Source organism: Ctenopharyngodon idella, chromosome 12, assembly GCF_019924925.1.
Source record: "Ctenopharyngodon idella isolate HZGC_01 chromosome 12, HZGC01, whole genome shotgun sequence".
NCBI classification, from domain to species: Eukaryota; Metazoa; Chordata; class Actinopteri; order Cypriniformes; family Xenocyprididae; genus Ctenopharyngodon; species Ctenopharyngodon idella.
This window is the reverse complement of record NC_067231.1, coordinates 3,098,697-3,319,477: the sequence shown is the minus strand read 5'-3', so window position 1 is coordinate 3,319,477 and position 220,781 is coordinate 3,098,697. Positions and strand designations below refer to the sequence as shown.

General features: G+C 38.0%; 6 protein-coding genes and 1 long non-coding RNA gene across 12 annotated transcripts; 3 read left to right on the top strand and 4 right to left on the bottom strand.

Moving 5' to 3' along the window:
• Positions 1 to 1,887: 1,887 nt before the first annotated feature.
• tlcd3bb (TLC domain containing 3Bb) lies at positions 1,888 to 13,929 on the top strand. 2 transcript variants are annotated; one of them, XM_051914152.1, is made up of 7 exons: positions 1,888 to 2,851; positions 4,696 to 4,895; positions 5,462 to 5,545; positions 5,891 to 6,113; positions 6,229 to 6,324; positions 9,859 to 9,968; positions 10,523 to 13,929. In XM_051914152.1, exons 2-7 carry the CDS (start codon positions 4,771 to 4,773, stop codon positions 10,788 to 10,790), a joined length of 906 nt encoding a protein of 301 aa, XP_051770112.1. In that variant the 5' UTR covers positions 1,888 to 2,851; positions 4,696 to 4,770; the 3' UTR covers positions 10,791 to 13,929. The 2 variants fall into 2 exon arrangements, with proteins under 2 accessions (XP_051770112.1, XP_051770110.1); XM_051914150.1 differs by lacking the exon at positions 1,888 to 2,851 and adding an exon at positions 2,880 to 3,403.
• A 3,040-nt stretch (positions 13,930 to 16,969) lies between these two features.
• On the bottom strand, positions 16,970 to 20,949 carry pagr1 (PAXIP1 associated glutamate-rich protein 1). Its single transcript, XM_051914159.1, has 5 exons — positions 20,760 to 20,949; positions 20,377 to 20,551; positions 17,692 to 18,019; positions 17,493 to 17,581; positions 16,970 to 17,386 (listed from the first exon to the last, which is right to left on the bottom strand). The coding sequence occupies exons 2-5, from the start codon at positions 20,537 to 20,539 to the stop codon at positions 17,136 to 17,138; spliced, it is 831 nt and encodes a 276-aa protein (XP_051770119.1). The 5' UTR covers positions 20,540 to 20,551; positions 20,760 to 20,949; the 3' UTR covers positions 16,970 to 17,135.
• Positions 20,950 to 21,332: 383 nt separating this feature from the next.
• Positions 21,333 to 24,992, top strand: vps25 (vacuolar protein sorting 25 homolog). The gene is made up of 6 exons (XM_051914160.1): positions 21,333 to 21,500; positions 22,282 to 22,427; positions 22,551 to 22,604; positions 22,694 to 22,782; positions 23,977 to 24,052; positions 24,191 to 24,992. Exons 1-6 carry the CDS (start codon positions 21,454 to 21,456, stop codon positions 24,301 to 24,303), a joined length of 525 nt encoding a protein of 174 aa, XP_051770120.1. The 5' UTR covers positions 21,333 to 21,453; the 3' UTR covers positions 24,304 to 24,992.
• Positions 24,993 to 28,905: 3,913 nt separating this feature from the next.
• wnk4a (WNK lysine deficient protein kinase 4a) lies at positions 28,906 to 91,878 on the top strand. The gene is made up of 21 exons (XM_051914132.1): positions 28,906 to 29,098; positions 29,307 to 29,948; positions 53,539 to 53,711; positions 53,816 to 54,036; positions 54,767 to 54,924; positions 57,888 to 57,976; positions 59,329 to 59,548; positions 62,442 to 62,802; positions 64,335 to 64,486; positions 64,662 to 64,726; positions 66,318 to 66,453; positions 68,555 to 68,671; positions 72,501 to 72,671; positions 78,351 to 78,399; positions 78,504 to 78,614; positions 82,388 to 83,142; positions 84,668 to 84,746; positions 86,229 to 86,832; positions 87,816 to 88,021; positions 88,504 to 88,607; positions 89,872 to 91,878. The coding sequence occupies exons 2-21, from the start codon at positions 29,334 to 29,336 to the stop codon at positions 89,872 to 89,874; spliced, it is 4,389 nt and encodes a 1,462-aa protein (XP_051770092.1). The 5' UTR covers positions 28,906 to 29,098; positions 29,307 to 29,333; the 3' UTR covers positions 89,875 to 91,878.
• A 34-nt stretch (positions 91,879 to 91,912) lies between these two features.
• LOC127523452 (cytochrome c oxidase assembly factor 3 homolog, mitochondrial) lies at positions 91,913 to 93,415 on the bottom strand. Its single transcript, XM_051914166.1, has 2 exons — positions 93,135 to 93,415; positions 91,913 to 92,394 (listed from the first exon to the last, which is right to left on the bottom strand). The coding sequence occupies exons 1-2, from the start codon at positions 93,337 to 93,339 to the stop codon at positions 92,300 to 92,302; spliced, it is 300 nt and encodes a 99-aa protein (XP_051770126.1). The 5' UTR covers positions 93,340 to 93,415; the 3' UTR covers positions 91,913 to 92,299.
• Positions 93,416 to 96,185: 2,770 nt separating this feature from the next.
• Positions 96,186 to 214,779, bottom strand: LOC127523435 (testisin-like). 5 transcript variants are annotated; one of them, XM_051914127.1, is made up of 42 exons: positions 214,716 to 214,779; positions 207,872 to 208,043; positions 207,476 to 207,750; positions 204,297 to 204,451; positions 202,991 to 203,225; positions 202,615 to 202,742; positions 201,612 to 201,890; positions 123,708 to 123,803; positions 123,459 to 123,591; positions 121,155 to 121,276; positions 120,752 to 121,030; positions 120,535 to 120,630; positions 120,303 to 120,438; positions 120,038 to 120,162; positions 119,670 to 119,948; positions 118,990 to 119,085; positions 118,756 to 118,873; positions 118,484 to 118,608; positions 118,114 to 118,392; positions 116,534 to 116,629; positions 116,298 to 116,415; positions 116,029 to 116,153; positions 115,659 to 115,937; positions 114,965 to 115,060; positions 114,719 to 114,848; positions 114,462 to 114,586; positions 114,092 to 114,370; positions 113,434 to 113,529; positions 113,187 to 113,316; positions 112,933 to 113,057; positions 112,563 to 112,841; positions 111,905 to 112,000; positions 111,659 to 111,788; positions 111,405 to 111,529; positions 111,031 to 111,309; positions 110,821 to 110,913; positions 110,587 to 110,722; positions 110,392 to 110,418; positions 103,290 to 103,485; positions 99,236 to 99,504; positions 98,979 to 99,124; positions 96,186 to 98,127 (listed from the first exon to the last, which is right to left on the bottom strand). In XM_051914127.1, exons 1-42 carry the CDS (start codon positions 214,753 to 214,755, stop codon positions 97,660 to 97,662), a joined length of 7,011 nt encoding a protein of 2,336 aa, XP_051770087.1. In that variant the 5' UTR covers positions 214,756 to 214,779; the 3' UTR covers positions 96,186 to 97,659. The 5 variants fall into 5 exon arrangements, with proteins under 5 accessions (XP_051770087.1, XP_051770088.1, XP_051770089.1 ...); XM_051914128.1 differs by lacking the exons at positions 123,459 to 123,591; positions 123,708 to 123,803; positions 201,612 to 201,890; ... (4 more) ...; positions 207,872 to 208,043; positions 214,716 to 214,779 and adding exons at positions 197,606 to 197,738; positions 197,842 to 197,980 and having other exon boundaries at positions 96,193 to 98,127; XM_051914129.1 differs by lacking the exons at positions 113,187 to 113,316; positions 113,434 to 113,529; positions 114,092 to 114,370; ... (23 more) ...; positions 207,872 to 208,043; positions 214,716 to 214,779 and adding an exon at positions 197,842 to 197,980 and having other exon boundaries at positions 96,202 to 98,127.
• Positions 143,579 to 156,580, bottom strand: LOC127523454 (uncharacterized). The gene is made up of 4 exons (XR_007932878.1): positions 156,496 to 156,580; positions 145,109 to 145,132; positions 144,859 to 145,030; positions 143,579 to 143,712 (listed from the first exon to the last, which is right to left on the bottom strand). It is a non-coding gene; the product is annotated as an uncharacterized LOC127523454 (long non-coding RNA).
• Positions 214,780 to 220,781: the final 6,002 nt, after the last annotated feature.

Genomic DNA, 220,781 nt, shown 5'->3' with positions numbered 1-220,781 from the left:
ATGTTAAAATTGCCATAATTTCTGTATTTTAGACTTTTTAGCTTTTTCATGATTACTTCATAAGAAACATATTAATTTAAACATTTTTTTAAATGTGTATATATATGTGTGTGTATATATATGTGTGTGTATATATATATATATATATATATATATATATATATATTATCATTTTACATTAACATTTTATAGAAAAATTGTTTTTCCATAAAAGTTTGTATTTGAACAACCCAGTCAGTATTTTGAGAATTTTAAATCAGAGACAGTCATTTATTTTTACTATATTCATTTTTATAGCAACCTATTCCATTGTTTTTATTTGAAGTGTTGAAATTTTAAATTTGCCAAAATAAAAAAAAAAAAAAAAATTGTTCTTGAAAAATATTTATTTTAACTCAATTGTTATTTGTGACATTTTTATTTTCTTTTTTATAGCAATCACTGTCCCCAATACTGCTGTCATTACCATAATATCAAACATTTTATAGAAAAATTGATTTGTTTGTTTTTGACAAACCGGTCAGTATTTTAGAATTTTAGTTCAGAAACAGTCATTTTTTTTTTTTTTTTTTTTTTTTTTTTTTACTAAAATATTGCAAAGAATGCATTGTTTTCTACAGTACGTTACTGTTTTAATGGAAAACAGTATGTTACTGTCAGAATTTGGCCGTTTTTTAAAAGCAATTTTTTTTTCAGTATACTCATGCAGATTTATAGCCTTTTCCAATTGCATTTTTAAGAGTCTTGAAATGTTTAATTTGCCATTAATTCTCTATTTTAGACAAACTTTTTTCTTAGAACTTAAAGCTGCAGTCTGTAAGTTTTGCCTCTTTGTCGCCATCTCTGTTTGAAACCTGCAATTGCAGTTATTTGCGGAATTATCATCTTTACGTGGGTTGTGTATCACACGACTCAGCGCGGATGAATCTAATGTTTGCTGTCAGTCACCACATCAGTGTGGATACTGTACTTCAGAATCACAGATTCTATGTCTCGGAAGTATGACCAAAATAAGAATTTTCACCGGAACATTTCTGCCACTTGTGTTCTGACCAACTGAGGGAAAAAAAAAAAGCATTACAATAAATTGCGCTGCCAATGGTGATTAAATCTAACGATCGCTTAGCTCAGATCATGTCGAACCATGCAAATTATTATTATTGTTATACTTCGTTCTCAAATAGATAATGTTAACAACATCAGCATTGCGTGACTGTGTATTTAGTGTGTATTAGCGTTACCTGTAGATTTAAATTTCCTTAGCCACATTTCGCAGTCCGAAGTCTTTTGCTTTTTGACCACGGCTGAATCTCCAGTTGTCACTGATGATTGTCATTTGGAGCTTTCTGGATTACAGTCCGCCATCAAAATGATAAATTTAATTATTCCAGCTGCTGTGAGAAAAGGCTATAAATGATTTGCTGTTCTCACATGTAGCCAGACGTGACGTAATGACTCAAAGACGAACGGTCGAATTTCCCGCGGAAACCCACCAGTACCGATTTTATTATAAAACATTATTACAGGCTTACCGTTGTGAATCGGGCTACGGTAAGGAGATAGTTTTGAACACTGGCTGGTTATGTACTTGCTTTAAAAAATGGATTTTGGATCATTTTTAACCAAAAAAAGTTATGGACTGCAGCTTTAAACTCGTTTGGTATTTCATTGGAAAAATGTATTTTCTCATTTTATATATGACACAATTGCTGTCCCTATCTACTGCTGTCATTACCGTAACATCAAACATTATATAGAAAAAATGAGCTGTCCATAAAACATTTGAGAATTTTCATTCATAAATAGTCATTTATTTTTATTGCATGTATTCAGATTTTTTTATTTGTGTTATCAAATCCAAGGCTTACCAGCTATTTCTCCAAAGAGTGAGAAATGCCATCACACCATCAACACTTTCTTCCAAACTACACATAATTCTGATCAGATCAGATCTTTTTTCTGGGACATATGATTAATGATTTAACACAGAAAGAAAGAAGTTTCACTTTTCAATATTCCAAGTGCCCCTAAAACTGACAAACCACCCATATGTTGACTGTATAACGTTGCATGATATAAAAACACAAATGCTTCCATTAGTAGTATGGCAACAGTTTTGGATACATATCGACTCGAGGGATTGCTACTGACGTTTTTATTCGTTTTCCCCCCACAGAATTGTCTGAATCTTCTAACAAACAATTAACAGATCCCACATGCGTTCTCATTTTGTTCTCCGGAGGGACGAACTCTCCGTTCCGCTCATTGTTTTTGTCACAACAAGAGCGTGAAATCCGCACCTCAGATGGTCTGACGGTGCTCTCAAGCACTCCACTGACCTACATAACAACAGCATATGGGTGGAAAGGTCGACACTAAAGCAAGCATCGGAGTCCTGTACGGTTTGGGAAGTTATTGATCAGGAGCCGGTTGATTTATTTGGGTAATGTAAGCAGTGCAGATGGTGATGGACGCGCGCGCTGCAGCAGTGCTGCCATCGCACTGCTGTCCTCTGTGTGATCGATAATGTAGCATAACATCAGGCAGGATAACGGACTTTATCTAACCACTTCGGAGGAGTCGCGGTCTAAGCCGCATTTCGGTGGCTAAAACATCGTCTCAAAGGAACTAAACCGAGAAATTCAAGCGACGTCGGGAGATTTCTGTGAGCTGGAGTGCGAAAAGCGGACTGAACAAAAACGGCAATCGAACAACGGAGCTCCTCATAATTATTTACCTCAGAGACACTACAGATAAACACCAAAAACCATGTCAGTAGATAAAACATGCTCCCGCTCTTCGCTATTTGTTTCCACGGGGACGCGAGGGTCGACAGGCCGCTGACCGTCACGTATGTTCATCCTTTCGCTTCATTCATTTTGTCATTCAGAACATGTCGTATAATATGATTGTTAGTTTGGCAGCAGAGATGGTAATCACGGCCTATTCCAATGCAAGCGACCGTTATTATCCGTTATGTCACACGAGCATTGTCTTCCATCAACCAATAACGTGTCATTTCGAGAGAGGAACGCCGATAAGGACGTTTGTCACTAAGTAATGTTTTGACTAAAAGGGTGGTCGACCATTTTGTATGTAGATTGAGCCAACGTGCTGTTACTTTTCTTAAGCCTCCGTTTTTTTGTGATTACATGATAGCGCATTGCGCATTTTTGTCTGTATCTCAGCTGGGATCCACGTGCTTTTACATCAGCTGATTTACGAACTAGTCATAAATGATAAATGCTCCTCTAAAATAATGTTAATGTTAAAGCTGCTTAAATGAAGAGGACTGTGAAGCTGTGGAGAGGCATGTTTGCAGGCAGGGGATGGATGGCCAAATGCGTTAGTGATGATGATTTTGGGATGCAGGTTCCATCCTTTGTTTTGGACAACAATAGGGGTCTGTCAAAACACTTCACTCATCACGTGTTTTCTGGGGCATTTATGACATTTTCCATGTTCTTCCCTTTAATTACTGTTTTAATTGTATTATTATTATTATTTATAATATTAATATTTTAATAATTTACTGGCATTTCAGAAATATGTATGTAATGATATTAATCATATATTCTATGAAATATTGCATCATGGCACTGCTTTTAAAAGATTCTATATAATTATTAAGTATAAATATTATAATTAATGTTATTTGATTGATATTAACTTATAATTTATATTATTAATGTTTAAATAATTTACTTGCATTTCATATGTGTGTGTGTGTGTGTGTATATATATATATATAATATATATATATTCGTGTGTGTGTAATAATATATATTCTATCAAATATTATTGGATTATATATTCTATATAATTATGTACAAATATTATTAATGTTTTAATTATTGATTGATATTAACTTATTTATAAATATGTAATAATACACAATGTGTATTTTTATTAATATTTTAATAAATTATAAATATATTAATTCATAAATATATATGTAATAATATGCATCATATATTCTTTAAAATATTATTTATAATTATTAGTTTTAAATGTAATTCATTATTTAATATTTTTCATATTTATTAACTTACTGCATATGTATAAATATTTTTGTAATGTCTGCTTAAATAGCTAAATTTACAAAAACACTACATTATGTACTAATGTAATTTTCTGATTTCTACTTTACTGTAACTATTCAACAGACTTTTTTATTGTTAATACAAATAAAATAGTTTGAAGAGTAGAAGTCTGCACTCTCACATGTCAATTATCATAGGTATTTTCATATGTATGTAATGAATGTAATACATTTTTTAGTGTATATTAATATGTTCTATTTAAAATGTATTAAATGTGTACTTTGAATGTTCACTGACCGTCATCATTAAACATTTACATTAGGTTGCATTATATTAATACAGGGCAAAAATGCAGTATACTATTGACTCTGAACGTCAGTTCTGCCGATGACATGTGACTTGGTTTGCATGTGTTAGACTTATGTTGCTAGTGACTGGCCACATGTGGTACCATATAGGGCGTACATAATAACTTGGTTTATGCAACACAATTCAGTCTCAAGAGAATCCATTTTCCCCTCCTTGTTTGAGATAAGAGCTGTTCTTTGTAATTACTATTTCCATTTGAAAAGCTACTTTGAAAATGTTGCTTTAGTCATTTGTTAGTTTGTTTATTCATAACCTTTCAGTTCCTCACTCCGTTTTGTTACAGAAGGGGGAGCCGGACGGGAGATCTGCGGAGGGCTTTTTTGAACACAGTATTATCAGAGTTCACCTACGAGGGACCATGTTGTCCATCTTAGCGGCGGGGTCGGTGTTCTTCCCGGGCCTTTTCCTGTTGTCCAAGCACTGTCTCAAATCCATCCCTGGACTGCGGTGGAGTGAGGGCGATGCCGTCATCGTTTCAGCCAGGTAAAAACTTGCACAGAGGTTAAAGGGAATCTATAATGCCCTTTTTTGGGCTCTACTAGAATAGTTTTCATGCTTGAATGTTCAAAAAAACACAGTATATTTTCCACATATTCTCCATTGTTGCAGCTCCTCTCTTCCCAGTCTGTCAGTAACGCTCTGTTTGGTTCCTGTCTCTATGAAGCCCCTCCTTCTGAAAAGCACAATGTGCTCTGATTGGTCGGCTGGATCAGTGTGTTATGATTGGTCAACCGCTTTGAGCGTGTTTGGGAAATGTCCCATCCCTTACCATAACCGCCGTCCCTTATCATAACTGCCTAGGATGGCTTGAGGGTGATTAAATCATGGGAAAATGTTCATTTTTGGGTGAACTATCCCTTTAAACAGCTTATGTTTGGCCATAAGTAGTTAGTAACTTTTCTAATGTTTTGCAACCAAACAGTCTTTGGATAGATAAAAAGATTGTCAGTGAGACATTGTCATATCAGCCTCCACTGAACAATAGGGAGAAACGTGAAAACACAGTGAAGAGTACTAGCTGTACTTACTTGTTTTGTTTTATTTTCAAGGTTGGTGTCATCCATCCAAGCTATTATGGCTTCTACGGCTGGTTACATCATCTCCTCATCCTGTCAGGACATCATTGAGGACCAGTAGGTGCAACAGTCATCACTTTTTGGGACATAAAATCAATTTATATCAAATTTTAATCAGAACAGATGTCGTTTTGGCAAGATGTAATAAGAACATATTGATTTGTTGATGTATTTGTTGGTCAGTTTAAAAAGCATAAAGGCTATACACAATTATGAGTGTGTATTTGTGCAGTGAGATTTAACCATAAACCTTGGGATTCAACTAAATGAGTACCAGCCTTTAATGTGCTGAAATTATGACTAAAATGGTCTGGCCGTTGGAAGCCCTTTACCAAGTTATAGACTAATGTTTTTTCCCTGACCTGTTCTCAGTCCATCTGTCTCTGTGTTTTTCTTTCTCAGACACTGGCTGACCTGCTCCTACATATGGTTTGCTGTGCCGTACTTTGTGTATGACATCTACGCCATGTTCCTGTGTTACTGGCACAAGTTCCAGGTCAAAGGGCACGAGGTGGACAACGGCTCCAAATCCAAGGCTATGGCTGTCAGTGGCTATCTCCGGCGAGAGTTCCTCATGATCTTACATCACGTTGTCATGGTCACCGCTTGCTTCCCCATCTCTGTGGTAATTGTCATCACGGAGGCGACGTTTTAAAGAACCAGAGTCTCTAATAATAGCATTTAACTCAAGAGAATCTGTTCATGTTCAGACTCGCTCTTTCTCTCACATTCACTTCCAGTTCTGGAGGCAGGGAAAGGGCGATTACTTCCAGGGTGTCATGTTCATGGCTGAACTCAGCACACCGTCCGTCTGTCTGGGAAAAATCCTCATCCAGGTATATTCATTATTGATTAGATGAGTGCTGCTTTCTTCACGCTGTGGTATTCTTACCCTGATTCATCATCCTCTGCTTTAGTCTTTATAGTGTGTGTACAACATTAAGCACAACTTCAGTTATGTCGTACTTTAATACATTATTCATAGTAAAGTGTATTTACAGAGTGCTGACTTCACATATGCAAGTCTGGCCTGAACCCTGACGGAGTAGAAATAAATGCAAATGCAATTATTGGAAAGGAAACACGCACTGAAAGTGAAAGCTCACTCAAAATTATTTATTAAAATCATTTACTCACCCTAATGTTGTTCCAAATATGTCCCTTGTGAAAGAGAAATGTGCTTAATTGTATTGAATGTGCTCTTGTAGTGTACTTCAAATCTTAAGTGTATGTATATTAAAAAAAACTGTACTTTCAGATAATATAATATTAACTCAATAAAAAAGTTTGTCAAGACAAACTTTTATTTGGCTTGAGAAAGCCAGACCAGAAAGTTTGAAGAAGTTTTAAAATCTTGAAGTTTGAAGGTTTTCAATTTGAAGTTTAAAGTAGTTTAAAGTTTGATGGTTTTGAAGGCAATACAGTCTATCAGAAAAACAGATAGATAGATGGATAGATAGATAGATAGATAGGTCAGATTAGATAGATGCCATGTTGTTAACATGATTAGCACATTGTTAGCATGTTGCTGTCATGATTAGCACATTGTTAGCATGTTGCTAACATGATTAGCATGTTGTTAGCATGATTTAGCATTTTGCTAGCATGATTACCATGTTACTAGCATGATTAGTATGTTAACATGATTTAACATGTTGCTAGCATGTTGGTAACATGATTAGCACATTGTTAGCATGATTTACCGTGTTGGTAACATGTTGCTAACATGATTTAGCACATTACTAACATGTTTCTAACATGCTTAGCATGTTGCTAACATGATTACCACATTGTTAGCATGATTAGCATGTTGTTAGCATGATTTAGCATTTTGCTAACATGATTACCATGTTACTAGCATGATTAGTATGTTAACACGATTTAACGTGTTGCTAGCATGATTTACCGTGTTGGTAACATGTTGCTAACATGATTTAGCACATTGCTAACATGTTGGTAACATGCTTAGCATGTTGCTAACATGATTACCACATTGTTAACATGATTAGCATGTTGTTAACATGATTAGCATGTTGCTAGCATGTAAAGTACTTGTTTATAATTTTAACTACAGTGTGTTATTTAATATTACATTTAAAGTTAAAGTATCTGTCTTAAATGTACTAAATTGCAACTTAATAATTACAAATGTGTAGTTACAAATATATTTAAATACTTGACGTACAAGTGTCAATAGAAATGACAAAGTATATTTTATATTACCATTAAATGTATGTCAGTGCATTCAGCAGTACTTTAATCATATTTCAAAGACAACAGAAGTAATTATGAAATTACTTATAAAGATGTACTTTAGTCCTACTTAAGTGGGTGAAAAAGAACCTCAAGTTCAACTAATTGCATTTAAAATATAATACATTTTAATTTAATTGTAAATGACATGCAATTAAGTGTCCAAAAACATTACATTAAGTTCACATGTAAGTATATTCTTTTAAAGTGTATTATTTCCATAATACTGTAGGTACTTGTTATGCTAAAGTGTACTTCTTTTCACAAGGGTGACTTTATTTCTTCCACAAAATATTTCTCAAAATATCTTATTTTGTGTTTCTCATAATAAAAAGAAAGAAAAAGAAAAAAAGGGGTGGGGGTTGTATAAACTGCCTTTAAAACTTTTTTTAATAGATTGGTGTTTTAGGAATGAACGTGTCAAGATAGATTAAGTTATGCATTCCTTATTCTTCTTCTCCAGTCACCCTCTCAGAGCCTCATCTATAGCCTCATGGCCACAGCTGCCTCTGAATATAGCTCCCTGAATTTAGATGAGATTTAACACTTGATATGATGCCTAGCTCTCTACCCAATGCACCCCTCCTCCCGGCCTCCAGTATATGGAATAACACCATTTAGCTTGGTACCGAGCCAGGTGACAGGATGTGTATTTACTGCTGAGTGTACGGAATAAGTGTGTATCAATTACATACTACAAATCTAACATTAGGTTATCTTATAGGTGAAGTTTTCTATTTATCTGTTATTACCAGCAACAAGTGGAAATGGAAAATAATGATAGTTTTCTAACAGGTTTCCAGAAACACTCCTACCATCCATTGCCCTCTGTCTGTCTTTGTCTGGGAGTCCCACCTCATACTTTCTGTCTGTATTGCCAAAAGTTTTGGGAAACCCCTCCAAATCATTGAATTCAGGTGTTCCAATCACTTCCATGGCCACAGGTGTATAAAATCAAGCACCTAGGCACCTTCTACAAACATTTGTGAAAGAATGGGTCGCTCTCAGGAGCTCAGTGAATTCAAGCGTTATACCGTGATAGGTTGCCACCTGTGCAATAAGTCCATTTGTGAAATTTCCTCACTACTAAATATTCCACGATCGACTGTTAGTGGTATCATAACAAAGTGGAAGCAATTGGGAACAACGGCAACTCAGCCATGAAGTGGTAGGCCACGTAAAATCACAGAGCGGGGTCAGCGCATGCTGAGGCACACGGTGCGCAGAAGTCACCAACTTTCTGCAGAGTCAATAGCTACAGACCTCCAAACTTCATGTGGCCTTCAGATTAGCTCAAGAACAGTGCGTAGAGAGCTTCATGGAATGGGTTTCCATGGCCGAGCAGCTGCATCCAAGTCTTACATCACCAAGTGCAATGAAATTTTGACAATTTCATGCTCCCAACTTTGTGGGAACAGTTTGGGGATGGCCCCTTCCTGTTCCAACATGACTCGCACCAGTGCACAAAGCAAGGTCCATAAAGACATGGATGAGCGAGTTTGGTGTGGAGGAACTTGACTGGCCTGCACAGAGTCCTGACCTCAACCCGATAGAAGACCTTTGGGATGAATTAGAGCGGAGACTGCGAGCCAGGCCTTCTCGTCCAACATCACTGCCTGACCTCACAAATGCACTTTTAGAAGAATGGTCAAAAATTCCCATAAACACACTCCTAAACCTTGTGAAAGCCTTCCCAGAAGAGTTGAGGCTGTTATAGCTGCAAAGGGTGGGCCAACTCCATATTAAACCCTACGGATTAAGAATGGGATGTCATTAAAGTTCATGTGCACATAAAGGCAGGCGTCCCAAAACTTTTGGCAATATGTGTATCTGTCTGTCTGTCTCTGTCTGTCTATCCTATCTATCTATATCTATCTCATCACTGTGATTAAATAGATTGGAAAGTATGACTAAATGCCAAGCGTTCAAAAAAGTAGCAAGTCTTAAGGGGAAAAAAAAAAAGTAGGATATGACCTTTTTATTCTCAACAGTTTGCAGTGGTGCATTTTATAATCACTCAAACACTAAAACCCTATTTCTTCTCATTTTCCCTTCTTTCATCAAGTTGCATTACTTATTCTCTCTATTTGTCTTTCTCTTTCTTTCTTACTCTTAAGTACAAGCAACAGCACACACTTCTTCACAAAGTGAATGGAGCTGTTATGCTGATCACTTTCTTCCTCTGTCGAGTCCTTCTCTTCCCCTATCTCTACTACGTTTATGGAAGGTATGTCTCTTTTAAAACTTCTTTAACTTTTAAAGGAATAGTTCTCATGAAAATGAGAATTCTATTATTATTTACTCACCCCCATGTTTTTCCAAACCGAAATATTGTTTTGGTAACACTTTATAATAAGATCCCATTAGGTAACATTAGTTAATGCATTAGTTACCATTAACTAACAATGAGCGATACATCAGTTCATGTTAAATGATGTAGTTAACTAATGTTAACAAGAGGAACCTTATAGTAAAGTCTTACAGTAATTTTTGTTCAATGGAATGTTTTTTTTAAAAAATCCTGTAGCTCTTTGTTTTACACTGAAAAATAAAAGCATATGGGTTTGGATAAACATGAGGGTGAGTAAATAATTACAGAATTATTATTATTATCGGTAGTATTTGTTTGCCAGAACTATTCCATTAACTTTCTTTCCTTTCCTCACTCCCGCTCTGAGGTGACAATAATGCAAAAATCGTTTATCGGGAGAAACATACTCTTTTAGCTCTTTGATTATAACTTTAAATTATAACATTTTCTGTCCATTTCCTCTTTTCCAGGTATGCCTCTATTCCCTTCTACCGGGTTCCTTTTGAGGTGCCCTGGCAGTGTAATCTCGGAGCGGCTCTCCTCATGGCCCCGCAGCTCTACTGGTTCTCCCTGATCTGCAGGGGGGCACTGCGCCTGTTTACCGGCCGATCCTCGCGCTCCCGCAAACCGACGGCTCCGGTCAAGCCCGATTACGAAGGACATGAGCCAATGACTCAGTCGGCCAATGGATACAGTACACAGATGGTGGGTCGGGACACACCCACAATGTCTCACTGAGGGGAGGAGCTTATGCAAATGAGACTAAGCTAAGAAGAAAGGGGATTGGATGAACACAATGATGAAGAGACTGAGCAGAAGGGCAGGTTGCCAAGGAAGTACAAGAGTGATTAAAGAGGTACTGAAATAGACTAGACGCCCTGTAATGAATTACAGAACAGCATTATGTTTAGTTACAGGGTTTGTGTACTGTATATAAGACATGCTTTAGTAGATCAAGGGAAGCTATGGTGAAAAAAATCAGTGGAAGTGTCTACACAACGGCCAGATGTGCGTCACATCACAAATGAGGCAATAAGTGCAAATTTTATGCGAGAACATTTCTGAACCAAGAGAAGCACTTTTTGTTTGAGGCACTTTGAAGGGGTCGTGGAATGTCAAACTGAGGTCTCGTGCCTGAGGTCTGTTCTTTGCATATATTATTGTAGTGTTGCAGATGCATCATTCATAGAAAAGTCCTTGACTATTATATTTAACACTGGTCTACAATGAGCAAGCCAAGCTTTAATGTCTCTAGAGAGTTCGGTCGAAAGGCCTCTTGTTCGGTTTAAAGGGACAGTTCACCCAAAAATGAACTTTTATTTTATTAGTGAAACACAAATTTGAGATGTTAGGCAGAATGTCTGAGCTGCTCTTTTCCATACAGTGATTTATTTTGTTCCAAAATGGGAAAAACACCATAAAAGGATCATATATACTACCGTCCAAAAGTCTGAGGTCAATACGATTAAAAAAAAAAGAAAAAAGAAATTAATACTTTTATTGAGCAAGGACTCAAACTTTCAAGAAATGTCAAACTTTTGAACGATAGTCTAAGTATATTAAAATTCAGGCCGATATGATAAGACAATAATTATTTTCATGATATGGCTGATATAATTAGGGGTCAAGCACCGAAGGTGCATAGGCACCTCTTGTAATCCTTTATGTTCTTATTATTATTATTCTGTTTCCGTTCCTTCTGCTCTGTGGGAAAGTTATGAAATTTGGAACACTGATAGATGACTGACCCAACTTTAACTTCACCAATTTTGGAGTCTCTAACTCAGTCTCTCTAGCGCCATCACCTGTCCAAATTTTCAATCATGTCAAGGTTAGAGACGAAATGATGCTTATGACCTCATTTTCCGTCATAAAATTTTCCTGCCATTTTGAATTTTGCGACGAACCTACTTTTTCGAACTCATCCTTGATGAGTTCGAAATGGGACATGAGCTGATTGTCCCAATGGGACATGAGTTTGTCCCATTTTCACCAAAATTAAACAACATAATCTTCAGACCATGCTGGCAAAAAGTTACGGAATTTAAGTTGATTCATGAAACATGAAACTCGCAAACAAATTTTACATTTCAGGCCAAACTTGGTACATGTCATCACAAGCATGATCTGAGGCAACATGCTGCGTTTCGGCTTCAGGGCGACACGCCGATATCCAATTTTTCCACATCGACCATTTTGGGCGTCGGCCATTTTAAATTTTGTACTAAAATGCTGTATTTTACGAACGCATTATCGTATCGTTACGAAACTCAGTATGGGTCATCAGCACGATGCCCTGAAGGAGCCTGAGAAGTTTCAAGCCTAGTAGTAAAATCATCTTAAAATGTCGTTACTTGCTTTTTATTGCAGTTGGTCTGACGCTCCCAGCCATGCTAGCATGGCCTATCGTGCTCTTTGTGCTTGGCCCCATTAATTGCTGCTTGCAGCTATATTTCTATACTGTTTTTTTAAATAAATAAAAAATACTAAAGACTATAATCAACCTTTTTGAATGTAAAAGTGAATTCACAACCTTATAATATACGGCATGAAAAACGGATATACATTTTGTTCCTAAAATATCATATGGCTTCAGAAGACTGGAATATAGAGCATAAATCACTGTCTGTTTGGATGGAAAACAGAAGATTTTTTACCTAATATCTACTTTTGTGTTCTGCAGAAGAAAGAAGCATGAGGTTGGAACAACAATAAATGATTCATTTTCATTTTTTTGGTGAACTATTCCTCAACCAGAGCTGATCAAATGAAAAAACCCCATCAAATGTAATTAAACCCTGTCTGTCAGAGAAAGAGGCAGCTCAGGGTTTGGGAATGTATACATGCTCAGAAAACAAGCGTTACATGTAAAGGAAAGTAGCTACCTTGAATGTTCTCCGATTCGACCTGTGATCCACTGTAAGGTGGCTTTAAACGCATTTTCCCAGGAAAATGTTTAACATTAGTAGTTAGCTTTACAATGTCCCTAGTATAACCTCTTTAAACAAAGACCCAAGTCCTGAAACCCTGCATATGTTTTAAAAGGACATGATCAAATATATATTAAGCTGCCTTATCCCTATGGAAACTCTGACAACCTTATTCCTGATTTTTTTTTTTTCTCTTTACTTTTGGCCAGAGGTGAGTTTCCTCCAAACAAATGTGATACTTTACATAGTCAATGTGAAATTTATTTGCACTTTATTCATTTTGTTGTCTTCGAAGCCATTTTGTTCGTCTCACAGGTAAATGTTCCTAATTTATTGTGTTTTTTGGAAGGTATTTTGATTCCTTTTTAGCCTGTCAGTCTCAGGTTTTTGTTTGTTAATGGGTCACTCAAGCTATCTAATCTCTGTCTAGTCATAAATCAAGGATTCATTTGCAGATGAATTTGGCCCAGTATGTTTTATTTAATAACACAGCATTCAAGCGCTTGCAAGTTCAACCCGTGCCACTTATCAAACAGAAATGAATGACATTGCAAAGTATCTGCCACAAGACCTGTTTCTGAAGCTTACTTATACTTAAAATGACTGAATGCTGATTGAAATTTATATAATGAAAAAAAAAAAACATACAGGTGCAAAATGTCTATTGCGCTGAATTGGGTATATGACTTTGCATGTGTATATTCCATCTTTGTCCCTTGTGAACCCTCTATAATGTACCAGTTCAACGTGCACCAATATCCAAACTATTTAATCCTAGTGAACTGCAACGACTGCTTTTGATGGTTTTCTTTGAGAGCATCTATGTTTTGGTTGGTTTAACTTCTGTTGTTTTTCCCATATGTAAACCTGTTTAACCTGTTAACATGAGTACAAATGAAAGCACTGTTGTGATTCAATCTCATTGCAGAAATATACTCTTGTCTCATGTGTTGCATGTTATAAATGTCGGTTCTCCTGGTCCGTTTGTGAAAGTGCCGTACGGGGTTTAACCGAGACCTCGATAATGTTGAGTGTGAGTCTCAATATCTGCCATCGTGACCTCTGCGGAGACATCTGGAATTAAAACCAGCTTAAATGGAGTCGAAAAGGACAGATCAGGATTTTCACATCAAATGTCCTCTTAATTTGAGAGCCTGTGCCAGACGGGAGATGCTTTGAATCCAGACAACGCAATTCAGGCTAACGGGCCACAAAAAGATACAGCAGCTTATGTTTAACCTTTTCTCCCTTCACAGAATCGTTTGCGCACAGAATACAAAGTCTGGGAGGTTTCAACACCGGATGTGGTTGTTTGTAATTACTAGATAGGGATTTTTAAAACTCATTCGAATTCAGAACAATTTGCTAATGAATCATTCAGGAAAAAAATCCTAAAGAAATCAAACATCACCATGGCACCAAGTTTAACCTAACTAGAAAATAATAATAATAAATAGAAAAATGTATATATTTTTTTATAAAAACATTTCCATGACTTTTCCAGGCTTGGAAAGCAGGAAAATTATTAATATCCTGATATTTGATTGACCATGGAAACCCCAAAGTGTTACAGTTGTTTTTGTTTTATTTTAATTAAAAAATTGTTTTAAAGAAAAACAGATTGGTGACGCTTTACAGCATTTGTTAACATTAGTTAACTATATTGGTTAACATGAACTAACAATGAAAATACTTCTAAAGCATTTATTAATCTTAGTTTAATGTAAATTTCAACATTTACTGATGCATGATAAAATAATAATAAAAAAAAAGTATGTTAATATTATTTAAAGGATTAGTTCACTTTCAAATGAAAATTAGCCCAAGCTTTACTCACCCTCAAGCCATCCTAGGTGTATATGACTTTCTTCTTTCTGATGAACACAATCGGAGAAATATTAATAAATATCCTGACGCATCCGAACTTTATAATGGCGGTGAGCGATACCAACGAATATGAGCTGAAGAAAGTGTCTCTATCCACATCCATCCATCATAAACATACTTAAATTTACGAAGAAAGTGTAAAACTCTCACAGTTCAAAACGCTTACGCTATGTCCTACGCCTTCCCTATTCAACTTACGGAAAAAGCTTAACTGACGCGACGCCAGTTTACACTTTCTTCATAAGTTGAATAAAGAAGGCGGTCTGGCGGAAGTTATATATTTTACTTCATAACTTGTTAAATATGTCTATTTTTATACACAAACACATCGCTTTGCTTCAGAATGCCTTTATTAACCCCCTGGAGCCGTGTGGAGTATGTTTATGATGGATGGATGTAGACGGAAGCACTTTCCTCAGCTCATACTCGTTGATCCCGTTCACTGCCATTATAAAGCTCGGATGCGTCAGGATATTTATTAAAATATCCCTGATATATATAAGAATTTTCATATGTATTAATCTCTTTTTTATTTGAAAGAGAAACTTTGAAAAAACGAGACCTTCCCTGACTTCCTAGGTTGTCTATGAACGCCTGTAGACTGATATTTCTGTGAAGGACTCAGGACGTTTTTGCCAGGAAAATCAAAAGGATGTGACGTTGATGCGCTTCCGAGAACTTCTCTTCCGTTCATTGACACATGACATTAATGCTTCTACAATGTTCAGGATAAGTAAATATAAATCTGTACTGTAATGTCAATGTGTCATGCAAGAAAAAGGGATTCATTCAAACTAGTCTCACATAGCCAGATGTATATAGACTATAGTCTCAAATATACTTTATAATTAAACTATCATAACAGTGTAAGGTAACACTTTATTTACAGTGTCCTTGTTACACATGCTACATGTAGTTGCTGTAGTAATAACTATAAATTATGCATAATTACATACAACTAACCCTACAGCAAATCTAATCCTAACCATAACCCTATGATAAGTACACATAGTTAATTAATATTATTCAGCACTTAAATGTATATACTGTTTTCTCACCCGTTATTTATACACGAGCAGTAAGTACCTGGCTGCAGTTCACTTAACGGCCACCAGTTTCGCTAATAACAAGGGTTTCTGAATTCTACATACAGCCCCTTTAACAAAAATTAAAGGGGACATAACACACACAGTTTCTGCCAATCTCATGTTAATCTTGAGTACCTGTAGAGTAGTATTGCATCCTTCCTATCTCCAAAGAGTCTTTAGTTTTATTAGATTTATAAAAGACAGATACAGCTGTACCTCTTCTTTCCGAAAACAGTCGAGCTCCTGGAGGCGTGCCATGGGCGGAGCTAAACCAAAGACAATAGAATAACTTAAAGGGACTTTGGCTAAACACATCATGGTATTATCCCTGGATAACTTTTGATTCATTATACGTTCGAGTGGGTTACATTATATGCACTTACGTGCCGATTGCCAACAAAAAACAGACATTTGATGCAGTTTTACTAACCGCCTGTGGTTCTGAATCATAACCAGGATCTTTTATCGCTGGGACCGCTCCATCTCTGTTTCAAATGATCTGCAAATCCAGCGTCGAACTGGGCCTTGTTTATAAAACATTTGACACAGAAATGCCGGGAACAAACAAACATACGTGCACAACTCTGTTGCTGCCCTGGAAAAACAAACTGCATCCACTGTTCCCTTAACACTGGGTTCTTTGGGAAGCTGAACAAGGTTATCTTTCCCTCACAACCAAAAACACACTTCTTTGGTGACAGTGTTGATTTTGTGGTCTAAGAAGTGTCCATACAAGGAATTCCGCCCTTTATGACGTCACACAGGGTCATACTTAAAAAAAAACTTTCAGAAATTTACACAAACCCTGAAGGAGTATATTTGGCACAGAAATACTCCCGTCATTGGCCATGTTTAGCATGATAATCCAACTATTAACAGTGTAAATAAGTCAGAATGCATGAAATAGCATTGGACATCCCCTTTAAATACAGCAACAAATATATTGCATTATGGAACCTTACTGTAAAGTGTAAAGAGATTAATATAATTAAAAAATGACAAGACACCAGAATCTAGGCAATACATTTATTCACATTTTAAAAAAATCTTTGAATAAAAAAAGACAACATCAGTAAAATATGGTCATCTCATTGTCCAATGCAAAATGATGAATTATGATGAGTTAGGGTATAAACCCTAAAAAACCTGGAATTTGTTCAAGCAGTCTGTTGTTTCCCTCAGTATCTTCTCTGTCTGGGGCTGAAGACAGTGCTAGGGTCACTGTCTCTTTCCCGTTCTTTTTCCCGCTCTCGCTGACTGTTCGGCGATAGAGGCGGCTCGACGGCAGGCCCTGGCCGCGATTTATCGTTTTTAAAAAGGTCACGACCTGTCCTTAGAATCTGCTCCTCAATTTTTCTGTGACGCTTCATGTCCGACAGCACTTTGTCCAGCCGGGCCTCACGTCTGACCGAAGAGCGGGCAGAGGAACCTGGAAATGAGAGAAAAGGATGAATTCAAATCAGCATTATTTATTTATATTGTGAGTTTGCCAATATTACCAAATCTATACATTGTGGAAGAATGTTTTATTGTACCTGGTGTCCTGCGGCGATTGAGAAAAGAGTTCTTGGGAGTGGCCATAGTCTGCTCTTCATCAAAATCAAATTCGGTTGGTGTGAGGGCTCTGTAGAACAGAGAAATGGATCAATACATGTTTCATGTTTAGAAATTTTATATATATATATACACACACACACACACATATTTTTCCATCTGTATTATATTCTGACTCACTTGCGCTCATTATGCTCTTGTTTGGCCTCCTGCGAGTCTTCTCCGTCTCGCTCAGGTGAGGGAGTGCGTGGAGGGGTTGGAGGTCGGCGTGGAAGAGCGACCCACTTCAGCTCGAGCGCTTCTCCTTTAGCGAGGAGCTCATACAGCCGTTTGATCTCCTCAGGTGGAGGCATCCAGCTCTTGGGGTCCTCCATCTCCTCGTCACTGTAAGGGATCTCCCAGTCCTCCTCAGACTGCTGCAGCTTCCCTTCACCACCTCCATTCATCTCTCCATCCGTGGTTATTCCCTCTTTCTGCTCCTCTACATCCATGGCTTCTTTGTCTCCCTCTATATAGAAGTGTCCAAAAATGTATTATGAGAAATAATATCTCACAGAACGAACTTACACAACTTACAAAAAGAACTGTGGTGATACTATGGTACTCCAAGGTACAATATAAGCAAAGAATATAAAAAGCATGGCATAGAGCAGGGGTTTTCAAAGTTTCAGATGCCGTGGACCCCCAAATGTGATCATTCTTATGTGAAAAACCCCCATTCTAAAATGTAAAGGCCATATATATATTCTTGTATAAAGGCCTAGTTTTTTACTGTGAGAAAATGTATATTATAAATGTCTAAAATATTATTTGGAAAATATTTAGTTTCCTACTCATAATTTATTATGGAAGCTTGTTTCCACCACATTAAAAAAAAAGTAATAGCGACTTTTTATCTAACAATTCTGAGTTTTTTTTTTTATTCTGAGGAAAAAAAAAAAAAGTCAGCAAAATGTCAAATGCAACTAGAAAAGTCATAATTGTGAGATATAAATGTCAATCTATATATTTTGAGAGAAAAAAATCAGAAATAAAATGTCACAGTTACCTTTTTTATTCAGTGGTGGGAACAAAAAACAATTGCAAGATGCAAACTCAAAATTGTGAGGGGAAATTGTTTTATTTCATTGCAGAAACAAGCTTCCAATACTGTACTGCTAATTGTATTCATCATATATATATATATATATATATATATATATATATATATATATATATATATATATATATATACATACATATATATATACATACATACAGGTGCATCTCAATAAATTAGAATGTCGTGGAAAAGTTCATTTATTTCAGTAATTCAACTCAAATTGTGGAACTCGTGTATTAAATAAATTCAGTGCACACAGACTGAAGTACTTTAAGTCTTTGGTTCTTTTAATTGTGATGACTTTGGCAAAAACCCACCAATTCACTATCTCAATAAATTAGAATACTTCATAAGATCAATAAAAAAAAGGATATTTTAAACAGAAATGTCAGGCTTCTGAAAAGTATGTTCATTTCTATGCACTCAATACTTGGTTGGGGCTCCTTTTGCATGAATTACTGTATCAATGCAGCATGGCATGGAGGCGATCAGTCTGTGGCACTGCTCAGGTGTAATGGAAGCCCTGGTTGCTTTGATAGCGGCCTTCAGCTCATCTGCATTGTTGGGTCTGGTGTCTCTCATCTTCCTCTTGACAATACAGGTCAGGTGAGTTTGCTGGCCAATCAAGCACAGTAACACCATGGTCATTGAACCAGCTTTTGGTACCTTTGGCAGTGTGGGCAGGTGCCAAATCCTGCTGGAAAATGAAATCAGCATCTCCATAAAGCTTGTCAGCAGAAGGAAGCATGAAGTGCTCTAAAATTTCCTGGTAGATGGCTGCGCTGACTGTGGACTTCAGAAAACACAGTGGACCAACACCAGCAGATGACATGGCAGCCCAAATCATCTCTGACCGTGGAAACTTCACACTGGACTTCAAGCATCATGGTTTCTGTGCCTCTCCACTCTTCCTCCAGACTCTGGGGCCTTGATTTCCAAATGAAATGCAAAACTACTTTCATCTGGACCACTGAGCAACAGTCTAGTTCTTTTTGTCCTTAGCCCAGGTAAGACGCTTCTGACGTTGTCTTTGGTTCAGAAGTGGCTTGGTACGTGGAATGTGACAGTTGTAGCCCATTTCCTGAAGACGTCTGTGTGTGGTGGCTCTTGATGCACTGACTCCAGCTTCAGTCCACTCCTTTTGAAGCTCTCCTAAGTTCTTAAATCGCCTTCGCCTGACAATCTTATCAAGCCTGCGGTCATTCCTTTCACTTGTACACCTTTTCCTACCACACTATTTCCTTCCAGTCAACTATGAATATGCTTTGGCACAGCACTGAACAGCCAGCTCTTTCAGCAGTGACCCTCTGTGGCTTACCCTCATTGTAGAGGGTTTTGATGATTGTCTTCTGGACAACTGTCAAGTCAGCAGACTTCCCCATGACTGCTGTTGGGATTACTGACCTAAACCCAGTATTTATACCCTGAGACTGGTAATTTAATAGAACTTGAAATTAAATATTCTAATAATTTGAGATACTGATTTTTTTATTTTGATAAGCAGCAAGCTGAAATCATCAAAATGAAAACAAAAAAAGTCTGGAAATATTTTAATTTATGTCTAATAAATCTAGAATATATTTAAGTTTTACTTTTTGAATTAAATTACAGAAAGAAAAATGACTTTTTCATGATATTCTAATTTATTGAGACGCACCTGTGTGTATATATATATATATATATATATAAATAAATTTATTTATTTTTTTTACACTGTTTTCCCCAGTTTTAACCCCCCCAGGAGACAAATGTGGAGTGCATACTTGCGTCATCCTCCGTTACAGTATCCTTTGCGGTTTCAGTTGTCTCCTCGTCTCTTTCTTTATCCTTTTCTTCCTCTTTTCCTGCAGTTTTGTCCTGTTCACTCACTCCCATAGACTCTACCCGCTCCGCTAGAGAGGACTGCGCGTCCTCTGCCGCCTGCATCTTTCTGCACACCTGAGGAAAAGCAGACGCGCGTCAGCTGCACTGCAAACTAATGATTTCATATTTCAAAAACGAATCGAACGCATGGTTCTGTTTTAATAAATCATATTCGGACTAGTTCCGCGCCTTGTGGGCAGACAGGGTTCGCTGAGCATCATTCAGAAACATTCAATATAATTATTTATATTGCACAAAAATTAAGGGCCGGAAGCAGACTTACAGTTGTTTTCCCACCTCTGTTACAAACTGCTGCACGGAAAAGTAGAACGCATCAATGTGCTATTATTTCAAATAATAATACTGCTTTAGTTTTCATAGCCATAAAGCACTGTTTATTTCGGCGCCTTGACGTCATTCGTTTCATGACCCGGATGAGAGGAGGATCCGCCCACAGCGCCACCACGCGCTCGAATGACCGTTATACACCTTCCTGTTGTAACAAGCTGTTTATGCGACAAACAGACAGACATACAAATAGAAATTTATTATAATGTCTGGCTTTCTTTCCAGGCCACTGCATTTCAGAAAAAAACAAACTATTCCTCGTTATTTTTAAGACCTGCTCCGATAGTGATGCTCGATTCGTGAACGAATAATTCTGAGTCAGTTCTTTTCAACGAACGAACCGGTTTATAAATCGCGATTGGTCCGACTTTTTTTTTTAATATATATTTTTTTAAATATTCGTTTAACTTTTAGTTATTTTCTATACATTTAATAATGTCTATATGATTCGTAATTAATTCTCATGAATTTGTATTCTCATATTATTCTCATTTGTAAGTCGTTTTGAGAAAAAAAGTCGGGATTGATTTGAAAGGACTTTTAATTTGGCGGGTGTTTCCCATAATTCCAGAAGAGCGGAAACAGATTGAAGCGGAGCCTAACATCAACAGAACTAGTACAAATCTGCAATGAGTTTTGAGTGGCCCTGGCAGTATAACTTTCCTCCATTTTTTACGTAAGTAAATCCATTTGTCACTGACCGCAGATGGAACCATTAGTTTCGTGTCTACAATGTTGTCTGAATACTTTGGTCTATTGAAGAAAATATACATTTGTATCGTGAATAAAGCTGCTGTTTGCATTCCGCTACGGAAGTAATCAAATCCCCACATTTGGCTTCACGCACAGTTGTCACGCGAGGGATGAAATCAAGTATAGTTATGTATTACAATACTTACAGTTGTAATATGCCATATAGCATTTAAATGCTGTATGACGTTAAATGCTTAGAAGGGTTAAGGGAAGCTAGTACGATCAGAATAGACATGCTTCTGTGATTTGCAACAAGAAGAAATTGTAATAAAGTTAAAATTGCATTATATAAAGAGTGCCATGCTTAGTGGAAAACATGGAAATATTAAGACTTTTTCAAAATTGCCATTTCATGGCCTGGAAAATGTGTTTTAATTACAATTGTGACAACTCATGGAAATTAACACCATTTCAAAAGTAATGTGCATAATAAGTATTTTAATTCTAAAGTATCTCTATAAGATGATTCTTGAAAATACTGAATGCAGTCATATTGAGGGAACATCAAAAATGTATACATACATGCATATTCATTGATACTTTATCACAATATAATAATAGTTACATTATTGTATAGAATATATATATATTTTTTTGGAATTCATTTACATCCACGGGTATGACATTTGGGCCTTTATTGAGATGGGACTGGAATGACCCAGTAGTTAAAGACACTTAATATAATGTTTTATTATGTTTTGCAGATTGCAGCCAAATGTTGACACGAGACAGAAGCAGTTGGCGGCATGGTGTTCACTCGTGCTGTCTTACTGTCGTCAGCGCAAGCTCTACACACTGGACGTGCTCGAGGCGCAGGAAAGCCCTGTGTTCAACAACAAGAAAATTGAGAGTATCCTTTCACTTATGCCATGTCTTACCTGTCTTTGTGTTATTTTTATATGATTGTAAGTTAATGCTGTTCTTTTTCTGCCATTACTTGCCATGTATATTTCCCATAACTTGTGTTGTTCAGGAAAACTTTCAGTTGAAGCCATACAAGTAGTTTTTGAAGAACTGAGAAAAAAAGGTGGGAAGAAACAAGCTTTTACATGAAGACACGGTTTCCCAGTTTGTAAAATTTGTTTTAAAATGATTTTGTTCTTTGCTTTGCCACAGGAAACCTGGAATGGTTGGATAAAAATAAATCACGATGTCTTATAATGTGGAGGAGACCAGAGGAGTGGGGCAAACTCATTTATCAATGGGTGAGAATATCCTGTGCATTTTCAGACACAATGCCACTGAATGCTTAAAATGACAAGCATGAATTGACTATTATACTTATGCTTAGTAAGGACAGTCATTTAGGTCTCTGTAGTGGAAAGGCCCTGATAAATCGAAGAAAAAACTGGTGTGATGTCACTTCAAACAAAATCAGGCCAAAAAGAAATTCGTTTGGAGTTAATTTTGAGAGTTTGAAACAGCTTGCCAAAATAAACAGCATTTATTTGAAATAGCAATCTTCTGTAACATAACAGTAATGTGTGTGTATATATATATATATACACTGTATATATAATGTGTATAAAAAAAAAATATAAAATATATATATATATATTAGTAGGACTGCACGATATTGGAAAAAAACGGACATTGCAATATTTTGTTTTTCTGTGATTATATATTGCAATATGAAAAAAAAATATAGGAAAAAAATAGTGCTTTTTATTTTTCAGGTCATTCTAACAGTATACAGGTACAGAAATCGAGTAATCAAATGTAAAATAACACTGCACAGTCTGACTGTATAAATTAAATATAATTATTATATATTAAATATATAACTATTAAATATTAACCTAAAAAAGTGATTTTTCTCTTTGTTTTGTTGTTTGATTAACATTCATGACACAAAAAGCAGCAGGAATATTAGGCTGCTGTCACTTTAAGACCAAATACGCGTAGCCAAAATACTGTTACACATCCGTTTTCTTTCTCAATTGTTTGTTTATTTATTTATTTTTTGTATGTATTTGTCTGTTCAGGCACAAACAGATGCTGAAGATAAAAGGAATTCAGTGGAATTTGTGTGCATCTGCGTGGCTCTGTGCGTGTGCACAGAAAACAGCCGCACATTCAGAATTGAGCTTTCTTTTGTGCCTTCTTGTGCTTAAATGGTTTCAAACTTTACTAAACTAGACATCGCACATCCTGCGATGTGACTATCGTGGATGCGCACATCACGATATCGATGCTAAAACGATATATTGTGCAGCCTTAAGATATAGAGATAGATAGCATAATGCAAAAATGGGATCATGTCAACTCCGTTTACAGATGAAAACTTTGCATTTCACTTATTTTGTCCAGCTGTTAAGTCAAGGTGTTTTTGTGTGTGTGTTTTTTTTTTAATTTTTTTTTTATTTCACTTTCCTTTTTCCCTCAATTTTTACATGTAGGTTTCCAAAAATGGCATGGTCAACTCAGTGTTTACACTTTATGAACTCTCTAATGGGGATGACACAGAAAATGAAGGTATAAAATGACATCTAATGTACATTGCACTACATCAGTAAAATAGTATTATATATTTCTGTATGACTTAGCTGGTTGTAATTTACTGTGTATCTTGTGAAGCAGCTGTGGTTTGCACTGATCTGTTGTATCTTTCAGAGTTCCATGGATTGGAGGATTGGATGTTGCTGCGTTCACTGCAGGCCCTGCAGGCTGATGGGAAAGCAGAAATTATCTCTATGGATGATGGAAAAGGAGTCAAGTTCTTTTGAATCAGGTTTTCTCAAGTCAGACTTTGGGATGGGGTGTTGGGTTTCTGTCAGCCCAGCATGATCTTTTGTCTCAGTCCACTTGGGATCTTGTTTGGACTGTATATTACACTCCACTGCTAAGTCAGTAAGTCATTATTTGGCACATGAGCCCAAACTAAATGTAAGGGTCTTCCTTGTCGGAACATGTTTAAATTGGTGGTTTTACACCTGTCAAAACTGGAGCCGAGTAAAGAAACCAAGATTTTGTTCTTAACCATTATGCATACAAAGCGAAATGTCAGACCAAAACTAAGGAACATCAATATCTTAATGTAGACCAAGACTACACCCATTTTTTTTTGTGTACATATATTTTATTTCACTCCTTTTATTGCTGTAAATCCTGAAGGACTCTTGTTCTACTTGAATATTTTTTTCTGTGTAGAACCACAAAGCCAAAAGACGGTCTACTAATCTCAGACACGGCTTTTGTGAATCCTGCGATGCTTCCTTGCAAAGATAAAATGTTCTTGACTAAATGTCTTGTTTCTGATGGCAGTGGAATTCATATCAACATTTTGCTGAAATCTGGTAGCATTGACTGCTTTTCCTCGACTGTCACTGTATCTTACCACCTTTTATACCAATGTAATACTGTACAAATAAATGACAGAGACACTTTCAGTTCTCTCCTGCAAACCCCTTGAAAATGCTCTGTGTTTGGTTTGACTGAAGAGCGCTTAAATATTTGATTTTTATATGCAAATCTCATGTGCTGGGCGGAAGCATTGAACCAGTCATCTTCTCTATGCTTCTGATGGAAGAGTTGACATGCTGCAATTCAAACATCATTATCAATATTGCTCATGGTTTGGGTGGGGAGTTTTACAAAATTAGTAATATGTACAGAAATGTCTAAAAAGTAACAATCTTTTATACAGTGCACAAAAACAATATTTTTTCATTTAAAATAGCATTCAATTTAATAATTGTTGGGGGGAAAAAAATGGTTGATAGGCATTAAATTGAAGTTGTGATAGTCTTTTCTTCGCAATTGTGACGTATATATGAGGAAAACAGCTTCTCGAACAAGAAAAAGTGTTGGACGGGACATGATTTTGTATATGGGGAATTGATTGGATGGTTGTATGGTTGTGGTTTGCTATTGGTGGATCTCATGTGAGTGACAGGTTGCCCCGCCCTCACGCCAGTAAACACGATATGAGAGAAGAGAATGCTGGGTAGATTACTTAAAAATTGTAGTCCATTACTGAATATGAATGATATGATAAAAATTTTAGGTGAAGTAATCTGACTACTTTTTGATTACTTTTAGATTACTTCTGACCTATCTTGTTTATAACATTGTACCATAAAAAAATACAAAGAGAAAGAAAAATGATTAAATTTTTTGTTATCAACAAAATTAAGTGCATTAAACATTACATTATGTCAGGGTTTCCCTATCTAGGGTTTGGGAAGGGACTGCAGAGGGTTAATTAAATCATAAAAAAGTTAAATTATAAGAAATAAATAATCTGAAAATAAAACCAATCAAAATAAAAAGTGGCTGGTCTGTGTGTGCAATTCTATAAAACCTGTGAGAAAAGAAAATGTAAAAGATAAAAAAGAAGAATTAGGGAGAATCAATGAATTCTGAATAATTTAGTGCCATTTTGTGAATATTAAGTAATCATGTAATCAATAAAAAAGTAACTGTATTCTGATTATGAGTATTTTAAAAAGTATTATAATCTCATTACAAGTATTTAATCTTTGGAATCTGATTATGTAATCCAGATGACATACACCGATCAGGCATAACATTATGAGCACTGACAGGTGAAGTGAATAACACTGATTATCTCTTCATCACGGCTCCTGTTAGTGGGTGGGATATATTAGGCAGCAAGTGAACATTTTGTCCTCAAAGTTGATGTGTTAGAAGCATGAAAAATGGGCAAGTGTAAATATATGAGCAAGTTTGACAAGGGCCAAATTGTGATGGCTAGACGACTGGGTCAGAGCATCTCCAAAACTGCAGCTCTTGTGGGGTGTTCCTGGTCTGCAGTGGTCAGTATCTATCTAAAGTGGTCCAAGGAAGGAACAGTGGTGAACCAGCGACAGGGTCATGGGCGGCCAAGGCTCATTGATGCACGTGGGGAGCGAAAGCTGACCCGTGTGGTCCGATCCAACAGACGAGCTACTGTAGCTCAAATTGCTCAAAAAGTTAATGCTGGTTCTGATAGAAAGGTGTCAGAATACACAGTGCATCACAGTTTGTTGTGTATGGAGCTGCATAGACACAGACCAGTCAGGGTGCCCATGCTGACCCCTGTCCACCGCCGAAAGAGCCAACAGTGGGCACGTGAGCATCAGAACTGGACCACGGAGCAGTGGAAGAAGGTGGCTTAGTCTGATGAATCATGTTTTCTTTTACATTACGAGGATGACCGGGTGCGTGTGCATCGCTTACCTGGCAAGCCGGCGGAGGCAGTGTGATGCTTTGGGCAATGTTCTGCTGGGAAACCTTGGGTCCTGCCATCCATGCGGATGTTCTTTGACACGTACCACCTACCTAAGCATTGTTGCAGACCATGTACACCCTTTCATGGAAACGGTATTCCCTGGTGGCTTTCAGCAGGATAATGCGCCCTGCCACAAAGCAAAACTGGTTCAGGAATGGTTTGAGGAGCACAACAATGAGTTTGAGGTGTTGACTTGGCCTCCAAATTCCCCAGATCTCAATCCAATCGAGCATCTGTGGGATGTGCTGAACAAACAAGTCCGATCCATGGAGGCTCCACCTCGCAATTTACAGGATTTAAAGGATCTGCTGCTAACATCTTGGTGCCAGATACCACAGCACACCTTCAGGGGTCTAGTGGAGTCGACGGGTCAGGGCTGTTTTGGCAGCAAAAGGGGGACCAACACAACGCATTTGTAAGGTGGTCATAATGTTATGCCTGATCAGTGTATAATCAGTTACTACCCAGCACTGTATTATTTGCTTAATCCAATGATCTGTTTTTATATGAGACAGAGAAAGAGAGACAAGTGGCTCTCACATGCATGCTAAAGTATCATGCAACAGTGTCCTCTGCTGAACATCCATTTACCAAATAATGCAGTGCCTCTATTAATCATCCCTGAGGGCCTATTTAGTGTTAACCACACATAATGGAACATGCAAGCAGAGACACAAGGGTTCTTATGCACTTACATACAATAATACATTTTTAACTTAATCAAATACATTTTGCAGCGACTGTATGTTATGGAATATACAGTACAATGCATGTATTAAACACAGTAGTGTAAGTTGAATAAAATATAAATATACTGCACAATTATTAGAAGTAAAGGAGGGGAAGTGCACAAATGTTCTGTGCTCTGAGTAAATGGATAGCCTCTGGTATGAATGATGCTTTGTACTGGTTGTAGAAGTTTCTGGCACATGAGAGCGTGCAGCACACGAGAGGAAGCAGCTTGAACTTGTGCTGAAGAACGTGAGCTGTCCCTCATGTCCTGGACCTTTTCTGGTCCATAGATGGGCTAGAGTTCATAAATCCAGTCCAGTGTTTTTAGAGCGGATGTTTATTATGGTTCGCAGAAGGCTTTTGTTCTTGGTTGTGACAGACAACAGAATACTCTCAATATAACAGACAATGATTTTACAATGGGCTTTGTTGATGTTGGATTAGATATGAAGCTCTGTGACATTTCTGTGTTTTGATTAGGCTCATTCTGTTGTAGACATTGAGAATCGAAATCATTATCAGGGTCATGAAACAAAACTGTCTTGATATAAATGCTATATTTTGGAGTTACTTAATTTTAACAAGAAATGCATAAGATTTGAGAGTTTTGATTTGAGATGCAGAATGTTGCTTTTATTAGATGACATAAACGTGACAAGCTTAGTCTTTTTAAATATATTGTTTATCATTTTTATATTTTTGGGGCAACATGGACAGAATAATTATTTAATAATCGTGTCCTGAATCTAACATGAGAAAAGTCTAAAATAATATAGCCAGACTCTATGGGGATGCATGTGCGGCTTTCAGCTCATATCTAAATATCAATTTAGATGTCAAATGTCAATTTAATTAGCCTAGATTTTTTTTTGTATATGAGCGAATAACTGAAAGTCAAGGACAACTTTAATAGTCATTTAATAAACTCTCTGAAAGTGACTGTTCCCAATTGATGTCTTGATTGTGATTGTCAGTTGTTCTCAGGAAACATCAGCGGAGGCTAAAACTGGTCAGAGTAAGTTGTCAAATTGTACTATAGGATACATAATAAATTAAATAGGCTACACATAAATTATAGAGTTTGTATGTTGGCTTGAGAAAGCCTAATATAGTTTAAATAGATATGAAAATACACAGCTGACTTTCAAATTTTAGGATGGGGGGTCCATCGCGACGGTGATAATGGTCCATGGCCTCTAAAAAATGTAGCCCCCCTGGTCCAGACCACGTGATCCGGTTTTCAAGCGATTCATTCAAACGTTTCTACTCGAAAGAACGAATCGGACATCGTAAGCGGAAAATCTAATGGACACTCTCTCACCAACACAAGGTGTTCTGATGGCACAGATAGATCTACACACTGACGAACTCATGCCTGCAGTGAAACCCAACGCTGCGGGACTCAGGTGAAGGGGGCGGAGTCAGCCGCTCACTCACTTGTGAAGAGCTGTAGTGCACGCGCGCCTCTGCAGAATGCACAGCAGCCGTGCGCGCGTGTGGAGCGAGTGACATGTGCTGTTTCAATTCTGGAATCATTTCAGACTGCTCTAAATAAGGTAAATTTAAGTTTACTAGCGCGCTGTGCGCGCGCGCTATATTATATATTCTATATAAAGAAATACATGTCTTATGTTGTTATTATTATAGCTTAATTTGCTGTTATATTTGTCATTTTCACGTAAAAGTGGAGAAGAAGACGGCACCTAATGTTCTTGATGCTTTGCGTTTAATGCGCGCGCTTGTTTATTTCTCTTTTTCATCCAGTTGGTGATGCTTTGAGGAGTCTTTATCATGTCTCATGCCGAAGTTGAGTTCGCTGGACGTGGTTTTCCAGGTTTACCTGTTGAATTAGAGGAGGACTGTCTCTCCAGAGTGCCAATGCTGCGAACGCACTCCTTGAGCGCGAGGAGGAACTCATACGTGCTTCATAAACTCAGTGTGGATATAGATCCGCAAATATACACGGAGACACTCTCCAAGGCGCTGTCATGGTCTTCTGAAAACATATTACTCTCAGAGAGAAGAACTGTGGAGGATAAAACTGACCCTCCATCTCCAAGTTCTTCATCCGCGGTCTCCAGCCCAGAGTCTTCTACACCCAACGCCAATTCAGCAGCTCCAGAGGACTGGAGAAGCTCCGTCCAGACGCCTCTGTCCCCTGCTCAGGATGCCAGCTCAGATTCGGACAATGAGGGGTCCAAGGTCGAGCATGTGGTACCACGACGCCCATTTGTAAGCAGACTGGAACAGGACGAGAAAGAGGAAATCGAGACCAAAGCGGTGGCCACCTCACCAGATGGAAGGTACCTGAAGTTCAACATTGAAATTGGGAGAGGGTCGTTCAAGACGGTCTACAAGGGACTGGACACAGAGACCACGGTGGAAGTGGCATGGTGCGAGTTACAGGTAAGCTCTCTTTCTTAAATTATATGGCAATGTTTTGTTTATGTAGAATAGTCCATGCAGGTTTAGAGGTCGTTTTGCAGTCATGATACCTTCATAATGATTTTTAGACCTGATGCACAAACTATGATACACTATTTAATATATTAAAAGCAAATGGAGCAGATGTTCCAGATGTGTGGCATACAAGCCTATCAGTTATTCTTCTGTATTTGACTCCTGCATGGATGCTTGGAAAAGCACATGTGGATTGCTTTAGCTGCCTTAAAGTGTTTTTGTCTTTCTGTCCTAAACAGAAATCTAAAATTAAGAGCCATGAACCAAACCAACTCGCTTCGAGATGAATCACAACATTGTAAAATATGATTAGAAACAAATAGTCATTGAAATTTGGAATAGAAAATTGTGTTCTTTGTTTTACAAGTGAAAAAGCTACTCATCCCATAAAGCATTGCAAATGACATAATCAACAGTACAGTATAAATGATTTATTAAATGTACTATAGTCCTTTGTTATAAGTATAAAAACATATTAACATATTGCAAGATAATTTTCTCAGTAACACTTTACAGGAAGGTTCCATTTGTTAACATTAATTAACATGAACTAAGAAAGAAAAACTGTTCTAAAGTATTTATTGATCTTAGTTGATGTTAATTTGAATATCTACTAATGCATTATTAAAATTCAAAGGTGTATCTATTAATATGATTTAATGGATTTAAGTTAACATGAACTAACAATGAACAGTTGTTCACAAAGATTAATAAACACTGTAACAAATGCTCATTGTTAGTTAATGCATTAACTTATGTTGACTTTTTGGTAAAGTATTACCTTTTCTCTTTTGCTGTGAATTTCACTTTCATGTTAACAGTGAATTTTCTGATTTGTGTGTAGTTATAGGTGGATTATAGGTGGAACTGGGAATTTGGCAGTTATATGTGATTGTTGAAGTTGAAATCATGTTGAATTTTGCCTTGTGCAGAAGTGAATACTATCACTGAACAATCTCAGAGCTCATGTAATGTCTGTCTTGAAAGGGTTATTGTTTAATTGAAATCAATATCTCTTTGGAGAAAATCAATGGGATTTATACTTCCGGAGCCTTGCTGTTCTCTCAGGTTCAGTCAGGCTCTAATCTAATCAGTTGTGGGATCAGGTGCAACGACTGTCCCACTGAATGAGACACTGTAATCTATGCAAAAGCCAGTCTTTGCTCTGTTTCTGTGGCATGAAAATGTTGTACCTGTGAAATCACATGTCTAGGTTTGCCTACTTTCTCCTGTTTCTCTTTGACCTTGATCAGCCTTCTTCTGACCAATCATGCACGTCACAGTCAGGCGGCCAGGCGGTCACTCTTCCGTGCCACCGTTTCCACACTTAACTGTGCTAATACATGCATTCCACACGTCTCTGTGTTCATTAAGAGTATCACGTACAGGAACTAGTTTTCTCTCACAGTCCACCGGAGGATAACTGCTCTTTTATAGCTCAGGAGACTTCTGTTTTATGTTAATATCATCTTTGTTTCAGATGTTTTCCTAAAATGCCTAAAAGGATTAAATCAGAATTAAAATTTCCTGATAATTTACTCACCTTCATGTCATCCAAGATGTTCATGTCTTTCTTTCTTCAGTCGAAAAGATATGGTTTTTGAGGAAAACATTCCAGGATTTTTCTCCATATAGTGGACTTCAGCAGCTACCAACGGGTTGAAGGTCCAAATGTCAGTTTCAGTGCAGCTTCAAAGGGCTCTACACAATCCCAGACGAGGAATAAGGGTCTTATCTTGTGAAACGATCGGTCATTTTCTAAAAAAATAAAAAAATTAATACTTTTTAACCACAAATGCTCGTCTTGTGCTACTCTGTCATGCGCCACGCATTACGTAATCATGTTGGAAAGGTCATGCGTGACGTAGGCGGAAGTACCGAGCAAGTGTTTACAAAGCGAATGTACAAAGACTAAGTCAAACGGCCTTTACAAAAAAAAGTAAAACAGCGACATGTACGGTTTTGAAGTTGGAGGAGAAAATGAGATCGAAACTGAAACTGACATTTGGACCTTCAACCCGTTGAACCCCAGTGAAGTCCACTATATGACTGAATATGTTTTCCTCAAAAACCATATCTTTTCGACTGAAGAAAGAAAGATAAACATCTTGGATGACATGGGGGTAAGTAAATTATCAGGAAATTTTAATTCTGAAGTAGATTATTATTTGGCTTTGGAAGATTTTGATGAGAGGAGTTCAAAATCATATTGCAAATCTGAGCATAGTTTTGTTTAGATTTTTAGAGTTGTATTTAACATTAGTTAATGCACTGTGAACTAACATGAACATGAACTATGAAAAGCTGTATTTTCAAAGATGAACAAAATACAGTAACAAATGTATTGCTCTTGGTTAGTTCATGTTAGTTAATACATTAACTAATGTTAACAAATGAACCTTATTGTAAAGTGTTACCAAAATATCTTTGTTTGTGTCTCGAAGATGAACAAAAGTCTTACGGTTTAGAAACTGTCCCTTTAATGGTTTGGATCCATTTACTACTATGATGGCTTTCGGAAAACATGTTTTGTTTTGATAGGACCGATAGGCGTGGAACAAGGCTGAGTTGGCAAAGTTTTTCAGAAGTGCAAACACAGGGATTAAATGTGCACGTGAGGTGGATTCTTTGCACCTGTTGCTCTCTAGCATCATGTTGTCCTGTGATGATGGGGGTTTCTCAGGGGAAAGTGAGGCCAGGATTACGGCCCTGGGATTGATGGAACAGGTGTGAAGCAGGGCAGGGTGAATCAGGACATGCTGATATGCAGGTGGCCTATAATTCAAAACACTTAAAATGCTTCCAGTGCCTGAAGGTCACATTCCTAGTCTTTTGAGGGAATTGCTGTAATATCAGCTTGAACTAAATTGAGGGATAAAAGTAAGCTTTGGGCTTGAGATTGAAGCACAGAAGTGATCTTAAAGGATTAGTTCACTCAAAAATGAAAATTCTGTCATTATTTAGTCAACCTATTTAATTTCAAACCTGTATGACTTTTCTTTGAGCACAAAAGTAGATGTTTTGAAGAATGTTCACACTTCTCTTTTTCAATGCAATAACAACAAATAATGGACCTGTTAAGTAAAAAAAAACAAACTCAAATACACCATAAAAGCATTATCAAATTAGTCCATACCTCATGCTAGTTTTGTGTGAGAAACAGACTGACATTTTAGTCACTATTGACTGATAATTTTCAAAATGTAAAAATGATATATCAAGTTCTGAAGAAAACAGCATAAGGGTTTAAAATGACAAGAGGGCGAGTAAATAATGACCGAAATTTAATTTTTGAGTAAACTAATCCTTTAAAGATCACTTCTGTACTTCAATCTCAAGCCCAAAGCTTACTTTTATCCCTTGATATGCTTTTATAGTTTTTGTTCTTATTTTGAATTAGATTTTATTTATATATTTTTGTTTTCATTTTAATTTTTAGGTTTTTTTTACCTTTTGTATTATTATTATTATTATTTATTTAGTAGTCATTTTAGTACTTCAACTTACTAGCTGAAATAAGTTTTTATTTTGTTTCAGTTGATGTTTACTTTTATTTCAAGTATTGAAAATGTTTTTTATGGTTTTAGTTTCAGTTGACGATAAACCTGAATAGCAACTAAAGGGATCGAAGTGAGCTTCAGGCTAGGGATTGAACTACAGCAAGTTTGTAAAGACATGTAATTGTGACTCATTCATTTTTTAAATACTTTTTGCTTTTTTTTTTACTTTTTTGCTTAAATTGCTTTTAAATACCTTAATAATGCATTCGACTCTTCCCTGCTGCATGTTAAAGCAGGTTAAGCTAAAGCAGTGTGTAGAAGAGCGAGTCCCTCCGCAGGTCTTAATCAGCTCTGATGGGATTTCAGATGGCTGCTGCTGTCACTCGTGCTGCCGTCTCTGCTTGGTCACGATGACATCATCTTGAGCTGACCGCCAGCAGCTGGTGGTCTGACCTTTTCTAATCTTGCTTTGTGCATGTCCACACACACAACCTATGATGACCTTCCAGATCAGTTCTCCTCATTTGGTGCTGCAGACACAGTATCCACGATACCCAAACCCAAACAGACTGCGAGGTGGTTTTCACTGCAGGAGAAGAAGAATTTAGTCCTTTTTGTCATAGTAGACAATTTTACCCAAATTAGCAGACTTACAAATGTGGAACATTGCAAGCAGTTTGTCATAAGAGCTAAACTGTTTGTGTACATTCTCACCTCATCCACCATTATGGATTTTCTTTCACTGAGCTTGTCCCTCAGTGAAGTGTTTATAGGCTCACTGGAAAAACGTGCCTAAACCTACCTTATTTCGAAACTTCAGTTTCTTTCCAGCTGAAATGAACACTAGAGGCAATAAAACACCAAGAACTTTTGTTTCTTTACACACAAATTATGATTGGCAAGGGCAGATGAGCTCAGAACACTTTTATCATAGTGCATGAATTGTAAAGTAATGTATTTTGATGTTTGAATCACATAACTAGCTTCAGATGTTTGGCTTTTCTGACATAGTAAACTTGCTCGGTAGCTCACCTGGTACAGCACTGGTAATTTTGGTAATGAGTCCCATAAAACACAAGTCAAGATAAAAGACCTCAAAAACTTGTAGAAGCAGCTAAAATGGTATGGCTACTTCAGCAAATGCCTTTTTATTATGGGTCCTTAATTATGATTTCACTTTTTTAACTTTAGTTAGTGTGTAATGTTGCTGTTTGAGCATAAACAACATGGGAGATATTTTCTTTTAAAGAATTCTGTGTTTAAGGACTACAACGAGCTTCTTCCCGGGTTAGTGACATCACTAAACCTAAACTTTACATAAACCCCGTCCCCAAGAACACACAACAAAGGGGGTGAGGCCATGTTGGGCTGCTTTAGAGAAGAGGAAGAGTTGTTGTAGTGGAGTGTTGTTACCATGCTGTCATTTAACGCCGCACTGCTTCACAAACAAGGGTCAATTCAACGCTAGATTTGCACAAAAAATTAACATGATGGGACATGCTAGTCGATGAGTTGAATCAACTCCACAGCAACTGCATAAATTTATCCTCTAACCATTCAGAAACGTCCAGTTTCATTCTAAAAGTTGTAACTCCGACTCCGGTTTGAACAATGTAAGGCTGAACACCGTTACTGACAATCCTCATTTTGGCTGTGTGAGATTCTCCAGCTTTGTTGTTGTTGAGCAACCGAAGCGTGAGCTGTTAAAGCTCCGCCCTCTTCTGGAAAGGGGGCCGAGAGCAGCAGCTCATTTGCATTTAAAGGGACACACACAAAAACGGTGTGTTTTTGCTCACACCCAAATAGGGGCAAATTTGACAAGCTATAATAAATGATCTGTGGGGTATTTTGAACTGAAACTTCACAGACACATTCTGAGGACACCAGAGACTTATATTACAAAGGTCCCCTTTAACACTATTGGTTAGGTTTAGTGTGGGTGCTACATTATTTTCAAATGCAATAGAGAATTAACCTTTTAGCGGCACTCAGCTGCATTTCATTTCTGAACTGCAACAATACGTACGGAATGAAACTGCTTCGGATAAACCTGAATGTGCTTTTAGCGCCACTTATTGGACATTTCACTTTGAAAGAGTCGCATAACTTGCAGGCAGCAACGTAATATCGTTTTGTATATATTGGCACTCATAATATGATGATTACAATATAAACAGATATGAACATATCACATGGGAACAGCATGACAGTGTTGTGGATTTAGCAACACATAGTTACCCGGCAACAGTTTCCTATCAGAGCTTTGCCAAATAGGACAGACTATACAGGGAATATGGCCAAGAGCACAATCCACGTTGGAGTATTCAGTGCTAAGTGTTGAACTTCTGAAAAAGATATGAATGGCGTTGCCATTAGTGCCTAATGGGAAGGAGAAGAACATGTTATTTTATTCCAAGCAAAAAGAATATTTTTATTTATTTATTTGGTGTTTTCTTGTTTCTGCTGTCATTTCTGAGAGACAAATCTAATATTTACCCTCATTTGCATCTCTTTCTCCTGTCTGGACCTCTGTAAATTTCCAGTCAGCCGTCCCGTGTACAGTTACCCAGCACTTGGACCTTGGCCATTCACTTCCTGTGGGTCTAAAGCTTTGCTGGGTAATGCAATGAAACATTGTGTGTGTTAGTAAAACCGCAGTGCTGTAGTTCAGAGAATAGATTACAGCTGATGCTCAGATACTCTGCTGTGGAATTTTCCTTTGCTTTGCTCTCAGACTGAAGAGAGAGTTAGTTACTAATCTGTTGCTTCATACTACATTTGCATGTTTAATGAAACTATAGCCGAAAGAGATGAAAAAGAAGTGTGCTTAATTGTATTGAATGTCATTTGAATGTGTATTTCAATGCTTAAAAGTACATTTAAAAAAAAAAAAAAAACTGTACTTGCAGGTAATATAATATTAATGAATAAAAGAGAGTACACTTTAATGATTGTTTCTTAACACACTGAAGTACACTTTTAAAAAGTGCACTTGTAATAATGTCAAATTAAACAATTTGCTTTAAAATCTTTTGTCATGCTTTAAAGAAGTACACTTATTTGATGTGTTGACTAAAGCACATGTAATTATAATATATTTTAAAGAATAATTTTTTTTTGATATTACATTTAAATGTTTCAATAGAAATGACATTAAAGTATATTTTAGTTGATCATAAAAATGCTTGTCAGTACATTCGACAGTACACTTTAACCATTTACTTCAATTTATTTGTAAATAACATGCAATTAAAGGTTCAAAAACATTACATTCACACTCAAGTATATTCTTTTAAAGTATATAATTTCCATAATAATAAATAAATTATTTTTAAAAGTACACTAAAGTGTACTTTTTCACAAGGGACAAGCCTCAAATGCTTAACTTTTACTAAACCCAAATCACTACTTTAATGCTATTTGAATCTAATGCAGCATACAGGTACTCAAACTGTTTTAAAACAGACAAAATGGTTGCAGATCAACCATTTTATTAGGGTTAAAGAATGTATGTAATTGAACCCCGTTCATAATCATTAATTTCTCAGCATGCATGCAGTCATGCTCATAAAGAGTTTGCATAGTTGAATTTAAATACTCTGATATGCTTTAATCAGTTTTTGACACACATTTTAACCTCTTTGATAGTGTCTTGGTGAATCTACTGCAATGACTATGAATTACAAGCAAATTGAGGTGCATTTTCTCTTACTAGGAGAGTCTGGTTCTGGTTAGTAATGTAAAGTAGAAATGCATTGATTCCGACCTGAAACTAAGGGCCCTATCATACACCCGGCGCAATGCGGCGCCAGGCACGACGCAAGTGTTTTTTGCTAGTTCCAGCCCAATGCAGTTATTTTCATGTCCTGTGCCACGTTGTTTAATCTGTTTGCCCATGGGCGTGCTGGTCTGAAAACGAGGTGTGTTAAGGCGCATTGTTGGCCCATAACTATTTTGAGGCAACTGAAATAGACTGCGCCATTGACCAACTGAAACCCCTATTTGTTTTGTTAATGAATGAGTGCGTTAGTAAGATGCGCCTATATGCGTGAGCAAAACGCACGTACACTCTGCTCGTTACGCATACAGACCATGCGCCGGGCGCGCCGACCATTTTTCCCGTCCTTAAACTAGCAAAAGTGGATTAGGACACGCCTTAAGAGCACTTGTGCCGTGCGCTTTAGACCATGTGCTTAGATCGTTAAAATAGGGCCCTAAAAGTAGTGGTGACCCAAAGCTATGAGAGACCTCTGTATTTGGAATGACTTATTTCATAGTTAATTATTCATATTTCAAAAGTAAAACAACATGAAAATAAGGGGAACATATATAGGGTGAATTCAGGTTGATTGGAACACTTGAGATGACTGGGAAAACGTGTAGCAATCGACCTGAATATATTATATATATTACATCACACAGTGCATCAAATGCTAACATGCAATATAAAGAATTAACTACTGAAATAATATATAATAGTATTTTTACTAGATTCATCATATAAGTGGTTAACAATGGCCTTGATTGATTGATGATCAAAGTATGATTTTTGTGTCAAAATGCCCTTTCCTTTTATTTCAGGGTGCATTATTACATGCCCTTTCTTGTAGTTAACATGTTGATCTTGACATCCATGTGAGCACATCAAGCACTATGTACTGACAAGTGGCTGCTGTTTATCTGACTTTTTCAGCTTGAGTTTGTTTCAGCAGTCCAAGAAAAGGGGTCTTTTTAAAATGGCTGCCTGTATCTTATCAGCATCTGCCTGCTGGACAAATATATTCCTTTTTTGTGCAAAAAAGAGGTGGGGGTCTGCAGTGATGTGCACCCTCACGTAGCACTGCTGTACACTATGTTCATGTATGACTGTACGTTCTGTGCCAACTGATATAGGAAGATTACATCTGTTTCTAGTGAAAAAGCCGCAAATATGTGTGTGCGGAGCATTTGCTTGCTGATGATGCAGTGCAATTATGCAACAAGAAAGACTATACTATATGTAACACTTATAGTACATAAAGTTGTTTTAAAAGTTTGAAAATGTACAACAGGATTCTAATGAGTAATAATTTAAATTACCTATAAGGGTGTTAAATAAGGTTATAAGGGTATGTTAATGATGACAGAATTTTCTTATTCAGAAAAGCCATCTCTTTTAAACCTATAACCATTTCAAAGAAATAGAAATATATAGAAATATAGTGTATATAGTGTACTGTTGAATGTAATGACAAGCATTTATGATGAACTAAAATATACTTCAATGTAATTCATATTGAAACTTGTATGTCTTCTATTTAAATATATTTGTAATGATGAAGTTGCAATTTAGTACATTTAAAATATATTCACTTCAAATGTAATATCGAATAACGCACTACAAATTATAATCAAGTACTTTACATGCTTTCAGTGCTTTAGTATGTTAGTCAACAAAATAAGTGTACTTCATTAAAGCATGACAAAAATGATTAGAATATACCTTTCAGATTTGAAGTGCACTAAGTGATCTTTTTTTACAAGGGAACAACAACAACAACAACATTTAACCTACATCTATGCAACTTGCATATTACACTAACTGTAAACCCTTATTGATGCATCCAAGATTTGCTGAATATACATGACTCTAGACCTAGAGGTCGCTGATATGAGTCTTTGACGTCAGCCCAAAAATGATGACAAATATCTTGCAGTATGTTAGTATCTTTATTCTTTGTTAGAATCCGTGTTGGAAATGTTGGAAGTTTTGGGTAACACTTTATTTTGATAGTCCACTTTAGACATTCTACTAAGTAGCTTTGCAACTACATGTCAACTAACTCTCATTAGAGTATTAGTAGACCGTCTGCTTAATATCCGCTAACACTTTATTTTGAATGTCCCTCGATAGACTTTCTACTGACTATAAGTAACTTTACAAGTACGTCAACTTAGGTTATGTTCACACTTGTCATGTTTGGTTCAATTAAAACGAACCCTGGTGCGATTGCTCTGTTAGTGCGGTTCATTTGAACATGTGTGAACGCTGCCATCCGAACCCTGGTGTGCACCAAACAAGCGGACCGGGACCGCTGAAAAGATGGGTCTCGGTCTGCTTCCAAACGAACTCTGGTGTGGTTCGAATGATATGTGAACACAACATGGACCAAAGACATGTAAACGAACCAAAAACAGGGAGAGGAGACCCTAAAAAGGACAGAATCCTCATGCATATTGGTTTTCATAGTTGTGAGTTTGCCCATCACAGGCATCAAACAAACCAAACGAAGCAAACTACAAGTGTGAACGCACCCTTATTCTACTAACCCGAACCCTAACCTAACAGTCTACTAATACTCTAATGAGAGTTAGTTGACATGCAGTTGTAAATGAATGACTATTAATTGACATGTACACAAGTTACTTATAGTATGTCTAGTGTGGACCATTGAAATAAAGTGTAACCGTTTTGTATCTTAGGTACAATAGATAGGTCAGACAACTTATATACTGTAGGTGACCAACAACTTCAACATTCAAAAACCTGCTGTTGTCATTTGCTCTGTGAGGTATTTTGATAAAACAACTAATCTTTGTTACCCCACATTTCCATAAGAATGACTCATTTAGTCTTAACTGTTTCCAGCTCGATTGGTCTCGGTGTTGAAGGGGTCTGAACAAGCGCGAGGATGGAGAAAGTGTTCTAATTGAGTGCGTTTTGTGTTTCCAGTCAACTAAAATTAAACGATTTTTTCCTTAACAGGAGATGTCTGTTAGAATGAGAGTGCGCGAGGGAGGGAGAAAGTAAGAGTATCAGAGCATAACCTTCAAACAGAGAACAAACAAAGAGGCCAGTCTGTTTCCAAACCGTTTCCCTACGAATGAACACTGCCAGCAATCTAACTATCACTTCATTGTGCTTTTATGTCCTTCTCTCAGCTTGAGGAAAACATTGAGTCATTCTGACTAATGAAAACACCCATACCCAGAAAATCAATAAATCTGAATGGAAATAGACCAAACAGATTGGCAGAAAGCAGCAGTTTTTCCAGACCACATAATGTAGGCAAATAGCATGAATAAGAAACTGTTCTTATTCTATTATATCCCCCATTGGGATGAAATTTCTTCATTGTGGCAGTATGTCTTAGTGGATTTGTCTTAATCGAAGCATTTTCACTGGTAGTCTCAGACTGTACATAACTACTACACAGTAAATTAGTAACATCTGAATGAACTGGTTTTATTTAAGTCACAATAAGTATTTAATCTGACTAATTGGGTCACGCTACAATAAAAACTAGAAATAAATCTTTTAGGTAAGTATTGCAGGTTGCCACTTTTAGATGATTTTCCAAACATTGTTTATAACTGTAAAGGGTTAAAGAGGGTTGACATTTAGAGATATATTTAGTTAAATAAATGGAAATGTTTGTGAATGACTATCAAATTACCATTTGATTAAAATGTCTTCCATAAAAATGATTGAGACTGCTTACCTGCATCCAGACTCTTTGACCCCATTTGAGGGATTGCAGCAATTTTATTAATAACTGTTAAGTTTAATGATACTCAGAGAGATTGTCCCGTAATGATAAGGAGGTCATTCACAAGAACAGGTCAAAGATAATAATATACAAAATCTCCAGCTGTGAAAATTCAGCCCATGAACCAAGAAGCATGAATCTGTGCTTCATGACGTCTGTTACCTTTCGCTGCTCTGGCCTTTTTAAACCACCTGCTATATTTAATGCAAACTGTCAACTCTAGGGTTGTGTACATCATAAGTTTTATAGAAGTAACTGCATGTTCTGAAGAGATGGCTAAATGTGCAGTCCTGACCTCCTTTCCCAAGCCCTGAATTAACCACCAACACTTAAAGCGGAGGCTTTCTTACGACAGTACTGTACAAGAACAAGCCTGTAGTGAAAGTTACTTTGCAGCAGGTAATCAAGCCCAGCAGTACGTCCTGTACAGCAGATGCCTCTTTCTCCTTCATGCTGGGGGACATTAAAGGGATAGTTCATCCTAAAATGAAAATGAAGCCTTAAATGGCTCACCCTGGTGTTTTTTAATGTTGTATGCCCCACTTTCTTTTATGGACCACAAAAGGAGAATTTTTTAAAAATGTCTCGCTTGCTCTCGTCCATATAATGGCAGTGAATAGTGACCAGCATCAAGCTTTTTAAAAAAGATGCAAAAGTATCACAGAATGATCCCATGCGACAGGCATTGTATATCCAGGGCTTGACATTAGCATTAACATGAACATTTTTTGCTCACCAGCTACTGTTTACTACAGTTTTGACATTGATACCATGGGGAAAACTGCCATACAGATATTTTTAATATTATCTCATAATTTGGAAGCAGGTTTATTAGGCTGCTGTCACTTTAAGACCTGACGCACGGATCCATTATGCTGTTACACATGCGTTTTTTTTCTCAACTGTTTACATTCACTTAAAACATAACTGACTGTGTTTACGTGAATACTCGCCAAGACCGGCATTTTGACATTATTTTGTGTGTATTTGACTGTTTAAGCGCAATACGCAGTGAAAGAGAGCTCAATTTAATACTGAGAGGCGGCTTAATGTGCGCGCTTTTTGGGCGTGAGCACCAAATCTACTGGAATGAGTAAAATTATGAGCAATACAAGCAATCCCACGCCAAAATTCAAGCCCTGTAACACAAACAATGTTCATCCGGAGCAAATGAAGCGAGTGAATGAGGGGAGGCGGGTTTGTGCTTTATGCTTCATTGACTTGATTATGAATGTGACTTTGTTGCATTTTCCGATTCTGGATTTCTTTTTTCCTTCATAATTCGTCTGAATGTCAAGTCTTCCTATAATCGATTGTGAAACTGCTTCTTCTCAGTTTGTATTTTTGGGAAAGACTGAAATATCTCACTGGACAACCATCACTTACAGTGACATGAAGGCTTATATCCATATTGTGTTAACCTATATTTTGGACTCTTCCCACAGTCATCTTCCTCTCAGTCTGTTCAGCCTCACCTCCCTCTTTCTGTGTCGGTCACTATCAGTTTCTCTCACAGTATGTGTCCCTGCCGCTGCTTTTATAAATAGTAACACTATCAGCTCTTGTATTAGTGCACAATGCCAGTCATTTGACTGTGTTTCCAGAACAAGGTACAGTCATAATAAGTGCTGACATGAGTTGTGGAACTGAATAACTGTTGTTCTTATGACCACATTTAATATTGGTGATAGTGCTCAATATTTTAGATACTTAAAATACACTTAAAAGTTTTGAATAATTAAGATTTGTTTTGATGTTTTTGAAAGAAGGCTCTTATGCTCACCAAGGCTACATTTATTTGATTGAATACAGTAAAAACAGTAATATTTTGTAAACAATTTTAAAGTAACTGTTTTTTATTTTAATCTATTTTAAAATTCCTGTGATCAAAGCTGAATTTTCAGCATCATTACTCCAGTTTTCAGTGTCACATGATCCTTCAGAAATCATTCTAATATGCTGATTTTAAGTTGCAATAATCAAAAAAGTATTCAATTATGCTCATTTCTTTTAAATTGCAATAATATTTCAATTGAGTCATTCACAGTGCTGCATGGAAAGTGTAGTTGATTCACTCACGAAAGACTCAGTCTTGTACCTTTGTTATTTTCCTTGAATCAAAGTTTGTAGTGTTATGTTTCATCTCACAGCTAGTTGGTTTGGTTCATGCTTTGGAAGTCTTTGTTGAAAAATGTTTTTAAATTCCTATATATAAAATATTTCCGGAACCAAGGTCAATAAAGTGGGTGGTCACTGTTGTGCTCTGTAGATAAGTCTTGTCAAACTAACCTTCATTTAAAGCCTCTTGTGTTCCCACACACACACAGATATGGAGGAACATTTTGTGCAGCCTAGATCCACTTGATGAATACTGTACAGCACCACAGTCAGCAAATACACTGAAACGTATCCCAGCTGAAGGATAGATAAACTCTATGATAGCTATGAGGGTCAGTTTTATGAAAACATGTCTTGATCACATTCCACTACAAAATCAATAGGAAAAAAATATTATTTCCTATATATCCTAATGGAAAAAGCTTCCTCTTCTGTCTCTTTTATTGATTTTTTTTAAGGGGTTAATGAACTGCATTATTTTATTATTTTATAATGTTTCCTGTGGTGCACTTATAATGTTAGTATGATTTTTTTTTTACATCAAAAATCAAAGTTGTCAAAGTTTAGAAAAATTGTCAAAGTTTAGAAATAAAAGGCATTTTTCCTACCCTGATTTTAGCACTGATTTGAACGCTCTGTTTTAAGGGGCGTGCCTGCTGTGAGACTTACAGTTTATTAATCATAAAAAGTGTTGATTATAGCATCATATCTAGATTGTGGCATGAAAGGTTGCAGTGATGAGCATGTAGCTGATCACAGACATGTTGAGTGCATGAATGCAGTGATCTCGATTTCTGCACAATAACAAATGCTTTCATCATAACTAACAGTGCAAACACTATAATGTAAATAAGAGGCTCGTTGATTTTAACGGGAGTTTTGGTACTCGTGTCTGACCTTGACGGACTGAACAGAAAAAATTAACCGGTAAAAGATCTCATGTCAATTAAGTCGGAGCTGCAAAGCCACACCTACCTATTACGTCATCACCATGAACCAATGGTAGTACGAAGGTGTTTACCAGCCAGGGGTGCATTTCCCGAAAGCATCATTGGTGAACTATGGTCGTAAGTCCCATTGAACTCTATTGGTAACGACGGAACTTGCGACCTTAGATCGCTTTGGGAAACGCACCGCAGAGCAAACTTTTCCGGAAACTGTTTCAAACTCCTAAAAACAAACTCCAAACAAACTTCATTTTGGCCTAATTTTGTTCGAAATGACGTCACACCAGTTTGTCTTCGAAATCTCAGGGTCTTTATAGTGCATGTATGCTGGACAGAGACGGTGGCATACTCCTGCACAGCTCGTGTTCATCTTAATAAAGGTGCTGACAGGTGCTCCTTACCCATGTGGAGCTCTTTAACATCAGCACTGGTTATGTAACACCCATGTGGAACTGGGCCCAAACATTTTCAGCCTGGATTTAATCAAGCACACTTCTGCAGACCCCCATGACCAGACCCCAATATAAGTTTCACGGTAGGGTCAAGAGTGCAAGTCCCAAAAGCGTGAGCAATGTGGGACCTACCAGTTGTGCAGAGCTGAAACTACAACAAAGGCATCATGCCATCAGCAGACCCAGACGCGATATTTGATGAATGAACATGCAAGCGGTGCAGTATGTGTTGAATTTAGTAAATGATGGCATGCAAATATATATATGCCCCGGCCAAAAAAAGTTGCTGTTTGGATTTAAATAGGCAAATGCTTGAAAGTCTATGATTGGATCATTATTGCAGTGATTATTGTTTTTCTAGCATGTTATATGTTTGGCACCAGTTCTTCTTACCCTAAATGATAGAGTGTGTAGCTTTTCATTTCTTAATCAACCATGTGGGAAGACACATCATGGCTGACAATGTCAAGATTCATCAAGCTCAAATGGTTAAAGAATGTTTGAGAGGGAGCATGAAGAATCATTTTCACACATGAATTGGCACCTCTGAGTCCAGACCTTAAATTCATTGAAAGTCTTTGGGATGTGCTGGAGGAGACTTTACAGAGTGCTCACCTCTTGCATTGTCAATTCAAGATCTTGACCAAAAATTTATGCACTTCATGATGGAAATGACATCACATTTATTTCCATTTATTTTTAACATTTATTGTTTAAAGATATTGTTAAATTAGCAAAGATATATTGCTATTGTATAGATATAATGTCTGAATTACTATAATTTTGATTTTGCTGCATTGCACGTTTTTAAGCATGGTGTTCAGATATGAATGTTCTATTATTATATACTATGTTCCACACTAATGTAACAGATGTCCTGCAACATGTCAGAGCATATTACAACTAAACTCATGGCAGCTTGAGGACAGGGTGAAAAATATTTCCCAAAAAGGAATAGCAACAAGCATTATTACTTCTTTAATATTTACGTAACAGTATTTTAGACTAAAAACCTTTCAACAAATTCATAATGTTCCATCCAGCTTGAAATGTCAGGAAAATGAAGCATGACGTTTGAGGATTTAATTTTGTGGCATGTATTTCATACAGATTTAGGCTGTGTGTCCATCAATGCATTTTTCCTCGCGTCTAGCGTATTTTTCCAAATTTTGTTTTCAATGGGTGCACCACGTTTTTAAAATGCCAGGAGCGTAACGATGCGCTGAGCGCCTATTTTTTTTACCAGTCGCCGAGAGTTGAAGAATGTTCAACTTTGGGTAAAATGCAGCGCTCATCACTGTCACTTTGTACCCAGCCATCCAATCACAGTGGAGGAGGGGCGGGACAAATACAACACCGACCAACCGCCACATTCTGCTTGTACAATGTCAAGAGATGACAACAACAAGCATAATAACGGCTCAAAATTATTTAAAACAAGAGCCAGAGCAAATACTTTACATTGTATTGACATTTTTATATAGAAACTATACAGAAACAAACTATCTGTGAAATGAGATAATAGTAACATTTCTGCGGATATTCTGTATCATGTATCATAGCAAGCAAAGCTTCTCAACTGAAAAAAATGCTGCACTGCTGAAGCACTAAAAACACTATGGTGGACACACTGCCTTAGTGTTGGAACACTATAAATCAACAGAAAATTGGAGCTTGGAACCCCTGGAGCGTTTTTATTCATTTTCACTATGATCTCTTTGCAGACCTACATCATCTTCTTCTTCCAGTGCTATTTTTTGCTGGAACAAATGAATGTTTGTTGATGTTTCAGTACTCTTTGGACCAAAGTTGTAAAGTTTTAACAAAAAGTCAAGTACCCTTCAGGTTTTAATATTACTAAACTTTCATACTGAGAGTTTCTAAATTTTCTAATGGCTCTACTTATGTAATTCAATTCAGGCAGAATATGATTTTACATAACTTGAGGTTTGTACTGTATGTCAAAGGACTCAACAAAGAGACATTCATTGTCTACAATGTGCTCGGTGTCATTTACAAACCTGATGCAATATGCATGTGTTGATGGTTATAAGTCTGATCTGTTTATTTCATTCGCTGGTGGAGGCCAGAGACATGAATGATGTTCACCTCATGTGCTTATTATCAGCTTGTGGCTGTGAGTTAGGTAATAAATTCAGTAGTAGCTCCATCAACTGTTTGGTTACCGACATTCTTCAAAATATCTTCTTTTGTGTTCAGCAGAAGAAAGAAACTCATGCAGGTTTGGAACAACTTGAGCGTGAGTAAATGCTGACCGAATTTTCATTTTTGGGTGAACTATCCCTTTAAGGCCTGGTTCACATGACTGTCATGGACTCGATCAATCAATCAGTTATCACCATTTTCAAATCGTCTGATTGCCGTCCTTCCCCCAGTGAGGCTTTACTTTGCAAGCGTCACTAATAACATGAGGATTTACTGCATTTCTAAAAGTTTTTGCGATTTGACATTTGAAAAATGACTGTAATTTCCTAGAGTACATTCTCTAACTTTTCTTCTAATGTTACACTGGATTTGTGACTGGCGTAGAGGTCTTTGGAATTAATGGATGTGGTTTGGCACGAGTTCAGCAGAGGCAGGCAACTGATGCATTCTGGTCTGGGCAGTTTGGAGTTAACCAGCGCTGTGAAACTGCTGGCCCGTACTGCTCTCAACCCCCAGCGGTGGGCTCTGATTGAACGCACATGTGTTTCTGTGCATTTGTTCCTCTGAACATTCAGGGATATAATAACACAGTGAGGCAATTTATAATAAAATGCTATCCAAAAACTTACATCAACATATCTTTCAATAACAAACAGAAATACAAGCACACAGGATTTAAGAACTATAAACTAAGATTTTTTAAAATGATAGTAACTGTTTATATAATCAAACTAAAATGGAAAAAAAAATAGCAAAAAATATGAAAATAAAAAACATTAGATTTCATGTAGACGATTTGCATGAACGCCAAATGCATTTGCATATGATAACAAGGGACTGGATTCATAAAACATTCTCAAGAATTAAATTCTTCTTATCTTCTTATTCTACAAAAAATATTTTGAATTCCAAAAAATACTTCTTAAGAATGTTCTTATCTTTTTTCTTTCCATGGTTCTTAAAACAAAACTCTTGAGAAAAATGTTCTTAAAAATCATTGTAAATAACTTCTAAAAGTTAGAATAAGCTCCAACTTGTCTTAAATCCACAAAAGTAATGTTTAATGTATTTATTGGGTTGTATTAAATTAATTGTTGTAATTAAGCATTACAATATAGCACTACCTGCATGTAATACATATCAATGCAACACTTGTCATTTCATTCATAAGAAAAAAAATAAAAATGTTCTTAAGAAAATATCTGAACACAGGTATTTTCAAAACCGCAGCTTTGGCATTTCGTCTACATGCAAACGCAGTATCCGGTCACTGAAACCGAACTTTTTTTGAAAACTCCTGCCAGGGTGAAGATTTTTTTAGAAACTCCGGTTGCAGTGTTGTCGTGTAGACGGTGAAACCGGAGATTTTGGCTTGTGACCTCGGAACCGGAACCAGTAATAACCTTTTTTCCAGGCTTCTGATTGGCCAATATGGCTTTACGGTTAGGGTTATGTCGCTACCTGTTGTTTTGGCATGCTCTTGACAGCGCTTCATAGCCTGTTTTTGCGTTTTCATGTGGAAAAACTCCGTTTATAAAAATACCTGTGTACGTGTGGACTAGGCCTGAGATTTTTCCAAGAACTTTTTTTCTTAATGAGATTTTTGTTAATCCCACCCCCGAATTTTTATTCTAATTCTAATATTGCATTTAGTATATAAACTGCATATTAAGTGAAATGCAAAATACTAGGGTATGTTACATGCAGTTTGGTCAATCTGTGGCAATTAAAATTCTTACAGGTTCTGTCCTTTGAATCTTCACAGTACCACACAACAATAATGCTTTCAATGTGCCAATACAAAAAACACACAGCAAAACTTTTTTCACAATAGCTGTCCCGCATATACTCCTCTCGTTTTTGTCCCACACAAAAGCACTACCATATGGCTGAAAAGCCCTTAGGTTCCTTCTTTCAATCATGATAAGCCTGTAGAGGTTGTTATGTGTCATTTTGTAATCACTACCTCCCTGTGCCTCTGGCTGTCCTCAACTCAAGCTGCTGTGTTTCTTTAGGTCAGTATAATCCTCCAGGATTGCTCCTGTTTAAGCCCACCATGTATCAGTCATGCTGTTCTAACATGTTTTAACAGTGTCGGTCCCAGGATGTTAATTTTAACCATTTAGTACAACCATACCTCTTGGTTAAATCACTAATTAATGAAATAAATTCCTGTTTTACAAACATTATGGTGGTGATTTAAAAGTGATTGTCTTTATGAATGAGTCATTGAATCATTCACTCAATCAATTCATTCAAAATAATTCAGTAACAAAAGAAGTGGCTACGTCTGAAATTGCTTTCTCTCCAATTTTCATGTTGTTATTGTTATGTGACCTACCAGACGCAGTTGTGTTGATTCACTGCCGTTCACAAATAACATGTCCATTGGATGCGCACTTCAGAATCTCGCTGTATAGTAAGTCATCTGGGTACTTTTCACATACTATTTTACAAATACTGTAAATTTGAACTTAAAGGGTTAGTTCACCCAAAAATGAAATTTCTGTCATGAATTACTCACCCTCATGTCGTTCCACACTGGTAAGACCTTTGTTCATCTTCGGAACACAAATTAAGATATTTTTGATGAAATCCGAGAGCTCTCTGACTCCTAGACAGCAATTTAACTACCACTGTCAAGGTCCAGAAAGGTACTAAAGACATCGTTAAAATAGTCCATGTTACTACAGTGGTTCAACCTTAATGTTATGAAGTGACGGGAATACTTTTTGTGTGCAAAAACAAAACAAAAATAACAACTTTATAGAACCTGGAAGCACTGAACGTAAACAGCGTAAGAGAACGACACAGAAGAGAAGATATTATTGAATAAAGTTGTTATTTTTGTTTTGTTTTTGCGCACAAAAAGTATTCTCATTTTTTGGGTGAACTAACCTTTTAAGAGGTGCATTTTTGACCCACTTAAGTAGGACTTAAGTACATCGTTATATGTAATTTTACAAATACTTTTATTGTCTTTGAAATTTGGTTAAAGTGTACTGCTGCATGTAATGACAAGCATTTATGGTAAACTAAAATATACTTTAATGTCATTTTTAATGAAACTTTGTAATTAGACATTTGTAATAATTTAGTACATTTAAAATATATAAACTTTAATATAATATTGCATAACACATTACAGTTAAAATTATAATCAAGTACTTTACATGTGCTTTAGTATGTTAGTCAGAATAAGTGTACTTCTTTAAAGGATGACAAACGATTATTAAAACATGATGATTTAAAATGTTCTTTATGGTACAACTTTTATATTGACATTATTACAAAGTGGACCTTTTAAAAATGTACTTGAGTGTGTTAAAATGCATAGTCATGAAAGTGTTATCTTCCTTTCATTTAGGTAATATTATCTGCAAGTAGTTTTTAAAAAAAGATACTTTTAAGGTTTGAGGTAAAGTGCACATTCAAAACAATTAAGTGCACTTCTTTTTCACAAGGCATGCCATGATTGATTTTTCTTTGACTTCGCTCAGATCCATTTTCATTAGCTGAGCAATTGGTAATTGGCAATATTGTGTCTAAAATGTAAAGTACTCAATAATAACTTGTTTGTGTACCAGTGGTTAAACTTACAGCTTGTCAAATGCAATATTTTTATGGAAAACTCCTGTTTTAGTGTTGCTTACTCAGGGTCGAGAGAGAGAGAGACTGATTTGGAGGGAAAGCGACTCTGCTTTTAGAAGGCACTGGAAAGTCAAATGCATCTTTATGATATTTACATCCTGGAAAAAGTTTCTGGTTACCTAAATGTGTGTCCATGCACTTCGTATAGGCTCTGCTGGTGACAGTGAGACCCACCCGACACCCCTGCACCTCTGTTAGTTTGTTTTTCAAGCACAGATATAGTCCTACAGAGTGTATTTGAGGAGATAATGACATTAACTGTGCTAAAAACATGCCTGTGTGTATGAGAAGGTCTCGGTTGATATGAGGCAGGTTATGGGGACAGAAGCTCACTGTTGATTGTATGCATACTCGAGTCTGAAAGGCAATCCTATGTTGACTGAAAATGCAGAACTGATGTTTGGGGTCGCTAATAAGATTAGTGCCATGTATATGTATCTATGTTTGACTGTGTTTTTGCAGTGGTTGTTAGGGGATAGTACTGTACTTCAGGTGGACTGACATATAGCGTGAGTGAGTGCGCTGAGGGACTCAATGTGTGCGTAAAACCAACAATGCTTGTCAATCATTTGGTGTCACAAAGCCTTGGGCCTAGTTTAGGGAAACTGTAGTTATGTTGGGTAGGGAGAGAAACATGCTTGAACACGAATTATTAATTCATTTTCCCAAGAGGGTAAAGTTGCTCACATTTTTAAAAAAAATCCTCCCACAGGGAAGAAACTCTAGAGTTTCAGATGAGATATCAGCATTGTCACAAATTATGCTCAAATGTTTTCAATAATTTTGTATCATTGAGATATTATTATTAATTCTTATTTTTATATTTTCTATTTTCTTTTTAGTTAAAGCTTTAGATGTTGTGTGTTTTTGTCATTTTTAGTAGTTTTTTTAAAATATGTCTGTAGTTTTTAGTAATTTTGGCAACACTTTAGTTTAGGGTCCAATTCTCACTTTTAACTAGTTGCTTATTAGCATGCACATTACTAGGATATTGGCTGTTTATTAGTACTTATAAAGCACATATTAATGCCTTATTCTGCATGACCACATTCTACATCCCATAATCCTACCCAATACCTATTAACTATTAATAAACTGTAATTGAGGCAAAGTTAATAGTTGTAGTTAATAGTTAGTTAATACTGAGTATTGAACCCTAATCTAAAGTGTGACCGTAATTTTTATTTCAGTATTAATTATTTTAACACATCAAGTTAAACTAAATGAAAAATGAGAAATGTTTCCTTAGCAGCTAGCTGAAATAAAATAAATTATGTCATAGACGTTGTTAATTTCAGTTAACATTTCTTTTATTTCAAGTAGCAATGTTTTTTATGGTTTTAGTTTTCAGACATACAATGACCTAAATACACTTCTTCTATGATGAGCATGTTGTTAATATTTAAATCATAATATTTTGATATATTTGGGGGAGTAAAAATTCAAATATGTCAGGGTGAAACAACTGTCCTGATATCATGAAGAAGAAAGACTCATTAAAAGAACATTGAACAGAAAACCTTAAGTAGTTTGGCATAATCTTTTATTGTTATCCCTAAGCTATTAAACTGTTTTGTTAAAATATAACAAATATTTGAAAAAAAAAAAAAAAGGCTGCCAAATTAAAGTCGTTGTGCAACCTACATGCAGGAACATGGACAAAAAAAATATAACAGGAAATTATATCATAGAGATGACCTCTGTCGGTCCTCATGACTGTGTGCCAAGGTCAATAAGTCTCTTAAAATATCAACTAGTTTGTCCTTTTTATGACAAGGCAAGGTCAGTTCAGGTTGTAAAATTGCATGTTGTACTATTCCCCCACCGCCCAAATAGATACATTTTTTAGAGGCATTAAGTTTAATATTTTCTTTTAAATTGTAAAAATGTTACAAACCAAATGGAACCAATATGAATACAAAGAGAATATTTCTAGGAACTTGACACAGTACTGTAAATGATAGATTATGATAAATGATTTTTTTCTCATCTAATTCTTGGACACTCATTCACCAGAGTGTCTCATTTGTGCTTATTGTTATTTTTTTCTTAAGGAATCTAATGAGAAACATTTTTAAATACAGAGTTAAATGTAGATCTCGTCCTTCCTCTGTCCCTCTCCCGTATGTTTTCATCTCTGCAGAGTGGTCACTCGAGACATAAACACACACTACTTTTCCCAGAACTCATTGAATGTAGGATTCATGTGCTTGAGCTAGTGTTTCTGAGGAGTTTTCCACACGGCTGAGAGGCCCAGGCCAGCTAAATCAAGCCTTTCATACCCACCAGAGGACAGAAATGGCCTTGTTGCCAAGTAATTGCTTGTTTGTATTATAGTTGCTAAAGTTTTTCTGAAAACCTATGTTTAGAATGGGATCTAATTATGTGACAAGGGAAAAATATGATTATGTTATGCAGGATGCTTTATGTAAATGGTGAAATGGCGGTTGCAACTGTCTTAAAGGTTCTTATCTGTTATAATGGTTTTTTAAACACTAATTACAGGTTGTTATCTGTCAGAATTTGCAGTAAATCATGCTTATTGAGGGAGGATGTACGTCATAAGAATTTATGACACTTAAATCCTACACTTAAGTTTTTTTGTTGCCCATGCAGGACCTATTATGCTTTTTTACTTGTTTATCTTTCTTTAGTGTGTAATGTTGCTTTCTGAGCATGAAAAAGGTCTGCAAAGCGGGAGTCATTCTCTATATCAGTGTTTCTGAACTCCCTGAAACGCCTCTATTGTAGTCTTGAGTTTTCCTCCAGGAACGAACATGTCACAGTATTCCTCATTTAAATAATTCCCGCCCAAGGCATATGCAGAATAAAGAGGCGGGGCCTGGTTGAGTTAGTTAGTTAGTTAGTAGTGTGTTGAAACTCGCGGTTATGGTAAGGGGCGGGACGTTTCCCAAACATGCTCAAAGCAGCTGACCAATCACAACACACTGGTCCAACCAACCAATCAGAGCACATTGTGCTTTTCAGAAGGAGGGGCTTCATAGAAATGGGAACTAAACAAAGCGTGACAGACTGGGAAGAGAGGAGCTGCAACAAAGTCAAATTTATGAAAAATAATATGTTTTTGAACATTCAAACATGAAACCCTATTCTAGTAGAGCCCAAAAACAAAAGACTGTGTAAAAGAGCATATTCTTCCTACTTTTTTTCAGACTCGCAAACTGACCAAAGTGGAGCGGCAGCGCTTCAGTGAAGAGGTTGAAATGCTCAAGGGTCTTCAGCACCCGAACATTGTGCGCTTTTATGACTCCTGGAAGTCCACTGTGAAAGGTCACAAGTGCATCCTGCTGGTCACTGAGCTCATGACTTCTGGCACTCTCAAAACGTGAGTTTGTCCTTCATCTCAGAATCTAATATATCATATTAATGCCTCTTTTTTTTTTTTTTGCTGATAAGGTGAACATTGATATATACTTCCCAATATCCTAGGTATCTAAAGCGTTTTAAAGAGATGAAACCAAAGCTCCTACAGAGGTGGAGTCGTCAGATCCTTAAAGGACTTCACTTCCTGCACACACGTGCCCCTCCCATCATTCACAGGGACTTGAAGTGTGACAATATCTTCATCACAGGGCCCACAGGAAGTGTGAAGATCGGGGACCTTGGACTGGCCACACTCAAGAGGGCAAGTTTTGCAAAGAGCGTAATAGGTAAGTCATTGCAAACTACTCTAGTTTCTCAGTAATGATTTATCTCCTGAGATCTTCAACCTCATTATGTTTCAAGTTTCAAATTAAACATTACATTTTATATTTGAAGTTTTCACCTTTAGCCACTAGGAACAAAAAAATGGCATCAGATGTTCCAATACCCTCTCTCCTCCCGTTGCTTCCTGTCTCTTCCTGACTGTCCTATCAAATAAAGGCAACTACAATGACCTTTTAATTAATTAATATTTTACACTTTAGTTTAGGGTCCAATTCTCACTATTAGCTAGTTGCTTATTAGCATTCATGCACATACTAATGCCTTATTCTGCATGACCATATTCTACATCCCTTAATCTACCCAATACCTAAAATTAACAACTACCTTACTAACTATTAATAAGCAGTAATTAGGAGTTTATTGAGGCGAAAACTCATAGTTAATATTAATAGTGAGAAAATTGAACCCTAATCTAAAGTGTGACCATTATATTATTTGTACATACAGTTTTTTAATATACTTTTCAGTATTTGAAGTACACTTCAAGTGCACTTTCAATACAATCAAGCATACTTCTTTTTTACAAGGGTTTTGAGTGATTACCATATTTACATATAGTGGTATTCACATGGTACTTCAAGGTAACTGTGGTATTCCAGTGTATCATGCCCAAAAACACAGTATTATTATGGTACCTTTTTGTTAGTGATGTCCTCATATTGTGTTTAACAGGAACTCCAGAGTTCATGGCTCCAGAAATGTATGAGGAGAAGTACGACGAGGCGGTGGACGTCTACGCATTTGGCATGTGCATCTTGGAGATGACCACATCAGAATACCCATATTCAGAGTGCCAAAATGCTGCCCAGATTTACCGCAAAGTTACCAGTGTGAGTTTCAACCTGCTTGTATTATATATATTTAATTTAGTGTGATTAATTACTCGATCATTTAATGATTTGGGGGTTTCTGTCAGAAAATATTGATATACTACAGTTCAAAAGTTTGAGTACTTTTTTTTAAAAGAATGAAATTAATACTTTTGCTCAGCAGAAGTTGATCAAAAGTTACAATAAAGACATTTATAATGTTGCAAAATGTTTCTATTTAAAATAATGGTGTTTTTGAACTTTCTATTCATCAAAGAATCCTGAAAAAGATGTATTACTGTTTCCACAAAATTATTAAGCAGCACAACTGTTTTCAACATTGATAATAATAAATGTTTTTTGAGTAGGAAATCAGCATATTAGAATGATTTCGGATATCATGTGACACTGAAGACTGGAGTAATGATGCTAAAAATTCTGCTTTGCATCACAGAAATAAATTACATTTTAAAATATATTAGAATAGAAAACAGTTATTTTGAATTGTAATAATATTTCACTGTTTTTACTGTGTTTCTGACCAAACAAATGCAACTTTGGTGAGCGTAAGAGACTTGTTTCAAAAACAAAAAAAATGTACCAACCACAAACTTTTGAACAGTATATGCGTTCAATTGTGAGATCGCTTTAAAATAAGTCCTATTTTCATGCAGATGTGCTGCTTGCAAATGTTTTGCACAAGCATATGTCCGTCCATTCAGTATGTCCTAGTTTAGTCTCTCACACAGACAGCTCTGAGACCTTTAACCTAGCATGCGAAGTGCCGTAAACATCCTCTTTCTATTCCCTTCTTTCCTGCATGTCCTCGTTTCCTAAAGAGCTTGCTGTGAGTCGTCTTTGAGCAGCGGTTTAAGACTCGTGCTTCGGTTTGATTAGAGCTTAAGGCAGAGTTTGGAATACCCCCTGTTTGTATCCTGTTTTGTAAAAGCCCAGGGCTCGTCTCTTTCTGTATAATTTGAGAAAGGCCCCACAGGTCACATGTGGACACAGAGAGGTCAACTCTGATTATATAACTTGTTGATACAGTATATTCACTTGTCTGCCCCTTATTGCATTTGGAAAACTTTACCTCTAAATTTCATCAACATGTTTACGGCATGTCTTCTTCAGACAGATTTCTTTAATGTAAACCAAATTATTCAGTAAAAAACCTTTACATGAAAGAGCGTTTCTAAGTATATCAGTTCAAATGCTGAAGGGAAACTTATTCAAGTAATAGATTCACTCATAGTTTGTAGTTAAAAGTATTTTTAACATTTAGTGGATTAAGACATGTTGTACAACATTAATCAGCTTCAGCAGGCTTTCAGTAATGTTTTGATTTTGCATGTCAGAAAACAAGTTTATGATGTTTTTAAACTAATAGCTAAACTCGACACACACTTTATGCGGATGACGCCAGTGGTTTTGGTTTATAGGTTTGTTAAATAACGTGTTTTGAGTGAGTGAAACAAAGCCAGCTCTGAAAAGGTTGTTGAGTGTTAATGACAAAGCAAAGGAGCACACCAAAGTGTAAACGCAACGGGCAGTTATCCAAAACTCCCGTGAACTCCATGCTTTATGGAGCTCATGCTCCACAAATATTACACGAGTCCACAGGGAAAATGACCTAATCCAGCTGTAATTCAGCCCTCAGCTGTAATTCTTTGAAATCACAGTTTAATTTCACATTATTGAAGACTTGAAGTAATTCAAATGTGACAAATAACAGGTGTGAAGTGTTGTAGACCTTAATGATTAAGAGTTGTGAAGTGTACATTGTAAAATTAATAATATTTCAAGGCTTTATTAAATGTTATAACTGGGTACAAGGAGTTAAAGGGATAGTTCATCAAAAAATGAAAATTATCCCATGATTTACTCACCCTCAAGCCATCCTAGGTGTATATGACTATCTTCTTTCAGCCAAACACAATTGGAGTTACATTAAAAAATATTCTGGCTCAAAAACTCAAGTAGGGAATATAGGCCCAAATTTAATTTTTTTTTTCCCTCTCTTCTCTTTGTATGTAATTGATACTTTATGTCTGATGGGTAGAGGGATGGGTTGTGTTGGGGTTTTGACTGTATATACTGTATTGTTTTGGTATTTTCTTTTGCATATTATGAAATTTTAAATAAACAGACCTTGTTCAAAAAAAAAAAAAAAAAAAAAAAAAAACATTCTGGCTCTTCCAAACTTTATAATGGGAGTGAATAGTAACCAATATTTTGAAGCCCAAAAAAGGGCACCGATCCATCATAAAAGTAATCGGGTCAAAGTGTTTTATAGTACTGAACGTTAAAAAAATTGCTTAGTGGCACAACAGTCAGAAACAATAGCTATGTTTCCATCCAAAGATTTAACTTATGCGCAAAAGTGAAATATCGCACAAAACATTTGCGAAAAAGCATCATTTCCATCCCATGTGTTCAAGAGAACTAAATCATCTTCCTGGGAAACTGGCACAAGATATCTGTAACAAAAACTGAAGTTGCTGCAATTGGGAAAGACACTGTGGCTCTTTTTTATCATAAATGACTTGCGCCTCAGAGTGTGCAGATGAGACACAATAAACACTGTCATGTTATCCTGTGTTCGGATGCCTGGTGTTTGGGAACACATCCGTGTGAGAAGCTTCTGGGAGGTCATTATACCAAATCATTCCGATGACAGACATTGGCTCAGGTGTTTCAGAATGACCAAACCAACGTTTGAGATGCCGTGCGATGCGATTATGCGATTTCCCAAAAATAGGTGGATGGAAACATAGCTATTGTCAGTAACAAATAAACATTGCATTTGTGCAAATAAACTTTTTCAAAACTTGTAGCTCTCTTGTAACTTGCTGTGATTAGATTATCTGAAAGGGAATCATCTAATTAACATTTGAACATTAGATTAAAGAATGACATTATTAAAACTTATTAAGCCTCTTTGACTGACGTTTTTCTCAATCTTTTGACATTTCTGATGTTTTCAGGGTATAAAGCCAGACAGTTTCTACAAGGTGAAAGTTCCAGAGTTGAAGGAAATCATTGAAGGCTGTATCCGCATGAACAAAGATGAAAGGTACTTCACTGCAGCTCCGCCTATTGATTTGATTTTATATTTTGAAAATGTTCTGTGATCCAAATCTGGTACAGAAGCAATCATTTTATATACTCACTGGTTGTTAGTGTTATGTGGAATTATTCTGCAAAGTCACAGTCTTTGAGAAAGTGAAATTTCTTAAGACGCTGCAAAATATCAGCAAAATATGATGTAATTCTACAGAGCTTGTGTTTTTAATAATAAAAAACACCTTAATGTCACAAAGGGTTGCAGCAAGAATGCAAATAAAGGCTGGATCTTGTCGCAACAGTGATTTTAATGAAAACAAACTCAAAATAACAATCTCTGAACTTTCAGATTCCTCGCTTCATTGTTTCTGCTTTAAATTAATACATTGTTTAAACTAATACATTGTTAGCTAACTGCATGATTTGTATATGTACAAATCTGAAATACATAACTTGGACACAGTCACGTCTGATAACAGATCCCTCTAAATTGTAATGTTGACATGCATTTTCTGTAAAGCTGCTTTGAAACAATCTGTGTTGTGAAAAGCACTATACAAATAAATGTGAATTGAATTGAATAGAAAATCTCGGCAAACAGAACAACCACTTTATACGGACAAGATCGGACAAAGGACACTACAAACACGGCTATATATACAAACCAGACCAATGAAAGCAATATAATAGTATTAAATACTATTATAAGGAATATAACAGTACAAAAACTTAAATTAAATGGAAATTACAAATTTCTAACTGAAATAAGTTTGTTAAAGCACTAAAATTGCTAACTGTAAATAAATAAAAACTAATACTGAACCAAAATAAGGAAATATAAGGAAAATATAAAAATATCTATACAGTAAAAAATTATTTTTTTCGAATTTGTAAATAAAACAAAGATTATTGGAGTATGTTTTACAAGAAAACACTATTTCAGCCTTTCTACTTCAAAATTTCACATTAAATTCAGTAATTTTCTTTTTGTAATTATTTGTGAAATTTACTAGCAATTTCTGAGAGAAAACTGTTCCTACACCCATTTTTTTCAGTGTATAAAAGTTTAAAAGTCATGTATCACAAAATCTGAACCTAAACCTGAAGTCAAATACAACACTTTTTGTGTGCATTTTCACCCATTCACCTGCGTATGAATTTTGAAGCATGAAGTCTAGTGTGACTGCACTTTTATGGCAAAATAATTTTTACAATTTAATCATTATTATGCTAAATAATTGTACTGAAAACAGGTGAACATAACCTATATTTTCAAATACAATATTTTTCACAAAACAGCTTTAGCTATTAATTGACATTTATTTCAAGTTTGTGTGGATTCATATCAATCTCTCTGGCTAGGTACACAATCCAAGACCTGCTGGAGCACACTTTCTTCCAGGAGCACAACGGCGTTCACGTCGAGTTGGCTGAAGAAGATGATATGATCAAATCCAGCCTGAAGCTCTGGCTTCGCATGGACGACACCAAGAAGCTCCACGGAAAGTACAAGGACAACAATGCCATTGAGTTCCTGTTTGAGCTTTACAAAGATGTGCCAGAGGAGGTGGCGCAGGAGATGGTGAGCTTCACACATAATCTCACGATAAACGGGTCTCATGTCCCAGTATGTTGTGTTACTGTCGGCGTTTAATGTGTGTTTCTTGAAGGGATACCAGGTGTGGTTATATTTCTCAGCTCCTCCGGCTTACTGTCACTTTAAAAACACTAAAGCCAGATATTCCCCTCAGGGATCAACAAAGCGTACATGTTCACAGATGTACGTAAATATGTGGGTTGGTCTTCCTGCAGAGATCTGCAACAATGGTCCTGAAGCTTTGATATTCACAGAGCTATTAAGGAAATTTTTGGAAAATTTAAGGAAACTTTAGTAATAACAGTAAATTATGCATAATTACATGCAACTAACCCTAAACCAAACCCTACTCCTAACCCTATAGCAAGTACATGTTGTTATATCTATATTACTCAGTATTTTATGCTTTGTATAATTACACTGTAACAATGACACCTTAAAATAAAGTGTAACTGAACTATATTATTTTAGTAGTTTTTTAGGTAACTATTTGAAAATAAAAATTCAGTATTGAATAAATAAATCTAAATAATTACATAAATTAAATCATAGTTTCATAATAAAGTAATAATCCATTGAAACAGCATATAGCCTTCAAATATTGTTCAGTTACATAAACATTGCATTAAAATGATCAAATGAAAAGTTAGTAGAAAAAATAAAGAAAACATAACAGGTGGCAAGTTTATTGCATTTATATTGACTTAAAAATAAATAAATATATACATAAATACGTAATAAATAGATAGATAAATAAATAAATGTAATAACAGGAAAATAAATAAAGGAAGGAATAAATGACTTTATTAAACAAATATAATCTTACATTTATTTTTGTATTACATTTTCCTTCATTTATTAATTTCTGTATTTTTTAAATTCTTATTAACTTTTATTTATTTAGTCTTACATTTATTTTCATATATTTTTATATTTATCTATTTATTTATTTATTTATTTATTTATTTTTAGATTTATTTATTCCCTCTTGTATTTATTTCTATATTTACTTATTTATACATTTATTTATTTTTACTTTTCTGTGTGCAATATGTAAATCAGGGAGGGGTTGAAAGGTCACTTACATTTATTTATTTATTTACTTAATTATTTACTTATAATTTCTGCAGGTTTGGTCCTCTATATCAGCATCTGCTTAAGCTTCAGTGTCTTTTTACGGTTTTGACTTTCTAGTGTTTTCTTTGTGACCTTCACAATCTTGGTAATGTCCAACAATCTGTCATCACTCTGTGTCGATTTCTTTACTCTTCCTGTGTCAGTAATATGGGGACGTCACTGAACTCTTGACCTTCATAGAGCACAAAGTTTCAAACACACCTGGGTGTGTATCTTCTGGCAAGCTTTTTCTTGACATAGTGGGACATGCCCCTCACCATTCACTTCAGCTTAAAGACGAGGCCTGTGTAACCCTGCTGTGTGTTGCGTAACAGTTTCAAGGGTATAACTTTTTAATCATCGGTGTGGAAATGTGAGAGCGGGGCCAAAGGAGGAAGAGGGTCACGTGACCGGTGATAGAGTGGTTTCAAGACTGTGTTGTGAAACTGGAGCCTTTCTCTTGTCCAGACGTTTTATTAGGCTGGACCTTCACAATCCTTTTTTTATCTCTCAACAGGTCTGCTTTTCATCAAGAACAAATTTATCATCAAATCACATCGACGGAGGGTTATCGTGTAATTTGACTAGCTGATGTGGTGATAGAGATTTCAGAGCAACTTCAGCCAACATTGTTTCAGTGAAAACACACTGTTTCAAAGTTGGGTGAAAGGTTATTGAGATCTCCGTCGCAGAGCTGTTTTCATCAACTTTATGCCAAGCAAAATTTAGCTTTAGATCGGCAAAGAATGCAGAATTTGTTGCCATCCATAACAAGATACCATATTTCAAACTCGCATGCCACATTAGGCACTACAGGCAAAACCATTGTTTTTTCAGGCACTGGTCAATTGCTTCACAAATGAGGGTCAATTTAACGCTGGATTTGCACAAAAGATTAACACTGAATCAGCTCCACAGCAACTACATAAATTTGTCCACTATTCATTCAGAAACGTCCAGTCTCTCCATCAGTGTCGACTCCGGTTTGAACAATGTAAGGCTGAACACCGTTACTGACAATCCTCATTTTGGCTGCGTGAGATTCTCCAGCTTTGTTGTTGTTGAGCAACCGAAGCGCGAGCTGTTAAAGCTCCACCCTCTTCTGGAAAGGGGGCCGGGAGCAGCAGCTCATTTGCATTTAAAGGGACACACACAAAAACGGCATATTTTTGCTCACTCCCAAATAGGGGCAAATTTGACAAGCTATAATAAATGATCTGTGGGGTATTTTGAGCTGAAACTTCACAGACACATTCTGGGGACACCAGAGACTTATATTACATCTTGTAAAAGGGGCATTATAGGACCCCTTTAATATATCATTTTATTTCAGTTAATGTTCACAAAACAAAAGAGATATCCAAAATTCTCTCTGTAAAAACCTTTAATCTGTCAACAAAATTAAGAATTTTGAACCTGGCTTTATCCAATGTTCAGATTTCTGTGCTGGAAATGTATGCAAATGAGCGCATATTTAATTAGATAATGCACATTTTCATATTTAAACAACATTTCAGAGAACTTGTAATACAAAACAACTGTTTTAATGTATTATGTAATCAACTGGGGAACGTATTTTCATCGTATTCACATGTGGTGTCTTGCCATGTACAGTAGATTTTCAGATGATGTGGTTACTAATGTGATCTTTCTGTAAACCGTATTTAATTTCATGCAAATAAAAAAAAAATTGATTTTGATTTAAACCATATATTGTGTTGCACTTCCTAAAAAAGTTTTATAAAACTCCTGTCTTTCCCAGGTGGTTTTGGGGTTTGTATGCGAGGTGGACTACAAGCTGGTCGCCAAGGCCATGCGAGACCGTGTGACGGCCATCAAGCGCCAGCGGGAAAAACATCGTCGGCTAGCAGAGGAGCAGCTGCAGAAGAAGAAGGGGGAAATTATTGAGGAAGAGCCTGAGCTGCCATCGCCCAAATCCACCATTCAAATGTCTGAAAACCCCGCCCTTTCTCCTGTGCAGGCCCCGCCCACTCCTGTAATCCCTGAACCTGTTAGTGGCTCATCGGATTCTGGGATTAACGGGAGCTTCCCACCAGAGCCAGAGGAACCAGAGGCCGATCAACACTTCCACATCCGCCATACAAGCTGCTCCTCAGCAACCTGTAAGCACTAGATCTTCGTTTTACCGTGCTTATGTGATTACAGTAATGCTATTGTTAATGCTTGGAGTAGTTATAGACCAATGCATGAGTCAGGAGGGTATGTTTTTGGTTCATTATTAGCCATTGAAAACCCCACATTGGTAAACCACTATTTTAGATGTCTTTTCGCTCCCTTGCACAGGTTCAAGACATACAGTAAGCCTCACATAAACTACATTGTGCAGTGCCCTAAATTTTCCTCAATGTTTCTTTCACGCCGTTTTAAGACCAGCAGCTCTCCTAGACCTGAGAACAGCATGGTACAGTCAACTGAATCCACAAATAAACTCTTTTTTAATAGCCACTGTGTGTATGCTTATCGGGGAGGGAGAGGGGGTCGGTTACAGTTAGAAACTTACGCAATTTGACACACTTTTTGAGTGGAAACTAAGAAGGACACTAATATGGAGCAGTAGATTTACTGCATTATTAACTTTAAAGGCACAATATGTATGATTTTTAGATTAAAATATCAAAAAACCACTAGAACAGTGTTATATATTTTGTTGACTTGTCTAGTTACATTATCCTAAATGTTTCCAACAATGTTTAAATCCAGAGAAATCAGCAATTCTAACCAGGACAGGTGTCATTTCATTGCCTGTCAATGATGGCATATCCGCATTACTCTCAATTTCCAGTTTTACTTACTAAGTTTTACTTTTAGCCATGTAAAACAGCGCTGCGTTACCCCACATACGCAATGAAAAGAGCGGAAGCGGCCGACTGCAGCATAAGCATAAGAAAAGCTCCGCTGGACTCCCGCGATTCTCAGCCCGCCCTGCTTCATACTACAAAACGTTAATAAAACTTTAAAACGTTAGATCATCCATGCATCATTTCTGCCTGAGTCCGTCGGATTGCTTTCCATCGGCTGTGGAGGTAAAGATGACAACTCCCATGATTCCATGCTCATCAATTTGAATAAGCGACCTCTAGTGGCGAAAATTACATATTGTGCCTTTAATATTCCTACATCACGTGTATGTTTTCTCTATGTTGATGTTAACAGCGAGTGAAGGTTAATATAGTTCACTAAAAACCATAAAAAATGTCCATTACTTGAAATACAACAAATGTTAACTAAAATAAAATAAAATATAAAAAAACGTAAACTTATTTTATTTCAGCTAGAAACACACTGCAGGAATAAAAAACTTATGTTAAATGTTAGTTAAAAAATATAATAGTATCTCAATGATGCTAAAATAACACTGCAGTGAGTTAGGCGCTGACGTTTTGCCATGTTGTTTTCAATATTTTTTATAATATTTGTATTATTTTATATAGAAATAAATAGTGCATTATTTAGAGGTGAATATTGTCTACTACCATGAAGTCCCCTCAAAATGCAAATTATTAAAGAATAAATATTTTGAAATAAAATATAGAACGTTCATTGAATAATAAAATAAAATCTTATTGCCTTTGGCTTGTTTTGACCACTGAGGATCATAAGTACTGACTGTCTGATTGTCTTTGTGTTTCTCCAGCTGACTGTGAGACTGATGGATATCTCAGCCCCTCTGGTTTACAGGATGGTACAGAGGCTCCAAATGGCAACATCAGCTGCTCTCCAGTCTCCCTGCCCCCACAGGCCACACCCATCCACACTCCACCAATCCCGGCTCTCCGTTTCCCCTCAGTGAGTTTATAATGACAAAATTGGCCTCACTTAATGACGAGTTAATCTTAGGAGACCCATTTAAAGTCAATTTACACAATTTACCATTGCAGGAAGTCATAATGATCTAATTTCTTTGATGTTCATTGTTAAGTACTTCATGTAGCTGAAAGCCTATCCCTTAATCTTCTCTCAGAGTATTGCCGTGTCGACTAAAACCGAGAGAGGACCACCTAGCCCTTTCTCCTCACCTGTGGACAGGTAAAGACCTGCTTTCTTTATCTCTTAGCTCTTCAATAACATCTGTGCCATATTAAAGACATCATTAAGACACATACAGAACTTCGAGGTTTGTGTTTTTCTTTAGTGCCAGATGTACTGATGGCTTTGTGCTCAGTTTTCATCTGGAGTCCATTGGCTCCACTCATCTTTTGTAACATGCACATGCTCCATGTCCTATAGGATACTGTTTATACACTACAGGGCTCTTGGATGCTGTCCCTAGCAAATGCCTGCCATTACAACATAGTTTTCCACTCATAAGAACTTCACGTTCCTCAGCAGGCAGAGATCTTTCAAAAGAGCCAGAGTCTGCCAAGCAGTAGGCTGGCTATAAACGTTTGTGGGCCTCGTAGGAAGCCCAGTGTTTGGATAAAACGGAGGCTTGTGTTGGTAAAAGACCTGAGAGACACAATTAGCTCACAGAAACAAGCTCAGAATGGACTCCACATCCCAACGGGCCGAAGTCAAACACTTCGGCAAAGATAAAGCCAATTCAAATACTACGTCTGTCTAGTTCTTTCTCTTTAGTTGTTATATTGGATTTCCAGAAAACAATGTGGTGAAAAATACTTTTTGCTGTCCCTTGTGAAAAAAGTAAACTTTTAAAAAGAGTACTTATTATGGAAACTATGTACTTTAAGTGCAAACTGATTCTAATGTTTTCGGACACTTAATTCCATGTTATTTATAATTAAATGAAAATATATTATAGATTTTCATATTATATTACTAAAGAGTGCTTCTTTCCACTAAAGTAGGTCCTAAGTCCATTTTTATATGTAATTACTTCTGATGTTTAATATTGATAATATTTATAACGGAACGGAATCAACACTGAACTAACTTCAGCTGATTTTAGATCTGCTGTACATTGTTGAATCATTTTCCTGTTATCACTGTAAAGCTGCTTTGAAACAGTCTGTATTGTGTGAAGTGCTATATAAATAAAGGTGACTTGACTTGACTCAACAAGAGTTCTCCGTGCTGGACATTACTGACACAATGCAAGTTGTGGGGTCAAAGGCCGACAGCTAAAAGAAGGACATACAAAAATTTACTTCAGACTTGTAAAACCTAATAAAAGGGAAAGCAGCACTCATTAAAGCACCATGTTCTCTTAAAAACCTAATATTAAACAAAAAATGGTGTTGAGATATTTAGAGAGGGAAATTCCTTCTTCATTTTGTGCTTATTGAACCGTTTTTATAGGCTCATTTTAACTTCACATCTTACAAACCTCCGTTCACTTAACATGATGTTCACATTTTCTTTTTATAAGTTAACTAGGTTGTGCAATGTGCTAGCCATGTTAATGTGACAGTTAGCATAACAAACTTGATTTTGATGAATGGTGTTGGGTGAGTTACACACATAACTTTAATACCGTGTTTAGGTTTTAATCCCTTTACCTGAACTATGAGCTATAGTACTGTATGCATTAGCAAACAGCTAGTAATGATAGCTGATAATGATACACAGGTATTTTCCTGCAGTTTGGACTCTCGTAGAATGCAAAACATAATGTTTTTTGTCTATAATATATTTATCCTGATTATGTCTGTTTCCACAGTTATGCTTCAGATGTGACGTCAGGCTTGAGCGATGGCTATGAGGGACAATCGGAGAGAGGGAGTAAGTCAGCTGTCAGACGGACAGCAGGGAAACTGTTTAGGCGGAGAACACGGTCCCGCCTGCGAATTACAGGGGTGAGAAATATTCAACATTTCATCTGGTCACGTGGACCGATATGGATTTTTTGATGGCCGATGCAGATGCCGATATCAAAGCAAATGCTGCAGTAATATTTAAATTTGACATTATATTTACAAAATTAAATTATACATTTTTAGAATAACAATTTTTAAAAATGCTAAATATTAAAACAATTATTAATTTAAAATAATATTATAATATAATTTTGACTATTTAATTTGTTAATGTAGCAAATGCTGCTATAATATATTAATTTGACATAATATTTACCAAATGAAATAAATAATGAAATAAATAATGAAAAAATATGTGGAAGTATAGTGTTAACCTTTCTATTACTAATAACTTATTATGTTATAAGTGTATTATAACTTAATTTTTTAAAAGATTATATATATATATAATTTTTAAAAAAAAAATTAATAATATAATTTTGACTATTTAATTTGTAAAAAATAGTAAATGCTGCAATATTTACATTAATTTGACATTATATTTACTGAATTAAATAATGAAAAAATACAAATGAGGAAGAATAGCATTTGCCTTTCTATTACTAATAACTTTTTATTATTATTTTATTAAATTGTATTATTAATTTATTGTAATAACTTATTATTAAATTATAAAAATATATTAATTTATAAAAAATATAATTATATATTATACAAGTTTAATTCATTTTAAATAATATTATAATGGCATTATAATCAGGGCTTGACATTAACTTTTTTGCTCACCAGCTACTGTGGCTAGTGTTTTCCAAAGTTAGCATTTTCACTGGTCACAATTTTGACATTGATACCATGGGGAAGAACTGCCATATAGATATTTTTAATATTATTTCATAATTTGGCAGCAGGTTTATTAGGCTCCTGTCACTTTAAGACCTGATGCACGGATCCATTATACTGTTACACATGCGTTTTCTTTCTCAACTGTTTACATTCACTTAAAACATAACTGACTGTGTTTACGTGAATACTCGCCAAGACCGGCATTTTTACTTTTTTTTTTTTTGTATCTATTCTGCAGAAAATGAGTATTGGAAGCGTTTCAGATATTTCAGTATCGATATGTATCGAAAAATTTATATTTTTGACAACCCTACATTGGTTTATTATTTCAGATGCCTTTTTAAAAGACTACAATTGAAAAAAGTGGCTAGTAGGAGTGATTGCATTACACGCCACTGCTGAAATCCACCCGCATTTAGCGGGTTGGCAGGTGTTAATGTCAGACCTTTTGACAAGTCTTGGTGCTGTCAAAATAAAAGTCCCGCTTCCGACAGTTATCAGCCAAGCAGAAAAACTTAGTGTTCGATGCTGATAATTAAAAAATGCTAAATATCAGTGATATATCGGTCAATCACTGATCCTAACCACTCACCAGTCCATTTCTGCACTTCTGTAAATCCATCAGATGATCAATAGTGTTGGCAAGGCAAAAGGCAATAGCTTGGATTGCATGTGAATTCAAGATGTTTTGCAGTTGTCCATGTGTGATCATTCTCAGTGTGGGTACGGTATGTCCTCAGTCATTTGTTTCATGAGGAACCCTATGGGCTTGCATTGATTAGTGTTCAGAGGGCCAGAGAGATAAACAATAAACACACTGTCAAACACAATTAGCTCAGACCATGACCAATGAACACATGCACAAAGAGAATTTAGGGCACTTGAGCCCAAATGCTGTTTATTTATGCTATTATGCATAAATAATTTGAATAATCTTATTTACACAGTTATTGAACTGAATTAAATCAACACTGAACTAAATTGTGCTGAATAATGACACTATTATCTTGCTATTTGTCTCATATTTGATGAAGTTTGCGTGATTAATTCTGTTACTTTCCTGTTTATTACTGTGAAGCTGCTTTGAAACAGTTTCTACTGTATAAAGCGCTATAAAAATAAAGGTAAATAATTCTAAATGCATAAATGTTAAAAATTTCATCAAAACATGGAATATATTTGGGAAACTCTGGAAACCCACCTTGTCTATATCAATAATATGAATGTCTAGTAATATGCAGATGCACACAGACACAGAGTGTTTTCCGTGACTATGATGTGTTTGTTTTCCCCACAGCTGTCGGATAAAGTCGATCGGGTGGTTGAGTGTCAGCTACAGACCCATAATGACAAGATGGTCACCTTCAAATTTGACCTGGATGGTGACAACCCTGAGGACATTGCTGCGGTAATGGTAAGTGCCTAACATCTTAAATGCACACATCGACACATTGTCCTCATTCATCCCTTTCATGCCATCAGATGGTTGAAAATACAGTTGCAAAGCTGTTGACTAGGGCAAAGAAATACCACCATGTCACCCCAATTTTAGCCTCTTCTGACATGGCATTATTGTATGTCTCACAATCACTTCTAAAAACTAAGGGTCATAGAGTCTTTTTGGTTGCCACCCCTTATTTATGAATCAGCTGCCACATGACATCCGCCTAGCACCTTTCATTATCATTTTTAAAACTATAGGCTGAAAACGTATATTTACTCCCAGGCGTTTTAAGTATTCTTTATATTGTTTTACATTTTTGTATTGTATTTTTATTGTATTGAATTCTTATTTTTGCTAGGCACTTTAGTGTTTTTAAATGTTTACTAGTAGTCATGGGACACACGATAGCACATAACCACACATTATCAGCTATATACACAAAGGTCCTACTACTGCCCTTATCATGAAAATCCCACGAGCAAATGTTCGCTTCCTCTTCATCAGTGAGTGATACGCTCTTTTGGGCGCTGTTTACTGAAAACCTTATGAGAAAGCCCTGAGCACAGATCCAGATCTCACACTCATTTAGCAGAGCGTACAGTGATAGATTGGATTAGAGATGGGAGCTTTAGTTGAAGCCTTAGGAGCCGAGGCTCACCAGTTTGAGTCCCGGCTTGTGGTCCTTTCCTGTCTCACTTCAAGATATCAAATAAAGTCAGAAGTCTTATTGTAAAGTGTTACCATATTTTTAAAATTATTCTTTCAAAGTAGAGCACAAAACATGATACACATGCACTGACATTTTACAATTACATTTCAGAGATATTTTGTCATAAGCTGACTAGCACAAGCCCAGATCACCCACTGTTTCAGACATCTGGTTCTGTTTGTCCCTCATTATAAGATGCGGGAGAGCGATGTGCATTTCTTTTTTTTTTTGTTCTGATTAAATGTTCACCCCCAAAACGTTTAAAATGTCCCAGGGTTTACACAAAATGTCATGGGTTATTAAACTTTGTAAATAAAATGTCAGCATGAAATGAAAATTCACCTTATTTTCTAAATGCATGTTATTGATCTTATTGTGAACAATTTTGTCTATAGATTTGCAGGAGAGCAATGTTGCATTTTTTTTTTTTTTAGTTATTATTTAATTTTTTTCTTTTCTTTTTTTTTTTTTTTATTGATGTTGTCTGATGCATGGTGTCCACCACATTTCCAAAAGCCATTTAACTCAACCTGGCACAAATTACAAATATAAAGATGAAGCACAGAGTACCGTAGGCCTACCCAAGATATAGACAAGTAATAAAAAGTTGCCTATGTGGCGATAGGAAGTTGCCTGTGCACATGCACACCTCAGATACTCATACTATCTGAAGACAGTCTAATATTTTTACTCCCAGAGAGGTCATAAATTATTCTGTGATTTAATAATTCATGCATTGCACCAGAGGGCTACAAATGTTCCTGTTAAAGAAGGACAGTTCTGGGTAGATTACTTACAAATTGTAGGTTGTTACTGATTGATAATTATATGAGGAAAACTGTGATTAGTAATGTAGTCTATTACAGACATTACACATTTTATGTAATATAATCTGACTACTTTTTAGATTACTTTTAGATTACTTTTTGACCTAACTTTACCTTACTCATTTAGCGTGTTAACTTGAATAGGATAATCTTGTACCATATTGATATAAAAATAAATATAGAAAGAATAAGTATAAATATATTCCATCTTTGTTATCAATAACATGAAGTGCCTTATACATCACATTACTGGGGTTTGTGAAAGAACTGCTGGGGGTTTGTGAGTTGATAAAAATGAATTTGATTTAAATGATTTAAATAAAAATGATTTAAATGACAAATAATTGAAATAAATAAAAAACAAATAAAAATATAACACTATTTTGTTTTGTTTACCTGCATGTTGTTGGAACATTAATCAATACCAGAGAACAGTGAATATGTGAATATGTTGCTAAATTATTGATTTAATTATTAAATAAATTGTGACCCTGTACCACAAAACCAGTCATAAGTCGCACAGGTATATTTGTAGCAATAGCCAATAATCATTGTATGGGTCAAAATTATCGATTTTTCTTTTATGCCAAAAATCATTAGGATATTAAGTAAAGATCATGTTCCATGAAGATATTTTGTAAATTTCCTACCGTAAATATATATATAAAAAAATATTTTTGTAAGTAATATGCATCGCTAAGGACTTTAAAGGTGATTTTCTCAATATTTTGATTTTTTTGCACCCTCGGATTCCAGATTTTCAAATAGTTGTATCTTAGCCAAATATTGTCCTAACAAACCATACATCAATGGAAACCTTATTCATCTAAATTTTAAAAAATTGACCCTTTATGACTGGTTTTGCTGTCCAGGGTCACAATTAGGTCAAAAGAGGTTTGGCTGACAAAACAGTTTTGGAATCCCTGCCTTACATGTAAATATGAAATGACATGCATCTGTGCATTTTAATGTGTTTGAAAGACAAAAGCCTTCTAAAGAAACAATAATACTTGGTAAATTGGGTAACACTTTATTTTGATGGTCTACAAACTACATGTAACTTTGCAAATACATGTCAACTAGCAGTCATTAGAGTATTAATAGACTGTCTGTTTAATATCTACTAACACTTTATTTTGATGGTCTGACAACAGACATTCTACTGACTATAAGTAACTTTACAAGTGCGTCAATTTATTCTACTAACCCGAACCCTAACTAACGGTCTACTAATACTCTAATGAGAGTTAGTTGACATATAGTTGCAAAGTTACTTATAGTACTTAAAAAGAACACGTCACAATATTCCTCATCTAAATAATTCCCGCCCAAGGCATATGCAAAATAAAGGGGCGGGGCCTGGTTGAGTTAGTTAGTAGTGTGTTGAAACTCACGGTTATGGTAAGGGGCGGGACATTTCCTAAATACGCTCAAAGTGGTTGACCAATCACAACACACTGATTCAGCCGACCAATCAGAGCACATTGTGCTTTCAGAAGGAGGGGCTTCATAAAGACAGGAACTAAACAGAGCGTTACTGACAGACTGGGAAGAGAGGAGCTGCAACAATGGAGAATATGAGGAAAATAATGTGTTTTATAAACATTCGAGCATGAAAACCTGTTCTAGTAGAGCACAAAAACAAAATCAAGACTTTGAAAATAGGCATAATAGGTCCTCTAGGATGAATGGGCAATAAAATCTCAGAACAACAATAAAATTGTGCCTTTCCCAGTTTCATATCAAAGTATAAATAGAATATTAATTTATTCCTGTCATTTTTCTTAAATTCAAGGCTTTATTTGTAATACTGAGTGTGTAGGAGTGGGTGGACGGACATCTATTGTAAGTGTGTGTGTTAGATTACATGACTGTGACTGCGTACAGCTCCTTTTCTCACATACAGAAGCTCTTTGTTTCGTCTCAGAGTCCTGGCAGCGCCAGAGTCACTCCTGGTGTGTTATTGGTCGAAGCGTGAACACCCACTGCTATTAGTGGTGTGTAAAAGCTCAGCTTGTGGACAAACTTAATTAAAGCTCCCTTGAATTAAAAGAGTGTCCACAAGTGCGCACATGCTCAATTTAAGCACGTTTCATTTTAAGTAGTCAAGGGATAGATTGCATCGCACAGAGAGCCCCCTTGATCCCTGCATGGTCTACGTGCGCTACGTGTGCCGATGCCAGTTTCCCCCCGGCATTCAGAATGGATGGTCTTCTTAAGTCATGCTTGCTCATTTGGTTTTGTTTATTTCTTGTTTCTCCAGGTGCATAATGAGTTCATCTTGCCCTCAGAGAAGGAAGGTTTCATTCACCGCATCGGTGACATCATTAAGCGAGCAGAGTCTATGATGAAGGACTCGTCGGGTCACCATGAAGCCTACGGAGCCGCCCGTCCCTCATATCTCAATGCCGTCAACTCACTGTCTGGTTCTCAGGTGAGCCTGCGAGTGAAGAAAGTGTCCAGTCCACTCACATTCATAATCATACCTAAAGATAATAAGCTACGCCGTTTATTTGAATAATTATTTAATAAATATTTTCTTTTTATTATATAATTTATTATCACATATAATTTACTGTAATTTACACTACTGGTCAAACATTTGAGATCATTACTATTTTTTAATGTTTTAGTCTTCAGTGTCACATGATCCTTCAGAAATCATTCTAATATGCTGATTTTGTGCTTGAAACATTTTATTATCAATGTTGAAAACAGTTGAGCTGCTTTGTATTTATTTGGACTTTATCATTACTGTTTTTACTGTAATTTTGATCAAATAAATGCAGCCGTGTTGAGCATAAGATAATTTAAAAACATTCTAAGGATTCCAAACTTTTGACTGGTATTGCATATATAATAATTAATCAATAAAATAATGACTTACATGTACAGTATAAGATGTATAATGTACAGTATGATAGTTATTTGAATACCTACTTTTCCTGTAAAATCAATTATTTGCCCTATACACAAACTTTCGTTATTATTATTATTATTTTTGTAGCACAAGATTAATGCACTAGTAGGAGATAATTTGATGATCATGTTTTCATCTATAGCTGTAGGTGAGGGTGTGCGCTCTGTTCAGGAGTTTACACAACCACTATCTTGAGTTTTTTGTTGTCATGAGTGTGTTTGTTTGAAAATGATCGGTTTCAGGTTTAACTCATAATCTTGAGGCGTGTTCTGTAACATTTCGTCCTGTTCTGGGCAGCACAAAGCAGGACAGTTTAACAATGAGTGACTGCTTTAGATCTGTGTACACCTTGTGCAATTAAATTTTCTCCGATTTCTTCTGCCATTTACAATGTAAATGAACCCTTAAGGGAACCTGCGTAATCACAGATCTTTTTTTTTTTTTTTTTTTTTTTTTCAAACCAACCTCATTAGAAACAACATTGTCAATAAAGTTAGATTTACAATGAAGACTAACTATCCACTGTACTGTAAGTCTTCATTGTGAATCTAACTTTATTTACTATGTTGTTTCTAATGAGGTTTGTTTGAAGAAAAAGATCTGTGATTATGCAGGTTCCGTTAAAGGTTTATTTTACAAAAAGTGTGAATTTCAGTAAAAGAAAAAAAATCCATTCTGTTATCAGACGCTCAAAAATAATCTGTATAGTAACTTTCATAAAAAATCACTATCTGTTGCATTTTTACAGGGACTATATATAGTCTAGACACTTGATGAATTTGCCCATATAAATAAAAGGATCATCAAATTAGAATGATTTCTGAAAGATCATGTGACACTGATGACTGGAGTAATGATGCTGACAATTCAGCTTTACATCACAGGAATAAATTACATTTTAAAAATGATTTTTAAACATTTTAGAAAATAGTTCTTTTAAATTGTACTAATATTTCACAATATTACACAATAAATAAATGCAGACTTTAAAACCATTAAAAATCCTAATGATTTCAAACTTTTGACTGGTAGTGTATATACTATAATTAATCAATAAAATAATGACTTAAATGTATAATATGTATAATAGTATGATCATTATTTGAATACCTACTTTTTCTGTAAAATAAAATATTTGCTCTATGCAAACTTTTTCCACTTTTTTTTTTTTTTTTTTTTTTTGTAGCTTAAGATTATGCACTAGTACTAGATAATTTTATGAGAGAGGTGTTTCAAAGAGGTCTGTGTAAATGAGGAAGAAGGTAAATCATGTTTTTGGCTATAGCCAGTGCCGGTCTTCCCTATACGCAAAGTATGCAAGTTGCGTAGGACCCCCAAACCACCAGGGGGCCCCCTTGCTCTCTAATGATTTAATGACTAGGGATGTGATTAATAGAATTTTACTCTTGTCAAAATTGCTCGATACTAAAACAGAGTTAAAAGCGCATTGAGCTGCAAATGAGACGCTGTTCCCCAGGCGGCTTTCTGTGCTCCCAATCCAAGATTTGAGCAGAAGACGGACAGGTATAGGCTGCTTTTGGGCTTCGGGTGTGTGCTTAAATGAACAAATACACACAAAAGTATGTCAAAATGCCCGTCTTGGTGAGTTTCCACTTAAGTGCAGTCAGTTATGTCTTATAGTAAGTGAACATAAACAGTTGGGAAAGTAATCGAATGCTTGTCACTATATTAGATCTGTGCATTTGGTCTTAAAGTGACAGCAGCCTAATAAATCTGCTGCTTTCTGTCATTTAAGGTTAATATTAAGGTTAATGTTAATAAAGGTTAATAAGGTTAACTGCTCTTCAATGAATAACTTTAGTAATAAGACTCAATGTATATTTAATTCATATGGTGATGACTATACCTGAGTTTGATTTTTACATTTTACTGTTTCAACTCACTGTTGTTTGTTGACAGTGAAACTGCTCTGAAAGAACAGACTAAGTGGTCGGCTGTCATTTTGGGGTTTTTATGAATGCATAGACATGCCCCTCAAACAAAGTTTTGCTTAGGGCCCCCAGAAGTCTAGGACCTGCACTGACCGTAGCTGTAGGTGAGGGTGTGCGCTCTGTTCAGGAGTTTACACAACCACTATCTTGAGTTCTTTGTTGTCGTGAGTGTGTTTGTTTGAAAATTATCAGTTTCAGGTTTAACTCATAATCTTGAGGCGTGTTCTGTACCATTTTGTCCTGTTCTGGGCAGCACAAAGCAGGACAGTTTAACAATGAGTGACTGCTTTAGATCTGTGTACACCTTGTGCATTTAAATTTTCTCCGATTTCCTGTTCCATTTACAATGTAAATGAACCCTTAAGGGAACCTGCGTAATCACAGATCTTTTTCTCCAATCCTACCTCATTAGAAACAACATTGTCAATAAAGTTATACTGCCAATGAAGACTTACATTGGACAGTTCTGGTTATGGATGTTGATCAATATATATGCTCTAGAGGGTGCAGGCTGGTCCTTTCCATGCAATCTGCAAGCAATCACATCATTACAATATCACAAGCTGATTGGCCTCTGCTGATCCTGCAGCCAGTGAGATTGTTTGCTTGCTCCTCTGAAACCCTCCACCTCCCCAGCTCCACCTGCATAGATCTGCTAGGAGATTTATGTATGTCTATTTATGCAGCAGCAGCATTTCTTACATGCTCAGAACAGCTTGTCTGTGTATCTATTAGTAGCAAGTCCATACTACAAATACTTGCAATCATTTTTGACCATATATATTTTTTGATCAAATAAGTACAGCCGTGGTGAGCAGAAGAGACTTTAAAAACATTACAAAATCCTAATGATTCCAAACTTTTGACCAATAGTGTATATTAAGGCTGGGACAATAAATCGATTCATCTCGATTCGTGGATCGATTCTGAGATTTTCCGAATGCATCGCATGAATCGATTCTGAGTTTAGTTTTTAACAGTAGATGGCGCTCTAGGCTAGTTTTTAACCGCACGTTCAAATGCTCACGAAGAAGAGCGCTTGTGCGTTCGGCTATGTAATTGCACCCTGAGAATGCTTTTATGATGCAAGATTAATGTAACCAGCCCACTGCAAACAACCTTGTAATTCCCTTCAAACTTTTTGAACTTTATGGATGATGTTTCTAAAGCATGCAGTGCCATCGGCTGTTAAAACGAAGCTCAGAATTGATTTGAGAGAGAATTGCGATGCGTTCGGAAAATCGATCCAGAATCATTTCTCGATTCGCAATGCAACGATTTATTGTCCCAGCCCTAGTGTGTATACTATAATTAATCCTTTGTTTAATGAAATAAAAGGAACATTTTGTCCTTAACATATTAATTATCTGGTAACATTTTTATAAAAGCAGTAAGGCCCTTTAGCTACGACTATATTCATAGTATAATTTGGCTGAGTATATCTAGTCATGCTGCTATACAAAATGTGGTGTCTATATAACTGAGAAACAGTAACAACAGTAACATGAACATTATGGTATTTTTAGCTGCTCTTTGCAATAAAATCTTCACTTCGTGTCCAAACTATGCAGTCTCCGTTTACTCCAGCCTGCCAGTCAACTGATCTGAAGATACGTCTTAATTAGTACAGAGAAGCAGAACAATGGCTGTTTTATTTGGATTTAGAGATCTATAACAGCATAATGGAGGCACACACGCCCACACAATCATGCGTGGTACCCTGAGGATTGCGAAACCACCGCTCAAGAGAAGTCCGCTGGACCCGGACCAGTTCCTGATTACAACCAGCCGCGCAAGAGTAGCTGCGTCCCAAACCTTCTCCCTGCAGGCGTCTTCCCCATCATTAGTTGCTCGTCTCTAGAGTCTCCAGCGTCATTCGCTCAACAGGCTCAAAGCAGGACTGTAAAGGCTTAGAATATGACAGAATGTAACCCTCGTACACAAACCACAGGCCTCTTTTCCAATAACCAGTGCAGCTGTGGAGTTGAGACTGAGAGAGTGTATGCAGAAGAAGTGGCGTTTGTGTGTGTATGAGCTGTTTTGTCCTGTTGCATTGCCATAGAGAGTGCTTGTCGTGTTAATTATTGCACAAATAGTACGTAAAATGACTGTTCCAGTGTGTGACTGCAGTGGAGTGAGCTGTGATGGAGCTGAGAGAGCTACAGCAATTAGACTGCGACTGATCGTAACCTTAATTAAATGTAATCGCTCTGTCATTACAGAATATTACACTAATAAAAACAACCTCAGGCTGAAGAAAATTTGAACATTATGCAATAATGAAATAAATGACAGGATTAAAAAGTATTTTACGGGATTATGCTGTATTTACTTCCAATGTGATTAAACATGAATGAAAGATTGATTATATAAATTTTGGTTTATATTATTATAGTATGCACTGCCCGGCCAAAAAAAGTTGCTGTTTGGATTTAAATAGGCAAATGCTTAAGAGTCTATGATTGGATCATTATTGCAGTGATTATTATGTTTCTAGCATGTTATTTTGTTTTGACAACAGTTCTTCTAACCCTAATTGATCATTTTCATATCTTAAACAACCATGTAGGAAGATACATCATGGCCATATTCCAGGATAACAAAGCCAAGATTCATCTCAAATTGTGAAAGAATGTTTGAGAGGGAGCATGAAGAATCATTTTCACACATGAATTGGCACCTCTGAGTCAAGATTTTAAATTCATTGAAAGTCTTCGGGATGTGCTGGAGTAGACTTTACGGAGTGCTTGACTCTTGCATTGTCAATTGACCAAAAATCGATGCACCTCTTGATGGAAATAAATGTTGTGATGTTATTTCCATCAAGAGGTGCATCAATTTTGGTCAATTTTTGTCCGGGCAGTGTATATTTTAGTACAGTGTAAAATCTAGAGATTGAATTCGGAAGGATCATGTGACACTGAAGACTGGAGTAATGATGCTGAAAATTCGGCTTTGATCACAGGAATGAATTACATTTTAAAGCATATTAACAGAAAACAGCTATTTTAGATTGTAACAATATATTCACAATATTACTGTTTTTACTGCATTTTTTATCAAATAAATGCAGCCTCCGTGAGCACAAGAGACTTCTTTTCACAAACACTAAAAATGACATTATATTTTTTTATTCATAATAAACCCACCCATTGCAAAAACTGTCCCCTACTGTAAAAGAAGCTTATATTATATATGAAAGTGCATTTATAATATATTACAAACTGTTTTTCCCTTTCAGCCAAACCTCCACAATCTGGCACGAGCTCATTCCTCTTCCTCTCTACCAGGTAAGCTTGCATAAACTTTACCATTGAGTATTGATGATGTCAGAATGAAGTAGCTCTTTCAATTCAGCAGCTTTTTCACACATATACATATGTTTTTTTTTTAGCGGAGTTTGGTCTGGGCGCCGGGGCGAGAGTCTCTCCTCCGGGAGTCAGTGGAGACATTACCTCATCCACACGTCCACTCTTACGTTCACAGTCTTTCCATAATGCCCCAGGTAAGTGACCACTTCTCTCCAGTGTAACTCTGCTAGTCTTTATTGTTCCTACCTTGAAGTGAGTGGGAATGAAAGCTGGCCACTCTTTAAAGGTCACCAGGCTTTAGTCAGCGCCTTCAACATGTACTGTACATCAAAGATGTAGTTTGATTCAGCCATGGCTCCAGGGCCTCTTGGGTGACTGTTTTAGCTGGAGGCAGCTTGTTTGTGGGCTGTGAATGCTGTTTTCAGGGTCCCAACAATTGAATTTGTATTACCTAAAAAAAAAAATGCTGGCATGAAATGGAAGTTGCAATAATCTTTTCTTCCCTATTTTGACTTACAGTAGTGGCCAAAAGAGATGTCCGGAAGGGATATTTATTTTCAATGACCCAAGTTCGATTAAACCATCAAAATATGAAGAAAATATTTCATATTTTTTAAATATTTTAAATATGAGGGAAGAATAAAACACTAAACTTGGTTAAGGTATTTATCTGACAAAACTACAGCTATGGGTTTATGTTAATCTGCAAAAACTGACAGGAAAAGGCATACATTGACTAAACCATAATCAGTTATTGATATTTCGTTGGTTCTCTTGTAACCAGGACCTAAAATTAACACTCACCAAGCGCCAGATGCGAGTAGAAATCTGTGAATACTAAACTGAGCTCTCTTTTACGTCATCTTGCACTTGAGTGGACAAATTCCCACAAAATGATGTCAAAAATAGCGAGTATCCTAGTAAACATAGACGGTTATGTCTTAAGTGAACGTAAACAGTTGAGAAAGTAAATTCATGTGTACAGTATCAGTATATTAGATCAGTGCATTTGCTCTTAAAGTGACAGCAGCCTAATATTCCTGCTGCTGTCTGTTTTTAATGTTAATCAAACAACAAAGGACAAAGAAAAATAACTCACTGCTCTTGACTGAATAACTTTTGTACTTTAATATCGATTAATTTATAAGGATGTTTAATTTATACAGTGAAGACTATGCAGTTTTATTTTATATTTGCTTACTTTATTAAATTCCTGTACCTGAAAACTACTGTCAGACCTACCTGAAAAACCTGAAAAGCACTGTTTATTTCGTTTGTATCTTTGTTATATTGTATTTATTTGTGCTTTTGCTTGTAATATGATTATTTGTTCTTATTTTATTACTGACTGTTTACTTGTCTTTAATATTGTTTTACATTTATATTAGTTAGACTAGCAGTTTTAGCTGTGGTATTGAAATTGGAATAGAAGATTGTGAATTTTCACTGGTATCTATATTTTTGGTATCATAACTGCCTATTTTTGCTAAATTACCAAACAATGGATTGGCAGTTGTGGCAAAAAGTTTGTTTTAGGCCCTGCTTGTTGCAAGTTAGAAGTTAGCTGCTATTTTCTTTAGAGGATTCAAATAAAAAAGGTCACATTACTCATAAATGGTGGTTTTTAAATTGGCTTACATTAACTTGTTGGGTCTACTCGGTTTTATTTGTCATGGTACCAAATGCAGTTATTCAGATCTACTTATGTATACTCAATTTATAAGGTATATTTCATTGATTCGCAGCTTTAAAATTTATTCAGTACTTTTATACTGTTTGTATAAAAACAATTGTAAGTACATCATAGTTTAAGTTTTTAGCGTGTGGAAAATTTACAACCCAGTCCGTCAAAGTGACAGATAATGATATTTGTAGTGTAACTTCTGGTCTCCACATCTGTTTGTAAGTTCTTCTACTCTCCCCATGAGCTTCGTCATAAATTAAATACCAATACCCACAAACCCTGCATGTCCCCCTCCCAGCGTTTATCTCGCTCCACTACTGTTGGTGCTTTTCTGTCCCGCCTACAGAACATTTTGTTCTGTTGCCTTCTGGCGTCATGCCTCGATGATACATCTTGCTTATTCCTTTTCTGAAAAAGAATATCCAGATATAACCAAAGAGCCACTGTTATGATGTCTACAGCAATCATGTTCAGCCTCCGCTACAAAGGGAGCTTTACAAGCGAATGCACATATGGTTTTTATTTTCACTAATGTCAGAGAGACTTTGGCTTGCTCACTTCATCAATGTTAAACTTCAGGCATGATCATTCACTGCGGCTGGTCCGTTGACGTAATGGACCCATCAGAAACAACACTTTGTGTATTGCTTTGGAGATGGCACTGTGTGAAAGGTGTTATTGTATAGAGGCATTTCAATTTGGCATTGATAGATTCACAAAAAGAGATGACGGGACAAGCCCATAGGCGTGTGAAATAGAGCGAGGGTGACATCTCATCCTGTTTGGTTAGACTCGCACAAAAGACTTTCAGCAGAGGAACCTGTTTTGGGCATTTATCATTGTCAGTATTGACATGAGTATTGCAATCATGGTTCAGTTGCTGCTAATAAATTTGAGTATGATAAGATCAGTCGCAACGTTAGCTTTTGTTGTTTTCTGGAAAGCCTTCCAACTAGACATCCATCTAAAATAGTTTGGTGTGCCTCTCAGCAGATCTACAGGCCTTTCCAGCATATATTGAACAGTTTCAATATAAATTTATAGATGCATAAATGTATATGAACAACTCTACAGATGTTTGATAACATTGTTGGTGCTTGATAACCTAATACTCGCCCACATATTTGTGCTGCAGACATAGGCAGAGTTTCACTCTTGCACTTTGCACTTGGGGGTTGGCACCTACCGGCAAGCTATTATTATTATTAGCCTTAATAAATAGGCTAATAATAATAATAATAATAATAATAATAATAAAGGAATTAAATAAATAAAGGATTAAAAGGGATTTAAGGGAATAAATAAATAAGAATGGTAAGTTCTAGGTCTAATATTGTTGTTAGTTAGGAAATAATCAATTTAAACTATTTGCAAATAATTTATTTTTTAAATGTGCACACATTCACTATTATTCATATAATATGTGGAAAACGCAAACGTTTCTTGTCTCGTCACATTCATTTATGAATTACATGAATCATGATTGCATATTTTCAATTGAAAATGGCGAAATTTCATAAAAAGTTGAGTAGCCTAGTTTGCGTCAATAGATAGTCTATTACTGTCGGTCGCTGAACATTTCTGTCGTAAAACAGTCGTCTAACTTACATCTACTTACATCTTAACATGAACTCTTGTTGCGTTGTAACAGTAAGACCTGCCTTCTTTGATTTGATTGGCCATCTCGATCATTTTGACATTGACGAGCGCTGTTAGAGGTAGAGCAGCCTAAATTTAATCAGCCTAAAAATTTAACTTTTAAAACTTTTTGTTATCGTAGTAACAAACAGCTTTACTCATTCTACACTAAAATAAGACAAATAAAAAGAGAAAATATGAATTCTATTATTTATTTACTTTTTTTATTCATTGCTCAGACAAAATCATTGGCTCTGGTCTGCCCCCAGTGGCAAAAATTAAAACTCTATACTATTTAGCCTAAATGAATTAAAAATAAAACACACAAAACACTAAAATGAATCGCTGTAAGTGGTACAAGTGAGTTTAGGCATCACGATATAATGTACAGTATGGAAAATGGATGTTGATTTAGAAATTTGTTAACGATTACATTTAAGAATGGTATTAAATTATGAGTGTTTTTAAAAATTAACAAGGCAAATTCTGTCAAGTTTTGCACAGGCAAACATCATTCACATGTTTATAACAAATATATAACAAGTTATATTTATTAAGTTACACATACTGTAAAAAAAAAAGTAAATGTATATGTAAAATTTTGTACAAATAAATAAATAAATAAATATGTTTGTCATTTCCCAGGTTCTCCTCATCCTCATCACATTCCAACAGCTTCAGCATACCCTTCTGATCCCAGAATGCCTCATTCTAAACTACCTCACGTGCAGCAGTATATACCCTCGTACATGAACACCGCCACCCACTTCCCCTTCCCGTACCTACCTCACCCAGCCTCCCCCAAACCCAGCCATCCTCCTCTGTCTCGTATACACAGCAGTCCGTCATATTCCTTCTCGTCCCCTGCATCCGGCCCGGGCTCCCCCAGCCCACTCAGCTCAGACGTCTCAAGTCCCCTTTCCGACATCAACCTGATGTCTCCGGCCATGTGGCCATCACACAGTCAGCCTCTGTTTTCCCTGGCTAATATGCTGTCTATGGCAATGAGCATGGCACATTCCTTCATGCCCGCACCGAACCTGGTACAGGCCATGCCGGGTTTCCAGCCTGGTTATTCCACAATGTATGCGCCCCAGTATCCTCCACCTCCAGGGATGGCCGAGTATTACCAAACAATGGATTCTCAGTTTCGAGACACTATGATGTCGTCACCTTCCCAAACTATTCCAACATCTACTTCACCCGGTGGCGTTTCCATATCCGCCCAGCAGACAGCGTCTACAGTTTCTCAAGAGGGAATGCAATATGCACAGGAATCCTCTAATGAATATCCTCACGGATACAGACCCGCTTTCCCCAGGCACTTACTAGACCAGCGGAGCAGCCCCGGGTCTTCATCTGGACTGTCGTCTTCCCCACGAGCGAGTCCAGATAGCAGAGTAAGCCATTAACCTCTTAACCAGTGGAATTAAATTAAAGAGGACCAGTCTGTACATTTCCTTCTAGGGCTGCACAGTTCATTTAAATAAAACTGAAATTGCGATATATATGTATATGTATGTGTGTATGTATATATATATATATATATATATATATACAAATAGACAATTATTATAACAGAAATCATTTTACAATAGAATTAATTTCTATAAGAATTATTACTATTGTAATATTTTACTAAAAAAAAAAGTAATTTAAGAAATATATAATAATACTAATTTATTTTAGTTATTTTTTTTAATTTGTCTTAATTTCTATTATAAATTGCATATTTTAATTGGTAATAATAATATTATTATTATTATAAGTATTATTATTATAAATATGCTATTATAAATATAAACAGTAAATAGTATTATTATTCATAGTTATATTGATAGATAATCGCACATTTTTTGGCCAAATTGTGCATCAAACAAGCACAGCAAAAGGGAGCTTTTTTATTGCCTTTTTATTTGATCAGAAAACAAAAATTCTTTATCGCAATTTTATCAGGAAAAAAAAAACAAAATTCCTTCCCAGCATCATTCTGATCAATCAGTGGTCCCAAAATAACTTACATTTCAGGAAAATTCATCTTACATTTTGGCAACACCTCGTAAAAGTGTAATAAATGATAAAATAAATAAAACTTATAATAAATACTATTTTTTTTTTTATTTAATAAACAATATATATTTTATATAAATAATAATATATATTCAATATATATTTTATTATTAATAATAAAAAAATTGATTTAAAATGCAATTTAATTATATAAATAAAAAAAATGTCAAATAATCACTTCATAAAATATTTATTAATTTCAATTATTATTCAATTAATTAATACAACTATAATGGTATTAAATATATAATCAAATGTATAATGTTATACATATATATGTGTGCATATATGATAAATAATTCATGGCCTGGGTGGAACCAATGATGGTCCGGATCTGGATCATGGTACGCTGCTCTTAAAGGGATAGTTCACCTAAAAATGAAAATTCTGTCATCATTTACTCACCCTCAAGTTGTTCCAAACTTGTATAAGTTTCTTTGTTCTGCTGAACACAAAGGATATTTAGAAGAATGTTTGTAACCAAGCAGATCTCGCCCCCCAATGACTACCATAGTAAGAAAAATAAATACTATGGTTGTAAATGGGGGACGAGATCTGCTTGGTTACTGACATTCTTCCAAATATCTTCCTTTGTGTACAGCAGAACAAAGAAATTTTGACAGGTTTGGAACGACTTGAGGGTAAGTGAACTATCTCTTTAACATTGAGTAACTGTTGTGCTTTTCTGTGTTATGACTGTGTTTGTTTCCATAGTGTTGGCAGTTGTTCTGAGCATGTTTTATATCTCTGAATGTCAATAGCTAACATTGCTAATGTACCTTTCAATGTGCTCATCCTCGGTAATGAAACCCAGATGTGTGAGTATGCCTGAATGAATCGGTCTTTCTCTCCAAGGTGTCGTCATCCAGTCCGAGATCATTGTCCCCTCAGAGTAGCAGAACTTCACAGTGCCAAGAAATCTCTTTACCATCTGGTAAGATACTGACCCCTAAACACAAACACACATTTGCACAAATATATTCAACACTACAGTTACGCACTAGCTGGTACACTTAGTGGTTTCTTCTTACATAATGTGGTTTTATAATGTAGCAGCACTAAATACATGGTTAAATGTTCTCGCACTCACAGACGGTTTGTGGACATCTATTAAATATGCCTGCGGAGGTCTTGCACAACCAAAGTGGGGGGTTTTTTTCTTCTTTTTTCACAACTTTTATGTTGTTCCTAAAACCAGAGCGATTTTGGCTGTGTTCGGAATGGAATATAAAATACTGTCATATATGAAAAAAAATATGTAAAATATGTAAAACACTAGACATTTTGAATAGTATTGTGCTGCATTATATCACATGAAATAAATATTATTCTGCATTTTATTCCAAATTTATATAAAATATTTGAACTTGTGGCAGACAATGACAAACTAATGAGTACATTTTTTTTTTTTTTTTTTTTTGATGATATTCTGGTTCATTTGTTTGTGTTGTATGTAAACTATACTGTTCAGAGTATATAAATTTAAATGCATAGAGTTTGATGACCTACTACATCATATAGCTGGACCACACTCCAGAATACTGTATCCCACAATGCAGTGCTCTTGACTGGGTCTTTCATTTCATGTTTGACAAAATATCACAGATGTAATCTCTTTCTTTGACTCATTATTGGACCATTTTGACACAAAATCGAAATTAACCTTCAGGGGTCATACTTGTGATCCTCGGTGGTCAAAACCAAGTGTTTCGTTTTGTTTTTCAATGAAATGATGTACTATATTATGTTTCAATAATATTTATTTCATGAATATTTTGTATTTTGAGGGGATTTCATGCCACTAGACAATATTCACCTTTAAATGATGCTATTAATCCAAATATTTAAAAAAAAATCTCATTATTTTCAATTAATATTAAATTAAATTAAAATAATGAAATCTTAGGGCTGTGTATTCCCTAATTGCTTATAATTTTCAAACATAACTATTTTCTTTTATTAGGTTTTCCTAATAAAATATATTTTTTTTATATATTAAGAAATAATCAAAGAGTACTTTATTATGGCTAATTTGTAGATTGTACCCCATTAAAAACTCCTCTGTATTTTTGTATTTCCCATTCATTTCCTATGAAATGAACTGACCATTTTTAAGACCATTTTGCATTTTCTAATCATGCCCACAATTTTTTTGTGTTCATTTAGCAAGTACCACAAACGTCACCAAACCATTCCAATGAAGTAAAACAATTTAAAAATGTAAAATGACAGAAGACCACCATAGGATTTAAGCACATTATTTTCATGATGATAACTGGATGGTCACTCAAATGCAATGTGATGAGGTCAAGTGACATAATACTGCTAACATTATCATGTTTGAGGGGATTTACTGGTATGTTTGCAGTCTTTTACAACTTTTTCCACCTTTTCTATTACTCTGTCTTTCTTACAGAGCCAAAGTCTACTGTGACTGTGGGCCGTTTTCAAGTGTCCCCCAGTAAAGAGATTCCTGCTCCCGTCAGACGCACAGAAAGTGAAAATACACCCACTGAAACTCCACCTGTCGTCCCTCCGGATAATCTCATCAGGTCACCGGATCAGCCTGCGTGCTCTTTTTTAGCTCAAAATCCAGCGGAAAACAGGCAGAACCTCTCCGTTCTTCCTTCCTGTGAGGCTCGGCGTGATTTGAGTCCTGCTGACCAGCCCGAGGTGAAGAGCAATCAAAAAGAGAACCGAGAGCAACAGATTGATGAGCAAGAGCAGGATAATGATTATGATCTTGATGAGACCGCTGTGGATAAGAAGCACAGGAGGAAGAAGGGACGCAAAGCGGATTGCGGCCTGGGTCTCATGGGAACATCGGTGGACAGTGGTTTTTCTGTGGCCCTGGACACAGAGGGGAGGGTGTGGGATGGAAACACGGCCAGCCCTCCATATGCCACTCCTTTCCACAACCTGTGGATGAGCTACACACGGAGCTCCTCCTACCTGAGCAGCGACGAATCAGAGAGCGAGGATGAAGAGATGTGGGGGGAGCTACAGGAGCTGAGGGAGAAGTAAGGGACTTTTAATGTTCTGTGTTTTTATTGTATTTCTCTTAGACCTGTGCAGTTAATCGAGTTTTAGCTTGATTTTGGCTTCCAAGGATTATCAAGATTATTGCGCCGCATTCAGTTCCTTTCCTCCATAAAAGCCCAAACGTAACGTCCAGATCAGTCAAATCGTAACGTTACTGCCGTAATAAGCAGTTGGGACTTGATATTAAAAAGAGTTAGAAGTGCATATAGTCTAATATACCTGCTGCTGTCTGTTCCATTAATATTAATCAAACAACATAAGAAAAAGCAAACACTCACTGCTTTTGACTGAATAAATTTAGTAGTAAAACTGTATATCTAATTCATATAGTAGAGACTATGCAGTGTTTTATTTATTTATTTATTTACATTTATTTAATTTCTTTATAGTAGGCTGAATACTATACTTTTTGTCTATGCTGCTGAGAGCGACGTTTAGATGAATATGTTAATATGTGCTGTGCGCTGTCCTCTCAATAACAAAATAAACTACAAAAATGACAGCGGTGAGAAAACAGCAGTTAAGAAAGCATCTGATCATAGCGATGTGGAAATGTTTGCACCAGATCTGCTAATTAATCCCTTTTCTTTTTTTGCATGACACATTGACATTACAGTATGGAATCACTCTTTCGACATTATCCTGAACATTGTAGAAGCATTAGTTTCATGTGTCATAGAACGGAAGAGAGGCTCAGAAACATTCTTGTTGATTTTTCCCAGCAAAAAAACAAGTCCTTAGCATAAAAAGCCAGTCTACCATCGGGGAAGATCTCGTTTTTCAAGTTTCGTTACAGGCCGTTCACACACTGGCAATAAAAAAAGTGATCAATGCATTAAAATTCTTACATACAATCCCTTTAAATAATCATGATTGAATAATATTGAATATTGAATAACCGTGATTGCCATAATCATGCAGGCAGCCCTAATTTCTCTCAAAATCCTCTTCTCTCTCTCAGGCATCTGTGTGAGGTTCAGTCTCTGCAGGCAGTGCAGAAGCGAGAGATAGAGGAACTATACGCCAAGATGGGGAAGGTTCCTCCCCCGTGTATCGTGTCTCCAGCAGCTATGCTCTCTAGCCGCCAACGCCGCATGTCTAAAGGAGGAAACTTCCCGTCGTCTCGCAGAAACAGCCTCCAGAGAGTCGACATTCTCCCTTTAACAGGTTCAACAATGTTTTAGTGTTTTATATATCCAGATTTTCACCATAATCATTATAGCAAAACTTTAGGCTCTTTTCCAAAACCTAGTGGGCTGCCTTGCTGTTTACCATCTCACAGGCAGCTGCCTTTTAAGGAAGCATCCTTCTGAGATAGTAGCTTATAAGTAATGGATTTGGAGCATTAAAAGACGGCATCATTAAAAGACAGCATCACACAGAAAGTCTGGGTGAAATACCAGAAACTTTTCAATTAGCACTTTACAATAAGATCCCATTCGTCCCATACAAAGAAAATATCTTTTGAAACAACCTTTGCATCTATGATGCCTTAAAATACTGCCTTCGTAGACAGCACACTAGCTTTTATTACAAAGCCATATTAGTGGTTTTAGGTGGGGCTGAATAAGCAATTGTTTAATTAAATGAAAACTGTAAATGACCAAATGAAATGTTTAACATCTTCCTGTGCTGTGATTGGCCAACAGGAATCATGAGGAAAAACTCCCTGAGCGGCAACAGTAGCAGCAGTTCCCAGGATGACTCACGGCCAACTAAAGGAGTGACTTTCGCTGCTGATTTTACTAGAATGGTATGATGCATTACATTCAGCACAGGGTTTCACTCATTTAATGAGTGTAATTCGTTCTGAGTCCTTGATTACCATCACCGTTAATGGAATAAACATTCCTGTATTGCTGGTTTACACAGTGTAGACTCTATTTTGACAAACATAAAATAATTTTTTAAATTAAAATTAAAATAAAAAAAAATATATAAAAATTAAAATATACAATTAAATCAAATATTTTTTTTTTATTTAAATTTAATAGCATTTAAAATGCACATTTAAAACTTTTAGGGTACTGTAATAATGCAGCATTAATTTATCTTCAGAAATTGCACTGACATCTGTGAATTTTAATGATATTGAATATAATTTCTAGATTTTTATGTTTTTGTTGAAGAGGAACCATCATTTCAACCAAATATATTTTTTACCAAGTAGATTCAGGATTATTAGAAATTATCATGGCATGTTTTTCTTATTGTCTTTCACTAAATAAACACAAAAATGATTTTTTTGGCAAAATTCTACAATAAGGTTCCATTAATTAATGCATTAACTAACATTTACTAACAATGAGCAATACATTTGCTACAGTATTTATTAATTTGTGTTACTATTAGTTAATAAAAATACAACTGTTTATTGTTAGTTCATGAAAGTTCAAGCCCATTAAATAATATTAACAGATACAACTTTTTTATAACTTTTTTTTTTAAATAAATCTATATAGTATATACCCAAATAAGTGTTGAAATTAAGATTAATAAATGCTTTAGAAGTATTTTTCATTGTTAACTAATGTATTTAACTAATGTTAACAAATGAAACCGTATTAAAGTGTTACCCATTTTTTTATATTTTTATTTATATGCGCCAATATAATAATGCATAGTAATTAACAGCAATATTTACCTACATACATCTTTACTAAAACATAATGAAAAATGCTACAAGGAGTCAATCAATAGAATTGATTAGAAACAGGTAGTTTGGATGGTTTCACAGAAATTGACCAACTTTAACAGAATTTCTGCTATCGATGTTCAAATCAGAGATATAATAACATATCTGTCTTAAAGCTTTAATTAGTTACGATAGAAGGATGATCAAACTCAAAGTGCACAATTTCAACAGCAAAATCATATATTGTGAATATTCAACATATCGCCCATGCAGGATTAATTAGTAGCACATGATCTTACTATGCTTAAAGCTGATCTATGCATAAATGTACCAAACAAACACTGTCTGATATTAACGTTTCTCTTTTCTGTTTTCCCATTAGTAAGAATCCTGGTACATTGGCAGGACTATATCCGACTACCTCATCCATACGTGACTGCTCTCAGCACAGCAAACCTTCAACAACCAGCCAGTCACAATCCAGTCAGTCGTATACTGAAAGCATGAACTGGACAGATTTGCTTTGTAAAATATAATGCACAGTTTCCTAAGCAGAGTATGCTGTTTGATTCCACCGTTGGTGACATAAGGGATGTTTCTAGTGCAAATGCACTAACTAGTCCACTTATTTCTGTGAAGAGCCAATGGTCTGGTGGGACGCTGCTGTCATACGATGCTGTGACGTTCTCTCTGAAGGCTCAGCACTGAGGAGGATTCCTGACTGTCTCTTTTGCACTTTCTGAAAACCTGCTGAACGGGCAAACATCTGAATCAACAGATGTCCTGCCGTTTCTGTTCTACTGCCTGTGTTTGCGCTGTAGAAACACCAAATCATCACGCAAGAATCGCAGCAGTCGCCATGAACTCGGTAGATCCGGTCCAGAGATATTTCTGCTATCACCTGATAGGGTCTGCTTTATGATAGTAGTTTAAATGTGAATAAAAACTATGATAAATAAATAAAAACAGATTGAGAGTGGGTGCAGGTGAGCTAAATATATATTATTTTTGCATTGATTACTTCAGCTTTGAGATTTTCATCCATTGAGATGCAGAACTTTTCCTTGAAGTCTGTTTATGTACATTTACATATATATTTTAATGTCTTTTACCAGTCTATGACTGACTTACTAATTGCACCAAAAATCAAAGCAAGTATCAGCCATAAAGTTAAAGACAAATGTAAATGATATGCACACTGCACTTTGACATAAGTTTCAAAGTCCATTCTGGGACTGTACAATAGACTCATTAATAAATGATTGATTTCTGATGTTTACAAAGAGCAGTCAATAAAAGTGCATTCATTATCTTCATTGTAATATATTAACACAGTATGTTCAGATTTTTCACATCGAGCACAAAGGTTCAACATTTATGCTTTCTGTAGTCTTAAGCCCTCGGTATGCTTCATTTTTTTACGCGAACGCACAACCTTGCAAAGCATACTTCATTTGACTCGTACGCGTACACAGGCGTTCGACGCATGCGCAGTTTTGAGCAATCTCTCGCTACGAGTTACAACCAATGTAAATATATTTCTAGTCTTTAATGCTAGAGTTGTACAAATGAGGGTACTTTCTAACCTCTTTACACAATCTTTCGTCTATGTAGGCCTCCATTGTCGCTGTATCTTGCATGCGTTCCAGTCGGTTCTGTTTATGCAGGTTTTCTTCAACTGTTACCTTGTGACTCGACGCCCTTAGTGCACGGTTGCCACCTTGTGGATAAACTAATTACTGCATAAAAATGCAAACGCTCATACAAAAACCCAGCTGTGCGCGTACTCTTCTGATGACAAAATTCGCGGCACGCGCACTGTACGCTGACCCTCGCGTACGCGTAAAAAGTGAAGTATACTTTGGGCTTAAGTTTAAATATAATATACAATGAAATCAGTTTTTTTTTTTTAAATTAACTTATGAGACACATCTACTTGCATGATGTAAAGAGGGATTCTGAATATGAACATTCAGAAATATAAAAGTTTATGTGTGTTTAAAAAAAACTTGGCTTCATACTTTCGGGTGGGTTTCTGTCATGATGTATTGCACTTTTCCAGTTTCGGTTTCAGAGCTTCAAACACATATGCCAACCGGATATTTAATATGACAACCCAAGAACGTCCATTCATGGCTCATTAAAAACTGTGAAAAATCATATGAATGCCTTTATATGAGCATTGAAATCAGCAAATCAGTTACAGACACAAACACAGAAAATGTGTTTCAGATTGAGATAAATGTGACTTCATGCTCTGTTATACTGATATACACTTCGATGTGCAATGCAACACGTCCATGCTGTGCCTTCTCTATCTTATGATGATTATGTATTATATTCTAAATCATATTTGTACATTTAAAGTCAATAAATAGCATAAAGATTACTGTTGGTCGAGTATTCATTTTAGACGCACTGCATTATTTAGGACACATTTATTGTATTCATTAAAAAAAAGAAGACAAACATAAAAGAAAATGGTGGCCATTATTTAAATTAATCTCACTCTGATTGTGTATGTATTTGCACTCAAAGCAAGAAGACCAGTAGAATTACTGTAGTATTCATAGTTTAACAGAGAATATTATGACATTCAGTTTCCATGTCTATACTAACATATTCCATGAACTGCATATCAGAAACACGTTTTTATAGAAAACTATAAAAACGCAGGATTCCTCCTTGTATTCATTAAATATCGAGTCTCAGTTCCAACAGGAGACTATTTGAATGGATGTGGCGCCCTCTGCTGGCGCCCGCGCTCAACTGCGTGTCAGTGCAGACAGTTCCTGAAGATAAAAGTTCATTCAGTTGGCTCCGGTCTTCGGAGCACGTGCTTTTGCTTCTTCATCTATTTCATCCATGATTTTTTCTTGGGATACTGAATAGAAAGTGTAGCCATCTGCGGACGGCAGGTGAAGGCAAATGGTACACAGAGATTTTAAACATACTGGTATGACATAACAATTGGTTATTCATATTTATATTTCAGTTTTATACTTTATATAGCCCTTATAAACAATAGCAACATGAATAAACAGGAGATACGATCTAGAAATCAGCCACGATGCAGAAAAACTCATTAAATTTTATGATTGAATACAAAATGCTTTCGCTTTCCTTTGCTCTAGATTTAACTTACATTGTGCATTCATCGAAAAATAGTATAAAATGTGTTTCTATTATTATTATTATTATTTTTTTAAACGGAAATACATGGTGCACAATTTAGAGGTAAATATTGTTTACGTTTAGTATCATGAAATCGACACAAAATGCAAATTATTTAAATAATAAAAAAAAAATATTATGGAAAACAAACACAGTATGTTAATTTCATTTCGCTTTGACTGGCTGAAAGAGTACAGGGGTAACCCGGAAGTTAACAGCACCAGATGGTTATTAACATATTCAAGTGTCTCACTGGTGTCACAAATTTGGAGAAAACATTGCTCATCGTGACATAAGCACTTATATCACATTGGTTGATCATATAATAATGCACCCACGTGTAGTAACCTATGACCTAATATTACTATCATTCATTATACCAACATAATCATCTAGCTCATCTGATAAATGTAACGCACTGTAGTAGCCTGTTACTGACATAACCTTGTGTAACACAGTTGTAAAGGATACAGATGCCGAGCACTACAGCGCCGATAGCGAGTCCTGTCGCAACGTTTCGACCCCGGAGCTTGCCTGTATTCTTCTTCCATTGCGCCAGCTCCACTTGTCGGATGAACTGCAACTGTTCCTTGGTCAGATCTTCCTTTGCAGGGTCTATTCTCTTTGCAAACTGGGCTTCAGGTTTGGAGTCCCCTTGACTACTCTTGTCTGCCATGTTTGAAGCGCTGTGTTGTGACGCAACGCGAGGTTACTTTGCACGTCAATGCTGCACTTCATTTGCGCAGGTCGCCTTGCTATTTATTTCCTGCACACAAGTTCTGCGTTTATTGAATAGAGGGTATGCACAGGCGTCGCTTTCCCGCCGGAACGCGCTCCCTCAGCTGGACTGAGTGGCAAAAGAACCTGCTGCATGACTGGATTTAATAGAGGAAACTGCGAAAACGCGAGTAAAACAAACGATTACACTAAAGGTTGCGATCGAAAGTGTTCTTTATGACATGTCAAAGAAACCTAATCCATGGATATTGGCATGCAGCCAGAAATCGTGTTTCTTGACATTTATATGTGCCTGATTTCGACGCCGGGGAAATACATAAAGCAAATCTGCCTGTGAACGCTTTATATATCTACAATATAGGTAGGTCTAAATCGGAGTGATCACTTATATCAACGTTATATATTTCGACATATCGAAATATACAGGTGCTGGTCATATAATTAGAATATCATCAAAAAGTTGATTTATTTCACTAATTCCATTCAAAAAGTGAAACTTGTATATTATATTCATTCATTACACACAGACCTATATATTTCAAATGTTTATTTCTTTTAATTTTGATGATTATAACTGACAACTAAGGAAAATCCCAAATTCAGTATCTCAGAAAATTAGAATATTACTTAAGACCAATACAAAGAAAGGATTTTTAGAAATCTTGGCCAACTGAAAAGTATGAACATGAAAAGTATGAGCATGTACAGCACTCAATACTTAGTTGGGGCTCCTTTTGCCTGAATTACTGCAGCAATGCGGCGTGGCATGGAGTCGATCAGTCTGTGGCACTGCTCAGGTGTTATAAGAGCCCAGGTTGCTCTGATAGTGGCCTTCAGCTCTTCTGCATTGTTGGGTCTGGCATATCGCATCTTCCGCTTCACAATACCCCATAGATTTTCTATGGGGTTAAGGTCAGGCGAATTTGCTGGCCAATTAAGAACAGGGATACCATGGTCCTTAAACCAGGTACTGGTAGCTTTGGCACTGTGTGCAGGTGCCAAGTCCTGTTGGAAAATGAAATCTGCATCTCCATAAAGTTGATCAGCAGCAGGAAGCATGAAGTGCTCTAAAACTTCCTGGCATATGGCTGCGTTGACCTTGGACCTCAGAAAACACAGTGGACCAACACCAGCAGATGACATGGCACCCCAAACCATCACTGACTGTGGAAACTTAACACTGGACCTCAAGCAACGTGGATTGTGTGCCTCTTCTCTCTTCCTCCAGACTCTGGGACCCTGATTTCCAAAGGAAATGTAAAATTTACTTTCATCAGAGAACATAACTTTGGACCACTCAGCAGCAGTCCAGTCCTTTTTGTCTTTAGCCCAGGCGAGACGCTTCTGACGCTGTCTGTTGTTCAAGAGTGGCTTGACACAAGGAATGCAACAGCTGAAACCCATGTCTTGCATACGTCTGTGCGTAGTGGTTCTTGAAGCACTGACTCCAGCTGCAGTCCACTCTTTGTGAATCTCCCCCACATTTTTGAATGGGTTTTGTTTCACAATCCTCTCCAGGGTGCAGTTATCCCTATTGCTTGTACACTTTTTTCTACCACATCTTTTCCTTCCCTTCGCCTCTCTATTAATGTGCTTGGACACAGAGCTCTGTGAACAGCCAGCCTCTTTTGCAATGACCTTTTGTGTCTTGCCCTCCTTGTGCAAGGTGTCAATGGTCGTCTTTAGGACAACTGTCAAGTCAGCAGTCTTCCCCATGATTGTGTAGCCTACAGAACTAGACTGAGAGACCATTTAAAGGCCTTTGCAAGTGTTTTGAGTTAATTAGCTGATTAGAGTGTGGCACCAGGTGTCTTCAATATTGAACCTTTTCACAATATTCTAATTTTCTGAGATACTGAATTTGGGATTTTCCTTAGTTGTCAGTTATAATCATCAAAATTAAAAGAAATAAACATTTGAAATATATCAGTCTGTGTGTAATGAATGAATATAATATACAAGTTTCACTTTTTGAATGGAATTAGTGAAATAAATCAACTTTTTGATGATATTCTAATTATATGACCAGCACCTGTATATAATATAAACTTGTATTGTTTTTGTCAGTGTTTATTTAAAAACACCCAATTGAATATAAGATGGTAAATACTTAATTGATGAGTTGTCAACACAATATATAACAATACAATATATAGGGTATGATTTTACCCCAAAATCCAACATTTTGACACAAAATGATAACTGCAAAACATGTTTCTTTGCCTGGAGTCCAGCTGTTTCTGTGAATTGCAGCGACCTGTTTGCTTCTTTTTTCTGTAGCTTTCAGCAGTCTGTAAAAATATACCTTAGATTTTGGGTCAAAGCTATTTGTACAGTCACTCGCAAAGCTCTTTCCCGTTTTGGATGTGTTTTGTGTGTTTTTCGCGGCATTCACGCTGAAAACCAATGCTGCCACTCAGTCTTTTGCCACTCAGTGGGCGTAACCGCAGTTATAACGGTCGACGGTGACGTCACGTGCATACCCTCTATACAATTGGCTACCTCTTTCCGTAACAGTTTATAAATTATATTTTTCATGTTCTCTGTTTTTGATTTTTTTTTTTTTTTTTAAACATTAATAAACCTTTCTAAATAACAAACAGGCATTATTAGGGGTTTTCAAACTGGGGTCCGCAAGGGAGTGCTGGGGGCTCTGTGTAAAAGTTTAGAGAAAAAGTAACTAAACTATAAATTATATTATAGTTTAGGCTATAATAATATTTTTCATGTTCTCTGTTTTTGATTTTTTTTTTTTTTTTTAAACATTAATAAACCTTTCTAAATAACAAACAGGCATTATTAGGGGTTTTCAAACTGGGGTCCGCAAGGGAGTGCTGGGGGCTCCGTGTAAAAGTTTAGAGAAAAAGTGTAAAAAAATGTAATATAATCAAATTGATAAAATTAAATAAGAAAATGCATTAAAGTAAAATGTATATAGTATACACTTTTATAGTATATATGGGCTCCACTTTTAAGTAGACTTTTATTAATTACTGAAACATCAGTATCCTGACAAACCCCAGGAAGTGTGAGGATAACTATTTGAGATGAGAAGAGAAGGCAGTGCAAGTCAGCTAGCCAGATAACATGCAATGTGTTGAGGAAGAAACTGAAATATTGCTCAAACAGATCAATCTCATCAGACAACTTGTGAAACTAATGGTTGTACCACAGTAAAGAAATCCAAAATTCCTTTCTTTGCATTTTCCAATTTTATTTATTATTAATTTTTTTTTGGCAATTATCATATATAAAGATACATTAACTTACAAAAACGTACAAAGTTTTTTCAAAAAAGAAATAATGTCAATTAGAGGAAGTATACCACCATAACAACAAAGTGTATTACATATTTTCATTGTACATATCTTTAAAACTTATATTTATTTTTTTTCAAATAATAAAAGGATACAGACTAAAGAGAAAGATAAAGATAATTTTGTGCTACAATGCAACAAATCAGCCCACCCAGATGTCAAACAACTCTTTCTTAAAAATAGCAAAAACTTAAAACCCTTTTTAAAAAAAAGTTTAAAATGCACTTAATAAACTGAAATGACATTTATATGTGATATATTTGGAAAAACCTCAACAGAATACAAAACTGACTGTGACAAATTATATTGCTACATCAGTATCCAGTAAAACAAATATATATCTTTGTGATTTGTGAAACACACCATGCATCCGCATATAACATGCATATATATTTATAGCAGTAAAAGATAACAAATTGTCATAACCCCAGTATATAGAAGTTGATGAGATACATGATAAAAGAAATTAATTATTATTTACAAGTACTTAAAAGTCAGGGAATAATTAACATTGTGTAAGATTAATCAAGAAAAAAACAAAATATTGTAAAATCAAGACAATAACTGCTTTCAATTGTAATATATTTTAAAATGTAAATTTTTTTTTTTTTTTTTTAAACAATGAATATGGTGTTAAGTGAACTGAGAATAACTTTCATCTTCTCATCTCTATACTAGTCTTTCCGTGTTGTTTTGATACATTTAAAAAAAAAAAAAGGATGATAGATATTCTTTAATCTTTCTGACAAACTACAAAAGATAATGTGAATTACAGTATGTACGATGTTTTCTACATTTTTAAATTGTAGTGTACAGTATTTATTATAAGGGGGTAGAATCCACAGCTCAGTACTTACTACTCATGAGTACTTTTGAAATAAGCTACCTTTTTACTCTTACTCAAGTAGTTTTTTGGACAAATACTTTTTACTCTACTCACACTACATTTTTTTGAATGTAACGGTACTTTTATTTGAGTAAATGTTTTCAGTAATCTTTCTACCACTGGAAAAGAACCTTTTAAAAGCACTGCATGCTTTCTTGCCGAAAAAATGATAAAAAACAAAAATAAAAAAAATTGCTATAAAAAATAGAGAAAATGATATCAAAGAGATTTGTAGAAGAGATGTTGCAGAAGATGGAATATTTGTTTCTTTATCTATTGTTGTGGAAGAAGGGAGAGGATCAGGACAGGTGTAATTGTTGTCAAAATCTGTTCCAGTGGAGGTAAACTGCACAAAACCTGGAGGATCGCTGCACATGAAGGAGGTGATCCATTCCTGATAGCGGGATACTCTGGTGTAAACACCGGGATATTCAGGTCGAGCACAGCCAATCCCAAAGCTAACGATACCGGACTGGACCCATACAGAGCTCTGATTGCTCACCATCGGACCTCCTGAATCTCCCTGAAAATACAAATCAATGCAGTCATTGTAGAAAGAGACATAAACTGCTGTTCAAGAGTTCGGGGTCAGTAAGATTAATTTAAAGAAATTAATACTTTTTTTTTTTTTTTTTAACTGTATTTTTGATTAAATTTTTTTTTAAAAACATTAAAATATATGTCCGAGGGCTGTTTCAGTTGTTTAGGCTTTGAACTGTTTAATTGTTGGAGTGTATTTGATTTTTTTTTTTTTTTTTTTTCAAAAAGGTATTTTTTAAAAGATTAAGCCTGATGACAATTATTGCTGTGTATTTGCAAAAAAATACAAATCTTGAACTGCAAATCTTCAGACTTCACTGCCCTTTTGGCCTCTAAGATAATTCTTCTTTTTGCAAGATATTTTTTTTATATATATATTTTATTTTATTTATTCTTTTTTTTGGCCCATGACATCAATTCTCAATTAATCATGGCATACAACTGATTTAAGTTCATACAGAATGTTTTTGTGGTTAAACCATCCCATTAAACAATGCCCGGTTCTACCATTGCAGAATGCAGCCTCTGAATTGGAACACACTATTTTATTTGAAGCACTGAAGTTTACCTTGTAAACACAAGTTTAGGGACACTAAAGCCACTTTACCACCATCGGGCCAAACCATTCAGGCAACAAATAAGTGACCAATCCTGAATTGCGACATCACTACATGCATTGTACCAGCACGGTTTAGCCAACCCTGCTGAGAATTCCAGGCCGAGAATGGTTTGTAATTGTGCTGTACCGAACCAAGCTTTAGTGGAAATATAACTGGAACCGTTCGAAACGACGGTGGAAAAGTGGCTTAAGGGAGCTGAACAGGGTTTGTGTACCTGACATGAGTCCTTGCCTCCCCCTAGTAGACCAGCACAGATCATGTTGTCTGTTATATTTCCAACTCTATAGAGGCAGTTGCACTGTCTGTTACCAATTACAGGAACCTCCACTTCCTGTAGAACATTAGGGGACGGGAGGGACTCTGTAGGAAAGAAATGAGAAGTTATTTACTCTATTCTGTTTCAAATGGGATTGTGAAAGGTGTTTCATGTTGAGTTTAATGTAACTAAGTGAAGCAGAAACGAATTCTCACCTCTTCGACTAATGTTTCCCCATCCAGTGATCCAGCTGTCTGTGCCGTTGTTAAACACACTGCCATCAGCTGCTAGACACACGGGGCTGATGTAATCAGTGAAGGTGACAGGAGAGCTCAATTTGAGCAGAGCGATATCATTGTTATTCGTATGTCTGTTGTAACTGGGATGTTTGATGATTAGTTTCACATTTTTGGACACTTCATTGAGGTTGAAGCCGTTCTGGGTCTGACGCCCCAAAACCACAGTTAAAGAAAAGATGGAAAAACTGAGGAAGATAAAGAAATAGACAAAGAAAGTAGTCAAGATGAGTTTTAACCCTGTAAAGCCAGACATATGAAATAATAATCAGAAAGATCATTTAAAAAAAATAAAAATAAAAAATTTACATTTAATTAAAAAAAAAAATGTCATGTATTTTTTTGTTGAGCATCATATTTGATATGTCAGACTTTTGTGGCTTATATAGAATGACACTGTGAGAATATGGAGCTCACATCTGAGGAGGAAGAAACACAAACTGAGCAAAAATATGCAATATAGTGCAGTTCCTGTTTATATGGCCAACAATATGAAATTCTGCTAGCTTGCAATGTAAATCAATGCGATATGTTTAACAGTATTTACTTACATAAAATGCATATAAATAACAGTCGTCACTCTATATAAGATGATATTTAAATGCTTAGTTTTATGATCAAGGCTCTGTAGTTTTAAAACCTATAATGTAATACAATTTACTGATGATTGAGAGATGAACAAATAAATGTTCCTCAAAAGCAAAATTTAGTATGGATAATCAAGTAAACCTAAGATGCTTCAGTTCAGTACATGTTCATCATGAAATACAACCCCAACGTTACGTCGGAACTGACCAACGAACTGGGGATTGCTTTGAGAGACCAATCTACTTCGAGTGTAAACTAAATAAGCCAATGGACATTGGCATGCAAACTTTGCTTCCACCCAACACACCGCCTCCGCCCCTGCTCAGCCTAAGCAGCAGCTTCCACCTAGGCAGCAGGCAGCTGGTCGCAATGCGAGTGCCCAGCCCATCCAGGCCCCGCCAAAGGCGGGAGATGGAAGGAGCTGCTCTTTGGGAGATGGTGACCGCAGAACTCCCTCCCTTGGAGGAGGGCCAGGTGGAGAATCTTGTTTCATTTTGTTTCCGTTCCACCGCTGGCTCCCCGTACCTACATTTTCAAAGAAAGAGCAGCTTCCTTTATCTCTCGGTCACAAGAGGGCACGGTTGGCACTGTGCGGCGCTGTAAAAATGCCTTGCCACTCCCAACCCCCTCTATTATCGCCAGCGGGCAGCAGTCTGCGGTTCGAGGACACCACCAGACATTCTCACGCACCCTCTGCCCAACCTTGAAACCAGGTAAATGTTGCACCGCACACTCAAACCCCACTTCAGGCCGCCTCAGTGCGATCGACCTTACGGACTTTCATGTCTCGATTCTTCCCTGACAAAGGCTATTCCTGCGCTTTGCGTTCGAGGGTCAAGCATATCAGTACAAAATCCTACCCTTCGGGCTGTCCCTGTCGCCTCATGTCTTTGTGAAGGTCACGGAGACAGCCACTGTTCCACTCATAGAACGCAGCGTTCGCATCCTCAACTATCTCAATGACTGGCTGATTCTTTCCCAGTCATGGGATTAGTTGTGCGAACTCAGGGACATGGTGCTCTGTCATCTCAGCCTGTTGGGACTTTGGGTCAACTGGGACAAGAGCAAACACTCCCCTGTGCAGAGGATCTCTTATCTCGTTATAGAGCTGGACTTGGTCAACTAGACAGCGCATCTAACAGAGGAGTGCGTCCAGTCAGTGTTGAACTGCCTGAATTCATTCAAAGGCAGGACAGTGGCCCCACTGAAACTATTTCAGAGGCTCCTGGGGCAGTAACGCCGCTCCGACTGCTTCATATGAGGCCGCTTCAGCACTGGCTTCACGGCCGAGTCCTGAGATGGGTGTGGCAGAGTGGCAAGCACTGGGTGTCTATCACCCCGTTCTGTTGCCAATCCTTCAGCCCGTGGTGGGACCCTTCATTTCTATGGGCAGGAGTTCCCCTAGAACAAGTGTCCATGCATGCTGTGGTGCACACGGATGCCTCTGCCACCGGCTGGGGGGCTACGTACAACGGGCATGCAGTCTCGGGTCTGTGGACGGGTCCTCAACTGCATTGGCACATCAACTGCCTCAAGTTGCTAGAACTAGGTCTTGTGCTGGGCCGCCTCAAGGGGCCGCTACATGGCAAGCACATACTGGTCTGTACGGACAACACTGCGACCGTTGCGTACATCAACTGCCAAGGTGGTCTGCGCTCCCGCCGCAGGATGCAACTCGCCCACCATCTCCTCCTCTGGAGTCAGAAGCATCTGAGGTCACTTCGTGCCATTCATATCCCAGGCGTCCTCAATTGTGCAGCCAACGAGCTCTCACAACAGCTTGCGCTGCCAGGAGAGTGGCGACTCCATCCCCGGGTGGTCCAGACCTAGCTTTGTATTGTGCTCTGCAGATATGTGGACAGAACTTAAAGCTTTAGGACCTCAGACCAGCTCTTTGTCCATTACAAAGGCCAGCAGAAGGGAAAGGCTGTCTCCAAGCAGAGGTTAGCCCACTCCCAAGACATGCCTTGCCCATTCGGGTTGCGAGCACACTCAACTAGAAGTGTTGCTTCCTTCTGGGCGCTGACTCAAGACGCCTCACTGACAGATATATGTAGAGCTGCGGGCTGGGCGACACCTAACACGTTTGTGATTCAATAGCCTTGAGCAGAGCCGGTATACTCCTGTGTACTCGTCCCAGTGGCCAGTAGCGCGAGGGACCCGTTCTAAGTGTCGGCTTGCAACACCACTCCAGCCTGCTGGGCCTGATACGTGCGTTCTTTGCTCCAGTAGAGTTACCCAGATTTGGCTAACCCTGTTGAGTTCATCCATCACCCTCGGCAGTCAGACGTGGCAAAGCGTCTGACGCCAGGCCTACACTCATATGCACTGTGGAACCTGTGTTAGGCTGGGTGTCCTTATGTAGTGAGTTTTTTCATTGGCCAAATTAATTGTATTTTGTAAATATAAACAAGTTTTGATTTTGATGGCTGCAACACATTCCAAAAAAGTTGGGACAGAGGCAAAATAAAAGTGAAAATATTACAGAATATCCCATTTAAACTGTTTTGAATCTGTCCACAATAAGTAGGTCAATTTGTAATAGGTGATGGTAACTTGTTTGGTTATAAAAGGAGCATCCACCAAAATCCACCATGGGTCATGGCTCACCACTTTGGTCCAAATTTTGCAAAGATTGCAAAGTATTTATGTCTTTCACATCTACCATACATAATATTATGAACAGATTCAGGGAATCCAGAGAAATCTCAGTCCGTATAGGGCCAGGCAGGAGACAGCCACTGAATGTGCGTGACCTTCGAGCCCTCGGATGGCACTGCTCGAGAAACTGTCATGCTTCTGTGTTAAATATAGCCAAATGGGCTCAGGAGTACTTTGAAAAACCGTTGTCACTGAACATAGTCTGCCGCTGCATCAAGAAATGCAACTTGACGCAAGGAGAAAGCTATACATCTGTTTGATGCAGCGATGCCACAGAGTTCTCTGGACCCAAGCTCATCTCAGATGGTCCAAAAGACAGTGGAAATATGTGCTGTGGTCAGACAGACACTGAGTTCTCAGTCCCAAAGATGAAAGGGACCAACCAGACTTTCATCAGTGACAGGTGCAAAAGCAAGCATCTGTCATGGTATGGAGCTGCATCAGTGCAAACAGCATGGGTGACTTGCATACATGTATGTGTAAAGGTACCATTGATGTGGAGGCATGGGATTGTACAGAGATTTATACTGCCATCAAGATGACATCTTCCCTTTGAAGCAAGACAATGCCAGGCCTCATTCTGCACATGCTACAACAGAGTGGTTTCATAGACACTCTACACTCTACACCAGTAGGCTGTATAGAGTTAAATCAATTCCTCATTGAAAGTGTAATCTACTCAAAGATTCTATGAAAGCTGAAGTATTTAGTTGAATGAGTTTACCTATCAACACAGTGGGCAGCGGTCAGCACCCACTCTTTGTTGATGAGGGAACCTCCACAGAAGTGACTGCCATTCAGAAGAATGCTAGCCTGCCATGGCCAGCGTCCAGCTGAAGCGTTCTGACCTCCTACTATCCCGCTGCTGGTGGTAAATGTGGTTCTTCCACACACCTGAGCGGTGGGAAGATTATTTGATGCTGCAAACACAGAAGACAATGTTGTATTACTCAAGAACTTCCCAAGCAGTACTGCAGCAGACGGCATCATGCACAATTTTTTTTTTTTTTGAAGTGGACCCACATTTAAATCCTGATTCAGTATATACATTTTATGTAATTAAAATTCTAAAAATAGCAAGATGAAAAAGTTATCCTTCACAACCTCACATTAAATATTAACAAAACCTAACATTATCTATCCACCTTATTCCTGACTAGCTGTCGATTGCTCCTGTCTGCCTCGCTGCTCAGATTGGTTTGCGTCTGTAACTCCGTATAGCTTTGTTTTGAATCTCTTACTTTTATTCATTGTTGCTTATTTTTTTATTACCGTATATGTAATATTGCCTATCACACTAATCTGACGTCGCTAGCTTGTAATATTTGAATCTAAATCGCTGTTACAACGCATTTGCATTTGCAGCGCTAGCTTGTCAACTTGTTAACAGTCGCTCGCGCGCTCCTTTTTCAACGCGTTCTTCAAACAGCTGTGGTAAGTCGGATCAGTCTACAAACACGGTGAGTCATGTCATCCTCTCCCAGCATTGCTACCTGTTCCATTTGCCACATGTTTACCATAGCTCTCTCTGTCAGTGATGAGGGATTTACATGTCATAAATGTAGGGAAATAGTCAGGCTGACAGAGAGAATCTCAGAATTAGAGACACGCATCCAAACTTTAATCGAGGATAGTAAGAATGCAAGGGCTTCAGATACTGTTTTGGATGCGACTAGCTTAGTGAACTCTGTACATTGTTTGGTTCCGGCTGTAGAGCCCGTGCAGCAGGGCACTTGGGTAACGGTGAGGCGGCCTAGCCGCGAAAAACACCACTCTTCCGTTCCAATAAGAACATCAAACAGGTTCTCCCCACTCAGTGATACACCCACTGAGAATCCTGTTGAAAGTGCCCTAGTTATTGGCGATTCTATTACACGGAACGTGAAAATAGAGACACCAGCCACCATAGTCACATGTTTGCCGGGAGCCAGAGCACCTGACATCAAAGCAAATTTAAAAGTGCTGGCTAATGCTAATCGTAAATACTCTAAGATTATTATTCACGTCGGCACTAATGATGTTCGACTTCGCCAGTCGGAGATCACTAAAATTAACATTAAAGAGGTGTGTGAACTCGCAAGTACAATGTCAGGAGAAGTAATTTGCTCTGGCCCCCTTCCTGTTCGTCGGAGTGATGAGATAGTTAGCAGATTATCATCACTCAATGGCTGGCTGTCTAAGTGGTGTCCGCAAAATAATATAGGTTTCATAGATAATTGGAAAAGTTTTTGGGGCAGACCTGACCTGTTAAAAAGAGATGGTATTCATCCCTCCCGGGATGGTGCTGCTCTTCTCTCTAGTAATATGGCACATAGTCTTAGAACTGAAACATGACAAACTGGGGCCCAGGTCAGAAAGCAGCAGACAAACTGGCTAAACCGACCGTCTGCTAGCTGCCTCACGTTACAGAAGTCAGAAAATTCAGATAACTCTCAACACATAGAAACTCTTACACCTAGATATTTTCAAATAGAGACTGTGTCTGTACCCCGAATTAGTAAAAACAAAAAACTTCCAAACCCATTTAATGGTAAAAATTTAATTGATGTTCAACAAATAAAAAATAGAGATAATAATGCTAAACAAATGATAAAACTCGGGTTGTTAAATATTAGATCCCTTTCTTCAAAATCACTTATTGTTAATGATATTATCAAAGATAATAATCTAGATGTGCTGTGTTTGACAGAAACTTGGCTAAAACCGGACGATTACATTACTTTAAATGAGTCTAGTCCTCAAGGTTATGATTATCGACACAATGCCCGTCAGAAAGGCAAAGGGGGAGGTGTTGCTGTAATCTATAGTAATATTTACAGTATTAGTCAGAAGTCTTTCAAATATAATTCCTTCGAAACTATGGTACTTTACGTAACATTATGTAAGTTGACATTTGTGCTGGCTACTGTATACAGGCCACCAGGACACAATACAGACTTTATCAAAGAATTTGCTGACTTTCTATCAGAGTTAGTACTAGCTGCAGGTAAAGTCCTTGTTGTTGGTGATTTTAATATTCATGTAGATAATAAAAAAGACGCATTAGGATTGGCATTTGCAGATATTCTAAACTCTATTGGTGTTAGACAACATGTGTCAGGACCCACTCATTGTCATAATCATACTTTAGATCTAATATTGTCACATGGAATCGATATTGATGCTGTTGAAATTCTGCAGCAGAGTGACGACATCTCAGATCATTATCTAGTCTCGTGTATACTACATTTAGTCAAGGCGGCTAAACTGCCTCCATGCCATAAATATGGTAGAACCATCACTTCTACCACTAAAGATTGCTTTATAAATAATCTTCCTGATCATTTTCATCGCCTTAGCATACCAGACAGCTTAGAAGACCTCGATGTTGCAACAGAAACTATTGCCTCTGTCTTTTCCAGCACATTAGACTCAGTTGCTCCTTTGCGTTTAAAAAAGATTAAGGAAATTAATCCAATGCCATGGTACAATGACCACACTCGGGCCCTAAAGTTAGCAGCCAGAAAAATGGAGCGCAGCTGGAAGAAATCAAAACTAGAAGTATTTCGTATTTCGTGGAGAGAGAGAATGATTGAGTACAGAAAGGCCTTAAAATCTGCTAGATCTGCCTATTTTTCAAAACTCTTAGAAGAAAATAAACACAACCCTAGGTATTTATTTGATACAGTGGCTAAATTAACAAGAAATAAAGCTTCAACTTCTGATGTTTCCAAAGAGCACAGCAGTAATGACTTTATGAACTTCTTTACTTGCAAGATTGATAATATTAGAGAAAAAATAATAACCATGCAACCGTCTACTACAGTATCGTGTCAGATAGTGCATTGTAGTGTCCCTGAGGAAAAATTCAATTCATTTACTGCTTTAGGAGAGGAAGAATTGTCTAAACTTGTTAAATCATCAAAATCAACAACATGTATGTTAGACCCTATACCGACTAAGCTATTGAAAGAAATGCTTCCAGAGGTCATAGACCCTCTTCTCAATATCGTCAATTCATCTTTATCATTAGGATACGTACCAAAAACTTTTAAGCTGGCTATTATTAAACCTCTTATTAAAAAACCACAACTTGATCCTAGAGAATTAGTCAATTACAGGCCGATCTCAAATCTCACTTTTCTGTCAAAAATACTAGAAAAGGCAGTATCATCACAGCTATGTTCCTTTTTAGAAAGAAATGGTATCTGTGAGGATTTCCAGTCAGGATTTAGACCGTACCATAGTACTGAGACTGCTCTCATTAGAGTTACTAATGATTTGCTCTTATCATCAGATCGTGGTTGTATCTCTCTATTAGTGTTACTGGATCTTAGTGCAGCATTTGACACTATTGATCACAATATTCTTTTAAATAGACTCGAAAATTATGTTGGCATTAGTGGAATTGCATTGTCATGGTTCAAATCATACTTATCTGACCGTTATCAGTTTGTAGTAGTAAACGAAGACATGTCATATCGATCACAAGTTCAATATGGAGTACCACAAGGCTCAGTACTAGGACCGTTACTGTTCACTCTGTACATGCTACCCTTGGGAGATATCATTAGGAAGCATGGCGTTAGTTTTCACTGTTACGCTGATGATACTCAGCTCTATATTTCTTCGCGCCCTGACGAAACTTACCAATTCACAAAATTAACGGAGTGCATAGCTGATATAAAAAATTGGATGACCAGTAATTTCCTACTACTAAATTCAGAAAAAACAGAGATTCTAATTTTTGGACCAAAAACTTCTTCACGTAATAACCTAGAATATTGTCTAACACTTGATGGCTGCTCTGTTAAGTCTTCGTCGTCAGTTAGGAACCTAGGTGTGCTCTTTGATACCAATCTTTCATTTGAAGGCCATGTTACTAGCATCTGTAAAACCGCATTCTTCCATCTTAAAAATATATCTAAACTACGACATATGCTCTCAATGAAAAATGCAGAACAGTTAGTTCATGCGTTCATGACCTCAAGGCTAGATTACTGTAACGCTCTACTGGGTGGTTGTTCTGCTCGCCTGATAAATAAACTACAGCTCGTACAAAATGCAGCAGCTAGAGTTCTTACTAGAACCAGGAAGTATGACCATATTAGCCCAGTTCTGTCAACACTGCATTGGCTTCCTGTTAAACATCGTATAGATTTTAAAATCTTGCTAATTACTTACAAAGCACTAAATGGTTTAGCTCCCCAGTACCTGAGCGAGCTCCTAATTCATTATAGTCCTTCACGTCTATTGCGATCTCAGAATTCAGGCCAGCTGATAATACCTAGAATATCAAAATCAACTGCAGGTGGTAGATCCTTCTCCTATTTGGCACCTAAACTCTGGAACAATCTTCCTAGCATTGTTCGGGAAGCAGACACACTCTGTCAGTTTAAATCTAGACTAAAAACGCATCTCTTTAACCTGGCATACACATAACACATTACCAATTTATATTTCCAAATCCGTTAAAGGATTATTAGGCTGCATAAATTAGGTCAGCCGGAACCGGGAACACTTCCTATAACACCTGATGTACTCGTTACATCAGAAGAAGAATGGCATCTACGCTAATATTAGTCTTTCTGTTTATCCCGAGGTTCACCGTAGTCAACCGGATCCGGGCCGTATCCAGGTGAGACCAAGGACCTGCACCTTGACACGACCACAACGCAGCCCTGAAGTATCAGCAGAGATTGAGTCAACTAGATCATCCCCTGTGAAGGCCTCATCGACACGACAGCCACGACACAGTTCCTCAACAACCGTCCATACCGGCGTGATGAATACGATCCTCAATTGGATGGAACTGAAATAAATACTTTTAATGTTGCGATCCTATTGGACTTATGATAGCAACCTGAATTGTAACAAAGCACTGTTGGCCAGAGGAGAACTGGCACCCCGACTAAGCCTGGTTTCTCCCAAGGTTTTTTTCTCCATTTTAACACCAATTTGCCACTTGTCTGCCACCTGATGTCACCTGATGGAGTTTGGGTTCCTTGCCGCTGTCGCCTCTGGCTTGCTTAGTTGGGGACACTTGACTTGACATTTTGATATTCAACAGTGCTTTTGATCTGCCTGCATTGACACTATTCTTTAAGAGCTGCTGTGCAGTCAAACAATGTACCAGTTATCAATGTAAAGCTGCTTTGACACAATCTACATTGTAAAAAGCGCTATATAAATAAAGGTGACTTGACTTGACTTGACAAATGTTATTAATTCCTGAGATTGCGCTGCTGTATACAAGCAGCCAAGCAAAAGGCATATTCACATATGGCTGACATATATATTTATATATAATTTTTGCAATTTCTCCTCTTTCAAAGAATTCAAAATATTCACGGGGTTCGAAATATGTGACACACGGGCCAAATTCCTATTGACATCCATCACTATGGGAAAGACCTGAGAATACAGTAATGATGTGTGACAAAAGGTTGTTGAGCTGCACAAATCATGAAATGGATATAAGATAATAGTTTAATTATCTAATACTCATTTCTACAATCTGGGCAATAAAAACTTTAAATCAACTGGAGAAGGTAACAATCTACCTGGAAAAAGACATATCAGGTCTATATTGGCCCCACACGCACTGAGGAGGATGGTTTGAGTCACCAAACAAACTGTAAGGATCAAAGTTGGAGAACTGCAGATGCTATTTGGTTCATGGGGTCAGAAAGTCTCCAAAACTATGATCAGACCTCACCTCTATTACCACAACTTGTTTGGGAATGTTGCATTAAAAAAATCCTTTGGTGGCATGAAACAGCAATCTTATACACCTACAATCTGCCAGGCATTACTGGAACTTTCAGTGGGCTTTATTGGTCAGATGAGACCAAAATAAAACTTTTTGGGAAAAACCTCAGAGGTAGGTTTGGAATAGACAGAAACTTAACCATGAAGAAAAGTACCTTATCCCCACTGTGAAGTATGCTGGTAGATCTTTAATGCTGTGGGGCTAATTTTCTTCCAAAGACCCTGGACAACTTGTTAGGATACACTGTATCATAAACTTCCTCAAGTACCAGCAGATATTAAATCAAGTCAAGACCTGACTCACCCTGTCAGGAAACTTAAACTGGTTTGTGGTTGGATCTTGCAGCATGACAATGATCCAAAGCACATCTCAAATTATACAACAGAATAGTTCACTGACCACAGAATGAAGGTTTTGCCATGGACATAGCAGTCTCCTGACCCAAAACCCCATAAAAAAAACCTGTGGGTGAGCTGAAGAAAAGAGTCCACAAGCATGACCTCTGAATCTGAAAGATCTGGAGAGATTCTGTATGGAGGAATGGTCTCATATCTCTTGCCATATGTTCACCAACCTTATCAAGCATTATAGTAGAAGATCCAGAGGTGTTATCTTGGCAAAGGGAGGTTGTGCAAGGTATTAAATGAAGGGGTGCCAATAATCGTGGAATACATATATTTAAGGAAAAAAAATGTTTTAAGATGGGATTTTTTTTTTTTCTTTCAACTATTTGACTTTAATTAAAGTTTATATTATATTGAATATTTTAAATGAATAATTTAAATTCAAAAGATTAAAAACAGCGAATCTCACCAAATGGTGATGAGTTTTCAGCACTGATATATTTCACCAACACTAACCATTAAAAGTGATTAAAGGTGAAAATATTATTTGTTGTTTTGGAAGTTGCATTCAAAGTTCAGCTGCCTCAAAAATCTGAGGGGACATGTGCCAGATTGAATGTACACCCTGCTATAAATACTGTATGTTAAATGCACAATGATTTCACCAAAAACAGAGGCATCAACTACTTTTACTATAACTAAACCAAATTGTCAATGTAAAATTAATCTACCTTGAGGGTTAGTTCTGCCACAAAATCCTGCAAAACAACACAGAGGTAGATGTTACATACATATATCTACCTATAAGACTTAAAACTGTCTTACACACACTATTTAAAGAAACAAACAAATGCATGTTGAGACAACAGTTACAAAATTATACATCTCAAATTGACATCTCACATTTCATTAAGACACATATTTACCATTTCTTTCTGATGAATTGTCGACACGAAATACCCATCTACCCATGTTATTGACATTGCTTGTGCATGACAGGTTTGTGATGTCAGAAACAGGAATTGAAAGGAAATTAGTAGAGTAATTTGTGTCATAGCCGGACTGTTAATGAAACACAAAGAAAAAAATCCATTAAATCTGAATATATTTCACACTGCTAAAGATTGTAAACTATTAACTCATTTCCCACACTGCTTTACCTCTACAGCATAGGTGGAGGTGATTTGATCATAATGCATGAGTGTAAATGAATGGTTTTTTCCAGACACCAAAACCACTTGGAAGGTCGACTCCTGGAAGAGACAGGGATTTACTCATTAATACAAGCATCATTCTGGATATACCATAAAGTTCAGTTCAATATAAATACTATGCAATAAAAGTGCATGCTAACTGAAAGAAAATCTTACTGATTTACTGTTTCCAAAGTACGGTACTTTATCCCATGTAGCAATAAAAACCCACGAGGCAGAGAAGTTCAAGTTGGGAAAATATTTGTTGATGTCTCTTGAAGCCCGATTTAACAGAGGACCATCTGATACTTGACGGTAAGAGATGGTTCCTTTCCTACTATTATCAATGTCTGTCCACAGTGGAGCGATGATGTCTCTAGTCGAGTATGCAGGAATATAATTGGGAATCCCCTGGGAAAGTGGCTCATCAAAGGTCAGGTCTCCATTATTATTCACCTGTAGGATCAAAATATGTTGTATGTCTGTATTTTTAAGTGACATCATCTATGTGAAATATATATTAATGAATGTCATTAATGAATGCTTCTTACAAATATTTTGTCATATACATGGCCAAAGTACACAAATGGCTGCAGCAAGGGGATCAATGGAGAACTTCCATCATTCGACTTTGGGTTTTTCTCATCCTCTACATCTCCATATGGGTAGAATATTCCTAATATTCCAATAGTATCATTATGAGTGTTTCAAGATTTAAAGGAGGAAATTTTATAGTGCCTACTTTTTTTCTTTCATGTTATATTTCATGGATATTTATGATGTTTATATTAAACAGTGAAGTTACCCTTAGGCCCGCTATCAACACGAAATACCCATCGTCCCGTCACATTGACATTGCTGGAGTTGGACAGCTTTTTTGCATCAGCCACAGGGATTGAAAAATAATTTGTTGTGTTTATTGTGTCATATCCAGCCTGAGTAAACAAAAAGTAATCATCATCAAAAAGGCTTTTTAGCACAAGATATTTACAAGTTCTCTAGTATTATCTTAGTGCCAGAGTTCAGAGATTCGGTTCAAATTCTTTCTAACCTGAAAGCGTTGATTCGAGGATGAGATATTTCCATAGTTCATCATGACAAACGACAGAGAACCACCAGAGACCAAAACGGCTTGAAAAGATGAACTCTGTTACAGAAACAGAAAATTATCCTAATAGCTCATAGAGTAATTCTGTCTTTATGCTTGATTAATTCTGCAGTGACTTAAATAAAAGCAATTTATCTTCTCATTTATGTGCTTTAATAAACTTAAACAGATCCTTTAGAAAAATATATTTGTAAAAAAATCTCAAGAAATAAAAATTGCATATGTGATTTCTGTTGAGCATCATATTTGCTATATCAGGCTTTTATGGCTTATATAGAATGATATAGTGAGAATATGGAGCTCACATTGGAGGAGAAAGAAACACAAACTGAGCAAAAATGTACAGTTTGGTGCAGTTACTGATATTTACATACATGGCAAAAAAGTATGAAAACTTGTAAAAAAAAAAATTCTGATAGCTTGTAATGTAAATCAATGAGATATTTATAACAGTATAACAGACTATTTACATAAAATGCATATAAATATCACTCCATATCTCCCAATTATGCAAAACTTATAATGCAATGCAATACAATGATTGAGAGACAAATAAACATTCAAGGTTTGAAAGTGCATGCTAATAGAAAGAAAAACTTACTGTGTTTGTCATTCCAAAGTACGGTACTTCATCCCATGTAGCAATAAAAACCCACGAGGCAGAGAAGTTCAAGTTGGGATAATATTTGTTTATGTCTCTTGAAGCCCGTTTCAAGAGAGGACCATCTGATACTTGTCGGTAAAAGATGATTCCTCCTCCACGATTATCAATGTCTGTCCACAGTGGAGCGATGATGTCACTAGTCGAGTATGCAGGAAAATAATTGGGAATCCACTGGGAAAGTGGCTTATCAAAGGTCAGGTCTCCATTATTATTCACCTGTAGGATCAAAATATGATATCTGGATTTTCAAGTGACATCATCAATGTGGAATATATATTAATGAATGTCATTAATGAATGCTTCTTACAAATATTTTGTCATATACACGGCCAAAGTACACAAATGGCCGCTGAAAGGGGATCAGTGGAGAACTTCCGTCATCCGACTGTGGGTTTTTCTCATCCTCTACATCTCCATACGGGTAGAATATTCCTAATATTCCCAATAGTATCATTATGAGTGTTTGAATATTTACAGGAGGAAATTTTATAGTGCCTACCTTTTTCTTTCATGTTATATTTCATGGATATTTATGATGTTTATATTAAACAGTGAAGTTACCCTTAGGCCCACCATCAACACGAAATACCCATCGTCCCAACACATTGACATTGCTGGAGTTGGACAGCTTTTTTGCATCAGCCACAGGGATTGAAAAGTAATTTGTTGAGTTTATTGTGTCATATCCAGCCTGAGTAAACAAAAAATAAGTCATCATCAAAAAGGCTTTTTATCACAAGATATGTACATATTCTCTAGTATTATCATAGTGCCAGATTTCAGAGATACAGTTCAAATTCTTTCTAACCTGAAAGCGTTGATTCGTAGAGGAGATATTTCCATAGTTCATCATGACAAACGACAGAGAACCACCAGAGACCAAAACGGCTTGAAAAGATGAACTCTGTTACAGAAACAGCAAATTATCCTAATAGCTCATAGAGTAATTCTGTCTTTATGCTTGATTAATTCTGCAGTGACTTAAATAAAAGCAATTTATCTTCCCATTTATGTGCTTTAATAAACTTAAACAGATCCTTTAGAAAAATATATTTTTAAAAAAATCTCAAGAAATAAAAATTGCATATGTGATTTCTGTTGAGCATCATATTTGCTGTATCAGGCTTTTATGGCTTATATAGAATGATATAGTGAGAATATGGAGCTCACATTGGAGGAGGAAGAAACACAAACTGAGCAAAAATGTACAGTTTGGTGCAGTTACTGATATTTACATACATGGCAAAAAAGTATGAAAACTTGTAAAAAAAAAAATTCTGATAGCTTGTAATGTAAATCAATGAGATATTTATAACAGTATAACAGACTATTTACATAAAATGCATATAAATATCACTCCATATCTCCCAATTATGCAAAACTTATAATGCAATGCAATACAATGATTGAGAGACAAATAAACATTCAAGGTTTGAAAGTGCATGCTAATAGAAAGAAAAACTTACTGTGTTTGTCATTCCAAAGTACGGTACTTCATCCCATGTAGCAATAAAAACCCACGAGGCAGAGAAGTTCAAGTTGGGATAATATTTGTTTATGTCTCTTGAAGCCCGTTTCAAGAGATGACCATCTGATACTTGTCGGTAAGAGATGATTCCTTTCCTACTATTATCAATGTCTGTCCACAGTGGAGCGATGATGTCTTTAATTGAGTATGCAGGAAAATAATTGGGAATCCACTGGGAAAGTGGCTTATCAAAGGTCAGGTCTCCATTATTATTCACCTGTAGGATCAAAATATGATATCTGGATTTTCAAGTGACATCATCAATGTGGAATATATATTAATGAATGTCATTAATGAATGCTTCTTACAAATATTTTGTCATATACACGGCCAAAGTACACAAATGGCCGCTGAAAGGGGATCAGTGGAGAACTTCCGTCATCCGACTGTGGGTTTTTCTCATCGTCTACACCTCCATACGGGTAGAATATTCCTAATATTCCCAATAGTATCATTATGAGTGTTTGAATATTTACAGGAGGAAATTTTATAGTGCCTACTTTTTTCTTTTATGTTATATTTCATGGCTATTTATCATATTCTTTGTATTAAACAGTGACATTACCCTCAGGCCCACCATCAACACGAAATACCCATCGTCCCAACACATTGACATTGCTGGAGTTGGACAGCTTTTTTGCATCAGCCACAGGGATTGAAAAATAATTTGTTGAGTTTATTGTGTCATAGCCAGCCTGAGTAAACAAAAAGTAATCATCATCAAAAAGGCATTGCTACACAGGATATTTACATATTCTATAGTATTATCTTAGTGCCAGAGTTCAGAGATACGGTTCTAATTCTTTCTAACCTGAAAGTGTTTAAACGTAGAGGAGATATTTCTGTAGTTCATCATGACAAAAGACAGAGAGCCACCAGAGACCAAAACAGCTTGAAAAGATGAACTCTGTTACAGAAAAAGAAAATTATCCTAATAGCTCATAGACAGAATTCCATCTTTATGCTTGATTAATTCTGCAGTGCTTTAACTAAAAGCAATTCATCTTCCCATTTATGCTTTAATAATCATAAACAGAACTTTAGAAAAAAATATTTAAAACAAAATCTCAAGCAATAAAAATCGCATATGATTTGTGTTGAGCGTCATATTTGATACATCAGGATATGGCTTATATAGAATGATATAGTGAGAATATGGAGCTCACATTGGAGGAGGAAAAACACAAACTGAGCAAAAATGTGCAGTTTGGTGCAGTTACTGATATTTATATGGCCAAAAACTAAGGTAAATTCTGATAGTTTGTAATATAAATGAATGAGATATTTATAACAGTAAAACAGACTACTTAAATAAAATGCATATAAATATCACTTTATATCCAAATATGTCTTAGTAAGATGATATTTAAATGCTTAGTTTTATGATCAAATCTCTGTAGTTTTTATGGGAGCAAAACATATAATGCAATGCAATACAATGATGATTGAGAGACAAATAAACATTCAAGGTTTGAAAGTGCATGATAATAGAAAGAAAAACTTACTGTCTCTGTCATTCCAAAGTACGGTACTTCATCCCATGTAGCAATAAAAACCAACGAGGCAGAGAACTTCAAGTTGGGAAAATATTTGTTTATTTCTCTTGAAGCCCGATTCAAGAGATAAGCATCTGTTACTTGTCGGTAAGAGATGGTTCCTTTTCTACTATTATCAATGTCTGTCCACAGTGGAGTGATGATGTCTCTAGTCGAGTATGCAGGAAAATAATAAGGATAATATTGGGAAAGTGGCTCATCAAAGGTCAGGTCTCCATTATTATTCACCTGTAGGACCAAAATATGTTATCTGGATTTTCAAGTAACATCATCTATGTGGAATATATATTAATGAATGTCATTAATGAATGCTTCTTACAAATATTTTGTCATATACACGGCCAAAGTACACAAATGGTCGCTGCAAGGGGATCAGTGGAGAACTTCCATCATCCGACTGTGGGTTTTTCTCATCCTTTACATCTCCATATGGGTAGAATATTTCTAATATTCCCAATAATATCATAATGAGTGTTTCAAGATTTGAAGGAAAATTTATAGTGCCTACTTTTTTCTTTCATGTTATATTTCATGGCTATTTATCATATTCTTTGTATTAAACAGTGATGTTAACTTCCTTAGACCCACCATCAACACGAAATACCCATCGTCCCGTCACATTGACATTGCTGGAGTAGGACAGCTTATTTGCATCAGCCACAGGGATTGAAAAATAATTTGTTGAGTCTATTGTGTCATAGCCAGCCTGAGTAAACAAAAAGTAATCATCATCAAAAAGGCCTTGCAGCGCAAGATATTTGTAAGTTCTCTAATATTATCTTAGTGCCAGAGCTCAGAGATTTAGTTCTTTAATTCTTTCTAACCTGAAACCATTGATTCGTAGAGAAGATGTTTGCGTAGTTCATCATGACAAAAGACAGAGAGCCACTAGAGATCAAAACAACTTGAAAAGATGAACTCTGTAACAGGAAAAAAAAGAAAATTATCCTAATAGCTCATAGACAGAATTCCATCTTTATGCTTGAATAATCCTGCAGTGCCTTAAAGGTGCAGTATGTAAGATTTTCTATCCGCTACAGGTCGCTAGAGGCCTATTCAAAACAAAGGCGTAGCTTGATGACGCCAAGTTTGAGTGCGGAATCTTGGGACATGTGGTCTTCACCTCACAGCCGGTGGAAAGCAATTGGGATAGGACTCGGGAAGAAATCATGTTCATGGATGTGATTATTAACGTTACTGTAGTATGAAGCAGAGCAGGACCGAGTGTTGTGGAGCGATTGCGCAACATGTCTCACGAGCAGCGGAACTTTTATTATGCCACAGTCGCTGAGTATGAGTATGAGGTAACACAGCTCTGTTTATCATATTAGATACATTTGAGTGTGTTGAAAATGATGTTATAACGTTACTCTGTGCGTTCGCTCGGTGACTGCTGTGAGACACTTGTTGCACACTGCAGTAAGCTAGATCGATTTTAGAATATCATTTAATGATGGATGGCTTGTGTTGATAAATGGCATGCAATCAATTTTAAAACTTATTGTATGATGGAGAAAATGCTGTATTACTGTTACTAAAAATAAAGCTGCTTCTGATTATGCTATGTTAACTACTTCACAAAATAGTGTTTTTCTCTGAGGCATGGTAAAGCATGGTACTCGCAAAAAAATCAAGAAAATTAGATTTAAACAATAAGACTAAACGTGTTGAGCTATAAAACAACAATTAGTTTTCTGTCTATAAATGTAACCAAACAGTTGTTCCCTTGTCTATTAAAACATGTAATATATTAAAGCGTCTTTGGTGTTTCCATGGTTTCTACAAAATAAAACCGGAAACCGAGGGTAACGCGGGTATGACGCGGTTGACAGGCGACTCCTCACACGTCCCGGAGCCTTGGTTAAAATTGCAATTTTCTCACAATTTACAAATAGTTGGAAACATTTGGGATATTGTAAGTACTCAAGTGAACAAAATATATAACTCTGGCCTAGTGGTTTTTGGATATTTTACTGCAAAATTCTTACATATTGCACCTTTAAATAAAAGCAGTTCATCTTCCCATTTATGTGCTTTAATAATCATAAACAGAGCCTTTAGAATTTTTTTTTTTTTTTTAAATCTCAAGAAATAAAAATTGAGTCTTAGTGAGATGACATTTCTATGTTTTGCGTTGAGCATCATATTTGATATGTCAGGCATTTATGGCTTATATAGAATGATATAGTGAGAAAATATGGAGCTCACATTGGAGGAAAAAACACAAACTGAGCAAAAATAAGCAGTTTGTTGCGGATGCTGATATTTATATGGCCAAAAAGTAAAATGAAATTCTGACTGTTTGTAATGTAAATCAGTGAAATATTTATAACAGACTACTTACATAAAACGCATATAAATATCACTCAAAATCTCCCAATTATGTTATGAAAGAAAAACTTACTGTGTCCGTCATTCCAAAGTACGGTACTTCATCCCATGTAGCAATAAAAACCCACGAGGCAGAGAACCTCAAGTTGGGAAAATATTTGTTGATGTCTCTTGAAGCCCGTTTCAAGAGAGGACCATCTGATACTTGTCGGTAAGAGATGATTCCTTTCCTACTATTATCAATGTCTGTCCACAGTGGAGCGATGATGTCTCTAGTCGAGTATGCAGGAAAATAATTGGGAAACCACTGGGAAAGTGGCTTATCAAAGGTCAGGTCTCCATTATTATTCACCTGTAGGATCAAAATATGATATCTGGGCTTTCAAGTGACATCATCTTTGTGGAATACATATTAATGAATGCCATTAATGAATGCTTCTTACAAATATTTTGTCATATACATGTCCAAAGTACACAAATGGTCGCCGCAAGGGGATCAGTGGAGAACTTCCATCATCCAACTGTGGGTTTTTCTCATCCTCTACATCTCCATACGGGTAGAATATTCCTAATATTCCCAATAGTATCATTATGAGTGTTTCAAGATTTGAAGGAGGGAATTTTATAGTGCCTAGTTTTTTCTTTCATGTTATATTTTGTGGCTATTTATCATATTCTTTGTATTAAACAGTGATGTTAACTTCCTTAGACCCACCATCAACACGAAATACCCATCGTCCCGTCACATTGACATTGCTTGAGTTGGACAGCTTATTTGCATCAGGCGCAGGGATTGAAAAATAATTTGTTGAGTCTATTGTGTCATAGCCAGCCTGAGTAAACAAAAAGTAATCATCATCAAAAAGGCCTTGCAGCACAAGATATGTACATATTCTCTAGTATTATCTTAGTGCCAGAGTTCAGAGATTCGGTTCTAATTCTTTCTAACCTGAAAGCGTTGATTCGTAGAGGAGATATTTCTGTAGTTCATCATGACAAAAGACAGAGAGCCACCAGAGACCAAAACGGCTTGAAAAGATGAACTCTGTTACAGAAACAGAAAATTATCCTAATAGTTCATAGACAGAATTCCATCTTTATGCTTAATTAATTCTGCAGTGCTTTAACTAAAAGCAATTCATCTTCCCATTTATGCTTTAATGATCATGAACAGAGCCTTTAGAATTTTTAAATCTCAAGAAATAAAAATCGCACGTGTTTTGTGTTGAGCGTCATATTTGATACATCAGGCTTTTATGACTTATATAGAATGATATAGTGAGAATATGGAGCTCACATTGGAGGAGGAAAAACACAAACTGAGCAAAAATTCTCAGTTTTTTGCAGATGCTGATATTTATATGGCCAAAAGTAAGATGAAATTCTGATAGCTTGTAAAGTAAATCAATTATTTATAACAGAATAACAAACTACCTAAATAAATTGCATATAAATATCACTTTATATCCAATTAAGTCTTAGTAAGATGATATTTAAATGCTTAGTTTTATGATCAAATCTCTAGTTTTTACGGGGGCAAATCTTATAATGCAATGCAATACAATGATGATTGAGAGACAAATAAACATTCAAGGTTTGAAAGTGCATATTAATCGAAAGAAAACTTACTGTGTTTGTCATTCTAAAGTACGGTACTTTATCCCATGTAGCAATAAAAACCCACGAGGCAGAGAACCTCAAGTTGGGATAATATTTGTTTATGTCTCTTGAAGCCCGTTTCAAGAGATAAGCATCAGTTACTTGTCGGTAAGAGATGTTTCCTCCTCCACGATTATTAATGTCTGTCCACAGTGGAGCGATGATGTCTCTAGTTGAGTTTGCAGGAAAATAATTGGGAATCCACTGGGAAAGTGGCACATCAAAGGTCAGGTCTCCATTATTATTCACCTGTAGGACCAAAATATGTTATCTGGACTTTCAAGTGATCATCAATGTGGAATATATATTAATGAATGCCATTAATGAATGCTTCTTACAAATATTTTGTCATATACACGGCCAAAGTACAGAAATGGTCGCCGCAAGGGGATCAGTGGAGAACTTCCATCATCCGACTGTGGGTTTTTCCCATCATCTACACCTCCATACGGGTAGAATATTCCTAATATTCCCAATAGTATCATTATGAGTGTTTCAAGATTTAAAGGAGGAAATTTTATAGTGGATACATTTTTCTTTCAAACAACTATTAAACATTATATACAATAAACGCCATGAATTTTAATTATTAAATTATTGTACCATTGTTTTCTGATACAGTGCCAGTTCGAAATACCCATCGACCCATGACATTGACATTGCTGGTGTAAGACAGGTTTGTGGTGTCAGAGACAGGAATTGTAAAGAAATCAGTTGATCCACTTGTGTCATATCCAGACTGTCATTTAAATAAGACAAAAAGTTCAGTTACACTTATCATAGTGATAAAGATAATTTATTTTGATTTCCGTGGCTTTTTTTCAAATTACTTTACCGTAACAGGATATATGGCTGGGGCAATATTACCAAAGTGCATGAGTGTGAATGACATGTTTTTGCCAGACACCAAAACCACTTGAAAGGTCGACTCCTGGAAGATAAAGGGAATTACTACATAAATACAGAGAACATGGAATACTTTCTCCATATCACAAATTTTTGTGCAAGAAACTGCTGTCATATTAGTTCAATCTAACCAAAAAGACACTTACTGTCCGCCTGTATCCATAGTATGGTACTTTATCCCATGTTGCAATGAAAACCCACGAGGCAGAGAAGTTCAAGTTGGGGTGATATTGGTTTATGTCTCTAGAGGCCCGGTTCAATAGAGGACCATCTGTTACTTGACGGTAAGAGATGATTCCTTTGCGTGTAATGTCAATGTCTGTCCACAGTGGAGCGATGATGTCTCTAGTCGAGTTTGCAGGAAAATAATAGGGATACCACTGGTGAAAAGGTCCTTCAAAAGTCAGGTACCCTTTGTTATTCACCTGTTTTGAGACCAAAACAGTGAAAGCTCATTCATCTGGACTTTCAAGTAATTCTTCATGTGGAATATAAATTCAATAAAACTAAGATAGTGTACAATGTCATGAATGTGACGATGCTGCTTACGTATAGTTCATTATAAACAAGCCCAAAGTAGGCAAATGGCTGCTCCAGGGTGATCAGTGGAGAACTTCCAAAATCCTCTGCAGGATTCTTTGTATCCTCATCTCCATATGGGTAGAAAATTCCTGCCATTGAAAAAGGAACATCCTAATATTACATTTGAAATGATTTAGTGTTTATAATGTTTGAGTGTTTTAGAAAAGTCCAACTGCAAAAATCCCTAAATTAAACTGTATAAAATGTATCAGGAATATTTTATGCATTGTATTCCAACAGCTTCTTTTGTAAGGGACACACTTTATATTAGGTGTCCTTAACTACTATGCACTTGCATAAAAAAATAAGCACAATGTACTTGTGTTCATATTGTTGTACTGCAAAATACTTTTGCAGCTACTGAGGCGGGATACGGATAAGGTTAGGCACAGTTTTGTGGGTGGTTTAAGGGTGGGTTAAGGTGTAAGGGAAGGGTCAATATAGTGTAATTAGATGTAATTACAAGCAGGTATTCTTTAAAATATCTACAGGTGCTGGTCATATAATTAGAATATCATCAAAAAGTTGATTTATTTCACTAATTCCATTCAAAAAGTGAAACTTGTATATTATATTCATTCATTACACACAGACTGATATATTTCAAATGTTTATTTCTTTTAATTTTGAATATAATTGACAACTAAGTAAAATCCCAAATTCAGTATCTCATAAAATTAGAATATTGTGAAAAGGTTCAATATTGAAGACACCTGGTGCCACACTCTAATCAGCTAATTAACTCAAAACACCTGCAAAGGCCTTTAAATGGTCTCTCAGTCTAGTTCTGTAGGCTACACAATCATGGGGAAGACTGCTGACTTGACAGTTGTCCAAAAGACGACCATTGACACCTTGCACAAGGAGGGCAAGACACAAAAGGTCATTGCAAAAAAGCTCTGGCTGTTCACAGAGCTCTGTGTCCAAGCACATTAATAGAGAGGCGAAGGGAAGGAAAAGATGTGGTAGAAAAAAAGTGTACAAGCAATAGGGATAACCGCACCCTGGAGAGGATTGTGAAACAAAACCCATTCAAAAATGTGGGGGAGATTCACAAAGAGTGGACTGCAGCTGGAGTCAGTGCTTCAAGAACCACTACGCACAGACGTATGCAAGACATGGGTTTCAGCTGTCGCATTCCTTGTGTCAAGCCACTCTTGAACAACAGACAGCGTTAGAAGCGTCTCGCCTGGGCTAAAGACAAAAAGGACTGGACTGCTGCTGAGTGGTCCAAAGTTATGTTCTCTGATGAAAGTAAATTTAGCATTTCCTTTGGAAATCAGGGTCCCAGAGTCTGGAGGAAGAGAGGAGAGGCACACAATCCACGTTGCTTGAGGTCCAGTGTAAAGTTTCCACAGTCAGTGATGGTTTGGGGTGCCATGTCATCTGCTAGTGTTGGTCCACTGTGTTTTCTGAGGTCCAAGGTCAACGCAGCCGTATACCAGGAAGTTTTAGAGCACTTCATGCTGCAGATTTCATTTTCCAACAGGACTTGGCACCTGCACACAGTGCCAAAGCTACCAGCACCTGGTTTAAGGACCATGGTATCCCTGTTCTTAACTGGCCAGCAAACTCGCCTGACCTTAACCCCATAGAAAATCTATGGGGTATTGTGAAGAGGAAGATGCGATATGCCAGACCCAACAATGCAGAAGAGCTGAAGGCCACTATCAGTGCAACCTGGGCTCTTATAACACCTGAGCAGTGCCACAGACTGATCGACTCCATGCCACGCCGCATTGCTGCAGTAATTTAGGCAAAAGGAGCCCCAACTAAGTATTGAGTGCTGTACATGCTCATACTTTTCATGTTCATACTTTTCAGTTGGCCAAGATTTCTAAAAATCCTTTCTTTGTATTGGTCTTAAGTAATATTCTAATTTTCTGAGATACTGAATTTGGGATTTTCCTTAGTTGTCAGTTATAATCATCAAAATTAAAAGAAATAAACATTTGAAATATATCAGTCTGTGTGTAATGAATGAATATAATATACAAGTTTCACTTTTTGAATGGAATTAGTGAAATAAATCAACTTTTTGATGATATTCTAATTATATGACCAGCACCTGTAGTCTAATCTAGTCTACAAGTCTAATGTAAAAACATGAAATGTACACAGTAAGTGCATTGTATCAAATGATTAATTTAAATGTTAGTACATAGTATAGTTAAATACACCTAATATCAACTGGGGCCTTGTAATTGGTCTGATTTGTTCAGATGTGGTACATGGTTTCAAAAAAGTCATTGCACAGAGTCAAAGGGTTACCCTCTTCAGGTCCACCATCAACACGGAATGCCCAGCGTCCCGGGACATTGACATTGCTGGAGTTGGACAGCTTATTTTCATCAGGCACAGGGATTGAAAAATTATTTGTTGAGTTTATTGTGTCATAGCCAGCCTGAGTAAACAAAAATCAATCATCACCAAAAATGCCTTGCAGTACAATATATTTACAAGTTCTCTAATATTATCATAGTGCCAGAGTTCAGAGATACGGTTCTAATTCTTTCTAACCTGAAAGTGTTGATTCGTAGAGGAGATATTTCCATAGTTCATCATGACAAAAGACAGAGAGCCACCAGAGACCAAAACAACTTGAAAAGATGAACTCTGTTACAGAAACAGAAAATGATAATAGCTCATAGACAGAAAGTAATGACGTTTTTATGCTTGATTAATTCTGCAGTTAAGTCAAAAATATATTTATCTTCCCATCTTCCCATTTAATATTAATCAAAGAGCTTTCCTCTTTTACCCAAACTAACGTAGCAACATTTTAGTGAAATTGGTGTGCAAAAAAGATTCATTGTCTATTGTCAGTAGCATAGCAATGTACTGCTCACACAGAAGTAATTTTCAAACCATTAGAGCAGGTATGACATAAGAACCCAGAAGACTAATTTGCAAGATTTTCCTAGGGGGTTTTATAATGGGATCTTTTGATTTGTGTGTAAAATAAAGCCTATGGTAAACACAACAACTATATTTTGAGGTTTTGTTCTACAATGTAAATTACACACACCCATAGCAAAAACGTCTCGGTTACGTATGTAACCCTCGTTCCCTGAAGGAGGGAACGGAGACGTACGTCAGTAGTGACCGACGAATTGGGATATCGCTAGAGAGCCCTATCAGCTTCGAGTGAACTACAACAGGCCAATGAAGTTGGCGTGCGATATTTGCATAATGCGCACCGCCCCCGCCAGGTGGTATAAATAGGGGAGCAGATGCAATCGCACTCTGTTTTTCGCTGAGGAGACAACCTAGTCTGCACTACAGCGAGGGTACAGCAACTGTGGCGACGGGACGTACGTCTCCGTTCCCTCCTTCAGGGAACGAGGGTTACATACGTAACCGAGACGTTCCCTTTCAGTCGGTCACGTTCGACGTACGTCAGTAGTGACCGACGAATTGGGATCCCAAATAAAGCGCCACAGTATGAACCCCTTCCAGTGCCCAGCGCAAGCTCTAGCCACCCGGCGCACCAGTGGGACGGGGAAGGGGGCGAGCTTACGCCGAGAGAGTCTACTGCTGTTCCGATATACCCACTAAGTAAACTAGACTACACTGGGGAAGCGAACCCGTAGGGGACGCTGCGGAGACCACTACCCACCTGTAGGGGAGGAATTTACGTGGAGAGTACACATATGGACTGGCCGTGGGCAGTACGCATATGGAGTCCCTGGGATGGCTCCACCTGGGTAGGGGGGAGACTCATCTGACAGGTGACAGCAGAGCTGGCTCTGCTAGGGAAAGACACGGGCTCGCCGTAGGGAGTTGACCGTGGACAAATACACACATGGGACCGCTCACGTGGAGGGGTCACGACATGTGGAACCCAGCCAAACGTCAACGTCGGTGACGGAGGTTTGGCCTGGCATCAGACACTCCGCAATGTCCGAGCCGAAGGGGGAGGCGGAGGAACTCGACAGGGTTCGCCAAGCGGGGAACTCGACTGGAGTAAAAAAGGATGCACGTATCCGGCCCAGGGGGCGGGAGTGGCATTGCAAGCCGACACTAGAACGGGCTCTTCGCGTCTACCGGCTGGTGGAAGCGAGTACACGGGAAGATACCGGTTCTACACGAAGGCTATAGAATCTAGCGAACGTGTTAGGTGTCGCCCAGCCCGCAGCTCTACAGATATCTGTCAGCGAGGAGCCGTGCGCCAGCGCCCAGGAAGAGGCCACTCCTCTGGTGTAGTGGGCTCTCAACCTGAGCGGGCAAGGCACGCCCTGGGACTCATACGCCAGGGCGATGGCGTCCACTATCCAGTGGGCCATCCTCTGCTTGGAGACAGCCTTTCCCTTCTGCTGGCCTCCGTAACAGACAAAGAGCTGATCTGAGGTCCTAAAGCTTCGCGTTCTGTCCACGTACAGGCGCAGAGCGTGGACGGGAGAGAGCAAAGCTAGGGCTGGGTCTGCCTCCTCCGAAGGCAGCGCTTGCAGGTTCACAACCTGATCTCGAAAGGGAGTGGTAGGAACCTTGGGCACATATCCAGGCCGGGGTCACAGGATAACGTGAGAGTCACCGGGCCCGAATTCCAGGCACGATTCGTCAACCGAAAATGCGTGCAGGTCCCCTACCCTCTTGAGCGAGGCCAATGCAACCAGGAGGACGGTCTTTAGAACAGTACTTTTAACTCGACTGATTGCAAAGGCTCGAAGGGACGACCCCGGAGAGATGTAAGAACCAGGGTCAGATCCCAAGAGGGTACAGAGGGGGGCCAGGGAGGATTAGTCTCCTCGCCCCCCTCAAGAACCTGACGATCAGATCGTGCTTCCCTAGCGATTTACCATCAACTGCATAGTGATGTGCGGCGACAGCGGCAACATACACCTTGAGGGTGGAGGGAGACAGCCTTCGCTCCAGGCCCTCTTGCAGAAAGGAAAGCACGGTTCTGACCGAACATGATCGGGGGTCCTCTCGCTCTGGTTGAGAGGAACACCATTCGACGAATAGGTTCCACTTCAGCGCATAGAGGTTCCTCGTAGAAGGAGCTCTAGCGGAAGTGATGGTGTCTGCGACCGCTTGCGGGAGATCACTCAGAACCTCCGCGTCCCGTCCAGGGACCACACATGGAGTTTCCACAGGTGGGGACGCGGGTGCCAGAGGGTGCCCCGTCTCTGAGTCAGGAGGTCCTTCCTCAGAGGAATGGGCCAGGGAGGTGCTGTCGCGAGGAGCGTGAGGTCCGAGAACCAGGTCCGAGTGGGCCAGTATGGAGCCACTAACAAGACCTGCTCCTCGTCCTCCCTGACTTTGCACAGGAGCTGTGCGAGAAGGCTCACTGGGGGAAAACGCATATTTGCGTAGGCCCCGGGGTCAGCTGATTGCCAGGGCATCCATGCCAAGCGTGCCGCCGGTCAGGGAACAGAACTGGCAGTGGGCAGTCTCCGGGAGGCGAACAGATCTATCTGTGCCTCGCCAAAGCGCTGCCAGATCAGCTGGACCACCTGGGGATGGAGTCGCCATTCGCCCGGAAGCGGAGGCTGCCGTGAGAGCTCGTCGGCTGCACGGTTGAGCACGCCTGGGGCGTGAATGGCACGAAGCGACCTCAGATGCTTCTGACTCCATAGCAAGAGATGGCAGGCGAGTTGCGACATACGGCGGGAGCGTAGACCACCCTGATGGTTGATGTACGCAACGGCCGCAGTGTTGTCCGAGCGGACCAGTACGTGCTTGTCTGTCAACAGCTCCTGGAAGCGGCCCAGTGCAAGACGTACTGCTAGCAACTCGAGGCAATTGATATGCCAATGCAGTTGGGGCCCCGTCCACAGACCCGATGCTGCATGCCCGTTGTACGTGGCCCCCCACACCGTGGCAGAGGCATCTGTGTGGACCACAGCATGCCTGGACACTTGTTCGAGGGGAACTCCAGCCCGCAGGAACGAAGAGTCTGACCACTTGGTGAGGGTGCGACGGCAGTTCGGTGTCACGGGGACACGGAACGTACCGCGCTGCCACGCCCATCTCGGGACCCGGCCGCGGAGCCAGTGTTGAAGCGGCCTCATATGAAGCAATCCGAGCGGCATGACTGCGGCTGCGGATGCCATATGCCCCAGGAGCCTCTGAAAGAGTTTCAGTGGGGCCGCCGTCCTGCGCTTGAGCGTACTCAGGCAGGTCAACACTGACTGGACGCGCTCCTCAGAGAGGCGCGCGGTCCAGGCGACCGAATCCAGTTCCCTACTGAGATAAGAGATCCTCTGCCCGGGGGAGAGTTTGCTCTTGTCACAGTTGACCCGAAGACCCAACCGACTGAGGTGAGCTAACACCATGTCCCTGTGTTTGCACAACTGCTCCCACGAGCTGGCCAGGATGAGCCAGTCGTCGAGGTAGTTGAGATGTGAACGCCCTGTTCCTTGAGCGGAACAATGGCCGCCTCCGCAACCTTCGTAAAGACGCGGGGCGACAGGGCCAGCCCGAAGGGTAGGACTTTGTACTGATATGCCCGACCCTCGAACGCAAACCGTAGGAGTCTGTGACGAGGCAGAATCGAGACATGAAAGTACGCGTCCTTCAGGTCGATCGCTGCAAACCAATCCTGGGGACGGATGCATTTGAAAATGCACTTCTGCATAAGCATCTTGAATGGCAGCCTGAGAAGGGACCGATTCAGGACACGCAGATCCAGGATTGGCCGTAGCCCACCGCCCTTCTTGGGTACAATGAAGTAGGGGCTGGAGAACCCTGACTTCAAATCGGCTGGAGGGACCGGCTCGACTGCATCCTTCGCCAGGAGGACAGCAATCTCCGCCCAGAGAACAGGTGCATTGTCCAGGGACACACGAGTGTAATGGACACCCCTGAACACCGGGGGACGCCGGGCGAACTGAATCGCATAGCCGAGTCTGATGGTACAAATGAGCCAGCGGGACGGGCTGGAAAGCGCTAGCCAGGCTTCCAGACACCGAACCAGCGGGACCAAATGGACCACAGACGTACCGGGCGTGGGGCAGCGAGGTAGAGTGCTGGACCCGACTCGGACGGCATAGCGGCCCGTAGTGTGGTCAGACTCTGCAAGGTGGCAGTGTGAATGGGAGATGGCACATGGGAGGCGGCCTCGACCAACACACTGGGACCTGCTGGCGAAGTGAGAGGGGGCTGAGAGTGGCGAGGTGGGGCCTCGCGCACTGCCAGCCGCGCCCTCTTGGGACCTGGAGGGTCAGAAAACAGTTCTACTCCGTGGGCACCGCTGGTCTCCGGAGAGCCAGCGGCGGAACAAACCAAAATTCTCCACCCGGCCCTCCTCCGGGGAGGGAGCGATGCGGGCATCGTCTCCCGAAGAACTGTTTACCTCAGCTCCAGGTCACCAGTTTCTCCAGGACCGCTTCTCGCTAGCCAAGTGGCTTGGCTGCGGGCTGAGCGGGCTGGATTTTAGGCCAGCTTGTGAGATGAGAGCATCGAGAAAGCGTACTTAGACGATGACACACCTCTGCAAGGCTAGCCAGGGGTGTTTCCGGACCACCATGGTAGACATTGTCTGGCCAGGGGCCTGCGCTATGACTTGCATCATGCGTAGCTCAACCCCGACTCAGAACTACCCATATGCAATGAGTGCTTTGGCCTTCCACAGACTTGCCGGGGGCCAAGACCCATGCAGGGCAGAGGTGGTGTGCCCGTAGCACTGCCACCCCACCACAGAGGGTAGTGAGAGAGAAAAAACTTTTAATGCAGATATGACCCTTTTGGTGTTCCATATTTGGCACCAAAAAAGGCTTCCAAACTGCCAAGTTTTTCATGCACGTCCAGGCTAAGACAGGGGGCGGGGCAAGGCGAGTACGCGTCACACCACGCCCCCAGGGGCCCGGGAAAGCATGGTCGTTAACTCTGAATCTGATTCAGCATGAGCACATCACAACCGTGGGACGCTCAGCCTCATCTTCATGTCCAGAGCCCAACAACCCTCTCTCCAATGTAGCAGTCGACATCTGATCCTCTGCTGGAGCCCTGACTAAGATGCTAGGTCCCCCATGAGAAGGACCAGCAATCCACCCAGAAGCTACCAGCCATGTGAGAGAGTGAACGTGGTCGTCTAACTGAACGACACACGGCGCTGAGCGCCGACGTGGCCATGTTTTTACCAAACATAAACCACCCACGAACACAGTCACAGCATGTTTGCGATGCGCTAGAGGAGTGGGGGGCCCACGGAGATTGGCTCGGCAGGTAATGCCCCACTCTGATCCTCTGGTCACCCTGGCTTATTCACCAAAAGTAGTACTTTTCTGATTCAGAAAGAGAAACTAGATCGGGGAATAGGTGAGGGGACTCCACCTCGTTTGAGGCACTCGAGTCTCGACCACGCATCTAGAGCGCCGAACAACGCGCTGGGTTGCCATGGCAACGCGCGCTGTCAGCCGGCAGCTCGACGGCACACGGCGCGCTGAGCGCTCAAGCCCTTACGAGAAAGGCAAGACGAACAACGCGCCGACGTGGGCATGCTCTCTTTTTTTACAAGAGAATATGAACCACCCACAAACACAGTCTCAGCACGCTAAGCAGACATGAGAGAAAGTGATTGTGGCCGTCAGTGAGGATAGGAAACGACCGCCTCCAGAAACGCACAGACAGAATGACGTCTTGAAAAAGACGCAGTGTCTGTCTGTGAAGCTCTTTTAGAAGCTCTTGTTCTTTGTGCCGAAGCACACAGGGAACAGCCGCGATGTGACTGCAGGTACACTTTTCACTCCCTGAGTCACACACACAGAGGAACCGGCCCAAATCGCAAACCAACGGGGCAAATAATGCTGTGAAAACAGCAGTTGAGAGCTGTATAACAGCTCGAGAAGCTCACTCTGGGAAAGCTCGCGGCCTCGCTGTAAGGTGCCATAAAGCCAGCACTGTAGAACAAAAGCTCTTCAAAGGCTTGCGAAGTCACTCTCAGACTAACAGCAGGAACACACAGGTTGGCTCCGAAGCGAAAGACAGAGTGCGATTGCATCTGCTCCCCTATTTATACCACCTGGCGGGGGCGGTGCGCATTATGCAAATATCGCACGCCAACTTCATTGGCCTGTTGTAGTTCACTCGAAGCTGATAGGGCTCTCTAGCGATATCCCAATTCGTCGGTCACTACTGACGTACGTCGAACGTGACCGACTGAAAGGGAACGCACATTTTGAAGCAGTTATATTCAATTTTGAAAAACGTACATTTTTAATAACTAACTAGATAAGACAGCTTGGGCTGTGAGTGTGTGCAGTGTACAGTATGTTGTAAAACAAAACGTCAAAGTATCGTCAAGTTAGGTTTACCACAGGCTTTATTTTACTCATAAATTGAAAAATCCCATTAGAAAACCCCATAGGAAAATCTAGAAGGAACCAACGGCAAATTAGACTTCTGGGTTCTGACGTCATCACTGCACAACTCTATAAAGTTTCTGTTGCATGACCAACTTGAAAATCACTCTAGATTGTGCAGATTCCTATTGCAATGACTGGATTTCGCACATGAAATTTCGCCAAGCAATGGTAAACGTGTTACATTGGTGAAACTCAGAAACAAGGGCAAGAGGACCCAAATGCAGTGGAGTTTAATAAATCAATAATAATAATAATATTAATAAAAACACACACAAAGAACCAGGAATCAAGAAACAAAACACAAGGAACCACGAACAAAGTAATAGAACTGAGACATCCAACGCTTAACATCCATAGAGGGACAAGACCTGACAAAGAACACAGGAAACACTAGGGGCCCTATCATACACCTGGCACAATGCGGCTCCAGGCAGCACACAAGTGTTTTTTGCTAGTTTCAGCCCGATGCAGTTATCATTTTCACGTCCTGCGCCACGTTGTTTAAATAGCAAATGCATCGAGCCCATTTGTGCTCTCATGGATGTGGATGTGGTCTGAAAATGAGGTGTGTTCAGGCGCATTGCTATTTTGCGGCAACTGAAATAGACTGCAATATTTTTTTTGTTATTTAAAGAGCACGTTAGTAATATGAGCCTATAGGCGGGTACACAACGCACCTGAAACTCTGCTTATTGCACACACAGGGATGCAGAGCAGCATACAAACATGCCAGATATTAAAAATAAAAGGAATACAATGTAAAACATTAGTATTGTGTGCATAAAGATAAAAATGCTTTGGTAGAATCCGGCTTGTCCCGTAGATGGTCCGCTTGCACGCTTTAACCTTGCGCACAAGCAGATGCATTTCCTCGTTAGAAAAGCATTTAGTTTTTTCTGTTTTCAAATTCCGCCATGTAAATAGCGAATATGTCATGGCGCAAGCGCAACTGGCTTTTAAAGGGAATGGGAGATGAGACTCCCATGACTGGTTTATTGCACGTTACGCCCAAAACCCATAACTCATTAATATAACAGGTACAACCCTTTTAGACTAGGCCCGGGAGTGCCGACCATTTTTCCAGTTGTTAAACTAGCAAAAGTGGATTCGGACACTAAACGCACTGGCGACATGCACTTTAGACCATGCGCTTAGATTTTAGAGACACCAAAAGATTTTGGAATCAATATATCCCACCAAATTGTTTGAATGTGCTTGGAACACAAACTTTCAAAAAGACTTTTTACATTAACATATAGGCTAGCTTACCGATTGTGAGTTGTTAAAGTATGGTACTTTATCCCAAGTGGCAATAAATAGCCATGAGGCAGTGAAGTTCAGATTGGGAAAATACTGGTTTATGTGGTTTGAGGCTGCTAGTAAGAGTCCACCTCTGGTGACCTGACGATAGGAGATGGTTCCATTCACAGTGTTGTCCATGTTTGTCCAAAGTGGAGCAATAATGTCTCTGTTGACTTGCGACAGTAAATAATTGGGTACCAGCTTTGAAAGAGGCCCATCAAATGTCAAATGCCCATTGTTATTAACCTGAAGCAGAGATAAAACAATATTATGAAGAGATTTGGCAGTACAAACTAGGGAATGAAACTCTTAAAAGGCTAAAGGTGCTTTCTTTCAACAAATGGACAATGTATAATTATTTCACATTAATTTTAATTATGTGAGGTTTGCAATTTTACAACTGTTTGAGACATGTATAAAATGCAGTGAAATTATTTTTAATAATTATTTTAAAAACAATTACAAAAAATATACAACATTATAAATAAAATATAAGACCATGTAAGAATGGGAAGGATTGAATGGTTGAGTAATCATTATGTAATTTGTGTAAAAGCTGAAAAAAATTATATTAAAGAATATTATTGTTATTATGATTATTGTTATTGCAATGAAATATATAAGTTTAACAGATTATTTGAAAATTATTATGATTTTAATTGTCTAATATTGAAAATGTCAAGGAATTTTAAGGAATAATTTAATGCTTTAAATTATTTTTTCCCACATCAATCTGCAGAAAAGAATAGCAAAAAATCCCCAAATCCAGATGTGCAAAGCTTGTTGCATCACAGCCAGAAAGACTTGAGGCTGTAACCGCTGTCAGATGTGCTTAAACTGAGTTAAGGCTCTGAATACTTATGTCAGTGTGATATTTCAGTGTTCTTTTTTAATAAATTTGCAAAGTTATCACAAATCTGGTTTTTGCTTTGTCATTATGTGTTATGGAGTGAATTGTGAATACCTACCGAATGCACTGTACATACACATACATACATACATACATACATACAATGTATGAACACAATGTGCTTACATAAGAATGTTGATAAACACGTCCAAAATATACAAAGGGCTTTTCCAAGAATACTATTGGAGAGCTTCCATCATCTTGAGATGGATTCTTTATGTCCCCATTTCCAAATGGGTAGAAAAGTTCTGAAATTTTAATACACACACACACGTCAGTTTGTCTCAGCCTCTGACAGCATATCCATGGACCTGATGCACATACACTTAAAAATGGCATGAACTGGCTGAAATTTCAGTCTGTTTAACTGCTTACTACAATTTTGGGTGAACTTTCCCTTTAATCCACACAACTTTTATTATTTCAAATGTATATGTAAAATAAACACTTTCAAGTTTAATAAATGCTGTAAAAGTATTGTTGATTTATATTTTATGCTAGCTATTACATTCACTTACATATAGAACCTGATTTGTTCCCTGTTTTCACTCTTACCTGTCTCTTCTCCATAGCACAGAAAGCTGCTGTCCTTATCTTCACCATCAGATTTAAAAATCACAAATCCTATGTCTGATCCATTAACAGTTTCCAAGATCCAGTTTTGGAATTTGGATACTCTGGCATAACTGTCAGGTGTATTATTAGTAAAGCAAGAAATCCCTAAATTAGTGACACCAGCTAAGATCCATGCAGAACCCTGCTTACACTGTAATGGACCACCAGAACCTCCCTAAAAATGAAAGAGAGGAACTTGAATTCATATAAAATATTAATTTGAAAAATACCACATGAGCTATATGAAACATATGTTGTCTGAAGAAAGCTTTGACTAAAATAATTTAAAAAAAAAAATAATAATACAGTAGCTTAGTAAATATCACAGTAATAATTAACTTTATTAACTTAATAAAATCTCTGAATATCATTTACTTGATGGTTTGAGTTAAACATACCAAAATAACTGACTAAATATCCAACAGTTCATTTTGTCTAAAATTTACAGGTATATTTAAGTTTTTACTAAAAGAATTTAGTATTTGACTAACCAATTAGTTTTTTAAAATATACTTAATATATTTGTGAAATTTCTATCAAAATATATGAGAATAATAAATAAACTGAACCACAAATATTACTTAATTCAAATCAATATTATTATATATTTAACACACACACTTAAGAAATCAAGTAAGTTTAATTAAAACAATACACCCCACCCCCACCCTCGGACATGACGAGAACTTCTTGGTTATGTATGTAACTCTCGTTCCCTGAAGGGGAAGAAGACCGACAAATTGGGATCTCGCTTAGAGGGACCAATTTTCTTTGAGTGTAAACTAAACGAGCCAATGCACATTGGCATGCGATTATTGCATTCAGTTGCTCTGCCTCGCAGCGCGGGTATAAATGAACAGCAGGTGCAAGCGCATATCATGTTTTTGCTTAGGAGACGAGCAAGTGACCCGGACAGCCCTAGCAGTGGCCCAGCAGCTATGGCGATGGGACGAGATGTCTCCATTTCCTCCTTCAGGAAATGAGGGTTACATACTCAAATGGGACAATCTGAAGTGCTCTGAGCACCAGAGTAAGGTCCCAAGAGGGTATGGAGGGAGGTTGAGGAGGATTTAACTGTCTCATCCCCCTAAGGGACCTGACGACCAGGTCGTGCTTCCCAGCTGACTTACTTCCAATGGGTCGTGATATGCCGATATAGCAGCAGCATAAACTTTGAGGGTTTCATAAGATGAAATTCATGCAGAGATCTTTGATTTTTGGATATACGTTTGCCCTCCTTTATGTTTCCGCCCAGTGTTGTTGGACTACCTGTGCACACGGCAACGAGACCCAGTCGCCAGGTTATTAAAGTGGACTGGGCCAGTTTGCCTCGTGTTCCATTGTTTTAAAACACGGAAAAGCGTCAACACCGATTGCATCGAGGAATTCCATACGTGAGAGATTTACGCGGCCTCAGAGAAAGGTATTGCTTTACCTGATGACGGCGCTTCTTGCTGGCGATATTCAATTCAACCCAGGCCCTGGCGACATGGGAGGTGCTCAGTGTTTTGTTTCGGATTCTGGCACTGTACCTGGAGGTGTTTTGCTGTTGCCGGTGGATATCTGTGGTTGGATCGGGCCTGGTCGCGGCCTGGTTGGTCTGCCGGAGCATGTTGGAGATTCACCTGAGTCTCCTGCGATGGTTGTTCCACCAGAGTGTGTTTGAGATTCACCTGAGCTGTCGCAAAAAGCATCAGTTCTGGGAACCGGGTCCAGTTGGGCCAATAGGCGCAACTAGCAAGACCTGCTCCTCATCCTCCCTGACCTTGCACCGTGTCTCTGCCAGAAGGCTCACTGGGGGAAACGCATATTTGCAAAGGCCCCGGGGCCAGCTGTGTACCGGTGCATCCCTGCCGAGTGTTCCCTTGGTCAGGGAATAAAACAACTGGCAGTAGGTGGTTTCTGAAGAGGCATTCAGGTCTACATGTGTGGCTCAGAAACGACTCCAAATCAGCTGGACCGCCTGGGGATGGGGTCGCCACTCTCCCGGGAGCGAAGCTCGTGAGAGCTTGTCGCCCACATGATTGAGCACGCCAGGAATGTGAATGGCCTGAAGCAACCTCAGATGAATCTGACTACCACCTTGATGTCTGATGTATGCAATGGTCACAGCGTGACCAGCACGTCTTTGCCCTGTAGTGGCCTTTTGAGGCAGCCCAGAGCAAGAAGTACTGCCAGCAACTTGAAGCAGTTGATGTGCCAGTGCAGTTGGGGTCCCGTCCAAACCATTGACACTGCATGCCCGTTGTACATGGCACCCCAGCCGATGGCAGAGGCATCCGTAAATAACACAGCATGCCTGAACACCTGTTCCAGGGGCACTCCTGCCCGAAGAAACGAAGGGTCTGACGACAGGTCGGTGGGATTTTCACCCAGTGAGTGCCGTGTTGCCACGCCCATCTCAGGACTCAGCCGTGAAGCCAGTGCTGAAGCGGTCTCATATGAAGCAAACAGAGCAGTGTTACTGCTGCTGCGGCTGCCATATGCCACAGGGGTCTCTGAAAAAAAGTTTCAGTGGGACCGCTGTCCTGTCTTTGAACGTATTCAAGCAGTTCAGCACTGACTGAACACGTTCTTCTATAAGCCGTGCTGTCTGTTGGATTGTGTCCAGCTCCACCCCAGGAAAAGACATCCTCTGCACAGGTAAGAGTTTGCTCTTTTCCCAGTTGACCCGAAGACCCAGCTGGCTGAGGTGGTGGAGCAGTCCAGTGCTTGCATAACTGATCACAAGACTGTGCTAGTATGAACCAGTCATCGAGATAGTTGAGAATGTGAACGCCCAGTTCTCTCATAGGAACAAGGTCCACCTCCACGACTTTCGTGAAGACGCGGGGCAACAGGGCCAGCTTGAAGGGTAGGACTTTGTACTGTTAAGCGCAATCTTAAACGTAAAGCGCAGAAACGGCCTGTACAGAGGGAGAATCAAGACATGAAAATACACGTCCTTCAGGTCGACTGCTGCAAAGCAATCTTAGGGACAGATGCATCCGAAGACATGTTTCTGCGTCAGCATTTTGAACGGTACCTTGTGTAAGGCTTGGTTCAAAACTCGCAGATCCAAGATCGCCTGTAACCCACTGCCTTTCTTAGGTACAACGAAGTAGGAGCAGCAGCTGTCTGCCGGGGCGATTGTCTGCCGGCGAGACGATGGCCTCAGTCTGCTTCTGTGCGGCTGAGAACTGGTGGGCGAAGCTCTCAACCACGTTGCCGAAGAGGCCGGTCAGGGACATGGGGGAATTTAGGAACTGCGTTTTGTCGGCATCCCTCATGTCTTCCAGACACAGCCAGAGATGGTGCTCCTGGACCACAAAAGTGGACACTGCATGTTCCAGAGACAGCACTGTGACCATGTCGCTTCCCGACAAAGGCAACGCAGCCGAAACATCATCCCCTGAGAGATCTGGCTCACCCTCCAATGCAGCGATCGACATCCGGTCATTGAGGGGAGCGCCGAAGGATACGGCTGGTACACATTGTGAAGATGGTCCACCACGTTCAACCGGCAGCTCCACTGGCTGCGGAGTGCAAGAGGGAGGAGGAACCGTTGGATGGTTCCTCACCGTAATCCTCAGGTCATCCATGCGACTGCCTGAAAAAGCCCTCACCTGGTGTCCACCAAGACGAGAACTAGATCGAGGCAGAGGCACAGGATCCCCACCTCTCTTGAGGTATTGGGGACGCGACCGCAACACTGAGATGGCCATGTCCCCGCAGTGGGAACATAACTCATCCACGAGAGCCCAGACACGTGAGACAGTGATCGTGACCATCCATCTGTGCCAGGTAACGACTAGGGCTGCCACTAATGACTATTTTTAATATTGATTAATCTATCGACTAATTTATCGATTAATCGATTAATCTAAACGATTAATTTTCCACCAAAAATTAACAATTTTTCTTAAGAACATTTTATTTAACTTGGCAAATTTGGCATTCAGTAGTGTACCATAAAAAAGTATAAATTTGATAATCATATTCAGGACACTATCAGTAAGAGCTGCAGCCAATTGTGGTGAGTAGTCCTTCTTTTGCAGGAATTCAGTCACATGGCTTTGCCTACAACTGAGAGAAAAATACATACAACTAAATTATATAAATGTAAAATTCAGAGTGGAAAAAAATTCTTAATGTTATTTTAACTTGGCAAACTCTTTTCATATTGTATATGAATAGTTTTATGAATAGTAACGCTAGTGGCATTGTTAAAAGTTGGGATGTTGAGATGATCTCGCCGTGGCATAGGCGCGCCTGGAAAAAACGAGCGCGCTGCACTGCATGCGCATTGCTTCTATTATGAGCGCACCTACATTTGAAATAAACTTGCGTGCGCAAAAGACGCGATATGTGAACGGCACCTTTAGCAGGTTAAAGGACAGCGGATTTTAAGCGTTCTGCATACAAAGGCTGAGTTAATTAAATGGACATACACACTTACGGTGGCTGTGGTTTTGCCTTTTCCGATTATATTGACCAATCGCGACAGGCCTAGTAAAGACCCTAACCGCATCCAGAAACACACAGGTGGAATGTCATCTTTAAAAAGACTCAAACTCACGCCCATGTAAGCTCTTTTTGGGAAAATGCTCTCTTTTTTGTGCTGAAGCACACAGGGGAACCAGTCAGTGTGACACTGACGGAAAAAGTGCAGCCTGATCAGTGTGCTCACTCACAGCTGAATAATCAGCAGCTCATTAAAGGCACTCACTCTCTGTAGCTGTGAAAGCAGCTGTTTGTTTGAAGTCAGCTGGAGAATGTGGCCACCACTAAAATGCTGTCTCGCCAACACATAGAAATTGTTTTCTTCCCGAAGAGCAGGCTAGAAGAAAACACAAATCCGTAGATTGTAGAGCATTCAGAGAAACGAACAGCTTGGCTCCAAAGCGAAAAACTGATATGCGCTTGCACCTGCTGCTCATTTATACCTGCGCTGCAAGGCAGAGCAGCTGAATGCAATAATCGCAAGCCAATGTGCATTGGCTCGTTTAGTTTACACTCAAAGTAGATTGGTCCCTCTAAGTGAGATTTCAATTCTACGTTCTTCTCCGATGAGACATCGAGAGTGATCGACTGAAAGGAAATTCAGCGGCTGAGTGAGCGCGGGCTGTTTGAATTCTCTCATCCAGGCTCCATGGTAGTTCCATCTTCTCAGCATTGCAGAATTGGTGCATTTCCTCTGAGAAATTCAGGTTTGTGTATGTTTTATTTTATCTATAAAATCATAACTGTGCTTTAAATCATTTTATTTAATGCAAAACGGCATACAGGGAAGCAATCTCAGACACCTAAACGAGTGTCGCGTCTGTCTTTTTGCCTGTTTGAAACGCCTAATTCCTTGCATAAAACGCGTGACTTTATTCCTAAAGATAATGAACATAATTAATTTGGTTGATAAAATGTTCTCGTTTGTTTATTGGCAGGTTATGGAGTCAGTCACATCTCAGCATCTTTCAGCTATGAGTGAAATGCAGGACGGCAGTCTGAAGTTAGAAGTTCACCTGCAGAGCGCAAGTCCATTTCAGGCACAAGAACCAGCACTGATACGATGGAAATGGGATAAAAGACCGGTTGATAGATTGCATGTTAAAGAAAACCCCCTTCAAAAGTGTCACAATCAATCACAAACAAGAATTCAACATTGTTGTGGGAACTGTTGTAACTTACAAAACATGTTCCTGTGCTTGTCTCTCCTCCAGCACAGATCATTTTCGGAGTGACTGGTATGTCCAAAAATGGGACGTCTTGAAACCTGCAGTCACACTCCTTATTTCCCACCACATTTACCTTCACTTCCTGTAGAGTTTCAGAACTGGACACAGCACCTAATTGTCATATGAAGAAAACAGACTTTTGAGACATTCTGATGAAAATATGGATCACTATATGTTACACTTACAGTACAGATTAAAAAATAATAATGATGATAAAATAATCCATGAATAACAGAAAACAACTTTCATGAAAAATAATCTCAAAATGTCACAAATGTCATTCATGAAGCGCTGACTTAAAGGTGCAATATGTAAGATTTTTTGCAGTAAAATATCCAAAAACCACTAGGCCAGAGTTATATATTTTGTTCACTTGAGTACTTATAATATCCCAAATGTTTCCAACTATTTGTAAATCGTGAGAAAATTGCAATTTTAACCAAGGCTCCGGGACGTGTGAGGAGTCGCCTGTTAATTGCGCCATACCCGCGTTACCCTCGGTTTCCGGTTTTATTTTGTAGAAACCATAGAAACACCAAAGACGCTTTAACCCTCTGGAGTCTGAGGCTGTTTTGGGGCCCTGGAGAAGTTTTGACATGCCCTGACATTTGTGCTTTTTTCATTTGTTCATAAACACATAAATGGCAAAAGTGTCATTACACTGTATTCAGCACGAACTTGGCTACCATAATATGTAAACAACATGTACGTACATGTTTGTATTTCTGAAGGAATAACGTTTATGCGTGGTTATTAAAAAGTCACTGAAATAAGGCCAAAAAAAAAAATTAAATCTGTGTTCACAAGACTTCTGGGTATTGGAGGTTGTAGACTAGAGTTTTTGCTTCAATATGATGTAAAAATGATCCTGCCTACTCGTTCATATAAAACAATAGAGAGATTTAAATTTTCTAAGACACTTTTTGTCAAGAAACAGTATGCATGGAGGCGTGAATCTTCGGGTTCGATTTGACTTACACGATTTAAAACCTGACATTCCAACGTTTCTTTAGACATAAGTCTAATTTTTTTGTGATTAGTATTCACTAAGTTACAGTTCATTTTCTGAGAACTATCAGATTGGACTTCATTCAGAGGGAGACGACAGATCATGCATCATGTTGGTTTTCTTTATTTTGCAAAAAGCACAACATTTTGTTTTTACTCTGAGTGTACACAAATAAAAGAAGATATTCTATAGTTTCAATTGATATATTACTTATGTCTCTTTGACAAAAAGACTTATTTTAAGTCTGTTTTGCTGCAATGTGAAAAAAATCCTGCAAAACGCGCTGGCGCGTTTCCTGACTCCAGAGTGTTAATATATTACATGTTTTAATAGACAAGGGAACAACTGTTTGGTTACATTTATTGACAGAAAATGCCTCAGGTTACGTATGTAACCATGGTTTCCTGAGAACAGGGAACGAGACTCTGCGTTTGAAACGCTTTTGTGAACGTCACACGTGAACCGATGTCTGAAAGCAAAGTATGAAATCTCTCCAATCCTTTTAGCCTATGACATCATCATAGTGCGACCCGGAAGTATATAAGGAGCGCCTAGAGAATCAGTCAGTATCTTATCATCTGAGGGACTGTTCAGCAGGCAGCCCCGGAGCATGGCAAGGAAACGCAGAGTCTCATTCCCTGTTCTCAGGGAACCATGGTTGCATACGTAACATGAGACGTTCCCTTTCGAAAGGGAACTCTCCTCTGTGTTTGAAACGCTTTGGGGAACGATATACCCACGCAACCATGCAACCGTCTACTAAAGTATCGTGTCAGACAGTGCACTGTAGTGTCCCTGAGGAAAAATTCCATTCATTCGTTGCTTTAGGACAGGAAGAGTTGTCTAAACTTAAATCATCAAAATCAACAACATGTATGTTAGACCCTATACCGACTAAGCTATTGAAAGAGATGCTTCCAGAGGTCATAGATCCTCTTCTTAATATCATTAATTCATCTTTATCACTAGGATACGTACCGTAAACTTTTAAGCTGACTATTATTAAACCTCTTGATAAAAACTTGATACTAGAGAATTAGTCAATTACAGGCTGATCTTGAATCTACCTTTTCTGTCAAAAATATCGATCAAGGTGTCATTTAAGTGGCCCCTAAAGTAATAACAATTTTTACAACGGAAGTGATTCAATCAAAAACCAACTTTAGCTCGATAATAATTTTCCTATTGTCACTGTGAAGCTGCTTTAAAACAATATGTATTGTGAAAAACGCTATATAAATGAAGATGACTTGACTATATTTAACTTACATCCTCTAAATAGCATAGCATATTGGCTACAACTAGACGGAAAAATATCAGACGAAAACTCTTCTCCGCTCTTAAAATACATAAAACATTTATAGACAGTGTTTCTTGAGCAAAGAAAACACTTTACATTTTTTTTTTTTTTTTTCAAACATCAGATCTTTATTTACCTTTGCGTTGCAAAGAAGCAGAGATCTCCAAACTGCGTGCAGCACTTCATTCACAATAGAGGTGGGGCGGATTTATGAGGTTTGACTGACAGTTTGAGTTATGAGGTTTTGTCACAAGCTCTTTAAAATCCTCTTTATTTGTTAAATATTTGTAAAACCCACATACATTTTTATTTTTAAAAAAATAAAAAAATAAAAAAAATGAGGAAATATAGAAATACGAGGTTTCCGCCTAACACCGACGGTATTGTTTAGCATTTATTTTATTTTATTTTATTTTATTTATTTATTTATTTATTTATTTAATTTTTTTGCCATTTGGTAATTATCCACAGCACACTTGACAACCTGTCACGGGCACTAGTGCTTTACGTTTTCCTGAACTGTACTGTGTTTATTTCCCACTGTCATTTATAATGGCTATTGTTTTTCATTTGTTATTCAATAAATATTTTTTTATATAAATATGTTGTATTTGGTATTGAGAAAGGGTCCATTGGTACGAAATATGGATTGAGTTAAAGTTACATTAATATGCCATTAGATGGTGGCAAAACTTTACGAGTGAATGAGACTCATTCAATGTGTCAGTCGCAAGAGACATAAAGGGGGGGGGTATCACACAGTTTCTGCCAATCTCATGTTAATCTTGAGTACATATAGAGTAACAATGTATCCTTCATATCTCCTAAAAGTCTTTAGTTTTGTCTTTCCGGAAAAAGCCGAGATCCTGGAGGCGTGTCTGCCGTCAGTGCCGTGGGCAGAGGTAAAGAGTCGAGAGCGGGCGCTTTTGCGATGTCTGCTAGCTGCAACATCATTATAAATACAAGGGGAACAAAAGCGTTCGTGTTGTTTACATTATATGCACTTGTGCGACGATTGCCAACAAAACACATTTTACACATTTTTTTTTACATCAGAGACTTATTTTACATTATATGACCCCTTTGAAAGGAATTTTTGCAAAGGGTGTTGCTTTAGTGCTGTATATTATGGAAAATTCCTTTAGCTGTAAAAAGGACAAATACAAAGATCACTTTCCTCAGCGGACATTCAAACAGACTTTTATAATGGATATAATATTATGGACATCGACCTGAAGAATGAATGTTATATCAGACACATGTAATGCTCGTTCAGGCGATCTCTCTCTCTCTCTTTCTCTCTCTCTAATACTGTACAAAATACAATGAGTTTCAGTGGAGGGACTCAACATTCCTTCGCTATTGTATAAACGCAGTATCAAATGAGTAGCCGTGCAATATGGCTGTATATCATGCGGCCTCGTGCCTATGGCCAAATCACAGCTTGTGTGATACTCGTGTGATATTGCTCATATATATATATATATATAAAATCGGCTATATATCAGCCATCGTCACTTTGCTCTGGTCTCTAAGATATTGGTATTGGCCATCAAAAAACCAATATCGGTCAACCACTAACATGTTTAAATTTAAATGTTTTAAATTTTTAGAATTTTATTCTGTTGATTTAACAAGTGGATACTGTAATCTTTATGTAAGCCTATGTTGTGTTCTATTTTGCTTGTATTGTCTGAAGTAAATCTGGAGTTAGTTCAGTTTGGTTAGTGGGCTTGTTCTGGCATTTGGTCAGAAGAGGTTCATTGTTGTTCTTCCAAGTATTGACAGTACAGTACTTACAGTACTATTTACAGTACAGTAGAGTAATTATTTATTTATTTTTTTAAATTGTATTTATTTTATTTGACTAAGGTAAGATAAATCCTAAGATTTTCATTGAGGGGTAATATCAGGTTACATTATGTGGGCCCTAATTAAAAGTATAAAGAAAATAAATTGGCAAAAAACATTAACTACTAGTAATGTGTAAAATATAATGTTGTACAATAACAAGTCCTTCTTTATTTTTTTTTTTTCATCTGGCTATATAATCCAGATTACGTGTAGTCTGATGCATCAAACTGACGCTCATTACCTGCAAAGCCAGTTCTTCTCCATCCAGTGGACCAGCAGGTGGTGCCGTTGTGAAAGACACTGTCATTAGCAGCCAGGCAGATTGGGCTGATGTAGCTGGTAAAGTTCACTGGCTCACTCAATCTCAGCAAGGCGATGTCATTGGTGAACTGATATGAGTCGTAGTCTGGATGTTTAATGATGGATTGGACTCTTCGACTCACCTCATTTGGGTTAGAGACTGAAAGGTTTTGGCTTTGTCTGCCCAGATAAACAGTCCAGTATCTGGCTGAGGGTCTGAATGTGGGGAAAAAAAAAAAAAAAACTGTGACGGTGTGTTAGCTTTGTAATTAATGCACTCTCTAACAAATGCACTAACACATTAAATCACACATTACTTGATTTACAAATCTATTGGTAATACTTTAAAATACTGATCCTTCATTAATGAATAACTACACAGGAACAAATGAGTAATGCATTATTAACACTCTAGTAACTACTATTAACTAACAAGAAACTCTGATTAATGAATTGGTAAGTAATAGTGCTCAGTTGAATGTGGTAGTTCACTATTAGCTAATCAGTAATTACTGTTTTTTCATACCTCCCAAAGAACTACTAAGAACTGCTACATACAGGTTCATAATTAACATGAATGATGCATAATGTATCATTAATTCTAAAGTGAAGGTCATGGTTACCCACTAGTAATGACTGAAGTATTACCCTTCAGAAGAAATTACTAATTATTTGGATCAGTATTCTAAAGTGAGAAACATGATAACTCTCTCGTAACTACTGAAGTCATTGTAAACTTTTTAGGTTTTTGTAAAGTATTGGATAGTAATAATTCAAGAGTTACTACATAACTCTAAAGTAATTACTACTTATCTGGATCAGTATTCCAAAGTGAAGATCATGGTAACCCACTAGTAATTAAGTGTTACCAAATCCATCAGAAGGAATTACTGAACAAAACAATACAAAAATGTATAAAATCTTCAAAAGTTTACAATGACTCCAATAGTTACTACAGAGTTATCATGTTTTTCAAATTAGAATACTGATCCAAATAATTTGTAATTCCTTCTGAAGGATTTGGTAATACTTCAGTCATTACTAGTGGGTTACCATGATCTTCACTTTAGAATTAATTATACATTATGCATTATTCACATTAATTATGAACCTGTATGTAGTAGTTCATAGTAGTTCTCTGGGAGGAATGAAAAAAAAAAAACAGTAGTTACTGATTAGCTAATAGTGAACTACCACCTTCAATTGAGCACTATTACTTACTAATTCATTAATCAGAGTTTCTTGTTAGTTAACAGTAGTTACTAGAGTGTTAATAATGCATTACTCATTTGTTCCTGTGTAGTTATTCATTAATGAAGGATCAGTATTTTAAAGTGTTCCCAATCTATTTTGTGTTCTTACAAGAAGGAAACACAGTGAGCCGCAGTGAGCACCCATTCATGGCTGATGAGGGATCCTCCACAGATGTAATAGCCAGAAAAGTGTAGATTGACATGCCAAGGCCAGTTCCCTGCAGGTGCATCCTCACCTCCCACAATACCAGTGCTCAGTGAGGAAACCCCACAGCGTTGTGCTGAAGGGAATAGTGAGAACTATAAATAATTCACCAAATTTGAGATATTTTTTATACTTTAAAGTTTAAAAACATTACCTTCTATAGCTTTTCTTGTGTCATCTAAAATGTAAAAGGAGAGAAGTAGTTAAACGTTAAACACAGTGTCCGTATGCTCAAGATGAAACACTACTTTGTGGTTCACAATCTAGCTGTTGCAGAATCTCTGCTCATTTCAGTATTTGAGATACTGGTGATACTCCAGTCGATAGATAATCTAATTGATTGGGCATGAATAAGTTGATAATCACTTCACATCCTGAATCTAGCTGGGGCTAAATTGTTAACTCCTAATTGTATTCAGCAACAAATATTTATAATATACAAATATAGTTTGATTAATACCGCGTTCCAGGCAACCCGTAACCCATGTTTTTCCAACCTTCTACCTGTCAAAGTGCACTGGAACGGCAGTCAAACCCATGACTTCCCACCCGTGAACTCGTACTAGATCGATGTACTCCCAGTTCTGTCAGGACCACTATCGTCAAATATGATTGATAATTGCATAGAGTTTGTATTGGCGGTATGGTTCTGTTCTGGGCAAGAACTCCCTGCGCATCAATGCAGCCTAGCATGGATAAGACCAGGGAGAGCAGCAATAACCCCCTAGTGTAAACAGAACAGAACCAACATATGCAGATATAATTAATATCAATAATTTAACATGTACACATGTTTCAAGAATTAGTCTGATTCAGGGGAATCATAAGGCCAATCCTGACCGAAGAGAGGAGGAGCTGAAACGGAAGACAAATTAAATACAATTTACCTTGATCTTTAAATTCCAAATGTTTTCACCCCCCATCTATTAATGCATCATGTTTTTTTCTGGAGCATCAGTGAATGTTTGAACCTTTTTTAATAGTTGTGTTTGAGTCCCTCAGTTGTCCCCAGTGTGAAAAGATGGATCTCAAAATCATACAGTCACTGCTGGAAAGGGTTCAAATATGCAAAAAATGCTGGAAAACTGAAGAATCTGCAGGACCTGGATATTTTTTCTGAAGAACAGAGCTCAGTTTAACTGCTCAGGACAAACAAGGGACTCATGAACAACCATCACAAAACAAAAAAAACAGTCGTAGATCATCCAGGTAACCACACACAGTATTAAGAATCAATGGTTCACATACTTATGAATGGGGTTATTTTAATAAATTCAGCTATTTTTTTTTCTTGTGGATTATATGTAAACATCTTTCATGTAAAATATCTTACTCAGGACAGTACTAAATAAAAAATAACATGCATTTTTTATTATCTCCCTTATTTTGTTAAAATTATTAACATTTTCACAGATTCTGCAAGTGGTTCACATACTTTTTCTTGCCACTGTATGATTGATAATTGCAAAGAGTTTGTATTGGCGGTATATTTCTGTTCTGGGCAAGAACTCCCTGCGCGTCCATGCAGCCTAGCATGGATAAGGGCAGGGAGAGCAGCAATAACCCCCCAAAACAAACCATATGCTGATATCCCCCAACACAAACTTAGTGCGAAAATTTGAATGCTATGTTTCCTTTAAAATGCAGTTACCTAAATGAGCCTAGGCCTGTAAAAACCCAGAATTATTTTTTTTTTTTTTTATAAATGGGGAAAGCTTACATCTCTAGCAGCAGCAAATCTAGACTAGTATTAAACTAGTATTTACAAGTGTTTTTTTTTTTTTTTTTTTTAAATATCTATTGGGGAAAGCTTACACCCCCTAGCGGCAATCTAGTCGGGGAAGCATACACCCATTGCTTAATACATAACTATTACATTTTTTTTTTTTTTTCTTTTACTGGGGAAAGCTTACACCCCTAGCGGCAGCAAATCTGATACAAGCATGTTGTAAATCACAGACTAGTATTAAACTAGTGGTAGTCTGGTCGGGGAAGCATACACCCGCAGCAATAGCTCTGAGTTAGATGCAGCGTGCAGCTAAGCAATGAAATACAGTGCTTCCTCATCATGAGCATGATTTCTGCTCCAGTCGGGCTGATTCCTTCGGCTGTGGAAGTGAAGATCAAGCTACGACGTTGTTAGTGTTGAATAAGAGACCTCTGTGTGTTTAAGGACAAGCATGTTACTATACTCTGATAAGTTTTAAGCCACAGAAAAGTTGCTAACTTAAAACACGAATGTTACAATATGATCGGATATCATAAAGAGCATAAAGCATAAAGTCTAAGACAACAGCTTAAGATAGCATGTACCCAGGGCTGGAAATGGCTGAGATTCACTGGGGGGACTCTAGATGGGAAGATTTGTTTGTCACCTGTTTGTCACCGGATGTCACCTGTTGGAGTTTGGGTTCCTTGCCGCTGTCGCCTCTGGCTTGCTTAGTTGGGGACACTTGATATTCAACAATGTTTTTGATCTGCCTGCATTGACACCATTGTATACAAACTACATTAAAAACTATTGATTTTCAACGGAATGAATCAATACTGAATTTACTTAAGCTGGACAATAACACCATTTTCTTTAAGAGCTGCTGTGCAGCCAAAATTATTTACCTGTTATCACTGTAAAGCTGCTTTGACACAATGTGCATTGTAAAAAGCACTATATAAATAAAGCTGACTTGACTTGAAGTTAATCAAGTTACTTTCAAAAGGAGTTTTACTCTATTTTGTTCACTTCCGTTTGGGATGGGGGGACTGGTTGTCTCCCTCGGTTGCTCCCTCCTCCCTCGTGAGGTTTATTTATTTGTTTGTTGCTTTATTTTTGCAAAATGTCCCACACATGCAAAGTTGGTTGATAACACAACTGCAATAAAGTAACAGCCTATAGTTAACAATTACTTGTTTACAAAGTGCCATGGGAAGTCAAACTATCTTTACTTAAAATGTTCTTATACTGAACGTTAATTCAGAATTAAGATGTTAATTCTTGGAATACAGACAGGTTTTTCCTAATGGGCATATCTGTCATATTAGCAAGCACATTTTACACATGGGGAAAACCAATATTTAGTCAATAATTCAAGAAGGTTAAGCTCTTGATTCTAACTTGTACTTGGCCAATGAAAAAGTAATTCTTGTAATTGTTTAACCATAGCATTTGTTATAATAAGGATATAATTACAGCTAGACCATTGATGACTCCTCATTGCATGCTTAGGGCAATGTTAACTTTCTCTCTTTTTTAAATCTATTCCCTTAATAGATTATATATTATAAATTCTTCAACAAGTTATTTAAAATGTAACACAATAAATACAACAGAATGTGATAAACTCTAGTAAAGGTTGTCATGAGAAGTTTAAAAAGCTTGCAGGATCATCATCATGTTTTCCCCACTTTTTAGTGGCTGTTTTTAGATCATGTTTGACTTTCTCCATAGCGTTTTACTACATTCTCAAGAGAATTCAAATGGGTTTCACATTTTATCATAGTAAAGGCTCGCGCAAATCTTATACTTTTGGAGCGCGCGGCGCGTCACTCATGCTTATAAAAGTTCCGAACGTGCGATGTATACAATTAATTAATTGCCTGATTCTATGTTTCGGTGTGGGGGTTAGACTACCGGCAACACATGAGAAGTGCCGGTACGCAAGACAAAGCGAGGCTACGGTACAGAATTAAAATAGAGAAGTGCCGGTGCGTACCGGCCCACTTCGAGCAGTATGATCGCGTGGGTGTTTGAATCCAGATCGCGATCTTTTTGTGATTAATCATGCAATTTTATTGCGCGCTGTTTTTGTGCTGAATTCATTTAGTTTTCGTAGGCTATTGAGTGAATAAATACAGAAATCCATTCATTTCGCTTAAAAAAAAAAAAAAAAAAATCAAACCAATTTGAACTGGAACGTCGTCCCCCCTCGAAATTCACTCCCCGGACGCCGTCCCCCCGCGTTACCCCCCATTTCCAGCCCAGCATGTACCTGAATAAACTTACCACAGCATGTACTTATAGTATGCGGCAATGACACTAGAAGCTTCGGTAACAAGCAATTTTTATTATTATTATTATTATTTTTTTTTTTTTTTACACATTTGCCTTCCATTGCAACTAGATAGCCTTAAGAACAGCTTGTTCTTAATAGCAACTAATAGCTTTAAGAAGAAGCGTTTTTCCAGTAGCAACTATACCTTTAAGAACAGCGTGAGGTTTACTATGTGCTGCGCCACAGCAGAAAATCCGTTTGCACCACGAATCGTCTTCCTGTCTCTAGTCTACTGCAAAGCTGCTTGAATCTGCTATGTAGCGCTAAACACAGGCGATCCGATTAGCGTGTATGTTGCTTCTTTTTTTACAGTCTATGTTTGCTATACAAACGAAAGCGCCCCGACCAGGTGAAATCAATGTGGGGAACGAATCCCTCTCGCTAAATTCCCGATTGCACAATTCCTAGTGAGATGATGCTGATTTGCCTGTCGAATTCGCCATTTAATTAGCTCCTGAGAAATGCAATAGCTGCTGATAATACTGAGGAGCTTATATATGAATGCCGTGATAGGCGTCGTATTCCTATAGACGAGTCAGTTGATGCAAGTTTGACTGACGTGACCTGCCAGAACTAACGCTAACGCTGGATTTCCGCGCTCTGACCTCACATAGCCCGCGAAACAACAATGGCAGCCCCTACGGATGCGGTGTTAATGCAAGTGGTACACGGTGAGAAATAGACTTAAGGACAATATAATGTTGCAATCAAATTAATAATATAATAATGATAAATGATACACACACGATTATGCATTACAATGTTATGTGTCTGAAACGATAAGTATGTAGTGAAAGTATATCGCCACATGGAAATGTTGGGCATAGTTAACATTAGGGTAAATTCCTTGCACTCAGGCAGTTTGGCGTGACTTGCCTTGCCTGAAACGCTACAAAGTCGTGACTTACGGGCTCAAAACCCTGCCTGGAACGCAGCATAAATCGTAAAGTGTTCGGCACGCACTTGCACCGCGGTTCATCTCATATCTGACGATGCATACGCATCTATAATATAGTTTGTTAATAATAAATAAAACAGACAGAGAGAGTTAGGCTAATGTATGTTTCTCTCGATGGATACGCATTCTTGCTTCCCAATATATTAGAACAACAGCGATGATCAAAAAAACGTGGACAAAACAGACACTTTTTGTAAACTTTGTTCAATGCGAGTGCCGTACTCGAATGTGAGCAGTCATTTACGCCGTCATCAGCCGGGGGTTGATAGCACGCGAGCGCAGGTGAGACCTGAACAGCACACGTTGCTATCTGTGTATAAACTAAACTCATTTAAGCCTTGCCAACTTAAATATTCGAGCGCAAGATGAGAAAGAGAACTTGCACGCGTGCTATGAGAAGATTTGTACACTTAAGCCCAAAGTATTGCCCTGTCCAAAAACCCACACTTGCCGTCTTTGCACTTGACCATTTGTCTACTTACATGACGTATTTCCTGTATTTGGCTCAAGTGTTCAAGTAGGCGTGAAGACTGCAAGTGTGTGTAGACGTTTTGATTACCCAATAGAGACAGAGCGACGCGCGTCATAATCTGAAAACCACGCCCAACGGGGGGGAAAACAATCCAACAGTCCCCATTGACTTTATATAGCGTGAGGCTGCCTCTTTGTCGTTTCTGGCTTAAAACAAAAAATAGAACAATGTCTAAAAGCTGCTATGTGACAAGGTGTACAGCAAACAAGCCAAAAAACCCAGATCTAAGTTTTTATAAGCTGTCGACCCCAAAAAATGAGACAGAGCACAACGGGTCATATTACTGTAAGAAATGCATTGGAGGAGAACATATTCGGCACTCTGTCTCACTGCCTGTATCCACTTTTGTGTCCTTAAACATTCGTTTTTTTGGGGTCAACAGCTTATAAAACCTTAGTTCTGGGTTTTTTAGCTTGTTTGCTGTACACCATGTCACATAGCAGCTTTTAGACATTGTTCTGTTTTTTGTAATAAGTCAGAAATGACAAGGAGGCAGCCTCACGCAATACAAAGTCAATGGAGACGGTTGGATTGTTTTCCCCCCCGGTGGGCATGGTTTTCAGATTATACTAAATGCGCTCTGTCTCTATGGGACACACTTATAATCTTGCAAAAAATGCAAGCTTTTACAGCTTTTTAAAAAATTATTATTTTCAATACTTTGCATTTTAAAATACACTTCTAAATGTCTGTACAGTGGTCGCTATGTAGCTAACAGAAGACACAATTTTAAAATTGTGGTGCTTAGTGATAAAATGCAGAATGATGTACAAAATACATATAGCCTGCTCATCTTTGCATCAATAAAATGTGCAACACTTTATATTTTACTACCAAATTATCTATAATTAATTTAACTTCCAGTTGAATGTTTTAATTTCCTTGACATCTCGTGATTTCAGGGCATGTAAGTTCCGAACAAATGCATGATGGGATACGCTTAGCCTCGAATACCACTCCGAAGCGGTATTCAAGATAGTGTGGGTTTAGTGTGCATTAAGGGCACCGCACTTGGGCATTTTTAAGACATTGGACAGTCTTGCGCACTTACTTCCTGTCGCGTGCACGCGCTCTCTAGTGGCCAAGACCGCAAGTGTGGGTATTTGGACAAGGCAAAAACTTCGGCCGTCCATGTTTGTGCACCGCCCGCACAAAGAGTATAGAACCCAAGAGGCGAAACTCTGGTGCTGTTTGGGTAACAGTCACTAGGTGGCGCTTTGGTAGCGTGGCAGCCATTTTGGGGTGAAAATGCCAATAACCAAGCTACAGTATAGACGTCCCGCTGCCATATCTACACGATTACCGTGTTCGCTTTTAAAGACATTACTAAGTGTCTTAATTGTCTATGTATTTCTAAGCTGATGGTTCCGGGGGGTTAATGTTAAAGCTCTTGTATGTTCAATTCATTTCGGAGCAAGAACCCCCATAAGGAACCATGCTGCCAAAGATAACTTTTATCTTTACTTTTCATGTTTTTGCTCACACCCAAATTGGGGAAAATCTGACAAGCTATAATAAATGATATGTGGGGTATTTTGAGCTGAAACTTCACAGATACATTCTGGGGGCACCAGAGACTTATATTACATCTTGTGAAAAGGGGCATAATAGGTCCCCTTTAATATATTATGTGTTTTACTTTTATTAGACAGGTGAGCAACTGTTTGGATACCTTTATCGAAAGAAAACTAATCATTGTTATATGGTTAGTCTTATTGTTTAAATCTTGTTTTCTTGATTTACCGTGAATAACATGTTTGTACCAAAAAAGCAAATCAGACAACGCTATTTAACCAAGTGGCTAACATAGCTTTTAATTTGAAAGAGCTTTATTTGTAGTAAAAGTAATACAGAATTTTCTCCACTATACAATGTTTTAAAATGAATTGCATGCCATTTAGCAACACAAGTCATCCACATTTTGTTAATATGATATTCTAATATCGATCTAGCTTACTGCAGTGTGCAACAAGTGTCTCATACCAGCCACCGAATGAACAAACAACGTTATAACAACTTTCACACACTCAAATTTTTGTATGATATGTTACCCCACAATTTTAATTTGTCAAATAAATTGACCTGTATGTAATTCAACACTTGCGGCTGTTTCATTAGAATGAAATAAAATATTGTGAATTTAAGTGATCAAACGTAACTGTAACAAAGTTCAAGCTCAGATGCATAAACTACAAAATGAAAGGAGAGGCAGCGGCCGACTGCGGCATATAAGCATAATAAAAATAGCAATGTAAAACGTTAACACAGTAACGTTAATAAAACTTTAATACATTAGATCATCCATGAGCATAATTTCTCCCTGATGCTTCCTTGTTTCCTCACTCCTACGTCCTCAAGCTCGTGACCCGGAAACCGATCGAATTCAGCCATCTTGAAGGACATCTCAATTCTCTGATTGCACCTTGAGGAGGCAAGGAATGAGGAGGCGAGGAAGCTTGTGGAGGTAAAGATGACTACTCCCATTATTCCACACTCCTTCATGGCATCATCAAGCTATGCCTTTGTTATTGAATAAGCAGCTTCTAACCACTGATTCATTATGCTCCGAAGCTTCCTGAAGCAGTGTTTTGAAATCGGCCAAGTCGTTATTTTGGGTTTTTTTGGCGCACCAAAAATATTCTCGTCGCTTCATAATATTAATATTGAACCACTGTACTCACATGAACTGATTTAAATATGTTTTTAGTACCTTTATGGATCTTGAGAGAGGAAATGTCATTGCTCCCTATGTAGGCCGCACGGAGCCATCGGATTTCAACAAAAATATCTCAATTTGCGTTCCGAAGATTAATGAAGGTCTTACTGGTGTGGAACGGCATGAGGGTGAGTAATAAATGACAGAATTTTCATTTTTGGGTGAACTAACCCTTTAAGAGGTACTTGCAAATTTACTTCTAGTCAGTAGAATGTCTGTTTTGGAAAGCATCAAAATAAAGTGCAGACAGTCTACATATACTCTAATGACTGGTAGTTGACATGGAGTTTCAAAGTTACTTATAGTCAGCAGAATGTCTAAAGTGGACTATCGACATAGTGTCACCCCTTTTAGCCAGTATTTACAACTTAAACATTTTTTTGTGTAGAAAGTAATTTACATAATGTTATATTTCTGTGATTTACCATCTATTCAGTAAAAGTAAAGTACTAAGTAAACTGAATATAGTAATAGTTACTCAGTGTGTTAATAAATGCTTTATTAACATGCATTCCTACTGTAATTCATGATTAAAACAGGTAGTTATAAAACATTTAGTAGTTGTCTGTCTATTTTAGTGAGCTCATCTAAAGTGAGGACTATTTATGCCTCATGAAGCTTTTACAAATCAGATTTAAAGGCTCAGTTATCTTCTAAACAGAAAAAGGAAACACATAACACAGTGATACAGAACATATAAATATTTATTTCAAGATGCAAAAATATTAAACTGTACAAGTGTACACTTAAACCTCTGCAATGTCATAGAAAGTAAAAAATCCTGTACACCTCCAGAAAACTTAACACTGGATTACAGGAGTGCCAAAATACAACAAATAAAATGGGACTGAGAGTTTGCTTTCTGAGTGATTTAGTGGAATGAATGGCTTGCAAAAAAACCCCAAAACAAAACAAACAAAAAAAAAAAACAGTATGATGGTGCATTTGGCAGATTGATTCATGACATTTCAAGAAAGTACAAGTAGTCATATTCAGTCACTGTAAGCAGTGTAAGAGCACTGAGATGGCAAGAATTTACATAAAATCTTCATTTTATATATTGTTTGATCAATTGTTGAGTATCTCAGCTAATCGTGAGTCTTCAGTTTGAAAAGTAGAATTTACTTGGTATTTGCCGCACTAAATTTTATGTGGAATTTTGGCAATGATTTTTTTTTTTCATTTCAGCAATGAAACTGAAACAAGACCTTCTTACTACACTAAAATATTTTGCTCATTTTCTTCATTTTGTTGCTTTTTGTTAGTTTTGTTGCTTATTTTCTTGATGCATATTTATTTTGTTGCTTTTTTTTATATTTATATTCACTTTCTTGCTTATTTTGTTTGTTCATTTTGTCGCTTATTTAGGTCCTTTTTATCTTTATATGATATTGCAGAGGTTTATTTTTCATTTTATATCAAGTGTACAGTTGTACAGTTTCATGTTTTGCATCTTGAAATAAATATTTCTGTTTTGTATCACTGTGTTGTGTTTGCTTCCTTTTTCTTTTTAGAAGAAAACTGAGCCTTTAAATCTGATTTGTAAAAGCTTTATGAGGCATAAATAGTCCTCACTTTAGATGAGCTCACTAAAATAGTTAACTGACAATTACTAAATGTTTTATAACTACCTGAATTAATCATGAAATATAGTAGTAATACATGCTAATAAAGCATTTATTAACACACTGAGTAACTATTACTATATGTCTAAATAATATATAAAAAGTTTATTAATCATTTACTTACACTTTCTAAATGATCTTATGAAACACTGACAATTCCTAAATAACTGGTTTGTAAATAATGTAAAACTTAATTTAGAAATGATAAATTGATCATTAATAAAGTATGAAAATACAATTATTAAACACATTATAGATATGCTTATAAATCAAAAATAAAGCAGTTATAGCTGTATTTATAAACTGCTTATTAATGTCTATTAATGTAGGGACAATGCTTTATAAATGATTAATTAACTACTTACTAATGCTTGAACTAATGATTAATAGTGTGCAGTTATTATATAGTGTTACCAAAAAAGGAAAGAAATTATTCACTTCACTTTTTTTTTTTTTTTTTTTTTTTTGTTGAAATGTATTCATACAAGAAATATAGGCACTGATATATTTTTTGCTTCAAGTGCTGTATGCTCATGTGAAACACATTTATTTATTTTGGGAGGCTTGGGGTGCCTGTAAAATAATTTTGGGGACTAATGCATAAAAGGTAGACTGATAAAGAGCTGCAGTATTTGCCATTCACCTACGTAGTGAACCTGAGCCCATTAATATTAATGATCTGCCTCTGTTTCCTTAGAATTGTATGTTATTCAGTCAATGGGTAGAAAATGCTCACCATACCTATACAAAACACTTCAGTGCTGTGCATTATAACTGTTTCAACTATTTCTAATTGTTTGATAGCCTTCATCACTGGTAATATTATTGATATTGCACTTTTTAAAAAGGTTAGTCATCCGTAGTACAACTAGACAACTAGAAACACATACTGTCAGCATCAACACCAACAATGCTTTGAAGACAACCAAGATGTACAACCAGATGACCTATTATAGGCACTGAAAAAAATTTTGAATTAATTTTCACTCAGAAATTTCGGTAACACTTTATTTTAGGGTATTTTAACTAGTTGCTTATTAGCATGCATATTAATAGAATATTGGCTATTTATTAGTACTTATTAAGCACATATTAATGCCTTATTCTGCATGACCTTATTCTACATTCTTAATCCTACCCAATACCTAAACTTAACAACTACCTTACTAACTATTAATAAGCAGTAAAGTAGGAGTCTATTGAGGGAAAAGTCGTAGTTAATAGTTTATATGTGTTCCCTAGACTAAAGTGTCTAGTCAATTTCACAAACAATTATAAAGAAATGGCAAGTAACTCACTGAATTAAACATGAAATTCTGAAGTAGAAAGACTAAAATAGCATTCTCTTGTAATAATAAAACGTAATAATCATTTAATTCCTTCCACTGTATCTGTTTAGAAGTTTACAAACTTTAGGCTGTCACGTGTAAAAATAAATCATCTGAGATCATTTGATTTTTTTTTTTTTTTTTAATAATAATATTTAAAATTTTTTGTGCTTTCTTTGTGCTTAGATGCCCTTTTTAAACACATTGTTGTATTGCCAATGTAGGGAATACAATTTTTTTTTTTTTGCATTCATTTCTAAAAATATGTATAAATAACAAATAAAAATCTTTCAGACTTGTTATAAATATTGACAAAAACTAAGAAACACTTACTGATGAGAAATATCAGCATCAGATACTTCAGATACTCCATTGTAATGAAAGCAGAATCAGTTGGCTCTAAGAATGGAGAGGAGCTGAAAAGAAAATAAATATAGAAGTATGCAATCATGACTCATTATATTAGAATACATAGCAATAAATCTATGGAAGTCATATAAAAAGTTAAATTTTTAAAGAAGTCAAATAATATCTGAAAAACCCTTGTATACCTTGCCGTATGTTCACAGCTGTTTCTGATATCGTCTGTCCTCTATTCACTAATGACCTCTATCTATTTTATATGGAATGATATCACGTCAGTGATTTTAGAATTTGAATATAAACTCAAATATCTCTATATGAATATGAATATTGGCATGCAAAAATGTTGGTATGAAAAAGGTCTTTGTGTACCTGTCCTGTGAATAATAAGGAAATATTACAGCACATATAAGCAAAGATGGACTGAAAGAAAAAAAAACGCCCTGGATTTTCCCCAAAATAGGCCTCACAACAACTACAAACAGCTGCTACTATCTCACTATATTACAGCAGTCAATATATCGCATTTATGGCAAATAACATCACAAAACCCATGGTGATTGAAATAAATTTGTTATTGCATGAACTAAAATACTTGAAATCTACATAAAAATAGCAGAACGCAAAAATGTAGATGACATATAATGATAAACATAAACCTAGAATCTAGAAACCTGAAACAACAGAACTATTCTACAATTTGAGTATTCATATGTCTCTCTCTCTCTGTGTGTGTGTGTGTGTGTGTGTGTGTGTGTGTGTGTGCCTATGCCATCTGTCTTTCTGTGTGTCTGCATTTAATGTTGTGGGAGTAAAAGCTTCTTCAACAGGTCACTGACAGTGTCAATGTCAAGGGACATGAGAATGTCTTTCTCTGTGGCCATCAGCATGAACGCCTCCAAGTGTTCCTGGAAATTTGTGCTCCTTAGGCAATTCTTGATGAATTTCAAGATGGAAAAACTTCTCTCACAAGCTGTGTCACAGGCAGAGTCAGCAGGAATTTGTATGCCAATCCAAGTATGTGATAGGCATCGGTCAGGAGGTTGTACCTTGTGAGGAGTTGATAGCAACAGGTTGGGCAGTTTTTACAGGCCTTGCAGGTGCTATTTTGTATTTCTCCCTCTTCCCAAACACAAGAATTATCCTCTGCTATCCTGACCTTGTACTTTTCAAGTACAGATTGTTTAAGTCTTGGCCACTTGACTGCAAGGCATTTTAACTCACTTTGCAAATGGGCAGGAGTTGCCCTGTTGTCAAATCTGAGCAAGTATTTATTCAGTTCGTGAAACGCAGAATCAGGCAAGCCTGATGAAGAAACTTCAGGAAAATTTCTAGGATACAGGATAGCCAAGTCTGCATAGAGGGAAAGTTAAAAAGCGTCGATGGATGCTCTCTGTGGCTGTGTCCATGATCTAGTTATGTACCTTAGCTTCATAAGCACTGTTTGCATCTGTAAAGCTCTCATCACTTGTCATTTCATCAGGCATCATCTTTTTCTTTCTTTTCCGTTTCTCTGGAAGTGTTTCCTCCACTTCAAATTCACATTCCTCTTCAGACATGAGTTCTGCATTTGCCCACTTAACAAAATTATCTGCAGGAATCTTCAATGACTAAAAATCTTTAGAGCATCTTGAGTGCTGAGAACCATTCAGTGAGCAGATAAGATGTCTATACCATTCATCTGCAGGTATTTTGAGAGTGGTGTTGTGACTTCAAAAATCTGAGCAGTCAAAACTGTCTCATACCTCATTAAAACCTTTAAGAGCGCTCTTGCTTTGACATGCATTGTTGTTTTCAGGTTTTCCTGGCCTTCAAGGGTTTTCAGTGTCCTCAGCACATCAATGTAGATGCACTGTATTGGCTTTCCAAAGGACCCAAAGATCTTCTTCATTGCAGCATCCTTGGCCCACCACCGTATTTCTCCAATAATGGAAAGGTGCTTGTGCCGACTACCTGGCTTCCCTGCTCCAACACATTCATCCTTTGGTATGACTTACGAAAAAAGACGGCAACATCATTAACCAATGAGAAGAGGGACCCACTGGAAATGGCCACTTCTGTTGGGTCAGCCAGAACTAAGTTTACGACATGTGCGTAACACTTGAGTTGGTGCTTTGGAAGACAGCAGTGTGGAAAAACCTCTGTACTGGCCTTGCATATTTGATGTACCTTTGGTGGCATTACTGATGCTGTTACTGATTTCCAAATTTGATTTTTTCATCACATCTGTGAGCATCTGAACAAAATATTGGTCAGTGGATGCTTCACTGCAAATAGCCTTTCCTGGACTGTGTCTTTGACGTACTTCAGACTGATAGAGCACTGCTCTTGGGATGTAATATCTTGGGTTGTGTCATTCTGCACAGAAAACATCCCAGCTTCAGTAACCTCTTTTACAATGGTTTCCTGAATAAGCTGCTGCTGCACTGTAGAAATAACCTTGTTGACCGTTGTTTTTAACAACATCATCAGAAGAGATCCTTGACCTTTGTTTTGTGTCTGATGCATCTTCTTACTTTTCTCTATGCACTCTGTGAGATATTCCTTCATGCATACATCATATTTATCATAAGTAAATCACATAATCATAAGTAAAATTACCAACTCTAAAAAGTTCCCATGATCAGTGCTGTTGTCCTGTAGGGTGTAAGCGGCTTCAGACTGTGTCCTCTCTGTAGCTAAGTCCTCTCTTGTCAATAAGCTTCACTATATCAACAGCATGTTCCAAAACCTGTCGTCTCTTCTGTACCTGATCTCTGTGGGACGCTATTTGGGAGCCATGTAGCAAACTGGCTATAATAGCTTTTGATGCTCTTAAAAAATAGGCTTCTGCACAAACTGCTCCTTTCATGCTCCTCTACTCTTTGGCCAACATGCTTCCAGTCCTGCATCCCACTTATGAAGGGACTACTTTCATCTGGCCTGGCAAATGCTAGACACATTGAACAATACAATGTATGATTCTCCTCACAATATGTGAGCCATTTGCGATTCGTGCCATCTTTAAAATTGAACACTCTCTGCAGAGACAAATGTTTTGTTTCCTTTCGAAAGGGAACTCGCACTGCGTCCTGAGACACTTTGGGGGGAATGCCTCCATGTGGTATATAAAGCAACTGTAAAATCGTGGCAATCCTATTGGCCGGCGACAGCCTATGACGTCATACTAGTGCAACCAGAAAGTATATAAGGGGCACCTAGAGAACATGTCATCCTCTTTTCATCTTCAGGGACTGTTTTGTTTGAAGCTGTTCAAGTCAAGGTAAAAATGGCACTGTGAGCGTTTCCCGTTGAGGAAGCTCCACTCTCGTTTGTCTCTCTTCTCGAGGGAAGACCTGCTGAAAGACTGGACCAGAATTTAAATCTTGTATACAAAAAAAGAAAAACAAAAAAAAAAGTGCTGGTCCGGGTCTACGTTTTTCTAAAAAGCTGAAGCCACCGCTCTACTGAGTTACAGATAAGATCACGATTTCAAGTGTATGGCCCCCTTTAGGTCTCCTTGATAAACCACCCTAGGCTGAGTGGAGGTGTTTCCTCTCACTGAGAGAGTATGAGGCACTATGCAGAAGCCTCCACTCCCCTAGCTCCAGTTAGATCATGACTTCAAGCACTCGGCCCTCCGTGGGCCGCCTTGACAACCACCTTGTGGTGAGTGAGCTGTCTTCCTCTAGTCTGAAAGTCACTACATCGAAGCCGCTGCTCCATTGAGCTCTAGGTAGATGATGTCCTAGGTAGAAGTGTTGGTCTATCGTAAGGCCACCCTGACAATCACCCTGTGGTGAGTGTGTGGGCTTCCTCTCATTTAGAGAGTCATTATGAAGCCACCGCTTCACAGAGCTCCAGGTGGACAGTTCCCCTGTAGTGAGTGAGTCAGCCTCCTCCTGCTTAGAGAGTTGTTAGGCTGAAACCTCCGCTCCACTGAGCTCCAGGAAGATCATGAATGAGCGTTGTTAGTCTTCCTCTCATTTAGAGAGTGAAAAGCACTATGCTGGAGCCTCTGCTCTCTAGAGCTTTGGTTAGTATCATTATCTAGCTTGTGGCCTTTTAGAGCAGGCTCTCCTGTGAAAGCTTCTTGATTGTAACCATCAAGTTGTGGGATTGAGTGTCCTAGGGTTCTTTCGTGGAACTTCATCCCATTGAGGCCTCCGCTCCTCCAGAGCTTAGTTCAGACAGCAGTCTGTCTTAGAGCAAGAGTCATTATTTGTTCAGACCTCCACTGTTGAGCTTTGTCTCAGGTCAAGCTGATATTACCTCCCCTTGTTCAGAGTCCTCTAAGAGTGCTTTGCTTCCCGAGCTTTGCGCCCCTTGTGTTCAACACCAGTGAAGCTTAGGTCAAGCTGACTAAGTACTCCCTCCTATTCAGGACAGTGTTGAGTACACTCCCTTAGAGATCAAGCAGTCTACACACATTTGGTGGCTATCTCTGTTAGACTCATTTCCAAATTGTTGGCCCTCCTTGAGCCACCTTGATGGTGATCTTCCGGGTCGTGCTACATTCCTAGCACTACCTTGCTCCGAGTCTGGTCAGAAGGTTGAAGGACTCACATGAGGCTTTTTAGAGCTTTTTAGAGCTGTAGGTACTCCCTCGTTTGAAAGAATTGTCCTATAGAGCCTCGCTCCCTGAGTTTGGTCTGAAAGGTCGAGAGATTCTTGTGAAATCTTGGTGTAGATCAGCTCTTGATAGAGCTGGAGGTACTCCTCTCATTAGGGACCCTATGTAGAGTACCCAGCCTCCATAGTGCTTTGTAGGTTCAGGGTCGAGCAGAGTAGCTCCCCTTGTTTTTAAAAGTTTGGAAAGCGCTATGCTGAGTCCTGCTCCCCAGGATGCCCATCTCTTTGTCTGGTGTAAGCTGGTTACTGCCTCTTCTGCAGTCAAGTCAAGTCTCCTTTATTTATATAGCACTTTTTACAATGCAGATTGTGTCAGAGCAGCTTTACAGTGATAACAGGAAAATAACTTTGGCTGCAGAGCAGCTCTAGAAGAAAATGGTGTCATTGTCCAACTTAATTAAGTTCAGTATTGATTCATTCCATTGTAAAAATCATTAGTTATTAATTTAGTTAATTTATCTATACAGCAGCTCTTTAGAAAACAGTGATGTCATCGTCCAGCTCAGTTCAGTTTGCATACAATGGTGTCAATGCAGACAGATCAAAAACATTTTTTAATATAAAGTGTCCCCAACTAAGCAAGCCAGAGTAACCCTAACCCAAACTCCATCAGGTGACAAAAATGGAGAAAAAAAAAAACCTTGGGAGAAACCAGGCTCAGTCCAGGAGGCAGTTCTCCTCTGGCCAACAATGAACAGCGCATGATTATGATTTGTGCAGTATTACGGGTCATAAATCAGATTGGGATCGGAACAGTCAAAATATTTAATCCAGTTCTATCTGGTTGAAGATCAGATTCATTACGCCGGTATGGAAACATTTTTTCTTTTCTTTTTCTTTTTTTTTTTTTTTTGAGGATCTGTGCCACTGGCTGTTGTGTCGATTAGGCTTTCACAGGGGATAGTCTAGTTGACACAATCTGTTGACACAGTCCCTCTCATCTGGTTGCCTCTCATAAGGCAAGAATGGTAAGAGGCTCTGTTTAGGAAACAGACAAGTTGTTGGCTGGACTAGGTCACAAGTCAGACCGGGTTAGCCTCCCTGGTGGCTCTGAGAGTTGACACAATGTCCCCCTAAAAAGTGACTGGCCAGGGCTCATTTTGGCCCCTGGCCATATTCCCTTAAAGGAACCCCTTCCCGGTGAAGATGTTGGTTCCAAGCCCTTGAGCAGCCTTTGACAATCCTTCCGGTACCTTACGAAGGCTTTTTTCATTGAAGCGTGTAGCTCGGGCAGTGGCCGTAGGGAATACGGTCACTAACAACCTAGTGTGTGAACAGAAGGGGGAGTGGTTCTGGCGTTTTAATAGGAACTGCCATTATTGTGCTTAGTCAAAGCCATTTTTCGGCATGCACTCCCCTCAGCATGGCAGCGTGGGTATTTCATTCTCCAAAGTGTCTCAGGACGCAGAGACGTTCCCTTTCCCTTTCGAAAGGGAACGTCTCTGGTTATGACTATAATCTATATAATGACTTCATAGGCTGTTGCCAGCCAATAGAATTGCAGTGATTTTACAGTTACTTCAGATACCAGTCACACGGACGCGTTCCCCCCAAAGTGTCTCAGGATGCAGTGTCTCGTTCCCTGTTCTCAGGGAGCCACGGTTACAGTCCTAACCTGAAACGTTTTTTGTTGGGGGTGGTAAGAGAAAAATTTCTCCAGGCTGTGACTGTCTGACTTTGGAAGTTGGAAATATTGAGAGATGGAGCAATCATCCTGACTCTCACTGACACTATGCTTTTCGCTCCTGCAACTACCATCACCCTGAATAAGCAAATGAATACAGATAAAGAATAAAAGAGCTTAGGTTTTTTTATGAAAATTTCTTTAAAGTTACAGATTCACCTTATGTAGACCTTACTCTGTTTAAATATCACAAAATAGCCATGTCAGTCACTTTCTCGAAAACAAGGTGTAGTTTTTTTTTTTTTTTCGTGATTGTGTTTCAGTGGGAACAGGCTAAACTGAATGGAGATCAGTTACATTCCTCAAATTTAATACAGATTCAGGAATATGAATGATTACCTGATTAAGCAGTAATCAGGGAGTAGGTGATAAGGCACAGGATAGCATCAAGTCCCAGGTCAGGAACAAGACTTGACTTGACAAACATGAGGTAACATACAACGATGATCTGGCACAGGACTGCAAACATAAGGAAAATAAATAGGGAGCAAACAAGGCAGGTAACGAGGGAGGACAGGTGGGGCAAATGAACCAATAATCGGGTAACCCCACCCATCTTGTTACACAATTGACAGGAGAGCACATGGCACAAGGAAACACATATGACAAACAATGCGCTCACACCAAACATGACAAAAACATGAGCACATGGCCAGTGAAAACAAACACAACCCATGTACTCACAAAAAACGAGACATGAACACACAACTAATGAAAACACTCACAAGCCGCATGTTCACAAAACACAAGACAAAACCTAACATGAAAGCATGTGGCCGATGTAAACACAAACCGCGTGCTACACAGAACACAACACACGCAGACAGAACGAGCGAATGCTCATTCCATGCGCTCATGACAGAAGACAAACACATGGAGCATGAATGTACGAATCCCGACATAAAACCGAAACCAAACTAGACCGAAGTGCCGGGATCTGAACACCACGCTCCACACACAAAACAACCCACAGGGACAGAAGAGAGCATGGCTCAAGCACACTTAAAACCGCGCACTCACACAAAGACAAGACAAGATGATAGCAGTGTCAGAGCTCTGTCACCAAGCAAAGAATAAACAGACCGAAGTGACAGAACACTGACACTACCCCCCCTCAATATACCCCCCACCTAGCGTCCGTAATGAGGAACACCAAAACAAGACAGGAACATGACAACAAGACTGACACAACAACAGAGAACACAAGACAGAAAGGGGTCAAACTACAGAGACAAGGAAGGAAGGGAGGGCTCCGGCCAATCAGGAACCTCAGCAGACGGCCAGTGCGGGACCAGAGGGATGGACCAGGTGGACTCCGGTGCATCTGGAGTCTTGGCAGAGGGCCAGGGCGTTGCCGGAGGGACAGACCAAGCAGGCTCTGGCAGGTCTGGAGTCCTGGCGGAGGGCTAGGGCGGTGCCGGAGGGATGGACCAGGCTGGCTCCAGTGGGTCTGGAGTCCTGGCAGAGGGACAGGGTGGTGCCAGAGGGAAGGCCCAGGTGGGCTCCGGCAGGTATGGAGTGCTGGCAGATTGCCAGGGCGAAGCTGGGAACATGGGTGGGGCAAGCAGGGCAGGCAGCAAGGATGGAACTGGCTTGGCAGGCATCAAGGGCGGAGCTGATGACCTCCTTGGCCATATCTGGGAAAGTGGGCAACTTGGGGATGCCCTCCGTGGCAGTGTCTGGGAGAGCGGGTGCCTCAGGGACGAAACCAAACTAGACTGAAGTGCCTGGAACCGAACACCACGCTCCACACACAAAACAACCCACATGGACAGAAGATAATAATAATAAGAAATAATAAGAAAGATGCACCATTGTTTGAACCCAGAAAAGTCTGGTGGTTCAACAAACAAGACTTCTTTATAGGATGCATCTGTGTTTTCTCTCGAATGAGGAGGAATTGATTAGACTACTGAGAAGTGCATATGCAGAACTAAAATGGGTGATTTTCAAGCATTTGAAAAAAATTTCAACCATTTTTCAATAGACTTGCTAAAATCATGAGGGCCCACCTCTAAACCAAACCCCCAGCAGATTAGTGCAAATCAGGTAAAGCAATTGAAAATGCCCATCATGAAGTAACACACCCCACTGATTGAGAAACACCCATTAGTGTTCTGCACAGATAAATGCCTGCAGGATCTTGTGGTCATAAACTACAAATCACTGTTAGTTTAATGTCACTGTCTTCACCCATGTGTGCTGTTGACCTTCATCCAAATTTCAATGCTGATCCAACATACATTAAACACTGAAATGTCAATCTTAACCAAAATGATGGTTTGGATCAAAACTCAACATTGTATCAATGTCAACATGCTATCTGGGAACAGTTTGTTTCGGCCGAAGACAAGAATGCCATCTGCATGACATATAACACCACTGAAATCCTCCAGTAGTTGAGACATTTGCTTTTGTAAGTGCTCTGGTGCTGATACAATTCCAAATGGAAGTCTGTTGAAAAAGTATCTCCCGAATTGAGTAATGAATGTGTTGAGTGGTCTCCACTCTTGGGTCAGGGGAATCTGCCAAAAGCCTGATCTGGCATCAAGTTTTGTGAAGATTGTGGTGTCTGACAGCATGGCTAAACATTGATTGGCAGCCGGAAAAATGTGGTGCTCTCTCTTGACCCATTTGTTTAGGTTTGTCAGGTCCACATATACACAAATTTTTCCATTTGGTTTGGGAATGACTACCAACCCAGCACAGCATTCTGTGAGACTTTTTACCTTTGAAATTACTCCCATTAACTCCATTCTGTCAAGTTCTTATTTCTCTTTTGGGGTGTTGACAACAGATACAGTGTCACTCTAGTCTGCAACTCAATGTGATACGGATCATTCAGCAATCCTAGACCACTGAACACTGATGGAAACTCTGCAATGTAGTTGGTGTCTTGTTGTGTGACTGTGTCAATTTGATGAATGAGATCCAGGGCCTCTATAGCGGGAAGCCCTAGAAGAGGTTTTGTGAGATTGTTTACAACATACACATCTTAAATGCTGCAGTATCTTTTGCACACATTACACACTTTCAAATGAAAAACAAAAGATCCGTACTCGCTTGTGTCTTCCTAATGATTTTTTTTTTTTTTTTTTTTTTTAAATCTTGAAACAGAAGATTCTCCTTATTTGTTGCTTTGTTGGGCATGTTTTTAACATATTAATGACACTAAAGGTAAAAATCCTTCAGTGGACTAGTATTTCACCTGACCTTAAACACTATTGGGCACCTGTGGGGAATTTTGTAGAGACAAGTTGAGCAACACTCCCCATCAAGCATCAGGGCACTCAAGGAGGTCATACTTCAGGAGTTAAACAGAAAAGATGTGACAATTTGTGATGAACTTGTACACTCAATGCCAAGAAGGGTCAGAGCATATATATATATATATATATATATATATATATATACATTCTAGAATATTACATGTTTGTGGAATTCAACTAAGGATGTTTTAATTCTTGCAATCCTTCTTTTAAGTGAAATTGGCTAATTTACTTATTTTACAGATAATGATGACATTTTTCTTCAGGTTTTATTAGGCATACATTTAATAAATGTAAATTTTGTCATCTTTCCATGGATTGCAACAGTGATAATTACTATCTTACAATGATAATTAATATCTATAAATTCAGAGAGAGTATACTCATTTTGTAACTTGTATGCTCTGTTTGATTTCATTTTCCTTGTGTTTAGGTTCTGTTTTCCCTGTGCCTGTCATCTGACCCAGTTTCCCAGTGTGTCTGATTATTGATTACGTTCATCTGTTCTGTTATTTATCTCATTAGTTCTCCTTGTTATTTAAGCCCAGTGTTCACTGTTTTCATTGTTCGGTGTCGTCTATGTGTGAATGTGGTTGTTCTCCCGAGTTCACTGTTGGATTTATTTTTAAAGACTGTTCTTTTCCTTAATCTCCTGTGTTGTGCGATTTGTGCAACCATATTGTGACACATTCATGCTGAGTACTGTAACCACAATTTGAAAGGCAAAAATGTTATGAAAGAATACAGGAAGTCATGAAAAGGATAGCCATAACTTTCTGTTGTCCAGTCACGCACTGTAAAAAATTGTACAAAATGCAGCAGTGAAGATCTCCTTTTGCCAGTGAACACAAATATTCCATTTAAAATCAATACCTCAATATCAAATATAGTTCATAAAAGCTTAAAGGGCCTTTGTGTCATTGTAGCATTCTATATTTGAAAAGACTGACCAAATGAAAAAAGATTGAAACTTTTAATTATAGATGCCTTTATTTAGATTGTCCTGAAATTTCAATTTTTGTATTCTGTTTGTTTCTATGTGTTTTTTGTCTGAACGTTTTTCTAGCCGTTTTTAAAAATTGGATGCAGGCAAAATTCATCATATCAGCAGTTGTTTTTCTTTCTTATGGCTTCAATGGCTTGATGTAACACAGTTGCAAATTTATGTAAATATAATACAAATATCCAGAAAATGGGTAAAGTCAAAATGCAGAAATAGCTGGTATACAAAGTTGAAAGTTATCTTTTCCACATATCAAAATAACCCTATTACTGACTGAACAATAAACATCTATCTTTGTTGTGTTTTCTTCAGCTACAAACCTTAGCATTTACATCCTTTTTTTATGTTGCAGCATCCAGTGTGCATGGTTGTAACTTTTCAGAAAATGTGTTTAGGGTCCTTCAACTGTTAACATAATATTACTGTCATGGATGGCTGAAGATGATGATGAAGGAGAGATGATGAGACTTAGCGGATATGATATGCAGTGTGAAATTGAATGAAACAAAAACAAGAGGTTCACCCTCACACCTGGGCACCATGTTGCAGATGTGTTCCAGGGAGTTCTAGCAAGGGTTAGCCAGATCAGAGTTCATCTCCTTCTAGTGGCTCCGCTCTGGCTGGCCCAAGTTTGGTTTGTGGACCTAGTGTCTCTCCAGGATAGCATCCCCTGGGAGGTCCTAGTCTGGAGAGACCTTTTGTCTCAAGTTCAGGGGACGATATTTCATCCCGGCCAGAGATCTGGAAACTTTGAGTCTGGCCCCTGAGGGACACAAGCTCATAGATTCTGGTCTTTCGGCTGAGGTTGCTGAGACAATCCTGAATTTTAGAGCTCTATCCACTTGGAAGTTGTATGCCCTAAACAGTAGCTGTTTGTATCATGGTTGTGCGCAACATCAATTGAACCCAGTTAACTGCCTTGTTAGCCCAGTGATAGAGTTTCTTCAAGAACGTCTTTCAGCAGGGTTGGCCCTGGTTACTTTAAAGCTTTATGTGGGCACTCTTTCTGCTAACTTCTGATGGAAGGGACCCCTTTGTGTCTCAGTTCGTGCATGGTGCCAGACGCATGAGACCTATCTGTCTGTCCTAGCGTTGGTCCTAGGAGCCTTAGCAGAAGTCACTCTCTGAAAAAATGTTGACTCTTAAAGCAGCTTTACTATTGCTGTTGACTTCACTTAAAAGTGTAGGAGACCGTCAGGCCCTGTCTGTAGCCTCTTCCTGCTTCTCCAGGTGATGTCAGAGCTATACCACACCATAGGAGACCGGACTATATCCCTAAAGTACCCTCTGCGGCTGGTCAGCCGGTTATCCAGCAGGCTCTCTTTCCTCCACCTCATGAGATGCCAGCGCAAGAAAGCTTCCATTTGTTATGTCCAGTTCGTGCTATGAGGATTTATGTTCACCGCTCAAGCCAGTGGTGTAGATCCTCTTTTGGTCTGTTTTTTAGTGGCTACAACAGAGGTAACGTGGTCACCAAGCAGCAAATTTTGCATTGGATCACCCTCTCCTCACTCCACTAGGAGTGTTACGTCTTCTATAGTTCTTGCTAAGGATGGACCCTTACATGACGTACTTCAGCAGGTTGGTCCTCTCCGCACATGTTCATCATGTTTTACAGTTTGGATGCAGATTCAACACAGGGTTGTGAGTACTTCAGAGTATTCAATAAACCAACTCTGCAAAAGTCTTGTCTGGTACCCAAAACTGTACTGTATGTGATTATTGTATTGTATTAAATGTATGTGTCATGTCATGCAATTAGATCCACCTAACAAGGCATAAGAATGAATTAAGAATGTTTTTAAATTCCAATTCAGTTTTTGAATTTTTTTCACGTTTTTTGTACGTTCCATGCAAATATAGGCTACATTTACCAACCTCTGCACTGACAGACAAAGCACACTCTAATTGGGATGTATTTAATACTACTATTACTAATATCCTACAGATATCCTACATCATATCCAGTGATGTTTGCTGATTGTTCTATTTCAAACCCAAGAGAAGAAAATTATACAAAACATCCCTAAATGAAACACTAGAAATAACATATTAGTAGCGTTGCTACCATACTGGAATGATGTTCAATACTTCTTAATTGATGTTTCGAAGATGTTTCATTTGTTGACACTCATAACACACTATAAGAGCTACAGAAAAACACACACAAACAGAAACAAGAGATGATAATAAAGAGTTCACATCATACAATTACTAAATGATGGACATTAAAATCATTTACTTTGTAACCCTTTTTGTGAGATCCTAACATATAATGAGAAGAGAAAATTGTCACAAATTGCAGGTTGCGTCCTTCACAAAGCAGAAATGGAACACACTCTATACAGTACAATCATATCGGTGAGTGTTAAGACCATATCAAAATAAATCTTTCAAGATAGCTCAATACAAATAAATCAATACAGACTTTATAAATTCTGTTTAACAAATTAGCAGTCATTTACATGTAGTCATAATTGCTAATTACATATTATCATCATTTAAATGTAATAATTTAGCAAATGCTTTTCTTGGAGAGCCAAGTGTTGGCCTGTTGAGGTTGAGTGTTTTACAGGCCATTCACTTTGCAGGGCATTTACAGCTCTCGGAATGACAGGAAAGAGACGAAAGAGAGTCATTCACACCAACACAGACGCAGCTGGGAAAGCGTCCATGTGGCTCTGGTTAAAGAGAACAGGGGCCTCATTTGTAAAAATTTCCATAGATTTCATCCTACAAGTGTACGTATGCACAAAAGCTAGATACGCCACAACCTGTGCAAAAATCCCTTCATAAACCCCAGTCAGCGGAAGATTGCGCATCTCCACCTCATCTCCTCCCCGATATCTCCATATATGGAGCTTACAACGCCTAGTTTTACTATGCATAACCTCATAACCTCATATCTTCTAGGATGTTTATAGGCTATTTTTTTTTTAAAAAAAGGGAACTTGCAAATCTTACCGTTTTCTTCAAGTTGTATCCTTCAAATAGTATTTTTCATAATTGTTTGAAGATGCCTTCACACGACATCAACACCTCTGTGCAGCTGCGGTTGTACAGTAAGATATTATCATTGGACCTATTCAAACTGGACAATGGACCATTCGACCATTGAATCCAGCAGTGTCTGCCATAATATTCCACTGATCATCGTTCTCACTAAAATATTTTGTCATAACATGAGGTATGCAGTTTAGTTTAAAGAGGAATCATTGTGCGCCTATCACTCCTCGCTGTCATTAAAACAGTGTGTCACAGGAAAAGTGATCAAAAGTAGCACATCCACTTTCTAAATTAATTGAATTTTTGTTTAACTTCTGCATGATGACTAAATTTAATTTCAGTACTTATCGCCATTAATGAAAGTGGAATATTAATGTAAATGTTTGTATCAAAAGAGTTTAAAATCGTTCAGTTTTCTTCATTACTTTTCACACTCTAGTAAAAGAGTTTGTATGCATGGTCTAGAGTTTCCGTACAGTAGGCACATAGTTAAGGCAAGTTTATTTTTTTGTAAATCCCGGGGTTTTCCACACACATTTCTATGCCCATTTTGTGCATACGCAACGGTTATAAATGAGGCCCCAGATTTGTGGGTTCCTGCTAGGGCCGGAGTCTGATCAACCCTAGTCAGGTTGCCTGCGCGAGGGTGTATGATATTTGAAAGACCAGAAACACCCTGTGATCCCAGGTAATATCACTGAGGATGTGCCCTAGCCTCCTGAGACCCAAGCATAGACTTGTGTTCACTGTAGTAGACGTTATATATTAACAAATTTCTGACACTGTACGTGTAAAGAGCAGATTCAGGGCTTTTCAGAGATATCAAATGTTTGGAAGTTTCACCATGACAACTTCCTCTCCTTGGTCTTTAAATATGACTGACATTGATTGAATGATCAAATGTAGTACTTATGGAAATATGATAATATTTTGTAATTATCATTTAAATCTGACTTATTTTAAAATCGTTTGTCATTTTCATAGATCAACATCTCAGTAAATTGTTATGGGGTTTCAAATATGACTTGTTTGTTTCAGAATATGACTTTCTGTTACGAAACATAGATTTCAAACATCCACTGTAGTGGAAACCAGGATTTAAAGCATGTAAATCAGGCATTTTGGGAGACACAACAAGTGAATAGGGAAAGAAATTATATATCAATATTTTTTAGATATTCTTATGAAAATGTTGCCAATTATTACTCCCATTATTACACTTCTTTTTTCATTACATGTTGCTCCAAGAGCACATTAATATGCAAATTAGATACAATGTATCAATGCATTGTGTAGAATGGGAAAACCCACTTATGGCCTTTTTACACACATATCATATAAAGTAAAATAATCATTAGTCATTATCAAATCATTCTGTTATATCTTTCATAACATAGTTGAGAATCATCTTCATACATTTGGTTAAAGAAAATCCTGAAACCTAAAAATTGATTGGTGAAAAAAAAAAAAAAATAAATAAATAAATACATTGTTTTTGCTTATACATGTCTAACCTTGTTATGTTTTGATGTCCTGATGTCCAGTGGACATTGCATAACATGAATAAAATATCATTTTTAAAAAAAATTTTTTTTTTTTTTTCCCCAGGAGGCTAGTGTAGCACCACAAAGACTTTTCTGAAAGTTTAAGGTGACGTAAAAGATCTGCTTTTGCCAGTGAACACAAATATTCAATTTAAAATCAATACCTCAATATCAAATATAGTTCACAAAAGCTTGAAGGGCCTTTCCGTCATTGTAGCATTCTATATTTGACAAGACTGAACAAATAAAAAAAGATTGAAACATTTAGATTCCTTTATTTACGAATTTCAATTTTTGTATTCCCTTTGTTTTTATATGTGTTTTTTTCCCAGAACTTTTTTTCCCATCAGTTTTTAGAAATTGGATGCAGGCAAAAATCATCATATCAATAGTTTTTTTTTTTTTTCTTGATGTAACACAGTTGCAAATATATGTAAATATAATACAAATATCCAGTCTAAATGCAGCAACAGCTGGTGGATTAAGAAATATCTGGGTCAGTCATCTGATTTCCTGGACAAAAAAGAAAGGGAGATGAGAGAGAACAATGCCTCTTTTTCCATGTATGAAAATAAGCTGACTAAACAGTAAACATCTCCTGTATGTACTTCATTGTTTATTTCAGCCATTAACTTTTACATACTGAAACAAAAATGTTTTTATGTAGCAGTATCCAGTGCGCCTGGTTGTCAGAAAATGTGTTTACAGTCCAACGACTGTTATTATTACATATATAAAAGGATACAAAATACTTTATAATACTACTTATAAAATAATGAGATTATAGGCTGCTCAATTCTATTCTGTTATCCTGTTATAGTATGTTTTTTTTTTTTTTTTTTTTTTTTTTTTACAAATAAACTTAAATTGTTTAAAACATATGAATAATACAGGGTTAAACACTCCAAAAGACACCAAAAGCAATTAATATTCAGTAATATTATCGATTTAATGCACTGACACTATTGAATGAGGAAAAAAAAAATTAAACTGAACTGAGCTGAAAAATGACACTTAATTTAACACTTAAATTAATATTATTTCATAATTATTTTGATGAACTTTACAACATTGACAGTTATTGAAGTGAACTGAAACAACGCTGAAATAAACTGAGCTGTATAATGACACTGTTGTCTTATTAACAAATTAAATTGAATTGCTTTGAAACTAATCTATAAAGCGCTATGTAAATAAATAATGCTTTACAATAAGGTAACATTTGTTAATATTAGTTAACTGCATTAGGTAACATGAAATAACAATAATAATAAAAAAAATACTTCTAAAGCATTTATTAATCTTAGATAATGTTTATTTTAACATTTACTAATGCATTATTAAAATCAAATAATATTTATATTAATTAATGGTACTGAGCTAACACAGTTGTATTTTTATTACCTAACATTAACAAAGACCAATAAAAACTAACAAATGAATTGCTCATTGTTAGTTAATGCTAGTTAATATATTAACAAATGGGACCTTATTGTAAAGTGATAATAAAAAATGTGACTTGATTTGACCAACAGAGCGCTCTCATTTCTACAGCATGAATGTTAGCAAACAGACTTTATTAAAATGAAAAACAACAAAAAAAAAAAATCAACATGTAAAAATAAATATTTTTCTGTTTTATTATTAAACCAATGTTTTTAGTCAAGAACATACAATTCTTGAAACTTATGCAATCATAAAATTAATTGTGGTTAATGAATTTAATATATTGACAGTCCTTGTTTTTTTTGTTAAAAAGTGTGAAATCAAGCATAATTACAGCAAAAATCCCAAAGGAACCCCACTGAACCTTTTTTCTAAAAGTTAAATTAGGGTGTGCTAATGAATGAACACAAACACATCTAAAATTCAGTAAGAGCACTAAACTCATGATCATTTCTTAAGACAATTCAGTTTATGTATGATTTATTTCATCTTACTCAATGTTTAAAACAAGACAACAACACAAGAGTCATTTGGTTTCAGTTCTGCAAGTTTATTATGTCATTAGATATTAATGTACTTTGTAAACTTGTGAATGTTTTACTATGCCATAATAATTTTAAGGAAGTTTATGCTCTTCTTGTTTTGTATATGTATTTGATTTCAGATCTACTCATATGATGTAAATAAGGTTTATAGCAGGTGTAAACAGTGATTAACAAGCATTAATCTGAAGGGCGGGGTGGGGTGGGGTGCTATAAACCAATAAGCACCCCGTCCTCCTCTTGTCAATCACTGTGTCACACCTCCCACCACACAACACACTACACCACATCCACCATCTGCGGCGCTATCGAGCCCCCTGCACCCGCCCAACACAACCGGGGTGGACGGGTGCAGGACGGGGGGTGCTTATTCTCTCTAAATAAATGAGTATTATTGGTTTATAGCACCCCACCCCACCCCGCCCTTCAGATTAATGCTTGTTAATCACTGTTTACACCTGCTATAAACCTTATTTACATCATATGAGTAGATCTGAAATCAAATAGGCTGCATAAACAAAATAATGAAGAACTCAGTAAAACAGTACATTATTTATAGAGAACATCTAATATTCAGTGACATAATAAACTCACAGAACTAAATCTTGTGTTGTTGTCTTGATTTAATATGATGAATTAAATCAGTTTGGAGCTGTTACTGAATTTGTGAGTGCAAAAACTGTCCATAGATCAGTACAAATTATAATTTTCAGTGATGAACACATTTTCAACAAATGCTACTGAGGATATGCTAGAATTTTATTGACATTTCTGCACAAGGATTGACAGAAGTGTCCGAAAATGGTATAGATGATGTTTAAAATTGAAGAAAATGTACGTAAACTGGACAGAAAATGTCCTGGTGGTAATTATCTGTCAGGACATTATCTGTCCGTTTCTTTCTTTCTTTCTTTCTTTCTTTCTTTCTTTCTTTCTTTCTTTCTTTCTTTTCTTTAGGGATTTTTTCCCCTTACAGTGCACAGTGTGTGTGTGTGTTCATCTACTAACAAACCTAATTCATTACTGCAGTCCAAATTCAAAATATTAGAGAGATTTGTTTTTCCCGCCCCCTCCTCCTCAGACTGGACGCTCATCATGCGAGTTGCCAGATTGAGGACAAGAACAAGAACGAGCGCAATTTTGACGATGGAAGTCATATGAAATACAGTTTATAGACAAAATATTTTAAAACATTTTATAAAGTTTGTATATGTATCATATGGCACAGATTGTGATTTATACTGTAGCTTTTTATTCAATTTAATTTTATAATAATTTATAATCACACATATAAGTAGACTTTATCAATTACTGGAACACCAACATCCTGGAAACCCCAGGAAGTGTGATGGGAACTATTTGAAATGAGAAGGCAGTGCAAGTCAGCAACTTCACTCAAAAATCAGATAACATGCAATGTGTTGAGGAAGAAACTGAAATATCACTCAAACAGATCAATCTCATCAGACAACTTGTGGAATTAATGGTTGTCCCACAGTAAAGAAATCCAAAATTCCTTTCTTGGCATTTTCTAGACTAGCAATTTATTTATTTATTGGCAATTATTGTATAAAGATACATTAACTTTCAAAAACTTAAAAGAAATGCCCATTAGAGGAAGTATACCACCATAACAACAATGAAATAATTATTTAATATAATGTGTATTGCATATTTTCATTGTACACATCATTTAAAAAGTGTATTGCAAATCGTATTTAAAATGTTCACCCAATGAAAGGACACAGACTAAAGAGAAAGATAATAAAGATAATGTGCCACAAAATTCTCTCAGCCCATCCAGAAGTCAGTCTGACAGTACAACAGCACTTTCTCAAAGATAGACAAAAACACTTAACTGAAATGACATTGATATGTGTTCAATTGTGGAAAAACATTAACAGAATACAAAACAAAACAAATTATGTTGGTACATCAATATCCAGTAAAATAATTTTACTGGATACACAGTAACATGTATGTATGTATATATATATATGTATGTATGTATGTATATATATATATATTAAATATATATTTAGCAATAAAAGATGATAAATTATCAGAATAACCCAGTATATAGAAGTTGATGGGATTCAGGATATAGAAGAAATTATTATTATTAAAATAAAAATATTAAATTATTATTTAGAACTATTTAAAAGTCAGGGAATAATTAACATTGTGTAAGATTAATCAAGAAAACAACAAAATATTTACATCAGTGTTATTGACTGAGCACAATCACCACTTATGTTAGCATTGATTTGTTGTCTATTTTTGTACATTCACTACCGTTCAAAAGTTTGGGGTCGATACGCTTTTAACATGTTTTTGAAAGAAGTCTCTTCTGCTCACTAAGGCATTTATTTGATCAAAAATACAGTAAGACAGTAATATTGTGAAGTATTAGTACAATTTAAAATAACTGCTTTCTATTGTAATATATTTTAAAATGTAATTTATTTATGTGTTGGCAAAGATGAATTTTCAGTAGTCATTCTTTGATGAACAGAAAAATGAAAAGAACATTTGAAAAGCATTAGTATGAAATAGAATCTTTTGTAACAATATAAATGTCTTAACTGTCGCTTTTTATGCATTCTTGCCGAATAAATATAAATAAACTTAAATTTAAAATAATAATAAAAAGAACGTACTGACCCAAAACTTTTGAGTTTATCTTTAGTGTGATGCATCTTTACATATAAAATAAGAAAGGTATTGCTACAAGCAATAGAAAAAATGATAGCAAAGAGTTTTGTGGAAGAGATGTTGCAGAAGAGGAAGGAGGACGAGGAAGAGAAGTACGAGTAGTAGTAGAAGTAGGAGTAGAAGTAGAAGTAGGAGTAGAAGTAGGAGTAGAAGTAGAAGTAGAAGTACGAGTAGAAGTATGAGTGGAAGTATGAACAGAAGTATGAGCAGAAGTAGGAGTAGAAGTAGGAGTAGGAGTAGAAGTAGGAGTAGGAAGAGGAGGATCAGGACAGGTGTAACTGTTGTCAGAATCTGTTCCAGTGGAGGTAAACTGCACAAAACCTGGAGGATCGCTGCACATGAAGGAGGTGATCCATTCCTGATAGCGGGATACTCTGGTGTAAACACCGGGATATTCAGGTCGAGCACAGCCAGTCCCAAAGCTAACGATACCGGACTGGACCCATACAGAGCTCTGCCTGCTCACCATCGGACCTCCTGAATCTCCCTGAAAATACAAATCAATGCAATCATCGTAGAAAGAGACATAAACTGCTGTTCAAGAGTTCGGGGTCAGTAAGATTTATTTAAAGAAATTAATACTTTCATTCAGCAAGGACTCATTAAATTGATCCAAGTGACATTAAAGGCATTTGTGTTACAGAAGATTTCTATTTAAAGAAATTCTATTCTTTTGCACTTTCTATTCATCAATGAATCCTGAAAAAATGTATCATGGTTTTCACAAAAATATGAAGCAGCACAACTGTTTTAACAATGATAATAATCAGAAATGTTTCTTGAGCAGCAAATGGAGACTGGAGTAATGACACTGAAAATTCAGCTTTAATCACAGGAATAAATTACATTTCAAATTTTCAAAAAAACTTATTTTAAATTGTAATAATATTTCAAACTGTTTTACTGTATTTTTGATCAAATAAATGTAGCCTCAATGAGCAGAAGAGACTTCTTTCAAAAACATGATGGCAGGCAGCTCTCTGTCTCTTTTGTTTGTATAAATATGTATGTTTGAATAAATCTGCTACCATACTGCTCCAGGAAGCTTCGGAGCATAATGAATCAGCGTATCGAATCATGATTTGGATCGCGTGTCAAACCGCCAAACTGCTGAAATCACGTGACTTTGGCGCTCCGAACAGCTGATTCGACACGTTGATTCATTATGCCCCGAAGCTTCCTGAAGCAGTGTTTTCGAAATCGGCCATCACTATATAAGTCGTTATTTTGTTTTTTTTGGCGCACCAAAATATTCTTGTCACTTTATAATATTAATATTGAACCACTGTACTCACATGAACTGATTTAAATATGTTTTTAGTACATTAATGGATATTGAGAGAGGAAATGCCATTGCTGGCTATGGAGGCCTCATTGAGCCATCGGATTTCATCAAAAATATCTTAATTTATGTTCCGAAGATTAACGAAGCTCTTACGGGTGTGGAACAGCATGAGGGTGAGTAATAAATGACATTATTTTCATTTTTGGGTGAACCAACCCTTTAAGTGTTGATTATTAAATACAATGAATTGATTATTAAATAAAATGTATGTTCGGTTTTCAGTCGGAAATGCCCCCAAAATTCAAGATTTGAATTGCTCCTGTATGAGCTGTTTTTTTATATTGATAACATAACATAGTTAAGCAATATCACACGAGCAAGAGTGCTGTTTTCCCGAATAGCAGCACTATTGCAAATGCGATACTCATTTTATATATAATTTCAATAAACAATGAATTAATATTAAGTGAACATTTTTTGCCACAAGTAAATTTTGACTTTTTTGCTCTGTTTTAACAACAAAAATCAGAGATTGTCTTATTGCTAAGAGATACCAAGCTCAAAGGCCAAAAGACTTTAGATATACAAAGACAGCGCACACACATTACTTATGAATGGGACAAAGTGCAACATGCAATATGGTGTAATAAGTCCCGCCTTCTTAACAAAAGAGCCAGTCACTGACTGGATTTCAGGATTTCCCAATTTGCAGGATTTCCCAAGTTGCAAATATGGCCGCCGAGTGAACAGACTTTCCTTGAAAGAGACTTTGCCTGAGGCTCAATGAATTACTCATTAAAACTTGTCGCCACCTACTGGCAGTTTCCTGATAGCAGAGTGCCTCAAAAAATCTTTCAAAGATTGGTCATGAACCTCGCAATTTTCAGAAACCCTATTTATTTTTCATTTGAAACACTTATTGTTTACCTTGTAAACACAAGTTTAACAGGGTTTGTGTACCTGACATGAGTCCTTGCCTCCCTCCAGTAGACCAGCACAGATCATGTTGTCTGTTATCTCTCCAACTCCATAGAGGCAGTTGCACTGTCTGTTACCAATTACAGGAACCTCCACTTCCTGTAGAACATTAGGGGATGGGAGGGACACTGTAGGAAAGACATGAGAAGTTATTCACTCTACATAGTCACTAACTATCTTGTTTCGAATGGGATTGTGAAAGGTGTTTCATGTTGAGTTTAATGTAACTAAGTGAAGCAAAAAAGAATTCTCACCTCCTTCATCAATGTTTCCCCATCCAGTGATCCAGCTCTCTGTGCCGCTGTTAAACACACTGCCATCAGCTGCTAGACACACGGGGCTGATGTAATCAGTGAAGTTGACGGGAGAGCTCAATTTGAGCAGAGCGATATCGTCATTTGTAAGATAGTTGTAACTAGGATGACTGATGACTGTCTTCACATTTCTGTGCACTTCGTTCGGGTTGAAGCCTTCCTGGGTCTGACGCCCCAAAACCACAGTTAAAGAAAAGATAGCATCATTGGTGAAGCTAAAGAAATAAACAGAGAAAGTAGTCAAGAAGAGTGTTAAACGGGTAAAGCCTGACATATGAAATGACTTAGAAAAATCTTTTTTTTAAATAAATGGAACAGATTATTGAGCCTTTAAAGAAAATATTTTATATAAAATATGTCTTTATTGTTGAGCATCATATTTGATACATCAGGCTTTTATAGCCTATATAGAATTATATAGAAAATAAAATACAGTTGTGGTCTTAATTATTGGCACCCTTGGGAAATATGATCAAAGATGACTGTAAAAATAAATCTGCATTGTTTATCCTTTTGATCTTTAATTTAATTTGATCTTTAACCTCCTTTAGCCAAGATAACAGCTCTGAGTTTTCACCTATAATGCCTGATGAGTTTGGAGAACACCTGGCAGATTTAATTATTGCCCTGATAGTGGAAATGGGGATGTTCAATGCTTTAACTATTTTCTTACAGCCACTTTCTATTTTGTGGAGCTCAACAATCTTTTGCTGCACATCAGAACTATATTCTTTGGTTTTACTCATTGTGATGAATGATTAAGGGAATTTGGCCTTTGTGTTTCCTCATGTTTATACTCCTGTGGAACAGGAAGTCATGGCTGGACAACTTCATGTTCATGACCACCCTGGTGTGCTAAAAAATGGAAATATGAATGGAAATATACTTCAGAGATATTTTACTCATAAAATTCATTTTACCCCCCACCCCCACCCCCTCCATTATATTTATTTATTTATTTATTTATATACACAGTATCTCACAGAAGCGAGTGCACCCCTCACATTTTTTGTAAATATTGTATTATATCTTTTCATGTGACAACACTGAAGAAATGACACTTTGCTACAATGTAAAGTAGTGAGTGTACAGCTTGTATAACAGTGTAAATTTGCTGTCCCCTCAAAATAACTCAACACACAGCCATTAATGTCTAAACCGCTGGCCACAAAAGCGAGTACACCCCTAAGTGATAATGTCCAAATTGGGCCCAAAGTGTCAATATTTTGTGTGGCCACCATTATTTTCCAGCACTGATTTAACCCTCTTCAGCATGGAGTTCACCAGAGCTTCACAGGTTGCCACTGGAGTCCTCTTCCACTCCTCCATGACGACATCACGGAGCTGGTGGATGTTAGAGACCTTGCGCTCCTCCACCTTCCATTTGAGGATGCCCCACAGATGCTCAATAGGGTTTAGGTCTCGAGACATGCTTGGCCAGTCCATCACCTTTACCCTCAGCTTCTTTAGCAAGGCAGTGGTCGTCTTAGAGGTGTGTTTGGGGTCGTTATCATGTTGGAATACTTCCCTGCGGCCCAGTCTCCGAAGGGAGGGAATCATGCTCTGCTCATTCATGGTTCCCTCAATGAACTGTAGCTCCCCAGTGCCGGCAGCACTCATGCAGCCCCAGACCATGACACTCCCACCACCATGCTTGACTGTAGGCAAGACACACTTGTCTTTGTACTCCTCACCTGGTTGCCGCCACACACGCTTGACACCATCTGAACCAAATAAGTTTATCTTGGTCTCATCAGACCACAGGACATGGTTCCAGTAACCCATGTCCTTAGTCTGCTTGTCTTCAGCAAACTGTTTGCGGGCTTTCTTGTGCATCATCTTTAGAAGAGATGGGACGACAGCCATGCAGACCAATTTGATGCAGTGTGTGGCGTATGGTCTGAGCTGACAGGCTGACCCCCCACCCCTTCAACCTACTAGGAATGTAACAATATTATCAATATCGTGATATAGTGATAGCAAAATTGTCTCGATATTATCATGCTCACATGACTGTATGAAACAATACATGTTCCGGGCAAAAAGTGTAGTGTTTTTTTCAGCCCGGTTCCGAAAACAGTTCTGGTGGGATGTGTGGTCGAAGTGTGAGAAGCATATCCTGTAATAGAGAAGTCTCACCTCATGAATATTATAGCAATGAATGCACTGAAAAGCCCTCGTACTACTCATATGTCACATATCGAGAGAGAGAGAGAGAGAAAGAGAGAGATGCACAAAGGCAAGCTGCACGATTAATCTTTAAAAGATCATGTTCTCGATTTCATCACCCACATGATCTAATTCCTTGACAACGGTTCCAATGACAACTATTCGCCCGTGTATATTAAACCTTTGACAAAAATAAAATCATGACATTCAAATCTGCGTTCGCGCTGCCATTGATCTAGAGCAGGGATGGGCAACTGGCGTCTTAAAAGACGAGTGAGAAAGGTTAGACATATTATAGTATATATATTGGGAACACCTAACTCCGTGTCAACATACTATATGACTTGTAATCCCTCAAGTGTTGTACATTAGAGGTGAAGCTTCGCAGCAGCACTAACTACAGTTAAATATAAACACATTTCTTATTTAAATATCAGCGATATCAGCGAGTGGTGTTTTGCGTGGCGACAAAAGCTTATAAAGTGGGACGATTTGACAATGCCTTACCGACTCAGAAATAAGGCCGATGTTCTGAAATATTTGGTGTCTGAGATTTTCGGTGACACTGGGCGGAGCTTACATGAATATTCACGAGTTTCCTGTTTTGTGTTAAAGCGACTCTGAAAATGTTAGTGCACGCTCTTCGGTTTTAGCGTTAAACGAAGTCAAGCTTATATTCTAAATGTTATTGATGCACAATATTTTATATATTGTGTGATGTTGTGCCATGTGTTAGCTATGTTTGATATGAACACAGCCAATGATTCGCCAGAGGTGTCGTTAGGATTCGCTACACGAGCCAATAGCGTTTTAAGTAGCCTATTTTTGTTGTTTCTGTTTTACCTTAAGTCTTTAAAGCATATAGTTTTAAATGTTTGCCGAAATGTATGGTAGCATAATAATATTAATTGTAAACTCCTGTGGTAAAGGCAGCAGTAAACTTTCCTAGTTTGCAGAAACACTTCTAATCTGGGTAGACTTGAATTCCTAATGTTATATATGTTATGTTTCCAAAATGTTAATGTACTTTAAATATAGTTTAATGATTATCCAAATAGGCCATGATGAATTATTCATGTGATAACTAATATAATGTCTATAGCTAATATAACCTTGATTCGTTCCCAAAGATGATGACTTTTGCCAATAAGTATCCCTGTACACAAGACAAAGCAGACACTTTATTTTTTCACTTTTTCACAGTGTATTAAAAATTTTAATAATACAGGTTTGTTGTAATGTCATTTTATTATATATTTTAGATTGAATGTGTCAGTAGCAAAGGCTGGTATCACTGGGATTGCATGAACGGACCAAACTTTCATTTGTCTGGGATCCCAAGACCCTGTGTAAAGTGTGTTAATGTGTGTTTAAATAAAAGTGTTTTTAATTATATATATCATATATATCATGACTTCTCCCCGTTTGAGAATAAAATTTCAACACAGAATCAGTTGCTCTTTTTTATTCAAAATGAAACTACTCTCATTATTTACTTTTATCTTTGATATTACAGATATGCAAATTACTACATGGTCTATTATTTTAGCCGCTAAATAAACATAATTAAAATTTAAACAATTTAATTGTTATGGAAAGCTTGTAGAATAGAACATTTCATTGTGAATATACTGCAGGTTTGCTTATTTCACAACTTAGTTCCATGTATAGTTCCATATCACCACTGTGTTAAACTGAATCCTGATTCACAGTGCATCATGTTTTTTCCACATTAAAATGTTTTGTCAATGAAATGCATCATTTTGTGGGAAAAAAGATTGAGAATGTTTCCTAATAATTATGAAAAAAAATAACTTCATTTTAGGATTTAATAAAGTCTCTTTGAAATTATTTACCAACTGAGCAAGCAATTAAGAAATGACAGAACAATCACAGCAGTGTGTATATATGTCTGATTATCCACATAACAATAATATTCCTCATACTTTTGACAATTATGTCTTCTTCATATAAATATTTGTAAATAAAACCCGCATTAGTAACTTTTAGTTTTGCAGATGATCAGTTTACCCACTTGTAATTCAATTTTAACATTTTAATTGTTGTGGAAAGCTTGTAGAATTAAACTAAAACCTTGTGAAAGTGCTGCAGGGAAGCTAGTATCACTGTCTCATCATGTTTCTATTCTTATAGAGCATTGTGTGTTTTGCAGAAAAAGATAAAGAAGGTTTACATGCAATAATTCATGCATGTCAAAAACATAAACGGAACATAAACCTAACTCTCAATGTTTTTTAAAAATAATAATGTCTGGTTAAAGTTATGCAGGCTATCTACTGAGAAAGCAATAGGGAATGACAAAGTAATCACAACTGAAGCTTTTATTATGCCACCACAGATAGCCTACATTTATACGAACTAAAAGAAAATAAAATCAAAACAGTTGTACTAAAACAAACAATCTCGATGGCTATTGGCTCATTTCCTAAGACCACCAGTGGCTGTAATCACTACTAAATTATATCTCACGACACAATGTAACCTACAAACTATTGAGCATACATAAACAGTTATTAATAAAAAAGAATCTTAACGCGGAAACACAATCACGTTACCGAAAACAGTTCTGTGATCCAAGGACAGTGCACTAAAATTTTAGTGGCGCTTTAACACAAAACAGGAAACTCGTGAATATTCATGTAAGCTCCGCCCAGTGTCACCGAAAATCTCAGACACTGAATATTTCAGAACACCGTCCTGAAGACGGCGCGGTTTGATCAATCAGATGAAAGGGGCGTTTCAGCGCCGCACACATGTGCGAATGAAATATCGAAGCCATAAACCGATTTGTAAATCTCAAACGAAAAATGGGAAATCGGGTTAAAATCTCATTTTCCATTTGTTAAACTAAACGAAAAAACGAATAAACAAGCTGTCTATTCATTTCTCGTTATTCCATTCTAAATTGGAGATGAAATGATCAAAACGCACATTAACCAGTCAACAAAACCATTTTGTCATTTCTGTTACAAATATTCCAATTATCACAGAAGCATACAGAAGTGTATTATTCAGATAAACGCTGTCTACTTTACAGATAAAAACAGGATAAATCACCTTTTGAAAGTGCTTCTAATAACGACTGTATCAATTACATTGTTACGCCACTAGGTGGCAACAAATTACTGTTAAAAATGTATCTGTCACTGAATCATTCTTTTAGAAACAAGTTAAGTCTTTATGCATCTTACAAAAATATTGTTTCACCTGTCTGGATCTTACATGTGTGTTCAAGCATCTTATTTGTGTTGAATTTGTAGTAACACTTTACAATAAGGTTCATTTGTTAACATTAGTTAATGTATTAACTAGGGATGGGCATTTTTCCAAAATATTGTATTTGAATATTTGGCCTCGTAAAAAACAAATATTCGAATATTCGTTTATTTAAATGACATTACGAGAAAAACGTTTTTTTTTTTTTTTTATTCATCAAGATTTTATAACCATTTCTGAACAAGCTTACGATTAGGCAATATACACAACAAGCTTACGTTCTATCTTAAGGTTGTCTTTTAGTTCAAAGCATTAAACAATTTGTGCAAACAAAAAATATAAAGAACAAAAGCATTTAAACTCAAGCAGCGCGAACGGGAAAGGCGCTAATAAAGCAGACAGCGGCAGTTATCGTACAGAACGTACATAATAAACTCAAGTCAGTATAGTTACCGTGTTTATTGTTTCAAATGTTCATGTTGAGAAAACGTCTCAGGTTACGTATGTAACCATGGTTCCCTGAGAACAGGGAACTCTGCGTTAACCGCTATGGGGAACCGTGACAGCATTCCCTACGGCCAACAGCCCAAGCTGAGCCTAAAAGAGGCCCTCCGCAGAAAGCCTTCCAAGGCTGCTTAGGGCATCTGGGACCAGCATTCCGTGGAAAGTGGTCCCTTAAAGGGAATGTGGCCAGGAAACCAAAGGGAACCCCGGCCAGTCGCTAGAGGGGAACAGAGTCACCCTCGACGCCACCAGGGAGGCCGTACCAACTTGGCGAAGGCCAGAATTAGTCTGGGCCAGCCCTGTCTGTTACACAGAATCTCCATAGCGCATTCTTCAGAGAAGAGAGCAAGTAAGAGCGACTGCGAAAGAGCAGTGAGCAACTCAAACCCACGCGCAGAGATGGGCATTCCGGAGAGCAGAACTCAGCTGAGTGCTATAAACCCTCGTATTGAGGGGAGTAAAAACCCGCTCATCCTGGGATCTACTCAGTGTCTGACAAACGCACCTGAGGAGGCTGTGCGCTAGAAAAACCCTGGAACAGGGGAGCACAAACCAGCCTAGGGGGCTGGTCTCAGCGGGAGACTTCACAGAAGTCTACAACCTATGACCAGCTTAGGGAGCTAAGCACAATTACAAAGTCAACCCAAAGGGAAGTACGAAGCTCAACCTAACAGATAGACCATACTGTAGGCACATAATCATGGAGACTGGAAAAGAGCCTACAACATAATTGAAGTTCTGAAGAAGAACTAGAATCACACCAGAGACATAAAAACGGATGGTGGTATTTCAGGGTGGTAAAGAAGCCACTCGCCTAAAACAAATGTGCTGCAGCGCACGACCAACCATGCAATAAAGCTACTGTGGGTGCCCACAAACAGTCCATCACAACACAATCCAGCGAGCAGTGTACTCAGTAAAGAACCTTTTACTCTTTAAGCAAGAGGAGCACAGCGTACGCCATCATGCGCTAAAGAAGGCCCCATGGGCCTATAACCTCAGCAGGCACGTGGCATCAGCTCATGGCAGTGTTATCAAGCTCCAGGCAAGACAAACCGACTACGAAGGAGATTAATGAGACAGCCGGAGCCCTGGCCAGCCAGCGACATAAATCCCCTTTTACTGTTTTCAGTAAAAACTATTAAAGAAAACACAAAAAAGTTGTAAGCCAGCATGTTAGTCAAGGAGGCCCCGAGGGCCTACCCGTCACACGCAGCGTCAGCAAGCGGCTACTAAAGTTCTAGGAGCAAAAATAGAACCAAGTAAACAACAAGGTAACTACTTAACTCTACTAGAGCTAAAGGAGACCAAGCTCAAGGAAGTAAATGCATAAAACCACACAAATAGCTTGTTTTAACACAAGAACTTACCCTGAGAGGCAAGCCACTCAGAAAAAGTACTCAGTAAAAGCACCTTTTACTCTCTAAGCGAGAGGAGTACAAAGCTGAGCTCCAACATGATACATAGAAGGCCTAAAAAGCCTACGACCCGTCAACACGTGGCGACAGCTAGTGGCGATCAAGACCCATCCATGGTGATGAGTCAAATAGAAACCAAAGCAAACTGAACCAACATGCAAACTAAAGGGAGGCCCTACTGGGGCCTATAACCTATGAACATATGGCACCAGCCAATGGCAACTAAATGACTAAACCAGCCAGCAGGCCAAGTACTCGTAAAAAACCAACACTTGGAAGAGTACGCCCACACAGCACTTAAGAGAGGCCTGACCTAGGGCCTACTCTTATAGAGGTGGGCGTGGCCGATGGCGGTGTAAGTCAGAAAAATAAAGACTCAACCATGGAATGAGAGCAACATAACCAACTCAGCCGTGCCAACATGAAGATTAAAAAGGAGACCTGAAAGGGCCTACTACTTTTAACACCATGTGGCGCTAGCCAGTGGTCATAATAGGGACCAGGCTCCAAGGGTACCAGCTCTAGACCCAACAAACTAGTTGTGGGTAACTAGCTACACAACCTGAGCTAAGCCTACACAATCCAACAGGCAAATGTACATGGTACAAAAAACATATGCTACCATGGTTTCAGGGAGGCCCACAAGGCCTACTACCTCAAACGGCATGCGCATAAGCCTGAGGCAGTGCTAAGATATGTGAGCAAACTCATGATCGTAAACCAACAGCGCCCAAGACAAGCTGTACTTGGAAGAGAGGCTACTAACAAAAGAGCCAACAATCTAACAGTAAATGTAAAACAGTTGCTGTGGTCATGATCAACCGGGAGTGAACAAAGACCAAATGTATTTTAAGCAGAATAAAGCCGTCTACACTCAACCTGAGTGTGCAATCCAACAGGTGATGCACTCAGTGAAGCACAAACCCTAAGCGGGGAGTACAAAAAACACCACGCACTTAGAGGCTGACCCAAGCCTACAATCCAGAGACAGGTGATAACCTGTGGCAGCACTAAGTAAGCTCACATAATCGAAGATATGTAGGGCTGCGGCTAAGAACCCAAAGCAACAAACATGCTTTGTAATACATGCCATCCAACAGGATAAATGTTTCACAGCCTTAACAACAGAACTAAGATCTGTGATGAACCCTTGAGAATGAGAGCTAAAATCATTTAGCATCGTACATTCAACTTGAATAATATCAAGGGGCTCATGCGGAAACATAAGCATGACAGGTTCTGAAAGTGGGGCCTAGCAACACTGCATAGCTACCACCTGGGGGAACAAACCAGGAAGGCTAACAACAGCCTATAACCTTAGCTGTTAACCTTAGCCATAGCACCTATATATAATGAAGGGGAAAAACGGCATACGGCCAACATCTCCCTCGGGAGGCGGCCAGAACTAGGAATTATACACCCTGAAAAAGGGGTTAACAAAATAAGGGTGATGTAACAAACAAACACCTAACCTAGCTCTAGCCTAGCTACAAGCTAAGGCCTAGCAGGCTTGGGCTTCACTTTGCAACCTTTAAACATGAAGGGAAAAATGAAGCACTACAAGCCAACAGAGTCAGGTGGCCGAAACAGGCCGACCTGCATACAAATAACTGAAATAATAAGTGCAAACTCAAACAAGACTATAATATAGCTGAAAAGCTGCACTTAACACAGGGAGCTAAACCTAGCGGCCAAAAACAAGGCCTGCAAGAAACTAGCCAGCCTAGTGATTCAGTTATTTTGCCCAAAATAACCACTTCACAATTACTGACTATATGCTCAGAAAAACAATACAGGAATATAAGGTCTAAACTTTTAAAACATAAAAATTACACCCATCTTACCTCCTGCGGCTCGTAGAATGAAGATTTCCCTTCCTTTCTTAGTATGAAGAAGGATAAAATCCAAAGTTCTTTTAAGCCTAAAAGTACTTTTCACTATCAAGCCAGAAGGTGGGCCTTCAGAAAAATATCCATCATGGGCCCAACCGTCAGCCTGACTGTCAAAAGCCTGAGCACATAGATGTCTGAAATGCTCCCGGGAGGTGGAGGAAGAAGAGAGAGCGAGGGCAAACAAAAGAAATGCCCTGTGAAAGAGAGGAGATCGACCAGCGGTACTGCTGGCGCCTATGATCGATCACCTCCCTCAGGTCCTGCTTCTTCCTCCTAGCATCCCGCCATCTCTGTGACTTACTCCGAGAAGGAGGAGGCGCGCGAGCGGCGACACTGGATTTCTGGGCCTGTCTCTGAGCCTCGACTCGAGACGGGCCCGGACCTCCCGGCTGTTTGGGCCCAGAGCTGGATCTGAGCGGGATACAAGATCTAAATGCTGCAGAGCGCGCCCTCGCCTCCCTGAACTTTTCAACCACCGACAGACCCTGCCCCTGGTCCAGATCCTTAAGCAGGTCAGCCTGGTAGGCTTGCAACACTGCCATCGTGTGCAATGCCGCACCAGCCTGACCCGCAGCGGCGTACACCCTGCCATTCAAACGTGATGTCATTTTCAGTGCTTTTGATGGCAGGACCGGAGCTCTCAGTGTAGGTGCGCTCCCTGTAGCAAGATAGTTCGCAAACGTCTCATTAACAGGTGGCATCGACACATACCCATGCTGGCCCAATCCCTCAACATCAGCGAAACTAGCCCGCTGATATTGATGAATTCGGGCCGAGTATGGGTTCTTCCATGCCTTCTCGATCTCAGAATGCAGATCGGGAAGGAATGGAAGGCTCACTGGAGTTATTGGGTTATGGTCCGAAAGGAACCGTTCGTCAAGCCTGCCGCGAACAGGCTCCTTACTAACGCGCTCCCAAGGCAGCTGCAGCCTGCCCGAGGTGCGCTCCATAACCTCCAATAACTCCATATACGCCGGGCAGGGCGGCCTGGAGGGAGCCGCAGGCTCGCCCGCTTCCCCGTCCTCGGCCATCTCTTGCTCTCTGGGGCTTGCAGCCAGAAGAGCACTCGCTCCTGGATCCGAAGACGTCAAAGACAAAACGTCATCCAGGAGCACGTCCTCGTCAGCCGCTTCGGTTTGAGAAAGGTTTACGCCCTTCTCAAATTTCTCAGCGAGCTCCACCTGTGAGTCCCATGATTTCAGCCGCCGCTCAGCCTCAGCACGAGCAGGGCCGGAACCACCGGGCAAAGGTGCCGACGCCTCTTCTCTCGAGAAGAGGGCCAGATGAGAACGGAGCGTCCTCATAGGAAGATGCTCATAATTAACGCAGACAGTGCCCTCGAGCACTGTCTGTGCGTGCTCCTCGCCCAAACAAAAACGCACAGGTCGTGTGAGTCCTCCGGTGTTAGAAACCTGGGACAAGAATCAGCACACTTCCTGAAACGTTTGTCAGTCATGATAGAGAGTAATTCCTTACTGGAGATGAGATCAATGGCAAAGACAAGACAGTCCCGAAAGACGAGAAGATGTTGACTGCTTCCTCGGGCGCCCCCTTTATACTTCCGGGTTCGCGCCATGATTACATCATAGGCTGTCGCCGGCCAATAGGATTGGAGTGGTGTGATTCTTTGGCATTTCGGACACCTGTCATGAGTGACGGTTCCCCATAGCGGTTAACGCAGAGTTGAGTTCCCTTTCGAAAGGGAAACAATAATATCCACATCAGTGTGTCGTCACGAGCCGCAGGGTTTAATTTGGATTTGTGTGTGAGGAGAAAGCACCCTTGGCTAGGGAAAAGCACTTTGAAACACCTACTCACATTTGGCTCTACCTACCTCTGTGAAACCTCATTTTCAGCAATGACCCAGATTAAAATGAAACAAAGAAACAGGCTTTGCCTTGAAAATAGTCTGATAACAGCTGTAGCTTCCCTGCCACAAAGAATGTCAACGATCTTAAGAGAAGGACAGGCCCATGTATCCCATTGAAAGGATCACTGACAAATGGACACAAATGGCCATACTAAACTTGTATAGAGACATATATGAAAACTGAACTGTTAGTTAAAACACTCTGAAACTTGAAACACATTGAAAAAAAAATGAACTGTTGAAAAATAGTTAAAAAATGATCACAATGAACTTTTATTGAACTGAAAAACACTGATTTACCTTTTGCTGTTATGCCTAATACTTAAGAGATTTATATAGTTGCGTAAAGCTACATACAGAAATGTTTATAAGAAATAAACCTGATCGGGGGGCATTAGATATAATAACTGTCTCATTGTTATTCTTATTCAGGACTACACTGTTTCTCCAGCCTCTGGGCTCCCTATCATTTCACTGTATTTTAAAGCAAAATGTTGTTAATTTGTACATCATTGTAATGTTCAATCATTGTTTAACACTTACGGCACTGTTTTCCAAGTCTTTTCTTTTTTCTTTTTTTTTAAATATCGCAATAAATATCATATTGTGGACTTTATATCGAGGTATTATCGTAACGTGAGATTTTGATATCGTTACATCCCTAGTCCCTACCCAAACAGACTTACATAAAATGCATATAAATCTCAGTCATCACTCTATATCTGCAAATAATGTCTTAGTAAGATGATATTTAAATGCTTAGTTTTGTGATCAAAGCTCTGTAGCTCTAAAACATACAATGTAATGCAATATAATGATAATGACTTTCCTCAAAAGCCTGATGGATCATATTCGATATTTACATTTGAACAAGATTTAAAAAAAATAAATAAATAAATAAACATGGATAATCGAGTAAAAAGTAGCTTCAGTCCAGTAAATGTTCATCTTCTTATTAACAATACAAAAGCTATTCTTTTTCAGCAGTTTTGATCATATTGATAATTTAGAGGCCTTAGAAATTTATATGATACTGTAGGCTTTAATAGGGATAAATCAATTCCTCAATTCAAATGTAATCTACTCAAATCATCCATGAAATCAGAAATATTTGGTTGAATGAGTTTACCCCTCAACACAGTGGGCAGCGGTCAGCACCCACTCTTTGTTGATGAGAGAACCTCCACAGAAGTGATTGCCGTACAGAAGAAGGCTAGCCTGCCACGGCCAGCGTCCAGCTGAAGCGTTCTGACCTCCTACTATCCTGCTGCTGGTGGTAAATGTGGTTCTTCCACACACCTGAGCGCTGGGAAGATTATCTGAGGCTGCAAACACAGAAGACATGCTGATGTTTTACCCAAGAACTTCTTAATCTGCACTGCTGCAGATGACGTCATGCACATCATTTGTTGGACCCATGTTTAAAGGGGTCATGAACTGCATTGTTTTGTTGTTTTAGAATGTTTCCTGTGGTGCACTTATACTGTTAGTATGATTTTTACATCAAAAATTGTCATAATTTAGAAATAAAAGGCATTTTTTCTACCCTGATTTTAGCCCTCTGATTTGAACACTCAGAACTCAGTCACTGATAAACTCGTGCTCAGCTATTGCAAAGGCAGCATTCTTTGATCGCTTTCTCTTAATAATTTAACCACAGCTTAAGTAACAAATTATTTTTATCCTACTCAGACTTTAGAATTAGCACGGTTACTTAAGTTGTCGCATTACTGTCGAGTCTATATCGTAAATGTCTATATGTTTGCAAAGCCTGCTCCAAAATTGCGACTGATTTACCAAAGAATCCACAGTGAAATGTACCAAATACAAATACCTGTAAATAATGCTCAACTGAGACATTTACATTGTTGGAAATAAATAAAATAACCACATTCCTAGCATTAAGATCCTTTGGAAGGTGTTATTTTTAGTCCAGTGAGTGATCCTGTGCTCTTCTTTCTTCCTCATCTCACTAACACTAGTGGGCGGGGCCAAAGTTGCAATGGTGGAAGTAGGTGTTGATTTTCTTCTGCAGAGGCGGTCTTGTAACTATCTATTATGTCATAAATAGGCACATTTCAGGACGAGCCGTTTGCTGGGTTTGATAACATTAAAAGCTGTTTTTGGAATAACAAGAATGTTTTCAGTTCTGAAACTTACAGGATGTTCTTATAGTATGATGACCTCTTATATATCAAAAGCTCAAGGAAAAGTTGATTTCTTAGTTCATGACCCCTTTAAATCTTGATTCAATATGTAGCCTACATTTTATGTAATTTCTTGAGCAAAATTATCGCCCCAAAAAAACATGATGAAATATTGCTAAATATGATCACTTAAGATGTATTCAAGTGGCCAATCAAAACTCACTTTTACATAAGATGACTTTAAACATATACATAACACATATTTCAATAAATAATAAAAATCAAAGATAAAAATTTGAGTACATTAAGTGATTGATAAGTTAATCTTTTGAAATTTTGGATGGAAAAAACCCACCAACAAAGACTTATGCACAAATCATGTGAATTCAAAAGTTTCAAAACAGCAGATCTCACTATATGGTGGAGGGTTTTCAGCACCCTGGTATTTCACCTACAATAATAATTAAAATGATTAAAGTTAAAAATATCATTTGTTGTTTGGGACGTTGCATTCAAAAATCTGACAGACACGTGCCAGATTAAATGTACATTCTGCCATAAATCTGTACGCACAATGATTTCACCAAAAACAGAGGTATAAATTATTTTAATATAATGTAACTAGAAAACAAATTGTCAGTATAAAATTATGTACCTTGAGGGTCAGTTCTGTCACAAAATCCTGCAAAACAAATCAGAGGCAGATGTTATATATATATCTGTACTCTGCTACACACACCATTTAAAGAAACAAACAAATGCATGTTCTGAGACATTATAAAATTAGACATGAGAAATTGAGGTAAATGGCACATTTCATTAAGACACATATTTACCATTTCTTTCTGATGAACTGTCAACACGAAATACCCATCTACCCATGACGTCGACATTGCTTGTGTATGACAAGTTTGTGATGTCAGAAACATTAATTGAAAAGAAATTAGTAGAGCACATTGTGTCATATCCAGACTGTTGAAGAAAACAGACACACAAAATCCATTAAATCCAAAAATATTTTACACTACTAAAGATCATAAACTATTAATGCATTTCCCACACTGCTTTACCTCTACAGCATAGGTGGAGGTGATTTGATCATAATGCATGAGTGTAAACGACAGGTTTTTTCCAGACACCAAAACCACCTGGAAGGTCGACTCCTGGAAGAGACAGGGATTTACTCATTAATACAAGCAACATTCTGGATATACCATAAATTTCAGGTCAATGAAAATATTATGCAATAAAAGAAAATCTTACTGCTTCACTGTTTCCATAATACGGTACTTTATCCCATGTAGCAATAAAAACCCACGAGGCAGAGAAGTTCAAGTTGGGAAAATATTGGTTTATGTCTCTTGAAGCCCGATTCAAGAGAGGACCATCTGATACTTGTCGGTAAGAGATGGTTCCTCTCTCACTATTATCAATGTTTGTCCACAATGGAGTGATGATGTCTCTAGTCGAGCATGCAGGAAAATAATAGGGATCATTTTGGTAAAGTGGCTCATCAAAGGTCAGGTCTCCATTATTATTCACCTGTAGGATTAAAATATGTTATCTGGATTTTCAAGTAACATCATCTATGTGGAATATATTTTAATGAATGCCATTAATGAATGCTTCTTACAAATATTTTGTCATATACATGGCCAAAGTACACAAATGGCTGCAGCAAGGGGATCAGTGGAGAACTTCCATCATCCCACTGTGGGTTTTTCTCATCCTCTACATCTCCATACGGATAGAATATTCCTAATATTCCCAATAGTATCATTATGAGTGTTTAAAGTTTTGAAGGAGGAAATTTTATAATCACTAAATTTTTTCCATGTTATATTTCATGGCTATTTATCAAACAATGTGGTATTCTTCATATTAAACAGTGACATTACCCTCCTCAGGCCCGCCATCAACACGAAATACCCATCGTCCCGGTACATTGACATTGCTGGAGTTGGAGAGTTTATTTTCATCAGTCACAGGAATTGAAAAATAATTTGTTGAGTTTATTGTGTCATAGCCAGCCTGAGTAAACAACAAAACAAATAATAATAATAATAATTAATCAGCCAGTCAACATTTATTTGAGGTCTGAGCCTCAAAGATTTGTAACAACATTCTTTTTCTGTCCAACCTGAAAACTTTGATCAGTTGAGGAGATATTTCCGTAGTTCATTATGACAAAGGAAAGAGTCCTGCAAATGACTAGAACGACTTGGAAGGAGGATTCCTAGGAAACGTTAAGTAAAAACATTGGGTTTCAATGAGAAAAAACTGCATAAATTGTCTTTAAACAAAACTCATTTAACAAAATTATGCTATATATATGCAATCCATTTAAAACTATATCAGTCTCTGACTACATTTATACTAAACTTTGGTTTAAGAAGATTACCGTAACCATTCGATCTACACACCGTCAAAGAGTTGTTCACGTAGGGCACTCTATCCCAAGTAGCAATGAGGACTGTATGTACTGAGAACCCAAACTGAGGGAAATACTGTTTGACATCATTTCTCGCCTGGTCCAGAATACGGCCTTGAGTTACTAACCGGTATGAGATTCTTCCACTGACACTACAGTCAAACATTGCCCAGAGTGGAGCTATAATGTCTCTAGTAGAGTTGGCAGGGAAAGCCTTGGGCAGTCTTTCATGAAATGGTTCATCAAATGTCAAATGTCCATTATTGTTGACCTATAGTGAAGATTTGAAGATTAAACTGAAGCAACATGACTTGTAATACATCAATGTACTTTAAATGAAATGTGTTTAACATAACATCTCACATATATGTTCTGGTATTTGCGTCCAAAGTACAAGAAAGGATACGGCAAGTTCACAGCTGGTGAGGTTGCATTACTTTGACAGGGATTCTGAGAAACCGAAGAGCCAGTTGGATAAAACAAACCTGGAAAAAACATGTCATTGCATGTTATGGCCTTGGTACAGTACATAGATTAAAAGTGAATAAAGTTTAGAGGAAGACAGAAAAAAAGTATTACCAAATTTTGTTGTGTCGACATGAAAAGCCCAACGGCCCATAACATTGACATTTGTGGAGTGGGTCAGGTTAGCGATGTTAGACACAGGAATTGTATAATAACTGGTTGAATCAACAGTGTCATATCCAGCCTAAATAATGATTACAAATATGTTTGTTACATGTCTATGGATAAGAGGAGCTGTAGCTAATTCTACACATTAAAAAATCTCACATTACTGTAAAACAGTTATATTATATCTCTACAAATACATTTGAACAGTCCAGAATATTGCAAAAGTTATTACATTTTAAAATAAAAATACAGGGCTTTGAAAAGCTTTCTCACCACTGCAATATGCTCAGTTTGTGGAATACTGCCATAATTAAATACAATAAATGACAAACCAGAACCTGAGATCAGCAGTACTTGAAAAGAGGAATTCTGAAGAAAAAAAAAAAAAAACATAACATCAAATTATCAGTCACAAGAAAACTAAAAACAAATAATGAAATAAAAAATCTTACCTCTGCTGAAGTGTTATAATATCTCACATTATCCCAAGTTAAAACAAAAACCGAGTCGGCAATGAAATTCGTTTGAGGAAAATATTGACGTATATCATTTGTAGCTCGCTGTAGTACTCGGATGCCACTGAATTCTTGATAGTAAAAGTCACTGTTGTCAATATCTGTCCATAGTGGAGCAACAATGTCCATATCTGTGTAAGCTGGAAGAGTTTGTGGACTTGAAGGAAACAATTGCCGGTTAAAAGTAAGAAATCCATTATTGTAAACCTAAAAGGGGTTTGAGGTAACAGATAATAAAACAATACTTTTAATGGTTAGTATAAGTGATAAATTGCTTAAGAAAGTCAAAATACAGTTGCATTAATGAGTGTCCTCACATAAATATAGCTGTATGTGAGCCCGAAGTAAGTAAATGGTGTCTGCAAATACAATTCAAATTCATAATTCTGTTGAAGTTTGTGCCCATTCCTGAATGGATAGAACAGTCCTGAAAGAAAACATGTTTATTTTTCAGCACAGCATTTTCATTTATTTGTAACTCTTAACTGTTCACAATATATTAATTGCCCATTGAATTGTTCTACATGTTTTGAATGATAAACTACTATTAAACATGACATGCAATAAATGCCATGTGTTTTAATTATTAAATAACAGTACCATTGTGTTCTGATGTAGTGTCAGTTCGAAATACCCATCGACCCATGACGTTGACATTGCTTGTGTACGACAGGTTTGTGGTGTCAGAGACAGGAATTGTAAAGTGTTCAGTTAAATCACTTGTGTCATATCCAGACTGTCAATCAAATAACAAGACAAAAAGTTTAGTTAACACTTATCATAATGATAAAAATAATTTATTTTGATTTCAGTGTCTTTTTCAAATTATTTACCATAACAGGATATATGGCCGGGGAAATCGGACCATAATGCATGAGTGTGAATGACATGTTTTTGCCAGACACCAAAACCACTTGAAAGGTCGACTCCTGGAAGATAAAGGGAATTACTACATAAATACAGAGAACATGGGATACCGTTTCCTTTTCTGTCAGTTGAATTTCTGTCATGGTTCAATTTAACCAAAAAGAGACTTACTGTCCTCCTATGAAATCCATAGTACGGTACTTTATCCCATGTCACAATGAAAACCCACGAGGCAGAGAAGTTCAGGTTGGGGTAATATTGGTTTATGTCTCTAGAGGCCCGGTTTAAGAGATGACCATCTGTTACTTGTCGGTAAGAGATGGTTCCTCTATGTGTAATGTCAATGTCTGTCCACAGTGGAGTGATGATGTCTCTAGTCGAGTATGCAGGAAAATTATCGGGATACTGCTGGTGAAAAGGTCCTTCAAAAGTCAAGTACCCCTTGTTATTCACCTGTTTTGAGACCAAAACAGTGAAAGCTCAATCATCTGGACTTTCAGTTAACATTGTGTGGGATATAAAGCTACTCATGTTGTTTCAATAAAACTAAGATAGTGTACAATGTCATGAATGTGACGATGCTGCTTACATATAGTTGATTATAAACAAGCCCAAAGTAGGCAAATGGCTGCTCCAGGGTGATCAGTGGAGAACTTCCAAAATCCTCTGCAGGATTCTTTATATCGTCATCTCCATATGGGTAGAAAATTCCTGCCGTTGAAAAAAGAACATCCTAATATTAAATTGTAAATTATTTAGTGGTTATAATGGTTGAGTGTTTTAACAAAGCCCAACTGCAAAAATGCCTAAATTAAACTGTACAGAATGTATTAGGGACATTGTATGCATGGTATTCCAACAGCTTACAGTGGCTTTAAACTCATACTTATTACACTTATCATGAAGATTTTCTAATTCTTTTGTAAGTTGTAATTGGTCTGATTTGTTCAGATGTGGTACATAGTTTCAAAAAAATCACTGCACAGAGTCAAAGGATTACCCTCTTCAGGTCCACCATCAACGCGGAATGCCCAGCGTCCCGGGACATTGACATTGCTGGAGTTGGACAGCTTATTTTCATCAGGCACAGGGATTGAGGAATAATTTGTTGAGTCTATTGTACCATAGCCAGCCTGAGTAAAGAAATCTATCATCATTAAAAAAACTTTGCAGCGAACATCGTTCTTTAATATCTTAATGGCAAAGTTCAAAGATATGGTTCAAATTCTTTCTAACCTGAAACCATTGATCCGTAGAGGAGACATTTCCGTAGTTCATCATGACAAAAGACAGAGAGCCACCAGAGACCAAAACAATTTGAAAAGATGAACTCTGTTACAGAAAAAGAACATTATCCTTATGGCTCGTAGACAGAAAGTAACTGAAGGCTTCAGATGCAAAAGCCTCTAAGTGGCATCTGAAATTTTCTTCTAAAATGAGTATTTTTATCAAGCTCATATGTTTAGGTTCAGTATTTTCACTTTAATGGCAAATTAATAGGTCATTTTCATTGTAAGGTTGATAAAAATGCTCATTTTATAAGAAAATTTCAGATGCCACTTAGAGGCTTTTGCATCTGAAGTCTTCAATTCTGTTTTTATGCTTGATTAATTCTGCAGTGTCTTAAATAAAAGATATTTATCTTCCTATTTTGTGCTTTGATATACATAAACAGCTTTCCTCTGTCACGGTTGGTTTTGGGTTTTGGTTGTGTTCATGTATTTAATTTTGTATTAATTCTCACAGCCATAGTTTCTGTTTGTCATGTGCTTCTCTTGCCCTCATGTTTCATGCCATGTGTTCCCTTAATCATTAGGTGTGTTCGACATCGGCTGCGGCTGAATGCAACTGATCAGCGATAGAATGAAAAAACGGAGACGTGAAGCCGGACACTTTCTGCTTCCCGTAGTGACACTCGCGCTGCGTTTGCATACTTAACCACAGCTGAAGTGAAATAACTGCAATATTTGACTAATACACCAATGTTTCAAAGACATTTTTATTCAATACTTTATGTACTGCTTACAGTGCCTGTTTTTACAAGAATAAAGTTCAACATAAGCCTATACTATTTAAATATCAATGAAGTGAGGTCTGCTTTTTTTTTTATCAGTTTTATGTTGAAACATGACACAATATAACATTGCGACTACATGAAAAGAGCTTTAACTGTTATAAAAATACAAATTTGTGAGCATTAGTGGAACTGAATGTGTGAAAATAAACACGAAACACGTGTGATCGCTGTCATGCGGTAAATCCGGCTGGTTTTGGGTTTTGGTTGTCATGTCCTTTATTTTGTATTAATTCTTACAGCCATGGTTCCTGTTTGTCATGTTCTTCTCTTGCCTTCATGTTTCATGCCATGAAGGCCCTTAGTCATTGTGTCGTGTTCTCATTGGTTGTTCAAGTCAGGTGATTGTCAGTTCTGTTTTCTCATTGGGTCATTGTCTTGATTGTGTTCAAAGGTGTGACTTGTTTTATCATTAGTCTTGTGTATAATTAGCCCTCATGTCACCGATGTCTCTTGTCTAGCTTTGATGTTCTAGCTTGCTGTTGGTGAGTTCATGTTCATGTTCATGTTCATGTTCATCTCAAGTCATTGTCAAATCAAGCCTGTTTTGGATTATGTTTTTCTACTTTGTTCTAATAAACTGCACTTGGGTTCTTCAGCTCACCTTCAGGGGACTGTATGTTACATCCTCTTTCTTTTACCCAAAATTATTGAAGTGACATTTAAAGTCCCCCTGTGGTGAAAATCAAGTTTTTAATGTTGTTTATATGTCTATGTGTGTTTTTTTTTAATATGCTTTAAGAAAAAAACATGCAAATTCATAAGTCAACATCATTGTTGAGTATTTTCTCTTTAAAACTGCAGTAATCTAAAGACAGTTTAAAATCACTGGTGTTTGTGACTTCACAAATTACCTTTTAATTAATCACGTCAACATGCCGGCGGACTTTAGCTTATCATTAACTATGATGGCTCTGAAGCAGGGGAGTCTCAAGAAGCCAGGTTATCCTGGTATATTTTACTGTTGATATAAAAATTGGGTAGATTTAGCAATATAGGGGGTGTATGATTTATATTATGATGTTATGATGATCTATTTGCCTTTCTCTGACGGTTGTTCAAAGCGTTTCTAAGGATACTGATTGTTAGAAGGCAGCTGTCTGACTCTGAGATGAAGAACGGGAACATGGTTTGTGTAACATTAGCAACACATTATTAGCTGTTTGATAAAATAGTCAAGCAAAAGGCTAATCATATTAATTACCGTCATATGTCCGATGTTGTAAAAAACAATACCACTGTGCAGCGTTTACCTCAGTAAGTTGACCGAGTGGATCTCTGAGCTCGTGCGTGTGAGTGGAGGCGGGGCTAATTAGCATATTCATAGATCCCCAGATACTAAATGACGCAAGGGTGTAGCATTACATTCAAGCTATTTTAAGGCATGTATTTTATGTTTTTATTTTACATTTAAATATGTAATTAAGGGATGAAATTATTGACTACAGGGGACTTTAAGCAAAATTTGTGGGCAAAAAAGGTTTATTGTCTATTGTCAATAGCGTAGCGATGCACTGCTCTCACAGAAGTAATTTTCAAACCAGTCAGCTTCCTGTTGTGTGCCCAACTTGAAAATGAGCGAAATCACTCTAGATTGCATAGATTCCTATTAGAATGACTGGATTTCACGTGTGAAATTTCACCAAGTAATAGTAAATGTGTTACGTTGGTGAAACGTGGTGAGAGGATCCAAATGTAGTGGAGTTTAATAAATCAAACAAAATACAAAGAACCAGGGATCAAAAAACAAAACATAAGCCGCATTTCCACTGCAGGAACTTTCCCCTAGGAACTAGGGACTCGGTGTGTTTTGACCATAGGAACCAGGGTCTAAATGAAGTTCCGGGTAAAAATTTCCCCCTGCTCACGGGGTAATACTTGAAGTTCCTGAACTTCGGGGGTGGGACTTGGACGCTGAACATTTTGATTGGTTGAGTTCACACAGCATTTTGATTGGTTGACTCCACGCAGCATTTTATTTCAACGACCATTTTTAAAAGTCTGTTACGGTGCGTGCAGTTGTGGTGCGGTGAGTTGTTTGCTATTCGAATCAACAATGGAGTATAAAAATAACAACCAATGGACTGATGACAAGGTTCAGGCTTTATTAAGCTTATATTAGGAGTACGAAATCCAGCGGGAACTGGATAGTCACGCGCAGTCCTACGTCACCGGACTATCTTCACGGTACTTTAGACCATGATGGAAACACAGACAGCAACAGGTCTGGTGGGGAAAAGGTTCCTGGGACAAATTGTTCCAGGTAATTTCAGTGGAAAAGTGGCTATAGGGAACCATGAACAAAGTAACAGAACTAAGACATCCAATGCATAACATCCATAGAGGGACAAGACCTGACAAAGAACATGGGAAACACAACGGTTTAAATACCAGGGGTAAATACTAGTGGTAATAGGCTGACAAGACACACCTGGGAACAATCAAAGACTAATTAACAAAGAAAACTACACAGGACTACAACATGTGGCACAGGAAACTGGAATAAAACAGGGTCTGCCCTGTTTTATTCCAGTTTCCTGTGCCACATGTTGTAGTGTAGTAACCTAAAAGTAACCTAAAAGTAACCCAAAAGTCCAAATAACAAAAAATAAGGTTAAACAAACCCGGGAATACGTAACAAAATCTGACCGCACCTTTACTCTGTTTTACAACTATAGTTAAAAGTTATCTTTGTTTGGAACAGTTTGGTGAGTTATGTTGGCCTAACATGGGTTTACCTGCATTCTTAGAGAAATAAAAACATGTAGGAGAAAATTAAACTTGATCGTTCTAATCAATCAATGTCATCTGTGTATGTTTAGAGACACCAAAACATACTGGAATTAAATCGATATACCCCAAATTATTTAAATAGTGCTTGGAACACAAAAAATCAAAAAGACTTTGACCATTAACATATAGGCTAGCTTACCGATTGTGAGTTGTTAAAGTATGGTACTTTATCCCAAGTGGCAATGAATAGCCATGAGGCAGTGAAGTTCAGATTGGGAAAATACTGGTTTATGTGGTTTGAGGCTGCTAGTAAGAGTCCACCTCTGGTGACCTGACGATAGGAGATGGTTCCATTCACAGTGTTGTCCATGTTTGTCCAAAGAGGAGCAATAATGTCTCTGTTGACTTGCGACAGTAAATAATTGGGTACTGGCTCTGAAAGAGGCCCATCAAATGTCAAATGCCCGTTGATATGAACCTGAAGAAGAGATAAAACAATATTATAAAGAGATTTGGCAGTACAAAATATAGACTGAAGGTCTTATAAAGCTAAAGTCGCTTTCTTTCAACAAATGGACAGTATATGATTTGTTTTATTTCACATTCATTTTATATGAGGTTTGCAATTTTACAACTGTTTGGAACATGTATGAAATGCAGTTTAACACCGTTAAAACAGTTTTAACAGTTGGCTGTTTTAATAATTATTAATAATAATAATAATAATAATAATAATAAAAAAAATAACATTATAAATAAAATATAAGAAAAGGCCATGTAAGAACTGGGAAAGATTGAATGGTTGAGTGATTAATTCGTTTAAAAGCTGAAAAAAATGGAATGTCATTCTTGTTATTCTTATTGAGATAATGAAATATATCCATTCAACAGATTATTTCAAAATTATGATTTTAATTGTCTAATATTAAAAATGTCAAGACCTTAAATCCATTTGTGCAAAGCTTTTTGCATCACAGCCAAAAACACTGGAGGCTGTTAACCGCTGTTAAAGGTGCTTCAGCTGAGTTAAGGCTCTGAAAACTTATGTCAGAGTAATATTTCAGTTTTAAATAAATTTGTTTTCACAGATTTCACAAACCTGGTTTGTCATTGTGTGTTATGGAGTGAATTGTGAATACCTTCTGAATACACTGTACATACAAATACATACTACACACAATTTATGAAGACAATGTGCTTACATAAGTCTGTCGATAAACACGTCCAAAATATACAAAGGGCTTTTCCAAGAATACTATTGGAGAGCTTCCATCATCTTCAGAGGGATTCTCTATGTCTCCATTTCCAAATGGGTAGAAAAGGCCTGAAACTATATATAAGTATATAGTTTATTTTATATATATATATATATATATATATATGGCTTAATCTAAACCCTGCCTGTGAAACCGGGCCTTAGTGTCCCATATTATTACTTTGTCTCAGCCTCTGACAGCACATGGACCTGATGCACATACACTTAAAATTGGCATGATTTTTGATGTTGATTTTTATTTCAAGTTAGCTATTACATTCACTTACGTATAGAACCAATTTGTTCCCTGTTTTCACTCTTACCTGTCTCTTCTCCATTGCACAGGAAGCTGCTGTCCTTATCTTCCCCATCAGATTTAAAAGTCACAAATCCAATGTCTGATCCATTAACATTTTCCAAGATCCAGTTTTGGAATTCAGATACTCTGGCATAACCGTCAGGTGTATTATTAGCAAAGCAAGAAATCCCTAAATTAGTGACACCAGCTAAGATCCATACAGAATCCTGCTCACACTGTAATGGACCACCAGAATCTCCCTAAAAAATTAAAGAAGGAACTTGAATTCACAAAAAATATATTAATTTGAAAGATACCACTTGAGCTAAATGGAACTAAGGATGCCGACTGTATTAGTCGGGACATCCCGTATATTAGGCCTAATTGATTTGTCCATACGTGACCTCCCTTGTCCCGTTTATTGACTGTAACGCTGAAATTATGGCCACTTACTTTCACCTATTTTGGGAGAATTGGAGGAATTGACGTGTTGTAAATCCGACAGATACGATTCTCTGAACTGTGGTGCAAACTAACATGGTGGTGCCCATTGTGCCTTATAGATCAGCTAACATGATCATTATAAAGGTTTTTAAACAACAAAACACATTCACTTATGTATTTGAGAATCAGAATATCAGGTAGTTGATGATATAGCTAACAAGTTTGTAAATGTTTTTATAAAATATGAAAAGCAGAATAAAAGCGATACATCTGTCATACTATTGTGGCTGTGGTGTATCACATGACAAGCATGAGTCGCCATGGAAATAAGGTAAAACGTTCTAAAAATAATGGTCGCCTTAAAAAAACTCACGCTGGGGGTCAGCTTGAATATTTTATTATGTGTGAAAAGATTAATATGTTGGCTTTCTTCATTTATGTTTGTGTTTCTTCAGAAAAAAAAATTAAGAAAATCAAAAATTTGAGCGGGTAAAGTTTCTTAAATTTGGTTGATTTGACATAAAATGATCCAAATATGTTTATGTCTGAGAACCTTTTAGATCTTTTATACACATACTTTACTGCAGATGCTGAAGTGATATACACTGTGTGGTACATTTTTAGCTTGTCTGTGTCTTATTCTGTCCCTTATTTTCCTATAAAGAACCACGATTGTCCCTTATTTTCTTTTTCTGAAGTTGGCAACACTATATGGAACATACAAAGCTTTGACTACACAAGTGTTAGGCTATTTAAGGTACAATATTAAATGATATTAAGGTACAATATGGTCATGTTGAAACTGCTTCATAGCTGTGCAAGAAACCCCTTGAAAAGTGTGTCACTCAATCACAAACAGGAATGTTGTGGGAACTGTTGTAACTTACAAAACATGTTCCTTTGCCTGTTTCTCCTCCAGCACAGATCATTGTTGGAGTGATTACATCCCAAAATTGGATGTCTTGAAACCTGCAGTCACACTCCTTATTCCCCACCACATTTACTTTCACTTCCTGCAGAGTTCCAGAACTGGACTCAGCGCCTAATTGTCATATCAAGAAAACAGGATTTTGATCTGATGAAAATATGGATCACTGTATGATATGTAATCCTGTATAAATTAACAAATTAATTATAAAAAGGAAATAATTAAGAGTCTTTTAAAAAATAATAAAATAACCAGAAATGAGTAGAGTGTAAGAAAAATGGTAAAAATCGAATCAGTGGTTCGGAGCGCCATCAATAGATATTCTTGAAAAGATGATGAACGAAGGTCTTACGGGTGTAGAACGACATGAGGGTGAGTAATAAATTACATTATTTTCATTTTTGGGTGAACTAACCCTTTAAAATTAGCAACAAGTGCATATTATTTGACACATGTGCAACAGATAAACTTACAGTACAGATTAAATAATAATAATAATAATAATAAAATAAATGTTGCAAATCTTGCCATCAAAAGATATTTAAGAACTTTTAATTTCATGGATAACAGAAAACAAATTCCATGAAAAATAATCTCAAAATGTCCCAAATGTCATTCATGAAGTGCTGACTTGTGCTTTTGTTATTACTTCAGTCTATGAAATTAGTCAAAATTATTTCTAAGCCGATGAGGTCAGATCGAAGGATGTGGCAAAGCTCAATTCACAACCATGGTGGGAAAAACAATGGTAAAAAAAGGGTTGAATATATCTGAGATAAAAAGTAAAAGTTCACTTGATATTTGTAAATTTTACATACACTGAACAAAATTATAAATGCAACACTTTTGTTTTTGCCCCCATTTTTCATGAGCTGAACTCAAAGATCTAAGACTTTTTCTATGTACACAAAAGGCCTATTTCTCTCAAATATTGTTCACAAATCTGTCTAAATCTGTTAATGAGCACTTCTCCTTTGCCGAGATAATCCATCCACCTCACAGGTGTGGCATATCAAGATGCTGATTAGATGCCATTTGCCTCCTGCAGTGCAACACATCTCCTTCACATAGAGTTGATCAGGTTGTTGATTGTGGCCTGTGGAATGTTGGTCCACTCCTCTTCAATGGCTGTGCGAAGTTGCTGGATATTGGCAGGAACTGGAACATGCTGTCGTATATGCCGATTCAGAGCATCCCAAACATGCTCAATGGGTGACATGTCCGGTGAGTATGCTGGCCATGCAAGAACTGGGATGTTTTCAGCTTCCAGGAATTGTGTACAGATCCTTGCAACATGGGGCCGTGCATTATCATGCTGCAACATGAGGTGATGGTCGTGGATGAATGGCACAACAATTGGCCTCAGGATCTCGTCACGGTATCTCTGTGCATTCAAAATGCCATCAATAAAATGCATCAGTGTTCGTTGTACATAACATACGCCTGCCCATACCATAACCCCACCGCCACCATGGGCCACTCGATCCACAACGTTGACATCAGCAAACTGCTCACCCACACGATGCCATACACGCTGTCTGCCATCTGCCCTGTACAGTGAAAACCGGGATTCATCCGTGAAGAGAACACCTCTCCAAAGTGCCAGACGCCATCGAATGTGGGCATTTGCCCACTCAAGTCAGTTACGACGACGAACTGCAGTCAGGTCGAGACCCCGATGAGGACGACGAGCATGCAGATGAGCTTCCCTGAGATGGTTTCTGACAGTTTGTGCAGAAGTTCTTTGGTTATGCAAACTGATTGTTGCAGCAGCTGTCCGGGTGGCTGCTCTCAGACAATCTTGGAGGTGAAGATGTTTACACGTGGTCTACGGTTGTGAGGCCGGTTGGATGTACTGCCAAATTCTCTGAAATGCCTTTGGAGACGGCTTATGGTAGAGAAATGAACATTCAGTTCACGGGCAACAGCTCTGGTGGACATTCCTGCAGTCAGTATGCCAATTGCACGCTCCCTCAAAACTTGCGACATCTGTGGCATTGTGCTGTGTGATAAAACTGCACATTTTAGAGTGGCCTTTTATTGTGGCCAGACTAAGGCACACCTGTGCAATAATCATGCAGCATCTTGATATGCCACACCTGTGAGGTGGATGAGTTATCTCGGTAAAGGAGAAGTGCTCACTAACACAGATTTAGACAGATTTGTGAACAATATTTGAGAGAAATAGGCATTTTATGTACATAGAAAAAGTCTTAGATCTTTAATTTCAGCTCATAAAAAATGGGGGCAATAACAGACGTGTTGTGTTTATAACTTTGTTCAGTGTAATTTTTTTGGTTACACTATTTTAGGATGTCCTTGTTACAGTGTAAATAATATATATTTAAGTACTGAGTGATATCAATTAACTATGTGTGCTTACTATAGGGTTAGGGTCAGGATTAGGTTTGGTTTAGAGTTACTTGCATGTAGTTATGCATCATACTGTATATAGTTATTACTATAGTGACTAACATGTAACAAGGACACAAAAAACTGTTACCTTATTTTTTTAATGAATTAATTCCAATATAGAAATATCGAAAGTATTTTCAGATAATTTATAACATTTACTTAAGAATCGTTAAGATGATCAAGTAAAGGAGCAAGACATTTTTAAATCAACACAATAACATGGTAAAGGTAAATGTTTAAACTTAATGGACATTTTAATCAGACACGTGGATTTAACACATGGATACTGTAATCTTTATGTAAGCCTATATGTTGTATCCTATTTTGCCAGTACTGCCTGAAGAAAATCTGGACTTTGGTCAGGGGGCTTGTTCTAGCATTTGGTCAGAAGAGGTTCTTCCATGTATTTAGTACAGTATTTATTTATTTATTTATTTACTTTCTTAGTTACTTACTGATTAAAGTAAGAGAGATCCTAAGTTTTACATTAAGGTGTAATGTCAGGTTACAGTATGTGGGTTCTTATTAAAAGTATAAGGAAAATAAATTGGCAAAAGTGTCTCACTTTACCAATATTTTAATGAGTAAGGTTTAAAATATAATGTTGTACAATAACAAGTCCTACTGACTTGTTTTACTTACTTTATACTTTATTTATTTTTTTCATCTGGTTACATGATCCAGATTACATGTAGTTCAATGCATCAAACTGATGATCATTACCTTCAAAGCCGGTTTCTCCCCATCCAGTGGACCAGCAGGTGGTGCCGTTGTGAAAGACACTGTCATTAGCAGCCAGGCGGATTGGGCTGATGTAGCTGGTAAAGTTCACCGGCTCACTCAATCTCAGCAAGGCGATGTCATTGGTGAACTGATCCGGGTCGTAGTCTGGATGTGTAATGATGGATTGGACTCCTCGACTGACCTCGTTTGGGTTAGAGACTGAAATGTTTTGGCTCTGTCTGCCCAGATAAACAGTCCAGTTACTGTCTGGGGGTCTGAATGTGGAAGAAAAGACTCTCATTGTGTTATCTCTGTAACAAATACACTCTTTAACAAATGCACTTTCACATTAAATCACAGATTATTTGATTTATACATATATATTTGTGTTCTTACGAGAAGTAAACACATTGAGCTGCAGTGAGCACCCATTCATGGCTGATGAGGGATCCTCCACAGATGTGATGGTCAAAAACGTGTAGACTGACCTGCCAAGGCCAGTTCCCTGCAGGTGCATCCTCACCTCCCACAATACGAGTGCTCAGTGAGGAAACCCCACAGCCCTGTGCTGAAGGGAATAGTAAACAGTAAATAATTCACCAAATTTGAGATATTTTTATATACTGTAAACACATTATTTTTTATAGCTTTTCTTGTGTCATCTAAAATGTAAAAGGAGAGAAGTAGTGAAATAAAAGTCAAACACAATGTGAGTATGTTCAAGATGAAACACTTTGTGGTTCACAATTTAACTGTTGCAGAATCTCTGCTCATTTTAGTATTTTAGATACTGGTGATACTCCAGGCGATAGATACTCCCATTGATTGGGCATGAATAAGCTGATAATCACATCCTATGAATCCATCTGTGGCTAAATTGTTGACTCATAATTGTATTCAGCCAAATTTAATGTAAGGCTTTGGCAGGCCCATAGGCTATGACGGGACGGGACCTCAAGGGACTGCAAAGGAGTGACACGGGGTCTGTAGAAAAACAGTGTAAAATGTAGAAGTAAATAATAAAATAATATTAAACTAAATAAACTGAATAACATAAATAAAACATTGATTAAAATAAATGAATTGATTAAAAAACACATCTAAATAATAAATCTACAGTACAGCAAAGTAATATAGTGAGTTGAAAAAAGTAATAATGTAACATAATAGAAACTAAATAATTTCCATATACTATTTTACGCATATTTGTAATATTATAATAATATTATACATATTCTTACTATAATACTATTTTAGTCTCTTGTCACAATCCCAGCCTGTGTTCCTGTGACGATTCTGACAGAGGCAGGCAGTATCGTGGTCAGATAACAGGCAAAGAGTCAGGACAGGCAGATATCACTCACAGAACAGTAACCAGGCAAGGATCAAAGGGCAGGCAGCAAGGGTCGAGAAACAGGGTCACACATAGTCAGCAACAGGCAATCAGACAGGGTATAAACGCTCAGTAATGTCCACCTAGGCAAAACAAGACTTCGTGGCGCACTGAGGTGAGTGGCAGTCTTTTATAGTCCGGGTTATGGGTTACAGCTGGTGGTGTAATCAGTCCAAGGTACGGGCTTATGGGAAATGTAGTGCAAGTGTATGCGTGTGTGTTAGAATTCCGGTGATGGCTCCCTCCGATGGCCAGAGGAGGGAACCACAGAGTTCGTCTCTGTGACAGAGCCCCCCCTCTGCGAACGCCTCCTGGCGTGAGGAGGCAAGCGGCGCCGAGGTCTTCCACGAGGACGAGGGGCAGGCTTGTCCGGATGGTTGGTGTGGAACTCTTCCACCAAGTTGGGGTCCAGGATATCATCCGAGTTGACCCAGGTTTGTTCCTCCGGGCCATACCCCTCCCAGTCAACCAGATATTGAAGTAAACATCCTCGGCGCCTGGAGTCCAGCAGCTCACGAACTTGGTAAGCCTCCTCGCCTTCCACTAGGATGGGAGGGGGGCCCTGATCACCTGACCTCTCCTCCCCCTCCTCGCTGGGACCATCGGCAGGCTTGAGCAGTGAGACATGGAATGTAGGAGAAATGCGAAAATGATTAGGCAGGCCGAGACGAAAGGAAACAGGTGTTATTTGATGTGTGATCTGATATGGGCCAACGTACCTTGGGCTTAATTTGTGGCAGGGGAGCTTCAACCGGAGGTCCTGTGTGGATAGCCAGACCCATTGACCCGGCTGGTACGGAGGAGCCGGACGGCGGCGGTCTGCTTGATCCTTCTGCCAGCGGACAGCGTGTTGAAGGTGGATGTGTGCTCTATCCCAAGTCGCCTCACTACAGATCATCAAGTCGTTGACTGCTGGAACATTGGTGGGCTCTCCAGACCATGGGAATAATGGCGGTTGGAACCCAAGAATGCACTGGAATGGTGTTACTCCGGTGGCTGGTTTGCGCAGGGAATTCTGGGCGTATTCGGCCCACAGCAGGTATCGGGACCAGTCGTTTGCAATAGGAACGGAGAAAGCGAGTGAGTTCTTGGTTTAAACGTTCTGTTTGACCGTTGGATTGTGGGTGATAGCCGGAGGTGAGGCTGACATTGATGCTGAGCGCTTGACAGAATGCTGCCCAAAGGCGAGAGGTGAACTGGGGACCCAGGTCAGACACAATGTCTTCTGGTAGACCATATATACGGAAGACCCAGTTGCATAGTTGCTCTGCGGTTTGCATGGTTTCCATGGGCACAAAGGTTCTTTCCGGGGGACAGTCAGGAGGTATCTCGTTCCCAGCATTGGCCTGTTCCAGCTCCGTCATAATATCCCACTGTATAGGTGCAACAACAAGAGAGGCAGGTATTACGGTTTCATGGCTTTGAGCTTGGTTCTCACCTTCGAACTGTCACGACAGGGCGTCTGCTTTGACGTTCTTGGATCCAGGACGGTAGGTGACAGTGAAGTGAAATCGAGAGAAGAACAGGGACCAGCGGGCTTGACGTGGGTTGAGTCTTTTGGCAGTTCGTAGGTACTCTAAGTTTTTGTGGTCGGTCAGGACAATGAAAGGATGTGTCGCCCCCTCCGGCCAGTGGCGCCACTCCTTGAAGGCGGTTTTCATGGCCAGTAGCTCTCGGTCTCCGACATCATAGTTGCGTTCTGTCGATGTGAGCTTCCTGGAATGAAATGCACAGGGGTAGAGTTTAGATGGATTACCTTGCCTTTGAGAGAGTATAGCCCCGTGTTGGATGCATCCACCTCGACGACGAACGGGAGAGAGGGGTCTGGATGGTGGAGAATGGGAGCCGAGGTGAAGCGCTCCTTGAGGTCCTCGAAGGCATTAATGGCAGGTGGAGACCACTTGAGTCGATTTTGCCCCTTCTTCACCATGCTGGTTAGCGGGCAGGCTATGGTATTGAAATTTCGGATGAACCGGCGGTAGAAGTTGGCGAACCCTAGAAAACGTTGTAGCTCTTTGAGTGTATTGGGACGTGGCCAGTTCAGGATGGCGGTTACTTTCTTCTCGTCCATGGCAACGCCTTCTGGGCTGATGACGTAGCCGAGGAATGACGTGGATGTCTTGTGGAACTCACATTTTTCCGCCTTGGCATAGAGTTGATACTGGATTAGCCTCTGAAGAACCTGTCTGACCTGAGTGATATGTTCCTCCATATTATCTGAATAAATCAGAATGTCATCAATGTAAACGATTACAAATTTGTTTAACATGTCTCTGAATACGTCTTTGATAAAGGCCTGAAATACGGATGGACTATTGACCAGCCCGAAGGGCATAACAAGATATTCGTAGTGCCCAGTAGCCGTCGAGAATGCAGTTTTCCACTCGTCACCCTCTCTTATGCGGATTAGGTTATATGCGCTGCGGAGATCAAGCTTGGTAAAGTACCTGGCTGTGCGAAGTTGTTCCAGTGCAGCGGGGACCAATGGCAGTGGGTAGCAGAACTTAACTGTGATCTCATTTAGACCCTGGTAGTCGATGCAAGGGCGGAGACCCCTGTCCTTCTTCCCCACGAAGGAGAAACCAGCAGATGCAGGTGAAGTAGTGCTGGGTGCTGGGTCATCGTCAAATTTCTCAGTAATGTCCACCTAGGCAAAACAAGACTTCGTGGTGCACTGAGGTGAGTGGCAGTCTTTTATAGCCCGGGTTATGGGTTACAGCTGGTGGTGTAATCAGTCCAAGGTACAGGCTTATGGGAAATGTAGTGCAAGTGTATGCGTGTGTGTTAGAATTCCGGTGATGGCTCCCTCCGATGGCCAGAGGAGGGAACCACGGAGTTCGTCTCTGTGACAGTTCCCCTGGTCTTGTGTGGACTTTTGTTATTTCCTGTTCTGCACTGTTTTGTAGTCCTTTGTAGTTTTTCTTGTTGATTAGTTTCCCGGATGTGTCTTGTTTGCCTATTACCCTTTGTGTATTTAGACTCCAGTTTTTCTAGTATTCTTTGTCGTGTCCTATCCTACATGGATGTACGTTTGGTGCTGCTCATTCTGTTCTCTGGTCTCTGTTGTGGTTTTGTAATTATGTTTATTTTGTTATTTAATGCTTTTGCATATGAATCCAGCTCTCCCTCATCTTTGAGTTAACCCAGTGTTACAAAAAAAAGTTATTATAGAACATTTTAATAAACTTGCAAAACCCTTCTCCAAAACCAAACATTCTAAATGTTGTAAATATAATTTCATGTTCCACCACATAGAATGCTTTAAAGAAATCTATAAATAAAAAAAAAAGATAAAATATGATTGTATATGAATGATAATCGATCATATTAGTCTCATATGATTTTGGATATATCTTCCCTCAGTAAATGCACGCTAATGCTCTTCTACACGTTTTCGAAGTACAAGTTTGAGATGATTAGCATACACCAAGGCAAGTAATTTATAATCGGTACATAATAGAGTTATTGGTCTCAATTATAACTAACTAGATTTACTTATCAGTATGGGTCACATGAACATTTCATCAAGGACGTAGCACTATCTGATCGTTTCTGTATTTTCTTTGATAAATTGATCTCTCTTGCCATCGAAGCTGGATCTGTCTCTGTCAAAAAGAGATGCATAAGTGAGAATGAGTGTGCTATTTATAAAGGCTATATCTTTGACACCAAGCATATCTCCAGACTCTGTTGATTTTCTCCTTGATTCCGTTAAATCAAAAAGTTAAGAATGTTATTGATGACATTGATCCAGTGAAAGTCAGAAAGAAGACTGGCAGACCTAAAGCAGCTTGGAAAAACACAACAGCAATTCAAGGCATGAAAAGAAAATACAGAAAAGCTTAGCATGTGGCAAAAGACAAAACTTGTAGTACATTATAACATCTATAAAGACAGCCTTCATGCTTTCAGTGTGGAACTAGGCACAGCTAGACAGACCTTTTTTTCAAATATTACAAACAGCAACTTAAACAACACCTGCACTCTTTTTGCTAGTGTAGAGAGTCTAACAAATCCCTCGTCACATTTCCAGTGAACTGCTCTCCAAAAGCAAATGGAATGAGTTTGCTGCCTTTTTTCTGAGAAGATCAATAATATCAGAAAGGCAATCAGCATGTCCTCGTGTACTGCTGAGGTCAGACAGACTCCACCATAGCTTCAGAAATTAGTCAATATGTCTGTTTTCGAGGCAATTGATGGTAAAATCTTGAAAGAAACTGTACAGCATCTTAAAACTTCAACCTGCACCCTTGACACACTCCCCAAATCTTTTTTTTTTCAAAGCTGTGTTTAACTGTTTAGAATCAGATCTCCTAGAAATTGTAAATGCCTCACTTCTTTCTGGGACTTTTCCAAATTCCGCAAAGTCTGAAAACCGCAGTTGTTAAGCTCCTCCTGAAAAAGAGCAATCTGGATAATACCATATTAAGCAACATATTGAGCTGGCAGCTGGCACCCTGTTTCCCAAAACTGGTTGCCCACTGAAGCTAAGCAGGGTTGAGCGTGGTCAGTACCTAAATGGGAGACCTCCTGGGAAAACTAGGTTGCTGCTGGAAGAGGTGTAAGTGAGGCCAGCAGGGGGTGTTCAATATACGGGACTATATGGAACACTATACTGTCAAAAAGAACCATCCTTCGGATGAGACATTAAACCGAGGTCCTGACTCTCAGTGGTCATAAAAAATCCCAGGATGTCCTTCAAAAAAGAGTAGGGGTGTAACCCCTACATTTAGGCCAAATTTGCCCATTGGCCTCTGTCCATCATCATGGCCTCATAATCATCCCCATATAATGATTGGCTTCATCACTTTGTCTCCTATCCACCAATAAGCTGGTGTGTGGTGGGCGTTCTGGCACAATTTGGCTGCCGATGCATCATCCAGGTGGATGCTGCACATTGTAATAATGGTAATAAATGATATTCGCCTAAATACAGATACAGGCAAATTATCAGTACTGGTACTACTTGATCTCGGTGCTGCATTTGACACTGTCGATCACAGCATACTTCTTGACAGGCTGGAAAACTGGTTAGGGCTTTCTGCTGTAGGAGCTGAGAGCGAATCAGACAGCAATGACTCTTTCCTTACAGACTAAGAAGCGAAATAAATCCAAAGATCCTGTCGTTTTAGAATCATTCAGTCTAGAAACTCCCCAGCTAAGTATTTTTAAGACTATGAACGTTTGTAAGAGATAATCCCAACTAGAGAAAGAACTGCTGCTGCGGTGGGCAAGTGATGTAACTGGTGTGCGGCTGAACACTGTATATAACACCGGTAACATAGACTATCACAGCAAGCCTAGAGGGGGACTCAAAATGTTTTTTAAACTTAAAACGCTCTGAATCACACCAATAATGCTTTAAAAAACAACCAATGAACTGTACAACCAGATGACCTATTATAGGCTACCACCCTGAAAAATGTTTAGAAACAATTTTCACTCAGACATTTCTAGTCAATTTCACAAACAATTATAAAGTAATGGCCAGTAACACAACTAAACGTGAAAATTTTAAGTAAAAAGACTGAAATAGCATTCTCTTGTGAAACGTAAAAAAAAAATAATTTCTTCCAGTGTATATGTTTAGAAGTTTAGAAACTTTAGGCTGTCATGTGTAAGAATAAATAACATAATTTAAAAAATAATAATAATTAAATAATTTAAATAATATCTAAAATTGTTATATTCTTTGTGCTTAGTTGCCCTTTTTAAGCACCTGTTGGTGTATTGCCATTGTCAGATATACTATATTCTTTGCATTAATTTCTAAAATATATGTATAAATAATGAAGAAAAATCTTTCAGACTTGTTATAAATATTGACAAAAACTAAGAAACACTTACTCATGAGAAATATCAGCATCAGATACTTCAGATACTCCATTGTAATGAAAGCAGATTCAGTTAGCTCTAAAAATGGAGGAGAAAATACATAGAGAAATATATACAATCATGACTCATTATATAGAATACATAGCCATAAATCTATAAAAATCATATAAAGTGATATTTTTATACCAAAAGAAGTCAAATAATATCTGAAAAACCCTTGCATACCTTGCCATATGTTCACAGCTGTTTCTGACAACGTCTGTTCTCTATTCACTAATGACATCGGTTTATCTGTATTATACAGAATGACATCACATGAACGTGAAAGTGAAAGTGACATGTGAAGGCCAAGTATGGTTACCCAAACTCAGAATTTGTCCTCTTTAACCCATCCAGTTAGTGTACACACATTAGGAGTGGATTACTGTGTACATCACTGATTTTAGAATTTGAATATAAACCTTAGCATGCAAAAAATTTTGCTATGCAAAAGGTCAAATGGTCAAAGATCTGAGGTGTACCTCTCCTCTGAATAAGGAAATATTACAGCACATAAAAGCTGTAACGCTCCACTTGACTACTCTGTAAAGTTTACACTAAATAAGGGAAACAAATGTCCTGTTTCAAAAACCAACAGTGAGGAGGAGCAATAATAAATGCCAAAACAAAATCATTGTGTATTTTACAAGACGACAGAATATGCACAGTTAAACAATGTTGTAGCACCACAATAGTGTGTGTGTGTGTGTGTGTGTGTGTGTGTCTGTGTGTAGGTGTGCCTGTGTGTGTGTGTGTGTGTGTGTGTGTGTGTGTGTGTGTCTGTGTCAGTGAGTGAGTGTAATAAGACTTTTAGTCCAGCGTTCAGCAGAAAACTTATGTATTTTACAAGACAACAGAATATGCACAGTTAAACAATGTTGTAGCACCACAATAGTGTGTGTGTGTGTGTGTGTGTGTGTGTGTCTGTGTATGTGAGTGAGTGTAATAAGTCTTTCAGTCCAGCGTGTACTATATACAGAGTTCAGATCAGTCTCACTAGTAATCCGGGCGCAGTATCTAGGCAGTTTCTGACTGTTTAAAGTGCTCCGGGGTGAGTAATACAGCAAACCAACAAAAAATGGTAGGTATGCCGGTTCCTTATATGGCAAAAACACACAGTACATTTCGTGTTTGGATGATGAGGCCTAGTAGAGATTGAGGTCAAAGACCCACACATTAGTTCGAAATACTGAACAATAGGTTACTTGCGTAACCCCGGTTCTCTGATAGCATTAAGTGAAGTGTCTAACTATGGAATAAGCCCCTTCCACGAATTCCTCAGAAGCCCTATTACATTATGCCAGCCAACTGGGGACATGACGTTGTTTTTTGGAAGTGGCTTCCCACCCTCAGTATAAGAGGAGCGACACAACGTCATTACAACATTCAAAACAAGCACACCTCTTCCTCGTTTTGCACAGCAAGGAGGGTGATCTGGTGAGACACCTCACTTAATGCTATCAGAGAACCAGGGTTACGCAAGTAACCTATTGTTCTCTTTCAAACATATGTTTCGGTGTCTCCCGTATTGCCAGATAGCTTGCTTCGAAGTCTCCTGCCTACCACAGTCACCGCATCCAGGGTTGGGTGAGTCAGGAGTCATGACTCAAGATCCTACGCTCAATACTGCATGTGCTAAAGTTTGAGCTGTAACATCCAGTTTATAAAACCTTGCAAATGTGTAAGACAAATTCCTTTAAAGAGAGCCCACTAAGTTGATATTCCCCTTAATGAGTGTGTATGTAAACCAGATCAGGACACAAGACTCTTACTGGAATATGCCAAAGAAATTTCCTCCACTATCCAGAGCGATAAACGCTGCTTAGAAATCGGCTTCCCCGTACAATGTTTCACCCAAGATACAAACAGATGATCACTCTTCCTGAACCCTCTGGTTCTTTTTGTGTAAATGCATAAAGCACGCACTGGGCAAAGCACGTTTAACTTTTGCTGCTTTGATGAAACAAAAGGTGGTGGATAAAAAGCTCTCAACTCAAGAGGAATGATAGAATTAACTATCTGGGAATAAATGCAGGATTAGGTTTCAGAACTACCCCTGCATCCTTGGGCATGAACTGCATACATGCTGAATGCACCAAAAGCCTGTGAATCTCACTTACGCGTTTTGCCTAAGCCAATGATATCAGCGGTACCGTCTTAATATTTTGAATTCAATCTTGTCCAGTGGCTCAAATGGGGACATCAAAAGAGCATCAAGTACCAATACCAAATCCCATCAGGGACAAAGCAGTTTTGAAACTGGCAAAGCAGAACGTGTGCTCTTCATGAACCTGCACACTAAAGGGTGCTGCCCAACAGGTTTGTTATCAAAACCTATGTGACAAGCATGTATAGCAGCCATAAACACTTTTATGGTTGAAAACGCTTTAGAACAAAATGATAGAACGACTGACACTGAACACTGAAAGGGAATTTGGTGCTTAGCTGCGCACCAGCATTCAAACCACACCACATTTGCATTCATAAAGAGACCTAGTCAATGAAGCTCTAGCATTTTGTATGGTTCTGATAACACTGTCAGACAGACCGATTGTATTCAAATTGCCCATAGTATCAGGCATTAAGGGAATAACTATCAGGGCTGACGCCATCTGTCCCAATAGCCTGAGGCACGTGCAAAAGGAGACATGGATATTAAAACACTCCTTTCAGTGTTTAACTTTAAGCCCAGTTTCTGTATATGTTCAAGAAGCATAACTGTGTGTTCTCTCGCTTTTTGTTCTGACTGAGCTGTTACCAGCCAGTCATATTTGTAAATAGCGAGACAAATGAGACTTTCTCCCTGAGCGGAGTCAGGGCTGCTTCTGTACACTTTATGAACACTTTCAGGCTGAGAGACAGGCCAAAAGGAAGAGCCAGATATTCGTATGCCACGCCACAGAAAGCAAACCTCAGGAATTTTTTCTGTGGATGGATATATCTTTATGTGATATCTTACAGGTCGATCGACTTAAACCAATCGCCTGGGTGCACCAATTTAAGGAGTGTAGAATGAGTAGGCATTCTGAACTTGTACTTTCTTAAGTATTTGTTCAGTGCACGCAGATCTAATATGGGACGAAGAGCCTGAGTCCCTTTCTTCGGGACGAGAAAGTATCTTGAGTAAAAGCCACTGTGGCTTTGCTCGGGTGGAACCACTCTTGCCCTTTTGTTCAACAGAGAAGAAATTTCTTCCTGAAGAACATCCTGTAATTCTCCCTGAACCTGAGAATGAATTACCCCTTGGAAATAATGGGGCTGAGTGGCAAACTGCAGTCTGTACTCGAATTGTATTGTCCTCATTGAATCGAATTGTTTATTCGCAGCTTTCTGGTGTGGCTGAGTCATGAAGTTTTTGGTCTGTACCACACATGCACTTAGCACTTGGACAGAGTCTAAGTGGCTCACCACCTCTAAGGGAGCGATAACTCCCCGAGGTGATGTTATACTATACTGTCCTTTTCCCTGCTCTGCTTCCCCTGGCCCAACCGGTTTCTGTTTTCCACATAGAACATCTGGGAATTTTGAAACTCATCCCTTGTTGAACACTGAATGTCTGAGGGTCAGGAGCTAGAGAACGGGGGGCTGTGGTCTCCTTTCCCTGGGGAAGACCCCATCAAACTGCCTTCTTCTTCCTCCTTGCTCCGTAAAGATGGGGATGAGGTTGAGGAACTGGCTTGACAGTCTGAGCTGTTTCAAATTCTTCCTAGGCCAGGCAGTTCTCTATTCCGCTACTCTGCTCTGACCTGTTGTATCACATTCATTCTCTGCCGTATAGGAATGCAAAAGCTGGGGGGTGAGTGGCCATAACTTGTGCGAAGGTCTGCTGAGATGGTGGAAAGGGTGCAGTCTGCATCTTTCTAGGCATACAGAGTTGCAAAGCCTCATCATCCCTCTTCTTTTCCTTGCATCTTTTTTGCATCAGTGTCAGAGCTGAGCCAAAAGAGCTGGCTTCTTTTTCTCTGTCAAAAAGATTAGCCAAGTTAAGGCATCATCCTCTCTCTTGAATGCTCATTGTGGCCAAGGCCTTGCCCGTGGCTTGAATCACGCATCTCTGAAGATGCAGAGAGCAAGAGATCCATAACAGCACAAATCTCTTCCCACTGTGTCTGACCTGTTATGGTAGATGTTTTGTCCTGCAGCTCTGCTTGGTATGCGGTCAGCATAGAGATCGCATTCAGAGCCCTGACTGAGAGAGCGACTGCTTTATAAGTGTGTTCTGTCAAGCTCGACTGGTATCAGTCCGCTTTAGATGGCATCATTGGATTTGCAGCTCTCGTGCGCTTTGGGTGCAGTTGCGTGGCTACAAATGGCTCCATAGGAGACGTTCGTAGAAGGTCTTCCTTTTCCATCCCCTCTACATTGAGAGCGGATCCTCCCTGCGTGGGCATCTTGCTGGTAAATGGTTTGTCCTTCCAGGTAACCGTAATCTTCTCCAGGAGCTCTGGAAACACAGAAAGGAGCTGTCTTGCTACTGTCTTTCACTGTCTGTCTTTCACTCTCTGCAGTCTCTTACCCTTGTAGTGAGACTTGCAGTCTCCACTACCAAGGTTGGCCACGGAATATTTAGTTTGCACACATCTTGCAGATCAACACTGAGAAGCGGAGAGGATGGTGCCCTGCCTCCCTCCTCCGAGGATCCCGCCATAGTGAGGAGTTGTGCCGGGTGTGCAGGGGTGAGAAAAGGGGAGTCCTGGAGATCTTCCTCTTCTTCAGAGATAAGTCCGATTGACCCTCTTCCTCAAAATCTAACGCATCCTCTTCCTCGTCCGTGCTGAGCACACTTCGCAGAGGGATGCACGCCTCAAGCTGTTCACCCCAGGATAAAGTTGCCGTGGTGGGCAACTCTACAGGAATGGATACCTGGGGACTGGCAGCTGGAGCGGGGCTAGGTGACATGAGGGGATCCTGGCCCCACAGGCTAGCTTGGCAGCAAGGCACGGCAAGTTCATTTATATAGGACAATACATACACAATGGTAATTCAAAGTGTTTTACATAAAAAGGAAACAAATACATAAGAATAAAAAGATTGATATAAAATACATTAAAACAAGAAAATACAGTGCAATCAGTTCATAAAAAGTGAAATACCTTCTCTGTCTGGCAATCCGATGGACGAGTCTGGGTTTGGCGCTTGCCAGGAGAACGGTACTTGCCTGACTGCATTGTGCCAAGTGTAAAGTTTGGTGGAGGGGGGATTATGGTGTGGGGTTGTTTTTCAGGGGTTGGGCTTGGCCCCTTAGTTCCAGTGAAAGGAACTCTTAATGCTTCAGCATACCAAGACATTTTGAACAATTTCATGCTCCCAACATTGTGGGAACAGTTTGGGGATGACCCCTTCCTGTTCCAACATGACTGCGCACCAGTGCACAAAGCAAGGTCCATAAAGACATGGATGAGTGAGTTTGGTGTGGAGGAACTTGACTGGCCTGCACAGAGTCCTGACCTCAACCCGATAGAACACCTTTGGGATGAATTAGATCGGAGACTGCGAGCTGCTTCGTTCAACCACTCTAGTCACGTTGACTGTTTTATCGATGTCTTTTAATACCCTACTGGACCTCAAAAATGCAGTGTCATTGCTGCTTACATGTGGATCAGATACCCTTGGATTTCACCAAAAATATCTCAATTTGTGTTCTGAGGACAAACAAAGGCCTTACGGGTTTGGGACAACATGAGGGTGAGTACTTAATGACAGAAATTTCATTTTTGGGTGAACTAACCCTTTAAAATCATGTTCAACTGATTGTACTTTTGAACTAAGGGCCAATAAATCCACTTTTCTTTTAGCAATATCTGTTTGCATTTTTCGTACCACATTCACATTCAATACACAGCTTTCATCATCATCATCATGATCATCACTTTTTTCATCATCATCTGAAATATACATTGAACTGAGTATAAATGTTATTTCAGCAGTTGGATTGTGTCTAGTGACAAACAGGTCTGCGGTGAAATCCGAAGCTGGTGTCTCATCAGAGTTAATTCTTGATTCAGGTACATTATTGTCAGGGTTATCTGTATTTACAGT

Bases quoted from the DNA above. Each gene is read 5' to 3' on its own strand.
- tlcd3bb (XM_051914150.1), top strand. From the start codon at position 3,353: ATGATGATTTTGGGATGCAGGTTCCATCCTTTGTTTTGGACAACAATA. The intron at 3,404-4,695 runs GTCTGTCAAAAC...GTTTTGTTACAG, and splicing joins TGTTTTGGACAACAATAGGG to AAGGGGGAGCCGGACGGGAG. The intron at 5,546-5,890 runs GTAGGTGCAACA...TTTCTTTCTCAG, and splicing joins CAGGACATCATTGAGGACCA to ACACTGGCTGACCTGCTCCT.
- LOC127523435 (XM_051914127.1), bottom strand. From the start codon at position 214,755: ATGGAGTATCTGAAGTATCTGATGCTGATATTTCTCATGA. The intron at 204,452-207,475 runs GTAATGATCATC...TATGACAATTAG, and splicing joins GGGAGAAACCGGCTTTGAAG to GCGCTGAGTCCAGTTCTGGA. The intron at 119,086-119,669 runs GTAAGTTTTCTT...TTTCTGTAACAG, and splicing joins ACTTTAGAATGACAAACACA to AGTTCATCTTTTCAAGCCGT.
- vps25 (XM_051914160.1), top strand. From the start codon at position 21,454: ATGAGTTTTGAGTGGCCCTGGCAGTATAACTTTCCTCCATTTTTTAC. The intron at 21,501-22,281 runs GTAAGTAAATCC...TATGTTTTGCAG, and splicing joins AACTTTCCTCCATTTTTTAC to ATTGCAGCCAAATGTTGACA. The intron at 22,605-22,693 runs GTGGGAAGAAAC...GCTTTGCCACAG, and splicing joins TGAAGAACTGAGAAAAAAAG to GAAACCTGGAATGGTTGGAT.
- LOC127523452 (XM_051914166.1), bottom strand. From the start codon at position 93,339: ATGGCAGACAAGAGTAGTCAAGGGGACTCCAAACCTGAAGCCCAGTTT. The intron at 92,395-93,134 runs GTATCCTTTACA...TGCCGTCCGCAG, and splicing joins CGCTGTAGTGCTCGGCATCT to ATGGCTACACTTTCTATTCA.
- wnk4a (XM_051914132.1), top strand. From the start codon at position 29,334: ATGTCTCATGCCGAAGTTGAGTTCGCTGGACGTGGTTTTCCAGGTTTA. The intron at 64,727-66,317 runs GTAAAGACCTGC...CTGTTTCCACAG, and splicing joins TTCTCCTCACCTGTGGACAG to TTATGCTTCAGATGTGACGT. The intron at 68,672-72,500 runs GTAAGTGCCTAA...TTGTTTCTCCAG, and splicing joins AGGACATTGCTGCGGTAATG to GTGCATAATGAGTTCATCTT.
- pagr1 (XM_051914159.1), bottom strand. From the start codon at position 20,539: ATGCAGGCGGCAGAGGACGCGCAGTCCTCTCTAGCGGAGCGGGTAGAG. The intron at 17,582-17,691 runs GTGAGTCAGAAT...TCTGTTCTACAG, and splicing joins CAAGAGCATAATGAGCGCAA to AGCCCTCACACCAACCGAAT. The intron at 17,387-17,492 runs GTACAATAAAAC...TCTCATTTCCAG, and splicing joins CAATCGCCGCAGGACACCAG to GTTCCTCTGCCCGCTCTTCG.